A 288,358-nucleotide genomic window follows, 5' to 3' on the forward strand; every position below is an offset into this window, starting at 1 on the left:
TCTCTTCAGGCTGCTATAACAAAACACAGACTGGATAGCTTATAAATAACAGAAATTTAGTCCTCAGAGTTTGGGAGGCTGGGAAGTCCAAGATCAAAGTGCCAGGATGGTCACATTCTGGTAAAGTCCCTTTTCTTGGTGTATGGCTTGCACCTCCTCCCTGGATCCTCACATGGTGGAAGGGGGCTATGAATCTTCCGGGAGCCTCTTTTATAAGGCACTAATTCCATTCATGAAGGCTCTGCCCGCATAACTGAAGTATCTCACCAAGAGCCCATCCACTAATACCATTACCTTTGAGGTTTAGGATTTGAACGTATGAATTCAACATATGAATTTTGGAGAGACAAACTTTCAGATCATAGCAATGTTTTAAAATTTTCTGAAATAGTTCTGTGTGAAATAGTTCTATATAGATAGATACTCTATCTAGTCATTGTTCTAAGTGTTTAAAATAGATCTATAAACAAAACGGCCCTACATATTTTTCACTTGTCAAATTTATACCTTGAAAGAGAAGAAAGAGGTTGAGGAGTAGTGATCTAAAATAAACATAATAATAAGTAGAGTATATAGTTTGTTACAGATTATTGAGGTTAGTCTGAGATTTTTTTAGGAGGGGAACCAGATTACAATTTAAATACAGTGATCGGGATGGGCTTCATTGAATAGGTTTCATTTGAACCTATTTGAACAGGTGAGAGAATAAGTCTCAGGATGATGGGAAAGAGAGTTCTTGATAATAAGAAAAACCTATGAGAAGACATAAGGTCAGCACATTCTGGAGTATAAGAACAGTAGGGAACATTGCTGTTAAACTGAGCAAAGTGGGAGAAATAGCAAGAGATGTGGCCAGAAAATACTAGGAAAGCCAGGACATATAGAGGATTTCAGGTCATTTTAAGAATTTGTTCTTTAAATGAACTAAATCCAAACTTTATTCCTTTTTTGTTAGTTTTTACCTAGTGTTCTTTTTCTGTTCTGGGATCCCTTCCTGGTTACCAAAATACATCTAATCAACACTTACACTTAGATTTCTCTGGGCTGTGATAGTTTCTTCAAATTTCCTTGTTTTGGGTAACTTAAATAGTTTCTAGGAGTCCAGGTCAGAGGTTTTATACTATGCTCCTCAGTTGGAATTTTTCTGATGTCTGTCTCATGATTAGATTTAGGCTGTGTTTTTGGGAGGATGACCACAGAAACAAAGTTACGTTTTTATCATATCACATTAATGATACATCCTATCCATGTGACTTACCACTATTGCTTTCAGTCTTGTTCAGCTGGCTGAAGGACTGCTTATCAGGTTTATCTACTGTAAAGTTATTCTTTTTCCCTCCCATTTCCATGCTGTACTCTGCTAGGTAGTCACTGTGCATAGCCCACATTTAAAGAGTTTGAGTTGTGTTCCACCTAATTTTATTGTTATGTCCCACCTGTTCCACCTTTCCTGAGGACAAGTGTCTGCACAAATTATGTGGGATTCCTCTGAAATTTATTTCTTCTACTTTATTTGTTTGGTTAAATATTTATATCAGTATAGACTCCTAGTTGTTTTTTTTTTTTTAAATTTTACTTCAGGTTATAATTCAATACTACATTACATTTTGTGGTTATGTTTTTTTAACTTAGGCCATTGAGAACTCTTTCAATTGGCTCTTCTGTCCCTTTGACAAACCCCCATGGTTGTGTTTAATTTGAACATTTCCTTAATTTCTGGAACTTCAAAATGCTTCAAGTTCATTTTGTGTGTTTCCTCCCCAAGTTCTAGAATCAGCCATTTCTCCAAGGGACCCTGGTTACTTTTACTGGGGAATGGTTTAGGAACAAACATCTGGATATTATGTGTAAAAATTCTTTTAATCAGAGTGACAGTTTTAGGGCTTTCAGAGAAGAGTGATGTGTTATGATTTAAAATTTGATAAGTCTCCTGTAACTGCTATGTTAGACTAGATTATAGAAGGGAAAGAGTGGGAGCTGTTAGGAGGCCATTTGGCTATTAGGAGGCTACTACAGTTATCCAACCAGGGGTGATAGCTTGGATTAACATAGTAGCAGTGGAGGTAGTGAGTAACCCTTCACTTTGAAGACAGTTTTTCTTCATTATTTTTCCCAATATTTCCTCCTTTTTTCAAGGAATTATCCTCCTTCTAGGACTTCATTATGCAGATATAAGCATATCTATATCTGTCCTACATGCAACTATCACATTTTCATTTTTTTGTCCTTTTCTACCATTTGATGAGAAAATTTCTTAATCCTCTATTTTAACTCATTAGCTCATTCTTTAAACATCCATTCTTTTACTTAGTCTGTTCAATTTTTTGTTTTTTATTTTGCCAATTATGTTTTACATCCTAAACATTCCTACTGTTAAATATCTACTGTCACCTTATTGCCGATCTCCATCCTTTGTTGTTATTTTTTTGTTTTTAATTTTTTATTTTTTACTTATAAACATATAATATATTTTTATCCCCAGGGGTACAGGTCTGTGAATCGCCAGGTTTACACACTTCACAGCACTCACCAAAGCACATACCCTCCCCAATGTTCATAACCCCTCCCCCCTTCCCCAACCCCCCTCCCCCCCAGCAACCCTCAGTTTGTTTTGTGAGATTAAGAGTCACTTATGGTTTGTCTCCCTCCCAATCCCATCTTGTTTCATTGATTCTTCTCCTACCCACTTAAGCCCCCATGTTGCATCACCACTTCCTCATATCAGGGAGATCATATGATAGTTGTCTTTCTCCAACTGACTTATTTGGCTAAGCATGATACCCTCTAGTTCCATCCACATCGTCACAAAGGGCAAGATTTCATTTCTTTTGATGACTGCATAGTATTCCATTGTGTATATATACCACCTCTTCTTTATCCATTTATCTGTTGATGGACATCTAGGTTCTTTCCATACTTTGGCTATTGTAAACATTGCTGTTATAAATATTCGGGTGCACGTGCCCCTTTGGATCACTACGTTTGTATCTTTAGGGTAAATACCCAGTAGTGCAATTGCTGGGCCATAGGGTAGTTCTATTTTCAACACTTTGAGGAACCTCCATGCTGTTTTCCAGAGTGGTTGCACCAGCTTGCATTCCCACCAACAGTGTAGGAGGGTTCCCCTTTCTCCACATCCTCGACAGCATCTGTCATTTCCTGACTTGTTAATTTTAGCCATTCTGACTGGTGTGAGGTGATATCTCATTGTGGTTCTTTTTTTTTTTTTTTAATATATAAACTAGTCTTTTTATTTTTTTTAATTTTTTTTATTTTTTATAAACATATATTTTTATCCCCAGGGGTACAGGTCTGTGAATCGCCAGGTTTACACACTTCACAGCACTCACCAAAGCACACACCCTCCCCAATGTCCATAATCCCACCCCCTTCTCCCAAACCCCCTCCCCCCAGCAACCCTCAGTTTGTTTTGTGAGATTAAGAGTCACTTATGGTTTGTCTCCCTCCCAATTCCATCTTGTTTCATTGATTCTTCTTCTACCCACTTAAGCCCCCATGTTGCATCACCACTTCCTCATATCAGGGAGATCATATGATAGCTGTCTTTCTCTGCTTGTGGTTTTGATTTGTATTTCCCTGATGCCGGGTGATATGGAGCACTTTTTTATGTGTCTATTGGCCATCTGGATGTCTTCTTTGCAGAAATGTCTGTTCATGTCTTCTGCCCATTTCTTGATTGGATTATTTGTTCTTTGGGTGTTGAGTTTGCTAAGTTCTTTATAGATTTTGGACACTAGTCCTTTATCTGATATGTCATTTGCAAATACCTTCTCCCATTCTGTCAGTTGTCTTTTGGTTTTGTTAACTGTTTCTTTTGCTGTGCAAAAGCTTTTGATCTTGATAAAATCCCAATAGTTCATTTTGCCCTTGCTTCCCTTGCCTTTAGGGATGTTCCTAGGAAGATGTTGCTGCGGCTGAGGTCGAAGAGGTTGCTGCCTGTGTTCTCCTCAAGGATTTTGATGGATTCCTTTCTCACATTGAGGTTCTTCATCCATTTTGAGTCTATTTTCGTGTGTGGTGTAAGGAAATGGTCCAATTTTATTTTTCTGCATGTGGCTGTCCAATTTTCCTAACACCATTTATTGAAGAGGCTCTCTTTTTTTCCATTGGACATTCTTTCCTGCTTTGTTGAAGATTAGTTGACCATAGAGTTGAGGGTCTATTTCTGGGCTCTCTATTCTGTTCTATTGATCTATGTGTCTGTTTTTGTGCCAGTACCATGGTGTCTTGATGATTACAGCTTTGTAATAGAGCTTGAAGTCCAGAATTGTAATGCCACCAATTTTGGCTTTCTTTTTCAATATTCCTTTGGCTATTCGAGGTCTTTTCTTGTTCCATATAAATTTTAGGATTATTTGTTCCATTTCTTTGAAAAAGATGGATGGTACTTTGATAGGAATTGCATTAAATGTGTAGATTGATTTACATAGCATAGACATTTTCATAATATTTATTCTTCCAATCCATGAGCATGGAACATTTTTCCATTTCATTGTGTCTTCCTCAATTTCTTTTATGAGAACTTTATAGTTTTCTGCGTATAGATTCTTTGCCTCTTCAGCTAGGTTTATTCCTAGGTATCTTATGATTTTGGGTGCAATTGAAAATGGGATTGACTCCTTAATTTCTCTTTCTTCTGTCTTGTTTTTGGTGTAGAGAAATGCAACAGATTTCTGTGCATTTGATTTTATATCCTGACACATTACTGAATTCCTGTATAAGTTCTAGCAGCTTTGGAGTGGAGTCTTTGGGGTTTTCCACATATAGTATCATATCATCTACAAAGAGTAATTGTTTGACTTCTTCTTTGCCGATTTGGATGCCTTTAATTTCCTTTTGTCTTCTGATTGCTGATGCTAGGACTTCTAGTACTATGTTGAATAGCAGTGATGATAATGGACATCACTGCCGTGTTTCTGACCTTAGTGGAAAAGCTTTCAGTTTTTCTCCATTGAGAATGATATTTGCCGTGGGTTTTTCATAGATGGCTTTGATAATATTGAGGTATGTGCCCTCTATTCCTACACTTTGAAGAGTTTTGATCAGGAAGGGATGCTGTACTTTGTCAAATGCTTTTTCAGCATCTATTGAGAGTATCATATGGTTCTTGTTCTTTCTTTTATTAATGTGTTGTATCACATTGATTGATTTGCAGATGTTGAACCAACCTTGCAGCCCTGGAATAAATTCCACTTGGTCGTGGTGAATGATCCTTTTAATGTACTGTTGAATCCTATTGGCTAGTATTTTGGTGAGTATTTTCGCATCTGTGTTCATCAAGGATATTGGTCTGTAGTTCTCTTTTTTGAGGAGATCCTTGTCTGGTTTTGGGATCAAGGTGATGCTGGCCTCATAAAATGAGTTTGGAAGTTTTCCTTCCATTTCTGTTTTTTGGAACAGTTTCAGGAGAATAGGAATTAGTTCTTCTTTAAATGTTTGGTAGAATTCTCCCGGGAAGCCGTCTGGCCCTGGGCTTTTGTTTGTTTGGAGATTTTTGATGACTGTTTCAATCTCCTTACTGGTTATGGGTCTGTTCAGGCTTTCTATTTCTTCCTGGTTTAGTTGTGGTAGTTTATATGTCTCTAGAAATGCATCCATTTCTTCCAGATTGTCACATTTGTTGGCGTAGGGTTGCTTATAGTATGATTTTTATAATTGTTTGTATTTCTTTGGTGTTAGTTGTGATCTCTCCTCTTTCATTCATGATTTTATTTATTTGGGTCCTTTCTCTTTTCTTTTTGATAAGTCAGGCCAGGGGTTTATCAATTTTATTAATTCTTTCAAAGAACCAGCTCCTAGTTTCGTTGATTTGTTCTATTGTTTTTTTGGTTTCTATTTCATTGATTTCTGCTCTGATCTTTATGACTTCTCTTCTCCTGCTGGGCTTAGGGTTTCTTTCTTGTTCTTTCTCCAGCTCCTTTAGGTGTAGGGTTAGGTTGTGTACCTGAGACCTTTCTTGTTTCTTGAGAAAGGCTTGTACCGCTATATATTTTCCTCTCAGGACTGCCTTTGTTGTGTCCCACAGATTTTGAACCGTTGTATTTTCATTATCATTTGTTTCCATTATTTTTTTCAACTCTTCTTTAATTTCCTGGTTGACCCATTCATTCTTTAGAAGGATGCTGTTTAGTCTCCATGTATTTGGGTTCTTTCCAAACTTCCTTTTGTGGTTGAGTTCTAGCTTTAGAGCATTGTGGTCTGAAAATATGCAGGGAATGATCCCAATCTTTTGATACCGATTGAGTCCTGATTTAGGACCGAGGATGTGATCTATTCTGGAGAATGTTCCATGTGCACTAGAGAAGAATGTGTATTCTGTTGCTTTGGGATGAAATGTTCTGAATATATCTGTGATGTCCATCAGGTCCAGTATGCCATTTAAGGCCTTTATTTCCTTGTTGATCTTTTGCTTGGATGATCTGTCCATTTCAGTGAGGGGGGTGTTAAAGCCCCCTACTATTATTGTATTATTGTTGATGTGTTTCTTTTATTTTGTTATTAATTGGTTTATATATTTGGCTGCTCCACGTTGGGGGCATAGATATTTAAAATTGTTAGATCTTCTTGTTGGACAGAGCCTTTGAATATGATATAGTGCCTTCGTCATCTCTTATTGTAGTCTTTGGCTTAAAATCTAATTGATCTGATATAAGGATTGCCACTCCTGCTTTCTTCTGATGTGCATTAGCATGGTAAATTCTTTTCCACCCCCTCACTTTTAATCTGGAGGTGTCTTCGGGTTTAAAATGAGTTTCCTGTAGGCAACATATAGATGGGTTTTGTTTTTTTATCCATTCTGATACCCTGTGTCTTTTGATTGGGGCACTTAGCCCATTTACATTCAGGGTAACTATTGAGACATATGAATTTAGTGCCATTGTATTGCCTGTAAGGTGACTGTTACTATATATTATCTCTGTTCCTTTCTGATCTACTACTTTTAGGCTCTCTCTTTACTTAGAGGACCCCTTTCAATATTTCCTGTAGAGCTGGTTTGGTGTTTGCAAATTCTTTCAGTTTTTATTTGTCCTGGAATCTTTTAATCTCTCCTTCTATTTTCAATTATAGCCTAGCTGGATATAGTATTCTTGACTGCATGTTTTTCTCGTTTAGTGCTCTGAATATATCATGCCAGCTCTTTCTGGCCTGCCAGGTCTCTGTGGATAAGTCCACTGCCAATCTAGTATTTTTACCATTGTATGTTACAGACTTCTTCCCCGGGCTGCTTTCAGGATTTTCTCTTTGTCACTAAGATGTAAATTTTACTATTAGGTGACGGGGTGTGGACCTATTCTTATTGATTTTGAGGGGGGTTCTCTGCACCTCCTGGATTTTGATGCTTGTTCCCTTTGCCATATTCGGGAAATTTCTCCAATAATTCTCTCCAGTATACCTTCTGCTCCCTTCTCTCTTTCTTCTTATTCTAGAATCCCAATTATTCTAATGTTGTTTCATCTTATGGTGTCACTTATCTCCCGAATTCTCCCCTCGTGGTCCAGTAGCTGTTTGTCCCTCTTTTGCTCAGCTTCTTTATTCTCTGTCATTTGGTCTTCTATATCACTAATTCTTTCTTCTGCCTCATTTATCCTAGCAGTGAGAGCCTCCATTTTTGATTGCACCTCATTAATAGCTTTTTTGATTTTAACTTGGTTAGATTTTAGTTCTTTTATTTCTCCAGAAAGGGCTTTTATATCTCCCTAGAGGGTTTCTCTAATATCTTCCATGCCTTTTTTGAGCCCGGCTAGAACCTTGAGAATCTTCATTCTGAACTCTAGATCTGACATATTACCAATGTCTGTATTGATTAGGTCCCTAGCCTTCGATACTGCCTCTTGTTCTTTTTTTTGTGGTGAATTTTTCTGCCTTGTCATTTTGTCCAGATAAGAGTATATGAAGGAGCAAGTAAAACACTAAAAGGGTGGCAGCAACCCCGGGAAAATATCCTTTAACCAAATCAGAAGAGATCCCAAATCGTGAGAGGGGAGAAAGCATACAAAAAGAGGTTCAGAAAGAAAAAAAAAAAAAAGGAAGAAAAGAAGCAATTAAATAAATAAAAAAGTTTAAAAAGAAAATATATATTAGATAAACTAGTTAAAAAACTTTAAAAAAGAAAAGGGTAAAAGTTAATAAAAATTTAGCAGAAGAAGAGAAAAAAAAATTTAAAAAGAAAAAAAAATTAAGTTAACTACGGGACTAAAGAATCATGGGGAGAACGCCATGAGTTCCGTGCTTTGCTTTCTTTTTCTGGAATTCTGCTGCTCTCTTTGGTTTTGAAACTGCATTCCTTGGTAGGTGAACTTGGTCTTGGCTGGATTTCTTGTTGATCTTCTGGGGGGGGCGCTGTTGTAGTGATTCTCAAATGTCTTTGCCCCAGGCGGAATTGCACCACCCTTACCAGGGGCCGGGCTGAGTAATCCGCTTCGGTTTGCTTTCAGGAGCTTTGTTCGCTGAGCGCTTTCCGTAGAGTTCCAGAGGACAGGAATACAAATGGCGGCCTCCTGGTCTCCGGCCCGGAGGAGCCGAGAGCCCGGGGCCCCACTCCTCAGTGCGCCCTCAGAGAACAGCACCCAATTACTCCCGTCTCCATGGCCTCCTGCCGTGCTCTGAGCTCACCAGTCCTGCGACTAGTTCAAGGTACCCCTGAGCTGTGAGCTCACTGTCGGCTCTGTCTCTGTAGCCGGCTTCCCCGTTCTAATACCAGTAAGCTCTGTGACACTCAGACACTCCCGATCCTTCTGTGACCCTGCGGGACCTGATGCCACGCCGACCTCGCGTGGGCTTCGCCCCGGTTTAGCCTCTGGAGCGATGTCCCTCAGTGGAACAGACTTTTAAAAGTCCTGATTTTGTGCTCCATTGCTCCGCCACTTGCCGGGAGCCCACCCCTCCCCTCAGGGTCTATCTTCCCGTCACCTTGGATTCACTTCTCCGCCAGTCCTACCTTTCAGAAAGTGGTTGATTTTCTGTTTCTAGAATTGCTGTTCTTCTTCTCTTTGATCTGCCGTTGGGTTTGTAGGTGTTTGCAATCTTTAGATAAGCTATCTAGCTGATCTCCTGCTATCTGAAGTAGTCTCAGCCTGCTACTTCTCTGCCATCTTGACTCCTCCTTCCCTCTCCATCCTTTGTTTTAAATTTTTCTTTAGCAATCATCATCATTTAATGTACTGGATGCTTTTTCTTATTTTCCTCACTTATTGTCTGTCTAACACTAGAATAGAGTATAAATTCCATAAGGGCTGGGATTTTTGGTTTTGTTTTTTCGTTGCTCTATCCTCTGAACTTATCATAGTACCTGAAAGATAGTAAGAGTTTGATAGATAGTTTTTGAATGAGTGTATTGATAGAGTAGATGGTATAGATAATCTTGCACTTGAAAGAGGGAGGAATGACGATTTCATTAAGGGAATTTATGCTACTTCTAGTTTTAGATATGTACATAATTTATTTATTGGACTGCCCCAGTGACTGTTATTATACTATATGCTTAGCCTTGGGCAATGCCACCTTTAGAATCTGACCTTTATTTGTTGTTCAAATATACCCAGGTCTGAGAAAGGAAATATAAAGGTGATAAGTGGGAGATGTCAAGTGGAAAGCATAGTCAAAGATGTGGTATTCTCCAGTAGTCTGTGTTTGACAAGCCTTTAGGTTATATAATTATATCTGACTTGATTGTTTTCTGACATAGAAACTGAGAGTTATTTAGTCTCTAAAGTAGGTGCCATTTAGGCAAACTGGATGGAAAAGCACCTCTTTTTTTGACTCTTCCTTCTGTTGCTGATTGGTTTTTTTTGCATTTAATAGCTTCCATGTTATTTTTTAAAACAACAGTTTCACTTTTCTCTCTTTGGCTTTAACAAGACTTCATTAGTTAGGGGGGAAAGAACTACTAACAAGGATGACTTCTTTTCTTTTGGAAGAGTTCTTACACTGTAAAGTCTTTTTGTCCTGATTCCCCATCCCAACTTCTGGTGTAGAGGAGACATTCCTTTAGAATATCTTTACAAAATTTGAAGGCTGCAGAACAACACTTTGCGACAGCTTATGTTGTGCTAGCATATCTGTTTCATTTGCATACACACAGAGGAGCACACAAATGTGTATGAATCTACATCTGTGTACATTTAACTTAAAAAATAGACTTTTATAATGCTGTTTACCCAGAAGTTAAAGCAAGGTGTGCCTCTCCTTATATGTGTGTTTGTTGTTGCTTTTTGCATTATCTCTGTTTTTTATTGATTGTCAGTTTTTTTTCCTCTGCCTTTGCAGTTTTAAAGATTGATGCCATTCTGGGGTCTAATTACCCAAGCCGTTCTCAATTACATTTTCAGTGTATTTTTTTCTGAGGTGCCTGTAGCTTATGGCACTGCCCCAAATTGCTTGTTCTGCTGAGGTGCTTGCTCAGCACATCTTCTTTCTACAGTCATGTCACCTTCGATGAAGTCTCACTTTCCCTACAGTCTTTTTTATTTGCATTTACATATGTCAGCCAAATCCTGTCCTTTTGCACTTGGCATTTTAATTAAAGTTTCTTTACTGTGAAGTTGCCATAATTTATAGAGAATTGGTCTGAAAATGCAAAAAAGAAATCAATAGGAAGACATTTTAATGTATCATCTAATTATTTTTCCTTTTTCAACTCTTTCTTATTAAAGTGCATAATAATGTTTTTCAATCTGAAGGTGTTATTTTATTTCATAGTAATTGGGTCTTCCCAGGGTATATTTCATAATTAAATGATATATTTAAAATTTCTTTTATTAGGAAATGGTGGTAGTAATGCAAAAGCTGAATTCCCATCTCCCCAAAGGGACAGTTAAATAAATCCTTAGGTAAGTGAAATAAGTCAAACCAAGAAAGTCAGTTATCATACAGTTTCACTTATTTGTAGAACATAAGGAATAGCATGGAGGACATATTACAAGAAGGGAAGAATGAAGGGGGAGAATTCAGAATGGGAGATCAACCATGAAAGACTATGGAGTCCAGGAAACAAAGGGAAGGTTTTAGAAGGGAAGGAGGGAAGAGGGTATTAATTAAGAAGGGCATGGATTGCATGGAGCACTGGGTGTTATATGCAAACAGTGAATCATGGAACACTACATCAAAAACTTATTATGTACTGTATGGTGACTAACATAACACAATAAAAAAATAAAAAATAAAAATAAATCCTTAGGTATATATCATACACAATATTTTAGAGTATTGGCAAAAAAAAAAATTACATGAACTAGAAGAAACATAGCCTTGAGTATAAGTTTAGCTTCTAGTTTTTGGAAGGTATTGTTTGATTCCATTTGGAATGGGGAGAATGGTTCATGCAGGATATGTTATGAATAAGAGCTGGGAAGTGTTTAGAGGACTCATTCAGAAAATGATACATCAAGCAAATAAATATATGTAAAGTTACAAAAAATTCAATAGCAAAATCAATAAGCTTATGTATATATCTGTGTGCATACTGGGTACATATAAATTTATCTTTTTATTCAACAAATATCAAAGTCATGTTCATTCCAAACATGTATAGAATATTTACAAACATTTACAATATGCTTGTTCCCTAGAAAAGCTCCAATAATTTTTAAAGTATCCATATTTACATACTAATTCCCTACCAAAATGTAGAATGATTAGAAATCAGTAATAAATATCTAGCTACTAAAATCCTGTGACTATAAACATACTAAAAAAAAGAGAAAGACACTGAATAACTGGTTAAAGAGGAACGCAATGGGTAAATCATTAATTTTTAATACTTAATGACCAGGTAAACAATGCATGTTAAAATCTGTGAAAATTAGTTAATGCAGTACCTGGGGGGGGGAAAATGATGCATTTTATACATCTTTCAACTACCAACAGAAATTGAAAAAAATGAGATAAATTGTTATTTCAAGAAGATAGAGAAAGAATAATAGCATAAAAACCCAAATAAGCAAGAATAAGGTGAATATAAAACAACTACCAATATCAACCTCCATCAACCAGATTGACAAAAATATTATGAAGTTGAATAATATTAAGTACTGCCAAGGGTGTTGGCTGGTGCAGTAAAAACTGATAAAGAGATTTTGCAGAGTGATTTGGCAATTACTTAGTGAAGCATGTACATATACATCTTGCAATTGCTTCTTTAGCATAAACTGAAAAAATCAAAACTCTTGGAAAGGTACACACTAAGACTATGCAAAAATGTTCACTGAACTGTTGTTTGGGTAAACAGATGAAAATAGAATGATGCCTATGGTACAATTCATATATTTCAAAAACTATAAGACAACATTATATATTTTTTGAGAATAAATATTTGTTTTATTCTTTTCAATTTTTTATTTAAATTCAAGTTAGTTAACATACTGTGCAGTATTGGTTTCAGGAGTAGAATTCAGTGATTCATCACTTACATACAACACTCAGTGCTCATCATAACAAGTGCCCTCCTTAATACCCATCACCCATTTAGCCCATCCTACACCCACTTTCCTCCATCAACCCTCAGGTTTTTTCCCTCTGTCATTAGGAGTCTCTTAGGGTTTGTTTCCCTCTTTCTCTCTCTCTTTTTTTTCCCCTTGCCATATATTCATCAGTTTTGTTTCCTAAATTCTACATATGAGTAATTTGTCTTCTGTTATACAGTATTTGTCTTTCTCCGACTGAATTATTTTTCTTAGCATGATACACTCTAGCTCATCCACGTATTGTGGATGGCAGGGTTTCATTATTTTTGATGACTCAGTAATATTCCTCTGTGTGTGTGTGTGTGTGTGTGTGTGTGTGTGTGTGTGTGTGTGTGTGTGTACACATATCACCTCTTCTTCATCTCTCCATCAGCTGATGGACATTTGGGTTCTTTCCATAATTTAGCTGTTGTTGATAATGCTGCTGTAAACATTGGGTTGCATGTATCTCTTTGAATCTGTATCCCTTTGAATCTGTATTTTTGTATCTTTTGGGTAAATACCAAGTAATACAGTTGCTGGATGGTAGCGTAGTTCTATTTTTAGCTTTTTGAGAAACCTCCATACTGTTTTCCAGTGTGGCTGCACCATAATAAACATATTTAAATAAATAAGTAGCAGATTAGAAATTGTATTAGTTAAGAGAGTGGCTAAGCTGCTATGATAAAGGGACTCAAATATATAGATATTCAAATTAGGTAAAAGTTTATTTGTTTCTTAAGTAAAAACCCAGAGGTGAGTACTCACATGTTGATGGGATGGCTTTACCATTAATACTTGGTTTCCAGAGTTCCTAGTGGGTCTTTGCAGATGTTAGACAATTGGAAGGACTTGTCCCTCTTCCAACAGAGCCCTTAAGCATGTTTATTCTTACAAAGCTGCTTATTAATCTGACTGCTTATAATGTAATGACTGAATGACTGTCAGTAATGACTAACCAAGTATAACTCCATTCTATTTTTTCTTTCTTATGAAAATCAACATTACAAAGACACATTTTAACTGCAAAGCTTTAGAGTTTATGAAGCAATTTTGTGTATATTAACTCATTTCATTAAATTTGAGAATATGAATGTGAAGCATTCATAACACATAATTCATAATATAAACTAAAAATATCGGCTTAGAGTTTCTAAAATCCAGTATAAGAAGAGAATCTTAGAATACTACTTACACTTTGCCAATCAATACACTTCATCTTAGCTAAAACAGGTCTTCTTGTTGACATTGATATTTGTCTTCATAGAACAGAAGGCAAGTTGGACAGAATTAAAAATCCAACATTGCGGTCAAAGACATTTCAAACAGAAGCGAAACTCTCCTTAGGCAAAATTCTGTCTTGCTGATAACACAATTCCTATTATGTCATGGTGCCTGGCATCAAGTCCACACGGACTCTATCAACTCATTAATTAGTTGATTGAGTGATAATTCTATGTCTCATCAGTGAAGGAGATAGCAGTTTGGTGTTTCATGTTCTGCCTCTGTCTGGTGTTTAAGCATCCTCATTACTATGTCATAAGGACATAGTAAATTAATACTCATGAGGAATAGCTCAAGGGGAAGTGTTTACAAATTTGTAAAACTTATTTATAAGACATGGAGAATATTTGCCTGCATCACTGCATTTAATATGATCAGTTTAGGTTATTTAATTCACTCGGTTTTTCCCTTTGAGAGCAATTCAAGAATAACGGCATTGGCCCTGGCTTTATTTATACTTGATGCCGTGATTAATAGCACAATGTAGTTCACTTTCTTTTCTCTGTCAGAATGGTTTTGATAAATGGGTTGCCTTGATCATATGATATGGACCTTACTCCTCAATTTTCTTAGTCATAATGCTACCTCTGAACAAAATTGAGATTTATTGGTGACCCTCCAATCAGGTGAATAGAGCAATAAAATAAAGATGACCAATATAAACAAACAAAGGAAAAATAAGAGGACAAATTTTTCTTTGATGAATTTCTTTCCAAATGTGGGGGAAACTTCTTGATACTCTGTTAGTGGCTTTGTAATGAATTTTCCTCTCAATAAAAGATTTGATCATAAAACATGCTTGAATTATTTTTCTTCACTGAGGAATGTGTTGTTTTGAACATTAGAATGGAGAGCAATGCAAAAGGGATATATAGGATCACTGGCTTTTGTCTGTTGCTGACTTCTTGACAAGGCATGTTGCTCTAACAATACAAAGGTGCTCAGAACTTGAAGTAAGCCACTGTGCAGGATATAGACCAGTTTGGGCAGCCTCAAGGGTGCAGTTACCATGAAGATTTTGTCCAATCCCTTAAACCCGAGCACAGCCTAATGGTGTAGCTATTAGTGGCAGGATGACCTGATTGCTGGGCTTCTCCTGTGAGGACTTTGTGAAAACACAGAAAAGAGAAAATGCTTAATATGGAGAAGTATCTAGACCGGCTGATATATGGTATAAACCTCTTTCACATAAATGTTGGGTTAGGTCCAAGAGATAATGTGAACAGTGAAACTTTTTGCTTCAGGTAATATTCTTACCATTTCTGTAAGCAGAAACAACTCCTCCCTGGGTCCCTGGTCGGGCGAGAGCCCTTGAGGCGTAAGAGGCCTTTAATGTCCCTGTACCTAGCATGGTACTGATATGAAAGTGATACTTTAAGTACTTATTTTCAATATATTTGTGCAAAATGTAATAATGATCAAGTGAATCTATTTACTTGTACTTACATTGTTAAAAAATGAATTTTTCTACATGAATGTTTTTTCCAGACATCTGGAAATGTGCTCACTGAAGATCCTTACCTTTTCTTTAATAGTTGTTAATGATAGCTTATGACAAAGCTTTCTACTATCCTTGCCTTCTAGAAATTGGAAATTAGCAGATCTTGAGCTCTTCTCTGTGTTTCAGTGATGGCAGGTCTGGGTGTTGGCCGGATGGGATGGCAAGAGATCTAAAGTCAGACACGCCCCCGACAGTAGAATGGGTATTGTTGCCAGTAGCGGGAGAAGGCTGAGCAAGGGGACGGGGGAATCAGTGAGGAGCCACAGTAAACAGCCTGCTAATGATACAGAAGCCACATTGAGCTAACCTGGCAGGAAGCAGTCGTTTGAAGTCCAGGTAGATGAGACTGTGGCAACAAGGGAGTTCTGGCCAGAAAGAATAGAGATTAGCCACAAAAAGGGATCAAACACCCAGGAAAACTGGAGAACGAGGCAGGTCTCTGAGGATCTAGATCCCGAACACGGGTACAAGTGGAACATAAGACTAAATCCTCATGGAAAGCTAAGAACAGAACTAAATTAGTTTGGTTTCTCAAATCTCTATTATGCAAGTTTAGAATTAACAAAATGAGATCTTCCAGTTTAAAATTCGGAAGATATTGGAGCTACAGGCAATAGTTTAGGATTTGAAGCAGCAAAGGTAGTTAGAGTTGATAAGCCAGTCACTCCATGGGGAGCTACTTGAACTTCCTCATTCCATGGGGATACACAAACCTATTTCCAGAGGCCACTTCCTCTGTCCCTTGTTCTTTCCTGCCCTCCCTCCCTCTCTCTCTCTCTCCCTGTCTTGCATCCTTCCTCCCCCACTTCCTTCTTTTCTTCCTCCCTCCCTTCTCCTTTCCTTTCCTCCCTCCCTCCCTCTCTTTCTCTTTCCTGTTCCCCTTAACCCCTTTCCCCTTCCCTCTCCCCTCTTCTCCCCTCCCTTGCCTTTTCTTTCTTTCTTTCTTTCTTTCTCTCTCTCTTTCTTTCTTTATCTATTCATTCATCTGTCTATCATCTGGCTATCCATAAATGATTAACTGTCTTTCACTGTGCCCAGAGTTCCATACTTTTTTATTTTAATTTGACCCCATGTTTAGTTTCTGAGAGAGTCTTCTCTCATGTCTCTCATTGTCACCTGTCACTTATCCCTGAGCAGTTGTGTCTGTTTGAGGTGCTATTTCCTGCTTTCTCATTTGTGTCCTCCAATGTGTTGTAGGTAGGAAAACCAGATGACCAAACTCTGTTGACCTGTTACCAGGATACACTTTGGGGAAATAGTTCAATAGCTTTTCACATATCCAGAGACCTTTTATTTGAAAGATACAGCAAGAATATTGTTATTCTTAGAACTTTGCAGGAGCATTATCTTAGATGCAAAAAGGAATCTCAGATCGTACCACAGACATCCTTTATTTTGCTTACAGGTGAGTCTCTCAGGCATCTATCCAGATTTTATTAGTATTTACACTTTACTGTCCAAAGAGATTCCTTTGATTCAAGAACAAATCCATGCCTTGACATAACTCAGAATTGGTTCAGAGAGAAAGAGACAATTACTCCAACCTAAATATTTTATAAAGAAAATTCCTTCCTATGTGCTTAATATGTAGCCTAATACTAAACATATTACATCATTTATTTATCTACAGAAGTTTTTGCTTTCAGTCAGCATTGGATGTTATTTTGAAGTTTGGAATGATAACACAAAGTTATCCAGAAGGCATTCTTTGTTGCTTATATCCTTCCAGTCTTTATGTTCTAGCCAAAAAGACACAGACAGGAATAACAGTGACAATGATGATTCACAGGATTAGAAATATGAGCACAGGGGAGTGTACAATTAAACAGTTGAAACTATACTATTGACAGGCTTATACCTTTCCAATTATTTTGTTCTGCTTTGCTTTTAATCATTTTCTCCCTCCTTATGTTTTTATATTTTTCATTTCCAATTTTCTCCTCAAATAATGCATTTCCTTTAAGTGCACTTTGTCATTATTTTATCTTACCCCGTTCACTTTTATATTACATTTTAGTTGCTTCTTGATTGTATCTTTTCAAACATTGCATCAAGGATCAAATAAAACAAAACTCAGCAGTAATTCAAAACTGGAAATAATATATTAAAACTGCTAGCCTCAAGGAGATATTTTACATAAATATGTGTTGCAACTTGACCTCAAAGTCAGGCATGTGGGCATTTTGCCTAGCTGAGGGAGGCAGAGATTTGGAGGATGGAAAGATTCTATGGCTTTTTTCATCTGTAGGCATGTGCTTGTGTTCTTTTAGCTCAGAGGTAGAAATGGGAAAATATATATCGGACCATTAAGAGAGGGCTGATGAAATTGTTGGAAGTTTGGTGAGTTTTTAAAATGTATATTTATCTGTAGCCAGCAAATTAACTCCTATAAATGATATTACTTACTACCCTTAACAATTAACATTCAATTATAGGCATATTTAAATCCCCAGCATATCAGTTGTGCTTGCATTTATAAGTACCCTCATGCTACAAGTCAAACCTAGGATTTCTTTTGTGGATCAGAAAAGATCTTTAGGGGGTGCCTGGGTGGCTCAGTGGGTTAAGCCTCTGCCTTTGGCTCAGATCATGGTCTCAGGGTCCTGGGATCGAGCCCTGCATCGGGCTTTCTGCTCAGCAGGGAGCCTGCTTCCTCCTCTCTCTCTGCCTGCTTCTCTGCCTACTTGTGATCTCTCTGTCAAATAAATAAATAAAGTCTTACAAACACTTAAAAAAAAAAGATATTTAGTACAAAACATGTTGAAATCACTAAGTAGACATGATTGTGGAAAGAGTGACACATGACTGAAATCTGTTAAAAAAAAAAAAAAGGGACTAAAATTAGTGCCTAAAATAATTTCCTTCATGTCCTTAGTAGAAAGGGATTACTACCTTGTCTGTCCAAAATGACCATCCAAAAAATATCAGATATGCTGCTGACATTTTTGTCAGCAGCAGTCGCCCCAGCCACCTCCTCCCTATTCTCCTGCTCATCCTGGACACTCCCTTGCGTTTCTGTCTTCACAGCACATAACACTCTGTGCAAAGAAACAAATGGTGCTGCACATGGTGAAGGTATAATACACATGTAAAGAAGGCAATGATAATGCTGTTCTTTCCTGCCTGGGCTTAGAAAGTGGATTATATAAAGACTTCCTTTTCAAGGTGACATTAAAAATGTGTAAATCAAGTGGCAACAGATCCTGTATTCCTTCTGGCATTGTGTACCTATGTGAACCTTAGCAAAGTCTTTTATCTATTAAAATGAGGTAACTGTAACAGATAATTGCAGAAGTTCCTTCTAAATGTAACATTCTGTGATTCAGATCCAACAGCTAGAATAGCCAAATTAAAGGTAAAGGATTGTTATTGCGACAACATGGATGGAACTAGAGCGTATCATGCTTAGCGAAATAAGTCAAGCAGAGAAAGACAACTATCATATGATCTCCCTGATATGAGGAAGTGGTGATGTTTATTTGTTAATTAGAAAGAGAGAGAGGGTGGGAAGGAACGGAGGGAGAGGGAGAGAGAGAATCTTAAGCAGGCTCCACGACCATCACAGAGCCCACTGTGGGCTGATCTCAGGACCCTGAGATCATGACCTGAGCCAAAATCAAGAGCCAGACGCCAACCAATGGAGCCACCCAGGCACTCTGGTTGTTATCTTCTTTAAAACATTTTTTTTTAAATCCTCTTTAAAAGTAAACTAGTAGAGTTCCACTTCATAAATGGTGGCATCAGGAACCCTGTGATCTGTCCCCAAGGAAACAATTATAATTGGTAAAAACTATAAAAAACAACCAATTAAAATCTCTCAAAATTGTCCTAAGTAAATACAGCAAATGAAGAAACACTTAATTGAAAAAAAAATGTGCCAAATCCTAGGAAAAAGAGTGTTTGTGGCACTTGAGCCATGACCTACTGCTTTCGTACTCACGCCCCTCCAGGTGGGTGTGACCAAATAGGTAAGTCTCTGGGTGTTTTCAGCTCCAATCAAGGGACACAGCAGCTCACCCAGAGGAGCAAGCCACCAGCATTTCTCATTCCCTCTGACACCAAGATGAAGAGGCAAAATTCTGAAAGAATGTACCCAAGAGACTATGGGCTCTTTTCTTTCATTCCCTCTTTATGCATGGAATGGAGGCTCTACCCCAAGTGTGGCGGGCCCAGAGTGCTGGGACTCTGATTGCCCTCAGGCCAGGTTGCTCATAGGGTGGTTTCGTGCTGGGGAAAGGAAGTCTGGATCGAATTCAAGGGACACTATCCAGAATGGGAAATGACAACCGACTGAATTTGAGAAACTACTTGAAAATCATAGTTCTGTTAAGGGACTAGTGTAAAAAATACGTAAAGAACTCTTATAGAACTCTACAGGAAGGCAATACAATTTAACAATGTGTAAAAAATTCTGAATAGATATGTATCTAAAGAAGATATACAAATGGCCAAAAAGCACATGAACAGATTCTTAGCATCATTAGCCATTAGAGAAGTGAAAATTAAAACCACATAACATTTATAATAGCAATTGTTTTCAAGCATATGGAGAAATTGGAATCCTCCTACACTCTGGTAAGCATGTAAAATGGGCACAGCATGTATCAATACTTCATTTCCTTTTACTGATGAATTTCTTTTTATTGATGATAATGTTTCATTGTATGAATATATGTGTAACAGTTTACTTACCTATTCATCAGCTGATGGACATTTGAGTTGTTTCCCCTTTTTAGGAATTATGAGTAATGCTACTAGGCACATTTTTGTAGAAGATTTTTGTATGAACATATGTTTTCATTTATCTTGGGTCTATCTCTAGAAACAAAATTGCTGGGTCATTTCATATTCTATTTTTAGTAATAGAATCTCATATGACCCAGCAATTTTGTTTGAAACATGCTTGCTACCTTACAACATGAATGAACCTCAAAAACAAGCTAAGTGAAAGAAGTCAATCACAAAAGACCATATAATAACAAACCATTTTAATGGAATGCCCAGAATAGGTATATCTATAGAGACAGAAAGAAAATTGCCTATGGTGGAGAGAACCATTGGGATGAAATGGAGGAGTGACTGTTAATGGATACACATTTCTTGGGGTGATGAAAATATTCTGAAATTTGTTGTTGTGAAGTTGTACAGTTCTCTGAATATACAAAAAACTTTAAATGGTTAACAGTATGGTATATGAATTATATCTTTAAAAAGTTTTGAAAAAGTTCTTGTAAAAATATAAATTTGTACTTTGGCTAATGTGTTGTAATTACATGTTTTTCCATTTTGCTACTTGACTTTATACTTAGTTTATACTTTATACTTAGTTTATAATATTGCTAACATACAAAATTTTTATATACTTGAAATTATCAGTAATTTTCTTCATGACTTTTGTGTATTGTGTCTTACTTAGGAAGGAATTACTTAATGCAAGATTGTATTAAAGTTCTCTCATATTTTTGTTTTAGTAATTTTGTGGGGTTTTTTTGTTTGTTTGTTTATTTAAATTGTTATTCTATCTGACAAAAAAAAAGTCTTTTTCCCAGGGCTTCTGGCTGGCTCAGTTAGAAGAGTATCTGACTCTTGATTACTTATAATAAAACTTCAGGAATAAATAAAAATTTTTCTCCCTAATTGGCAGGGCCACCTTTATCATATACCAACTGTTGACAGTTTTTTAGGGCTATATCTAGAAACTCACCATCTAATCATAAAAGTACTTCACATCCTTTTAATGACTGTCACCACAAAATGTGTTTTCATAGGTGCTAAGTATTGTCATAAATTATCTCGTCTGTACCATTTCAGAATTTTTATGGTTTTTCCTGAATGCTTTGTTCACAGTGAACTTTTCGATCAGTTAAACCAGTTCCAAAAAATGGATATTGAATATTCTGTTGTTTTTATTGGAGTCATACAAAATGTGTAGACTATGATTTAGGGGTCTTTAAAACACTGAGTATTCATATGTAATAAGAAACTGTCTATTTGCAGCATCTGGGTGGCTCAGTCGGTTGGGTGTCTGACTCTTGCTTTCCACTCAGGTCATGATCTTGGGCCCCTGAGATGGAGCTCTGCATAGGGCTCTGTGCTCAGCAAGGATTGCTTCAGGTTCTCTCCTTTTCTCTCTCTCTTCCTCTCTGCTCCTCCTCTTGCCCATGTTGTCTCTTTCTCTCTCCCATGTTATCTCTCTCTCTCTCATAAATAAATAAACAAATAAATAAATATATATGTGTATATATACATATATATATATATATATATATATATATATATATATATATATTTTTTTTTTTTTTTTTTAAGAAACTCTCTGTCCAAGTCTTTTATGTCTGGGTTTGAAAATTACCTGCATATAGAACTGACATACTGCTTGTTAGGTTTATTTCTAGGTTATGTTTATTTTCTTTTAATTTGGTGGCTTATAAATAGAATTTCTCCCCATTTTTTCTGTGTCATTATTTGTAAACAAAAAAAAAACTGTACTTCCTTATATTAATTTAATAACTAGATCATCTTTTTCTAGTAATTTTAGTTGATCCTCTTGGATTTTCTAGTTATGAAAATAAAAATTTTGTTTCTCCTGTTTAATTTTTATGCACTTTTCTCCTTTCACTTCTCCAATTGTATTGGGTAGTACTTCCAGAAAATATAACTTAAAAATTTTAGTGAAGAAAAAAAAATCATAGCAAAGATGGCCAACCTTATGTTATACTTTAATGAGAATACTTTTAGTGTTTTTCCAGTAAGCATAATACCAATTTGTTTTAAAGACATATATTTTGTTTCTTTAAGGAAGTATTCATCTATATTACAATTCCAAGAAATTTTAACAGGAATCAAGATAGTTGCATTTTCTCAAAATCTTTTTGTTTTCAGGAAACCTGGCCCTGTGTTCTTTTTGCTTTGACCTATTTATCAGTTGTAGGTAGCAGATATCATTCTAGCTAGTTTAAGCAGACAAGGATTTCACAGCAGATATTTCATGGCTTTCAAAATCTTTTAAAGAACTAGAGTTGCTGGCTCTGGGTTGAAATTCCAAGTAAGGCCCACCCCTTTGTATCATACTTACTGGCCTCCACTGGAAAGCAACTGCCAATGCCATTCAACTAAATTTGAATCAGGAAGCTAGTAGCCCTTGGGTCCGCAAAGTTCTACCTAAAATCAAATCACAAAGCAGATTCCCATTCCCTGCCTTTCTTCCTGCTTAACTCAGTTCCAAATTCAGGCCTCAAAATCTCATTTGCATGCCTGATTGGTGAAACCAGAATCACACCTTGGTTCATAGATTCAGGTGTGCCTGAGAAATGCAGATTTTAGACTCCCAGCCTCTGAAGAACAAGGAAAGCATACCCCAAAGAGGGCTTAAATGGCTATTGAGAGAGCCAGTCTACAAAACCTGCCACACTATTCATATAGTGAATATATTGAGAGCTTGTAGTATCATAGTAGTTTTTTTTCTTTTTTTTTTTTAATTTTTTATTTTTTATAAACATATATTTTTATCCCCAGGGGTACAGGTCTGTGAATCACCAGGTTTACACACTTCACAGCACTCACCAAAGCACATACCCTCCCCAGTGTCCATAATCCCACCCCCCTTCTCCCAACCCTCCTTCCCCAGCAATCCTCAGTTTGTTTTGTGAGATTAAGAGTCACTTATGATTTGTCTCCCTCCCAATCCCATCTTGTTTCATTTATTCTTCTCCTACCCACTTAAGCCCCCATGGTGCATCACCACTTCCTCATATCAGGGAGATCATATGATAGTTGTCTTTCTCTGCTTGACTTATTTCGCTAAGCATGATACGCTCTAGTTCCATCCATGTTGTCGCAAATGGCAAGATTTCATTTCTTTTGATGGCTGCATAGTATTCCATTGTGTATATATACCACTTCTTCTTTATCCATTCATCTGTTGATGGACATCTAGGTTCTTTCCATAGTTTGGCTATTGTGGACATTGCTGCTATAAACATTCGGGTGCACGTGCCCCTTTGGATCACTACGTTTGTATCTTTAGGGTAAATACCCAGTAGTGCAATTGCTGGGTCATAGGGAAGTTCTATTTTCAACATTTTAAGGAACCTCCATGCTGTTTTCCAGAGTGGTTGCACCAGCTTGCATTCCCACCAACAGTGTAGGAGGGTTCCCCTTTCTCCGCATCCTCGCCAGCATCTGTCATTTCCTGACTTGTTTATTTTAGCCATTCTGAATGGTGTGAGGTGATATCTCATTGTGGTTTGTGTTGGTGTATTTTTTAGTTTCCTTGCATATTGTCAAATGTTGTCTTTTGTCTTGTGTTAGAATGAAAAATTGCTAAGAAATTATTCTTGGATTATGGTGATTTTCTGTGAAAATCTGGGTTTGTTTTGTTTTTGTTTTAACTTACGTCAGAAATTTTTATTCTCTCTCTTCTGTGCCTAACCTATTCTGATTATAGCCTTATAAAGTTTTCTCTTTATCTGTTACTTAGAAAATTTTCTAGCTTTTTTACTTTTTGTAAATTAATCCTATTTTAAACTTGGTGAGACTTTCTATCTAAAAATTTTAAATCTTTCTATCATCTGGGGAAGCTTTCTTCCATTATCTGTTTGATTATTTCTTCTTGCCCAGCTATCCCTCTCTCTTTTTACAAAGCCCTGGATTAGTTCCATATCACTTCTATTTTCATTTGTGCCTTCTATTATTTTTAATCTGTATCTTCCTTTGATTTTCCGAGAACACAGTTTGGTTTACAGAAGTTTTGAGTTTCATTACTAAAACTTAAAATTTTTGAGGGAGGAGTCAAGATGGCAGAGAAGTAGCAGGCTGAGACTACTTCAGCTACCAGGAGATCAGCTAGATAGCTTATCTAAAGATTGCAAACACCTGCAAATCCATCGGCAGATCGAAGAGAAGAAGAACAGCAATTCTGGAAACAGGAAAACAACCACTTTCTGAAAGGTAGGACCGACAGAGAAGTGAATCCAAAGCGACCGGAAGATAGACCCCGGGGGGAGGGGCCGGCTCCCAGCAAGCGGCGGAGCAACGGAGCACAAAATCAGGACTTTTAAAAGTCTGTTCCACTGAGGGACATCGCTCCAGAGGATAAACCGGGGCGAAACCCACGCGGGGTCAGCGTGGCCTCAGGTCCCGCAGGGTCACAGAAGGATCGGGGGTGTCTGAGTGTCGCAGAGCTTGCGGGTATTGGAACGGGAAAGCCGGCTACAGAGACAGAGCCAACAGTAAGCTCACAGCTCGGTGTTACCTTGAACCGGTCGCAGGCTCGGTGAGCTCGGAGCGCGGCCGGAGGTCAGGCAGACGGGAGTAACTGGGCGCTGTTCTCTGAGGGCGCACTGAGGAGTGGGGCCCTGGGCCCTCGGCTCCTCCGGGCCGGAGACCAGGAGGCCGCCATTTGTATTCCCGTCCTCCGGAACTCTACGGAAAGCGCTCAGGGAACAAAAGCTCCTGAAAGCAAACCTGAGCGGATTACTCACCCCGGCCCCTGGTAAGGGCGGTGCAATTCCGCCTGGGGCAAAGACACTTGAGAATCACTACACCAGGCCCATCCCCCAGAAGATCAACAAGAAATCCAGCCGAGACCAAGTTCACGTACCAAGGAGTGCGGTTTCAATACCAAGGAGAGCAGCAAATTCCAGAGGAGGAGAAAGCAAAGCACGGAACTCATGGCTTTTTCCCTGTGATTTTTTTTAGTCTTGCAGTTAATTTTTTTCTTTTGCATTTTTTGTTTTTTTTCTCGCCTTCTGGTAAAATTTTTTTTTAACTTTTACCTTTTTCTTTTTTAACGTTTTTTAACTAGTTTATCTAATATATACATTTTTTCTTTTTTATATTTTTCTTTATTTGTTTTCTTTTTTTTAATTCTTTTCTTTTCTCTTTTTTTTTTTCTTCCTTTTTGAACCTCTTTTTATCCCCTTTCTCCCCCCTCACGATTTGGGATCTCTTCTAATTTGGTTAAAGCATATTTTCCTGGGGTTGTTGCCACCCTTTTAGTATTTTACATGCTCCTTCATATACTCTTATCTGGACAAAATGAAAAGACGGAAAAATTCACCACAAAAAAAAGAACAAGAGGCAGTACTGAAGGCTAGGGACCTAATCAATACAAAAATTGGTAATATGTCAGATCCAGAGTTCAGAATGACAATTCTCAAGGTTCTAGCCAGGCTCGAAAAAGGCATGGAAGATATTAGAGAAACCCTCTCAGGAGATATAAAAGCCCTTTCTGGAGAAATAAAAGAGCTAAAATCTAACCAAGTTGAAATCAAAAAAGCTATTAATGAGGTGCAATCAAAAATGGAGGCTCTCACTGCTAGGATAAATGAGGCAGAAGAAAGAATTAGTGATATAGAAGACCAAATGACAGAGAATAAAGAAGCTGAGCAAAAGAGGGACAAACAGCTACTGGACCACGAGGGGAGAATTCGAGAGATAAGTGACACCATAAGACGAAACAACATTAGAATAATTGGGATTCCAGAAGAAGAAGAAAGAGAGAGGGGAGCAGAAGGTATACTGGAGAGAATTATTGGGGAGAATTTCCCCAATATGGCAAAGGGAACGAACATCAAAATTCAGGAGGTTCAGAGAACGCCCCTCCAAATCAATAAGAATAGGCCCACACCCCGTCACCTAATAGTAAAATTGACAAGTCTCAGTGACAAAGAGAAAATCCTGAAAGCAGCCCGGGAAAAGAAGTCTGTAACGTACAATGGTAAAAATATTAGATTGGCAGCAGACTTATCCACAGAGACCTGGCAGGCCAGAAAGAGCTGGCATGATATTTTCAGACCACTAAACGAGAAAAACATGCAGCCAAGAATACTATATCCAGCTAGGCTATAATTGAAAATAGAAGGAGAGATTAAAAGCTTCCAGGACAAACAACAACTGAAAGAATTTGCAAACACCAAACCAGCTCTACAGGAAATATTGAAAGGGGTCCTCTAAGCAAAGAGAGAGCCTACAAGTGGTAGATCAGAAAGGAACAGAGACCATTTACAGTAACAGTCACCTTACAGGCAATACAATGGCACTAAATTCATATCTCTCAATAGTTACCCTGAATGTTAATGGGCTAAATGCCCCTGTCAAAAGACACAGGGTATCAGAATGGATAAAAAAACAAAACCCTGGTGAGTGCTGTGAAGTGTGTAAACCTGGTGATTCACAGACCTGTAACCCTGGGGATAAAAATATATGTTTATAAAAAATAAAAAATTAAAAAACCAAAAAACAAAAAACAAAACCCATCTATATGTTGCCTCCAGGAAACTCATTGTAAGCCCGAAGACACCTCCAGATTTAAAGTGAGGGGGTGGAAAAGAATTTACCATGCTAATGGACATCAGAAGAAAGCAGGAGTGGCAATCCTTATATCAGATCAATTAGATTTTAAGCCAAGGACTATAATAAGAGATGAGGAAGGACACTATATCATACTCAAAGGATCTGTCCAACAAGAAGATTTAACAATTTTAAATATCTATGCCCCCAACGTGGGAGCAGCCAATTATATAAACCAATTAATAACAAAATCAAAGAAACACATCAACAATAATACAATAATAGTAGGGGACTTTAACACTCCCCTCACTGAAATGGACAGATCATCCAAGCAAAAGATCAACAAGAAAATAAAGGCCTTAAACGACACACTGGACCAGATGGACATCACAGATATATTCAGAACATTTCATCCCAAAGCAACAGAATATACATTCTTCTCTAATGCACATGGAACATTCTCCAGAATAGATCACATCCTCGGTCCTAAATCAGGACTCAACCGGTATCAAAAGATTGGGATCATTCCCTGCATATTTTCAGACCACAATGCTCTAAAGCTAGAACTCAACCACAAAAGGAAGTTTGGAAAGAACCCAAATACATGGAGACTAAACAGCATCCTTGTAAAGAATGAATGGGTCAACCGGGAAATTAAAGAAGAATTGAAAAAAATCATGGAAACAAATGATAATGAAAATACAACAGTTCAAAATCTGTGGGACACAACAAAGGCAGTCCTGAGAGGAAAATATATAGCGGTACAAGCCTTTCTCAAGAAACAAGAAAGGTCTCAGGTACACAACCTAACCCTACATCTAAAGGAGCAGGAGAAAGAACAAGAAAGAAACCCTAAGCCCAGCAGGAGAAGAGAAAGCATAAAGATCAGAGCAGAAATCAATGAAATAGAAACCAAAAAAACAATAGAACAAATCAACGAAACTAGGAGCTGGTTCTTTGAAAGAATTAATAAAATTGATAAACCCCTGGCCCGACTTATCAAAAGGAAAAGAGAAAGGACCCAAATAAATAAAATCATGAATGAAAGAGGAGAGATCACAACTAACACCAAAGAAATACAAACTATTATAAGAACATACTATGAGCCACTCTACGCCAACAAATTTGACAATCTGGAAGAAATGGATGCATTCCTAGAAACATATAAACTACCACAACTGAACCAAGAAGAAATAGAAAGCCTGAACAGACCCATAACCAGTAAGGAGATTGAAACAGTCATTAAAAATCTCCAAACAAACAAAAGCCCAGGGCCAGACGGCTTCCCGGGGGAATTCTACCAAACATTTAAAGAAGAACTAATTCTTATTCTCCTGAAACTGTTCCAAAAAATAGAAATGGAAGGAAAACTTCCAAACTCATTTTATGAGGCCAGCATCACCTTGATCCCAAAACCAGACAAAGATCCCATCAAAAAAGAGAGCTATAGACCAATATCCTTGATGAACACAGATGCGAAAATACTCAACAAAATACTCGCCAATAGGATTCAACAGTACATTAAAAGGATTATTCACCACGACCAAGTGGGATTTATTCCAGGGCTGCAAGTTTGGTTCAACATCCGCAAATCAGTCAATGTGATACAACACATCAATAAAAGAAAGAACAAGAACCATATGATGCTCTCAATAGATGCTGAAAAAGCATTTGACAAAGTACAGCATCCCTTCCTGATCAAAACTCTTCAAAGTGTAGGGATAGAGGGCACATACCTCAATATCATCAAAGCCATCTATGAAAAACCCACCGCAAATATCATTCTCAATGGAGAAAAACTGAAAGCTTTTCCGCTAAGGTCAGGAACACGCCAGGGATGTCCATTATCACCACTGCTTTTCAACATAGTACTAGAGATCCTAGCCTCAGCAATCAGACAACAAAAGGAAATTAAAGGCATCCAAATCGGCAAAGAAGAAGTCAAATTATCACTCTTCGCAGATGATATGATACTATATGTGGAAAATCCAAAAGACTCCACTCCAAAACTGCTAGAACTTGTACAGGAATTCAGTAAAGTGTCAGGATATAAAATCAATGCACAGAAATCAGTTGCATTTCTCTACACCAACAGCAAGACAGAAGAAAGAGAAATTAAGGAGTCCATCCCATTTACAATTGCACCCGAAACCATAAGATACCTAGGAATAAACCTAACCAAGGAGGCACAGAATCTATACTCAGAAAACTATAAAGTACTCATGAATGAAATTGAGGAAGACACAAAGAAAGGGAAAAGTGACTTATTTCGCTAAGCATAAGTCAAGCAGAGAAAGACAACTATCATATGATCTCCCTGATATGAGGAAGTGGTGATGCAACATGGGGGCTTAAGTGGGTAGGAGAAGAATCAATGAAACAAGATGAAATTGGGAGGGAGACAAACCATAAGTGACTCTTAATCTCACAAAACAAACTGAGGGTTGCTGGGGGGAGGGGGTTTGGGAGAAGGGGGTGGTATTATGGACATTGGGGAGGGTATGTGCTTTGGTGAGTGCTGTGAAGTGTGTAAACCTGGTGATTCACAGACCTGTACCCCTGGGGATAAAAATATATGTTTATAAAAAATAAAAAATTAAAAAAAAAAAAGAAAGAAATGGAAAAGTGTTCCATGCTCCTGGATTGGAAGAATAAATATTGTGAAAATGTCTATGCTACCTAAAGCAATCTACACATTTAATGCAATTCCTATCAAAGTACCATCCATCTTTTTCTTTTTTTTCTTTTTTTTTTTTTTTAAAGATTTTATTTATTTGACAGAGAGAAATCACAAGTAGATGGAGAGGCAGGCAGAGAGAGAGGGAAGCAGGCTCCCTGCTGAGCAGAGAGCCCGATGCGGGACTCGATCCCAGGACCCTGAGATCATGACCTGAGCCGAAGGCAGCGGCTTAACCCACTGAGCCACCCAGGCGCCCCCTATCCATCTTTTTCAAAGAAATGGAACAAATAATTCTAAAATTTATATGGAACCAGAAAAGACCTCGAATAGCCAAAGGGATATTGAAAAAGAAAGCCAACGTTGGTGGCATCACAATTCCGGACTTCAAGCTCTATTACAAAGCTGTCATCATCAAGACAGCATGGTACTGGCACAAAAACAGACACATAGATCAATGGAACAGAATAGAGATCCCAGAAATAGACCCTCAATTCTACAGTCAACTAATCTTCGACAAAGCAGGAAAGAATGTCCAATGGAAAAAAGACAGCCTCTTCAATAAATGGTGCTGGGAAAACTGGACAGCCACATGCAGAAAAATGAAATTGGACCATTTCCTTACACCACACACAAAAATAGACTCAAAATGGATGAAGGACCTCAATGTGAGAAAGGAATCCATCAAAATCCTTGAGAACACAGGGAGCAACCTTTTCGACCTCAGCCGCAGCAACATCTTCCTAGGAACAGCGCCAAAGGCAAGGGAAGCAAGAGCAAAAATGAACTATTGGGATTTCATCAAGATCAAAAGCTTTTGCACAGCAAAGGAAACAGTTAACAAAATCAAAAGACAACTGACAGAATGGGAGAAGATATTTGCAAATGACATATCAGATAAAGGAGTAGTGTCCAGAATCTATAAAGAACTTAGCAAACTCAACACCCAAAGAACAAATAATCCAATCAAGAAATGGGCAGAGGACATGAACAGACATTTCTGCAAAGAAGACATCCAGATGGCCAACAGACACATGAAAAAGTGCTCCATATCACTTGGCATCAGGGAAATACAAATCAAAACCACAATGAGATATCACCTCACACCATTCAGAATGGCTAAAATAAACAAGTCAGGAAATGACAGATGCTGGCGAGGATGCGGAGAAAGGGGAACCCTCCTACACTGTTGGTGGGAATGCAAGCTGGTGCAACCACTCTGGAAAACAGCATGGAGGTTCCTCAAAATGTTGAAAATAGAACTGCCCTATGACCCAGCAATTGCACTACTGGGTATTTACCCTAAAGATACAAACGTAGTGATCCAAAGGGGCACGTGCACCCGAATGTTTATAGCAGCAATGTCCACAATAGCCAAACTATGGAAAGAACCTAGATGTCCATCAACAGATGAATGGATAAAGAAGAAGTGGTATATATACACAATGGAATACTATGCAGCCATCAAAAGAAATGAAATCTTGCCATTTGCGACAACATGGATGGAACTAGAGCATATCATGCTTAGCGAAATAAGTCAAGCAGAGAAAGACAACTATCAAATGATCTCCCTGATATGAGGAAGTGGTGATGCACCATGGGGGCTTAAGTGGGTAGGAGAAGAATAAATGAAACAAGATGGGATTGGGAGGGAGACAAACCATAAGTGACTCTTAATCTCAAAAACAAACTGAGGGTTGCTGGGGGGGAGGGGGTTTGGGAGAAGGGGGTGGGATTATGGACATTGGGGAGGGTATGTGCTTTGGTGAGTGCTGTGAAGTGTGTAAACCTGGTGATTCACAGACCTGTACCCCTGGGGATAAAAGTATATGTTTTTAAAAAATAAAAAATTAAAAAAAAAATTTAAAATTTTTGAAACTATATTTTCTTTTTCCTAAAACTCTATTTATTTTGCAGTTCTCTGTGTCATTGTGCTATGTTTTAAAATGTTAAGAATTTACATTAGAGCTAGTTCAATATTGTCTTCTATTTTTCCAACTAAATGTGTACTCAATGAAAACTACTTTTTTGAACACCTGGCCTAGTGTAACTCCTTAAAATTAGTGTGTTCTTATGATCTGTAATCTTTCTGTCTATTCACGTGCTTGAGTAAGTGTTCTCTCAAACGTATTACAGTCATTGTTCCAGGTTTTCTAAGGAACCGGACTTGAAATTATTAGAGATACACTTTGTATTTCTTTGCTGTTTAGCAAGCAACCACTATGCTGGCTCAGCTGAAATTAGATGTTCAGGATTTTTGCTTTGCATGCCTTTTAGCATAAGTGGGTGTGAGATAGCCTGCTCCTAGCTGCACTGAAAGAGAACAGCTGATTTCAATAGTCAATTTCTACTAAAATGTGGTTAACTATATCCTAATTATTGGAATTTTATCACAACTACACATATAGAGCAAAGTCCTTTAAAGGCCCTACTTATTGAAGAGAAAATGATGTACTCTTTGTCCTCCCATGCACTAATTGGAATCCACAATAAAAAATATGTGTGAGAAAATCCAACTGTGTTATGATCTTCACATTCTATATTAAAATATATCACCCAATATTATTATGTTTTAATTTTCCCACAACCCCTGCATTATTATTGTCATAAGCACTTGTTTGATTGAGGAATAATCCAATACTGTATACATTGTGAGCAGGCTGGGTGGTTCATCTATATGTGTTAAAGGAATGCATCTACTGTTCTGAGCTGGAATGCACTTGTGACTGTGAGATCAGTTGTGTCTGTTCAGATGCTATCAGGCAGGAAGATGTCCTTCCAAGCCTCTGGACCTGAGTCCTTCTGTGGACAGGGACATTCTGTGAGCAGGAATATTTTGATGCTGACATCTTGCTGGCATTGACTGACTATTTTCTATGGAATGGAAGCTTTATATGTGTTTGGGAGCCCCATCATTTTCCAGGAATAGACTTTACTCAAAATACAAGTTGAGCTGTTTCTGATTGAAATAAGGGAGAAAGGAAGTCATAGATGTGTGATTAGGCAGTCATTTCCCAAGGATTTCTGAAAACATACTTTGAGTATAATTTTTAGAAGATAACATCATTTGTTTTCCATAAAATAAGATGAACATGACTCCTTTCTAATTTGACAATTTGTTGTCCACAGAATGTATCAACACTACTTGAAATTTTTTTCTTTATTGAAAAAAATTTCATATGGAGGTGAAATGGCACATAAAATGAAGTATCTTTGAATGTTTTTTATTAGAATATATGTTTTTGCTGGGTGAGATTTAATTAACTACATTAGTTTAATAAGAAGTTCGATTTCCTATCTACCATCCTTGATGTTCAGAATTATACTGAAGTTATTTGTATGAAAACTGGTGATTAGTATAGGAAATTGACTTTATAATAGTTCAAACATTTTGAACTGCTACTTTGTGAATTTCCTTGTGATATGTGTTGATTGCATAGTTGGTATTTTGGAATGCTAATTATTTTTTTGTGAAAATGATCAGAATGGTCATATACATGATCATCTGTTCATTCCATCTATGTCTATTTCTCTTTGACTTGCTCAGATTCCTACTGGAGGAGAAGGTATAGCCAACAACATTAGCTCCTTCCTGGCTTAGTTTAAGGATATAATTGATCTACATCTGACTCTTTACGTGGTCAGAGCTCTGAGTCAGTGCTCTGCCTCCCTTTCCCTTACTTTTTAGTTGAACTCAAGAAGTGGAAAGTAACTTCTCATGAAAGTATGGGGTAACTATTGACGTTACAACAGAACTCTCACATAGATTTTTGCCAAGATTTCATCCTCCACATAGAAAATTATTCACATATTTTTTCAGTGCAAACAGTTAACCCAAATGATTCAACAGTAATCATGGAGAAGACAGTAGAAGTAATTCTGTTATTGCAGAATTTACTCATGCTGACTAGAATAGAGGTTTCAGTTCCTTTACACAATCTGAAGATATGCAAAATAATATAAAAATTTAAGGAGGATGCTTATTCTTTCCTACACTCAGAAAGAGGTAAAGGATATGAATTAAATTCTTCAGTTTAAGGGTAACTTCTGATTTCTATCTCTCCTCCCATTTTTGTCCTTTCTGTAGTAAGAGAGATGTCTTTTTTGTACTTGGTGAGATTGAAGAAAATGACATTCTTCCAGCATAACCTCAAATCCTGATTCTGCTTTTCTTATTGTACAGATTACGGATAAACATGCCCTTTCTCTGCTACTATTCCAATGGGGTGTATTCTATAATAAAATAAGATTGAATGGCTGAGTGGGAAGGATGGGGATTGCCATACTGTTCTGTGCCTCACTGTTCTGTGGAGTAGGCTGTGGTTCTCCAGTTACACGTAAAGCAATCCAGTTCAGGAAGGTAGAAGTCAAAAACCAGATATGCTGTCAATTTAAGGCCTTTGCATTCACTGTTTCCTCTACCTGGAAAGCTACTTCCTCAAATATGCCATTCAGGTCTTTGCTCAGGTGTCCCCTTCTTTATGAGGACTTTCCAGACCACCCTATTTAAAATAGCAATCCCCTTCCTAGCACCCTCTTATACACATTCCTGGATATGCCATATAGTTTATTATTTCTTCGTTGTGTGTATTTTCTCAACTAGAGTGAAAGCTCCATAAAAATGTAAGACAACTGTTGTATCCCCAGTGCTTAGAATAGTTCTTGGCATACCTCTATCAGTATTTTTTGAATAAGTGAAAGTTTTATTTTGGTTTTTGAATCAAGCTGTGTTTTCAAATCCAATTTTGCCAAAAAAAAAAAAAAAAAGAAAGAAAGAAAGAAAAGAAAAAAAAAACCCCAAAACTGTACTTTGAAAAGCAAAGCTACTACTATGTACTAGTTCTTATAGAGCTCCTATGTACACTTCTCAAATTTTTTAGCTTCCTTGGTGAGTATTGTGATTGATGAGACCCCTGGACTCAGAAAAGAGTATGTGAAAAATCACAGACCATTAGCCAAAGGTGGCAGGTTTTGCTGGGGAGGAGGTGGGTGAGAAGACGGCATTCACCTTCCTCCACGGCTCTAACAATATTGTATACACAGTAGCTATCTCAGAGTTACGTGATTATGAGTTTCCATCTTCATTATATTTTTGAGGAATTTACTTCAGCTTTTCTAAAATGAACATATATGGTTTATACACTGCACAGGAAATAATATTCTCTATTGAAGAGTAATTCTAAAGCAAAGGAAAAGAGTTTCCTTTGGTAGTAATATGCCCACTTAACATATTGAAGAGAACTTTTTGTTCTCAATTTGCTTAATAGTAACCCTGTCTGAATGCTGATACTCACAGAATGCCTGCCCTTTTAGACTTGGAACAAACCCCAATAATTCCCATGTTCACACAGTGTATTTTCTCAGAATAATGCCTTTATCATAACATTAACTTACTGATTTCAAGAATAGGATAGCCTTCTAATGGGAGTAGTTTGTCTTCTAATTAAGGTGACTGGCAAGCTACAGACATGGTCTATTAAAAAAATATATATATTTGATTTGAATTAGACACTAACCAAACTCCACAAAAGGTTTTATTGGTTCAATATTATATAGTGCCTTTTGCACTTATTCCCAAGAAAATGAAGTTTTTAATTCATTCAAAAAACACCATGTTGAACTTAAGTACATATCAGCAACATGGTATTAAGTTCAGACGTGGTTCCTGACAGATGGTACTATCTCAGGTGTTCTGCTTAAGTCTTGGGTAGTCTCTCTCTTCCACTCATGCTGTATCTTCAGTAACCTTTCTTTAGTCTCAGAAGCCCTTAAGAAATCTCTAACTTTTCATATTTCTCATGTAATTTTCATGTTTTGCAAATCTTGTCTCAGAGCAGATGAAGTAATTTCAGTTAATATCTAAGGACTTCTTTATAAAGGGATTTCTTTATAATATAGAGAATTTTCATGAGCCTTGAATGTATAAGGAATAATCAGTTCTTTCCCTCTTTTGGTATATCCTGGACCTATGTGTCAGTATACTTGAAATACAGGCATATATACGTACATTGCTTTCAAAGGGGGGTCTTAAATTAACACCTACCCGTGCATATGTTATGCATTACTCCCTATCTGAAATTCCCTCCATTCCATTCACTTTTTCTTAATCTTCTCTCAGGTCTCCCTTGTTCAGTCCATCTCAAGTAGATTTGTCTCTCCTTTAAAAACTTGTGTTGTATACTATATAGTAATTTGGCACTTAGAGTGAAAATAAACTATTCTTTGTCACTGTTATTTACAGTTGCCATTTGTTTGGTGTACAGCTACACATGCTATTTTAAAATGGTCAACAGGAAAACATATCTGGTACTTTAAAGGTAGATATAAACTTGGATGAATCTATATAATTTGGTAAAGAAGTTAAATATATTTAGTTTTAAATTCTTAGAATGAAAGCAAAGTCTTTTACTGATTAGGAAAAGATAGTCAGGTATAAATATGCCAAGCATAGCCATCATTTCTGCTATGTGTTTTTCCATAATTATATGAGGGAATTTCTCCCTCTTGCAGAACTGTAACTAAATCATTTGCAAGAACAGAGTCTGGTATAAAGGGGCAAGACAGTGCTGTCAGAAACCTGTTTCAGTGAAATTTTAGTCTTATGTGGCCCTAATAGTTGAAGCTGTTCCACAGAGGCTTCTGACACCCAGAAGATGAGTTTCATGGTTTCTGTAAATAGGGCTAAAATAATCAATTGAGAGTGGTTGAGCACTGGTAGTGGATAATTTCAGTGTAATGATGCCTCACCATGCAGTATAATGAAGACTCAGCCCATTTCTTTTGATTTTTTTGTTTCCTGACAGCTTTTAAGCCCACCTATCTTTTTCTCTTTGTCCCAGTACTGGAAAAGCTGCTAAGAAAGCCCAGGTATTCCCTCCTTTGGCCCTGGTGATTCAGATAACAATGGAATGTCCTGACCATGCAAGGGAATGCTCACCCCAGCTCTATCCCCTAACTGCAATAAAAACCTCAGCCCTTTTCCTTTCTTTGCTCTTTCAAGCCATTTCACACCTGCTTTGGAGGTCTGCCCTCCTCTCTTCAGAAATGCCTCAGTTATGTAATAAACTGTTTTATACCTTCTGGGTGAGTATGTGATGTCATTGGTCTCTCTGAATCAAATTTTTAGTGTCAGGCACGTGCCTTTAAAACAGGAGCCAGTGTTTGAATTATTAAATTTTGCGGTAGTTTTGTTTGTTTAAAATGATTGACCTTCCTGTTTTTCTATTTTTTAAATAGTAAAAACATAGGTTATTTATTACACAGTGGCTTTTACTTATCTAAATATGTGAGGAAACTGGGACACATTGGTCATAAAGCTATAGCGGAAAGCCGTAACAGTGCTCACCTCATGACCAAGTCTTCAATTGTAATTATAAACCTTAAATGGAAATAAATGGGCTTATTCATATAAGATACTCAAACCAATATAGCAGCTTTAAGTTCCATACTTAGAACCCTGCAAATATTAGGACTGAAAGGAAGAGTACCTGTTAAAGTACTTGTTAATGACTTGTGTTGTTAAAAGTTTGCACATAACCTAATCAATCCATTGACCCCCTGAAGGCAGGGAATCCTGACAATTTAACTTCTACATAACCTAGTCATCATAATACTTCTGCTACTACTACCGCCTAACTTATTACTTATTTACTACTAAATTCCAAGAACATTGGTAACCCCTTAGGTAGGTTTCAGAGATACCCCTCATGAGCAGATGACACTTGTATCAAATAGTCTCCAGTCTGGGGTCACCAGCTGGTATGTCAGGTCTCCAGAAGCCTCTGTTAGCCTCCTTGTGCACCTATCCCAGTGTGTATCTTACTTTCAGTACAACCAAAATTTGTTGGACAATTATAATTACTTTTGTATAGAACATGTTCACAAAGAATCAACGTGGTGTTGTAGAAAGACTAGGTTATCTGAACACAGATCTTCGAATTTCCATCATGTTACATATAAGTTGGTTGTCTAAAAAAAGTACCTTCTCGTAACTTCCTTTATTTATAAATTGGAGGATTGGATTAGATCAAGGGTTCTTATCCTGGGATTCACAGAACTCTGAAATTTTATGCCCATATTATTTTTATGTATGCATATGCATTTTTCTAGGAATAGTATTCATAACACATCTATTTCTCAAAGGGTTTTGTAAAAAATTATAAGAATGTTCAACTGGGTGGTTAAATTCTCTTGAGTTCTAAAAATATTATGACTCCATTCAGCTGGAAGATGACATGGAGCAGAAAGGATTAGGAAATGACAAGGAAAATATTAGATTCCATATTTTTTATTTAAACAGTATGAAGGAAAAAATATTTCTAAACCTACTGTTTAAAATAAATAAAAACCTATAGAGCCTTTTTTTTTTTAAATGAAGCCCAAATCTACATCTTTGTATGTGAGTGGGAAAAATAATAAATCTGGTCTGACCAAGATCCAAACAGGAGAAAAAATGGTAGAGGAGTAGGGGACCCTATTTCAACTGGTCCCCTGAATTGAGCTGGATATCTGCCAGACCATTCTGAACACCCATCTTGCATCAGCCTGAGATGTAAGAGGATATATCTGGATCTCACAAACAGAGTATCTCTGGCAGTTGGTCTTGAGGTATGAAGTGGGGAGCCATGATTCTGTGGGCAGATACCAGTAGATAAACAGAAGTTGGAGGGAGTATCACTGATCTTACACCAGGAAGGCAAAAGACTCCCACTCTGGGGACCGGGCACAGACTTGCAAACCAGCAGCACAAGGGAAGGGACATTAGAGCAGCCTCCCAAACTGAAACCTGGAGCTTCTGGGGATGGCTTGTGGTTTTAGAAACACAAGGGGCAGAGACATGCCTGGACCTCAAAGTGAGGGCTGGGAATGCTGCTGTGGGGCACACAACCCAGGATGCTGTGGTTTTTAGTGGCACAGACAGAAACAGAGGTAGTGTGGCATATAGAGCTTAGTAAAGAGCAGACTGCGATATCCATGTTCTGAGACAGAGGTTGGGATATGGTCACTTTTGCTCTCTCGAAAGAGATGTGGAAAGCCACCAGGGAAAGCTGCCAGAGAACAAAAGCCCCCCCAAAACAGGTTTTCACTGAGCCCATCCCCCACCCCCCCTTACAGGGGGCAGGGCAACTCTGCCCAAACTGGGTTGCCTGAGTAACAGTGCAGCAGGCGCCTCCCCCAGAAGACAGGCTGGAAGAACAAGAGGCTGACAACCCTAAGGTCAATATAAAATAGGTGCATCTTGCTTGGGTTGTGGTCCATAATTTAGACCTTATACATTCCCTCAACTATTCCTCAGCAGAACGACTAAGAGGAGGAACCCCCAACAAAGGAAGGATTCAGAACTAATGGATATGGATATAACCGAGATGTCAGAAATTGACTTCAGAGTAACGATTATCAGGGCAATATCTAGGCTTGAGAAAAATATTAATGACAATATGGAATTTATAAGGGCAGAAATGAGACCTAATCAGGCCAAACTTAAAAGTTCTATGAATGAGATGCAGTCTAAACTGGATAATCTAACTGCCAGGGCAAATGAGGCAGAAGAATGATTTAGTGAGATGAGGATAAGATGATAGAAAACAAGGAAATTGAGGCAGCATGGGAGAAACAAATTAAAACTCAAGGAATCAAACTGAGAGATATTAGTGACTCAATGAAATGTCCCAAAATCAGAATTATTGGGATTGCTAAGAGGGTGGAGAGATGTCTAGAAGATATATTTGACAAATCGTAGCTGAGAACTTTCCTAATCTGGGGAAGGAAACAAGCATTCCTATTCAAGAGGCAGAGAGGACCCCTCCCAAGATTTATGAAAACAGAGCAATGCCACGAAGTATAGTAGTACAATTTGCAAATCTTAGATCAAAGGAAACAATCTCAAAAGTGGTGAGAGTGAAGAGATTTCTTATGTACAGAGGGAGGAACATCAGAATAAATCAGGCTGTTCACAGAGACCTGGTAAGCCAGAAAGGGCTGTCACGACATATTCAGGACACTAGATGAGAAGAACATGCAGCCAAGGATACTTTATCCAGCAAGGTTGTCATTCAGAATGGATGGAGAGACAAGGAGCTTCCAAGTCTGGCAGAAACTGAAAGAATATGTGACCACCAAGCCATCCCTGCAAGAAATATTAAGCGGGGAGGGGAGAGGGTGACTGTAAAAGAGGAAAGACCCCAAGAGTGATATAGAACAGAAATTTACAGAGACAATCTTTAGAAACAAGGACTTCACAGGCAACATGACAATAAAAACATATTGTTCAGTAATCACTCTCAATGTGAATGAAACAACACAGGGTTGCAGATTGGATAAAAAGACATGACCCACCCACATGCTGTCTACAAGAGACTCATTTTGACCTAAAGATACACCTAGACTGAAAGTGAAGGGAGGGGGAACCATTTTTCATGTCAACAGACCTCAAAAGAAAGCTGGGGTAGCAATCATCATATCAGACAAATAAGATTTTAAGCTAAAGGCTGTAATAGAGATACAGAAGGACACTGTGTTATGCTTAAGAGGTCCATGCTATCCAACAAGAGGATCTAATAATTGTAAATATCTGTGCCCCCAATATAGGAGCAGCCAACTACATAAGCCAACTGTTAACCAAAATAAGAGACATATTGATAATAATATGCTAATAGTAGGAGACCTCAATATTCCACTCTCAGTAATAGATTAACTAAGCAGAAGATCAACAAAGAAACAAGAGCTTTGAATGACACACTAGACCAGATGGACCCCATAGATATATACAGAAAATGCCACACTAAAACAACAGAATACTTATTCTTCTCAAACACACATGGAACTTTCTCCAGAATAGACCACATATTGGGTCACAAATCAGGTCTCAACTGAGACCAAAAGACTGATATTTTTCTCTGCATATTCTCAGACCATAATGCTTTGAAACTGGAACTCAATCATAAGAAAAAAATTGGAAGAAATTCAAACACGTGGACACTAAAGACCATCCTACTCAAGAATGTTTGGGTCAACCAGGAAAGCAAAGAACTTAAAACTATTCATGGAAAGCAATGAGAACAAAAACACATCGGTCCAACACCTATGGGATACAGCAAAGGCAGTCCTAAGGGGAAAATTCATAGCCGTCTAAGCCTCATTCAAAAAAAATAGAAAAATTCTGAATACACAAAATTAACTTTACACGCTAAAAACCTGGAGAATCAACAACAAATTTAGCCTAACCGACACATGAGAGGAAAATAATTAAGATTAGAGCAGAGATCAATGAATTAGAAACCAGAAATACAGAAGAACGCATCAATGAAAGTAGAAAGTGGTTTTTTGAAAGAATTAATAAGATCAATAAACCAGTGGCCAGACTTATCCAAAAGAAAATAGAAAGGATCCAAATAAATGAAATTATGAATGAAAGGGGAGAGATCATGACTAACACCAAGGATAGAAACAGTTATTAGGGAGCACCTGTGTGGCTCAGTGGGTTAAAGTCTATGACTTTGGCTAAGGTCATGATCCCAGGGTCCTGGATCAAGCCTCACATTAGGCTCTCTGCTCTGCAGGGAGCCTGCTTCCTCCTCTCTCTCTGCCTGCCTCTCTGCCTACTTGTGATCTCTGTCAAATAAGTAAATAAAATCTTTAAAAAGAAAAACAGTTATTAGAAATTATTATCCCGTATGCCAATAAATTAAGCAACCTCAAAGAAATGGATGCCTTTGTGGAAACCTATAAACTACAAAGACCAAAACAGGAAGAAATTGACAACCTGAGTAGACCAATAACCTGTAATGAGATTGAATCAGTGATCAAAAACCTCCCCAAAAAACAAGAGTCTAGGGCCTGATATTCTAACCAAACATTCAAAGAAAAAAAAATACCTATTGTCCTGAAGCTTTTTCAAAAAATAGAAACAGAAGGAAAACTTCCAAACTCATTCTATGAGACCTGCATTACCTTGACCCCAAAACCAGGCAAAGACCCTATCAAAAAGGAGAATTACAAACCAGTATATCCCTGATGAAGACAAAATGATACCAAAATTCTCAACAAGATTCCAACTAATAGGATCAAAGGATTATTCATCATGACCAGGTGGGATTTATCCCTGGGATGCAAGCATGGTTCAACATTTGCAAATCAACAATGTGATAGAACATATAAATAAGAGAAGACACAGGAACCACATGGTCCTCTCAATTGATGCAGAAAAAGCATTTGACAAAATACAACATTCTTTCTGATTAAAGCTCTTCGGAGTATAGAGATAGATAGAGCATTCTTCAGTTTCATAAAAACCATCTATGAAAAGCCCACAGCGAATATGATTTTCAGTGGGGGAAATGCAGAGAGCTTTCCCTTGAGATCAGGAATTGTCACCACTGTTGTTCAACATAGTACTAGAAGTCCTAGCAACAGCAATCAGACAACAAAAAGAAATGAAAGGTTTTCAAATTGGCAAAGAAGAAGTCAAGCTCTCTCTCTTTGCAGATGACATGATACTTTATGTGGAAAACCCAAAATACTCCACCCTCAAATTACTAGAACTCTTACATAAGTTCAGTAATGTAGCAGGATACAAAATCAATGCACAGAAATCAGTTGCTTTCTGATACACTGACAATGAAACTGTAGAAAGAGAAATTAGAGAACTGATTCCATTTACAATAGCACCAAAAACCATAAGATAACTTGGAATAAACCTAACCAAAGAGGTAAAGGATCTGTACTCTAGAAACTATAGAACACTCATGAAAGAAACTGAAGACACAAAAAGACAAAAAAACATTCCATGCTCATGGACTAGAAAAATAAACATGTTAAAATGTTTGGTGCAGCCACTTTGGAAAACAGTGAGGAGATTCCTCAAAAAATTAAAAATTGCCGTATAACCTGGCAATTGCACTACAGGGTATTTTACCCCAAAGATAGAGATGTAGTGAAAAGAAGGGTGTGCACCCCAATGTTCATAGCAGCAATGTCCACAATAGCCAAACTGTAGAAAGAGCTGAGATGCCCTACAACAGAACGAATGGATAAAGAAGATGTGGTCCATATGTATAATGGATTATTACTCAGCCATCAGAAAGGTTGAATATACAACATTTGCATCAATATAGATGGAGCTGGAGGAGATCATGCTGAGTGAAGTAAGTCAAACAGACAATTATCATATGGTTTCACTTATTTGTGGAACATAAGAAAGATCATGGAGGACATTAGGAGAAGGAAGGGGAAAATATCAGAGGGGGAGATAAACCATGAGAGTCTATGGATTCCTGAATCAAACTGAGTGTTTTAGGGGGGAGGGGAGTAGGGCGATATCTGTGTTCTGTGGTCGGTATTAAGGAGGGTACATATTGCATGGAGCACTGGGTGTTATGCACTAACAATGAATCATGAAACTACATCATAAACTAATGATGTACTTACTGTATGGTGACTAACATAACATAAAAAAATATTTAAAAAATAAAATTAAAAAAAAAGATCCAAAGAGAGAGACTTTAATGGTGTTTTTTTAGAATTGTAATCCATTTTAAGAAAAAAAAATGAATCCAATAATCATTGCTGGCATGGCTGAATCAGTAAGTTGTCTTTAGTTTGGGAAAGAAAAGGTAGAAAATTATTCGTTGCATTGGTTGACCTTGAATCTTGCATCCAGTTAATTTTAGAGTTCAGATATCCCGGTATTAAAAAGTCATTTTCTTTTCTCTCAAATAAATAACTGAAAAATCTGAAGCTTCCAATCATGTGGAGCTATGGGATTGCAGGGGAAATAAAGAGCTTACTATCTTTCAATTCCTCATATTTAAAAATAACGATATCTTTGAGGGTAGTAACAGAGTGCCTGTATCCTGATCATATGATGAGATGACCACCACAGTGAGTACAGCAGGGAGGATACTATTTAAACTGATCTCCTTAATTACTTTTCAAAGGTACAGAAAGTTTCAATGAGAGATCATCCGCTTTTTTTTTTTTTAAGATTTTATCTATTTATTTTCCAGAAAGAAAGAGAGAGAAAGCACACAAGCAGGCAGAGAGGCAGGCAGGCAGAGGCAGAGAGAGAGGCAAGCTCCCCACCGAGCAAGGAGCCCGACGTGGGACTCAATCCCAGGACCCTGGGATCATGACCTGAGTCAAAGTCAGCGGCTTAACCCACTGAGCCACCCAGGCATCCCAGAACATCTGCTTCTTATTAGGATTTTCTCCACAGCCAAAATTTTATGGAAGACAATCTATGGGATCATAGGAAACACTCAATAACATTGTCTGGATTTGTTAATTGTGTATGGGATCTGTCCGTGAACTATATACTGTTAGCATTAGACTGGATGCATGTTTGAAAGAAACAGATTTTTTCAGGAGGATTATGATCAGTATTACAATTAATTTAAATTAAGCCAATTAAATAAACAAAATTTTCCAAAAAGTAATGAGTGTTTCTTTCTATAATCAATATCCATTCACTATAAAACCTGTTGCATTTTGGCTTCTCCACTTCGAGCACCCCATCTTTGTTCCCTCTTTCTCTCTACAAACCTGTTTTCCATCATTGGTTATCTGGTAATCTTGTCACCAATGTTAATGATTATTTCTGAGTGATTGACTTTTGTATCTATTCAGAAGACACTGCTGATATACAGCTCTTTTTTTGTGACTGTATCTTCTATTACTTTCTATGCTTATTTATTTACTCTTCTGATTCTGGTCCATCCGCCTTACCTCTCTTCTACCCTTTAAACATAGGTTTTGCACTAAGATATTTTTAATTCTCCTTCTATTCTTTCTAAAATTCCTTCATGAGTGATCTCATTATGAAGGGTTAATTCCAGGTGGAACACAATCAAATAGCTCTCATATATTTACTAAAGTCATAAAATATAATTAAAAGGAAATGTGGTTATTTAACAAACAGGTCTAAGATAGTGAAGCAACCTAAGATGCACTAGTGAGAAGGGGAAATGAGACTGAGGCCCTGGTATTATGATTCTAAATGCAGTCCTTGTTCCATTTTATAAGGAACTGAGCAGCACAGCTCAGAGAAATAAAGATGGAGAAGGAAGGCAAACAGCCATAAGTGAGATGGCACAGTACACTTTAGTTGAAAGCAGTTAGTTAGACAAGAGATGGCTTTAGGTGACAGTTTGTTTAAATGATTATTTTCCTTTCATAACTAATATTTCATGTCACCGTTTAGTTTGTTCTCACTTCCAGATAGGCTTTTGTCAAGGCCTCATTTCTCTTGGTTTCTTGAAATACCCTAATGGCCTTCCAAAATTTTTTTCCTTTGTTTCTTTTTTAAATGTAGGTATGTTTAAGAATTTAAACTACGTGCACCAAGGAAACTTTCCTAAGATATTTGTATTTGTAGCTTAGTAGAATACATAACTTAACTGTCTTCTGAGTAGTATAACTTTATTTCCTTCCGTTGGTACTAGTAATAATCTATGACCCATTTCCTAGGCCGCTTCACAAGTTTCCATTTGCACTGGCTGCACCGTGCCTGAAATACTCTTCCTAATACTCACATTGCACTTTCTTTATTAAAAAGTCACTTTCTCAGTGAAGCCTTCCCTGATTACTTGTCTAAGATTTGGCCCCCACCCCGTCAGATCCCCTTCCCTCTTTTATTCTTTGCATAACACTTATTTTATCTCTAACATACTATATACTTTATTTATGTATTTTGCTTTTCATCTGTCTCCCTGAGGGCAGTGTTACTGTGTTTTATTTACTCTTACTTTTCCAGTATTAGGAGAAGTCCTGGATCCGGGCAGGTACTTGTAGTAGGTATCATTGTGTTCTACACAGAAACCTGTTTACTTTGGTGAGATCAAATGAAGAAAATACACTTCTAGAACAAGATGAAAGAAACTGAATTTCTTCATCAAAACCATAAATTAAGATATCAGAGGAAAGAATGTCTACATAAACTTGAATTCTGTCTTCCACATTAAAATCACTCTCTTTACTGACAGTCTTTGCTCTTGGAATCCTAATTAACAATTCTGCCTTTACCTTCAGTTGTCATTTCAAAACACTGAACACCTGAGATTTTAAGTGTCTGTTTTTGTTAGGAAACAAATGCTTCTCTCAGTGCTGCCAAATTCCAGAAAAAAATACCAAGGAAACAATGTTTTTCTATTCCTTTTTATGTTTCCTTTTGAAACAAAATACAAGTAACAAAGAAAGTGTGGGTTGTTTTCAGAATTCATTACCCAGGCATAAAGAAATTCAGATGTCAGGAAGCTGGCATGAATCCTTTCCATTCTTGCTCTCAGAACACAGTTGGAGGACGAGGTCAGCTGGCAACTGATCTTTATTTTTCTTATGCATTTTCTGATGGCTCTTCAGAGAAATTTCAAATATGACTTTCTTCATTGCAATGTAAAAAGTAAAAATTTTCAAAAGGTAAGAAAGATCATCAGGATTGACCCATTCACCTAAACCTAAACCAGAATTTATAAAGGTAGATTTTGATCTTAGGAAAGGCAGAAAGTTTCATGGTGTTAATATATTTTTGAATCACATACTTCCTTTTTCTTGCTGGATGTGGTGTAAAAGAGCATAAGCTTTGAAGGTAGACAGATTTCAGTCTCAACTTCAGAGTTAAGAAGCTGTGTCTCCTAGTATAAATACTTTTACCTGTTTAGTGTCCTATCCTGTAATTATGCTTGATGTGTATATTAGGGTCCTCTAGTATTAAATAAGATCATTTTTTATGATGTATATGATAAAGTAGGTAAATAGATACTTAAAATTCTCCTTCCTTTAACACACACACATACACACACACTCATTTTATAACTTGTTAATTTATTTTGCTTAATTACTAATTTAAAGAAAAAAGTGGTCAAGGAATTTAAATTCTGTGTTCTAGTCCTATCCTATTTATTTAGTATAGGCATTTTGGCAATTTTCTGATTTTTAAATTTATTTTTATTTTTAATAAACTTTATAATGTATTATTAGCCCCAGGGGTACAGGTCTGTGAATCGCCAGGTTTACACACTTCACTCGCCATAGCACATACCTTCCCCAATGTCCATAAACCCACCAACCTCTCCCTCCCCCCTCCCCCCCACCCCTCTCATTTTGTTTTGTGACAGTAAGAATCTCTTATGGTTTGTCTCCCTTCTGATCCCATCCTGTTCCATGTATTCTTTTTCTACCCCTCAAACCTCACACATTGAATTTCCACTTCCTCATATCAGGGAGATCATATGATAGTTGTCTTTCTCCAACTGACTTATTTTGCTCAGCATAATACCCTCTAGTTGCATCCACATCATCACAAATGGCAAGATTTCATTTCTTTTGATGGCTGCATAGTATTCCATTGTACCCATTCATCTGTTGATGGACATCTAGGTTCTTTTCATAGTTTGGCTATTGTGGACATTGCCGCTATAGACATTTGGGTACATGTGCCCCTTTGGATCACTATGTTTGTATCTTTAGGGTAAATACCCAGTAGTGCAATTGCTGGGTCATAATGTAGCTCTATTTTCAACATTTTGAGGAACCTCCATGCTGTTTTCCAGAGTGGCTGCACCAGCTTGCATTCCTACCAACAGTGTAGGAGGGTTCCCCTTTCTCCGCATCCTTGCCAGCATGTCATTTCCTGACTTGTTAATTTTAGGCATTCTGACTGGTATAAGGTGGTCTCCTATTGTGGTTTTGATTTGTATTTCCCTGATGCCGAGTGATGTGGAACATGTTTTCACATGTCTGTTGGCCGTCTGGATGTTTTCTTTGCAGAAATGTGTGTTCATGTCCTCTGCCCATTTCTTGACTGGATTATTTGTTCTTTGGGTGTTGAGTTTGCTAAGCTCTTTATAGATTTTGGATATTGGCCCTTTATCTAATACACTGTTTGCAAATACCTTCTCCCATTCTCAGTTGTCTTTTGGTTTTGTTACCTGTTTCCTTTGCTGTGCAAAAGCTTTTGATCTTAATGAAGTCCCAATAGTTCAGTTTTGCCCTTGCTTCCCTTGCCTTTGGCAATGTTCCTAGGAAGAATTTGCTGCAGCTGAGGTCGAAGATGTTGCTGCCTGTGTTCTCCTCAAGAATTTCAATGGATTCCTTTCTCACATTGAGGCCCTTCATCCATTTTAAGTCCATTTTCCTGTGTGGTGTAAGGAAAGGGTCCAACTTCACTTTTCTTCATGTGGCTGTCCAATTTTCCCGATACTATTTGTTGAAGAGACTGTCTTTTTTCCATTGGACATTCTTTCCTGCTTTGTCGAAGATTAGTTGACCATAGAGTTGAGGATCTATTTCTGGGCTCTCTATTCTGTTCCAATGATCTATGTGTCTGTTTTTGTGCCACTACCATGGTGATTGATGATTACAGCTTTGTAATAGAGCTTGAAGTCTGGAATTGTGATGCCACCAACTTTGGCTTTCTTTTTCAATATTCCTTTGGCTATTCGAGGTCTTTTCTGGTTCCATATAAATTTTAGGATTATTTGTTTTATTTCTTTGAAAAGAATAGATGGGATTTGATGGGCATTGCATCAAATGTGTAGATTGCTTTAGGTGGCATAGACATTTTCACAATATTTGTTCTTCCAATCCAGGAGCATGGAACATTTTTCCATTTCTTTGTGTCTTTCTCAATTTCTTTCATGAGTACTTTATAGTTTTCTGAGTATAGATTCTTCGCCTCTTTGGTTAGGTTTATTCCTAGGTATCTTATGGTTTGGGGTGCCTTTGTAAATGGGATTGACTCCTTAATTTCTCTTTCTTCTGTCTTGCTGTTGCTGTATAGAAATGCAACTGATTTATGTGCATTGATTTTATATTCTGACACTTTACTGAATTCCTGTACAAGTTCTAGCAGTTTTGGAATGGAACCTTTTGGGTTTTCCATATATAGTATCATATCATCTGCAAAGAGTGATAGTTTGACTTCTTCTTTGCCAATTTGGATGCCTTTAATTTCTTTTTGTTGTCTGATTGCTGAGGCTAGGACTTCTAGTACCTAGTACTATGTTGAATAGCAGTGGTGATAACGGACATCCCTGCTGTGTTCCTGACCTTAGCGGAAAAGCTTTCAGTTTTTCTCCATTGAGAATGATATTTGCAGTGGGTTTTTCATAGTTGGCTTTGATAATATTGAGGTATGTGCCCTCTATCCCTACACTTTGAAGAGTTTTGATCAGGAAGGGATGCTGTACTTTGTCAAATGCTTTTTCAGCATCTATTGAGAGCATCATATGGTTCTTATTCTTTCTTTTATTAATGTATTGTATCACATTGATTGATTTGCGGATGTTGAACCAAACTTGCAGCCCTGGAATAAATCCCACTTGGTCGTGGTGAATAATCCTTTTAATTTACTGTTGGATCCTATTGGATAGTATTTTGGTGAGAATTTTTGCATCTGTGTTCATCTAAGATATTGGTCTGTAGTTCTCATTTTTGATGGGATCCTTGTCTGGTTTTGGGATCAAGGTGATGCTGGCCTCATAAAATGAGTTTGGAAGTTTTCCTTCCATTTCTACTTTTTGGAAAAGTTTGAGGAGAATAGGAATTAATTCTTCTTTAAATGTTTGGTAGAATTCCTGGGAAGCCATCGGGCCCTGGGCTTTTGTTTGTTTGGAGATTTTTAATGACTGTTTCAATCTCCTTACTGGTTATGGGTTTGTTCGGGTTTTCTATTTCTTCCTGGTTCAATTGTGGTAGTTTATATGTCTCTAGAAATGTATCCGTTTCTTCCAGATTGTCAAATTTGTTGGCATAGAGTTGCTCATAGTCTGGTCTTATAATTGTTTGTATTTCTTTGGTGTTGGTTGTGATCTCTCCTCTATCATTTGTGATTTTATTTATTTGGGTTCTTTCTCTTTTCTTTTTGATAATTCTGGCCAGGGGTTTATCAATCTTATTAATTCTTTCAAAGAACCAGCTCCTAGTTCCGTTGATTTGTTCTATTTTTTTTGGTTCCTATCTTATTGATTTCTTCTCCTGCTGTGTTTAGGCTTTCTTTCTTGTTCTTTCTCCAGCTCCTTTAGGTGTAGGGTTAGGTTGTGTACTTGAGACCTTTCTTGTTTCTTGAGAAAGGCTTGTACCGCTATATATTTTTCTCTCAGGACTGCCTTTGCTGTGTCCCACAGATTTTGAAGCATTGTGTTTTCATTATCGTTTGTTTCCACGAATTTTTTCAATTCTTCTTTAATTTCCTGGTTGACCTATTCATTCTTTAGAAGGATGCTGTTTAGTCTTCATGTATTTGGGCTCTTTCCAAATTTCCTCTTGTGATTGAGTTCTAGCTTCAGAGCACTGTGGTCTAAAATATGCAGGGAATGATCCCAATCTTTTGATACCGGTTGATACCTGATTTATGACCCAGATATAATATATTTGGTGAAGAATGTTCCATGTGCACTAGAGAAGAATGTGTATTCTGTTGCTTTGGGATGGAATGTTCTGAATATATCTGTGATGTGCATCAGGTCCAGTGTGTCATTTAAGGCCTTTATTTCCTTGTTGATCTTTTGCTTGGATGATCTGTCCATTTCATTTCATATGTCCCCATAAGGGGAGTGTTAAAGTCTCCTACTATTATTGTATTACTGTCAATGTGTTTCTTTGATTTTGTTATTAATTGGTTTATATAGTTGGCTGCTTTCATGTTAGGGGCATAGATATTTAAAATTGTTAGATCTTATTGTTGGACAGACCCTTTGAGTATGATATAGTGTCCTTCCTCATCTCTTATTATAGTCTTTGGCTTAAAATCTAATTGATCTGATATAAGGATTGCCACCCCACTTTCTTCCGATGTCCACTAGCATGATAAAGTGTTTTCCACCCCCTCACTTTAAATCTGGAGGTGTCTTTGGGTCTAAAATGAGTTTCTTGTAGGCAGCATATTGATGGGTTTTGTTTTTTATCCATTCTGATACCCTGTGTCTTTTGATTGGGGCATTTAGCCCATTTACATTCAGGATCACTATTGAGAGATATGAATTTTGTGCCATTCTATTGCCTGTAAGGTGACTGTTACTGTATATTGTCTCTGTTCCTTTTCGATCTACTACTTTTAGGGTCTTTCTTTGCTTAGAGGACCCCTTTCAGTATTTCCTGTAGAGTTGGTTTGGTGTTTGCAAATTCTTTCAGTTTTTGTTTGTCCTGGAAGCTTTTTATCTCTCCTTCTATTTTCACTGATAGCCTAGCTGGATAGAGTATTCTTGGCTGAATGTTTTTCTCATTTAGTACTCTGAATATATCATGCCAGTTTTTTCTGGCCTGCCAGGTCTCTGTGGATAAGTCCGCTGCCAATCTAATATTTTTACCATTGTATGTTACAGACTTCTTGTCCCAGGCTGCTTTCAGGATTTTCTGTTTGTTGCTAAGATTTGTAAATTTTACTATTAGATGACGGCGTGTGGACCTATTCTTACTTATATTGAGGGGGGTTCTCTGCACCTTCTGGATTTTGATGCTTGTTCCCTTCACCATATTAGGGAATTCTCTACAGTAATTCTCTCCAATATACCTTCTGCTCCCCTCTCTCTTTCTTCTTCTGGAATCCCAATTATTCTAATGTTGTTTTTTCTTATAGTATCACTTATCTCTTGAATTCTGCCCTCATCGTCCAGTGGTTGTTTGTCTCTCTTTTGCTCAGCTTCTTTATTCATTGTCATTTGGTCTTCTATATCACTAATTCTTTCTTCTGCCTCATTGATCCTAGCAGTAAGAGCCTCCATTTTTTTATTGCACCTCATTAATAGCTTTTTTGATTTTACTTGGTTAGATTTTAGTTCTTTTATTTCTCTAGAAATGGCTTTTATTTCTTCAGGCAGGGTTTCTCTAATATCTCCCATACCTTTTTCGAGCCTGGCTAGAAATTTGAGAGTCGTCATTCTGAACTCTAGATCTGACATGTTACCAATGTGTGTATTGATTATGTCCCTAGCCTTCAGTACTGCCTGTTGTTCTTTTTGGGGGGGGCGCCGGTGAGTTTTTCTGCCTTGTCATTTTGTACAGATAAGAATATATGAAGGAGCAAATAAAATACTAAAAGGGTGGCAAAGACCCCAGTAAAGTGTGCTTTAACCAAATCAGAAGAGACCCCAAATCATCAGGGGCGGGGGGGAGAAAGGGGGTAAAAAGAAGTTCAGAAAAAAAAATTTTAAAAAGAAAACAAATTAAGAAAAAATATAAAAAAGAAAACACACACACACACACACACACACACACACACACATATATATATATATATATATATATATATATATATATATATATATAATACTGGTGACTAGAATAGGGTCACCTTCTTAATTCTGGGAGTATTTTGGTCTGTTAGGAGAAACTACCTTCCAAAATTTTAAAGCATGAAAAACATATATAAGGGTAAACACAATGAAGGGATAGAATATGACTATAAAGATGAAAAAAGTTTATTATTTTTTTTTAAATTTCTAAAAAGGAGTTGATAAGGTAAGTTGGTTGGGAGAATAAAAAAAAAGAAAGTGGAGAGAATTTTCTTGGGCTGGAGACTAGAATAAGCCCATTACTAGATTTAGGGTGTATTTTTATCTAGTAGAAGAAGTTGTACCCGAATTTTTTAGAAGAAAAAAACCCTATGTGTATACAAAAAGTAAAGTTAAATACAATGAATGATATGACTATAATAATGAAGGTTCTAAAAAGATTTTTTTGTTTTATGAAAGGTATTGTTAAGATAAATTAGTTAAAAGAGGAAAGGGTAAAAGTTAAAAAAAAATTCAGCAGAAGAAAAAGAATAAAATTTAAAAAATTAATTAACTTTGCAAGACTAAAGATTCATGGGGAGAAAGCCCTGAATTCCATGCTTTGCTTTCTCCTCCTCTGGGATTCCACTGTTCTTCTTGGTAAGTGAACTTGGTCTTGGCTGGATTTCTAGTCGATCTTCTGGGGGAGGGGCCTGTTGTAGTGATTCTCAAGTGTCTTTGCCCCAGGCGGACTTACATTGCCCTTACCAGTGTCCAGGCTAAGTAATCTGCTTGGGTTCATTTTCGGGAGATTTTGTTCCTGAATGCTTTCCGTAGAGTTCTGGAGGACGGGCATGAAAATGGTGGCCTCCCAGTCTCCTGACCAGAGGAGTCGAGAGCTTGGGTCCCCACTCCTCAGTGGCCCTCAGAGAAAAGCGCTCAATCACTCCCATCTCCCTGGCCTCCGGCTGCGATCTGAGCTAACCCAGCCTGTGACCAAACGTCTCTATCTCTGGCACACAGCCCCGCCTAGAGTCTCTGGACCCCGCCAATCCCTGAGCTCTTCCAGGGTGTCTCCCCGGATCTTGTGGGGACCCCAGTCACAGAGCAGTGGACTGTGTCACAGATTACAGTTCAAGGTAACCCCAAGTTGAGAACTCACTTCTCGGCTCAGTCTCTGTAGCCAGCTTCCCCACTCTAATACCTGTGAGCTCTTCGAAACTCAAATATGCTTGATCCTTCTATGACCCCGCGGGACCTGGGGCCATGTTGTCCCCGTGTGGGCCTCACCCCAGTTTATCCTCTGGAGTGATGTCCCTCAGTGGAGCAAACTTTTAAAAGTCCTGATTTTTCGCTCCAGTGCTCCGCCGCTTGCTGCTTGCCAGGAGCCAGCCCATCCCCCAACAGTCTATCTTCCCGTGTTCAGTTCTCTGCTGGTTCTACCTTTCAGAGAGTGGTCAATTTTCTGTTTCTAGTAGTGTTGCTCTTCTTCTTTTCGATCTCCTGTTGGACTTGTACGTGTTCAGAATGGTTTGATAAGCTATCTAGCTGATCTCCTGCTACCTGATGTTGTCTCAGCCTGCTACTTCTCCGCCATCTTGACTCCTCATCAAAAAGTGACATATTTTTAAAAGGATTGAGTAAAGCTGCAGGGAGTGGTCCAAAAACTTGGTCAGGATTCCTGAATTGATTTTCTGTGGCTGAATATTGGGGTTGCACCATGAATTTCTACAACAGTGGTACTTCTCCAAGACTCTAAGCAAGTCAAATTTAATATGCTTGAAAATATTATCTTTAGGATTATTGTTATACTTTTTAGGGTAAATTACTTAGTTACCATTTTTCATTTTGGGTGAAAATGTTGTGTTCCATTTGTTATAGTATTCCCTGTCAAAAGGATTTCAACTGCCTGAAAAAAGTTTCCCTGCAAATAGGGGAATGTAATTCCTATAAGCCTAAACCATCTAAACATAAGTCTTACATAGCCCTTCATGGGATTTCTTATTAAAGCAGATAACAGAAACTAAATTGTAAATAGATGCCTCTTGCTTAATGCATTCATTATTTTTATGTACTCATATTTAAATAAATATTTGGTAAATAGAAAAGTGTATCTTTTACATACATCCCCACTTATGTAAATCTTTGGTTATGTTACATGGCTCCAAATTTGATTACAAGTAACATAGCATTCTGACTGGTAAGAGTGAAAAAGTGCTATTGTGAAACATGTTCTCCTTCATTATTTAAAGCTCTAAGGTGTTTCCTTCACCCCTCTTGAAAGAATTAAATTTTAGGTGTTAATTAGTATCCCTGTCAAACTGTCAAGCAGTTACCAAAATAGGAATCAAAAGATTATTGAAGCAGAAAGAAAGTAGAATCTTTAAATCTTTATTAGTTAGAATATAAAGATCCAAAGGGCTTGTTTCAGATAGTGTCTTGTAACTATTTTTTTAACCAGGCAAACGTCTTAGATATCTTCTAATTCAACACCACTGTATTCTCCACCACCATTTTACACTTTCTTTTCTTTAGGAGTGCAGCTATGGGCTGTAAGGAATGCTTTTGCATGGTGTCCAACAGAGGTACTCACTGGGATCCCTTATTCTCTCTCTATTCACCCATCCCCCAGGTTCTGGGTACTTTCCTGCCAATGCCTCTTACCTGGGACTTTTGGAGGATTGTTCCTGGAGAAGTTCTCCTATGAACCCTGCCCCTCTGACAAAGCTCTGAGCTTAGTAAATAATTCTACCTCTGTATGCCCCAAGCATTCTTCTTTTTCTTTTTTTTTTTTAAGATTTTATTTATTTATTTGACAGAGAGACACAGTGAGAGAGGGAACACAAGCAGGTGGAGTGGGAGGGAGAAGCAGGCTCCCTGTTGAGCAGGGAGCCCCATGCAGGGCTTGATCCCAGAACCCTGGGATCATAAATAAATAAAATCTTTAAAATAAATAAATCTATCTTTAAAAAATTACATAATGTAAGGAAATCCTTGAAAAGTTAAAAAAACTGAAAAATTAGAAAAATTATTTGTCACTCACTTGACAAGAAAGATGCACTGATGTAAAATTTTCAAAAAAGTTAAAAAGTTGACCTATACAAATATAAAATGAGCATGTTCTCCAAGATGCAATTAACTCAATAATTAAATAACCAAATGTTTTAAATTATATTTTGAAATTAGGTAATTTTCTTAGTATAAAATTAACTCTCAAAAACCAAAAAGAAAATAAGACCCAATGGAAAAATTATGCAGTGTACATAAAAGACAATTGACAAAATAATATCAAAAAATTATTAAAAATATTCAACCTTATTCATAATGAAAAAATAAATAGGGAAAAAGAATACATATAACAAACTAACTAAAATTTGAATTTCACCTGAAACTTAACAGAGACATTTTGTTATCTGCACTTAACAAAAAACTGGTCAACTCTTTGGAAAGCTCTAAGGAAATTTTAAAAATTGGTTATTCTAGGTAAATTACCTTAAAAATCTTTACTTCTAGATATTTTCATTCTATTTTTTTAATTGTAAGTGTCTGCAGAAACAATTTGCTAATGTAACTGATCTTATTTCAGATTTTTAAGCTTTAAAAGGATTCTTGGCATTCTTGTTGTGATACCCTAAAGAATAATAAAGCATCAAATTTCTTTACCCATGTTTCATGTATGAAATAAAGTAATTCCCAGTAATATACATATTTTATTTTATAAAGATAAAGATTAATGTATATCAACCCTAGTTTGTGAAAATACTTGTTTTACTACTCTATTTTAATTTTGAGGAATTATAAAACAATGATGAAATTACTACACACACCTACATTCTGTTCTTAGGATCTGGGAAGTTTCCACAGACCCTTAAATTAATCATAAACTGAAAAGGTTTATTGTACTATTTTTATAGTGAAACTAATACATGCTCATAAACAAAGACAGAGTATAAATTTACTTAAAGTTTTGGCTGTCATTATAAGCATCACAGACAATGGCTTTCAGCCATATTTTCATAGTATTTAGACGTGTTTAATAGCAATGTCAAAACTTGGTTATAGATTTCCTAATTATATAAACAAACTGAGGACTTTCTAAAAGAAGGAGCTACATTGACCCAAAAAACAATCTCTAATGCAAAAATTTAGTCTGTCACATTCTGAAAATTGGACATTTAAGGAATATGTTTTATAGTTGTATATAGATCTTTTGTGTCTACCTCATTCCTTCTTTTCAACCTTTGGAGAAATTCCAAAAATGGAATTGGAGGAGTAAAAGATACATACCTTTGCATATTTTTTATATGTACTCTTACATTTTTATATATTACTGTTTCTTAGCCTAGGGTTTTTTTTTTTTTTTTTTTTGAGTGAGACAAAGGATTGGGTACAGTAGGTTAATTTGGAAATATAATCTGAGGAAGTAGGAAAGCAGTACAAGGTAATAAAACAAGGAGGAAGGCAAAGCCAAAACAAGAGTTCATTGCAGAATGGCCACTGCTTCAAGCACTAGGGCTAGATTCTCTGGGACCTTATGAGGAATCATAGGAAATGATTTTCCGTGCTTTCTGCCCAGGGAATAAGGGTGTCCCCTTAGGCATGAACTCTGTCTTATTTGTAGACTGCTTTGAGAAGGTTTCAACTGAAAACCCTCACCAGAGCATCAGAGAGGTCCTGTATCCTGAAACAAGAGAGAGGCAGGGAGGCCTAAGATGAGGAGGTATGATTGCACATTAACAAAGCAGGTAGCAGTGTTAGGAGTGAGAGGTGGGACTGAGAGGCATTTCTTTTTTTTTTTAATTTAAGTTCAATTTAGTTAACATATGCAGTATTATTAGTTTCAGGGTAGAATTTAGTGATTCATCAGTTGCTACCTCCACTGCTCATTACACCAAGTAATGATGTACCTATCTCCCAATTACTCCATCCCTCCACCCACCTCCCCTCAAGAAACCCTCAGTTTGTTTCCTGTAGTTAAGTCTCATGGTTTTCCTCCCTGTCAGTTTTCATCTTATTTTATTTTTCCTCTTCTTCGCCTATGTTCATCTGTTTTGTTTCTTAAATTCTGCTTATTAATGAAATCATATGATATTTGTCTTTCTCTGACAAATCTATCAGGAGAAGAGAAATAGTAAAGATTAGAGTAGAAATCAATGAAGCATAAATCAAAGAACAGTAGAACAGAGCATTGAAACTAGGAGCTGATTCTCTGAAACAATTAATAAGATCAATAGATCCCCAGCTACACTTATCAAAAAGAAAAGAGAAAGAACCCAAATAAATAAAATAAAAAATTAAAAAGGAGAGATCACAACCAACACCAAAGAAATATAAACAATTATAAGAGCATGTTATGAGCAACTATATGCCAACAAATTAGGCAGTCTGGAAGAAATGGATGCATTCCTAGAAACATGAACCACCAAAACTGAAACAGGAAGAAATAGAAAACATGAACAGACCCAGGTGCAACAAACAGTATTCCAGGACCAGATGGCCTCCCAGCAGAATTCTACCAAACATTTAAAGGAGAATTAATATCTATTCTTCTGAAACAATTTTAAAAAATAGAAATGGAAGAAAAACTTCCAAACTCATTCTATGAGGTCAGCATTACCTTGAGCCCCAAACCAGATGAAGACCTCAACAAAAAGAATTACAGACCAAAATCTCTGATGAACGTGGATGCACAGATTCTCACCAAGATACTAGCCAATAGGATCCAACAGTACATTAAAAGGATTATTCACCATGACCACGTAGAATTTATTCCTGGGCTGCAAGGTGGTTCAGCATCTGCAAATCAATCAGTGTGATACATAACATTAATTAAAGAAAGGACAAGAACTATATGATCTTCTCAATAGAGCTGAAAAGACATTTGATAAAGTGCATCCTTTCTTGATTAAACCTCTCTGCAGTGTAGGAATAGAGAGAACATATCTCAATATCATAAAAGCCATATACGAAAAACCCATAGTGAATCTCATCCTCAACAGGGAAAAACTGAGAACTTTTCCACTAAGGTCAGGAATATTACCACTGTCACCACTGTTACCACTGTTGTTCAGCATAGTACTAGACGTCTTAACCTCAGCAATCAGACAACCAAAAGAAATAAAAAGCATTCAGATCATCAAAGAAGGATTCAAATGTATACTTTTTGCAGATGACATGATACTTTATGTTGATAACCCAAGAGACTCCACCCAAAAATCGCTAGAACTCATACAGGAATTCAGTGAAATGACAATATAAAATCGATGCACAGAAGTGGGTTGCATTTCTATACAGTAGCAATGAGACAGAAGAAAGAGAAATCAAAGAATCAACCCCATTTACAGTTGCACCCAAAACCATAACATACCTAGGAATAAACCTAACTAAAGAGGTAAATGGTCTGTACTTAGAAAAGTATAGAACACTTATGAAAGAAACTGAGGAAGTCTCAAAGAAATGGAAGAACATTCCAATGCTCATGAATGGGAAAAACAAATATGTTAAAATGTCTATGCTACACAAAGTAATCTACACCTTCAATGCAACTCCTATCACAATACCATCAACATTTTTCACAGACCTGGAACAAATAATCCTATAATCTGTATGGAACAAAAGGAAAAATAAAATGAGAGAGATAAACCAAGAAACAGACTCTGAACTATGAAGAACAAACTAATGGTTACCAGAGGAGAGGTGGCTGGGGGGGACTTTTTTTTTTTTAAAGTGGACTCTTTAATCCCCATTTGCTGAAGACATTAATATTAAGACTGTTAAGCTGAAGCTCTCACTTCACTCATTATTTATCTATTTACTAAGTAGTCTTCACTTGTGTTTCAAAAAAAGGAGTGATCTATTTTTCCAATGAATTCCTATGGCTTTTTTTCCCCCACTTAAAAAAAAAGTTTTCAGTAAACAAAAAGACAGGATACCTGAAGATCTAGAGTGTTTGAGAAAGTTAAGCAAGAAGATTTGAGAGGATGAGAGATTTGGAATTCGAGTTATAGGGAATGGTCTAATTTATCATCTAGAAATGAATAATATGATTGTCAAGTAGCTTTGAGAACCCAATTGAAAACAGTCAGCATGAATTTATGGTAGGTCAGTCAACATAGTTCTATGATTAGCAAAGTCAAATGAGAGAAATGCTCTTCTTAACTATCTGTGGCAGACACTGTAGAAAAATTTAACTCTTTATTTGAGCAAAAAGTCTATTTTGAACTATAATAAGCCATTGATCTTCATTGTTAATTGCTCTGTTCATTGAACTTATATAGAGAGCCTGACATCAGTATCAAAGAACTGAGCATTTCAGTTTGTGTTTCTGCCTTTAGAGTGTTGCAATATAAAATAATAAGGGACTTTATTTCATGCTCCAGGTACTGTTGATTTTTCTATAAATTCTAGAATCAAAGAGGGTAATGTCCTGTATAGTTGTATTTCTCTAAGAATACAGTGTTATGTTCCAAGTGGTTGATTGTGATTTATAATTGTTGTTAAATGGTTCTGTCAGGCAAACTGTTATGGCTTATTTTCACTTATCACATTCAATAAGTCATTATAAAAACAGGCCACAGCATATATGAAGCACTGCAAACACACACACACACACACACACACACACACACTCACTTAAAAATTAATTTGCCTTAGCATTGTTTTATGAGGATTTCAGTTTATTGGGAAAAGAAAATGGAATTTTTTTCTCTAAAGATCAAATATATATCCCCAACATTTCTGCCCTTTTTATTAACCAGAGATAATAAGAGCTAGGATTATAGTACATTATATTATACTTTTATATTCTCTATCTTTTTAGGCATTTCTAACTCAGTCACCATATAAGCTCTGAATCTAACTCCAGGGTATTCTTCAGTACAATAAGGTTGTAAAGTTCAATTACTATGGCCAAGACAAAATGGTGCCATGACTAATTAATTCAGTAGGAACACTAACACCTGGTAATTAATCATAAACTTTTGTTACTTTTTTTCATTGTTAGTGTATAAGAAAGCAACTGATTTCTGTACATTGATTTTATATCCTGTCACATTACAGAATTGCTGTATGAGTTCCAGAAGTTTGGGGGCAGAGTCTATTCCATATAAAGTATCATGGAAAAGAATATGGTATTTTCCATATAAAGTATCATGTCATCTGTGAAGAGAGAGAGTTTTACTTCTTTGCCAATTTATATCCCTTTTATTTTTGTTGTCTGATTGCTGTTGCTAGGACTTCTAGTACTATGTTGAACAAAGTGGCAAGAGTGGACATCCTTGTCGTGTTCCTGATCTCAAAGTGAAGGCTGTGGTCTTTTCCCCATTGAGGATGATATTTACTGTGGGTTTTTCTTAGATAGATTTTATGAAGTTGAGGAATGTTCCCTCTATCTCTATACTTTGAGGCGTTTTAATCAGGAACGGATGCTGGATTTTGTCAAATGCTTTTTCTGCATCAACTGAGAGGATCATAAAGTTCTCTTCTCTTATTGATTTGTTCTATCACATTGATTGATTGATTGATTGATTGTTCTATCACATTGATTGAGTGTTGAACCACCCTTGTATCCCGTGGATAAATCCCACCTGGTCATGCTGGATAATCTTTTTAATGTACTGTTGGATCCTATTAGCTAGGTTCTTGTTGAGAATCTTGGCATCCATATTCATCAGTGATATTGGTCTGAAATTCTCCTTTTTGGTGGGGTCTTTGGAGAACATATTTGCCAATAACACTACAGACAAAGGGCTGATATCCAAGATCTCTAAAAAACTCCTCAAACTCAACACACACAAAAAAGATAATCACATCAAAAAATGGGCAGAAGACATGAACAGACACTTCTCCAAAGAAGACATACAGATGGCTAACAGACACATGAAAACATGTTCATCATCATTAGCCATCAGGGAGATTCAAATCAAAACCACACTGAGATACCACTTTACGCCAGTTAGAATGGCCAAAATCAACAAGACAGGAAACAACAAATGTTGCAGAGGATGTGGAGAAAGGGGAACCCTCTTACACTGTTGGTGGGAATGCAAGTTGGTGCAGCCACTTTGGAGAACAGTGTGGAGATTCCTCAAGAAATTAAAAATAGAGCTTCCCTATGACCCTGCCATTGCACTACTGGGTATTTACCCCAAAGATACAGATGTAGTGAAAAGAAGGGCTGTGTACCTCAATGCTCATAGCAGCAATGGCCACAGTTGCCAAACTGTGGAAAGAACCAAGATGCCCTTCTATGGATGAACAGATAAAGAAGATATGGTCCATATATATAATGGAGTATTATGCCTCCATCAGAAAGGATGAGTATCCAACTTACCTATCAACATGGATGGGACTGGAAGAGATTATGCGGAGTGAAATAAGTCAAGCAGAGAGAGTCATTTATCATATGGTTTCACTTAGTTGTGGAGCATAAGGAATAACACATAGGACATTGGGAGATGGAGAGGAAAAGGGAGTTGGGGAAAGTTGGAGGGGGAGACAAACCATGAGAGACTATGGACTCCAGGAGACAAACAGGGTTTTGGGTTGGGGGGAGGAGGGGAGCCTTGTGGTGGGTATCATGGAGGGCACATAGTGCATGGAGCACTGGGTGTGATGCATAAACAATCAATGAATTTTGGAACATTAAAAAAAAGTAAATTAAAAAAATAAACTATTACTATTTTAAAGTAGGTTCTGAAAAGAGAAATTCAGAAGCTCAATTATTTCAGAAACATTAAATTTTATATACACAGTTCCTGTAAGTCTTATCTCCATAGCTTTGATTCTATTGGCACTTGTTAAAAATTTGTGGCATCATTCATAATTTCAACTTAAAAAAAAAAGACTTTATTTATTTGACAGAGAGAAATTGACAGCAAGAGAGGAAATAAAGCAGGGTGAGTAGGAGAGAGAGAAGCAGGCTTCTCGCTGAGTAGGGAGCCTGATGTGGAGCTAGATTCCAGTACCTGGGATCATGAGCTGAGCTGAAGGCAGACGCTTAAAGACTGAGCCACCCAGGTGCCCAGTTTTAACTTTTTAATATAATCAATCTAACCAGATAAACTGCATTAAATTCTGTTTTCAGTCATTGCCTGAACAGATTTATATAAGGCAGACATTCAAATTTTATAATTTTATAAATTTTATAATCTTATATAATTTTATAGTTGCCAAATTTTATAATTTGTCAAATTTTATAATTACTTCTTATATAATTTTGCTCAATGCTAGGAAATTTTATTGGTAGTATGCCCAAAGAGAAGCAGTCACTTAGTAAAATGAAGATGCTATTTAAACAAATGAATGTTTGACAGCATATTCTTTCAAGAGGGACAAAAACAGTCATCATCTTTTTATGTAAGGAAAACAATGTTTATTTCTAGAAGCCCATTCTAATTACGGTATATTTTGAAGATAATGTAATTGTTACTTTCATACTGAAAGAAAGCTGGTATGGCTATCTAGTATACCATATTACATACAAGCAGGAAGGAATATAAATCATCTTAGTAATTCATTTCTTTATCATGTCTATTTTTCTTTTAAAAAAATTAGTGAATTTATTCCATGTCTATCTTTGTTAAAGATCATCAGGAAAATTTCATGATTTACTTTGGGCATCAAAAGATTATTGTTTATGATGTCTATGAGTAATTCTATTCAATAGGAAATTTCCTCAAAATCATTTATAAGTTGACTGATTTGAAAAATGTAAAGTGAAGTTTAATGTTTGTATAAGATTTATTCATTGAAATTATTCACAAATAAATTACCTTATTTGAAAGATTATATTTCATATTTGTATTTCTGAAAATTGGGCAGATGCATATAGATAGATATAATGTGGCTGTCAAATAGATTTTAACTCTGATTAGGTTCCTAATTGACCTGTAAAAAACATTCGGTGTAAGTGAAAAATAAACACTTTTGTTTCAAACCACTGATATTTTGGCAACTGTTAGTTATCATGGTGTGGATTTGGTCTATCCAAGTATGTTAGTAAGCACATAAATAAATAAATAAATAAATAAAATATATTTATTTAATAAATAAATAATTTGTCTAGTTACAAATAAATAAATTAATTAATTAAAATAAATAAAATAAAATAAAAAGTAGCCCTTAGTCTGGTAGTCCATAAGAAACTAAAACCCAGTAACTGAAAGCTTGAAAGTAGATCTTTTCCCAGATGACCCTAGATGAAACCCAGTCATGTCTAACACTTAGATTGAAGGCTTGCAGGGGACTGAGCTCAACCTTGCCTATATTCCTGACCCACAGATATTGTGTAATAATAAATCTGTATTATTTCAAAGTTCATGTTAATATTGTTATGCAGAAGTATGTAAGTAATACAATTGTGAATATAGTTCTACGATCTTTTTTTAATTTAACTAAAAGGAGAGATTTCACTTATTTTGTTACAGCAACTTGAAAGAATAAATTTTTTTTTTCTTTTAAAAGTTTTTATTTATCTGACAGAGATCACAAGTAGGCAGAGAGGCAGGCATAGAGAGAGGGGAGGAAGTAGGCTCCTTGCCAAGCAAAGAGCAATAGTCTTTTTTTTTAATATTTTATTTTTTATAAACATATACTTTTATCCCCAGGGGTACAGGTCTGTGAATCGCCAGGTTTACACACTTCACAGCACTCACCAAAGCACATACCCTCCCCAATGTCCATAATCCCACCCCCTTCTCCCAAACCCCCTCCCCCCAGCAACCTTCAGTTTGTTTTGTGAGATTAAGAGTCACTTATGGTTTGTCTCCCTCCCAATCCCATCTTGTTTCATTGATTCTTCTCCTACCCACTTAAGCCCCCATGGTGCATCACCACTTCCTCATATCAGGGAGATCATATGATAGTTGTCTTTCTCTGCTTGACTTATTTCGCTAAGCATGATACGCTCTAGTTCCATCCATGTTGTCACAAATGGCAAGATTTCATTTCTTTTGATGGCTGCATAGTATTCCATTGTGTATATATACCACTTCTTCTTGATCCATTCATCTGTTGATGGACATCTAGGTTCTTTCCATAGTTTGGCTATTGTGGACATTGCTGCTATAAACATTCGGGTGCACGTGCCCCTTTGGATCACTACGTTTGTATCTTTAGGGTAAATACCCAATAGTGCAATTGCTGGGTCATAGGGCAGTTCTATTTTCAACATTTTGAGGAACCTCCATGCTGTTTTCCAGAGTGGCTGCACCAGCTTGCATTCCCACCAACAGTGTAGGAGGGTTCCCCTTTCTCCGCATCCTCGCCAGCATCTGTCAACAATTCAGGAAATGAAAGAATAAATTTAATGAAGGAAGTTACGAGACAAAATATTCTGAAAGATCAATGCATTTTCAGTAGTTTTAGGAGTCATAAAGATTTTATTATCATAGATAATATAGAAGATTGGATGTTTTGATTTTTTGAATAATTAAGACATACTCATTAATGAATGGTTTGGACCATTTTATATTTCTGACCAGGGTCATTATATGGTTTGTGAAATATGTACTTTCTATATATATATTATTCTTCAGTAAAATGTGGAAAAGCATAGCTATACTGGTTTGAAGTATAATAAAATAATCTTCATTTTTTAAATTAAATTTTTACATATTTACATATGTACATATGTATTTGCACATATACGTATGTAAATACATATTTTACATATTTACTAAAACCAAGAATGAATATATAAAATAAATAGAACCAATAAAGCAATTTTTCACATCACAACAAAAACTTTTACTCTAGGAATTATGTAGGCTGGCATCTTTTAGAAGTAAAGCAATATCAGAAAGTAGTAAGTTAAAATTGTAGATGATGGATAGATAAATAACAGATAGACAAATGCCAGATAGATGGATAGATAGATATATAATTTGTTCTAAAAGAGTGTATGTCTGTTCCTCATTTTCTCTCCTGACAGTAGTGTTAGGGATTTGGCTTATAGACCTTCTAATGAACTGTATCTTTAAGTTCATACCTATTGATCCAGTCTAGTTTTTTTATTTTTTTGGATTATTGTTTTAATCTATCTACAGTACTTAAATATGTTCCATTATTCTCCACAAACTTATGCTTATGAGTAATCCTTCACTGTTTGTTTTTATTATATATAAGCTCCTTTCCTTCAGGTAGCTTTCCAAATACAGAATGCAGCAGAGAATCTCTCTGAATCACTTTTTATTGTAGAAATTGGATCATGATTTCATGTTTAGCAAACGGCTGGGTGCTCTGCTCAGTCTGATGTATTGTCCAATTTATCTTCCCACATTTCACAGCAAAAGACTAACTGCATAGTGAATGCAATATTGTGGGATATTGGAAAAAATGCACATGAATCTACATCTATAAATCGTTGGTCCAAAGTCTTTATCTCCAGATCTGTGAGGCATATTATCAGTCTCGGGTGAACCATAGAATAGTTACTGTGTCGTTGCCCTGGGTGAGAGTAATTGATGACACTGTTAGCAGGTTTGTGGCAGAGGAAAAGCTATGTAATTTCCAAGCCTTTGAATCTATAGCCATGGAAACCGTGGAATGGAGTAAATCTACCAAAGATTGGTGACTTCTCTATTAAAGATTGAGAACATGAGGCATATAACTTGGGATCCTCGAACATGTTCTCTGTATATTTTTGTTCCTGGGCCTTTTCATAAACATGTTCTAACCTCCTTATCCCATCCCCACTGTTTATCTGTATAATATAGAGAGTGATTGAAAGTCACTGCTTACTTATCCTTTAAGATACAACTTGTGTTTCCACTTCCTTATATATTTTCTTGGACTTTTTTGTCTTCCTTTTATTAATTTTTAGACTACTTATCTCAAACATGTTACTTAGGATTTAATAATTTCTGTCCATATACTGATCTCATCCTTTTTCAGGAGTTTAATGTCAAATTAATTTACATTTTTTACATGGTATTAACTTGGTGTATACTTATTATTCACTCATATTTAAAACATTTGTTGAGTGCTTTAGTATGCACCAGGTGAGATTGGTTGATTGATTGGTCCCTTTGTTTTCTATTCTATTAATGTTTACTGAATGTGTACTCTATGTATGAGACAAAATGGGTAGTATATAAGCATATATACACCAATACACACACACACACACACACACACACACACACACACACACACACAGAATAGCAGATACACTGGGCATATCTACCCAAAGAATTCTAGTATAAGAAAGGAAACCATAGCAAATTTCCATTTTCATGAGCATCCCTAGGCTGCCTGAGAGAAATAGTGAAGGGGATTGTGAGACTAAAAACAAGCTTTCAATCCCACATCAGAAGTCCTATAGTGGGGAAGGAGCATAAAGGTGTTCTGCTTTGTGTTTTCTAGGGAGAAGTGGGGCTCTGGTAATTTAGAGAGCTATTAAATTGGGGGGGGGCACAAATACACATGTCCAGTGCTGGCATGCATAGATAGAGCAGTATGGAATCACTTATAAGAATTTCATGTAATTTTACTCCAGTGTCCAGTTCCTGTCTACATCTTCACCTTCATCTTCTACTCTTGCTTAATGTTGTGAGCTTCCTCAAAATCACTCTAAAAAGATATTTCTATCTCCCTTCCTTTACTTACATAGTTTCCCATTACAAGGATACCCATCCTGCTCCCTTGTCTTTCTTCACCTTGCTAAAACTTGTTGGAGTTTGTCAGGTCTGGCCAGTAAACCTCAAGCTGGTGAATAAAAATATTACTCCAGACACCGAAGTAGGAGAAAGCAGAGAACCTGGGGACCAGACACTCTAGCGGTGAAGCTCTACCTCTGTTTTTATTGTGCATGTTATCAAAGACTGAAGATCAGAAAGGAATGTAATGTTTCAGTAACTAGGATGGTGACATTTACATGCATTGTAGGGTTAGAACTTTCTGAGTCTGTGGCTTGCAGGCAGGGAGTAGGTAACTATTAAGGATTTATATCTAACCTGTCCCCTGGGAGATAGCGTTGGGCCACAAATAAGATCTGACTGTTCTCAGCCCAAAAACCTAAAAGGAGGCCCAGTTTTCTGGTCACTCTTTCTTTGCTTTTCAACTAGCTTCTCCCAAGAAAGATTGTGTTTATCATATTTTAGCTAGCCAGGCATTCTTCTGGTCTCTCCTTCTTTGCTTTATAATTAACCTCTGTCAAGGAGGATTGTATTTATCATATCTTACCTAGTGAGGCATTGTGAATTCATGCAGGATTTAACCTCCTCCATACATCTTTACTAATCAGATGGGTTTAGCTGCCTCTGAGTTTAAGTGACATCTACGAATATTTCCAACACAGACCTCTACCCAATGAATTAGAGTACTGCAGTAATCCTAGAGCAGAACACTTTTATTCTTTTGTGTAAGTGCTTGGTAAGAACTGGAATGATTCAAATCAATAGTTCTGTAATTCCAGTTCAGAGGATAAGACGTGGGACACCTGGGTGGCTCAGTCAGTTAAGCATCTGCCTTCAGCAACGGTCATGATCCCAAGGTGCTGGGATGGAGTCCTCCCTGCTCAGTGGGGAGCCTGCTTCTCCCTCTGCCGGCTGCTCCCCATGTTTGGGCTCTCTCTCTGTCTCTCGGGAAAATAAATAAATAAAGTCTTTTAAAAAATGGAAGATAAGACATGTTCATAATGATTATGATACAGTGTATTCAGTTGAAAGCTTCAACAAAGAAGTTCAGACAAAATGCTATGGAATTTCATTAGTTTGGATTCTTCATATATTGTGGTTCTCTAGACAGAAGGAATTTGATCTGTCTTCCTACTTCCTTTATTTTTTCCATAGTTAAGTTTTTCTTCTCCCAAATTGGATAATTTCCTTGTCATTTACAATCCCTGACAAAGAATTCATAAGCGCTAACAATACCTGTTTTTCAGTTAAAGCACATCTCTTTTTTTTTTTTTTAAAGATTTTATTTATTTATTTATTTGAGAGAGAGTCCAAGAGCAGGGAGAGGTAGAAGCAGACTTCTCGTTGAGCAGGGAGCCCAACGATGGTCTGGATCCCAGGATGCTGGGATCCTAACCTGAGCTGAAGGCAGGAGCTTAATCAGTTGAGCCATTGCGAAACACATTTCTTAAGTTAGTGGCAGAGTCAATAGAATTTACATTTTCTTACACTAGATTTGTTCTTTGTGATTAGAGGCACAAAAATAGTTTTGTGTTTCTTAATTGCATTTTTATATTGACATTTTGATGACTCAGTTCTACTTTTACAAATATTCTATTCGTTAATAATTTGTCATGATATTGACAAACAATTATATTTTGGTATTACATAATTTTAATAACAGTGACTTCCTATAGATGTTAATTTGATATTATTGAAACTCCAGTTTTTTTTTTTTTAATTTAAATTCCAAATAGCTAACATACAGTGTAATACTAGTTTCAGGTGTATGGTATAGTGATTCAACACTTCCATTCAATACCTGGTACTTACCACAACAAATGCACTCCTTAATTCCTATCATCTGTTTAACTCATCTCCTGGTCCACCTCCTCTCTGGTAACCATCACTTTGTTCTCTACAGGTAAGAGTCTGTTTCTTGGTTTGCCTCTTTCTCTTTTTTTTTTCCCCTTTGTTCATTTGTTTTGTGTCTTAAGTTCCACATATGAGTGAAACCATGTGGTATTAATCTTTCTCTGACTGACTTATTTTGCTTAGCATATTCTCTGACTCTATCCATGTCATTGCAAATAGCAAGATTTCATTCTTTTTTATGGCTGAGTAATATTCCATTATATATTTGTGGAATATATATATATATATATATTCACACCATTTCTTCTTCATCTATTCATCAATTGATGGACTTATGGGCTTTTTCCATAATTTGGCTATTGTAGGTAATGCTGCTATAAACATAGGGGTGCATGTATCCTTTGGAATTAGTATTTTGTATTCTTTATGTAAATACCTAATAGTGCAATTGCTGGATCATAGGGTAGTTCTGTTTAACTTTTTTAGGAGCCTCCATGCTGTTTTCTAGAGAGGCTGCACCAGTTTGCACTCCCACAAATACTGTAAGAGGGTTCCCCTTTCTCTACATCCTCACCAGCACCTGTTGTTTCTTGTGTTGTTGATTTTAGCCATTGTGACAGGTGTGAGGTGATATGCCATTTTAGTTTGATTTGTATTTCCCTAATGATGAATGATATTGAGTATCAGTTCATGTGTCTGCTGGCCATCTGTATGTCTTCTTTGGAAAAAATGTCTATTACTGTCTTCTGCCTACTTCTTTTTTTTTTAATTTAAATTTATTTTTTATTTATTTTCAGCATAACAGTATTCATTATTTTTGCACCACACCCAGTGCTCCATGCAATCCATGCCCTCTATAATACCCACCACCTGGTACCCCAATTTCCCACCCCCCGCCCCTTCAAAACCCTCAGATCGTTTTTCAGAGTCCATAGTCTCTCATGGTTCACCTCCCTCTCCAATTTCCCCCAACTCCCTTCTCTCTAACTCCCCATGTCCTCCATGCTATTTGTTATGCTCCACAAATAAGTGAAACCATATGATAATTGACTCTCTCTGCTTGACTTATTTCACTCAGCATAATATCTTCCAGTCCCATCCATGTTGCTACAAAAGTTGGGTATTCGTCCTTTCTGATGGAGGCATAATACTCCATAGTGTATATGGACCACATCTTCCTTATCCATTCGTCCGTTGAAGGGCATCTTGGTTCTTTCCACAGTTTGGCGACCATGGCCATTGCTGCTATAAACATTGGGGTACAGATGGCCCTTCTTTTCACTACATCTGTATCTTTGGGGTAAATACCCAGGAGTGCAATTGCAGGGTCATAGGGAAGTTCTATTTTTAATTTCTTGAGGAATCTCCACACTGTTCTCCAAAAAGACTACACCAACTCTGCCTACTTCTTAGTTGGATTATTTATTTTTGGGGTATTGAGTTTTATAACTTACTTATTTTTTAAAAAGATTTTATTTATTCATTTTAGAGAGAGAGTGCATGAGCAGGGGGAGGAGCAGAGAGAGAAGAATAAACAGACTCCATGCTGAACATAAAGCCCAGCATGGTACCTGATCTCAGGATTCCAAGATCATGACCAGAGATGAAATCAAGGGTTGGATGCTTAACTGACCAAGCTACCCAGGTGCTCCTTTAAGTTCTTTATATATTTTGGATACCTATCCTTTAACAGATATGTCATTTGCAAGTATCTTTTCCCATTCTGTAGCTGTGTTTTAGTTTTGTTGATTGTTTCCTTTGCTGTGCAAAAGCTTTTTATTTTGATGAAGTTCCACTACTTTATTCTTCTTTTTGTTCCCCTTGCCTAAAAGTTGCTACAGCTGATGTCAGAGAGGTTGCTGCCTGTGTTCTCCTTTAGGATTTTGATGGCTTTCTGTCTCATGTTTGGATCTTTCATCCATTTTGAATTTATTTTTGTGTATGGTATAAGGAAATGGTCTAGTTTCATTATTTTGCATGTTGCTGTCCAGTTTTCACAACACCATTTGTTGAAGAGACTGTCTTTTTCCCATTGGATATTCTTTCCTGCTTTGTTGAAGATTAATTGACCATATAGTTGTGGGTTCATTTCTGGGTTTCCTATTCTGTTCTGTTAATATGTGTCTATATTTGTGTCAGTACCATACTGTTTTGATCATTACAGTTTTGAAATATAACTTGAAGTCTGAAATGGTGATACCTCCAGCTTTGCTTTTCTTTTTCAAGGTTGCTTTGGCTATTTGGAGGTCTTTGGTTTCTTACAAATTTTAGAATTGTTTGTTCCAGTTCTATGAAAAATGCTGTTGGTATTTTGATAGGGATTTCATTAAATGTATAGATTGCTTTGGGTATTATAGACATTTTGACAATATTTGACAAATTTGTGTATCAGTTCTAGCTAAATTTTGGTGGAGTCTTTCAACAAATTGGATAACCTGGAAAAAGTGGATGAATTCCTAGAAACATACAAACTATCAAAACTGAAATAGGAAGAAATAGAAAACTTGAACAGAATAATAACCAGGAAAGAAATTGAATCCATAATCAAAAAACTCCCAAAAAACAAAAGTCCAGGGCCAGATGCCTTCACAAGCAAGTTCTATCAAACGTTTAAAGAAGAGTTAATAGCTATTTTTCAAACTATTCCAAACTATTCCAAAAAATAGAAAAAAACTCATTCTATGAGGCCTGCATTACCCTGACACCAAAACGAGATAAAGACCCAACTAAAAAAAAAAAAGAGAACTACAGGCCAATTTCCCTGATGAACATGGATGTAAAAATTCTCACTAAAATAGTAGCAAACCAAATCCAATAATACCCTAAAAAATCATTCACCATGATCAGGTGGGATTTATTCCTGGGTTGTCAGGGTGGTTCACTATTCACAAATTAATCAACATGATATACCACATTAATCAAAGGAAGGTTTTCTTTTTCTTTTTCTTTTAAAGATTTTTATTTATTCAGTTGACAGAGAGAGACACTGCAAGAGAGGGAGCACATCAGAAGGAGTGCAAAAGGGAGAAGCAGGCTTCCTGTAGAGCAGGGAGGCCGGTGTAGGGCTCAGGGCTGGATCCCAGGATGCTGGGATCATGGTCTGAGCCAAAGGCAGATGCTTAATGACTGAGCCACCCAGGCGCCCCTCAAAGAAAGATTAAGAACCAAATGATCTTCTCAATAGATGCAGAAAAACCATTTGATAAAGTACAACACTCATTCATGATAAAAACCCTCAAAAAATACGTTTAGAGGGAACATAGCTCAATATAAGAAACTTCTGGGTTTTTAAAAGACTTTTGAGGGAGAAGAGATGAGAAGAACTTACAAAACTTCAGTAGCACTTCAAGGTACAAATCCATTACTTTCCAAAGGAGGAAGTTAGAAAGCTTTAAATTATATCATGGAGTTTTTGTGTGAAATACCAAGAAAGATTTCCTGACAGTAATATATGATATTCATGAGCAAGAAATGATAAACTGAAGCTTTAGAGACTCATTGTTATTTTTAATTTATTTTATTTAAATTCAGTTAACATTAGTTTATTGTTAGTTTTAGAGGTAGAGTTTAGTGATTCATCAGTTGCATATAACACCCACTGCTCAGTATATCAAGTCCCCTCCTTAATGCCCATCACCCAGTTACCCTATCCCCCACCCACTTCCCCTCCAGAAACCCTCAGTTTGTTTCCTATAGTTAAGAGTCTTTATAGCCTCATTGCTATTAAAGAAACATGGAGATTCCTATCTTCTTAGAATAGCTAAAATTAGGTAATGTCTGCCAAGTATATGAGGTAGGGCAGAAAGGGTGATATTAGCTGGATGCCTTCTGGAAGAATCAAGATTTTAGAAAGGTTTTTGAATTCTTTAAATGAATGAAGTAAAGTAATAACCTAAAAGTATCAACAATTCTTTTTGTTTTTGTTTATCCCTTGAGAAATTTTAGGGATTTAAATAAGGGTAACAGAAACTTAGTTCCTTCTTAGTGTTAAACAACAAAAACTCAGCTGAATAAATTTAAAGATTAAATTAGCTTTATTCAGTGATTCATGAATCAGGTAACATACCATCTAGCAACAGAAGGGAGTTTTGTTAAATTGTAGAAAAGGAAAGTTTTTAAGGGCAGAAAGAGGGTGAAAATAAATTTTTAGTAAAGATTGGATCTTCTTAAGGGGAATGGAAAAAGGGGGTCTATTGAGCAGATCATCTATAGGAATAATCAGGTAATGCCATATTGACTAGTTAAAGGTTATACTCCTAGGGGGGTAAAACTGAAATTACGTTATTAAGTTTGGGTTGCTGACACAGGCTTTAGCATAGGTGCCTCCATTTATGGGCTTGCTATCTTTTCTTTAACAGTAGATACTTCCAACAAAGAAAATAATAACCAATATTTTATAGAAAAACAATGTGTCTAGTACTGATTGAGGTTATTGTATGTGCCAGTTCATAAAAATCAGTCTTTATGCGAGTAAATATTTTTAAAGAGAATTTTATAAGTATGTGTGGTAGGTCCCCGATTGATGTCTATATCCCAATCCTTTGAACCTAAATGTAGGAAAAGGGATTTGCAGATGTGATTAAGATTGCTAATTAGTGGACTTAAAGAAGGGATTTTATCCTGAATTACCTGAGTGGGTCTAGTGTAATTACATCGACTCTTCAGTGGTAGAGGAAGACAGAAAACTCAGTAAAAGGTGTGACCAGGGAAGATATAGGAGAGATTTGAAGCATGAGAGGAATTTGGCCCACAGATGCTGGCTTTGAAGGTGGAAGAAGGGGGCCATGAATCAAAGAATCAAGTGGCCTTTGAATAGCCACCAATGAAATGGAAATGCTAATTCTATAATGATAAGGAATTGAATCCTGCCAACAACTTGAATGAGCAAGAAAATGGATTCTCTCTAGAGATTCCAGATAAGAGTGTAACCTGCTAACACTTTGATAAGACCCCTTGGACTTCTGACTTATAGAACTCTAAGGTCATGAATGTGGGTTTTTTATACTGTGAAGTTTGTGGCAGTTTGTTTTAGCAGCAATAGAAAACTAATACATCATGCAATCGTCTATAATACATTTAATATTTATAATCTATGGCACAAAATGCACTCATGAAATTTCATGCTTTTATTTTAGTTTTCTGATTTAAGAAAGATGGCTCAAAATATTAAGTGAAGGTATAAATTTTCTCCCTATGCCCAAGGAAATGCAGTGTCTGAAGGATCACAGAACCATGGGAATTGCATGAGGCCTTACAATCATTCCAGAACAAAGAGACTGTCCTCTGCATTCAGGGCCCCATATGCCACAGAGCGTCTTCTGCATTGATGGAGTATAGGATTTGGGATATTAGCAGAAGAGAAGGCAAGAGGAGGGGAATAATGGTGCCTTCCTGGAAAGGGTCAGCAAAATTTGAAATAAAGACTTGATAAATGCACTGCTTCTCAAGTCAGAGAGGTTACACATATACCTACCTTTCAGCCATGTTACTGATCTCTAAGAACTGTTGACAGTATTTGGGGAGAAATGGCACCTGAACTTCTTTGTCACACTTTCCACTTAGACCAGGCCTCCTTTCATCCTGGTTTGGCTGCCTTGTTACCTTCCTCATTTTGAGATATCAGTTGTTTGCCCATCATGCCACCTTTGTTCTGATCCACTCACTGGGAAGACCTAAGACAGCTCTAGATTGTGTGCATGTTGAAGTATGCCTGGTGCATACCTAAGCAGGTAATAGCTGGAAAATGTGTGTTGTGGTCTACTTTATGTCTACGTTCTGGGAAGTTATCAGGATGGGGAGTTCTGCACATGTTTTCTGTGCTTCAGTGTCAATATAAATGAAGCATATGCCATCTGGGACTATGCTTTCTCTACTTCATCCCTGAGTTCCCCAAAGAGAAGCAGCGATAGAAAATAAATACTAATTCTTGAACAATAAGCCTCTGTTTTATGTAAACAGCTAAGTTACAGAAATAATAACCTAAGTTACAACTGTAGAAATTTCCTATGACCATATATAAGCAAAAATGATTTCTTTTTTATGGTTGTTGATATTATGACTTTCCATCCTAATTACCTCAGAAATCTGTGTTCCCAGGAAAATGCAACACATAGAAACGTTGTATTTTAAACAAACATCATACAAATTTTTCCAAGCACAAAAACAAAGGTACATATTGATCTCAGGTAGGAAAGTGAGTGAATTATTCTCTGCTATCACATAACTTGAATGTGATGAAATAGGTTTTATTTACTGTATTGCTTTGATAAAAAAGAATCATTCTGTTCTAACATGGAAAACAATGTGTAGTTAGGATATTTCTAAGAGTTTAGATTCTATTACAAATTTATTGTAACACTGTTTCACCACAATATTGAGTGCTTTAAAGGAATTCTTTATTACAATATGATAAGCACATGAAATTTGCATTAAAGTTGTAAAGATTAACAGTGATTGAAATGTAGGTATGAAGCTTATATGCCTTTTTTAAAATAGAGGGTGGAAATGAGGATTTATGAAAGCCATTTTTGGCTTCATGTTGAGAAAATCAATAATAAAAACAAGAACACAGATGAAAACTGGATAGAAAAGTAAAAGCTTCTAGGCAATAATCATAGAATCCTTGGAACCAGTCATCCTGAAACCAGGTCCTTTCTTAACTTTCCTCTTACATGAGTCAAAGGATTATAATAACTTTTGTACAAGCTAATATACATTCGGTTTTGCCGGTTGCCCAGTACAAACTCAGATCAAGTAGTCAATGCCCCTTCTACATAAATCACATAATTTGGTGTTTAGGAAGATGCAAAGAGATTTGTATTATACCAAGATTTTAGGAACGAGAACATGTATGTGTAAAACAACTCATTCTTGTGTCAGGATGTCTTACCAAAGGGTTATATAAACAAAATGTATTTAAAAACTTTCAGAAGAAGGAGCTGTATTTATAGTTGGAGCTGTGAATGAAAGCTGAATGAATAAGATCAAGTATTCTCTACAATGGTTGGTATAATTTAAATGAGTAGAGGGAAAACATTTTTAAAATTCATGTTTTTGATGGATCTTAACTAGGACAGAGTCACATCTTATATGAAGGTTTGTTTCTAAAATCATTACAAAACACAAAAAACCAAAAACCAAAATAAATAAAACCCAAAACTGCATCTAATGAAAATCACTCTTTTTAAAACTTTACTATTTTTGAAAAGTTAGAATGGTATATCATTAAGGGTTTATAATAAGATTAAGACTCCCGATGGGTTTCCTGTGCTCTTAAACCCTGTGAGGGTTTAAGATCGTAGGTGGTGCTATAGGTCAGCATTTATCAGGACTTCCATTATGATCTTAGGTGGTGCTATAGGTCAGCATTTATCAGGACTTCCATGTGCGGCCACTCAGACTGATAATGCATAAACATAAGGGCATCTTATTTAGACTTTGATGTGTGAGGCATTGCTAGAATGATGCAATGTATAAATTGTGATAAACTGAATATATGATATTACATGTGTTTGATAGTTTCAGAAAACTATCTAACCTATAATTTGAAATAAATTAGGGTTGATGTTAACATGCTGTGTTTAAGTAGAATTTAGAATGCTCTCACTTACTTATTCATGCAAAAATATTTCCTAAGAGACTACCTTGTTCCAGGAACTTCATTAAAGATACCATGGTAAACAATAGAGATATGATTGCTATGTTCATTGAATTCACATTCTGATGGAAGACACTGTCAAATGGACGTTCTCATTGTGGATATGGATAAGTGCTACAAGTGACGGGGTACTGTGGGAACACAAAGAGGGCATTTAGACTGAAATCCAACTAATGAATCAGGACAAAAAGATATAAGATGTAAGTTTCTTGTGTAGTACTTAGGATTTACTTTTTGTTCTGTGATTTAGAAAAAGACAACAAAAGCCAACCAAAGAAATGAAAGATTCTGAGATTTTTCTGAAGTCCCATCATCACAGCTTCTCATAGTCAGTTACCATAACAAATGCAGTGATTCTGCTAATTGGCTGTTGCTACATTTACTGTGATTTGTTGTCTCTGTTCACAACTAGTGTTCAACACATCATTTTCCTTGTGACAGATGTTGTGTAAGGGATGAATCCAAAGAACTGAAGTTCTAAAAAACCATCCACTTCCTATTGTAGTGTACCCCCTTCATGAGCAAACTAATCAGAGCCATTTAGATCATACTTAAAAATTTATGAAAATATTTGAAAATACCCAAATGAGTAAGAACTCCACAGTTTGTCAATATAACACATTAAATTGAAAAATAAAACAATATAGAATTGAGGCTTTACAGGATGCTTTAAGTAAATTGAGTAAGACATTTGAAATATTCAAAAGTACACAAAATACAAATACATATGCAAAAATTCTCAAAGGTGAAATTAACTCATTACATGGAAGATGTTTTATATTTTAGCAAAATGAATTCTTCATATACTTTGTTAGGTGAATTAAACATTAGATGGATTTGTATTTAATTACAGGACTTTAATTGTATTTACCTAGAGCCCCAATTGAGCAAGATCTTAAAGGATTGATTGGGTTTTAAATAGGAGATTAGTGGTGAGAGAATTCAATTAAAAAAAAAATGCATGGCATGTGTCAAGAGAGTTGGGGCTTTGCCAACTGGGTGAAGTTTCTAGTGTGTGCAGAATAGTTAATGAGAGGAAATGTAAGTGGGGCCCAAAGAGTAAGAAGTTGGAATGACTACTGTATAAATCTCCAAAATGAATTTTGTACCATGAAGAGGAAAGTATGCAGTATTGATGTATTTATGCTATGTGGACCTTCCAATACAGTGGGGGAAGACACACATTCATTATTGAACATGTACGAGATAATAGCCACTTTTGTACACTGTGAATAGTGAGTAAAACAGAAAAAGGTACCTGCCTCTTAGACCCTATACCTTATTTTAAAGGTAATATAATTTCAATTATGATGAAAGTTTTGGGGAAGAGCAGTGAAGAGAGAGTAGGACTCAGTTTATAAGAGAACAGAAAGTAGAGAGAAAATCAATTATTGTTTTATGATCAGCTGAGGGACTAAAATAGTGAATGATAAATAGGATACACAGATAGTCTTATTGATGTGATTTTGAATGTCACCAGCATCACTGAGTAGTTAAATAAGATTCTTTGGACAGTATGTATGTCTCCAAATAACACAAGTCCTGGAAATGAAGTTGAAAGATGGTCGTAATAAATTGTAGAGTGTATTCTTATTGTGGAATGAAGGATGGACTTCCTATTGTTTCCTGAATCACATCTTTTAGGTCTTGCTGTAAAGTTGACAATTAGAGGCAATTATTTTATGATTAAAAAACTAGGTAACCCTAGTCATTTCCAGATTAAATTAGGTTTCAACTCATTAAAAAAATTGACATCTTGCCCCTCTCTCTCTTCTTCCTTGGGTTGATGTTTCCCTTTTCCACAGCTCACCAGGAAAGGGAGTATCTGCTTTTTTTTTTTTCCTTAAGAATTTATTTAAGAGAGATTGAGAGCACAGAAGGAGAGTGAGAGAGAAAGAAGCAGACTCCCTGCTGCGCAGAGAGCTCAATGTGGTACTCAATCTCAGGACCCTGGGATTCTGACCTGTGTCAAAGGCAGATGCTTAACCACCTGAGGTACCCAGGTGCCCTGTGAGTGTCTGCTTCTCAGTGCATTTAATGCTGTGGCTGGCCCCACCTAAGGGTTTCATTATTTTTTTTATGGTGACATGGATGCATTTTGTGGTTTCAGGTGGAAAGAAGATTCAAAAGTAAAAATTAAATTTAGTTTTAAAAAATATATATTATGTTTTTGCATATGAAATGTTATGCATTTAAATTCACACTCACTGTACTAAGTATTTACTCAAACCATTAGAGAAAGGGAAGATTTTGCTGAAAATTAGCAGATACCAATAATGATGGGGATAAAATAGTATAAATGTATTTCCATGTTCTTCAAAAGAACATGGTAGAACAGGTAGGTTACGTAGGAAAGATGGGAAGCAGAGGAAAGTTCAGTTATTTGGGAATATCCATTTTGTAAGGACAAGACACACTGAGTTTGCAGTAAGAAATGGAGGACAAATGAGGAAGGAAGACAAGAACCTAAACTTGTACATTGCCAGCCCTATAGCTTATTTTAACCAGACCCACAGTGCTCACCTCCAACCAGGCTTTGAACTGATTTCACTTGCTCACCATCTAGTTGCTGTCACATAGTAGTAGTGTGAGGTCCTTTGTGTGTGACATTCCTGTATAACATATGGACAATGTATGAAGAAGCCGTGGGTTGTAGTATAAGAAACTGAACCCAAAACTAAGAAGCTGGGTCATGAAGCTTTCTAAAGGTAGTATTTGCTACTTATGTGTAAATACACTATACGTTTCAAGCTGATATTGTTAGGGTATAAAATACTCATCTGGGACAGGTTGAATACTGTCACTTCCAATCTAAACATAGTTCCCTTGAAGAACTGAGGAGACTACAGAAGCCCAGTTCACACACTATCATCCAGCTTCGTATCTCCTGTTGAGATTTTCTCAGAATTTATCTTTTGTGTTTATAGCAGTAAACTGTAACCTATATAGGTTGTACGTGTCAAAAATGCTCATTTCCATCAAGCCTCATCTCAGTACTCTGTGGGACATTGACAAAACATCACAGAAACTGGCTCACATGGACAATTTAATGCAACCCTTAGTGACTTCCTCAGCATGTATCACTTGTCTCTTTGTCTGGTGGGCCACCCTTATCTGTATTTTCACTTCTGTTACCTGTTTACAAAATGTATTTCACTGTCTTATGGATTACATTGTGACAGTTTATGTGTTGAAAAAACTTTTTTTTACATGGGTCTCTTATTTCTCAGATTCTACCTTTCAATAATATTTACACTTAAATTCCATTTGAACAAATAATTTATTTTCCTTTGGAAATGTGAACACCACAGAGAGAGGTAGTGGTCTGTAGAGAGGGACAGAAGTTAGTCAGCAGAAACCATAGAGTCTAGTCATAGCGTTCATCCCATTTGTTTTGCTGTGGTATCTGTGACCCAATCATAGTCTTTAAATGTTCACTCCATTTTCCACTGTGCTATCTCCTTAGCTAACTTCTTAAGTCTCTGATAGAGACAGTTCAGCTGGGGAAGGTTCAGCTGCTTTCCAGGGACACTTAGGCTTCAGGACTCAGAGGATTCAGGATGTGGATATCATATTTCTCTCTGACCAAGATACTAGACTTTGTCATTCCTAATCTATCGTTAATACATGACTCTGACATGAGAAATTTTTCCAAAGACTTCTGACCCTCAGAATTCTTCAGAGAATTAAGGTGGTTTTAGGTCATTCTCAGCCCCCACCTCCATCTAGAGACTCACCCAAGAGCGGTGGGAGAATTCAGAGGCATTGTCACCAACATCGAAACATCAATTCTTTTCCCTTCCTCCATCTTGGAGAATCTTGCATGCATATGTGGTTCCTTTAAGAGAGAATTATTACTATCTCTGCTTCATGGTGTCTTCTCCTAAATCTTTCCTTCTTACATTTGGGCCAATAGTGACCTTATATCTTTCAACCCAAATAAAAGATGATAAAAATCTTCTTGGTTCTCTAACCAAGTCTCTGCCCTCTTCTCTCTCTCTCTCATCGCCAATCGAAAAAATAAATAAATAAATAAATAAATAAAGCATACTCAGTGTCTTGTCCTCACTTCCGTTCTTATACTCTGTTGTCAAAGTTGTCCTCCTGAGGCTGACTGCAGTTAGGTTACTCCTTTATCATAAAATCATTATTGACTTCCCATTGCCTACAGAAGAGTACTTAGTCTCATTGCTTACAAATTCATACTCCTAAATGATCTGACCTATTTGTTTTCTCAACTCTACTTTCCACCATTCCATTTAATTTCAACCCTCTTGGCAAATTTCAGTTCCTTAATGTGTTTCATATATGTATTTTTTTTCAACCATTCCTCCATGCTCTATTAAGTGTCAGAAAATGCCTTTATTTTTTTTTAAGGATTTTATTTATTTATTTGACAGAGAGAAAATGATCACAAGTAGGCAGAGATGCCGGCAGAGAGAGAGAGGAGGAAGCAGGCTCCCTGCTGAGCAGAGAGCATGATGCGGGGCTTGATCCCAGGACCCTGGAATCATGACCTGAGCCGAAGGCAGCGGCTTAACCCCCTGAGCCACCCAGGCGCCCCCAGAAAATGTCTTTATGTTACCATTTTCATGTGTTCTAATTTTAGTGAACTTTCAAGAGTCAGCTAAAATTTTTCCCTCAGATTGTCAACACACACACACACACACACACACACACACAGGGAAACTCTTCCATCCAAGCTGCCACAACCCTTTCCTCATACTTCTCTTAGTCGCTTATTCTCCATCCTATAATATATTAAATGAAGCCCATGTCAGCTCCTGTGTTCAACTACATTTTATGTTTCTTAAGTTGAAAAAATTTTCCTTAATCCTTATATTCCCAGAAAAATAATAATGTATAAAGTGTAAAATAGTCAATAGATGTTTATGATAAAAGTAATTAATTTATATTTGGCTTCTTTCTTTAATAGATTATTTTGGGGAACACCAGGGGGTTCTGTTGGTTAACCATTTGACTCTTGATCTCAGTTCAGGTGTTGATCTCAGGATCATGAGTTCAAGATCTGCATTGGGCTCTGAGCTGGGCATTGAACCTACTTTAAAAAAAATAATAAAATAAATAAAATAAATAGATTGGTATTGCATCACAGGAAGAAGATTTTGGTGAGTTTTTATTTTACCTAAACTAGTTGTATAATATTATGTGTGTGCATTTACATGTATGCACACACATCATTGCAGAACATATGAATGATTGATTTTGGCTTTAAATAATTTACAAGCAAGTCAAACATGTTCTAGTTTTTGGAAACTTTACTTTAGGGAGTAATAGGAGGAAGGAAAATGCTATGTTGTATTTTCAGTTGCTACTTTACTTCAGCTTTTGGAAGAAAATAGAAAACAACTTAATACCTCACCATCAATCTTTTTGGTCAGCCTGACCATGTGCAGCATTCTTTTAGTTTTATTACCTAGCAAGCTGGCAATTTCAGGAGTATTCAGCATTGTCAGTCAGCCCCTATGATATGGAAAAAGCAGTGCATGTCATTTTTAGGGCATCTCCTTTCCAATATGGTATAAGTTTATTAAGGCCATTTTTTCACTCATGAAATTATAATGAACCAGATTTTCACACATTTTACAAGAATTGGCCTATGCAGCTTAAAAATTAAGTTGAGCAATTGTGCTCACTTTGGCAGCACATATACTAAAAAAAAATTAATTTGAACAAAATTAAAATAAAATTTAGTATAATTGTGTGTTCTTTTAAATCCTTAAACTGAATGTGTAATATGAACTCCATACGATTATAAGTTGATTTGCTGAATTAAAGAAGGGGAAGAAGGTCCTGGTATGAAAAAAGAATGAAGTCTACAAAGGAAATTGTGTCTAGTTTAAGCCATGAAAAAAAATTAAAAGGAGAAAATAATATAACTGGTTTGGTATTAGTAGAATAATCTAAAAGGTGATAGAATAATCAGGAATTCTAGGAGACAGGAAAAAAAAGCAAGCAAATCAGTGAATAATGTTAATAGAAAGACCACTTATGGGGAAAAACGAACCAGTATTTTATTGATTTCATAAAGAGCCAGAAAAAATATTGAAGACTTAGGACTCTGAGGTTTGGTTCTTAAATTTTTTTTTGTTTAGAAAGTATTAAAATTACTGTTCATCTAAGTCACCTAGAAATATAGTTTTATTATCAAAGAAGTGAACATAATAGACCTAAGTTTTCTTAAAAGATCTTTACATCAGATGTAAGCCTATAGAGTCTGTATCATAAGAAAATGTAAAGAAAAGCAGAAGCTGAAATAGCCCTACAAAGTTGGTTTCTCTTTTAAAGCATTTAAAAAAAAGTTTGTTTTTGTTTTACAATTGTTTGCCTAATAGTACTCTATCATATTTAGATTCAAGTTATATAAACATTTTGTTAACAACTGTTGATAAGGCTTAATAATAATCTACCTCCTATATTATTTATCTTTATGAAAATTGCTGAGTTTTTCTCTTTGTTTCTTTTCATGGAGAAAAGGATGATTAGAAAGGCCACTTTCCTGAATATTGAACAGATGGATGAAAATAACTGAGTGATATTGAATGCTTTACATACTGGCTAACCTAGCAAAATAGATTTAATATTTCTATAGGTCCTACAAGGTATCCTGTCATTTCATTACTTTTATTTCTGGAAACAAAACTTTTCAAAATATTTAATGGAAGATGTCAAAGTAGGCATTAGAGAAAATATTAAGAGAAGGCATGCTGCCTGTTTTCCTGTGAGGCCCTCAATAAAGATCTCTTTTATTTCTTGGGTTCTAATATATTCAATTTTATTTTATGTTGTAGAATCATATTTGAGTTATTTTAGTATGATTATGACATATACAGAATTTAGAAATATAAACTAGATGGATTAACAAGGAATTATGCCATTGACTTAATATATTACTATAAGGAATTCATGTAACTCCTTTGGGTTATAATTTCCTAGGATGTTTATTTTTCTAACAGGAAAAAAAGCACAGGATATTTTTTGAACACTCTTCTCTTTAGCTAAAAGGCTATTCTGAAAGTCAGGCTTGTTTTGCAAAGTTATTCCTGGAGAAGATTGACTCAGAGGGCAGCATAACTTATGATTACCATTACTCTGAATAAATGGTTCTCTTATGAGTAATACTGAGATCATGATTTTTAAGCACTTACGGCTTTCCTTGAACCCAACACACTTGACAAAACATACATTAGGAAAAATTCAAGTTAACATGTTATGTTAAAAGGATTTATAAAATATGTTATAGACATCTTACATATTTATTAATATTAATGAGTTGTACACTTTGAATTTTGAAGAAACTGAAATTTCCCAGTGGGAACAGGCATAATGGCAAAGTTGAGTAGTAGAGACAAGGGTTCTAGACTTGTGTGGACTTGACTTAATCATGACCTCTGGTGTCAGTTTTCTATGTTGTAAAAAGAGGAAGTTGGAATTGTTGATGTATAGGGTCTCTTATAGATGTGTACATCTAAAATTTAAGTTGTTTTATCTATAAATTTAAAAATTTATTGATCATTTTATTTAGAATATATTTGGATTAAAAAAAGTTGTGAAAGAATATCAATCACTATTACCCTTGTTAGTAACATCTTACATTAGTATAAAATACTGGTCACATTTAAGGGACTAATGGATACATAAGTATTAACTAAAGTTTATATTTTTAGTTAGATTTCCTTAATTCTTACCTAATGGTCTTTTTATATTCTAGTATCTCATATAGGATACCATATTATATTTAGTTAGTCATCACATCTCCTTGGGCTCCTCTTGACTGTGATACTTTCCCAGATTTTCCTTGTTTTTGATGACATTGACAGGTTGTTTTTATTTACTTGTTTTTTTGACATTGACAGTTTTGAAGAGTAGGGAAGTCTTTTATGGAATTTTTTTCTGTGTTTCTTCTTATGACTAGGCTGAGGGTCTAGGTTTTTAAGAAGGCCACGGAAGTAAAGTGTCAGTGTCACCACATCACATCAAAGGTACATACTATCAACATGATTTATCACTGTCAATGTTGACCTTGGTGACCTGAAGTACTGTTTCTCAACAATAAAGGTACTCCTTTTTCTGCCTTTCTATATTCTCTCTTTGAAAGGAAGTCATTATGAGTAACCCATATTTAAGGAGTAAAGAGTTACACTCCACTTTCTTGATGGTGGAGTATCTACAATAATTTGCAACTCTACTGGATGGGAGATTTGTCTTATTTATTTGTTTGTTTATTGAATTATTTATATATCAGTGAGGACTCAGAGATATTTATTTTATAGTTTAGGTTATTATATAATGTTACTTATTTTTTTTAATTTTTTATTTTTTATAAACATATATTTTTATCCCCAGGGGTACAGGTCTGTGAATCACCAGGTTTACACACTTCACAGCACTCCCCAATGTGGCTAAAATCAACAAGTCAGGAAATGACAGATGCTGGCGAGGATGTGGAGAAAGGGGAACCCTCCTTCACTGTTGGTGGGAATGCAAGCTGGTGCAGCCACTCTGGAAAACAGCATGGAGGTTCCTCAAAATGTTGAAAAAATATAATATTACTTATTTATTCCTAAACTTGTTCCAGCTTTGGTTATTGGAAGGTCTTTCAGTTGGCTGCTATGTCTCTTTGATATACCCACATCATTGTATGTGTATGTGTGTGAATGTGTATGTGTTTAAATACTTTTTGACTCTACAAAATGCTCCAAGTTCATATGTATTTATGCCTCAGTTCTATATAAACCATTTATCCAAGAAGCCCGATTTTTTTTATTAGAAAATAGTACTAGAAACCAAAATCTGAGCACTAATATGTTTGTTGCTACTAGGATGTCTTGCTTCTAGGCACTTTCAGCTAATAGTAAAGAAATGTATGCATACATACTAACATGTATTTATATAGCTATAAATATTTATAGCTTATATTTAAATTTTTGTCTATGTAGAAAGTATTAAAATTACTGTTCATCTAAGTCACCTAGAAATACAATTTTACTATCAAAGAAGTAAGCATAATAGACCTAAGTTTTCATAAAAGATCTTTACATCAGGGGGTGCCTGGGTGGCTCCGTGGGTTAAAGCCTCTGCCTTCCGCTTGGGTCATGATCCCAGGGTCCTTGGATTGAGCCCTCTGGCTCTCTGCTCAGCAGGGAACCTGCTTCCTCTCTCTCTGCCTGCCTCTGCCTGCCTCTCTGCCTGCTTGTGATCTCTGTCTGTCAAATAAATAAATAAAATCTTAAAAAAAAAAAAAACTTTACATCAGATGTAAGCCTATAGTCTGTATCATAAGAAAATGGTAAGAAAAAGAAGCTGAAATAGCCCTACAAAGTAGGTTTCTCTTTTAAAGCATTAAAAAAAATTTTTTTTTGTTTTACAATTGTTTGCCTCATAGTACTCTATCATATTTAGATTCAAATTATAGAAACATTTTGTTAACAACTATTCATGAGGCTTAATAATAATCTACCTCCTTTATTATTTATCTTTATGAAAATTGCTGAGCATGAGTTCATACTAATGTCTCTGACCAATCAATTACCACAGGGGTCATTGAAGCCTTCTCTTTTTGCTTGTCTAAAACCTTCCATTCCAACAGTGATAAACCTGACGCCCAACACCCGCCATTCATTTACTTAACTGTTCAAGTGCAGTACACATGTGTAGTGGTGTCAGGTCTGTTAAGCCATAACCCTGTAGGAAACAACTTTATGAACTAGAGTTCATTACTTACGTGAAGTTCCTTTTGCTTTTAGTCTTACAGACTCCATTTGTTTTCCAGGTTACTGAAATGAACAACTTTTTCATATACTCCTTCCATGAGGTTAGTTCATATATTTGTAATATAGTTAGATTTTTTTATTGTCACAGAATTTTATGCAGGGATCATTTAACCTGTATGTGATTTTTTTAAAAATCTACATATATTAAGATTTGCTCATTCTGCTGTAAAGTGCTATGGGTTTTGTAAATATAAAGTATCAGAGAGCCACCATAACATCATTATATAGAAGAGTTTCACCATCCTAAAAAAATTCTCTGTCCTTTACCTATTTAACACCCTCACCCAAAACCAAGTTTCCTACATGACTGATTTGTTTGCTGTCTCTATAGTTTTTTCTTTCCCAGAATGTCATATAAATTGAATTGTAAAGTCTGCAGCATTTTTCAGACTAAATCTTTCATTTATCAATATGCATTTGAAGTTCATTCATGTCTTTTTATGACTCAATAGCTCACTCCTTATTGCAGAATAGGATTCCATTGTATGAATAATCATAGTTTGCTATCCATTAACCTATTGAAGAGCATATTGTTTGCTTCCAGTTTTTGGTATTAGGAATTAAGTTGTTAGAAACATTCATATTCAGATTGTTGGTAGCCTAAGTTTCCAAATCAGGTGGGTAAGTACTTGGAAGTGTGATTTCTGGATCGAATGTTAAGAGTGTATTTAGTTTTATAAGAAACTGCCAAACTGTCTTCCAAAGTGACCATCCATTTTTTTCCCCACAAGCAGTGAATGAGAGTTTCTCGTGCTCTGCATCCTAGCCAGAAGTTGGCAGTTCTTTTCTTTTGAAGCCGTTCTAATAAGTGTGTAATGGTATCTGACATTTCTCATTACTATTTCAATGTACATATGATATTTAGCATTTTCCCACATGCTTATTTGTCATCTGTATATTTTTATAAGGTGTCTGTTCAGATATTTTGCCCAATTTTTAATTGAGTTTTTTGTTTCTTATTGTTGAATTTTAAGAGGCTTTGTATATTTTGAGTAGAAATCCAACATGAGAGATTTTTTTATCATGAATGTTGGAATTTGTCAAATGGCTTTTTTTCTGCATAAATTAATATATGTATTTTCTTCTAAAGCTAGTCAATATGTAGATTGTATTGACTGAATATAATCTATAAACCTATATATAAATATAAATATATATAAATATATAATATATTTTTATATATAATATATGTAAATATAAATCTATATATAAATATAATCTATAAAATATTGAATCATTCCTGGAATAAATCCCACCAGGTCATTATGTTATATTTCTTATACTATTGGATTAAATTTGTTAGGAGTTTTTTTTTATTTGTACTTATGAGAGATGTTGGTCTGTAGTTGTCTTTCTGTTTGTTTGGTTTTTTTTTTTTTGCAATATCTTGATCTGGATTTTGTTACAGAGTAATACTGACCTCCTAGAATGAGTTAGGAAATGTTTCTTCTGTTTCTATGTTTTGGAAGAAACCAGAGACAGTTTCTGTTACTTCTTTTTTAAATGTTTAGTAGAATTCACCACTGGCACGATCTGGGCCTGATGCTCTATTTTATCTTATTTTTAAATTGAGGTATAATTAACCAAAATTCTATATATTTAAGGTATACAACCTGATATTTTGATATATGTATGCATTGTGAAATTACAGTAATCAACCTCATTAACATATTTATCATTTCACATAGTATTTTTCTTCTGTGGTAAGAACACTTAAGATCTACCGTCTTAGCAAAATTTTTAAGTATACAGTACAATTTTATTACCTATACTGAACCATAATGAACATTAGATCTCCAGAATTTATCTATGCGGAATAACTGAAACTTTGTACCCTTTCACCAACATTTCTCCATTTGCCTCAACCTCTTGGCCTTTGGCAATCACCATTCTATTCTCTGCTTCTGTGAGATCAACTGTTTAATTCCGTGTATCAGTGAAATCATCTGGTGCTTTATTTTTATTTTTTTAATTTTATTTTTATATTAACATTTAATGTATTATTTGCCCTCTAGTGTTTTATTTTTGGAAGGTTATTAATTATTGATGTAGTTTCTTTGATAGATACTCTTGTGTGAGTTTTGGCAGTTTTGTGTCTTCTAAGGAATTGGTCCATTTCAATTATGTTTTCAAATTTGAGGACATAGAGTTTCTCATAACATTCCTTTATTATTCTTTTAATGTCCATGAGATAAGTAGTGATGACTTTATTTCCAATAGTGGTAAATTGTGTATTTTCTCTTTTTCTTAATAAACTGACTAGAGTTTCATGAATTTATGGCTCTTTAAAGAGCCATCTTCATTGTTATTGTTGTTGCTGATTTTCTCTATCATTTTCCTCTTTCCAATTTCATTGATTTCTGCTTTTCTATTTCCAGTTTCTTAATATAGAAACTTCAGTTATTGATTTGAGATTTTTCTTCTTTTCTGAAATAGGCATTTAATGCTATAAATTTCCCTCCAATCATTGCTACTGCTGCATAGCACAGATTTTGATAAGGTGTATTTTCATTTTCTTTTATTTCAGAATATTTTAAAATTTCTCTTAAACTTTCTACTTTGATTTATGGATTATTTAAAAAGATGCTATTTAATTTCCAAATATTGGGGATTTTTCTGCTATATTTCTATTATTGATATCCAGCCCACTTTCATCTTGTTCTGATAGATCATGTACTATTTATGATTTCTGTTCTTTTAAATTTGTTTTGGTATGTGTTATAATCTAGAATGCAATCTATTTTGGTGAATATACCATTTGAGTCTGAGAAGAATGTATTCTTCTGTTGGATGGAGTGTTGTAGAAATGCAAATTAAATCAGTTTGATTCATGGTGCTGTCATTATATTCTTACTGATTATTTTGCCTACTTTATCTATTAATAACGGAAAGAAATGTGTTGAAATTCTAACTTTAATAGTGGTTTTGTCTGCTTTCCTTTAAGTTCCATCAGCTTCTGTGTCATTTATTTTCATGCTTTTTTGTTAGATGAATGCATTTAGGCTTAATATGTTTTCTTGGAAAATTGACCCCTTTAGCATAATGCAGTGTCCTTTTTTTTCTTTTATTTATTTTCAGCATAACAGTATTCATTATTTTTGTACCACACCCAGTCTCCATGCAATCCGTGCCCTCTCTAATACCTACCACCTGGTTCCCCCAACCTCCCACCCCCGCCACTTCAAACCTTTTTATGACTGATAATATTCTGAAATCTGCTTTGTCTGAGGTTATTAAATTTTCTTTTGATTAATGATGTTAGCATGGCATATCTGTACCTGTATCTTTCATTTTATCCTGTATGAATCTTTATATTTAAAGTGAGATTAGTGTAGACAACATATACTTGGGTGTTTTTTTTTTTTATATACACTCTGATAATCTCTTCTAATTGGTATATATAGACCATTTTACATTTAAAGTAGGTATTGGTACAGCTGAACAACATCTACCATGCTTGTAACTGTTTTCTATTCTTGGAATTTTTTTATTGTTTTTCCATTTTCTGGCTTCTCTGGTTTTAATTGAACATTTTTACATGAGTTCATTTTACCTTCTATTTTAATGTGTCAGTTATACTTCTTAAAAATATCTGGTTTCCCTACAGTCTAAAATATATATTTTTATATAATCTAAATTCATTTTCAAATAATATGGTACCACTTCATATGTAGTGAAGACAACTTATTAACAGGGTATTTCCAATTCCTTCCTCTCATCCCTTGTGACAGTGATGTCATTCATTTTACCTATACATATGCTATAAGCACCGAATACATTGCTACTATTATTGCTATAGTTATTTTTTTAGATCAATAGTGTAATAGAAATAAATACTTTAATTTTTATGTAGTCCTTATCTATTCCACTTCTTTTCTTTATTAGATTAAAATTCCATATGTTTACATAGCTTTATAGCTCATTTTTTTTTAAAGATTTATTTATTTATTTATTTGACAGACAGAGATCACAAGTAGGCAGAGAGGCAGGCAGAGAGAGAGGAGGAAGCAGGCTCCCCGCCAAGCAGAGAGCCTGATTCGGGACTCGATCCCAGGACCTCAGGATCATGACCTGAGCCGAAGGCAGAGGCTTTAACCCACTGAGCCACCCAGGTGCCCCTATAGCTCATTTCTTTTAAGCACAAAATAATATCTCATTTCCTGAATGTACTGCAGTTTAATTATCTATTCACTTACTGAAGGACATCTTAGTTTCTTCCAAGTTTTGGCAATTATGAATAAAGCTACTTATGAAGATTCATATGCAGATTCTTGTGTGGACATAAGTTTCCATCTCATTTGGATAAATACCAAGCGTGTAATTGCTAGACCATAAAGCAGTAAGAGTATGTTTAGTTTTATAAGAAACTGCCAAACTACTAACACTAAAGAAATAGAAACAGTCATCAACAGTTATACACCAATAAGTGAAGCAACCTAGAAGAAATGGATGCATTCCTGGAATTCTATAACCTATAACCAAGACTGAAACAGGAATAAATTGAAATGACTAGACCAATATCTAATAAGGAGATTGAAACAGTGATCAAAAACCTCCCAAAAAACAAGAGTCCAGGACTTGATGAATTCCCTGGGGAATTTTACCAAACATTTCAAAGAAAGAAAAATACCTATTCTCCTGAAGCTGTTTCAAAAATAGAAACAGATGCCGAGTGATATGGAGCACTTTTTCATGTGTCTGTTGGCCATCTGGATGTCTTCTTTGCAGACATCTCAGTTGCTGGGGGGAGGGGGTTTGGGAGAAGGGGGTGGGATTATGGACATTGGGGAGGGTATGTGCTTTGGTGAGTGCTGTGAAGTGTTTAAACCTGGTGATTCACAGACCTGTACCCCTGGGGATAAAAATATATGTTTATAACAAATAAAAAATTTTTTAAAAAAAGAAAAAATATATATGTTTATAAAAATTAAAAATTAAAAAAAAATAGAAACAGAAAGAAAACTTCCAGACTCTTTCTATGAAGCCAGCATTACCTTGGTCCCCAAAACAGAAAAAGAACCATCAAAAAGGATAATTACAGACCAATATCCCTGATGAATATGGATGCCAAGATTCCCAACAAGATCCTAGCTAATAAGATCCAACAATACATTAAAAAAATTATCCACCAAGAGACCAGGTGGGATTTATCTCTGGGATGCAAGGGTGGTTCAACCCTCGCAAATCAATCAGTGTGATAGAACAAATCAATAAGAGAAGAGAGAAGAACCACATAGTCCTCTCATTTGATGCCAAAAAAGCATTTGACAAAATACAGCATTCTTTTCTGAATAAAACTCTTCAATGTATAGGGATGGAGGAAACATTCCTCAACTTCATAAAATCTATCTATGAAAAACCCAGAATAAAATCATTCTCAATGGGGAAAAGCTGAGAGATTTCCCATTTTGATCAGGAACATGACAGGGATGTCCACCTTTGCCACTATTATTTAACACAGTACTAGAAGTCCTAGCAACAACAATCAGACAACAAAAAGAAATGAAAAGTATTCAGATTGATAAGGAATATGTCAAACTCACTCTTCCCAGGTTACATGATATCTTACATGGAAAACCCAAAAGACTCCCTCAAACTACTAGAATTCATACATCAATTCAGTAATGTGGCAGGATACAAAATCAATGTACAGAAATTAGTTGCTTTCTCTTTTTTTTAAGATTTTTTTTAATTTATTCATCTGACCAACAGAAATCACAAATAGGCAGAGAGGCAGGCAGTGATAGAGGAAGGGAAGCAGGTTCCCCACTGAGCAGAGAGCCCGATGTGGGGCTTGATCCCAGGACCCTGAGATCATGACCTGAGCTGAAGACAGAGGCTTTAAACCACTGAGCCACCCAGGCTCCTCAGTTAGTTGCTTTCTTATACACTAACAATGAAACTATAGGAAGGGAAATTAGAGAATTGATTCCATTTACAATAGCACCAAAAACTGTAAGATACCTTGGAATAAACCTAACTAAAGAAGTAAAGGATCTGTACTTGAGGAACTTCAGAACACTCATGAAAGAAATTGAAGACACAAAAAGATGGAAAAACATTCCATGCTCATGGATTGGAAGAATAAACATTAAAATGTCTATACTGCCCAGAGCAATCTATACTTTCAGTGCCAACTCTATACTTTTAGTGTCATCCCAATCAAAATTCCATTGACATTTTTCAAAGTGCTGGAACAAACAATCCTAAAATTTGTATGGAACTAGAAAAGACCCTGAATCGCCAAGGAAATGTTGAAAAAGAAAAACAAAGCTGGGGCATCATGTTGCCTGATTTCAAGCTATATTACAAAGCTCTGGTCACCAAGACAGCGTGGTACTGGCACAAAAACAGACACATAGACCGAAGGAACAGAGCAGAGAGCCCAGATATAGACCCTCAACTCTATGGTCAAATAATCTTCAACAAAGCAGGAAAAAATATCCAGTGGGAAAAAGACAGTCTCTTCAATAAATGGTGCTGAGAAAATTGGACAGCTACATACAGAAGAATGAAACTCAACCATTGTATTACACCATACACAAAGATAAACTCAAAATGGATGAAAGACTTCACTGTGAGACAGGAATCCATTAAAATCCTAGAGGAGAACATGGGCAGTAACCTCTTCGACATTGGCCACAGCAACTTCTTTCAAAATATGTCTCCAAAGGCGAAGGAAACAAAAGTGAAAATCAACTATTGGGACTTCATCAAGATTAAAAGCTTCTGCACAGCAATGGAAACAGTCACCAAAACAAAGAGACAACCTATGGAATGGGAGAAGATATTCTCAAATGACACTACAGACAAAGGGCTAGTATCCAAAATCTATAAAGAACTCACACTCTTTTTGTGTCTTCTTCAATTTCTTTCATGAGTGTTCTATAGTTCCTCGAGTACAGCAATCAGAAAAAGAGAAATAAAATGTATCCAAATTGGCAATGAAGAAGTCAAACTCTCTCTTTTTGCAGATGACATGATATTTTATATGGAAAACCCAAAAGACTCCACCCCCAAACTACTAGAACTCATACAGCAATTCAGTAATGTGACAGGATACAAAAATCAATGTACAGAAATCAGTTGCTTTCTTATACACTAACAGTGAAAACACAGAATGCGAAATTAGAGAATCGATTCCATTTACTATAGCATCAAGAACCATAAGATACCTGGGAAAAACCTAACCAAAGAGGTAAAGGATCTGTGCTCGAGGAACTACAAAACACTTATGGAAGAAATGAAGAAGACACAAAAAGATGGAAGACCATTCTATGCTCTTGGATTGTATATGTTCGTTTTTTATTCAAATTTGAAGTTTAACATATTGCCAAGCCCAGAAGAACTTTGATAAAAAGTAGTAAAGAAATTTTAGGTCTAGATTTAGCAACAATGCAATTTAAATATCATTAATGGCAGAGTATAACTAAGCAATAAAATTCTGGGTTATTCTCATTTCTGGTATTTTGTTTAATTTTCCTTAAAAGCAAGTTCTATATCATAGATCCTAGACTTATTCAACTGGCTCAGTGCCCAGACTGCACAAAGATTTCAGGTAAAATAGATAATCTGGGTGAAGACTGGGATAAACATATGAAATATGTAATTTTGCATAGGCTTGGGAGACATAGAGGGAATTGTTCTTACAGAATGATTTCTGGCAACCTATTTGCTTTCTACAGAAAATGTCCAGTTTTGGCTAGTTCAACAAGTCAACCATGACCTCATAGATAAAAGCATAAATGAGAACAGCAGCTGTACCTGAATATGGTTCCATTTCCTTAGTTAATTGTTTTTATACGGTCATGACTTCAATACAGTCATACATTCTCCCAGCATGACTGCTAATGAAATGTTTTTCATTTTTTAATTCTGTTACATAAGATAATTCTAAATGTCTGTTTCTCTAGCCGCCATATGTTGGTATTGTGTCTAGCTCTAGCTACTACAACAAAACTTACATGTTTGTAAGAAACTCCAGATTCCTTCTATATATGGTGGTAACAGAAAAGACATTCCATTCTTATTGCTTTACACATGGAAAATGCCATTTTTAGAATTTTTTCAAAGTGTGCCAAGAAACTGTATTTGGCCTGAGAAAACTGAATGGCATGCATCTGCCAACTCCTGCTACTGTTGTGAGGTCATTGCTAAGCATCTTATGAAGTGTTTATACCAACAGCTTTTCCATGATGGTGATTAACAGGCTTTTCCTAAGAACTAAATTATAATACAGTTACTTTTCCATTTGATTCAGAATAAATTACATCTATAAACATAAATTAATATATTCCTTTAACCAAGTATATATATATTCTGTTTGTTCTAGGTACTACATAAACATAGGATTCAAACAGACCTTGAAAAATCATCTAGTCTAACACCCTACCTTTATTCAATAAAGCAACCAGTATGGCTACTGCACATTAGTTCCATAGTTGCTGAATTAGGGATGATTCAGGGTCCCATGGTAAAATCAAAGTAGCCAAGGTAATAGTGAGATATTTGTGGAGTTAGAGAGTCACTTTTTATCAGCCTGAATAGTTTATATAGTTTACTATAATTCCATATTTTATCAACGGGTATGAGCTAAATATCAGCTGTGGTAATACAAAAACTAAGTGTGGGAAGTCTTAACTCTTCTCTGGAACCTTAATACACCATGGCACCATTTCCTTCTGAGGCCAAATAAGGTCTCAAATTCTATCCCAGATCTCCAGGGCCTCACCATCAATCAAAGCAAGCTGTCTATTTTGAAAAAAGAAAAAACAAACAAACAAAACCCAACAACAAGCCAAAAAAATTTAAAAAAGAAAAACAAAAAACTTCATCTATGATCTGAATTACAAAAAGATGAGAATTCCAAATTTTCTTTAATTCCAGTTATTCTTTTTTTTTTATTGTGTTATGTAATTCCAGCTATTCTTCATGGTCAATATTATCAAGGAATTCTTAATCACATCTTGCATATAATCCTGCAGTTCTCTCCTTAAGGAGAAGTCTTATCTAATTCCATGCACTCATACTGATATTCAAACACATCTTTCTCTGAAGTCTTGTATTTTCTCTGAATCGCCAAGTTAGCACTTGCTTACACAGTAATTTCTATTACCTTCCAATTGTTTCAAGTTTGGGTGACTTGCTCGCTTTAGCAAGGTGAGCTATTATTGAATATAAGTATAATATATATACACATATATAATATATATACATCTATAATATTTAATTTGTATTTCTTACATTTACCATAGATTTATCTGTATATTATATATTTTGCTTATATTTGCTGTTACTTAGATGTCTATTGCTAGAATAATAAATTATGATGGACTTAGTAGCTTAAAGCAACACAGATATATTATTCATAGTTATATATATTGTATATTACATATTATATAACTATATATAATTATATATTATATAATTATATATTATATGTAAGTTATATAAATTATATATTATACATGGCTATATATTATATATTTTATATATTTACATAAAGCATATAAGATAAATATATACATAATAAATATATAAATGAAATATATATAATATATTTATACATAAAAATATGTAATATATATTATTTATAGTTATACAGGTTTGAAATCCAACATGGATCTCACTGGGCTAAAATCAAAGTGTTGGCAGGGCAGATTCTGTTTTGAAAACTGTAGCATAGAGGGTCTGTTTCCTTGATTTTTCTAGCTTCTTGTCTTATGAAAATTTAGGCAACATATAAATCATTCTGCCTTTAAGAATAAGGTTTAATTTTTATTTTTTAAGCACTATTTTTGTGTGAAAATGAGAGGGCTTAATTTAAACATGTTGACTTTATATATTTATATATTTAGCCAATGAATATGGAGAGCAGAAAAAGAGGTGAGAAATACCAAGCCTGTGAGGAACTGGTACTGACACATTTATATAAAATTTAATATTTTAAAATCATTATTTAAATATACTTTGAACTAAATATAATAGCCATTTTCAAAAAAAAATACAATAATGTATATGTATAAGAAAGAAGTAACGTACAACCAGAAGATCCAATTTTGGAGTCTCTTTGCCTCTACTGGTTTATCAGGTTGGACTTTTGGGTAACACATCACAGTTCTTGCATTTTCATTTTTACGTAGTATATTGTGAGAAGAGTATTAGATTAAGTAGTATTTCACCATCACTTTGCACCTAGAAATAGTGAAATAAAAAATCCATTTATGACAACATAATTCTTTAGGAAAACTTAATAATAATTGTCATTTTTAAAATATTTGTTAATGATAATATATATATATATGTATACATATGTATAATATATATATTGGACCATCTTAATTCAACTATAACCAGGAGCTTTCACTGGGAATTTTAGAAATTCTAAACTGTTCATCTATCAAAACTACTACTATCAAAACAACTACTATCAAAACATCCACTAAAACTAGGAATCATTGCAGACCTGGCTGATTGGACTCATTCATCCTGACTGAGAAATGTAATATCTTGAGCTATGAATCTATGAATTAAGCACTACGGACATGACTGGCTGGGTTTCTACTGTGTATTAGAAAGACCAGCATGATACCCTATTACTATAATGCTCATTGAGACCCTACTAATTAATGTTCTTTTTCTTTGTCCTCATTTCCTGGGTTCCTTTGATTCTAAAGTTGAAAAAAGAAAAAAATAGAATTTTATAATTAAACCAATGTCCATAAAAAGGCATCATAAATACAGCATTACACATACTACTGATGATATTTTGATTTTCCTATGACATCAGAGACCAGTCCACTACAGTTCAGGCCTTTATATTTACCATTCTGGTATTTTATTTTATTTCATTTTATTTATTTATTTAGGTAGGGATACAACATTTAAATAAAAGATTTTTTTTCTTTACTAACATATAAATTTAAGTTATTTGGAATGTAATGCAGATATAAAATGTGACAAAATGATTCCAGGTTTATCTGGAATAAAATAAATGTGAAAATAACCATAATACTCTGAAAATGAAGAGTTATGAGGGGCTAATTTAATTTTACTATATATTAAAATACAATAGTACAATAATTAGAATAGTTTGGCATTGGCACAATAAAAAAATGAACAAAAAAAATTACAGAATATTCCAAAAGAGACCCTATTTTTTAAGGGAAATTGATTAATGGTTAAGGTAACATTTCAAATCAGTGGATAAAACAATAATAAAGTATTAGGCAAACCACTTGGAATATGATAAGCTAGATTTTCTCTTCCATTCTTTAATTAGCAATAATCGCACCTCAGATAAACCTCATTGGCTACGATACTGCCACTGCTCAAAGCTGCTCTTCCATTCTTTAATTTTTTTCAGTCTTCCAAAATTCATTTTTTACACCACAAAATTTATGTTTATACACCACACCCAGTGCTACATGCCATACGTGCCCTCCATAATACCCACCACCAGGATCACCCCCCCCCCCCAAAAAAAAACCTCAGTTCATTTCTCAGAGGCCACAGTCTCTCATGGTTTGTCTCCCCCACCGATTTCCCTCAACTCACTTCTCTCCATCTCCCAATGTCCTCTGTATTATTCCTTATGCTCCACAAAAGTGAACCCATATGATAATTGAATCTCTCTGCCTGACTTATTTCACTCAGCATAATCTCTTCCAGTCCCGTTCATATTCATACAAAAGTTGAGTATTCACACTGTCTGATGAAGGCATAATACTCCATTGTATATATGGACCATATCTTCTTTATCCATTCATCCGTTGAAGGGCATCTTGGTTCTTTCCACAGTTTGGCGGCTGTGGCCATTGCTGCTATGAACATTGGGGTACATGGGCCCTTCTTTTCACTACATCTGTATCTTTGTGGTAAATACCCAGTAATGCAATTGCAGGGTCATAGGGTAGCTCTATTTTTAATTTAAGGAATCGCCACACTGTTTTCTAAAGTGGCTGCACCTACTTGCATTCCCACCAACAGTGTAAGAGGGTTCCACTTTCTCCACATCCTCTCCAAAAACTTGTTGTTTGCTATCTTGTTGATTTTGGCCATTCTAATCGGTATAAGGTGGTATCTCAGTGTGGTTTTGATTTGAATCTCCCTGATGGCTAATGATGATGAACATGTTTTCATGTGTCTGTTAGACATTTGTATGTCTTCTTTGGAGAAGTGTCTGTTCATATCTTGTGCCCATTTTTTGACATTGTTATCTGTTTTGTGTGTGTTGAGTTGAGGAGTTCTTTATAGATCTTATATATCAGCCTTTGTCTGTACTGTCATTGGTAAACATATTCACCAAAGACCCTCCCAAAAAGGAGAATTTCAGACCAATATCCCTGATGAATATGGATGTCATGATTCTCAACAAGATCCTAGCAAATAGGATCAAACAGTACATTAAAAAGATTATCCACCATGACCAGGTGGGATTTATCCTGGGATGCAAGGATGGTTCAACATTCACAAATCAATCAATGTGATAGAACAAATCAATAAGAGAAGAGAAAAGAAACACACAGTCCTCTCAATTGATGCAGAAAAAGCATTTGACAAGATACAGCATCCTTTCCTGATTAAAACTCTTCAGTGTATTGGGATGGAGGGAACATTCCTGAACTTCATAAAATCTATCTATGAAAAACCCACAGTGAATATCATCCTCATTGGGGAAAAGCTGACAGCCTTCCCTTTGAGATTAGGAACACGACAAGGATGCCCACTCTTGCCACTGTTGTTCAACATAGTACTAGAAATCCTAGCAACAGCAATCAGAAAACAAAAAGAAACAAAAGGTATTCAGATTGGCAAAGAAGAAGTCAAACTCTCTCTTCACAGATGACATAATACTTTATAAGGAAAACCCAGAAGACTCCACCCTCAAATTACTAGAACTCATATAGCAATTCAGCAATGTGGCAGGATACAAAATCAATGTACAGAACTCAGTTGTTTTCTTACTACACTAACAACGAAAAAATAGAGAAATTAGAGAATCAATTCCATTTATTATAGCACCAAGAACCATAAGATACCTGGGAATAAACCTAACCAAAGAGGTAAAGGATTTGTACTCGAAGAACTACAGAGCACTCGTGAAAGAAATTGAAGATGACACGAAAAGATCGAAGAGCATTCCATGTTCATGAATTGGAAGAATAAACATTGTTAAAATGTCTATACTGCCTAGAGCCATCTATACTTTGAATGCCATCCCAATCAAAATTCCATTGGCATTTTTCAAAGAGCTGGAACAAACAATCCTAAAATTTGTATGGAACCAGAAGAGACCCCAAATTGCTAAGGAAATGTTGAAAAAGAAACACAAAGGTGGGAGCATCACATTGCCTGATTTCAAGCTTTACTACAAAACTGTGATCACCAAGAGAGCATACTACTGGCACAAAAACAAACACACAGACCAATGGAACAAAGTAGAGACCCCAGATATGGACCCTCAACCCTATGGTCAAATAATCTTCAACAAAGAAGGAAAAAATACCCAGTGGAAAAAAATACAGTCTCTTCAATAAATGGTGCTGGGAAAATTGGACAGCTATGTATATAGAAGTATGAAACTCCACCATTCTCTTACACCATACACAAAGATAAACTCAAAATGGATAAAAGACCTCAACATGAGGCAAGAGTCTATCAAAATCCCAGAGGAGAACATAAGCAGTAATCTCTTTGACATTGTCCACAGAAATTTCTTTCAAGATATGTCTCCAAAGGCAAAGGAAACAAAAAGCGAAAATGATCTTTTGGGATTTCATCAAGATCAAAAGCTTCTGCATGAGAAGGGAAACAGTCAACAACAAAAAAAGAGGCAACCTACAGAATGGGAGAAGATATTCAGAAGTGACACTTTATTTATTTGGCAGAGAGCACACAAGTAGGTATAGTGCAGGCAGAGGAAAGGGAGAATCAGGCTCCCCGATGCAGGGCTTGATCCTAGGACCCTGGGATCATGACCTGAAAGCAGAGGCTTTAACCCACTGAGACACCCAGATGCACCCCTCTTGATATTTTAAACTAAGAGTTAAACTTATGAGTACCTAATTTATTCCAGCATTTTGTTGATGACAATAATACATTTATTAATTTAACTCATTCCAGAAATTGTGCCCTTTGTCCTTAGTCTGTTATGTCTCTTTGTTGCATTATACTGTATATTTCTATTTTTACAAATACAGAGTAGTGGATATTTACTATATTTTGCATTGCAAAGTAGCCAATGGATATATTTCACCCTTCCCTTGTTCTCTCACATGTATCATCAAACTGTTTCACACTGGCTAAGAATCGTATATTTTCTTTCTGTGAAGCCAGGCAACATGGGTATTTTATGGCATGCTGGACTTGTGGTCATCCACTATTCAGATAAAACTCACAGACGTCATACCTCTGGTGCCATTCTGCAGATGTAAGGAATAAGTGTGTGTGAGAAAGTATGGTTGGGAAACATTTTGATTGTGTGATTTCCACAGTAAGACAGCTGAGGTGCTTCCTGGTTAAAACCCATATATCACGAGACTTTTCATGTTTTTCAAATGCTTCTGGGCTTGAGGCACATGGAACACAGGCTGAGTGTGGTGAATTTACACAGGAATGGTGTCATCTACATATATTCCTTTCCATTATCATGCCAGCACCTATGAATCTTGGCTTTTCCTAAAGTCATTTGTTTATGATTCGAGCATGTTATGCTCCTCACAAATGCTATTGTTCCTGAGTATAAAAAATTGCTACATTTCCTCATCACAAACCTACTTGCCTTTCTTGCTCCCCATCCTTTTTTTGGGTTCTCTCCTATTTTAGCGATGATAACAACTACATTTATTGAGTAATCCCCATGTGACAGGCTTCAAGTTAAGCAGTTCATAGGCATGATGATAATAAGGCAGTATCATTACTTTATTATACAGGTTATATTGTCAACCCTTTGTTTTAGAGGATGAAACTGAGGCTCAAAGAGGTTTAAGTCACTTATTCCAGCACAGCTTCAAGGACTCCATGTTATAAGGGATAATTATGTTACTTAAAGTGGACCATTTTTGATGCTCAGTCAAAATAACATAGAATAATAGCATAGAGAGACATATGAAAATGAAAGAGATTTGTTATATTCAGGGTCCTAGAAGAGGAAGTTACTTGTATACCATTCAGGAAGCCACCCAGGAGGAGCTCTCTGTGAGTGGACTTAGCGTAGTGGGTGAGAAACTAAGAGAGAGTATCTGTGGGCAGGTACCTTTATTTGGAATCAGAGTGGAGTGTACAAGCAAAGGGGTGAGGTGATTTCATTGATGTATTTGAATGTCACTAGATCACAGTCAGGGGAGGGTAAGAAGGGGAACTTGTGGCAGAGACCAACCTTACTTATCATACTGCCATACCCGGTCACCTGGGTGGGGTTCTCATAGCAGGGTCTGTGAGGCTGTTGAGACCTTGGGAAAATAGGAAGTTTTGAACATTTACAAAATAAGCTGTAATTCAAATCTTTCCAGTTCCCAAGTGTCTTCTCAAAAATCACTAAACTTTCCTGCTCTTTATTAAATTTCTCTGGTCAGAGATCTTTACAAGTTATTTAAAAAATACATTAATATCTTTATTTCCATGCTTTCTTTTCAGCTACTTGAGGTTAAACGATTCTAAAATCTTCCAGATATATCTTTAAATACTGGTTGTTGTCTTGCAATATAACATTTGAACAAATTAGTCATTGTTACTAAATCTTCCCCAAAAGACAAAAAACATCAGATTGAACATGCATATCTTAGTTAGCTTAAAATGGTTTTTAATCAAGAGAAAAAGGATAGAAAGGTTGGTCTTTATTCATGGGAAAAATTAAACATGTTTTCAAATGTAAGTGATAAGCGTTATTAAAATAACTCCCAGTTTTTATATCCAGTTTAGAATATATCAATACAGATTTAAAGAGGCATTTTAACCGTTCAGTATAACTACTTTTTAAAATGTACTTCCTTGTGTGTTATTGAACTCAAACCAGAGAGCCCATTTTCACTCAGGTTTAACTTTATTACTATTATCTCTTCTCATTCCCAATGTCCCCCAAATTAGGTTCACATTTGCTTCTGATTTAATTACAATACAGAATATTAAGTTTTGGGAAGACCTCTAGGTCATGAAGCAAACCCCCTTATTTTAGAAATGAGAAAGGTGACTCCTAATCCCATAAAGATAAAAGATAAATTATCTTTATTTATGAAATAATAATTTCATAAATTATTTATAATTTATTTATTATATTTATACTATTTATAATGTTATAATATTTATATATTTAATTATATTACTATTTATAGTATCATAATATATTTCATATTATCTGTGAAATAATAATTTGCTATTAATAATGAATTAATTCATTATTATTAATGAATAATAATCCATTATTCTGCATGTATGGCCACCCATAATAATTTCTGGGGCTCCTTATAGCTAAGTTATGTGTCCATGTGGCTACAATCTGTGGAAGGGATGAAAACAGAAGTATGTTATGGTAGTAGCTTCCAGAAACCTTCCCAAAGAGACAGCTGGAATGTCCCCTTTACCCTCTTCTTTGTTTTCCTATTTTGCTGTAGGAGCTCAGAGGTCACCTGCTTAAGCCAGAAGGATAAAGGTTGTAGATCAGAAAGAAAAGAGAGAAGGAAATAAACTTTACCTTTTTTTTTTTTTTTTTTTTTTTTTTTTTTGACAAAAATCACAAGTCGGCGGAGAGGCAGGCAGAGAGAGCAGGAAGCAGGCTCCCTGCTGAACAGAGAGCCTGATGCGGGGCTTGATCCCAGAACTCTGGGATCATGACCTGAGCCGAAGGCAGAGGCTTTAACCCACTGAGCCACCCAGGCGCCCCAACTTTACCTTTTTTAAACTACTGCTATTATTCTATAACTCACAGATAAACCTAATTCCAACTAGTACACAACTACATTGTCAGAAAGTAATCGTAGGTCCCTTCTTTTTCATACTCTACCATAATCTACATCAGTACAGAGAAGAACATGGAAATAGAGGAGATAACATTCTCCTTAAATACAAGCCAATAAAATTTATGCCCTGTGAATCGATTAGTGAATGGGAGTGAAAGTAAATAAAAGTTTCTACAGCTTCACAAATGAAGAGTTTTTCATTTTTATTTTTAACAGCTTCATTGAGATATACTTTATGTTTAATCAACTACAGATATCTGAAGTATACTGTTCAATAGGGCTTGCCATACATAGACACAAGAGCCAGCTGTACACTTACATATAGAGTGAGATGAATGAAGTACTCATCTCAAATGTATTTTAAGGGAGCACCAAAACACACATTTTTCAAGATAAATAATATTAAAAACAAAAACAAAAAACAAGCTGACAAGCTATGACCTATGGGCTATCCATCTACTTTTGTAAATAAAGTTGTATTGAAACCAGAACTTAGAGTAGGATGAGTTGAGTGAGATGGGGTCTTGCAAGTATAGATGGATCTTGTCTTCATATAAAATTTTGATGTTTGTTTATCACATTAAAAAAATAATTTGGGGCTCCTGGGTGGCTCAGTGGGTTAAGCCTCTGCCTTCGACTCAGGTCATGATCTCGGGGTTCTGTGATCGAGCCCCACATCGGGCTCTCTGTTCAGTGGGGAGCCTGCTTCCCCCTCTCTCTCTGCCTGCTGCTCTGCCTACTTGTGATCGCTGTCTGTCAAATAAATAAATACAAATCTAAAAAAAATAATAATTTGAAGTCTGTTATTTAGTTTTTAGTTCATTGAAATTCAGTTATTGAATTTATTAGAATATTATTTATCTTGATTCCTGGGTGTTTGCCTTCTCTCACACCCACTTTTGATATCTTGCCAAGTATTGGGTACAATCTAAGGAGAATTTACATTGCCTTAATAGAATGCTTACACTGGGAATTAGGATGACCAGCTGTTTCTGACTGATCTTGGAAGAAGGTCACACTGCACAATGTTGTGCTAAATATTTTCCAGAGCTAGCATGCTATTTATCACTAGAAGAAATGATGTGTTGGAATATGGTTTCATTCTTAAGTTGATGTTTATTAGGAGGACTCAGGCAGAAAATTTACTGGAATTTGTACAAAACCACACATAGCCAAATAATGACTTAGAATTGCATTTTGGAATTTTATAAGGTGTTAATTTTAAAATATGTGTGTGTAACAAGCATAAAACTAAGCTAAATAAAGCAAATATAATGTAATCAGGAAATATCTAATTTAAGCTGCATATATAATAGACATAAATATACATCAAAACCACACACAGTTTTGCAGGGACTTTCTGACTTAGATTCATGCAGAATCATGTTTCTGAAATTTTGGGGCTGTTACTCATTTTTAAAAGAGTGTGTTTTGGAAAATAAGGAACATCTAAGTTTGGATTGCAGTTTTACAATAAGTGGTGTATTTGCTTTAAACATAATCATCTGAGAGTTAAACATTGATTTAAAGAGCTTAACATCATGGGCTCTTCTGTTTCTGGGATAAATAAGAGTGTATTATGCTAAGTGAAGTAAGTCAGACTCAGAAAAACAAATACCATATGATTTCACTCATGCAGAATCTGAAAAACAAAAATGAATAAACAAACACACAAAAAGCAGAATCAGACCTATGAATACAGAGAACAAACTGATGGTTGCCAGAGGAGAGAGGAATTGGGGGATGGGCAAAATGGGTGAAGGGGAATATGAAATAGTCTTCCAGTTCTGAAATAAATAAGTCATGGTAGTAATAGGCACAGCATAAGGAATATAGTCAATGATTTTGTAATAAGGTTGTATGGTGACAGATAGTAGTTATATTTATGGTGAGCATAGCATAATGTATGGAGAAGTTGAACCACTATACTGTACACCTAAAACTAATGTAACATTGTGTGTCAGCTACACTCAAATAAAAAAAATTTTAAATAAATAGTAATTGCCAGGTTTAAATGTTATTATACTAAAGTTCATTTTCTTAAAAAAAAAGACTGTTGAGAATATAAAGATGATACGAATAGTGAGTGAAAATGGTAAATAAGACATTACCATTAATGTTTTATTTACATCAGCTTTGCATTATATCCATAACATGTATATTGAGCTCCTTTTTCACTCATTCACTTAATTTATTCATTAATGTTTTTTAAGAAATGAAGCTGGGTGATAGAGATTATGAATTGTTAGTCATGTCAGGTCCAGGCTTTAGTCATTGATTTGGTCTTTTTTCTACACTTTCCTTTTTTTCCCCTACCTTCCAATTTCTACCAGTTGGTAGCAAGAAGCATCTAAAACCAAGAATGAATAATAGATCAAAAGGCATTCAGTAGCCTTGATTCTGGTGTCATCCCACTTAGTTTTCCTTTGCAATTTTTTTGGAGGGGGGGGGTCTTACAGCAAGAATTAATCTGCCAAAATCACCACTGAATCTATATTTGTAAAATATATGTTACATGTAATTCAGTATTATTCTACCTACATAAAAATGGGAAAATAGAACAGTGGAAATAAATACCATTGTACCAGCATAAATGAATCACCACTTTCTGACAGGTAAGCTGGACTTCCTATCTAATCTTATGTATGCCCTGAGGATAGCCATCCAAAGTTAGTGATCCAGCAGTCAGAGGGTAGAGAGATGCCCAGAACAACACACTGCATTGCACTTAAATGTCTCTCTCATATTGTTTTTCTCCTCTACTCCAAATTGGACCTTAAACTGGAGGGTAATTGTGGTGAAGCACCATCTTGGAAGCATTACTACCTTTTTGTCTGACTGTTGGCTCATTGTTCATCAAATTATATTTATGTGTATTACCTGCATCTTCCTCAACATTATTTGTATTTCTAGAAAAGATTCTGTCCAGGCTTTCCTCATCCCTTGACAACTGAGATGAATACAAATGAATACTCATAATAATTTAATAGTTTCTTGAGGACTCATGGGTCTCTAAAAAGGCAATGGCCTTGGCAAGGCAAAACAGTATGAATACTTCTAGAAAAGTCTCTTCTTATAAGAAGAGAATACCTGGAAGGCATAGTAACTGCCTTCCATTTGTAATTCAGCCTACCATGCTTTCACAAGTGCTGTCCATCTTAGCTAGTGTTTTATGATGCTAGACCTGCCATCTGGTACTGGAATCAAAGGAAGTGATACAAATTCTAAGTCTACTAACACTTTGCTTTCTGTGCTTCTTAGCTCCCAGGACACTCATTCAAGTTATACCTCCCAATACCTACCAATGAAACTATGAATTCAAACAATAAATGAAGTAAGTACAGTAGCAGAAGAAGAAGTTAACATACAAAATCAATACACATGAAAACACAACAATAATGAGAATATATAATTGAAAATAAAATCATATTTACAAAAGCTACAAAATAGAAGACATTACTTATGAATAAACCTAAGAAATATGTAAAATCTGTATGAAGAAAACTTTAAAACACTCGTGAAAAACACAAAAGTAGGCTGCATCAAATGAAAAAAAAATCTGTTGTTCAATATTATAAAGATGTCATGTATAATTATCTGCTTTAGATAATTTATAAATATGACCTGAATAAAAATCAGCCAAGTTATTTTTTTCATAGAGCTAGACAAGTTGACTCTAAAGTTCATACACAATAATAAAAATAAAATTTTTGTTTGTAAATCCTAAAGCAGAAGACCAATTGCAAGTGATTAGTTTAATAGTTATTGAAATACTACAAGTTTTCCATACTTAAAACCGTAATACTGATCCATTAATAAACAGAAGACCAAAGGAAAAGAATAGCAAAGTTAGAAACAGATACACATCCACATGGAAATTTAGCATATGATAAATATGGGACTCTAGGCAATGGCAAAAAATAGTTGGGAAAAATGGTAGTCAGTGGGAAAAAAAAATAAGGTTAAAACCATGGTTCACAAAGTTTAAAACATGAACTCCAAATAAACCAGAAAACCAAATGTTAAAAAAATAATATAGAAGTACTAAAAGAAAACATGTTAATTCCTTTATATTCTGGATATAAGGAGTGTCTTTGTATAATTAAAAATCAGAAGCAAAGAAAGAAAACAGATTAATTCAGCCACCTTAAAAAATTCTTTATGCTCAGCTGGTGCAGCCACTCTGGAAAACAGCATGGAGGTTCCTCAAAAAGTTGAAAATATGACCCAACAATTTCAGTACTGGGCATTTACCCTAAAGATACAAATGTAGTGATCTGAAGGGGCACGTGCACCCAGATGTTTATAGCAGCAATGTCCACAATAGCCAAACTATGGAAAGAACCTAGATGTCCATCAACAGATGAATGGATAAAGAAGAGATGGTATATATAGGCAATGGACTACTATACAGCCATCAAAAGAAATGAAATCTTGCCATTTGCAATGATGTGGATGGAACTAGAGGGTATTATGCTGGGCGAAATAAGTCAGTCTGAGAAAGACAATTATCATATGATCTCCCTGATATGAGGAATTTGAGAGGCAATGTGGGGTATTTGGGGGTAGGGAAGGAAAAAATGAAACAAGATGGGATCGGGAAGGAGACAAAGCATAAGAGACTATTGATGTCACAAAACAAACTGAGGGTTGCTGGGGCAGTGGGGTAGAAAGAGGGTGGTTGGGTTGTGGACATTGGGGAGAGTATGTGCTATGGTGAGTGCTGTGAAGTGTGTAAACCTGGCGATTCACAGACCTGTACCCCTGGGGCTAATAATATATGTTTATAAAAAATAAAAAATTAAAAAAAAATTCTTTATGCTCCCCCAACCCCAACTCTACATAACAACAAATTCAAAAGACAAATGATAAACTGGGGAAAAAAATGCATGCAATGTATTTCATAGAAAATGACCAATATTATTGACAAATAAACTTTAGAAAATGTGTGCTAAAAGGCTAAATATAAACACTAGAAAAAGGGACAAAATACTCAAATAGACAATTCAGAGATACAAAAGCTGAGAATATGTGTAATTGGAATTCCAGAAGTAAAGGGAAGACCTAAAATGTATTTGAGGGGAAAAATGTCCAAAAATACTCTGAATTTAATAAAGAATTATAAAACCACACATCAAGAAGCACAGTAAAGCCGCCCCCCCCAAAAAAAAGATAAAACACAAAGAAAACCACACCAAAGTCCATCATACAAATTTCTGAAAACTAGTGATGAAGAGAAAACATAAAAGTAGGAAGGGGGTGGGCTGGGAAAGGGAGTACATTACATGTTGTTATAGGATGAATGTGTACCCTTCCCCTGAAATTCGTATGTTAAAGTCCTGACCCCCAGTACCTAAGAATATGACTTTATTTGAAATTAGGGTCTTTAAATAGGTAATTATAATTAGGGGTGCCTGGGTGGCTCAGTGGGTTAAGCTGTTGCCTTCGGCTCAGGTCATGATCTCAGGGTCCTGGGATCAAGTCCCACATCGGGCTCTCTGCTCAGCAGGGAACCTGCTTCCTCTCTCTCTCTCTCTCTGCCTGCCTCTCTGCCTACTTGTGATCTCTCTCTGTCAAATAAATAAATAAAATCTTAAAAAAAATAGGTAATTATAATTAAATGAGGTCATATTGGTAGGCCCTAATGGAATCTGATGGGTGTCTTTGTAAGAGGAAATTTGGACACAGAGAGACACCAGGGGCATGCATATACAGAAAAGACCATACAAGAACAAAGCCAGAAGTTGGCCATCTGCAAGCCAAAGACAGAAACTTCAAAGGTAATCAACCTGCCTACACCTTGATCTTGGACTTTTAAGTTCTAGAACTATGAGAAATAAATTACTTTTGTTTAAGCCACCTAGTCTGTGGTATTTTATTATAGCAGCTTTAGCAAACATAATGCACACATTGTGAACTGAGAAACAAAGAAAGATTCCAGAGTCAGCTCTTCATATTTATAAAAGTATTTAAAGGCACATCTGGAGCCCGTGTTGCTATTAATAGTGTAGAACATTATGAGAGCATGAATAAAGATAGCAATAAATCATTGCTGTCTGTACATTTTGGTATAAGAGAGATTTTTTTTTAATCTTATAACTATAACTTGCCCAGCATTTTCCAAAGTCTGACCCTAAGAGCAATTAATTCTATAGATCCCCATTCAGCTCATGATCTTTGTGAATAACTATTTGGAAACCAGATGCGATTGATCATGAGTGATTGGCAGGACAGGATTTGAACTTCCTGTGTTGCTTAGAGTTAATACCATCAAGTGGTATGAAAGTATCACTTGATTTCTGTGTTATTCACTTGGTTAATGTTAATCAAGATTTTATTAAAGAATTGCAACATAATGTTAATAGTTGTATTTGTTTATCTACTATTGACCCCAGTTGAATATAAAAAGTATCCTAGAGTAGCTCCTGCACTTGAGTATATGCATACTTTAAAATGATTCAGTGAGGGATTCTTTAGTTATTTTCCATTATCTTGCAGCTATGCTTTACTTGTTAATTGATGTGAATCCAAAATATACCTCTTAATTTTTTTTCCTTTTTTTTTTAATTTTTTATTTGTTTTTAAAAAAATTTTTTTTTATAAACATGTATTTTTATCCCCAGGGGTACAGGTCTGTGAATCGCCAGGTTTACACACTTCACAGCACTCACCAAAGCACATACCCTCCCCAATGTCCATAACCCCACCCACCCTTCTCCCAACCCCCCTCCCCCAAGCAACCCTCAGTTTGTTTTGTAAGATTAAGAGTCACTTATGGTTTGTCTCCCTCCAAATCGCATCTTGTTTCATTGATTCTTCTCCTACCCACTTAAGCCCCCATGTTGCATCACCACTTCCTCATATCAGGGAGATCATATGATAGTTGTCTTTCTCTGCTTGACTTATTTCGCTAAGCATGATACGCTCTAGTTTCATCCATGTTGTCGCAAATGGCAAGATTTCATTTCTTTTGATGGCTACATAGTATTCCATTGTGTATATATACCACATCTTCTTGATCCATTCATCTGTTGATGGACATCTAGGTTCTTTCCATAGTTTGGCTATTGTGGACATTGCTGCTATAAACATTCGGGTGCACGTGCCCCTTTGGACCACTACGTTTGTATCTTTAGGGTAAATACCCAGTAGTGCAATTGCTGGGTCATAGGGCAGTTCTATTTTCAACATTTTGAGGAAACTCCATGCTGTTTTCCAGAGCCTCTTCAATAAATGGTGTTGGGAAAATTGGACAGCCACATGCAGAAAAATGAAATTGGACCATTTCCTTACACCACACACAAAAATAGACTCAAAATGGATGAAGGACCTCAGTGTGTGAAAGGAATCCATCAAAATCCTTGAGGAGAACACAGGCAGCAACCTCTTCGACCTCAGCCGCAGCAACATCTTCCTAGGAACATCGCCAAAGGCAAGGGAAGCAAGGGCAAAAATGAACTATTGGGATTTCATCAAGATCAAAAGCTTTTGCACAGCAAAGGAAACAGTTAACAAAATCAAAAGACAGCTGACAGAATGGGAGAAGATATTTGCAAACGACATATCAGATAAAGGACTAGTGTCCAGAATCTATAAAGAACTTAGCAAACTCAACACCCAAAGAACAAATAATCCAATCAAGAAATGGGCAGAGGACATGAACAGACATACCTCTTAATTTTTTAAAAAATTTTACTGTCTAATGTTCAGAGAAAAGGCTTCTAATTAGTGGTTCAAAGAATAGTTTATATATAATGGGCTAGAGATACAGTAGTGCTAGATGGAAAAGTAACCACATAATTACAGCTTTTGTGATATGGACTTCTTGAATCTACATGTAGAACCTGGAATTTAAGCCTTTTGGATTGTATGTAATTAATCAGACTATATTTTCCTAAAAAATTAAATATGCTACATTATTGAGACTAATTGTATAAAGTTGGTGTCCATTAGTCAAAGATCACCAGGAACACAACGATAGTCAAACTTTGGCTTATTAATGTTTGCTACAGCACAGGAAACATAACCATGGGAACCATGGGGTGCCTTGGTAACAAAATAATAGGAAGAACTTTTTATAGTATTTGGGCTTGTGGTAGGTGATTTCGGGGAGGGTTCAAAGATGCTGTCAGGAAGAATGAGTACTTGTGTGATTGGATATCTTCTTTTTTAATTTAATTGACTAATTCAATTAGTCAACATATAGTACACCATTAGTTTCAGATGTAGTGTTCAATAATTCATCAGTTGTATATAACGCCAAGTGCTCATCACATCACATGCCATTCTTAATGCCCATCACCAATTAGCAGCCCCCAACCTCCCATCCAGCAACCCTCAGTTTGTTTCCTATAGTTAATAGTCTCTCATGGTTTTTCTTCCTCTCTGATGACCTTCCATTCAGTTTTCCGTCTCTTCCCCTAAGATCCTCTGCTCTGTTTCTTATATTCCAAATATGAGTGAAACTATATGATAATTGTCTTTCTCTGATCAACTTTCTCTGATCTCTGATTAACTTATTTTGCCCAGCATTTTATATATATATATATATATATATTCATTATATATTCATATATATATTCATTAAAATATCCAATCATATATACCTCATCTTCTTTATCCATATATATGGATATTAATGAATATTATCTCAGAAGCTAGAAGAGTAAGGCTAAAGTTGTAAGCGGTTTAGTTTTACATTCAAAAAGTCAGTTATGTGTATTAGCTGGGAGAGAGAGGTATTTGGTCGTTTTTAGGTTTTCACAGTGACCTAGTATGTATCTGTGCTCAAAAATGATTATGAACTGGTTTTTAAATAATTATGATTAAAAATGATTATGAACTTATTTTTCCCAGCATTATATATATATATATATACATATAAAATATATATATATTATAAAATTCATCAAGATATCCAATCATATATACCTCATCTTCTTTTTTTTTTCCATTTTTTTAAATTAATTTTTTATTTTTTATAAACATATATTTTATATCCCCAGGGGTACAGGTCTGTGAATCACCAGGTTTACACACTTCACAGCACTCACCAAAGCACATAACCCTCTCCAATGTCCATAATCCCACCCCCTTCTCCCAAACCCCCTCCCCCCAGCAACCCTCAGTTTGTTTTGTTAGATTAAGAGTCACTTATGGTTTGTCTCCCTCCCAATCCCATCTTGTTTCATTTATTCTTCTCCTACCCACTTAAGCCCCCATGTTGCATCACCACTTCCTCATATCAGGGAAATCATATGATAGTTGTCTTTCTCTGCTTGACTTATTTCGCTAAGCATGATACGCTCTAGTTCCATCCATGTTGTCGCAAATGGCAAGATTTCATTTCTTTTGATGGCTGCATAGTATTCCATTGTGTATATATACCACATCTTCTTGATCCATTCATATGTTGATGGACATCTAGGTTCTTTCCATAGTTTGGCTATTGTGGACATTGCTGCTATAAACATTCGGGTGCACGTGCCCCTTTGGATCACTACGTTTGTATCCTTAGGGTAAATACCCAATAGTGCAATTGCTGGGTCATAGGGCAGTTCTATTTTCAACATTTTGAGGAACCTTCATGCTGTTTTCCAGAGTGGCTGCACCAGCTTGCATTCCCACCAACAGTGTAGGAGGGTTCCCCTTTCTCCGCATCCTCGCCAGCATCTGTCATTTCCTGACTTGATGATTTTAGCCATTCTGACTGGTGTGAGGTGATATCTCATTGTGGTTTTGATTTGTATTTCCCTGATGCCGAGTGATGTGGAGCACTTTTTCATGTGTCTGTTGGCCATCTGGATTTCTTCTTTGCAGAAATGTCTGTTCATGTCCTCTGCCCATTTCTCGATTGGATTATTTGTTCTTTGGGTGTTGAGTTTGCTAAGTTCTTTATAGATTCTGGACACTAGTCCTTTATCTGATATGTCGTTTGCAAATATCTTCTCCCATTCTGTCAGCTGTCTTTTGATTTTGTTAACTGTTTCCTTTGCTGTGCAAAAGCTTTTGATCTTGATGAAATCCCAATAGTTCATTTTTGCCCTTGCTTCCCTTGCCTTTTGCGTTGTTCCTAGGAAGATGTTGCTGCGGCAGAGGTCAAAGAGGTTGCTGCCTGTGTTCTTCTCAAGGATTTTGATGGATTCCTTTCGCACATTGAGGTCCTTCATCCATTTTGAGTCTATTTTTGTGTGTGGTGTAAGGAAATGGTCCAATTTCATTTTTCTGCATGTGGCTGTCCAATTTTCCCAGCACCATTTATTGAAGAGGCTGTCTTTTTTCCATTGGACATTCTTTCCTGCTTTGTCGAAGATTAGTTGACCATAGAGTTGAGGGTCTATTTCTGGGCTCTCTATTCTGTTCCATTGATCTATGTGTCTGTTTTTGTGCCAGTACCATGCTGTCTTGATGACGACAGCTTTGTAATAGAGCTGGAAGTCCGGAATTGTGATGCCACCAACGTTGGCTTTCTTTTTCAATATCCCTTTGGCTATTCGAGGTCTTTTTTGGTTCCATATAAATTTTAGCATTATTTGTTCCATTTCTTTGAAAAAGATGGATGGTACTTTGATAGGAATTGCATTGAATGTGTAGATTGCTTTAGGTAGCATAGACATTTTCACAATATTTATTCTTCCAATCCAGGAGCATGGAACATTTTTCCATTTCTTTGTGTCTTCCTCAATTTCTTTCATGAGTACTTTATAGTTTTCTGAGTATAGATTCTGTGTCTCTTTGGTTAGGTTTATTCCTAGGTATCTTATGGTTTTGGGTGCAATTGTAAATGGGATTGACTCCTTAATTTCTCTTTCTTCTGTCTTGCTGTTGGTGTAGAGAAATGCAACTGATTTCTGTGCATTGATTTTATATCCTGACACTTTACTGAATTCCTGTATAAGTTCTAGCAGTTTTGGAGTGGAGTCTTTTGGGTTTTCCACATAGAGTATCATATCATCTGCGAAGAGTGATAATTTGACTTCTTCTTTGCCGATTTGGATGCCTTTAATTTCCTTTTGTTGTCTGATTGCTGAGGCTAGGACCTCTAGTACTATGTTGAATAGCAGTGGTGATAATGGATATCCCTGCCGTGTTCCTGACCTTAGCGGAAAAGCTTTCAGTTTTTCTCCATTGAGAATGATATTTGCGGTGGGTTTTTCATAGATGGCTTTGATGATATTGAGGTATGTGCCCTCTATCCCTACACTTTGAAGAGTTTTGATCAGGAAGGGATGCTGTACTTTGTCAAATGCTTTTTCAGCATCTATTGAGAGTATCATATGGTTCTTGTTCTTTCTTTTATTGATGTGTTGTATCACATTGACTGATTTGCGGATGTTGAACCAACCTTGCAGCCCTGGAATAAATCCCACTTGGTCGTGGTGAATAATCTTTTTAATGTACTGTTGAATCCTATTGGCTAGTATTTTGTTGAGTATTTTCGCATCTGTGTTCATCAAGGATATCGGTCTATAGCTCTCTTTTTTGATGGGATCCTTGTCTGGTTTTGGGATCAAGGTGATGCTGGCCTCATAAAATGAGTTTGGAAGTTTTCCTTCCATTTCTATTTTTTGGAACAGTTTCAGGAGAATAGGAATTAGTTCTTCTTTAAATGTTTGGTAGAATTCCCCCGGGAAGCCGTCTGGCCCTGGGCTTTTGTTTGTTTGGAGATTTTTAATGACTATACCTCATCTTCTTTATCCATATATATGGATATTAATGAATATTATCTCAGAAGCCAGAACAGTAAGGCTAAAGTTGTAAGCGGTTTAGTTTTACATTCAAAAAGTCAGTTATTTGTATTAGCTGGGAGAGAGAGATATTTGGCCATTTTTAGGTTTTCACAGTGACCTAGTATGTCTCTGTGCTCAAAAATGATTATGAACTGGTTTTGCTTTGTCTGGCTGCACTATGATCACAGAGTGGCCTTGTCAGATATTGGTCATCTGTGAGATTATGTTTAACAGAAGAACACCATGGCCACAATATGAGTACCAGGCTAGCTCTGGGTGCCCTTTTACCTTAGTCAGCTCAGGCTGTTATAGCAAAAACCCATAAACTGGTGGCTTATACATTAGAGAAATGTATTTCTCATAGTTCTGAAAGCTTGAAGTCTGAGATCAAATGGTCAGTACTCAGGTTCCTCTTCTGAGTTACACACTGACACTTTTGTATCCTCACATGGCAGAGAGACCGCTAGCTCTCTGACCTTTTCTTATATGGACTCTAATCCTATTCATGAGGACTCTACTTTTATAGTCAAGATAGCTGCCAAAGACTTTATTTCCAAATACTGTTATATTAGGGTAAGGATTTTAACATAAGAAATTTGGAGAGACACATTCAGTCCACTGTACCTTCCTTCAAAGGATAGAGTAGAACAAGAGTAGAAATAAGGATAACATAACTGGAACAAATAATCCTAAAATTTGTATGGAATCAGAAAAGACCCTGAATAGCCAGAGGAATGTTGAAAAAAAAACAAAAACAAAAACAAAGCAGGGTGCATCACAATTCCAGACTTCAAGCTATATTGCAAATCTGTGATCATCAAGGCAGCATGGTACTGGCATAAAAACTGACACATAGGTCAATGGAACAGAACAGAGAACCCAGAAATGGACCCTCAACTCTATAGTCAATTAATCTTCAACAAAGCAGGAAAGAATATCCAATGGAAAAAAAAGACAGTCTCTTCAATAAATGGTGCTAGGAAAATTGGACAACCACATGTGGAATGAAATTCGACCATTTCCTTACACCATACACAAAAATATAGGCTCAAAATGGATGAAAGACCTCAATGTGAAACAGGAATCCATCAAAATCCTAGAGGAGAACATGGGCAGCAAGCTCTTCCACCTCAGCCACAGCGACTTCTTGCTAGACATGTCTCCAAAGGCAAAGGAAACAAAGGCAAAAATGAACTATTGGGACTTCATCAGGATAAAAAGCTTTTATACAGCAAAGGAAACAGTCAACGAAACCAAAAGACAACTGACAGAATGGGAGAAGACAAATGACATAGAAGATAAAGAGCTAGTATCCAAAATCTATAAAGAACTTATTTTTTTTTTCAGTGTTCCAAGTTTCACTGTTTTATGTATCACACCCAGTGTTCCATGCAATATGTGCCCTCCTTAATACTCACCACCAGGCTCACTCATCCCCTACCTCCTTCTGGTCTAAAACCCTGTTTGTTTCTCAGAGTCCACAGTCTCTCATAGTTCATCTCCTCCTCTGATTTATCAAACTTAACACCCAAAGAACAAATAATCCAATCAAGAAATGGGCAGAAGACATAAACAGACCGTTCTCCAAATAAGACATCCAAATGGCCAACAGACACATGAAAAAGTGCTCAACATTACTCAGCATTAGGGAAATACAAATCAAAACCACAATGAGATATCACCTCACACCAGTCAGAATGGCTAAAATTAACAAGTCAGGAAATGACAGATGTTGGCGAGGATGCAAAGAAAAGGGAACCCTCCTACACTATTGGTGAGAATGCAAACCAGTGCAGCCAATCTGGAAAACAGTATGGAGGTTCCTCAAAAAGTTGACAGTAGAGCTACCCTATGACTCAGCAATTGCACTACTAGGTATTTACCCCAAAAATAGAAATGTAGTGATCCAAAAGGCACCTGCACCCCGATGTTTATAGCAGCAGTGTTCACAATAGCCCAACTATAGAAATAGCTGAGAAGTCCATTGACAGATGAATGGATAAAGGCGTGGTGTGTGTGTGTGTGTGTGTGTGTGTGTGTGTGTGTGTGTGTATACACACACATGCAGTGGAATATTACACAGTCACAAAAAATGAAATCTTGCCACTTGTAAGGATGTGGCTGGAACTAGAGGGTATTATGCTAAGCAGAATAAGTCAATCAGAGAAAGACACTTATCAAGTGATCTCCCTGATATGTGGAATTTAAGAAACAAGGCAGAGGATCATAGGGGAAGAGAGGAAGGAAGGAAACAAGAGGAAACCAGAGAAGGAGACAAACCATAAGAGACTTTTAAGCCTGAGCATGAAGGGAGGGGTGAGGGGAGGGGGTTGTTGGGTGATGGACATTGGGGAGGATATGTGTTGTGGTGAGTGCTGTGTATTGTCTAAGACTGATGAATCACAGACCTTGTACTCCTGAAACAAATTATATGTTGATAGGTAAATAAATAATTGATTGAAAAATAAAACACATTTCACATTTGGAAATAACTTAAAAGAAATAAGGATAGTTACAGGCTCAGATCCACGGATTCTTAGCTTGATAGTTCTGGGTCAGATCGGCTGTTCTGCTTTATTGCTAGAACCTTGCTTATTTTGCATAATAGTTCTGTTGATGTATCTCTTTGCCTTGTTCTTTGTGGCTTGGCTTAGTCTTGTGTCTTTTGTTCATTGGTTGGTTTTGGTCTTATTCATGAAATTTTCTTTCAGTTAAAAGTAAAAGAAAATCCAACTCACACTATTTAAACAGCAATGGGGATTTATTCATTCCTGTTATTGAAAGATTCAGGATAATTTGAGTTTCAGGGATTATTTGATTCAGCAGCTCAGTGGTATCACCTAGTTGTTCTTCCATCTTTACTGTCTTCTTTGTATCAACTTAATTCCAAGGCAAGAAATTTGATTAACTGCTATAATAAATAATTTTGAATTCTGTGAGTGTTTCTGGTCAAGCTGCCTTCTATATTGCCAGTTCAGGACCCAGATTCCTCTCAATTTTGTTGTTCTACTCTCTTCTAAATCTTGGGTTCTCTAGAGTCAGACAAAAGAGTACACAAGGGAGACATATTTAATTCTTATGACTTTGCTCAGAAGCAACACAAACACTTCAGTATATATTGCAGTCACCAGAATTTAGTCATAAGGATATGTGATATCCCTAAATTAGAGGGTATAAAAAATGCATTATAGCTCTAGGAAGAAATAGGAAACAGGTTTTGGTGATCACATAACATTCTCTGCTAGACTTGACTTCCCAGTGGAAAGAAAAAGTGGCTGTAACACTTCTAGGACTCATATTCTATACCACATGGTCCCAAACTGGAATAGTAGACTGATTTCTGGCAACCAAAGGAATGAGAATGAGAAAACTGTTTCTGAAAATCCCCAGCATGCCTCCACTTGCCTCTTACTAACACAGATAGGGTCTTCAGTTACTGAGGGAGACACCTACACTGTGCCAGGAAAATGCCACGTGTTGCTTCATAGTCATCAGGCGATAGAGAAAGAGATAGGACCACTTTTAGCCCACTCAACCCTTTTTAATGAATGTGATTTTGAATTTGTTGGTATTTTCTGTTTATACTTTATTTCATTTATTCCTGCCTTTATTCCCCACCTTCTTCTTTCCTTGAGTTCTCTCTTTTGTTCTGTTTGCAACTTCTTTGGTTGACTATTTGGTTCATTAGTCTTTATTAATTCCTGATAAAAGTATTGAACGGTATCAATATTCCTAGAAACATGGCTTTAGCTGTATTAAGTTCTAAATATCTTTACATCTCCTTTGCAATTTATAGGTTTTGCCAAAAACTATTAAGCAATGTTATTTAGTGTAAAAATAACAGGTTTTTCTTAGCTGTTCTTTTGTATTTCTTTTGTTCTTTTTTTTTTTAAAGATTTATTTATTTTAGAGAGAGAGTGGGGAGTGGGGTGGAGTGAGAGACAATCTCTCAACCAGACTCCCTGCTGAGCACAGAGCACCACCTGATGCTCTATCTCATGACCCTGGTGTCATAACCTGAGCCGAAACCGAGAGCTAGACACTTAACCAACTAAGTCATCCAGGTGCTCTTATTCTTTATTTCTAACTTCACTTCATTTTGGTAACAAAGAAGTCTGTAAAATGTTGATCCTCTGGAATTTATTTAAGCTTCCTTTATGGCTTAGTACATGATGTATTTTATTAATATTCTGTATGTTCTAGGGAGCAATCATCAATGTATTTAATATCTGTTGAGTAAAGCTGAGATATATATAGATAGATGGTAGATTGACACAAATACATACCAGCTCAAAATTTTTCATTATATTCTTTAAGTCTTCAAGGTCTATGTTTATTTTAGGTCTACTTATTCTGTCAGTTTCTGAGAAAGGTCTTCAAAAAGCCAACAGCTATAGTTGTTGATTTATACCTGTTTTCCTGAAATACTTTGAGTCTATATTACTAGATGGACATATGCTTATGATAGATAGATCTCCTTGCCCTATTATATCTTTTATAGGAACTACCCTTATCATATCTTTTTCTGTTAAAATTTGTTTTATCAAGTATGATACTATTTCCCTAGCCTTCTTTTTTGTTATATTTACCTGGTATATATCTCTCCATCCTTTTATTTTCACCCAGATTGGGTGTTTTTAAGTAGATCTTTTGTACGGAACATATTAATGGTTTCTGTTTCTGAATCCAATCAGAAGTCTGAATTATCATATATTATTTTTGCTCGGTATCAGGCAGATTTTCTGATCACAGTTTCATCTGTAAGCTATATAGAGAAGTAAATCCCAGCTGTGTAAGCTGTAGAGAGAAATAAATCCCAACTCTGAGGTCTAGAATGGGAAGTAGTAAAAGAGCAAAAGCCTAGGCAATCTGTAAGTATTTCCATCACCTCAACAGGGATTTTCTCCTCTGTGGTTATTATTCTATCAGAATCAATGTCAACAGTGTAGGATGTTGCTACCAATTTCCATTAATAAAAAGCAGACAGTAATTAGGCAAAGATAAGAGAGGGAGAATCAAAAGCAACATTTTATAAATATCTTTCTTAATTTTTATTTTCTTACCACCATCTTTAGTGACCTCAGGCCATTTTCAGCCATTCACCATCTGATACATACTAATTTAGGAATTATGCTTTTACTGTTAAATCTTAAAAAAATACCTGCCCAAGTTCACAAGTATTTTTCCTATGCTTGTTTATAGAAAAAAATGTTTTACATTTATGGCAATGATTCATCTTGAATTAATTTTTGTTTTAGTCAAAAGATAAGGATCAAAGTTCGTGTTTTTGCATATAGCTAATCAATTGTTCTAGCACCATTCACTGAAAATGTGAGTTCACATTGAGTTGCTTTGTTAATTTTGTCAAAAATCAATTGACAAAAACAAATAAAATAAACTCAAATAAATTGACTATATATGTGTGAGTCTACTTCTGGTCTTTCTTTTCTGTTTCACTGATATATTTCTCTAGCTACATAACATAACACACTGTTTTAATTACCTTTTAATAGATTTTGAAATTAGGTTTTAAGTCTTCAAGTTTGTTTTCTTCAAAATAATTTTGGATTCTGTAGATCTGAATTTTACAAACACCATGTGAATTCCTACAAAAAAAAGGTGTTTGGATTTTTTTTTTTTTTTTTTTTGGAGAGTGAGTGAGGATTGGAATTAATCTATAGATTCAGTGGGGGGAGAACTGACGTCTTAACAATACTGAGCTTTCCATCCCTGAACATGATACCTACCTTTATTTCGGTTTTGTTTTTTTTTTTAACTCTGTCTCAGTAATATTTTGTCGTTTTCAGTTTATAGGTCTTGAATATTTTTGACATATTTATCACCAAGAATTTCTTAATTTGTTGCTATTTGAAATGGTATTTAAAATTTGTTTTAGATTTCATATTGTTAGTATATATTGACCTTGTATTGTGCAACCTTGCTAAAATGACTAATTTTTTTAGGTTTATCCCAATTTATTTAAATTAAAATTAGCTTGAAAGCTGTGTATTAGCATAAACAAATACATACATTAAAGACTACTGTTGTAAAAAAGCTAATTAAATAATAAAATACATGAAATGCTTGTTAGCATTTCATGATAGAAAACTTTAATGATGGTGCTTGAAGACTAGCAGAAATTATTAGATGGAAATAGGGAAATAAATGGAGGTTAGATTATGAGGTGAATTTCTGGGTTCCTTCAAAGATTATCAAATGACTTATTTTTATAGATTCCTTTCTATTTCTACATAGACAATCAAATTGTCTGTAAATATAGTTTTACTTGTCCATTTCCAATCTGGATACTTTATATATTTTTTATTGCCTTATTGTAACAAAATAGAATAGAATAGAATCTCCAGAATGATGTTGAATAGAAATCAGAGGCAGATATATTTTTCTTGTTCCTCATATTGAAGAAGGTATTCAGTCTTTCCTAATTACGTTCAAGGAAATGCCTTCTATTTCTTATTTGCTGATAGAAATAGTTTTTCTGTATCTAATGAAGTAAAATATATATATATATATATATATATATATATATATATATATATATATTACTCTGTGAACAGGATAAATTATAGTGGTTAATTTTTGAATATTAAACAAACCATATTATTGTGATAATCCCCACTTGATCATTATGTTTCATTCCCCTTGTAAATCATTAACATAGGTTTGCTAAGATGCAAAAAAATTTTGCATATTTTTGTGAGGTATGTGGGTCCATGATATTCTTTCTTTGCATTCTTGGATATTAGAGAAATACTGAGTTCATGGGAAAAATTGTATTTTCTCTTCCTAAATTTTATGGATGAATTTATGTAAATTTGGAATTATTTCTTCTTTAAACATTTGATAGAATTCATCAATGAAACCATCTGGGCCCCAAGTTTCCTTTGAAGAAAAGTTTTTAACTACAAATGCAACATATAAATAAATCTAGGACCATTCTGTTTAACTGTTTTTTCCTGATGAGCTTTGGTAGTTGGTGTCTTACAATGTGCTTCATCTAGGTTGTCAAATTTATCATTGTTAAATTTGTTCAAAATATTTCTTTATTATAATTTAAACATCTACAAGACCTGTAGTTACGTTACCTGTAACATTCTTGATATTGGTTAATTTGTGCCTTCTTTCTTTTTTTCCTGAGCAGTCTAACTAGCCATTTATTAATTTTGTTGATCTTGTTAACAAGTTTTTGCTTCATTTATTTTTCTATTATTTTTCTATGTTCTATTTTATTGACTTTTGTTCTTAAAGTTTGATTTACTGTACTTAATTTGAATTTAATTTGCTCATTTTCTAGTATTTTAAGATAGAATTTGAAGTCATTGATTTCAAATATTACTTCTTTTCTAATACAGGCATTTAGTTCTATAAATTTCTCTCTAAGCAGTGCTTTATCTGCTCCTCACAAATTTTAATATGTTGTGCTCCAATTTTTATTTAGTTGAAAATACTTTCTAGTTCCTATTTCAATTTCTACGATGACCAGTGGGTTATTTAAAAGTGTGCTGTTTAGTTTACAAATGTTTTGGGATTGTCTAGATATCTTTCTTTAACTGATTCCTAGTTTAATTCCATTGCTGTTCAGTTAAGTCATAAAGTTTTTGAGTGGTGTGTTATGCAGCAATTAGGTATTTGGTTTTTGTTTTGTTTTGTTTTTGTTTTTGTTTTTGTTTTTTTAAGATTTTATTTATTTGACAGACAGAGATCACAAGTAGGCAGAGAGGCAGGCAGAGAGAGTGAGGAGGAAGCAGGCTCCCTGCTGAGCAGAGAGCCCGATGTGGGGCTCGATCCCAGGACTCTGGGATCATGACCCGAGCCGAAGGCAGAGGTTTTAACCCACTGAGCCACCCAGGTGCCCCAGCAATTAGGTATTTGATAAAGAAATTCTCACAAATAGCAAAGTGAGATATCATATCAGGCTTTTGTAAAGAAAAAAGAAGAACTTTAATATAATAAATTATGTGCATACAAAGGCATTAGAAAAGCTAGAAAAACAAAGGTCAAAAAAGGCATCACTAACATTTAGGAAATCTAGAAGTTGCAGCAAAGACAAAGGAAGTAATCAGTTTCAGGACACCACTAACCATCAGTTGCCTGCACCACTGATGTAGGTGATTCACAGAAGACGTGAAGCTTCTTGAAAAACATGTTTATCTTACTGCCAGAGCAAAATGGCTATGATTCTTTCACCTTCCAAATATTGTGTGGTGCCTCCCAAAGGTGGAACCTAAACTAGTATCCTGCTGCAAAGGGATCTTGGGAAAAGTAGGTTCTAGGCTTTCCAGACCCTGGAAGGACAAAAGGATAAGATAAGTTTTTGGAGCCCAGTATGGAGCCCAGCATGGGGCTTGAACTCACAGCCCTGAGATCAAGACCTGAGCTGAGATCAAGAGTCGAATGCTTAACTGAAAGCCACCCAGGCATCCTGGATAAGATCATTTTTATTTTATTTTTTTTTAAAGATTTTATTTATTTATTTGATAGACAGAGATGACAAGTAGGCAGAGAGACAGGCAGAGAGACAGGAGGAAGCAGGCTCTCCACGGAGCAAAGAGCCGGATGTGGGGCTCGATCCCAGGACCCTGGGATCATGACCTGAGCCGAAGGCAGAGGCTTTAACCCACTGAGCCACCCAGGCGCCCCAACATTTTTAATACTTCTTTGGCTAACTCCTAAAGTAGGATAAGGATTCTCCATCTCTTTCTTGTCTTGTTCGAGTATTCCCTCCTGAGCCATTTTACATTGGTAAATATAACTGGTACAGTGGGACTTATGGTTGATAGTCAAAGTACAAACTCCATTGCTGTCCTTCCAAGTCCCCTAGGGTGCACAAAATAGAGTCTCTCAGTGGTGTGTAAATATGCAAACTGTGCAAGGAAATGTAACATTCCATGATTCACAAAGCAATAATTTCATCACTTATAAAGTACTTCCATACATATTATCTCATTTGATCCTTAAAGCACTTTTCAAGAAAACAGTCGGGGAACAGAAGAAAGATGGCAGAGAAGTAGCAGGCTGAGACTACTTCAGGTAGCAGGAGATCAGCTAGATAGCTTATCTAAAGATTGCAAACACCCACAAATCCAACGGGAGATCGAAGAGAAGAAGAACAGCAATTCTAGAAACAGAAAATCAACCACTTTCTGAAAGGTAGGACTGGCGGAGAAGTGAATCCAAAGCGACTGGAAGATAGACTGCGGGGGGAGGGGCTGGCTCTTGGCAAGTGGCGGAGCAACGGAGCACTAAATCAGGACTTTTAAAAGTCTGTTCCGCTGAGGGACATCGCTCCAGAGGATAAACCGGGGTGAAGCCCACATGGCGGCAGTGTGGCCTCAGGTCCCGCAGGGTCACAGAAGGATCGGGGGTGTCTGAGTGTTGCAGAGCTTGAGGGTATTGGAACGGGAAAGCCGGCTACAGAGACAGAACCAATAGTAAGATCACAGCTCGGGGTTACCTTGAACCAGTCGCAGGCTCAGTGAGCTCGGAGTGTTGCCGGAGGCCAGGGAGACAGGAGTAATTGGGTGCTATTCTCTGAGGGTGCGCTGAGGAGTGGGGCCCCAAGCTCTCGGCTCCTCCAGGCCGGAGACCAGGAGGCCGCCATTTTCATTCCTGTCCTCCGGAACTCTACGGAAAGCGCTCAGGGAACAAAAGCTTCCAAAAGCAAACCCAAGCAGATTATTCAGCCCGGCCCCTGGTAAGGGCGGTGCAATTCTGCCTGGGTCAAAGACACTTGAGAATCACTACAACAGGCCCCTCCCCCAGAAGACCAACAAGAAATCCAGCCAAGACCAAGTTCACCTACCAAGGAGTGCAGGTTCAATACCAAGGAGAGCAGCGGAATTCCAGAGGAGGAGAAAGCAAAGCATGGAACTCATGGCTTTCTCCCCATGATTCTTTAGTCTTGCAGTTAATTTAATGTTTTTTTCTTTTTCAATTTTTTTTTCTTCTTCTGCTAAAATTTTTTTAACTTTTACCCTTTTCTTTTTTAACGTTTTTTAACTAGTTTATCTAATATATATATATTTTTTTCTTTTTTATATTTTTTCTTTATTCGTTTTCATTTTTAAATTGTTTCTTTTTTTTTTTTCCTGACCCTCTTTTTATCCCCTTTCTCCCCCCCTCCCCGCGATTTAGGATCTCTTCTGATTTGGTTGAAGCATATTTTCCTGGGGTCTTTGCCACCCTTTTAGTATTTTACTTGCTCCTTCATATATTTATATCTGGACAAAATGACAAAGCAGAAAAATTCACCACAAAAAAAAGAACAAGAGGCAGTACCGAAGGCTAGGGACCTAATCAATAAAAACATTGGTAATGTGTCAGATCTAGAGTTCAGAATGACGATTCTCAAGGTTCTAGCCGGACTCAGAAAAGGCATGGAAGGTATTAGAGAAACCCTCTCAGGAGATATAAAAGCCTTTCTGGAGAAATGAAAGAATTAAAATCTAACCAAGTTGAAATCAAAAAAGCTATTAATGAGGTACAATAAAAAATGGAGGCTCTCACTGCTAAGATAAATGAGGCAGAAGAAAGAATTAGCGATATAGAAGACCAAATGACAGAGCAAAAGAGGGACAAACAGCTACTGGCCCACGAGGGGAGAATTGGAGAGATAAATGACACCATAAGATGAAACAACATTAGAATAATTGGGATTCCAGAAGAAGAAGAAAGAGAGAGAGAGGCAGAAGGTATATCAGAGAGAATTATTGGAGAGAATTTCCCTAATATGACAAAGGGAACAAGCATCAAAATCCAGGAGGGGCAGAGAACCCCCCTCAAAATCAATAAGAATAGGTCCACACCCCGTCACCTAATAGTAAAATTTACAAGTCTTAGTGACAAAGAGAAAATCCTGAAAGCAGCCCGAGAAAAGAAGTCTGTAACATACAATGGTAAAAATATTAGATTGGCAGCAGACGTATCCACAGAGACCTGGCAGGCCAGAAAGAGCTGGCATGATATTTTCAGAGCACTAAACGAGAAAAACATGCAGCCAAGAATACTATATCCAGCTAGGCCATCATTGAAAATAGAAGGAGAGATTAAAAGCCTCCAGGACAAACAAAACTGAAAGAATTTGCAAACACCAAACAAGCTCTACAGGAAATATTGAAAATGGTCCTCTAAGCAAAGAGAGAGCCTAAAAGTAGTAGATCAGAAAGGAACAGAGACAATATACAGCAACAGTCACCTTACAGGCAATAAAATGGCACTAAATTCATATCTCTCAATAGTTACCCTGAATGTTAATGGGCTAAATGCCCCAGTCAGAAGACACAGGGTATCGGAATAGATAAAAAAACAAAACCCATCTATATGTTGCCTACAAGAAACTCGTTTTAGACCACAAGACAGCTCCAGATTTAAAGTGAGGGGGTGGAAAACAATTTACCTTGCTAATGGACATCAGAGGAAAGCAGGGGTGGCGATCCTTATATCAGATCAATTAGATTTTAAGCCAAAGACTATAATAAGAGATGAGGAAGGACACTATATCATACTCAAAGGATCTGTCCAACAAGAAGATGTAACAATTTTAAATATCTATGCCCCTAACATGGGAGCATTCAACTATATAAAATAATTAATAACAAAATCAAAGAAACATATGAACAATAATATAATAATAGTAGGGGACTTTAACACTCCCCTCACTGAGATGGACAGATCATCCAAGCAAAAGATCAAAAACGAAATAAAGGCCTTAAATGACACACTGGACCAGATGGACATTACAGATATATTCAGAACATTTCATCCCAAAGCAACAGAATACATTCTTCTCTAGTGCACATGGAACATTCTCCAGAATAGATCACATTCTGGGTCCTAAATCAGGTTTCAACTGGTATCAAAAGATTGGAATCATTTCCTGCATATTTTCAGACCACAATGCTCTGAAGCTAGAACTCAATCACAAGAGGAAATTTGAAAAGAACCCAAATACATGGAGACTAAACAGCATCCTTCTAAAGAATGAATGGGTCAACCAGGAAATTAAAGAAGAATTGAAAAAGTTCATGGAAACAAATGATAATGAAAACACAATGCTTCAAAATCTTTGGGACACAGCAAAGGCAGTCCTGACAGGAAAATATATAACCGTATAAGTCTTTCTCAAGAAACAAGAAAAGTCTCAAGTACACAACCTAACCCTACACCTAAAGGAGCTGGAGAAAGAACAAGAAAGAAACCCTAAGCCCAGCAGAAGAAGAGAAATCATAAAGATCAGAGCAGAAATCAATGAAATAGAAACCAAAAAAACAATAGAACAAATCAACGAAACTAGGAGCTGGTTCTTTGAAAGAATTAATAAGATTGATAAACCCCTGGCCAGACTTATCAAAAAGAGAAAGGACCCAAATAAACAAAATCATGAATGAAAGAGGAGAGATCAAACTAACACCAAAGAACTACAGACAATTATAAGAACATACCATGAGCAACTATACGCCAACAAATTTGACAATCTGGAAGAAATGGTTGCATTCCTAGAGACATATAAACTACCACAACTGATCCAGAAAGAAAGAGAAAACCTGAACAGAACCATAACCAGTAAGGAGATTGAAACAGTCATTAAAAATCTCCAAACAAACAAAAGCCCAGGGCCAGATGGCTTCCCGGGGGAAATCTAACAAACATTTAAAGAAGAACTAATTCCTATTCTGCTGAAACTGTTCCAAAAAATAGAAATGGAAGGAAAAAAAACTTCCAAACTCATTTTATGAGGCCAGCATCACCTTGATCCCAAAACCAGACAAGGATCCCATCAAAAAAGAGAACTACAGACCAATATCCTTGATGAACACAGATGTGAAAATTCTCACCAAAATACTGGCCAATAGGATTCAACAGTACATTAAAAGGATTATTCATCATGACCAAGTGGGATTTATTCCAGGGCTGCAAGGTTGGTTCAATATCCGCAAATCAATCAATGTGATACAACACATTAATAAAAGAAAGAACAAGAACCATATGATACTCTCAATAGATGCTGAAAAAGCATTTGACAAAGTACAGCATCCCTTCCTGATCAAAACTCATCAAAGTGTAGGGATAGAGGGCACATACCTCAATATCATCAAAACCATCTTTGAAAAACCCACTGCAAATATCATTCTCAATGGAGAAAAACTGAAACTTTTCCGCTAAGGTCAGGAACACGGCAGGGATGTCCATTATCACCACTGCTATTCAACATAGTACTAGAAGTCCTAGCGTCAGCAATCAGACATCAAAAGGAAATTAAAGGCATCCAAATCGGCAAAGAAGAAGTCAAACTATCACTCTTCACAGATGATATGATACTATATGTGGAAATCCCAAAAGACTCCACTCCAAAACTGCTAGAACTTCTACAGGAATCCAGTAAAGTGTCAGGATATAAAATCAATGCACAGAAATCAGTTGCATTTCTCTACACCAACAACAAGACAGAAGAAAGAGAAATTAAGGGGTCAATCCCATTTACAATTGCACCCCAAACCATAAGATACCTAGGAATAAACCTAACCAAGAAACTAAGAATCTATACTCAGAAAAATATAAAGTACTCATGAAAGAAATTGAGGAAGACACAAAGAAATGGAAAAATGTTCCATGCTCCTGGATTGGAAGAATAAATATAGTGAAAATGTCTTTGCTACCTAAAGCAATCTACACATTTAATGCAATTCCTATCAAAATACCATCCATTTTTTTCAAAGAAATGGAACAAATAATCCTAAAATTTATATGGAACAAGAAAAGACCTCGAATAGCCAAAGGAATATTGAAAAAGAAAGCCAAAGTTGGTGGCATCACAATTCCGGACTTCAAGCTCTATTACAAAGCTATCATCATCAAGACACCATGGTACTGTCACAAAAACAGACACATAGATCATTGGAACAGAATAGAGAGCCCAGAAATAGACCCTCAACTCTATGGTCAGCTAATCTTCGACAATGCAGGAAGGAATGTCCAATGGAAAAAAGACAGCCTCTTCAAAAAATGGTGTTGGGAATATTGGACAGCCACATGCAGAAAATGAAATTGGACCATTTCCTTACACCACACACGAAAATAGACTCAAAATGGATGAAGGACCTCAATGTGAGAAAGGAATCCATCAAAATCCTTGAGGAGAACACAGGCAGCAACCTCTTCGACCTCAGCCGCAGCAACATCTTCCTAGGAACATCGCCAAAGGCAAGGGAAGCAAGGGCAAAAATGAACTATTGGGATTACATCAAGATCAAAAGCTTTTGCACAGCAAAGGAAACAGTTAACAAAACCAAAAGACAACTGACAGAATGGGAGAAGATATTTGCAAATGACATATCAGATAAAGGGCTAGTGTCCAAAATCTATAAAGAACTTAGCAAACTTGACACCCAAAGAACAAATAATCCAATCAAGAAATGGTTAGAAGACATGAACAGACATTTCTGCAAAGAAGATATCCAGATGGCCAACACACACATGAAAAAGTACTCCATATCACTCGGCATCAGGGAAATACAAATCAAAACCACAATGAGATATCACCTCACACCAGTCAGAATGGCTAAAATCAACAAGTCAGGAAATGACAGATGCTGGCGAGGATGTGGAGAAAGGGGAACCCTCCTACACTGTTGGTGGGAATGCAAGCTGGTGCAACCACTCTGGAAAATAGCATGGAAGTTCCTCAAAGTGTTGAAAATAGAACTATCCTATGACCCAGCAATTGCTCTACTGGGTATTTACCCTAAAGATACAAACGTAGTGATCCGAAGGGGCACGTGCACCCGAATGTTTATAGCAGCAATGTCCACAATAGCCAAACTATGGAAAGAACCTAGATGTCCATCAACAGATGAATGGATAAAGCAGAAGTGGTATATATACACAATGGAATACTATGCAGCCATCAAAAGAAATGAAATCTTGTCATTTGCAACAATGTGGATGAAACTAGAGAGTAACATGCTTAGCGAAATAAGTCAATCAGAGAAAGATAACTATCATATTATCTCCCTGATATGAGGAAGTGGAGATGCAACTTAACAGGTTAAGGGGTTAAGGGGGTAGGAGAAGAATAAATGAAACAACATGGGGTTGGGAGGGAGACAAACCATAAGTGACTCTTATTCTCACAAAACAAACTGAGGGTGGCTGGGGAGAGGGGGTTTGGGAGAGGGGGGTGGGGTTATGGACATTGGGAGGGTATGTGCTATGGTGAGTGCTGTGAAGTGTGTAAACCTGGTGAATCATAGACCTGTACCCCTGGGGATAAAAATATATTATATGTTTATAATAAATAAATAAATAAATAAATATTAAAAAAAAAAAAAAGAAAGAAAACAGAGTCAAGGAAATGAAGTAACATTCTACTAGTCATGTGGTAAGTGCTTATCCGGAAGACAGAGATATCAGATCTTATGCTAATCCAATACTCATGTTATTTTCAACTTTCTCATCTCCAATGGATATGAGGATATAATTAAATAATAAAAGGTCAACTTCTAATATTATATAATTGCATGATTTATAGCAATAATGTGTCTAAGAGATATTCTTGAATGTATGGTAATTATTAATTGGAGTAGTGAATCATATAATTAGGGTACTTTGAAGCAGCTTGGTAACTAATATTATCTAATTTAACATTAAATGTTGTTTCATTTTTTTACATTGGCATATCAGAAATATTCTACCACCGCTATAGTAGATAATAATTTGGTCAATATATTGATTTCAATAAAATTTTAATTCTCTTCATCTTTTTAATATTAGCATTGAGTTATAGGTCTCCCATTGATGAAATGTATGCTTCCTTTTTCCTCAAGATTTTAATGGCTTTCAATATATTTTTCCACAGAGATGATTAGAATAGCTGATTCCTCCTTAAAACTAAAATGAATTTAAATATTTTACATTTGATAAAGTAAAAAGAAAAAATATTCACGAGAAGCATCCTGACTTTAAGACATTTTAAGATAGTTCTGGTATTTCTGAGAGCTGAATTTATTGCTGAAGCTATTAGTTTTAAAAAGTATTTAAAAAGTATTTAATTATCCTAAGTTATTTAGAAAGAAATAGCATTATAAGATTAAGAGATAGGCTGAAAATGCCTTGCTGAAGTTTTTTTTTAATCTAATATTTACATCTATATTGTAGATGAAAAATGGAATTTGCAATAAATTAATTGGTATCTGTAAATGAGTTTGGGCTAAACAATGGAAGATATAAGCACAGTGATAATCTATAATAATTACATATTTTTATATAAACAGAAATTTTAAAGCTTTTGCTATTCAAAACTTTTAAATATTTTAGGTATATAAAAGAGCATTTATAAGACAAAAACCTGAATATTTTCTATAGATGCTTATTAGAAATCTAACATGGGAATAATGAGAAATAGTTGTTAAAGTCTTTTTATCCTTTTCTGTGTAATTAGGTTTGAGACATAAGCCACTTTTGGCAGTTTTTGGCCCCAAACCTTGGATCTGTGTCCTCAAATTTGTAATTACAGATAATGATCAATTAGTGTGCATAAATCCAGATTTTAGAGGTGATGTCTGTGCCTGACATAAGAATATATTCAAATCCTGGAAGGTATTTCTAGTTACATTTAGCTTAAAGCTGAGGTGAGGTGACCTTCCAGGGGACACAGATCCTTTGTAAAGGATGCTAGCATGAGTCTCCATGATTGTTTAACCACAAAAGGTCTGCATTTAATTTTCTGATGAAAACAGTTTGAATACTTAAGGATATTACATGTACGTATTCATATTTAAATATCTCACATAATTTCAGGGAGTCAAGGACTCCTTAAAACCTAAGGTTGATCAAAGGATTCTTCAGATATACTGCTAATTTATCATAGCTGCACATGAATATTTTTGGCTCCCCATAATCTCCATTTGGAATAAGTCATTAGCCTATATTGAGGTATTTTGTTTATTGCTGTAAGGATGCACTTAGGGACATTGAAATCCTTTGCTCAGCATCCTCTTCATAAATAGTCTTAAGGGAAATACATTTTGATCTAAGGAACAGTCCAGTGTTGTGTTTCCATTAAACAATAGGTATTCATTTTTAGATCTGAGTTGTGTAATTGATTATGATTTTCTCTGAGAGGTTTATCAGCATCCCACTATTATCAAATACATAGGACTTCATAGCACTTATTTTGTGAACTTGCCCCATTGCTAATTTCATTTTACATTGATTCCTATTTTTCCTTTGCTATACTTTTCTCACTGCTTCTAATTAGGGTTATAGCACTGTATATTTAAAAAATATCGTGGGGGGGTGCCTGGGTGGCTCAGTGGGTTGAGCCGCTGCCTTCAGCTCAGGTCATGATCTCAGAGTCCTGGGATCGAGCCCCGCATCAGGCTCTCTGCTCAGCAGGGAGCCTGCTTCCTCCTCTCTCTCTGCCTGCCTCTCTGCCTACTTGTGATCTCTCTCTGTCAAATGGATAAATAAAATCTTTAAAAAAAAAAAAAAAAGGCAAGGTACCAAATAGCTTAGTCTTTGAAAGCCATTTGATTTCTGTAAAAAAAAACAAACAAAAAAAATATCCTGGGGCACCTGCATTCCTCGGTTGGTTGAGTGCCAGACTCTTGGATTCAGCTCAAGTCATGATCTCAGGGTCCTGTGATGAGCTCCGAGTTGGGTTCCATGCTCAGCTTGAGATTCTCTCTCTCTCCCTCTGCCCCACCCTCCACCCCCATGTGCGTGCTCCATCTCTCTAAAATAAATAAATAAATCTTTAAACAATAACCTAAATCCTTCTTAAAAATAAAAAATTCACATTTTTAATTAGAAGTTGCTTTTGTATAAAAGGAAAATAGGTCAACTGTTTAATTTCTCTCAGTAAATTTCAAATGCAGTGGTGACATGTGGTAGTGGAAAATATACAGGCTTTAGCTTTAGACAGATCTGAGTTCAAATACTGTCTCTGCTACCTTCAGTGATCTTGACAGCTTTTTATAATCTCCATGGAACATTGGTTTCCTAGCTTTAAATGGAGAAAAAAACTTCCCTAAGTATTTATTTACCATACATATTCCTAAGTTATTTATATAAAATATACATTGTCAAATTATTGATATGAGATATACATTGTTGGGCATGTGTAGGCTTAGTAGGTTAAGAGGCTAAGTCTTTTATTTTTTTAATTTTATTTATTTTATTTTATTATAAACATATATTTTTATCCCCAGGGGTACAGGTCTGTGAATCGCCAGGTTTACACACTTCACAGCACTTACCGTAGCACATACCCTCCCAATGTCCATAACCCCGTCCCCCTTCTCCCAACCCCTCTTCCCCCTGCAACCCTCAGTTTGTTTTCTGAGATTAAGAGTCACTTATGGTTTGTCTCCCTCCCAACCCCATGTTGTTTCATTTATTCTTCTCCTACCCCCTTAACCCCCCAAGTTGCATCTCCACTTCTTCATATCAGGGAGATCATGAGATGGTTGTCTTTCTCTGATTGACTTATTTCGCTAAGCATGTTACCCTCTAGTTCCATCCACATCATCGCAAATGACAAGATTTCATTTCTTTTGATGGCTGCATAGTATTCCATTGTGTATATATACCACTTCTTCTTTATCCATTCATCTGTTGATGGACATCTAGTTTCTTTCCATAGTTTGGCTATTGTAGACATTGCTGCTATAAACATTCGGGTGCACGTGCCCCTTCGGATCACTACGTTTGTATCTTTAGGGTAAATACCCAGTAGTGCAATTGCTGGGTCATAGGGTATTTCTATTTTCAACATTTTGAGGAATCTCCATGCTATTTTCCAGAGTGGTTGCACCAGCTTGCATTCCCACCAACAGTGTAGGAGGGTTCCCCTTTCTCCACATCCTCGCCAGCATCTGTCATTTCCTGACTTGTTGATTTTAGCCATTCTGACTGGTGTGAGGTGATATCTCATTGTGGTTTTGATTTGTATTTCCCTGTTAAGAGGCTAACTCTTGGTTTTGGCTGGAGTCATGATCTCAGAATCATGCAGTAGAGCCCTTTGTCAGCTGTGTGCTGTGTGTGTGGACTCTACTTAAAATTCTCTCTCTCTCCCTTTGCCCCTTCCCACCCTGCTCACTCTCTTCCATATACATATGTATATATGTGTGTGTGTATAGATAAATAGAAAGATATAGTTATAGATATATCTATATATAGGTATCTATGTATAGATACCTATATATAGATATATATATAATACATATATATGTATTATATGTATTATACATTGTCAAGTTATTTTGAAAATTTAGGTGCAAATTATTATTTACATCTTGCAACAGGACAAATTGAAGCTCAGGATGGTTAATAAACTTAACATTAATTTTTTAATATTTTATTTATTTGACAGAAAGAGAGACATCACAAGTAGGCAGAACAGCAGGCAGAGAGAAAGAGAAGCAGACTCCCTGCTGAACAGAGAGCCCAATGTGGGGCTCGATCCCAGGACCCTGAGATCATGACCTGAGCCAAAGGAAGAGGCCTAACCTACTGAGCTATCCCTGTGCCCCAGCTTAGCATAAATTAATACAGCTAATAGATAGTAGAGATTGAAATCCAGGTCCAATTTAACTACAAAATCATATATACTCTTTCTTTTAAAGCATACTGAATTGTGAATGCCAAACGTGTAAAAATCCATCTAGGATAATAGAATATGCATCAAAATTAATGAGTAAGACTCACAAATTAGAAATTTATGTCTTAAGTTCAGAGAATCTCTGACTGTTCAGGCTACCTCCTTTCTGATTTATTACCATTACCTTTTCTGATACGATTATCATTACTGTTTCTTATTGATTCAAAAGGAAGATTACGAGAAAAAATCATAGAACATTTTATAAAAAGTAGCCATTCCATCTGTTCATCTCCCTTTTGAATAGGTGGCATGTTTTTTCTCTGTAAAACCAATGTGGGAGGCTCAAAGAAAATCTCTTATAAACACTTTGGGGTACCTGTGAAAAGAGAGACCCACATTTTTGTTCTCTGGTTAGATATCTACTTAGCCATCAGACTTCCTGCTTCCTTGTGCTACAAAGCATGGGCAAAAACATTACAGATGAGGTTTTGCAGGGATTTCCAGGCTAAGAGAAGGAGAGAAAAGCAGTGTCACCTCAGAGTCTGATCCCATAGGTGTCTCTAGTCTAAGAACTCACAAAGAGACTAGATAATACATACGGCCATAGTATTATAGGGGATCAGAGGGGTGTGGGTCAGAGGTGTGTACTTTTCAGAGGAATGAGGAATGAGGCTGCCAGAAGGATGAAAGAGTGTGGCTTAATTTCGTGAGCTGCATAGGAAGGAACCTTTACCTATAGGGTGAATAGGTCAACATCAAGCCCATAGACAATGAGCAATTTGAGGAGTTTGCACCAATTAAAGAGGAGATCATTTGCCTTGGGCAGTGAAACAAGGAGACTGCCTCCCTATTCCTTTAACCCAACTCTAACTTTCCTAGAAAGGCACACATTAGGGATAGTGTGGAGCAGAGATTTGGAAACCAGAGTGTCCCTTCCCACACACACACACTTTTAAACCTCCTAGCTGCTGAAGTTTAACCTCCCAGGATGCGATGAGTAGGAAAACAATAGTGATTGTTTAGTAATACAAAATTATTGAAAATAAACTGTGCATGTGGATTGAAATAAAGTAATGGAAGAGAATTTTAAGGTGAATGTGTCCCCTAGAGATGTTCCCTGTAGATGTTGTTAATTGTGGGTGGAATGACTGTTCAACATGGCACACTTAGGACAGTTGTTGAAAAAAAAAAAACTATTTGTATATTCATAATTGACCTTGATACCCCTCTAGTTGTGTTTAGTTGATTACCTGGGACATAAAAGTTAATTATAAACAATATTTTCTTCTCTCCCAAATCACTTCCAATTCCCCGGCAGATTTGGTGCAATTTTGTAAATTCAATATTCTCATTAAAAAAAGATATGAGGGCGCCAGGGTGGCTCAGTGGGTTAAGCCACTGCCTTTGGCTCAGGTCATGATCTCAGGGTCCTGGGATCGAGTCCCGCGTCGGGTTCTCTGCTCCGCGGGGAGCCTGCTTCCTCCTCTCTCTCTCTCTCTCTGCCTGCCTCTCTGCCTACTTGTGATCTCTCTGTGTCAAATGAATAAATAAAATCTTTAAAAAAAAAAAAAAGATATGAAAAGGGGCACCTGAGTGGCTTAGCTGGTTATGTGTCTGACTCTTGATCTCAGCTTGGGTCTTGATTTCAGGGTCATGAGTTCAAGCCCCACACTGAGTTCCATGCTGGGTGTGGAGACTACATTAAAAAAAAAAAAATAGATATCTAAAGTCTTTAGCATTTTTACTTATATGTATGGATTCAATACATTCTATTCAACAAATATATACTGAGAGTCAAGCATGTAAACATGGCCCATTTGATAGTCTTTAGGAAACTGGATTATGATCAAAAGTAGCCTTAAACTCTATGTGAGCTCCTTGAATTTCAAAAAGCTTTAAGAATATGGGAAAATAATTCTTGCTTTCTGCCACTATACAATTAAATTCTGGCTAAATTCAGTAAGTTGAGATTTAAGTGGGTGTCCTAATACCCACTATTAACGGAAGAGTACTCAGTTTTTAAAGTTCTGCTAAATGACAGGGCACCTGGGAGGCTTAGTCATTAAGCGTCTGCCTTTGGCTCAGGTCATGATCCTGTGGTAATGGAATAGAGCCCCACATCCAGTTTCTGCTCAGTAGGAAGCCTGCTTCTCCCTCTCCCACTCCCCCTACTTGTGTTCCCTCTCTCGCCGTCTCTATGTCAAATAAATAAATAAAATCTTTAAAAAAATAAAGTTCTTCTAAATGCCAACCAGCATCTTTATAGAAATTAACTCTAATTCTTAAAACACCACGAAAGGTTGAGTTAAATAAAATAAAATAAGATAAATACTAAAATAAATTAGATACTTAGAGAAGTTAATCTCTCTTTGGATTGAGCAAGTTATTTAAGGTATAGTTAGTAGTAATAATAGCAGTGATAATAGAAATATAGTTGTGGTAATATGTGGTCTGCCCAAGATAACAAAGGTGCCAAGCTGCTAAATGTTCAAGGTTAGATACACAGTTCCTTGTCTCTCTCCAAGGTTTCTGTTCTTTTTTTCACATCACACACCTTCTCACAGAAACCAAAATGTTCAGTTGGTTCACCTTTCTTCACATCTTCCTTAAGCTTCTACAAATAAGTCTAATTTCATAACTAGCCACAATCACTGCCTTCTTTTATTCCAAGTTCTAATTAGTTCTCAAAACACCATTTGTTATTGAAAACAGCTCATTTCTTCATCTACAAAATGTGATCTTTGAGTCAAGGTCCTGACTTTAAAATTCATCCCAAGTGGCTTGCTGATGTAAGTTTTAATGCCTTGCCTCCTGGAAACATGTTCTCTAGTGGTCCCCAACCATTTACAAAGGCAGAGAAGGTTTAGTAAAATATTTTTCCCCATCCTAGACTGATCTCAAAAGACCATTTTTTAAAAGAGTCATTAATCCTTTGGTGAACTGATGCACAGCTGAGCCCGAGGAATAAAACTTGTTAGCATTTGATATCTAAGGGGAGCTTAAAGGCAGAAAAATGTTTCTAGTTTGAAAGATTAGAAAGCACCCAGTAATGTAAAAAAATATTTTTATCACTGCTCCAAGCAACTTTAGACTCTCCAATGCATCATAAATATATTTGTTTTTAACTTTGAAACAGATCCTACAATACCAATAAGAACAAAGTACAGTGTTAAATATTGCCAGATACTCACAAATCATTTTGTAGATGGACCCCTTCCAAAAAAAAAATCTCATTTGTAAATGAATAATTACAGACCCAGTTAGGGTCTAAAATAATTACACTTAAAGAAGGATGCCTATTCTTTAACATGTCAAATTCCAGTGTTATTTTATAATCATATAGGCAATAGGTGTAGTAAGTGAACTAGTCTTCTGTGTTTAGGAATTAAAGCTTGCTAGTGTGTTTGAAATCCTTGTAGTACAAAAGGTAGGCCTTATGTATTTGCTTATCCAAGTAAGAAAAGTCTTATACCAGGTAATGGGATATTTTGCTTGTGATGGCATATTTTCTCGTCTGTATACTATTTTAATAAATTTTATAAAACCTAAGGTTTATAGAAGCCTAAAAATCATTATGGTTAATGTAAATAATTCATTCTCAGGTATTATTTTTAAATACAAGTGTTGAAGAAGGAGTTTTGAGAAAACTACAAAAAGAAAATTAAATATGGATATTAGTTATAAGATTGTTATCTTAAGATTAAATTTGAGTGGCCAGGATGCTAAGGAATTAAAGGATTAAGTGTGAGGTGACTAGGAACTAGAACATACTCCCAGTGGAAGGCAAGAAAAAAATGAAAACAAGTAGTAAAGCAGTGCTTTCACTGTCAAAAATAAAGCAGAGGGTTCCTTCATGATTCCTTGTATTGTAAGGCCCTACACTCTCATCAATCATCAGTCAAATGTGCATCCGTTTTTTAACCACAATCCTACCACCTGGAATTAGTAAGAAATGAATGAAATAATTATGAAAATAGAGGACTATTAAAACATCCTGGTAGGTGAAAGAGCTGTCTGGAAATATTTCAGAGTCTCCTCTGAACCAATAAAATTACAGTTATTTGACAATAATTCTGATCATTGCTCGTATTAGAGTATATGTATTCTCTTTTTTTTTAATCTAACAAACTTTACTTTTTTCTCTAGAGACAAAGTGTGAGCCGCTAGAGTAGTAATAGTGACAAAGATTGAAACACAGCAAATGAACAATAAATATTAGTTGATGGTGATGCTGATAGGGAACATAAAGAAAGCATTCAGCAGAATAATGATGAACCCAGGTTTTTGTGTATTTTGTTTTAGAAGTTAAAGTAAAAACTATTTAACCAAGAGTTTGAGGACTCCACAGGTACCCACGCTTCATTAAAATAGTCTGTGTAAAAGGGGTTATTTTAAAGAAAAATTAGGGTGTGGATAATACTTTTTACATGACTATTTCAACCTCAGACATGTGTTATAATCCCAGGAGCATATAATACAGAACGTTGTGCAGTTCATTCACACATCCTTTTGATTAATACTTGTTGAGACTCTTTTATATGCCAATCACTAGGATACAGATTGAACAAGACAAAGTCTCTTTCTTTGAGTTTATAGTCAGTTTTGAAGTCGACAAAGTCAAAACAAATTTCAAGAAATATATAACATGTCAGATAGTAATAAGTGCAATCCATGGAATGAATGCTTAGAGATTGGTGGTGGTGACAGGATGGTATTTTATATAGGGTGTTCAGGGAAGATCTCTTTGATAAGATGACATTTGAGAAGAGATCAATGGAAATGACAAAGTGAGCCAGTGGATATTGGAGGTAAGGCATTATAAATAGAGGGGGAAAAGAAAAAAAGATCCAGAGGCAGCATACTTGGTCTACTGGGGAAACAATGAGAAGTTCAGTGTGTCTGGAGTCAGTGAGGTGACAGTATAGAAGGTGAATTAGAGCACTGAGGGTATGGGAGGTGAGGAGGTGGGCAGATCTAGGAGGGATGTGTGGGCCTTTGCAGGGATCTTCCCCTTTACTCTGCGTGAGACATGAGATGGTCAGCATTGGATGGTTTTGCACAGGAGAGTGAAGTGATCTACCACTTCTTAGGAGAATTGCTGTAGTTGCTATGTTGAAAATAAACTGTAATTGCACAAAAAATACAGTAAGGTAAGGAGACTTCAGTAGTCCAGGGGAGGGAGGATGATGATTTGTTCATAGAAGGTAGAGGTAGCAGTGGAGGTAGGTGGTAAGTAATAAGATATTGAATAGATTATGAAGGGTATGCTGAGAGGATATGATGATAGAGTAAATGTGGGATGTGAGAGACAGAGTCAAAGATGAGTTGAACATCACTAGTCATCAGGGAGATTCAAATTAAAACCACATTGAGATACCACCTTAAATCAGTTAGAATGGCCAAAATTAGCAAGACAGGAAATAACGTGTGTTGGAGAGGATGTGGAGAAAGCGGAACCCTCTTACACTGTTGGTGGGAATGCAAGTTGGTGCAGCCACTTTGGAGAACAGTGTGGAGATTCCTCAAGAAATTAAAAAGAGAGCTTCCCTATGACCCTGCCATTGCACTACTGGGTATTTACCCCAAAGATACAGATGTAGTGAAAAGAAGGGCCATCTGTACCCCAATGTTCATAGCAGCAATGGCCACAATCACCAAACTGTGGAAAGAACCAAGATGCCCTTCAGCAGATGAATGGATAAGGAAAATATGGTCCATATACACTATGGAGTATTATGCCTCCATCAGAAAGGATGAATACCCAACTTTTGTAGCAACATGGATGGGATTGGAAGAGATTATGCTGAGTGAAATAAGTCAAGCAGAGAGAATCAATGATCATATGGTTTCACTTATTTGTGGAGCATAAGAAATAGCAGGGAGTTGAGGGAAATTGGAGGGGGAGATGAACCATGAAAGACTATGGACTCTGAAAAACAATCTGAGGGTTTTGAAGGGGTTAGGGATGGGAGGTTGGGGGAGACTGGTAGTGGGTATTATGGAGGGCACGTATGGCATGGAGCAATGGGTGTGGTGCATAAACAATGAATTCTGTTACACTGAAAAGAAATTAAATTAAATAAAAAAGTTGAATTTTTTTTTTTTTTGCCTAAAACCTGGAAGAAAGAAGTAGTCTTTCATTAAGATAGAAAAGGAGGATCAGGCTTTTGGGTTAAGATGCTTATTAAATATCCAAGAGGAAATGTCGAGTAGACCGTAAGGTATAGATTAGGAATTGAATAGCAATAATGGAGAGACGTTGTCAAATGACTGGTGTCTATTTGGGAAGGTGAAAGAAAAAAAAAAACTTACAAGTTTCTCTATGAAAAGATCTCCATGGTTTTAAGAGAAACTTTCATCAAAAAAGTAAAAGGTGATCTCCAAAGTTTATGAAGGTTAAGAATTTCTAATGAAGAAGATAAAAAATAAAAAAAAGGAAAAATCCTATGACTTGCCTACATGTAAAGTTTACATGAATGAATGTGCTGCTTTGGAAGTCAATGCACAAACCAAATTAAATCACCATGTCAGAAATCATTCCTTTTTTTAGGAACATGTATAGGATTTTACTTGAATATTTTCTCAAAGTCAAGAGAGTTTACAAAGTAACCTGAGGTCAATTAAAGAAAAATCATTTTCTTTTTAACTTGAAAGAACCTAGTGTTAGAACCACGATGATAGTCTGTCCAAAATTCTATTGAGTAACATTTGTAAAAGAGGGATACCAATATTTCCTTAAAAGAAACATGGTAAAATAATTATGGAGATATATTGGGATTTCTTTGCTACTGAAAAGGAAGCAAATTTTAAGAAAGAAGTAAGTTCCTGGCTCTATGCACAAATAATCAAGTATGTCAGAAGGCTCCAAGAATATAGAAACATGATCTTCTTTAAATGAAGCATTCTTTTTGGAGATAGGGTTAGAAAATAGTTTTAAACTGATTAAGAATGAGGGTTTAAAAATTTTTAACATGTAGAACAAATGACATGAATTGCCTGTTAATATTATGAGTAAGTCCTTCTCCTATAGTAAAAACTAAAATCAAACAGGAAGGTATCTGTTTCCTGATATGAGTATTTTCTCTTAAATAGTCCAACGCAATTGCCAGTGCTTATTTACCTACACAAATACTAATGTAAGTAATTGTTGGTGTGTCTCTCATTCATGTTGGCATGTATATATTCATCTTACACTGCCCATAATTTACCTGCAGAAAAAGATTTAGAATGTATGTTAACACTAATTGAGAACAAGTCTGGACAAAATATGTATCTCATCCTCTGTTCAAAGAAGCAAGAATCCTAACATCTTATGTATAATGACTCATTTTATAGCTCACTTTACATAAATACCAGTGTATGCTACTGGAATGTAAACACAGACATCTATTGAATCAGATGGACATAAATCATTTGAATAACCCAGTGAAATTTCATTGTTTCATAAAGGCTATGAGTGCCCCATTATTTACAAGTCAGGAATGAACATATACACCTAAGAGGTAAATATATTTCATAGGTTCTTTTGAGACCTACAAGAAAATGCTGTTAAAAAGTGTAAGTTACAATAACAGTAGACATGTCTAAATGCTTTCCATCTTACCTTTATAAGGAGCTAATCTAACCAGAGCTGTAGAAGATTTCATTTGGAAACGAGAATGCTGAATGATTTCCTATAATTATTTCACTGCTCTGTCTTGATATTTGAGACATTTTTGCTAACTGTACCACACTCTGAATTCACTTTTCCGATCTCCTCTTTAAAGGAGTAGCAGCACTAAACTCATTCTGGATGGAAATGGTATTTTGTAATTGCACCATGTAAGATAATCATTTTCACGTAAAAACACCTGGGCTCATTCCCACAGTCCTGAAGTCTATAGATTGGCATGTGATAGAAGTATGAAGTATGGAACATAACTAGTTGGTAAATAATAATACAGTTGACAATTTCCAGGCTGATTGGATGTGAAAAGTTGGCTTCAAGTTGAGGAAAATACTCTTCTTTGCCAAATAATTTGATTGTAAAAATTAAAAATGAGGGGGCGCTTGTGTGGCTCAGTAGGTTAAGCCTCTGCCTTAGGTTCAGGTCATGATCTCAGGGTCCTGGGATCGAGCCACCTATCGAGCTCTCTGTTCAGCAGGGAGCCTGCTTCCCTCTCTCTCTGCCTGCCTCTCTGCCTGCTTGTGATCTCTCTCTCTCTCTCTGTGTCAAATAAATAAATAAAATCTTAAAAAAATTGAAAGTGAGGATGGGTTGGGAACAGAAGAAAAAACAGGTATTTTCTACTCCATTTGCTGCCACAATGATATTATTATTATTAATATAATATTATTAATATTAATTCTTATAAGTATAATGATAAACTCAGCAAACTTTCCAGCACTCAGTCACCAATTCTGCCATTTTAAGTGGTTCTTAACTATTTAAAAAAAAAAAAGATGATGGCATGTAAATCTGATTATAAGAAATTATTCTTCTCGGGTTGATGTCATTGAAAAGCAAACTTGAAACAAATGACATCATTCAAGATAAAGGAAGAAACTTCCTTTAACACATTTGAAAAGTCTTCTCGTTGCAACCACAGATGGCTTGTGTAAGGATAAAGAAATCATTCTCTGCATATTATATCCTGTCATCACAGGTCAACAAATCCTCTGCTTTCATTCTTTTCTATTGGTTACTTTACTTCAGTAGCCCTTTAATTCTTCTAATTTTGAAAATCAAAACAAAATAACCCATGGAATTGGTTTGTTTTCCAGTGAGTATCAGGAGATCCAGGACTTTTCTGCCGATTGAAGTGAAAGTGAAGAGCATGGAGAGGTGTGGTGTTGGGTGGATTCAATGGCCAGAAGATGCTTGGAAGAAGGAGAGGAAATAAATTAACATCTGGCTGGGAGAGCTGAGTGGCCCAGACGGACAATAGATACACAGGGATACTCAGATGTGAAATAAACCCCCCAATCCTGAGAAAACAGTCAGTGTTTTTGAAGTTAAAACCATCATTGTTGGCACTGTTTGAAAACCTGGACTTAATTCTCTACAGATTGTCATCTGGATTTTTAATGTTACAGAACAGAACAGGGTTGTACCTATATCTGATCTCTGCCCTTTTTTTTTTTTTTAAAGATTTTATTTATTCATTTGACAGAGTGAGGCACAATGAGAGAGGGAACACAACCAGGCGGAATGGGAAAGGGAGAAGCAGGCTTCTCTCTGAGCAGGGAGCCTGATGCAGGGCTAGATCCCAGGACCCTGGGATCATGACCTGAGCAGAAGGCAGGCGCCTAATAACGACTGAGCCGCCCAGCCAGCCCTGATCTCTGACCTTTTCATCTCTGTTTTTCCTCAGTTCTCATTCACAAGCTGAACTCAAGCACAAGTGCTTTCCTTTTCCCTTCCATTTTTTATTCGAAATCTGTTAATAGTGCAGATTTTAAGGTGTAGATTTTACATCTTTCACAGAAAGCAACAAAAGCAAAGAAGCAACATCAATGCTTCCATATAAGCTAACATCTCATAGCTAGGTGTAATAAATTTTTGGAAAAATATGGTAAAGGCAGTTTTTCCAGTACTGTTCTGGAGTACTCCAGTACATTTTTATCAGTTATGTCATCTGCATGGACATAATTGAGGGTTACCTCGGTTTTATAGCAATTTCTGTTTATTGAATAAAACATCTACTTCCACCTTTTTGGATGAAATCATGATTTTCATTGTGCTTGAACGAAGGGTTCTTATTTCCTTACAGCTGAATATGATAATTTAAATATCAATGAAGAGACAGCATGATCCAGGGTTAACCTTTCATGTTTCCTTACCACAAATGAAAGCAACTTGACAACATTAAACCCGCACTAAATACAAAGATTTACAGAGAACACTATTTGTTAAACACTTAGGATATTCCAGGTATGATGCCAAATGCTTTAAATGAGTTATCTCATTTAATCCTCACAATGTTGCAAGAGGGATGTCCTTACCTCCATTTCACAGGTGGGGAGACTGACACCCAGCAAAGTCAAAGAATTTGTCAAAAGCCAAGCACTGGAAAGTAGATTGAGATTTTAATAAAAGTATGATTTCAAAATGTTTGCTCTCAACAGCTGCATTTAATTATTTTCAGTCAAGTGCTTGAAGAAATTTTAAATCTCAAGAAATCCTACTGAGTTATATAAAATAAAACAATCAGAAGGAACAATGTTATCTGCTTAGCTTGATCGCTGCTTCTATTTTTAAAAGGATGTTTTTCATTCATTGTGATATTTCACTGAATCTAAAACTACTTTCCAACTATAATAATGGAGATTTACTAATACATAATCCTGTGTTGACCTTATATTATTCTTGGGTTGGGAAAAATTCTCAATTTTCATTTACTATTCTATTCCTGGCTTTGTTAGTCATCTCCATCCCAGATTGAAGATAATTAATTTGCCTTAATCTCAGAAAATGATCCCTACCTATGCCATTCCTACGATATTTTTAACATATATTACATTTGAAAAACATGTTTTCTAAAACACATTTTAAATCTATTTAAATATAAAAAATATGTTTCTGTTTTTTACATTTTCCACAATTCAGTTACATAAGAAATCCCTAGTTTACAGATAGATTTGTTCTAGAAAGGTTAATTTATAGGTCAGTTCGAAACTTGGAAAAATTAGTCCTTATAAACAAAGTTGAAAATGGACATTTGGTTCCAAGACAGTCATAAAGACTTAAAAATCCATAAAGAAAGCTGAACTATATAGTACTTGCAATATTACCCAAGTCCCCAGTCTTCAAAACAGGTCATTACTAATTCAGAAGAGTTAAGGTAGAGGAGAAAGGTTCAATTTCCCACAAATATTTAATAAAAATTCTCTATTTAAAACAAGAAATAATAGATCAGAAAACAAGCTATAAGAATATTTCAGTTCTTTTTATTATGAAACTCTGCTCAGGAAATACGATAAAATGGTTGAGTAAATAAATGTAGATCTCTGCTTCTGATACAATTCCTCTGAGATGGATGGATCACAGAGGAGCACTTGGGAGAACAAGAATTGAGGGATGAATTTCATTAGAAGACTGCCCACGACTGCTCCCCTACATGTGATTAGTATGGTACACATTCTTAATTCCACAGATCCCTACTATACTATATACTTCTATACTATATACTACACTATATACTAATATATATTAGTATATATTATTTCTTATATAGAGAGAGAATATATTATATATATATATATAAAATATATATATTTCTATATTATATACCAATGGTCTCTACAGTGGAGTGTGCACATCCCAGGAAGTATGCAAAGCAATCCACTGAGGTAAAAGAAGAAATTCATACTGTGTTTTATGTGCATATATGCATATGTTTTATGTGCATAAGATAGAAAGGAATTAAGCTGTCTTAATATTTCATACCCCATTGAAGCTAGAGTCCTCATCTGGTTTATATACTTTGATGCCATGTTTAGTATTTGGGGGTATTGAGAGAATGATAGTATACTAGTGGTGGTATTTTTCTTCTTGTTTATTAAAGTAACTCTTTGTTGAAATATATGAAAAGTACACAAATCATTATATACCTTGGTGAATACAAAATGTATATACATAAAGTATATATATACTTTATATATTATAATGTTTATATACTTTGTATATTATATATAAATATAAATATTAAATATATATTTAAATATAAATGTACACAAAGTATATATATATATATATATATATATATATACACACACACATATGTATATTAAAAAATATGCACAAAGTGAACATACCCAGATTGCTAATGGAAATATCACCAACAGCTCAGAAACCTCTTCAGGTGCCTTCTCATTCATCTTTCCCCTCCTCTGAAAGTAAACACTTTTCTGACTTCAATTAGCATAGCTTAGTTTTGCCTGCTTTTTGAACTTTAAATACATGGAATCGTGTAGTCTGTATTTATTTATATATAATTTCTTTTGTTCAACCTCATGTTTATAAGATTTCTTCCAAGTTGTTCTAAAGACTTTAATTTTAGTGACTGTGTATTACTCCATTATGTAAATATATCATGTTTTCATTTACTGTAATTTGTTCATTTATTGTAAGCTAATGGACATTTATGTCCTTTCAATTTTGGGGATTTTAGAAACAATTCTGTCCTTTTTTTTATTTTAAGATTTTATTTATTTATTTGATGGAGAGATAGAGAGCACTAGTAGGCAGAGTGGCAGGCAGAGAGAGAGAAGTAGAAGCAGGCTCCCCGCTGAGCAGGGCTGATCCCAAGACCTAGGGATCATGACCTGTCATGCCAAGGCAGCTGCTTAACTGACTCAATCACCCAGGCATCTTAAGAAATAATTCTGTTTAACAACTTTTGTAAGTGTCTTTTGGTGAATATATGCACATTTCTGGAAAGGATATATCTAGAAGTGGGTTATAGGACATGTACTTTTATTTTGCAAAGTGCTTGTTGTAGCTTACACTCCTACCATGAGATCATGAGTATTCCAGTTGCTTCATATTCTTACCAAAGTCATTATTATTTTCTTTCATTTAGCTACTTTGATGGATATATGGCAATATATAACTGATTTTAACTTTTATTTCTTTGATTACCAATGAGATTGGTAATTTCTTCATATATGTATTGGCTGTTTGGGAACCCTTTTTTTTTTTTTTTTCAAAACATCTTTTAGGTCTTTTGCCTATTTAGATGATTTTTTTTAAATTTTTAAATCATTTCTTATGTATTCTTGATACAAGGACTTTGTCAGTCCTTTTTCAGGTAAATATATTACAAATACATTTTCCCATTCTGTGGCTTGCCTTTTTCACTTTCTTACTAGCATCTTTTGATAAACAAAAGTTCTTAATATTAGTCAAGTTCAATTTATCAATTTTTTTATGGTTAGTTCTTTTTTGTGTGACTGTTTAATAAATTTTTACCTACTCTCGTGATGGTGAAGACACTCTCCATGTTATCATCCAAAATATTTATGGGTTTTTTTTTTTAGGTTTATACCTACTTGGAATTAATTTTTATATTTGTTCACAATTTGTCTTTTTTCATGGGGCTTCAAAAAAGGCTTGGCCTTTTTTCATAGGCCAAGCATCATTTATTTAAAAAAAAATTCATATACCCAAGGGATTTTCTTTTTTTTGTGCATTTGCTTTCACCATTTTGAGACACATTACAGTTTACATGTTCCCATTAAAAGGATTTATGGATTCATTTTCTTAAGGAGTAGGATAGTGTAATATTTCATAGTAAGATGTAGATGATCAGGAAAATCTTTGATATTTACAGAAGTTTACTGGCTAGTTCATGGCAGAGGACTTAAAAATTAAGCCAAACAGAGTTATTTTACAAAAATGAAGAGTTCCAAATTTCTTTTTCTTTCCTTCCTTCGTCCTTCCCCCCCTCCCCTAGCCTGCGTGCCTGCCCTCCTTCCTTCCTTCTGTTTTTGTGTGTGTGTGATAACCACTGGCTGGCAGTGGTATACTCCAAGAAGTTACGTTCAGTTAAAGACAAAACAAAAAACAATCTTTCCCTTCGAAATGAAGGTGAATTTAAACAAAGAGCTGAGTAAGCAAATGCTTTTCAAGCAAAAATACAGAGATAGCAAATGGATCTACATATTAGGAAATACTTTGCATTATATGATTTTGCTGCTGAACATGTCACAGATTTTGAAAATGTAACAAACTTGGCAAGAGAAATTTCCAAGCTGTTTAAAAATCTTATAAATGAAGAATTTTGGTTAATTCAAACAGATTTATTACAAATACAAAAATATGCTATCTTCTGATTAGTTTTGAGGATGACTGATTAACATTAGGAAATACAAAATATGCTACCTGAATTTCAACAATAGCCTTTGGGATGGATAGAAGTAAAAAATAAGTAAATTATTTAATAAGTTCAGCCAAGATTTACATATCTTTGTGAGATATCTTTATTAGCTATCAGTGATTAAAGCCAGGTATCACAATAAACTAAGCTAGATCTTCTAATCTCTTTATGACAAAATGTTAAACCAAGATTTAAAAAAAAAAAGTGGCATTCAATCACATTGTTCTGAAAATGTCCTCAATGTAGTGTCTTTTTTTTTTTTTTTTTTTTTTTAAAGATTTTATTTATTTATTTGACAGAGAGAGATCACAGGTAGGAAGAGAGGCAGGCAGAGAGAGAGAGGAGGAAGCAGGCTCCCTGCTGAGCAGAGAGCCCGATGCGGGACTCGATCCCAGGACCCTGAGATCATGACCTGAGCCGAAGGCAGCGGCTTAACCCACTGAGCCACCCAGGCGCCCCACCTCAATGTAGTGTCTTAATGAAGGTGTATTAGTTATCCATTGATATGCAACAAATTACCACAAATCAGTCACTTCAAACAACACTCAATGTGTTAACACTTAGTTGTGTAGTTCAGAAGTCCAGCACAGTGAGGCTGAGTTTTCAGAGTACTTCAAGGCCGATATCAAGATGTTGGCCAGACTGAGTTCTGATCTGGAGATGGGAAAAAGTGCTTCCAAGTTCATTCTTTTGGAGGTGGGGGTTATTGGACTGAGGTCCCCATCTCCATGTTGGCTGTCAGCCAGGGGCTGCTCCCAGCTCCAGAGGCAACCTGCAGTCCGTGTCATGTGGCCTCATCCATGTAGAAGTTGGCATTGATGCAATAAATACTTTTCATGCTTTGAGTCTTCCTGACTTCCTCTTTGACCAGCCCTCTGCTTTTAAAGGGATTATGTGATTAGTTCAGGCCTATCACAAATAATCTCCCTGTTTTAAGGTCAATTGATTTTGGATCTTAATTGCATTTGCAAAATCCCTTCCCAGCAATATACCATTTATAAAGGCCATCCATGTTCCATATATTTAAGCATGTAAAAGTTATACATTAAAATAACAAACTATTAATTCAAATGCCTTTAGTAATGGTATATGGTATATAGGGATGAGCCTTCTCTTTTCCCAATAAATAAGTCTCTCTCTCTCTTTTTTTTTTTTTTATTGTTAGGCTTAAGTGATTCAAGTGTTTACTAATACTAGCATGTGTGAGGCTGTCATAGAGGATCAAGACTTTTGTTCATCAGTATTCTTTGATTTCCCTACCTATCTTACAGGGTCTTTGGGTCTGCCAAATCACAGATATGATACACATGGAGCAATCCCACAGCAACTCTTGGACACTGTCTTTTGTTATGCCACTGAGCTTCCATATTCTAGACTACAGAATAAATACGATGCTCCTGCTGCAAACTAGTTTTCCAACTAATTTCCCACCTTTAATGTTAAACAATCCCAGTGCTGCCATGGTTTAGATGATATGGGCAAGGTCTTTGTACAAGAACAATTTAGTTAAAATAATTTCTACAAGCTTATTGTACTGATCATTTTAATCTTCTGAGAAGATTTCCTGTAACAGAAAATTTTCTTTTGCCAAGGAAAGGTCTTCTTGGTAACATCTCAAACATTGTCCTGAAGTGATGTGAGTATGTTAGGCAGTCTTCTAAGAGAGAGGTAATTTGCAGAGTTTCTGCCACAGATTTTCCTGAGGTAGCTTCTCTAAACTATCTTTTTTCTCCCCAAAAATCTATTAGCAAGAACAGCAATAGTGATTTGTATGGATGGTTTCCTTATATGTTCTTGACCAATACGAGGAACTCATTCATACAAACCATATTAACCGTACATCAGATCTCAACTGCATGGTATTCAAGGTGAGTGCAATATGGCATTTTTATTCAATGATGATCCTATGCTTTTTATGTGAGACATTGAAGTTATGGTATATGGGTCAACCAGACCTCTGAAAACAATTAAGGTAATATAAGATGACTAATAAGGAAACACATATGGGGGCTGAGGACTGTATCAGGGACACATGGTCACAAGAAAGTTCTATAGGTTGGCCACTGCCTCCAAGACATACTGATAATCCAAATTAGCAACTATCAGGTGACATGGCTTTCCAGTCTTGTCAGAAATTCTAATTGCTGGGCGCCTGGGTGGCTCAGTGGGTTAAGCCTGTTAAGCCTTAACAGGTTAAGCCTCTGCCTTTGACTCAGGTCATTGATTTCAAGAGCCCTGGGATCGAGCCCCACATCCGGCTCTCTGCTCGCTGGAGAGCCTGCTTCCTCCCCTCTCTCTCTGCCTGCCTCTCTGACTACTTGTGATCTCTCTGTCAAATAAATAAATAAAATCTTTAAAAAAAAAAAAAAGTGACTCTTAATCTCACAAAACAAACTGAGGGTTGCTGGGGGGAGGGGGTATGGGAGAAGGGGGTGGGATTATGGACATTGGGGAGGGTATGTGCTTTGGTGAGTGCTGTGAAGTGTGTAAACCTGGTGATTCACAGACCTGTACCCCTGGGGATAAAAATATATGTTTATAAAAAATAAAAAATTAATAAAAAAAAAAAAAGAAATCCTAACTGCTGAGTACTGTAGGCACAATTAACCCACAGCTTAACCTCTGGTGTAGTTCTCTTTTTCAACACCTCCATAGAATCCTGCAAATTTTTGGTCACTTTTTAATTTACTTTAGGACTCCAAGAAACCTCAATAGCCCTCTGGCTGTACTAGTCTGGAGCTCAAACTAGAACTTGTACATCCACTGTTAACATTAACGATAATACCTCAAACCAGTTAATAGATTTCTCATCCCTAAATAGGGTATTTTTTACTTGGTTATACTAAGTATTACTATTTAACCAAATCACATATCTGATTGAAGGTAATTTCTAATCTTGATTACATTTTCAAAATGCAATTACCTGGGGAAGAGAAGGAAATAATACCAACAAAGACCTTATATTTGTCCTAATGGCAACATAACGAGAAGCTGGGAGCCATTTAAATATGATATCCACTGGGAATTCACAGAAGAGGCCTGAAGTTAATACAAGGATCTCTGATTGATGGAATTATTTGATGATTCCATGAGCAAGTATAGATATCTATGCTCTCCTGTTCCCTAGAAGGGGATTGGAGTGTACTTTTGTTGTAACTGTGTGTTATTTCCCAAATTGTATATTATCATTCCCTAGGATTCTAGGATTCTGTAAATCCAAGAAAAATATACCAGCATATGCAAAGAATAAACAACCGGATTTCCTTTTCTCAGGGGCATAGTCATAATCTAGCTATATATAAAGACTGAATGAACTCTGAATGCTTTTAACTTTATTCATCTTAAGTCCAAGAAAGAAAATGGGGAAAAATGTGCTTGTATTACTAAACTGCTTTCCATTTTAGCTAGCCAGAATATTGGGATATGCCATTCACAAATGCTGTAATAATGGCTTATATTTTAATGTGTACCTGGATAATGTAGAAGAAAAGGAAGAAAGAAAAAAAGAAAATCATACTATACACCAGCACTATTCAATTGAATATCCTGGGATGTTGGAAAGTTTCTAAATCTGGACTTTCCAATATTGTAGCCACTACCCAAAGGCAGCTATTGAACATATGAAATATATGGCTATATAGTATGACTAAGGAACACTTTAATTTTTTTAAATTATAAGAATTTATATTTGAATATCCATATATGACTAGTGGCTACCATCTTAGTAGAGCTACGGACACAAAAACAGCAAAGCTCCATTTTGAAGTTGGGTTCAAAAGGGATACATATTTAAAAATACCAAGAATTTCCAAGTTTGACTATTTTCTAATACCTAGTGGAGAAATAATCCTTATGTTGCAATTTTAGTACCATCATTCAATTTATTCAAGTTAATGATTAATGTACCTAGACTGTACTTCCTTAACAGATTGTAAAAGCTACCAAAGAGAACTAATATTCTTAAAATGTATCTCTAATGTACTGTAACCCACTTTAGACATTTAGATATTTATTACAATAATTTGCTTGGGAAGAGTATAGTGTATGCCTTAAACAGATAAAGATAAGTTAGATCAGCAAAATATCTAAATGTGCATATTATAAAAATAAGGAAATGATCTATAGCAAACTGCATATTCTTTATGAAGTCCTTGTGTGTGTGTGTCTGTGTGTGTCTTTGTGGTGTGTGTGTGTGTGTGTGTGTGTGGTTATTAACTGTGTAAATCTAAAGCAGCAGATAATTTCTTTCCAGAATACCTGGGATTTTTGTTTTTTTGTTTAGCTTTGGCAAAGCTGTATGACTGTATTTATGCTTAAAGTGATCACTTAAAAAAAAAGAAGAAGAAGCAGCTTTATAGTGGCCTTAGACTTCAGAAGTAATCTTGAACAAATCAGTAGTTAATAAAATAATAGTAGTCATAAAGTCTATTTATTATAGTTCAAATTACAGCTTGTGACCTCTTCTATTAAGGTTCATCTTTCTATGATATAGCTGACAGTAAAAAAATGTATGTTTCATATACTTCTTGAGTTAAACCAAGTAACAATTGCTTCTCCACACGGCCTTCTGTTCCTTGCCTCTCTCAGCACTGCCTAGGGCCACCACTCACTTTACCATAATTATCCCCCAAAACACCAGTGCCACTATCCTTCTATTATCATGTTGCAATTGTCATATAAGGAAAGTCCCATTTCTCTTTAGTGCCCTCTCCCATAATTTCTTGTAACTCCACCAAGAACAACAGGTTACAGACTCAGTGAAGACTTCATGACAACCAATCAAGGGAAACTGTAGTCCAGAATAATGGTATGAAGGTGGACAGGAAACCTAAGACTGGATGTGATGTTCAAGAAAGAGCTTTATAACCTCTAGAATATCCTGCATGGGCTGGCTGTCTTGTTAGTCTTATTTCCATCTGGAGTACAATCTCATGTCATCCTCTCAGAGACTGGTTCCTTTAAAGCTTCACCCTAACCTCAAGGTTAGAACCTGCCTCAGATTCTAAAATCTGTTTTCTTCCCAAAATAGACAACCCTTGGGCCCCAATCATCCACAAGGTCATATTTGTTTCCTCACTATCCAGGATACTCAGAATAGCCCAGAATGGCTTTTTCAGGTGTAAGTAAAGTCCTTCTGTGATTCTATCTCCAGTGTGACTGATCATCTTTGGGGTGGATCCAGTTCTTCCCACTGGGTTTTGTCCTCCCACTACTTTCTCAAGTGAAAATGAAAAAAGCAAATCTCTGTATTTGACAATATTTTTCTGATAGTTCTATGGCTTAGTTTTCTGAAATCTCCTGATAATTCTTAAATCCATTCAGATTTACAACTGGAGAATAGAAAAAAAGCCATAGGATAAGAAGAAACTGAAAATCTGACAGCAATAACAAATGACTGGTCATAAAAGAAAATGACATAGCTGAAATGGAGCAACATAAATGTCTGGCAGAATTTTTGGTAAAAAGAGAAAGATATGCCTTACACATAGGATTATGTCAAGCATGGGGGAGGGAGAAAAGAAATGGCTCCATACTGTAGTCCACAACTGATATAAATTAATTGCCCTGGGTCATCAAGTAAAAGCTTAATTACAGTTAACATATTATCTTTATTTAGGCAAGGAAGGATATAATGAACTTTATGAGGAAACACACACAAAATATTCTTGTACCTAAGTTCTGCATAATTTGGTTGTTTTAACATTAATTTATGTGATTATAACATAATATTAGCTGAATAGCTTCTGAACTAGTTAAAGTGTTTTTTTTTCCCTCACTGTGACTCATGTTGACATTTAATTGTGGTAACAAATTACCCTTTTAAGCTGTAAGATTCACTTATTTTTCTTGAAATATGTTTGTTAAATTACTATTCAGTAATTACTAAACATTTACTTAATTACTAAATTGCTATTAGTAACTTGTAAATTTTTGGTAGTTTAATATATTTCTATCAAGTTGGTTTTACTTACTGTAGTTGAAATTACAGTAAGTCCAGAAATATTCTATTACTTGTCATTCTCTCAGCATGCTCTAAGTTAGATACTTAATTGAAACGGAAAGCAGCTATTGGCCGTAAAGTATTCTGGTGTGTCAAGAAGCGAACTCCTAGCTACATCTTAATCTTGTCACTAATTACCTGACATGGAAATTATTTAGTTTCCCTGTGTCTGTGTTCATTCAACTGGAAAAAATAGGAACATTTTCTCTCTTAATTTCAATGTTGATGTGAAAATGCATATGAAAGAACTGTATTTGAAACTGACAAAAAACAGATGATCTTTTAAAAAAATTATTTTAAGGGGTTAGAGGACTATAGCTCTTACCTAATGAAAACAGAAGTTTCCCTATCCATTTCCTATCCAATTTACTATCCTTTTCCATCCTTCTCCTATCCAATTTTTTCTTACAATAGAAGTGGTGCAAAATATAGTCAGAATCCCAATTGGTAACTTTCATAGCAATACTGTAGTAACAGATAATGGCTGTATATTATCAGGATTTCTAATCCACTTGAACTTCTAATGGAAAAGAATTGCCTGCCTACATTGGAGAGTGAATTTTCCATGATTCTGCCTTTTTTATGTATGCTTAAAGTGGGGCATAGTAACACTCTTGAAGGACAGGGAATTACTATTTGATAATTCTGCCACTTATATAATAACAAATTCAACAATTTCTATTGAGAGCCAGATCCTGCTAAATGCTGTAAAGGATACTATTATGAGTAAAGAAAGACATATGGATGTAAAACTAACAATAAAAATATGTAAAATGGGATGTTATTAATTCTATCTGAGGGCATTGAAGAAAACTTTGTATCTGAGGCAGTAAGAGATCTGAGTCCTGAAGACTGATTTGGATTTTAAAGGAAGAGTGAACAGAGGGTTTCTACTTATATATTACAGAAGTATATAGAACTACACAGAATACAGATTATATATTCTAGTTGCATATATATGCAATATAGTGTATATTATATGGAATATGTTCTATATTGTATGTTGTAGTTATATATGTGTGTATGTATGCATATGGTTGGAAATTAATAGCATGTTTGTGGAATCATTAGAGATTTAGTGGGTCTGAAAATTCAGCAGGCTTATGAAGAAAAGCTGTGGGAGGGGCGCCTGGGTGGCTCAGTGGATTAAAGCCTCTGCCTTCGGCTCAGGTCATGATCTCAAGGTCCTGGGATCGAGCCCCGCATCAGGCTCTCTGCTCAGCAGGGAGCCTGCTTCCTCCTCTCTCCCTCTGCCTACTTGTGATCTCAGTCAAATTAACAAATAAAAAATCTTAAAAAAAAAAAAAAGAAAAGAAAAGCTGTGGGAGACAGACTGGAAAGGTAGATTAAAGAAGATGAGATTGTAGGAGTATCCTTCTGAATGTCATATTTATTTTGGACTTTATTTTGAGTAATGGATAACTATTGGCACTTCTTGATTATGAAAGCAAGATTTTTGTGTTCAAAGCAATTTATATTTTAGGAATTCAGTCAATGCCTGACTGGAAGAGGCTGGGGGGAGCTATAATCATCGGCAAAGAGTTAGAGACTAACCTGATTGCTCCTGGTTTATAGGGTAAGGAGGAGATATGACTAAAGGAAATGATCAGGAAAATGATCAGTAGAACTTCTTGGAATATTGGACATAAGGTAAAAGAGAAAAAATAATAAAAAATGACGGATGCCTGATAGATTAGATAGCTGAGGTAAATGATGATATCATTTAGTGAGATTAAAAATCCAGAAAGAGGAAATTGGCAGGTGTGGTTGTGTTGTATTCACGTGTATCCACCTAGCATGAAATTTGACCCTTTAAAAGTGAAAAAAATCTATGTCTTGGTTCTGTGATTGGGATTTTGAAGAATTGTAGTAATAGAGGTTTTAGAAGAAAGAAGTTCGGGGTGTCAGATGCATCATAAATACTGAGTTCATCAATTTATTGATAAGGTGATAGCAGGAGATAGGCTGAAAACTTTATCCTAGGTGATGATTTTTGGAATTTCTACCTTTCAGTCACATCCTCTAAGTTCATATTTCTCATAGCATGGCCACTAGGACAGCAAGCACTAGGTGATTTGGAAGTTGTTCAAGATACAACATCTTAGACCCTACCTATTACTACTAAATGCTGAACATTTAGAGGCTAGAATCTGTTTTAAGAATCACACCATGTACAACTGACGAATTATTGAACTCTACATCTGAAACTAATGATGTGTACTGCATGTTGGCTAATTGAGTTTAAATTTAAAAAAAAAAAAAAAAAAGAATCCCACTACATGATTCTTATTCACACTGAAGGATTTCAACCTTGATTGCACATTGGGATCACCTGGGGAATCTTTAAAATATACTAATGCCTGGACCACCTTTACTGATTCTGATATAGTCAGGTATAAGGCCTGGTGTTATGGACTTATGGACTAGGGATTTCGAAAGTCTCCCAGGTGATTCTAATGTGCAGTTCTTGGGCTGAGAACTATTGTTCTGAAGAATAACAATAAGGAAATACCAATGTTTCTTAAAATTCAAATGTGCAAACCAGTCATCTTAAAAATGCAGATTTTAGTAGAATAGGTTTGACTGCAGCCTTTGAGTGCATTTCTAGTCCACTCTTCTGTGAACTTGACCACAGACCACACTTCAAAGAGCAAAGCTCTAGAGCATAGTCATCATGCATGTATGATACGTCACTCACAGATATGAAAAGACAAGGGATTATTAGCTGGGGATGATTTGGCTGGCGTGGGAATCAGTAGCACAGGAAAAGAGATGAGAGTAGGAACCAATCAAATTTATAAAAATACTAATTTTTACAATAGTTTTAGATCAAGTTGTCTAAACCCACAAGTGCTTCTTAAAAAGAATAATTCTTAAAATTAAAATACTGGAACAAGCTAACCTGAAGGGCTCAAAATTAAGTTTTTTGTAGGTAGGCTCCAAGAGAATCATTGGATTATCTTATGTCTTCCATGTTTTTCTGGAAAGGACATGAGTACCTATTTCTGATATAACTTTTACAGTCTTATTCATTATTATTCTGGCAGGATTAACCTACATGGGCTCATTTCAGTACACTCACAAACCAATGGAAAGTAGTTTCTATTTGTGTGTCCTTTCCTGTTAGTACAACCTCTAATTTTGGAATATTAGAACCATGGGAAAAGAGATCCCCAAAAGGAATATGTAGTCTTCCCTTTGTTGTTGTTGCCATTTTTTTAAGAAATCTGCCTTTATGGATCACATGAAAATTCATTTTAAATGTGTTTGCCGGAAATCAATTGAGCCTGTCCCCTTTTACCAATGATAGTAGTCAAATCATTACTTGTCTAATTGGGCTCAACAGTGTCCTAATTAGCAAAGGGCTGATCTGAGCCTGACATGACAGCATACTCTTTGGCTCTTGAATTCTGGCTGCTTCTTCATTAATCAAAAGAAAAAAAATAATCACATATGTTAGAATGATTAAATAAGACCTCTGTCTTTCTACTGAACCTTTAGTGTTTAGTGAACCTTCTGGTGTTAGGAGAGATGGACATTATTTTTTTTCTTGCAAATTGCATTCTGGTCTTCTTCACTGATTAATGAATGAGTGAACTGATCTTGGGTGGGAAAGGTATGAGAGATTAATAGTAGTTAGTCAATATTAAAGGGAAATGGGTCAAATTGAGTCAGGTACCATATATCCCTACTATGAGTTAACCCCTATATTCCATTCACAAGAAGATTCAAAAAGAGTTTTTTTTAAACTCACTCTACTATATAAACATTTAATTATACATATAAAATGGTTAAATATCAGATTTTAATATTTAAATTGTTAAATAAGTTATGAAATGTATTCAAAATCAAGTTATATAATTACCGGTGTGCCTGGGTTGCTCAGTGGGGTAAAGCCTCTGCCTTCAACTCAGGTCATGATCCCCGCATGGGGCTCTCTGCTCAGCGGAGAGCCTGCTTCCTCCTCTCTCTCTCTGCCTGCCTCTCTGCCTACTTGTGATCTGTCAAATAAATAAATTTTTAAAAAATCTAAAAAAAAAAAAACCAAACCAGAAAAGGTATATAATTATCTTATTAATATAGAAATATGTTTTTTCACATTTCTCAAAAATATTTTAGACAAGCTCTCCATACGCATCTTCTTTTTTTTAAATTAACATATAATGTATTATTAGCCCCAGGGGTACAGGTCTGTGACTCACCAGGTTTACACACTTCACAGCACTCACCATAGCACATACCTTCCCCAATGTCCATAACCCAACCACCCTCCCACTACCCACCACCCCCTGGCAACCCTCAGTTTGTTTTGTGAGATTACGAGTCTCTTATGCTTTGTCTCCCTCCTGATCCCATTTTATTTCCTTTATTCCTTTCCTACCCCCACAAGCCTCCATGTTGCCTCTCAACTTCCTCGTATCAAGGAGATCATATAACTGTCTTTCCCTGATTGACTTATTTTGCTAAGCATAATACCCTCTAGTTCCATCCACATTGTTGCAAATGGCAAGATTTCATTTCTTTTGATGGCTGCATTGTATTCCATTGTACCATATGCATCTTCTAAAATAGTCTCATCATCATTAGAGTCGCTTGTTGTATCCTCTAATGCTTTTGTCGAAAGCACATTTTATTGGTCTACATTTTTTTTAGATAAAACCATTTTGGATCTGTATATTGTATTCTCACTGGAAGATCTATCCTAACTCTACACACCTATACAACCAAGAAACATGAGTACATTTTTTTTACATTGTCCTATGTATATGCATTTGTGATCTCCCCAACATAAGCACTTTTTGCTTTGCTTTTTAGGCAAATTTTAAAAGGCCTATTTATAATCAAACACTTGTAATTGTGAAGTCATGCTCACTAGAGTAATGAAGAAATCTGTATCAAATTTTTTCTTGGGGTGTCTGGGAGCTAAGTCAGTTAAACGGTTGCCTTCAGCTCAGATCATGGGGATCGAACCCCACATTGGGCTCCCTGCTCAGCAGGGAATCTGCTTCTCCCTCTCCCCCTGCCTGCCAGTCCTCCTGTTTGTTCTCTCACTCTCTGTCAAATAAATAAGTCAAATCTTAAAAAAAAAAAATTTTCTTGCTTTGTCACCAACTAATGAATCACTTAATACTAGTAGTGACATACGTAGTTTCAGGAGTGTATTTTTTTCCCTAAACAGAACTTGATTAGTCAAATTTAGTAAACAGAGAGAGGACCTGCAATAAGTAGACTTTGTAAGACCTGGATATAAAGTAACTATATCCTGTTATCTGCAGGTTAGTATTTTAGGAGAAAAAAAATGTTTGCCTTATAATTGAACATGCCCAACAATAATAATTTTTAGTTCACAGAAATTGTTTTAAAACAAATTCATACTAATTATCAATGCTTCTGAATTCTGCATTCAATTTTATTTTTATTTGCATCTGAAACTGATTATGATTGAGAAAAAATTATAAATACAATTTAGGAAATTCTCAAAAGGTATTCCTATATTATATAAAAAGTGAAAGATATGCTATATACTCTCTTACAAGATTGAGGCCCCTGTGGACTCTTATTTCTTTTGCTAAAATATATTTCTGTAAGGAGAAGCAAATTACTAGGGATGGTGTCTGGAAGTAAGATTAATTCAGTCTTAATTTAATCTTAAGGATTTTTCAAATTTAATAACTTCTAAATTTAAGCCCACTTTAAAAAGTTGTTCTTATCTGTATATTAGCCAACTTTGTAAATGGCGGCAACAAAATTGCAGCCACTTCCACATTGCACAGTTTTTATTGTTGTGGGCTTAATTTGGAGGCTGTTCTCTGCTGGGCTCCACTGGGTTCAGCCCCGATCCATGAGTCCTCTCGCTCCTGAATCTCTTCTAAAGGAGGAGCCACCGTCTGTGATATGATGTTCTCATGGCACAGGACAGCTGCTCAGGTGGGACAGAGCCAACCCAGGCAACACATTTAAAACTTCTACTTGAACAAATGTATACCACATCCACTCTCACTCCAGCAACCAAAGCAAGTCATATGACTAAATCAGTGTTAGTGGGCAAGAGATTGTTCCCTGCAGATTGAGAATCATGGCAAGGATGGGGAGGAGACAAGTAATTGCAAGCAAATAATACAACCCACCACTGAGAATCACTTTACTGACCATCTTGTAATTTGTAACACTTGTTTAATCGTCATTAGAACTAGAATTAATGTCAGCAAGTGTGAAGGACACATACTGCTTTTAGGTACTTACAATGGCCATGAAATTGGATGCAGATCAAGCATGTAAAAGTTAAGAAAAGCTATTCAATATGTTTTCTAAAGTAATTTCAGTTTCTGATGATACTATTATTAATACTTCCTTCATGCTTTTTAAACTTCTCAGAATAATTTTTATTTATAAGTCCTTTTTGGGAGTTTCTCCTTTCTCTACCATTCCTGTCAGTGTAGCATCCAAGTCTGGTTCTCCTCCAGCTCTCCCAGAGAGTCAGGAGATTTTTAATTTCCCTTAGTATTTCTGCTAACTAGCTAGACTAAACTCTTTTCTATATATATCCTATGGAGTTGATATGTATCTTTAAGAAGCTAATATATAAGAAGGTACCTAGCATATGGTATGCATTTTAAAAAGTCACATCACTTTTTTTTTTTTAATTAATTTTTTATTTTTTATAAACATATATTTTTATCCCCAGGGGTACAGGTCTGTGAATCACCAGGTTTACACACTTCACAGCACTCACCAAAGCACATACCCTCCCCAATGTCCATAATCCCACCCCCTTCTCCCAAACCCCCTCTCCCCAGCAACCCTCAGTTTGTTTTGTGAGATTAAGAGTCACTTATGGTTTGTCTCCCTCCCAATCCCATCTTGTTTCATTTATTCTTCTCCTACCCACTTAAGCCCCCATGTTGCATCACCACTTCCTCAAAAGTCACATCACTTTTTTTTTTTAATCCTATGATTTCATTTTGAAAATGTTGATATATTTGTTTCTTTAAAAAAAATTGTTGATTTTTTTTATCATGATACTCTAAAAATTCTTAAGAATTGTTTACCTTAATTTTTCTCATTTTTTCTGAAAGCTTGGGGATGGTAATGGACCTAATTTGACAGCAGTTTTTCCAAAAATATAAATAAATAAAAAGCAGTTTTTCCACCACTTTTTGAAGATGTTTCTAAACCAGTCATATATCCCAGATTATCCAAAACAATTCCAAGTTAAAATAAGCTGCTTCACTGTACCCATAAGTGTACTTTTATATATGACATCCATGTTTCATGTTCTGGTTCACAAAAATACTCTATCCTGGGAACTTCTGGGTTGGTGAACATGTAGAGTTTCAGGAAGTAGCATACGAGGAAAAAGTATGGAAACTCTGGGCCCTTTTCCCCTCCTACGCCCCGTGCATCTCTTTAATCTGGCTTAGTAATTTCTAAGTTACATCCTTTTAAAATCTAATAATCTAGTTTTAAGTTCTGCTTCCAGGTGGTGTTTATTTTTAGGCAACTCAACAGAAGAATTATAAAAGAATCCAAAAAGCAGTATATGATGATTACATATTTGTCACTAAGACAGACCTTGAAAATTTAGGGCTCATCCATCTCATTTTCACCAGGCATGTATGCATGAATTTTCCTGGATGTTAGACTCTGTCACAGGTGAAACTGACAGTAAAGTGATTTGCATATGAAGAATATAAGAAAAATAAGATCTGATAGAAGACAGATGTTGTGCCCAGAGTCCAGTTAAAGGGTTGCCAGAATTTAACAAAAAGCTGAAACTTAAATTAATTGAGGACGAGAAAGAGAAGCAAAAATCTACTTGGAAAAAGAAAATTAAGAGCCTTTATAATATCCTTACCAATGATTGGTTTAGAGTTGTTTGAGAACACTGACTTCAAAGTAGAGAAAGAAAGTAAAGAATTTAAGCTTTTGAATCCAGTTGTTTAAAAAGTTAGTGAAGAAAGAAGACTCTTAGAGTAACAAATACTTTATGAAAAAAGAAAATAAAAGACTAAAAGGAAAACTGTGTGATGCAGAAAGTTCTAAGAATTCAGATGACGAAAAAGACTAAGTTGAAGAGGAAAGAACGACTGAGGGAGAACCAGCAGACAGTCCTCAAGCCCCCATTTTATGTTGTTAAAGCAGGAGAAATCAGAAGTTTCAAAGATTCTGCCACAAAGCAGAAGCTGATGAATAAAACCCTTGAAGATCACTTGCAACTTGAAGCAAAAAATGAGTGTTTTAGAAGTGTTTCAAAAGCCATGGTTGTCAGCAAACAATTGGCATTCATGTTAAAAAGTTCAGAACAGCAGAAGCAACAGGAGGCTGAGAAACTAAACCAGAGAAGGAAACATTTTGTCATTCAGCAGTCACTGGAAGTCAAGACCACAGAAGAAGTCTGCTGTTCCATTGAATTTAGAAACGATCCTACTCCTTATTTGGAAGGAGCACTTCTATTCCAAATTGGTCAATATCATGATCAAATGCGTTATTAAGATACATTAGAGTATATATTTTTTTAAGATTTTATTTATTTAGTTGTCAGAGAGCACAAGCAAGCAGAAAGGCAGGCAGAGGCAGAGAAAGAAGCAGGCTCCTGCTGGACAAGGGGCCTGATGCGGGACTCGATTCCAGCACCCTGGGATCATGACCTGAGCTGAAGACAGCAGCCCAACTGACTGAGCCACCCAGGCGTCCCTAAGATACATTAGCGTATCTTAAACACAGATAAGGAAATGCACATTTTAAAAGTTCCACTGGGTGTGGTGCATAAACAATGAATCTTGGAACACTGAAATATTTTTTTTAATTTAATTTAAATAAATAAATGAAAGTTCCATGTAAATTCTTGATATATCTACACAGGTAAATATTTGACAACTTGTCCCTGTGCCTTATGGGTAGGACTTTGAAACTGGTCCCCCACCAACTGGTCAATGCATGGCCCCTGGCTGCTTTCCATAACATTGTTCTTTTCCCCTGATTTTAATCAGGTATTATGAAATGAATTTTAATCAGGTATTATGAAATGAATATACATTGTGAAATTTATACTATGAAATGAAATGTTCTCCTGTGCTAAAAATGAAGATTGATCATATTCTAGGGAATATTTTTCTTATAACACCTGCTGCCATTCATGATTAAACCTTTCAGAAATACCATCTCTGTCTTACATGATGTGTATATATTGCCATGTTTGTGTTTATAGGTATATGTTACTTATGTGTGCTTGAGAGATTTTTAAATATGTTTCATTCCAAGAGAATATAATTTACTGATAATAACAACTTGAGACAAGAAGTGGAAGCTACCGGTTATTCTTCTAACTTTTCAAAAGATTACGGATTTTTTATTTGTTCCTCAAGTTTAATTAAAGATAAATTGGCTGGAGAAGACATTTATTAAAAGCCTTCATTTGAACAACAAATATACTATCCTTAAATATAACTCTTTCAGTTGAATATGAGGAAAATCTAACTTCAAAATCTGTCACCCTGTTAATATTCTGGATAGATTTGGCATTTGGTTTATCTGATTGAAACTATTTATGCCATTCCTGAAGCTGAATGTTGAAGAGGACCATGGACACAAATACTGAAGAATTGTTATGCAGCCGGGTTGTCTGTCCTCCCTGTGAGAGCCTCCAGACTAAGTGGGTTGTGTTAATTCAGTGGCCCAGGCTGGTTATGTGGGAGGGAAGGTAAGTACAGAAAAATGACAGGAGAATGGGATCTATAACGACTGTGGTCCTCAGGTATTCTCTTTAGAGTGCAAGTAATAGGCATTTATTTTTACAATTAAAAACTCATTCATTTTATATAAGATGTTCCATATTTAAGAGGTATTTTTTAATTTAAAAAGAAAGATCAGTACCTGGGTGGTATAGACAGTTGAGTCTGTAGCTCAGGTCATGATCTCAGGGTCATGATATCAAGCCCCCACAACCAGCTCTACAGTAAGCCCAGAGTCAGCTTAAGATTCTCTTTCCCTCTTCCTCTGCCCCTCCTGCTCGTGCTCTCCCGCTCGCCCCACCACCCCCACACTCTCTCCCTCTCTAAAATAAATAAATAAATCTTAAAAAAAGAAAAGAAAGGTCACTACAGAAAATCCTATTAGCATTTTGGGTTATGTATTTTGAGACCTTTCTCTGTTAATGCATGTTTATTTTCTTTAAAAATGATTTCATACTGTATATATTAGTTATTAACTTGCTTTTGTTGGGGCACCTGGGTGGCTCAGTGGGTTAATAAAGCCTCTGCCTTCAGCTCAGGTCATGATCCCAGGGTCCAGGGATGGAGCCCCGCATCAAGCCCCGCATCAGGCTCTCTGCTCAGCAGGGAGCCTGCTTCCCTTCCTCCCTCTGCCTGCTTCTCTGTCTACTTGTAATCTCTGTCTGTCAAAATAAATAAATAAAATTTTATAAAACAAAAACAAAAACAAAACTTGCTTTTGTTACCTAATGCTCTAACTTGGATATATTTCCCTACAATATATTCTATTACATCATTTTGATGATTGCATAAAGTATTTTACCACATGCAGATTACACAATTTTTTAAACCAGCTTATTTGCTTATTTTTCTTTCATATATCATTTTTCAGCATAAATGTTTTGAGACAAGATTTTTATAGCTAAATCTTGGGAAAATGCCTAATTATTTCTTAGGATAAATTTCTAAAAGTGTAAATCCTAGATAAAAGATCCTACATATTTTTCAATTTTAAGAACAGATTATGGAATCTTTCTCTCAAAAATCGACATTAATTTACATTCAATTCAGCAGTATTCATGAGGGGATCTGTTTTTCACTCCTTCACTGATTATCATTCTTTGTAACCTTGACCAACATGAAAGCCAGTTAATAATGAGCTGAATTTTCTTTTTTAAGATACTATTTTCCAGGGGCACTTGGGTGACGCAGTCGGTTAAGAGTCCCTTCTGCTCAGGTTATGATCTCAGGGTCCTAGGATCTAGCTCCATATTGGGCTCCCAGCTCAGTGGGGATTCTGCTTCTCCCTCTCCCCTCCCCCTGCTCTCGTTCTCTCTCTCTTGCTCACTCTCTTTCTCAAATAAATAAATAAATAAAATCTTTAAAAAAAAAAACTTTCCATTACCCCTATTTCCATTTTCTGTCCAAGAGTCTATGGAAGAAGAGGTTAAAGTCTCAGTGGCTATTCCTATTCATTCAGTGGCCTGAGCAGTAGGACTTGCAGACCAGTCTTCCATGACAGGCTGAGCACTTTAATCTTCAGTAAGAAACTACTGGATGGGCACAAAGGGAACCTCTGTACCTTTAGACCAGCCTGAGATTTCAGGTTGAGTTAGCAGGAAATTTAGGGAGCTGGAGCAGTCCACTCACCCTGAAATTCCTTCTTGGTCACAGGCTTTTCAGCAGCAGCCTGTTCTCTTTACTCTCTCCAGGATATCTGTAAGTAGAGATCATGCATTACCTCCCATGGATGTTCAAGGGAGATCCTGCCATGCATGTGCAGAGCTCCCTGGGCCATCATTTACCATATCAGATTTGCAGAATGAATTCCCTTGTTGCAAGGAATGGCAATGTCCACATAGTGCAAAGCAAAGTCTGTGTTATGGAGAGCAGCAGTAGGCAAATTAACACAACACACCTGTGTGATAGGCTACCAGTGAGCCCCAGGATCAGTAACTCCTACAAGTCACAGCTCCCAAAGGCTGGATCTGGTTGGCAAAGTTTCTAGAAGTGACCAGCAATAGGAGTGACTTCAGTGGTGCAGCAAGCTTCAGTGCATCTCACCAGTCAGTATTCCTAGAGGATATGGCACTGGTATCAGCTACATTTTCAATAGTACAAACTGCCAGCAGAATCTTCTCCCAGGTTCTCTTCAGGTTTATGATATAGATGCTCTCTTTTCCTTTGTAGATGTACTATTCCATTTGGAAGTCAAGTCTGGCACATGAAAGTGGAGTCCTGCTACAAGAGATTTGAGGACATTGTCCTTCATTTGTGGGATATCAAAGGTTCTAGATATTGTAAAAATTTACCTTTAATTATAATGGGAACCCAGAATATCATATGTACCCCTTTCTGGGTAGCACAGAAAGGTGTGAGTTGTATTTTAGTTTACATTTCCATTATTATCAACTTCGAATTTTTTTTTCATGTGCATTGTCTGTTTATATTTCTTCATTTGTGAATTACCACTTGTGATATTTTCCTATTTTTCTTTGGAGTCTTTTGCTTATAAGTTGCAAGCATCCCTTTTGTAGTAACAAGTTTAAAAAGTAATAATGAAAATATATTGCAAATAAACTTGCTATTTGGGTCCTTCTTTTTAAACCTGTTTAAGGGTATTTGATGAGCAGCTTTCTATTTATGTTTTTTGTAATTTGGGGTCAAAATTGAACTGTTAAAAATATATTTTAAGGAAAACTAACCTAGCAGTGGTAGGAAGCTTCTTTAGACAGGGAAAACTCAATTAGGACATTAATTTATAATCAAAAACTGAAATAGGTCTGCAGTCAGAAGCCAGCAATAGAAACAAAGCAGAATGAATCAGTTTTTAAGGGAAAAAATGGTAAGGATTGGTTGAATGTAGGCTCTGTACCAGTGCTAGAAATATAAACATTGGAATGCTCTATCTTTGAGTCTCAAGGTTTGTTTTGATTTCAAGTAAATTGAGTTTAAGATAACAAACTACAAAACGAACACTGAAAATTTCTTACAGTTTTTTTTCTACTACATCTTTGATGAGTGTTTTGAAATAACCACTTGTTTTTTTTTCTGTTTCATTATTTAACCAATAGCTATGTTGTCAGCTAGTAGCCACTTAGGTAAAGAGGATTTTCTCAGATTTCCAACTTCCTACTATGGTATATTAATGTTCCTGCCCCGTGATGGTCAGGGTTACAGGTGAATGGTTGCAATTAAATAATTGCATCTGTGTCATCAGACTCTGGTATCCAGTCTGCTTCTGCCCCTTTCCCTATGTTTCTGAGCCACCCAGTACTGTATCTAAACTAAAAGTACAAATGTGGGATCATGGGCAATGGCAAATGGTTTGACTGCTCAAGGGCCTGTAAAGAAAAGATTAAAAGGTCTTGAGGGAGTTTGAAGGATGTCTGGGGTAGAGACATGTTGTTAGACAAATGAGAATGGGCATGAACTGTGAAGAATAAAAAGCACTGATACATTGCTCTCTCTGGACATAGGAATGTGATATCCTGTTTATGAAAGGTTGTCATAGGAATCTCATAGAAGGATTTCTCTGCCTAACAACACCTTATCCATAATTCCAAAAATACAAAGATCTCTGAAATTCAACAGTTATTTTTCTTCTTGCATAGTTCTCATTGTATAATTTTAATTGAGACAAAATTGACATATAACATTATATTATTTTCAGATGAACTAGGTAATCATTTTAATATTTGTACATATTGCAAACTGATCACCACAGTAAGTGTAGTTAACCTCATCACCACACATAATTACAATATTAAGGAGCTTACTGCCTATGTTTTCTTCTAGGACTTTTATGGCTTCAGATTTTAAGTTCAAATCTTTAATCCATCTTGAGTTCATTTTTTAATATGGCATAAGATAGTGATCCAGTTTCATTTCTTTGCATGTGGCTGTAAGGTTTTTTCAATACCCTTATTGAAGGAACTTCCCTTCCCCATTGTATGTTCTTGATTCCTTTGTCATAAATCAATTGACTGTATGTGCATGGGTTAACTTTAGGATCTCTATTCTGTTCTGGTTTTAACTATTATTAATAAAGCCAATAAATTAAAGATCCCAAAGATACATCATTTTCCAACACAGTAAGGATGACATTAGTGAGAGTAGCACCAACATTACTAAGAATTTAGGTGATGGCTCTCTTCTGTGGGAAGGGGAGGACAGGGAGACTGAACTCACTACTAACAATAGAAAATGAATAAGATCCCCAAACAACGGAGGTCAGTGGCATTGGTTAACCATCAGAAACCTGGTGCATGCAATTGCTCATAATGACCCTCAGGTCATCTGTCACTGTTGTACCAGTGCTTTTTCTGCTCACATCTGTGGCTGCAACAGAGATGCCTTATAACCAGTGATGGAAAGGTTTGGGTTCTTAAATGGGTCCACTTGGTATGTGGACATAGATGAGAACTATATATGCATAACAACTGCATGAAATCCTCATTCAGGGTAAGATAGTAGTGATGGCATAAGATATTTAGGAATTAACCTAACTAGAGAGATTAAAGATCTGTACTCTGAAGAGTATAGAATACTTATGAAAGAAATTGAAGAATATACCAAAAAATGGAAAAAGTCTATGCTTATAGATTGGAAGAACAAATAATTGTTAAAATGTCTATATTATACACAAATCAATCTACACATTCAATGCAATACTTATCAAAACACCACCAGCATTTTTCACAGAGATGGAACAAACAATTCTAAAATTTCTGTGGAACCAGAAAAGATTCCTACTAGCCAAAAGAATATTGAAAAAGAAAACCAAAGCTGGAGGCATCACAATTCTGGACTTCAAGCTGTATTACAAAGCTGTAATCATCAAGACAGTATGGTACTAGCACAAAAACAGACACACAGATCAACATTATAGAACAGTATAGAATAGAAAAACCAGAAAAGCAGGAAAGAATACCCAATCGAAGAAGTCTCTTCAACAAATGGTGTTGGGAAAACTGGACTGCCATATGCAAAAGAATGAAACTGGACCATTTCCTTATACCATACACAAAAACAAACTCAAAGTCAAATTCAAAATGGATGAAAGACCTCAGTGTGAGACAGGAATCCATCAAAATCCTAGAGGAGAACACAGGCAGCAACCTCCTTAACTTTGTCCAGCAATTTCTTGCTAGACTCGTCTCCAAAGGCAAGGGAAACAAAACCAAAACACTTGAAACTTCATCAGGATAAAAAGCTTTTACAGCAAAGGAAACAATCAACAAAACTAAAAGGCAACCTATAGAATGGAAGAAGATATTCACAAATGACATCAGATTAAAGGACTAATATTCAAAATCTGTAAAAACAAACAAACAAACAACAACAACAACAAAAAAACACTTAGCAAACTCAACACTCAAAAAACATTTCTCCAAAGAAGACATACAAATGGCTAACAGACACATGAAAACATGTTCAACATCACTTGACATCAGAGAAGTACAAATCAAAACCACAATGAGATACCACCTCACACTGGTCAGAATGGCTAAAATTAACAACTCAGGAAACAACAGATGTTGGCAAGGATGCAGAGAAAGGGGAACCCTCTTATACTATTGGTGAGAATGCAAACTGGTGCAGTCACTCTGGAAATCCGTATGAAGGTTCCTCAAAAAGTTGAAAGTAGAGCTACCCTATGACCCAGCAATTGCACTACTAGGTATTTATTTAAAGGGTACAAAAATAGTGATTCAAAAGAGTACATAAACCCCAATGTTTATAGCAGCAATATCCACAACAGCCAAAATATAGAAAGAGCTCTGATGTCCTTTGACAGATGAATGGATAACGAAGAGGTAATATACATACATATATATGTATACATGTATGCATATGTATGTATGTATATGTATATATATAATATATTCCATTATATATGTATATATATTAATAATATACATATAATAGAATATTACTTAGCTAACAAAAAATGAACTCTTGCCATTTGCAATGATGTGCTTAGAAGTAGAGGGTATTATGCCAAGAAAAATAAGTCAGACAAAAACCATATGATTTCACTCATATGTGGAATTTAAGAAACAAAACAGAGGAACAGAGAGGAAGAGAAGGAAAAATAAGATAAAAACAGAGAGGGAGGCAAACATAAGAGACTCTTAACTATAAAAAAAAAAACAAAGTTGCTGGATGGGAGGTGGTGGGGTGGAGGGAGATGAGGTAATTTGGAACCGGGCATTAGGAGGGCACTTAATATAATGAGCAGTGGGTATTATATGCAACTGATAAATCACTAAATTCTACCCCTGAAACTAGTAATACATTGTATATTAACTAAACTGAATTTAAATAAAAAATTTTTACAAAGATAAGAAAACAACACATTAAAAAAAATAATAATGGCGATGGAAAATCGTCATTGAGCAGAGGTTCAAATAGTTCCCTGGTAATCTACTTTATGTAAACAGAAACGTGGCCCAAGCTTAGTGTATGTATGGAATAATGGACAATGATAAATGGCTTGACTGATCAGGGGCCTAGAAAGAGAAATGAAATGAAAGATCAGTTTCAAGGAGTTCTGGGTAGAGGCCTGTACATGAACATATGAAAATAGTCATGTACCGTGGGGATCTTCATATCACACCATACTGGGCACCAGCAGTCCAACAACATGGAAGAGCCAGTAAACACCCTGATCAACAAAACTGAATGGGCTAGTTGAAATGAGCCAGCCTCTGGCCAGCAACCATCCCCATGTTGACACAATGGAGACCTAAGAGAAGTATCCATGAGAACAGAGATGCAGGTTATGCATGGCCCAATAATATGGGGTGCTACTTTCCAAAGCCTTAGAATGTACAACCTGCCAGCAACAGAGACCAGAGCTGAGCCTTCTTTCTATATGGCATCAACTAGCTACCTGGTGGTCAGCTAAATAAACTGGATCTCTTCCACCTTGAAAATAATAATTCATTTTGAGAAGAATCAATATATATTATGGCTATGGAGTTGTGTTTCCTAGGGATGGAGCCCTAGTAAAGGAGACCTAGGAGACCACTGTCCCAGGGTCTATAAAACATCATCTCTCGGGGCACCTGGGTGGCTCAGTGGGTTGAGCCTCTGCCTTTGGCCCAGGTCGTGATCCCAGGGGATCAAGCCCCGCATCAGGCTCTCTGCTCAGCAGGGAGCCTGCTTCCCGCCCCCCTCTGCCTGCTGCTCTGCCTACTTGTGATCTCTTTCCCTCTGTCAAATAAATAAATAAAATCTTTAAAAAAATCATCTCTCACCATATAATATTGGGTTGAGTCAAAGGACCCATTTGATAGAACAGGGGGTTTGCAGCTGATCCGTAACACATGGTCCACCAGCCATCTTATATATCATGTCATTTGAAAGATGCTGGCCAGATAGAGCAATGAAATAGCCTGCTAGAGGCAAAGAGCTAGTTTATAGGAGATACTTTACAGTGATACCATTTTCTCCAGGACAGTATCCCTTTAATTCAAAGACCTTTTTATGATGTTGTGCCTCAATAAGAAAAATATGTTGGTTCAGGAACCAAAATGTAGAAGCAGGATTAATTCCACTTACTATCATCCTCAGTGACTCACTTGGCAAATTTGTGCTTCTCATCCCTGTCATTCCAGGTGCTTTTCTCTCAAAAGGGGAATCTTTCCAGCAAGACACACAGCAAGACCCCTGCTTAACTATAAGCTAATAAGTGCCTCCTAAATATTCCATGCTTCTCTTGCAAGTGACCAGAATGCAAGTGGTAGCATATCGTTAAGGGTAATTGACATTTTTCACTAGTAGAAGTAATCAAAGGGGACAGGAAACAATATTTTTAATATGCAGATAATCATTTTGATACCTCTTGGTGCCCCATCACCAAGTTTTGATGTTTGATGGAAGAATTCAGGAACCTTTTTCTGAAAAGCGCTTGGTGACCTAAGGCTCAGAAACCTTGGTGAGGGTGGTCTGAGCAATGCCACTGGAATGAAGGATTTCTTCTCTCAGCTGCTGGAAAGTTTGCCAGAAAAAGGCCTCCAAGTGTTAGCCCTTTTTTATCACAAAAAGATAACAGCACCTAAAATCCTTTTTTCCAGCAGCAGCCTCTATTCGATGACTGGTCAAAACGGAAGGTATGAAAACTCATCCTCCTCACTCAAATTTGAGACAACTCTAAAGGACTGCACCAAGTCAAGAACTTCCCATGTGGTTGCCTCAAGCTCTTGTTGGAACATTCCCCTCTGCTCAATCCTGCCTCCTTCAATTCTCTTCACCGGGTTTTGGTCCCAAGAGTATATCCAAATAACATCCTTCCCTGTACCTGTCACAGAGTCTGATTCTTATAGCAAGTAGCCCGCGACAACATATTTATTTAAGGGCACTACCTTAGACATTGCTGAAAATGTTATGTACTATATGATATAACTGCCATATTTGGGTCTTTTTTATCTGAAAAATTTTGAATTCTAAAACACAGTTGGCTCCAAAGTTTTAGAGAAGGGATAAGGGACCTGTGTTTACCAAAAATAATAGTTTGTTGTTGTTGTTGTTTTAAGATTTTATTTATTTATTTGACAGAGAGAGAGAGAGATCACAAATAGGCAGAGAGACAGGCAGAGAGAGAGAGGGGGAAGCAGGCTCCTCGCTGAGCAGAGAGCCCGATGCAGGGCTCGATCCCAGGACTCTGGGATCATGACCTGAGCCGAAGGCAGAGCCTCAACCCACTGAGCCACCCAGGTGCCCCCAAACACAATAGTTTTAATAAGGAATAGAGACTATGAATCTTTTATGTCTGCCTATGACCAACACTTCTACCCTTTGAATCTTCCTTCATCTTTGAAAAAAAAAAAATCCGTTTTCTTGTACTACTGCTGGGCTCAAGAATCTTTCATAACCTTTGCTCTCCAAGAAGGTTCACATTTCCTTCTCATAATATTAAACAATCGATATTTAGAAGATTTAACATTCATCTTTACATTTTATTATATTATATCTTTCCCAGCACAAGTAAGTATTTTCTAGGTAATAACATTAAATTTTCTAGATTATTAAAATAAAAATTAGCAAATTTTCCTCCTCTAACAGTTCGGGATTATTATATATAGTTTTCTCTTTGACATGTTATAGAAATTGCTTGATGACAGGAGAAGGTAATCGCTAGAATGATCCCAACCAAGACTTCGAATGATATGTTTTATTCACATCTGTCATAAAGATTGCTTCCTTTTAAACATGGTGGTTTTTGAAGTGTTCTCTGGCATTCTGGCTCCATCAAGTGGTAAAATTGACATGAAGCTTTCAGTTTCATTTCCATGCTAGAATTTCTATAAAGGCTCTATCTGTAATAATATGTCTTTATTTCAAAGCACAGACATTTTTAACTTGGAAATTCTAATGATTTTTTTTTTAATGAACAAAGAGATGGATTATTTTAAAACTGTTGGTATAGAAATTAAAGAATCCCATTTTTCCTACTACTTGTAATTTGATTCTTTGAATATCTTTAAACTACCATTTGCTACTCCAAAAGGGTGTTGTTAGACCTCGGGTCCTCACTGACTTTTGGCCAGAGACAGTTCCTTACCACAGGGGTCTCTCCATATGACGGCTCACAACATGGCATCTGGCTTTTCTCTTTGAGCAAAGGATCTAAGAGAGAAGGAGTAGGAAGGGAAAAAAGAGTAAAAAGGAAGTCACGGCCTTTTTGTGGCCTAATCTCAGAAGTGAAATCCTATCACTTTTACATTTATTTTTCCTCATTAGAAATGAATCACTAGGTCCAACCCACATTCAAGGGGCGAGGGTTACACTATAGCCTGAACACCAGGAAGCAGGATCATTGGTCACTATCTTAGAGGCTGCCTACTACAACTGCTTTCCTGAAATAAATGTACAACCTGTAAAATGCTCATACTGTACAAAAGTTTAAATGCATTATCATTCACTTGCGGAAATTACTAATTTTATTATTAATAATAGGGTTTACTATGTTCATATATCATATATTTACTCATTAATTGTTACAACCCATATTTACTCATTAATTGTTACAACCCTAGAGACTCCTGTGTGGTTCAGTGGATTGAGCATCTAGCTCTTGAATTTGGCTCAGGTCATGGACTTAGGGTGGTGGGACCTAGACCAGTATCAGGCTCCACACTGAGCATGGAACCTGCTTGGGATTTTCTCTCTCTCCCTCTCCCTCTGCCTCCCTCCCCATGCAGGCATGCACATACTCTCTCCCTCTCTCTTAAAAAAAAAAAAGTTACAACTCTGTAAGGTAAGTACTATTGTATTCCCATCTATCAGGTAAGAAAACTGAGATGCAGAATAATTAAGTAATTTGGCAGGATTTGAAACTCTGCCATCTGTCTCTAAAGGAGAATATAAAGTTTGACACAAATTTTAATTGTTACAAACAAATTGTAAATGGAAGATGAGAACGTCCACTGAGAATAGAAATACAGAATTTTTGGAGTAAGTCTCAAGTTTCCATTACTCCAGCTGATACATTTTTGTAATATAAATATCATGATCTACTGCTGCTTTGCTTTTGATAGCCCTCATTTATACTGGTATACTGATATGATTGTTACCAATAATTCTTCACCCTCTAAAGTGTCCAGGTTTGGGTGATAAATCATTAATCTTAAAAATAAGGCTATCAAAGTGCTTCAACATATTGGAAGAATATTTAACACTTCATTATTAGAAAAAATTTAATCTTCCCACCATACCTCCAAGTGATTCTGACATGGTCCTAATACTGGACTAATAATACTGTTCAAGATGGAAAATGTAAGGAACAGTAATGGGAAAATAGTATCATAGTACAGTTTATCTCAGTTAGTGAGCAGCACAAATCATTTAGCTAATTCCCACACACATGTAGAGTCAGAAACTCAAACATACTGAAAAAATAAATTATAACAATACCAAGCTGTTTTAGAACTTCTCTATGACTTTGTCCTTTATGAGTGCAATGTAAAATGTGAATCTGAAAAAAAAATGTGAATCTGGTAAATTGATTAATTTTTTATTTTATTTATTTTTTTAAAGAGGGAGTTTTCTTTTTTTTTCTTTTTTTTTTTTAATTTTATTTATTTATTTGACAGAGAGAGATGACAAGCAGGCAGAGAGGCCGGCAGAGAGAGAGGAGGAAGCAGGCTCCCCGCTGAGCAGAGAGCCCGATGTGGGGCTCGATCCCAGGACCCTGAGATCATGACCCGAGCCGAAGGCAGCGGCTTAACCCACTGAGCCACCCAGGCGCCCCAATTTTTTAAAGATTTTATTTAATTATTAGACAGAGATCACAAGTAGGCAGAGAGGTAGGCAGAGAGAGAGGAAGGGAAGCAGGCTCCCTGCTGAGCAGAGAGCCCCAATGTGGGGCTCTATCCCAGGACCCTGTGATCATGACCTGAACTGAAAGCAGATGCTTTAACCCAGTGAGCCACCCAGACACCCCAAAATTGATTAATTTTATCAGTAAAAATATCCCAACTAAATAGATTATGCTCCAAGATTAAAATTTAAAAAAAAGAAAAAAAGCTGCTTATGTTTGTTAAACTAAGTTAGGCAGGTGAATGCCTATATCATCAATAAAACATGTTCATTTTTAGAATTAATAAGGAATAAATAGATTTAAAATTGTTGAAAGATGCACTACAACGTAAATATATAGAAAAGAACTAAGAACATGTAAATTTCCAGATAATGCTGTAGTAGGGAGAAAGGGTGTGCTTTGATCTTTAGCCAGGAGAGGGCGTTACATGACTGCCATATGATGGTGTGTTAGTATACATTCATAAAAATTTGGAAGACTAAATCTGTGAAAAAGTGATGAATCATAGCATCCAAACACTATACACTGAAATCATTTAATGAAGATATTTTCCAAATTATATTGTTTAAAGTATTCAGCTTTCTTTCTGAGAATTTAATAAGCTTTATTTCAACATACATATGGTTTATTAGAGTCAAGGGTTTAAGATGGAGGAGGACAATTCAATTGTTAAAACTTAAAGGACAGTAAAAGCCCCTACTCTAAGCTCTTCATTCTACCAATGATACGACTAAATTTCCAGAGATGTCATGTGGTATGCCTGCGATCCAAGGCTGGCACTGTCATCTGAAACTGAGTCTCCTCTAACTACCCGTTTCAGACTGGCCTCCCATAGTCTTCAGCTCACGTCACATCAGGGCATCACTCTGGACCCTGACATAGGGGCTTATCTCAGAACCTGAGGGAGCACTGTCAGCACCAGAAGTGCCAATTCACTCCCAAATACTGAAGTTAGTGCAGTTGGAATATAAAAATTTTTATCATGCTTATACTTAAGAAATAAGTAGAATAAAACACAAAGTCCCCTTTCCTGAAATGAAATCCAAACTCTCCCCAGTGAAAGAGGGACTGCACAAGGAAAGAGAGCAAAACCCTGTATCAGTCTTCTACCGGCCCAGATAATGTTGGTCTCTGGTCATAGAATGGTAGCATTACAGAACTAAAAAATTAGCAATCAGTTGTGTCTCTTATTTATAAATATTTTATACATAAAGAATCTAAGGCCCTTGGAGGTTAAATGGTTGTCTCGAGAGCACAAACCTGGCAAGTGCCAGAGTAATAGATCACTTAAGATCTGTGGAAGGCAGAATTCTATGATGACCTTCTCTGCTTGTGTTGCTTAAATGATTAAATTACCTTATAGGGCAAAAGGAGTTTTGCAGTGCAATTAATGTTACTAATTATTGACCTTCAAATGGAGAGTATCCCTGGGCACCTAGGTAGCCCAGTTGTTTGAACATTTGAGTCTTGATTTAGGCTCAGGTCATAATCTCTGGGTCATGGGATGGGGACCTGTGTGGGCTCCGTGCTCAATGGGGAGTCTTCTCTCCCTTTCCTTATGCCCCTCCCCCACTCATTCTCTCCCCTCCCCCAAAATAAATGAATCTTTTTCTAAAATTAAAAAAATAAAATAGAGATTATCCAGGTGTGCTTAACTTAATCACATAAACCCTTTCAAGGAGGATATCAGAGATGTTTAAAGCATGAGCGAGATTGGACATGAGGAACAAATGATGTCCATTGCTGAGATGGAGGATCTGGGTGATGTGAAAAGCAGAGACTGAGAGCAGTCCCCAGCTGACAGCTGGCAAAAAAAATGAAGACCTGTAACTGTAACTGAATTCTGCCAACAATGTGAATTTGGAAGAGATTCTCCCCTAGTGCATCCAGTTAAGAATACAGCCTCAGCGGGCACCTTGCTTTCAGCGTTGTGAGACCCTATATGGGAAATCAGGTTGAAGCCACATGGAATTTACCTGTAATTATGAGATAATAAATGAATGTTCTTTTTATCTGTTAAATTTGAATAATTTGGTCTATAACAACAGAAAACTAATCTCAAATGCTTTCTGCTTTCAGGTGTAACCTGAAAGCACCTAAGCATTTGAGATTTTAAGAAAAAGGAACTTTCAGCAAAAGCATTTTGTTACACAAAGGATAAATGAGGAAGGAAGCTAAATGGAAGACAGGAGATAACTCTGAGTGTCAACTGCAGAAATCACCTCCCAATCAGAGGGGTGATGGGAAGTGTGCTACCAGAGTTCCAGGAGTGAAGTCACACAGCTGAAGCTGGAGCCACAACAGCCTGTCCAGTGAGCACTGAGCCATTGCATGAGCTATGGTAGCTTCTAGACACCCAGCCTGAAGCACAGAAATGTGTGCATCTTCTTTCTTGTCACCTTCCAGTCTTCCACTAAGGTCTCCCATTGGCCAGACTCTGCTAAATGCTGGTGGATACAGGAGCCTGAGAAAGATAGCCTGCAGAGTCTGCCTTCTGCCACACACAGCAGAACAAGGAAATGACAAGAAATGAATCTTAAGGCAAATAGGCTTAAGACAGGCACAGATGGCATCAAAACCTTCAAGAAGCCAAGGCAGTTGGAGTTCAGGCACTGTGCCCGATTATTTATTTATGTTCTCTCTTAGTTCATAGGTGGTATTAATTTTCTTCTTTTTTTCTTCTTCTTCTCCTTCTTCTTCTTCTTCTTCTTCATCTTCTTCTTCTTCCTCTTCATCATCATCATCATCATCATCATCATCATCATCATCTTTTTTATATTCCTGTTTTACTGACTAGGAAATTGAGGTCCAGAGAGGTTAAAAAATGTCCCTAAATTGTGTTGCCTTAAATAATAGGCCTGGTTTTAAACACAGGTTTACGTAACTCTCACTAGCCAACTTACAGGCGTAACTAGGAGCACTACAGATGCTTACCATTTGAAATAGTAGGAAAATACGAACAAGGCAGAAAAATGACATGCAGTTTTAGAGTTTACTTTCTTAAATAAAGGACTTTCATTTGACTGAAAAAGAAAATATATTTTAGATTGTTACTTTCAATAGTTCAACACTTCAATAGATAACATTTTGTGTTCACCTATTGGGGTTAAGTTTATGATTTCCTCAGTCATGATATGTTTCCTCTTATGATGACAGAATTAAATCTGCATGAATCCTCACAAGATTAATTTGTACACACATTCTCAAAGTTCCTTTCTCAGATTTACATTCTGAAGATTTATGTTGCAGTAATCTAGTGTGAAGGAACTACGTGCTTCTTTTTAGCATTAATTATAAAATATATTAACAATAAAATATGCCACAATAGAAATGCAAGGATAGAAGAAATATTTATTGTATAGCAGGCACGCCACATATCTCTGAAATTCAGTTGTATCATTGGTAGAAGATCGTACAGTAGGAGACTCTTAGTGTCCTTTAAGTTTTAATAATTGAATTATCCTCTTCCATCTTAAACAGTTGACTACAATAAAACATAGCAACCATATGTATCATGAAATAAGGTTTATTAAATTGTCAGAAAGGTCAAGGTATAAACAACTTTGACTGTAGTGGGGGAAAATATTCATACTTCTACTTATGTTTTTTTTCTAAAATGAGAAAGAAATTAGTCTTTTATACTCTTTAATATATGGATTGATGCTGGCTCCTTCATCTCTGCTCTGCAGGTCAGATCCTTGCATAGCTACCACAACCCTTAAAACATCCAGGGCATCCTGACATTTTGAAAGCAACATTCTTACTTTTTGGTCTTTTAATACAAGTTCGTCAAGTATTAAAACCTTTCTGTCCCCATTAAATGTTTATAGAAACATTATATCATATAAACTGCACTGATCCTAAAAAAATTAGACAAGTAGCTTAAAAAGTTCCTTCAGTAAAATTGTTTATATATAGCTCTGATAATGCAAGTATAAAGAGAAAAGCAGTAAGAAAATGACTGACCTGATACTTCTAATATTAGCCATTACAAATAAACACAAATCATTTGATGTATCATATTTTATATATTTTTTCTTTATCACCTGTTTTTGTATTTCTATTTTCCATGTGTTTTACACTATGACAATACATGAGTACCGTTGCAACTGGATACAAAAGAAACTAAACTGGGGTATAAATACTAGGGTGCATACTCAAAATATGTTGGGAGAACCTTGTTTAGAGAATCTTAAGAATACAGAAATACCAAAGAATAATCTGTAGTTTTTACTTTTATTAGGTAATGGTTAATTCGTTAGTGTGACTTTGAAGTGTTATCTGATAGCATATATTTTATTTTTCAGATAAGCCTTTTATGTAGAGAACCTGTGAGTTAGAAATGACTTCCTTTGTTCATACATATGAAATGTTTTACAGTATATAATATATATAATGTACTAATTTATTCATTTATTTTCACACATTCATGAAGTACTTACTGAATAATGTCTAAGTCCCAAGCAGTGTTCTAAGTGAGACAAGATAACAGTAATCAAAATAAAGCGTCTAGTCTTATGTAACTTTCTAATACTTTCTAATATCAGACACTATTTTAGTACAGTCAAGCTGCTAATAGACTGAGTAGCTTAAACAACAAATATTTTTTTCTCACAGTTCAGGAGGCTTGGGAAGTCCAAGGTCAAAGTACCAGCAGATGTACTGTCTGGTGGGAGTTCACTTCCTGGTCCATGGGTGGCCATCTTCTCATTGTGTCATCACAAGGCTGGGGGGGTAGTGGGGGGCAATAAGGAGAGGGCTCTCTGGAGGTCTGTTTTATAAAGACACTAATCCCATTTACAAGGGTTGTGCCCTTAGAATCTAAACACCTCTCAAAGGCCTCATCTTTTTTTTTCCCCCAAAGACTTCATCTTCTAATACTGTTGCATTGGGGTTTGGGACTTCAGCATAAAAATTTTGGAGGGGTGCAAATATCCAGTCTATAACAGATACCAGCACTTTCTAACCTCATTTTGTCTTATAGTTACAATTTTCACAAAATCTTTAAATTTAATTAATTAATTAATTTAGTGCTGAAATTTTTTTTATTCAAAACCTTATAATCAATCATAATAGATTAAGAAGAAAATTCTGGGGGCACCTGGGTGGCTCAGTGGGTTAAGCCTCTGCCTTCGGCTCAGGTCATGATCTCAGGGTCCTGGGATCGAGCCTCACATCGGGCTCTCTGCTCAGCAGGGAGCCTGCTTTCCTCTTCTCTCTCTGCCTGCCTCTCTGCCTACTTGTGATCTCTGTCTGTCAAATAAATAAATAAATAAGAAAATTCTGATTAAAGAAGGGTCTTTAAGTCTCATTTAGTTTGATAGTCATTTGCCAGAGAAAGTGGCTGCTGAGGTAGAGTTGCAAGGAATTCAATTTGAATACCACTACTCTAAATGATAGTTTTCTTTTATAATTATGCTGTTGCCTACAGAATATTTGCTTTTTTATAGATTCGAATATCTTACACCAGATTTGTTTTTGTTTTGTTTTGTTTTTTTTAATAAGGTGTGAAGGGTGTGAGATTAGGGGAGGACTAGTTGTTAGAAATTTCCTTTGAGGGATTTCTGAGTACCTTAACTTCTAACCTGAGCATAAAAATAACCAGAGAAAAATGACCAGTCTTTTTCTGTGTGAACTTTAAATTGCTGTCCACAGCAGCTTTCCTTCTAAATTAAGTGTTCTCTTTTAACTCTGACCTTAAAAGCTCAATCTAAATGTCATAAAAAAAATAGTGGCTTCAAGTGCTGGAATCTGTGCACTCTGTTGGATCTTCACTGTCTTTTAGGTCTAAGACTAAGAGTATTTTATAGCTTTATGCTCAGCTGGCCACAGCTCTGACTAACACAAAATTGGATTATTGTGCCACATAATGAAGATAGCAAGGAAGGGATATCTGTGAATTGCTCTTATAGATTTGTTGACAGCCAGCATTTGAGAAAAACTTCTAGCCTCAGAATCACAGAATTTTCAAGGCAAGAAGTTTTAAAATCATTTACTCCCTAGAGGTAGTAAGTGATGTACTGACATAGCCAGTAAGTATACAAATTATGATTGCCTTACGTCTTATTTTACTACTCTTTCTTCCATCCAAATGATCCTTAACCTTTGTTATTGTTGTTTTTGGTTTTGGACTCCCTTGTGAATATAAGGAAAATCACAAACCCGACCCCTGGATAAAATATATATGTACAAACATATACCAGAGTTTACACAAATCACCTTGCTGAGAACCTCCATTAATTTGTCCATAGATCTAGTTTGAAGATGAGAGAAGACTTCCTTTCTTCAAAGTGCCAGTGAAAGAGCAGAATACTGTAAGTTCAGTCTATTTTTAGTGAGATATATGGTGCTAAGATATCAAGGACACCTAATTTTTCTTCATTTGAGAAAACTAATGTATATTCTTGTTGACGAAAAGCTCATGTGGCTACAGGAATTAGGGAAGCAGTGTTGCAAACAAGGTAAGCAGTTCAGGAATATGGTAATAGAGTTAGTTAATTGTATTGTAACCAAATTTAACATTTACCTAGATATGTTATCTTAAAATTCTAACAACCAAAATACTCTAAGGAAAAAGGAAAGAAGAAAGAAAGATGAAAAGTACAGCCTAACTTCAGCAGATGAGTTTTAAAAAGTAATTACAAAGCAATTGAACCCTAGATTATAATATTACAAACTAAATTTGATTGTCCTTTAATAAATTGATTGTGACTATGAAGGAAATCATCACATCAAAAGTACAGCAAGTCTCGTTAAAGATGTCCAGGCAACAGTGAGTGATGATCACAGTATATTAGGAAGAAAAAAGGCAAAATAATGGAAAATGTAAAGAAAAATTAAAGTTGAACAGTATTTAAAACCATAATTCAAGAAACCATAATTTAAAACCATAATTCAAGAAAAGACAACTGTATCTATAAATTGAAAAGGCACATCTTGTATCCAGGAATATTTACCCAAAATTCTTAACACTGAAATATACTCTAGTAAAGTCATTGGACTTCAGTTAAGGGAAGAATTTTTTGAACATTTGGGTGAAAATAAGTCACTTGTAAAGGAAAATAAATCAGATTGGGATTATACTTCTCCCTAGCAACAGACAGATGCAGACAGTGAAAGAGGTAACATCTACAGGATATTTAAGAGAAGAGAGAAGAATCAGTGATTTTTATATCCAGACAAGTTTTTGCTACATATAAGCACGACACACCATTTTAAATAGGAGAGAATTCAGAATTATTTCTCATAAGAGACTTTTCCAAGAAAACTGGAGGACAAGTTCTTTCAACACTTTAAGTATTTCACTCAACTCTCTCCGTACTTATCGTTTCTAAAGATATATTTGATGTAATTCTTAACCTTGCTCCTATTTCTTTCCTTCTGGTTTTTTAAAAGATTTTTGTTGTTTTCTGTTTCCTGCAGTGTGAATATATTTCTAGGTAAAGATTTTTGTTATTTATATTGCTTAGTTTTTGCTAAATTTCCTGAATCTGTGGCTTGGTGTCTATCATTAACTTTAGAAATTTTTCACTTATTATTGCTTTCAACATTTACTCTATTCCTTTAAATATGTTGAGTCATATTTGCATCCCAGGCATAAATCCAAAATGATCAATTTTTGCTTCTGAATTTGGTTTCCTATTATTTTATCAAAAATGTTTCCATCTTTATTTATCAGGGATATTGGCCTGTAGTTTTCTTTTTTAGTAGTGTTCTTTTCTGTTTGGGGTACCAGGATAATGCTAGCCTTATAAAATGAGTTTGACAGTATTCCTTCTTCTTTGATTTGTTGGGAAGAGTTTGAGAAGGATAGGTACTAATTTTTCCTTAAATGCTTGGTAAAAGTCACCTATAAAGCTATCAGGTGCTGGGGCTCCTGGTTGGCTCAGTGGTTTAAGCCTCTGCCTTCAGCTCAGGTCATCATCTCAGGGTCCTGAGACTGAGCCCCACATCAGGCTCTCTGCTCAGCAGGGAACCTGCTTCCCCCCATTTCTCTTCCTGCTGTTCTGCCTACTTGTGATCTCTCTCTCTGTCAAATAAATAAATAAATATATTTAAAAGCTATCAGGTGCTGTGCTTTTCTTGGTTGGGAGATTTTTTTTTAAAAATTTTATTTATTTATTTTTCTTTTCAGTGTTCCAGAATTCATTATTCATGCACTCAGTGCTCCATGCAATATGTGTCCTCCATAATACCCACCACCAGGCTCCCCCAACCTCCCACTCCCATCCCCTCCAAAACCCTTAGTTTGTTTCTCAGAGCCCACAGTCTCTCATGGTTGGTCTCCCCCTCCAGTTTCCCCCAACTCACTTTTCCTCTCCATCTCCCTATGTCCTCTGTGTTATTCCTTATGCTCCACAAATAAGTGAAACCATATGATAATTGACTTTCTCTGTTTGACTTATTCCACTCAGCATAATCTCTTCCAGTCCCATCCATGTTGGATACAAAAGTTGGGTATTCATCCTTTCTGATGGAGGCATAATACTCCCTAGTATATATGGACCATATCTTCTTTATCCATTCGTCCACTGAGGGCATCTTGGTTCTTTCCACAGTTTGGCCACTGTGGGCATTGCTGCTATGAACATTGGGGTACAGATGGCCCTTCTTTTCACTATGTCTGTATCTTTGGGGTAAATACCCAGTCGTGCGATCGCAGGGTTGTGCAATTAATTACAGGGTCATAGAGTGGCTCTATTTTTAATTTCTTGATGAATCTCCACACTGTTTTCCAAATTGGCTGCACCAACTTGCATTCCCACCAACAGTGTAAGAGGGTTCCCCTTTCTCCACATCCTCTCCAACACATGTTGTAAATATTTATGCCCCCCGATATGGGAGCAACCAACTACATAAGATAACTGTTAATAAAGATAAAGAGTCATATTGATATGAATATATTAATAGTATGGGATCTTAACACACCACTCTCAGTAATATACAGATCATCCAAGCAGAATATCAATAAAGAAACAAGAGCTTTGACTGACACATTGGACCAGATAGACTTCATAGATATATACAGAACATTCCACCCTAAAACAACAGAATACTCATTCTCGAGTGCACATGGAACTTTCTCCAGAAAAGACCACATACTGGGTCACAAATCAGGACTCAACCAATACCAACAGAGTGAGATTATTTCCTGCATATTCTCAGACCACAATGCTTTGAAACTGGAACTCAGCCACAAGAAAAAGTTTGGAAGGGATTTAAACACCTGGAAGCTAAAGACCACGGTGCTTAAGAATGCTTGGATCAACCAGGAAAGCAAAGAAGAACTTAAACAATTCATGAAAACCAATGAGAATGAAGACACTTCGGCCCAAAACCTATGGGATACAGCAAATGCAGTCCTTAGGGGGGAAATACATAGCCATCCAATTCTCCCTCAAAAAATTGAAAAATCCAGAGTACACCAGCTCTCTTTACACCTTAAAGAACTCGAGAATCAACAACAAATTAAACCAACCCCACACACAAGAAGGGAAATAATCAAGATTAGAGCAGGGATCAATGAGATAGAAACTAGAGATACAGTAGAACGCATCAATGAAACTAGAAGCTGGTTTTTGAAAGGATCAATAAATTCAATAAACCATTGTCCAAACTAATCCAAAAGAAAAGATAGAGGACCCAAATTAATAAAATTATGAATGAAAAGGGAGAGATCACGACTAACACCAAGGAGATAGAAACAATAATCAGAAATTATTATCAATAGTTATATGCCAAAATGTTAAGCAACCTAGACGAAATGGATGCATTCCTGGAAACCTATAAACTTCCAAAACTGAATCAGGAAGAAATTGACAACTGGAATAGACCAATATCTAATAATGAGATTGAAGCAGTGATCAAAAACCTCCCAAAAAACAAGAGCCCAGGACCTGACGAATTCCCTGGGGAATTCTATCAAACATTCAAAGAAGAAATAATACTTATTCTCCTGAAGCTGTTCCAAAAAAATTGAAGGTTGGGAGACTTTTTAATACCGATTTAGTCTCCTTACTAGTAGTTGGTCTATTCAGATTTTCTCTTTCTTCCTGATTCAGTCTTGGTAAGCAGTATGTTTCTGAGAATTTTCCCATTTCTACTCATTGTTCAACCTGTTAGTATATAGTTGTTCATAGTAGTTTCTTTGAATTTCTGTAGGAATCATTGTAATGTGTCCCTTTTCATTTACAGTTTTGTTAATTTGAGTGCTCTCTTTTTCCTTGGTTATTCTAGCTAACAGTTTGTTAATTTAGTTTAGCTTTTCGGAGAACCAATTCTTAGTTTGGTTAATTTTTTCTATTGTTTTTCTCTCCTCTATTTCATTCATTTCTGCTCTAATTTTTATCATTTCCTGTTATCTGTTTACTTTGGGTTTAGTTTGTTTTTCTTTTTTAAATTCATTAAAGCACAGATAGGTTGTTTATATGGAATCTTTCTTGTTTCTTAATATATGTATTTATTGCTGTGAATTTCTGTCTTGGAATAACTTTTGATGCATTTCACAAGTTCTGGAGTTCTGGTGTGTGTGTTTCCATTTTCATTTGTCTCAAGAAACCTTTTTTATTTCGTTTTTAATTTATTTTTTGATCTACTGGTTGTCTGGGAAGAGTTGTTTAATTTCTGTGTTCATGAATTTTCTGGTTTTCCTCATTATTGATTTCTAGTTTCATGCCATTGTGGTTAAAGAAGATACTTGATATGATTGCAGTCTTCTTGAACTTGCTAAGGACTTGTTTTATGGCCTAACATATGATCTTTCCTAGAAAACATTAAATGTACACTTAAGAAGAATGTGCATTCTATTGTTATTGAATATACTGTTCTGTACCTGTGTGTTAGGTCCATTTGGTCTGGAGTGTTGTTCAAGTGCACCATTTCCTTATTGAGTCTCTGCATGATTTATTCACTTTGAGAGACAGTCTTCAATTATTATTGTATTACTGTTTATATGTTTTTTTTAGCTTTGTTAGTTTTTGCTGTGTATAGTTAGGTGCCTCAATATTGGGTACATATTTACAATTGTTCTATCTTCTTGATATATTGACCCCTTTACCATTATATAATGACTTTCTTTTCCTCTTTTTAAACCATTTTAAACATCTGTTTTGTCTGATGCATATATAACTACTTTTGCCTTTTTTGGTTACCATTTGATTGAAATGTCTTTTTCCATTGCTTTACTCTCAGTCTATGTATGTCTTTAAAGCTAAAATTACTCTCTTGTACACAGCATATTGTTGGATCTTATTTGTTAATCCATTCAACATTTCTATGTTTTTAATTAGAGAATTTAATCCATTTACATTTAAAGTAAATACTCATTGGTAAGAAGATAGGTAGCAGATCGGGCTATGAGTTGTTTCCTTTCCTGGCAGAGCAGCAAGACTCAGTGTGTGTATAGCCCATTGCTTGGAGATCTTAATCAGGCCAGAGTGTATACTGAATGCTGTGGTCAGGTGAGGCTACCACTTTTGCTCTGAAGACCAAATAACCATGGGCTGTGTTCCCTGTTTGAGTGCCACTGTACACAGGGCTATTGAATCAGCTATGCAACTTTCTATGTCCTCTGGTTAGGTATTTTCATCAGACAGGCTGAAGGTTGCAAAAACAATGAGTGGCGTTATGAATTAGATTTCCTGCTTTGGTACAGTGAGAGAAATAGCTCTAAAGCTGGTAAAACTTTTTGTTGTCTTAACTCAAACTGGCCATCTTCCAAACAGGGCCATGAACAAACAGGGCCAAACAAAACAGTTCTGTGTTTTAAAGAAATTTGGAGGAAAACAGGGTTTATATTTTGCCAAACCACTTCTGATTCTCTTTATTTCTTTCCAAAGATATGTATTGTTTATATATAATTTTTCAGCTTGAAAAACATCCTTCAGTAGTTCAGGTTGTATGAGTAGGATGGTGATCAGTTCTCAGTTTTCTGTATCAAAATGTGTTTTTATTTTGTTTTCATTCTTGAAGAAAATTTTAGCTAGATAAAAATTCTGGATTAATTTTATTTTTTCCTCATTTCAGCATTTTTGTCACTGATTTATTGCCTCTCCAATTTCTGACCAGGAAATTGTGGTCATTTGAATTTTTGTTTCTCTTTATGTAATGAGTTACTTTTTGTTGTTGTTGTCATTCTAGTTATTTGCTAGTTTTTCTTTTATGTTTGCTTTTCAGTAATTTGACTCTTATGTGTCTGAATGGGTTTTTTTTCTTCTTTGCAATATTTGTTCTTAGAATTTACTCCTTTTTTGAATCTATAAATTTATGTCTTTCACAAATCTGAGGATATTTTTGTCATTGTATCTTCTAATATTTTTCTACTTTACTGGGACTCCAATAAATATATGTCATCAAATTATGTAGGTTTTTAATCATTATTTTCTCACATATCGTTATCTGCCTTTTTCTTTTTGGTCCTCTCTTTTGGGACTCCAGTTACACATGTTATACCTTTTGATATTGTTCCACTTGTTTCTGAGGCTCGGTTTTTTGTTTTTCTGTTCAAATCTTTTTCTCTTTTCTTTGAACCAAATGACTTGAATTGATCTATTTTCAAATTCACTATTTCTTGTGTCAATTCCATTTTCCTCTTAAGGCTTTTTGGTGAATTTTTAATTTCAGATATGGTACTTTTGTTTCTAGAATGTCTATTGGTTATTTTTTATAGTTTATATTTCTCTCTTTAGAGTTCTTATGACTTCATTTGTTTTAAACATATATTCCTTTATACCATATACCTTTATACCATTGACCAAGCATAAATATAATATCCTTCAAAATTCATTTCTGTTAATTACATCTCCCTCATCTATGCCATTATAGGGTTATTAAACCTTGAAAATCATTTCTTTTGAGAATAAGTCATATTTCTTTGATTCTTCATGTTGAGTGATTTTAGATTTTATTCTGGACATTGTAAATGTTATGTGTGGGGTATCTATGTTGTGTTATATTATTTGAAGACTTTCATTACTGTTGTCATTGTTGGTTGGTTGGTTTTACTTCTTTAAAACTGAATTGTTAGCTGATTACTTTAATAGACTATTAAATTGGTTAGACCATATTTCTTCGGTGGCAGGTAAAACCTCCGCACAGTTTAGCTGGACTCCCTAGACTCTACTTTCATGTGGTAGCTCCACTTTCACCCCAATACTGGGGAAGTTAATAAACAGAATTGGGGGTACCTCTTCCCTACTCCTTTCTTGTGGTCTCCCCACACTTTTCAGCAGTTTTGGTTTTCCCAGTTCTGTTGTCTTGTTCTTCAAACTAGAAAGAGTAAGGGAAGTCTATAGAAAATTTACCCATGCCACATGATTAAGACTCTGTGTGCCTTCATGCTAGGTGCCATGACAACAGGAAATGTATCCAGAACTGTTTCATACTTCCAAATGTGTCAATTCTGTGTCAAGAAAGACAAAAGGAAGAGGACCTGCTTTTGTCACTCTCTAGTGCCTAAAAGCAGGGTGTTTTTTGTACATCATCTCAAGTTTTTATCTGCTAGAGGGCAATGTGATAATTTACTTAGCTATTACTGAGGACAAAAATTCTGCATGCATGTTCAAAAGATACCTTTTTTAATTATAGAATTATAGTTTGGCAGTTATTTACTGACAACATACTAAAGATATCATTATCTTCATTCTGGTTTTTATTGAGAAGACTGCTGTCAAGTTATCTTTTTTCTCTGTTCTTAGTACTTTTTCTTGTTTTTGATATTCTGGAAATATACTTCAATGTATAAAGGTGTCAGTTTCTTTGTATTTATCCTGCTTTCTAAATATTTGACTTTATGGGCTTGTGTTGGGGTTAATGTACAGCATGAAATCATCCATAATACCTGGCTTGGTAAAATGTGACATGTGAAGGGGTTTAGTTTTCAGAGAAGGGCTTAGGTCTTTGGAATACCAAGGCCCTTGTAACCACTTGGCCATAGGAATGCCATAGGGAGTTGCCTTCCCCAAAGCTTTCCTAGCCCAAACACCTGCCCTGCGATCTAAAAGATATATGCATTGTCCCCTAGGCTATGTTTGGCTGAGTTTAGAACACAGAGATTAGCATATTATATCATTCCTGTAAATACATCCTCCTAGTTCCAGTAAGACCCTTTGTCACACATCACATGCTTGAGAAACGGTGATAAAGTTTTGTGTTTATCCTGAAGGACCAATTAAAAGCAGAAACAAAGAAGGGCAAAGGGTCTTGTCTCTGAGCCTTGACTCCCACCACCCCCCACACTTTCTTTCTTTCACAGCAAAGTTTAGAGTAATCTTTCATCCATTGGTACAGGGATTGCTGTCCATTCTTGGCGGGTTTGAGGATTTCTGATTTTTACCAATTTTGAAAATTTCTCTTCTTTATCTTTTCAAATAATACTGTTCCTTTATTCTCTTATCTTTTTTCTTTTCGGGACTCTGGTGAAACCTTGATTACAACTCGTATTTTCTCTTCCTTGACAATTTACTTTTCTGTTTTCTTTCTCTCTCAACTGCTTGCAAGATAATTTTACTAGAAATATTTTCTCTTTTACTAACTTACTATCAAGTTTTGTCTATTTGACTATTTAATGAAAAGATGTAGGGTTTTCTAAGTAATATTTTTAGAATATGAGTATCCAAAACTCACTACTTGAAACAAAAGACAGGAAACTGAGAGCAATCCTCATCCAAAAATGTGGGCACCCCATCCTGTTGCCATACATTCTGCTTCTTGAGGTAAACCATTACAGTCACTTAATTTCCATTTTGTATGGTGTTGTTGAATTTGTCTGTATTTCTAGTAACTATATATTATAATTTTAACATAATTTTATAAAAAAGATAATCACTATATCTATCTATCTATATATCTATTTGGAGAGACTACTTCTAAAATAAATATATTGCCATCCATTTATTTTTTAATTACATGTTGAATATTTAACATACTGATTTTTAAATTTCTATACAGTAAAATTCACACTTTTTTTACAATTTTGTGAGATATGACAAATAGAAAGAGTCATGTAACTATCACCACAATCAGAATATAGAACAGATTCCTCATCTTCAAAAATTCCTTTACATTACTTAATTTTCTGAAAAGATTTTACTTATTTATTTCAGAGAGAGAGAGAGAAAGCTAGTGTGAGTGGAGGGAGGGACAAAGGGAGGAGAGAGAGAATCTCAGAGTCCACACTACGCACAGAGCCAGATGCAGGACTCCATCTCACCACCCATGAGATCATGAACATTGGCCAAAATCTGGAGTCTGATACTTAACTGACTGAACCACCCAAGCACCCCTATGCTACTTAATTTTTTATCAAATGCACCCCCCAACCCTAGTCTCTGGCAACCACCTATATCTTCTCCATCTTTATTGTTTTAGTTTTTACAGAATTTCATATTAGTGGAATCATTTAGTAAGGGACTTTTTGACTCTGGTTACTTTCACTTGGCATAATACATTTAAGAGACATCTAAGTTATATTTTCATCACTGAGTTGTATTCTATTACATGAATGTATCACTTGTTTATCCACTAATTCACTGAAGAACATTTTGTTATTTTGAGTTTGAGGCCATTATGAATATAATTGCTATAAACACGGACATTTTGTGTGATTATAAATTTTCATTCTTTGCAGTGAACACGTAATGTGAGATTGGTGAATCTAATGGTGAGTGTATACTTAAATTTTTAAGAAACTATCAAACTGTGTCCCAGAAAGGCTCTATAATTTTGCATTCCCATTAGAAATATATGAGTGATGTAGTCTTGAGCTTTTTTATTCTTAATATAATATTACAAACTAAACTGTAATGATTAGTCTTCTTGCCTACTTAATCTACATCAGTCATTTTGCATGCAGAAAGAATAGAGAACTGTACCATTCTAATAAAGAATAAATCAATTGTGGTGATACAACCACATTCTGCTTTTGATTTTAACTTTGTCATTACAAGGGTGTTATGTTGCCCAGCTTTATATGGTACCACTCACATCCTAGTCTATAAAGTTTTCCCCTAATCATTGCTTTTAGGTTTTTAATAAATTCATACAATAACTAGAACCATCATGTAGACGCATTTTTAATTTAGATAGTATACTCTATTGAAACAGATAAAACCATCAAAAACAGCTTCTAAAACAAATTTTAGAAGCTTTAAAACATATACATAATACAAATGTGCACAACAACATAGTTTTTTCCTAAAAAGTGTTTACTAAAAATCAGTGTTACAAGATGTTAATATGTTTAATTTGAAGTGTGTAGCATAAGAGGGAATCTTTGGTTACATAAGTTTGGAAAAACATTATTAAACAAATATTTTTTTAATTCTTTTAGTATTCAGAGAATTTAATATTTTACTTTAAAAAGAGAACTAGCCAATAGATGATTTTCCAAACTTACTCTATCAAGGGACCCATCTTAGGAATCTCATAAAAAATTTGAACTTGCAATGTAAGGAAATTAGAGAGAACCATCAGAGGAAAATCCTAATAGCGTTCCAGGTAATCAATTATTATCTGGCTCAATTTAGTGTAGACCATCTGAGAATGATATTACAAATTGAATGTAAAATATGAAGTACCTGCAGGAATAAAGTGGACTGGTTATAAAGCGGGGGCATTAGTAGATAGCACCAATGCATAAAAAGCATAGCCAAGTGTCAAAAACAATTTACAGAATAGCTTGCAGCTTATAAGCTCTGGTTTTAGATGACATTTCTATTGACACTTTCTATTTTCGATAACATTTCTGTGGGCTGACAGAAGATAACTCTTACTTAGAAAGGCAAGGATTTCTGCCCCTGAAGTGTCTAAGGTGTTAAGCCCATTATATCCAATTCAAGAGTTAGATTTTAAAAAGTACTACAGAGGGTAAATTTGGGAGGCATTCACTCCACTCTTAAGGTAAAGCCTAAAGGTTCTGTTGTCAAAGAGAGAAATGAAAGAAATTTTAGATGTCTCCATAGATAATGTAGTACTTTTAATTGTGTATTTCTTTTTAGGTGCTCTGGGCATGAAGAAAGGCAAAAATGTTTTTATAGGCTTTTGTTTATTTTTTTCTAAATGAAGATTTGAGGGCACCTGGGTGGTTCAGTGGGTTAAAGCCTCTGCCTTCAGCTCAGGTCATGATCTCAGGATCCTGGGATTGAGGCCAGCATCAGGCTCTCTGTTCAGTGGGGAGCCTGCTTCCCCTCTCTCTCTCTGCCTGCCTCTTTGCCTACTTGTGACCTCTCTCTCTGTCAAATAAATAAATAAAATCTTTTAAAAATAAATAAATAAATGAAGATTTGGTAATACTTGCACCTACAGGTATTTATGACTTTGGGTCATTTATTAGACTTACGATTGCATGCGATTTAATAGTTTCTGCTTTTCAGAACCTTGGATTTTATGTATGTATGTATGTATGTATGTATGTATCTTTTATTTCTGGTCTTTTATTATCAACACAATCTCTGATATTAGAAAAGAAAAACCATGTATTGTTAAACCTTTTACATAAATTTATGTCTATATATCTCTGTCTCTTTCACACACATACACACACACACACACAGACTTTTTATTTAATTAATGCTGCTCTTGGACTGTCAGATTTATTTTGTAAGGCTTACATGATGAAATACTCAATTGTGAAACTGATCAATTTTGACATAATTTGTGTTAAAACTCTATCCACTGAAAGTAAGTGATATAACATGTAGTTGAAAATGGAGTTTGAAGAAATGGATAAAAGATCTCAATGCAAGGCAGGAATCTATCAAAATCCTAGAGGAGAACACAGGCAGTGACCTCTTCCACATAGGCCACAGCAACTTCTTTCAAGACATATCTCCAAAGACAAAGGAAACAAAAGCGAAAATGAATTTTTGGGACTTCATCAAGATCAAAAGCTTCAGCATAGCAAAGGAAACAGTCAACAAAATAAAGAGGTAACCCATGGAATGGGAGAAGATATTCGCAAATGACACTACAGACAAAGGGCTGATATCCAAGATATATAAAGAACTCCTCAAACTCAACACACACACAAAACACATAATCACGTCAAAAAATGGGCAGAAGACATGAACAGATACTTCTCCAAAGAAGACATACAAATGGCTAACAGACACATGAAAAAATGTTCATCATCACTAGCCCTCAGGGAGCTTCAAATCAAAAGTACATTGAGATACCACCTTACACCAGTTAGAATGGCCAAAATTAACAAGACAACAAGTAAACAACTAGTGTTGGAGAGGATGTGGAGAAAGGGGAACCCTCTTACACTGTTGGTGGGAATGCAAGTTGTTGCAGCCACTTTGGAAAACAGTGCAGAGATTCCTTAAGAAATTAAAAATAGAGCTAACCTATGACCATGCAATTGAACTACTGGGTATTTACCCCAAAGATAGACGTAGTGAAAAGAGGGGCCATCTGTACCCCAGTGTTCATAGCAGCAATGGCCATAGTCCTCAAACTGTGGAAAGAGCCAAGATGCCCTTTGACAGATGAACAGATAAAGAATATATGATCTATATATACAATGGAATATTATGCCTCCATCAGAAAGGATGAATACTTGACTTTTTATCAACATGGATGGGACTGGAGGATATTATGCTGAGTGAAATAAGTCAAGCAGAGAGAGTCAATTATCATACGGTTTCGGTTACTTATGGAGCATAAGGAATAATATGGAGGACATTGGGAGATGGAGAGGAGAAGTGAGTTGGGGGAAATTAGACGGGGAGACAAATGATGAGAATTGTGGACTCTGTGAAACAAACTCTGAGGTTTGGGAGGGGAGGAGGGTAGAGGTTTGGGAGGCCATGCTGGAGGAGGGCACAGATTGCATGGAGTACTAGGTGTGGTGCTTAAAAAATGAATCTTGGAACACTGAAAAAATAAAATTAAATTTAAAAAAGGAAAAGCGGTTTGGGGTTAAACTCATAAATTTTCTCTTTAAAGGTGAGTGAAAGTTGAGATACAACCTGTAGTTTTAGTAATAGCCTCACAAGTCAAAACCAGTTTATATTATCAATTTGCTCTCTGCAGTGTTCCTACAGTAACATGAAACCCAATAGCTTGATTATGATCCTTTTATTTTCTCCTTTATTTAACACTTAAGCTTCTATAAAAATTGATACAAATGCTGAGAAGAAAGAGAAAAATTAGAAGAAGGAGTGGGATGAGAAACAGCATTTATAGAAAGCTAAATATTTACACCTTTCACAATAGCTATCAGTTTTACTTTTTCTTTTCTCTCTCTGAAAAACATTCATAATTTAACAGTATTTAATATTCAAAATTTACTTAAAATTTAACATAAGTATTAACCATTAATGTATTAACAATTGCTAACAATAGATTTATAATTAAAATTATAATTAATAAGTTAAGTTAGAGATGGAGGCAGCAAATTTACCATTAGCCTCTAATATTTTTCTTATGTTGAATTCTGAAGCATGAAGAATATATTTCTTTCCAATACCAGTTCTTTTTTTTTTTTAATGTTTTGTTAACATTTAATGTATTATTAGTCCCAGCGGTACAGGTCTGTGAATCGCCAGGTTTACACACTTCACAGCACTCACCATAGCACATACCCTCCCTAATGTCCATAACCCCACCATCCTCTCCCTAACCCCCACCCTGCCCTCAGCAACCGTCAGTTTGTTTTGTGAGATTAAGAGTATCTTACAGTTTGTTTCCCTCCCGATCCCATCTTGTTTCATTTACTCTTCTCCTACCCCCCCCCAAACCTCCCATGTTGCTTCTCGACTTCCTTATATCAGGGAGATCATATGATAGTTGTCTTTCTTAACACCAGTTCTTTAAAAAGACTACTAAAATAGGTAAACTGATGGGAAAAATAGTTAAGGAATAAGAGAAAAGAAGGCACAAATAACCAAAATTAGAAATGAAGGAAGGGAAATGACTAACAGAACAAACATTTGAACCACTTTATGGTGCTAAGCTTGCAAACAGACAAAATGACAATTTTCTGAAAAGAAAAAAAAAAAAATCTGTAGGAAGTGGCCAAAGAAGAAATATGAAACCAAGTAACCTTGAGAATAACATAAAGAAGTCAACAAAATACTATCCTAAAATCTTTATTTCAAAGCAACAGCTTTTAGATAATAATGGCCGTGTGATTCTTTCCTTCTTAATAAAATATAATAAGTTTGCTGATTTATATGTTCTATTGGTTTGGACAAATGTATAACATGTTTCAGCCATTATAGTGTCAGACAGAACAGATTCCTCTATACTTCAACTGTTCAAGTCTTCCTCCTTCCTAACCCTTAACAGCTGATCTTTTTACTATCTCCAAAGTTTTGCCTTTTTCAGAATGTCATATAGTTGGAATCATAGCCTTCTTAGATAGGCTTTTTATTTTCAATTTAATTTTTTCAGTGTTCCAAGATTCATTGTTTATGCACCACACCTAGTGCTCCATGCAATCCATGCCCTCCTTAATACCCACCACCAGGCTCACCTAACCTCCCACTGCCCTCCGCTCCAAAACCCTCAGTTTGTTTCTCAGAGTCCACGGTCTCTCATCATTCATCACCCCCTCTGATCTTCCCCAAATCACTTTTCCTTTCCTTCTCCTAATGTCCTCCATGTTACTCCTTATGCTCTACAATTAAGTGAAACCATATGATAATTGACTCTCTCTGCTTGACTTATTTCACTCAGCATAATCTCTTCCAGTCCCATCCATGTTCATAAAAAGTTGGGTATTCATCCTTTCTGATGGAGGCATAATATTCCATTGTATATATGGGCCATATATATTTTCTTTATCTGTTGAAGGGCATCTTGGCTCTTTCTACAGTTTGGCAATTGTGGCCATTGCTGCTATGAACATTGGGGTACATATGGCTCTTGTTTTCACTACATCTGTATCTTTGGGGTAAATACCCAGTATGTAATTGCAAATAGGCTTCTTTCATTTAGTAATATACTTGTTTCCTCCATGTCGTTTTAAGACTTGACAACTAATTTCTTTGTAGTATTGAATAATATTTCATTGTTTGGATGTACCACAGTTTGTTTATACATTTACCAGCAGAAGAACATCTTGATTGCTTCCAAGTTTTCACAGTTATGAATAAGCTGCTACAAATATCCATGTGCATGTTTTTATATGAACATAGTTTTCAACTCCTTTGGATAAATATCAAGAAGTGCAACCAAAACAAAGATAATAATAAAAAATAAATAAAAGCCCATAAATAAGCTTAACCAAGGAGGCAAAAGGGCTATACTCTGAAAACCATAAAAGAGTGGTGAAAGAAATTGAAGATGACACAAACAGATGGAAAGATATTCCAAACTCATGGATTGGAAGAACCATTATTATTAAAATATTCATACTACCCATGGCAATCTACAGATTTAGTGTAATCCTTATCAGAATACCAACAATATTTTTCACAGAACTAGAACAAATAATTTTAAAATTTGTATGGAACCACAAAAGACCCTGAATTGCCAAAGCAATCTTGAAAAAAGAGGAACAAAGCTGGAGCTATCATAATCTCAGATTTCAAAATATACTGCAAACCTATAATAATCAAAATAATATAATATTGAAACAAAAACAGACACATAAATCAATGTAACAGAAAGAATAGAGAGCCTAGAAATAAACCCACATTTCTCTGGTCAATTAAAATATGAAAAGGGAGGCAAGATTATACAATAGGAAAAAGTTTCTTCAAGAAATGGTGTTGGGGTAGTGATCCAAAGGGGCACGTGCACCCGAATGTTTATAGCAGCAATGTCCACAATAGCCAAACTATGGAAAGAACCTAGATGTCCATCAACAGATGAATGGATCAAGAAGATGTGGTATATATACACAATGGAATACTATGCAGCCATCAAAAGAAATGAAATCTTGCCATTTGCGACAACATGGATGGTACTAGAGCGTATCATGCTTAGTGAAATAAGTCAAGCAGAGAAAGACAACTATCATATGATCTCCCTGATATGAGGAAGTGGTGATGCAACATGGGGGCTTAAGTGGGTAGGAGAATAAATGAAACAAGATGGGATTAGGAGGGAGACAAACCATAAGTGACTCTTAATCTCACAAAACAAACTGAGGGTTGCTGGGGGGAGGGGGGTTGGGAGAAGGGGGGTGGGGTTATGGACATTGGGGAGGGTATGTGCTTTGGTGAGTGCTGTGAAGTGTGTAAACCTGGCGATTCACAGACCTCTACCCCTGGGGATAAAAATATATGTTTATAAAAAATAAAAAATTAAAAGAAAAAAAAAGAAATGGTGTTGGGAAAACTGGGCTGCTACATATAAAACAATAAAACTAGGCCACTTTATTACACCATATACACACACACACATACACACACCCTCAAAATGGATTAAAGTCTTAAATGTGAGACCTGAACTCCTAAAATTCCTGGTAGAAAACATGGGCAATAATCACTTTGACATTAGCCATAAAAACACTTTTCTACAGTCACATTGGCAAGAGAAACAAAAGCAAAATTAAACTATTAAGACTACACCAAAATAAAAAGCTTTAGCATAGCAAAGGAAACCGTCAACAAAATAAGACAACCTACCAAAGGGGAGAAGATATTTGCAATTGATATAGCTAATAAAAGGTTAATATCCAAAATATATAAAGAACTTATACAAGTCCATACCAAAAAAACCAAATAATCCAATTAAAGATGGGCAAAGGACATGAATACACTTTTTTTTTCCAAAGACATACAGATGGCCAACAAACCCATGAAAAGAAGCTTAAAATCATTAATCCTCAGGGAAATGTAAATCAAAACCACAATGATATATCACCTTGAATCTTTCAGAATGGTAAAAACAAAAGCAAAAAACAAAAAACAAAACTAGAAACAATAAATATAGAGAGGGGTGTGGAGAAAAAAAGCTCTTGTGCATTGTTGGGAATGCAAACTGATGCAGCCATTCTGGAAAACGGTGTGGAGTTTCCACAAAAAGTTAAAAAACAGAATTATCATATGATCTAGTAATTCCACTATTGGGTATTTACCCAAAGAATGTGAAAATACCAATTTGATAAGATATAAAAATTTTTTAAAGATTTTATTTCTTTATTGGAGAGAGAGGGAGAGCACTGAGGGAGAGTGAAATGAAGAAGCAGACTCCCTGTTGAGCAGGGAGCCTGATGTGGGACTGGATCCCAAGACCCCAAGATCATGACCTGAGCCAAAGGCAGACACTTAACCAACTAAGCCACCCATGCACCCTCTGGGCTTTTTTTTTTTTTTTTTAAGATTTATTTATTTATTTATTTGAGAAAAAGACAAGTGTTGGGGGAGAGGGAGAGAATCTTCAAGGAGACTCCCCACTGAACATGGAGCCAGGGCTTGATGTAGGGCTCGATCCCACAAGCCATGAGATCACAACCTGAATCAAAACCAAGTCAGATGCTTAACCAAATACACCACCCAGGCACCCCAGATATCCTCAATTTTTATTTATTTGTCTGAAAATGCCTTTATTTCCTTTACTTTTGATGAATAATTTTGAAGGGTACAGAATTCTAGGTTGGTGAGTTTTTCCTCTCAACACTTTAAATATTTCAATCCATTCTTCTCTTGCTCTCATGGTTTCTGAGATGTTGGATATACTTTGTGCAGTTTTAGAATTTATAATTTTTTATAGTTTCCATTTCTCTGCATTGATTCCCTATTCATTCACTATTAATTTCCCTTATTCATTCCCTTAATTCCCTTTAATTCATTGAACATGCATCCATTTCATTCATTGATTATATTTGTATTAGTTACTTTAAAGCTTCTTCAGCTAAATCCAACATTTAGGGCACCTCAGAGTTGTTTTCTGGTGACTGGTTTTCACCTTGACTATGAGTAACACTTTCCCCTTTCCTTGAATGTTCTGTAATATTTTATCACATGCTGAGGATTTGGGATATGTTGTCTTTAGACTGTATTATCTTCTTCTGAAGAATGTTTATTTTTTTTTTTTTTTTTTTTTTTTTTTTTTTTTTTTTTAAAGATTTTGTTTATTTATTTGACAGAGAGAAATCACAAGTAGATGGAGAGGCAGGCAGAGAGAGAGAGGGAAGCAGGCTCCCTGCTGAGCAGAGAGCCTGATGCGGGGCTCGATCCCAGGACCCTGAGATCATGACCTGAGCCGAAGGCAGCGGCTTAACCCACTGAGCCACCCAGGCACCCTGAAGAATGTTTAGTTTTATATTAGCATGAGATTCAGTAATTGGCTGATCACCTGAACTTGTTTACATTTGAATTTTCACCTTTTTAGGGCTAATCTGCAGAAAGGTAGTTGTGCTGCCCAAACTCTATTTGGCATAGAATCATAGCAAGTGGTAGCAGTCTTACCTTTTTTCTGTAGAGACAAATGTAGTTGGAAGCATCTAAAGAAACTGAGAATTGAGGCACAGAATACCAAAGAGGAGGAAACTACTTGGGAAATGAGGTACTGAATTTGTAACCTCCTCCTAAGTACAACTCTAAAGTTGCAAGCCCAGGGTGTAATTATAGTAATCCCAGCAGAAGACACCATCCAGGAAGCCAAAGAGCTGAGCCAACATTGTAACAGGCCGTCAGGAAGGAGAGAAAGAGGCTGAAGCTCAAATCCTTTGGACATAAGCATATCAACCTTGCCTTGGAGGCCCAGAAAGACCTAAAATAGAGTAGCCTGAAAAACAAAAACAAAAAGAAAAAAACTAAAAGGACATCAGCAAGCTTAAGGTGATTTGCTTGCTTGCTACCTGTCAGAAGAACAGGAGGAAGATAACATTTTCCTATATCTTTTAATCTACAACGTCTAACATCTATGGAGAGTCCAAGATGCTGGCATAGGAAGAGGCTGAAGTCATGTTTTCCTGTGTACACAACAAATATGCAGCTATATATGCAACAATTCCCTTTCAAAAGAAACTGAGACCTAGATGAACACTTGCTCTGCAACAAAAGATAGAAGGACTTCACTTCAATGAGTAGGAGGGGCAGAGACATACTCTAACCAAAAATCATACCCATGTTGCTGTAACCCACAATTGGGAGTGATCTCAAACAAACGAACGAACCCCAGAGCTTTTCTCTAAGGAGCAAGGGATTTGTACGTGCCAGCAGGCATCCCAACTCTTGGATCCTACACCAGAAGGATGAGCCCTCACTATGTCTGGCTTTGAAAACCAGCAGGGATTACGGTTAGGGGAAACCTAGAGCTGTAGGGAATGAAGATTTCACAGCCTCTTAAAGTTAGTAAGATTTAGGTTCCATAAAAGCTGGATCTGTCCCTTTCCTGTGTCATTGGATTCCTATATATTTGTGTGTGTGTGTGTGTGTGTGTGTGTGTGTGTGTGTGTGAGTGTGTGTGTGTGTATGGTAAAGACAACACATATGAGACTCTGCTTCAGATTCTGGGATCCAAGATAAACACAGTCTTTTCAAAAGAAAATTTTAAATGGCTAATACAAAAATAAGGAGAGGGATATAAGAGACAGTTCCTAAATTTAGGCTTCATAAGCTTCATGGGAAAACTGCCTCTATTATAAATATTCTTTTTCTCTTTTAGTACAATTTCTATCTTTTTCCATTTTGCTTTGTCATTTAATTCTCATGCATCATAATTTATTTTAGTTTTTAAAATGCGCTGTTATTTTTTCCTGCTATCTAAAGAACAAAAACTAAACGGTTTTTCTAATACTAAAAGTCATACAAATTTTGGATAAAATGGATTAATTACATTTTCAGAGGTGATATCTCTAATCAAAGAACTAAATTCCTACTTCCAAATTTAATGTCATCTTTTCATAGATAATGTAAACTTTTCTACATGAGATATCTGTATTTAAAAATATTTCCTTTCTTAAGACCACATGATGGCAATATAACTCCAGTGACTTAGTTTCATTTTTAGGTCCTTCTATCCACAGTGATGCTGGAAGGAGTTATGATTTCCATTTTTTCAGATATCAAGAGTTACCTATCAAATAGTTTGCCAGCATTTTGCCCTAGGGTTTGGTGTTATTTATTTATTTATTTATCTATTATTATTATTTTTACTTTACCACAGTTTGTAACATATCAGGGTATTTTTAAAAGTTAAAGTTTTTGTTTATCTTTTTTTTTTAATTTTTTTGTAAATATTGCGTTGTCTTTGGGCAAACTTGCTCAGGGTAAACCAGTCTGGTGTCAAGGGCCTTTATTAAGATAAAGGATTTTCACTGGAACATGTGACTATGGAAACACAAAGATGGCAAGAATCATTCTTATTTAGTCTCCCTCTTAACTCCATATAGAGTTTCTTCAGTCATTTTCTGGAGTCTATCTTGAACAATTAAGAAGAAAGAACCACCTGATATGGTGAGCCAGAGAAACATTTGCCACAAAAAGAAATGTAAATTTGAAAGTGACAAGTGCGGTGAAGGAAAGTACAAGATTTTGACATCATATGAAGGATCTAGGAAGGTTAGTCAGACATCAGTTGCTTAAAGCCATGCTGATTGTGCTAAAATTGGAACGATCAGGTAGAGCTAACCAGCTGAAGTTCAATGTGGAGAAAGGAGAAAAAGTAGAACAATAGAACATAAAAAGTTCTGAAATTAGGCTATGCCCACATTGACACAGGGTTTAGGAAACCACAATCTGTGGCATATTTAGACACCCCTTCAAAATAAGGGATAAGTTACCATAATTTGTAACTTCTAGTACTAAGAAAAAAGTACAATGTTTTGTAGGCCTCCTGGGATTTTGGAAGGAACATATTGTAAAACTGGGAACTCTGATAAAGCTAACTTTGAATGCATCTCAGAGCAAGAAAATTTTCTCAGCATTTCCAAGCTGTGGTTCAGGCAACATGCCTCTTTGACCATTTCATCTGGCAGATTCCATGATGCAAAATGTATCTATGGTAAAGCTATCATTTTGAGCCCTAATATTGAAAGTTTTAGCGCAGATTATTTGAGTTTGGGGCAACATCATGCCATCTGCAACAAAGTAACATTTTTAGCATTATATTAGACCCTAGTAGAGACAGAGTGTCTGACCCTTATACATGAAATGACTATGTGTTCAGAATATCCAATTATGAGCATGTGCTATTAGATCCCCCAAGTCAGGTAGGCTCGGCATCATCTCAGAGTAATATGGAAGTAGCACATATGTTCATGTTCAAAAATGTCCAAGGGCAAAGGTTAGCTGAATGAGTACATGCCATGTCCCTCATGACACATAGTTCTATTGCATCAATGCATCAATACCTCTCCTTTGGCACAATTCATCTATGGCCTCATGGGGGTTTCTTATTGACTATTTGATTGAGGAGAAAAAAGTTCAAGCTTGGTATACAAATTGATTGACCTGTCATGTAGCATCAAGGAGAAAATTGCACTGTGATGCCACTGCTACCACGGGGACTTTTTAGAATATACATGATATACACTCCAAGTAAGATCTTCCCTGGGGATAGAGTTTTGGGGAGTGTTTCCAATCTTCTCATTTGTGTACAGAGAGGGGTGACACAATGTAAGAATTCACATAGACTCATGAGTACTGGAAATGTCTTAACAGGTCAGAAACCCGGGATGAGCAAGATTGGAAGATGAAGTGTAAGAATATTTGAGGAAGAGGCATGCGTATGGACCCGTGGGAACTGGGACAAGAATGTGAATTGCCAATCAAAGGACATCTGGAGAGGTACTGAACAACCATATAGATAGGATAACTTTACCTGTAATGCCAGCTCTCTTCTAACCTCAGCCATCCCAACCCAAACTGGGCTCATGAATGAAAGAAACACAGTAGCAGAAATGGAGCCTATGCCAGCAAGATAGAATCCCTCCCACCTCCCACCCTTACTTCTTCCTCCTGCTCAATCTGATCTAGCTATCTCTGCTGCTGAATATCTGACCTGCCAGCTAAATATACCAATGTTGAGCCTCCAGAATACCACAATTCCTCAAGAAGGTCTGCCAGACACAAAGCAGGAGGTTGATTACGTCATATCCTTCAATTCTAGAAAGAGCATCAATTCACACTGGCTGGAATTATCTTATATCCCATATATGAATTATTTTTTTTTCTTGCATCCAATTCTTCAGTCAGTGATACTACCTAAAGACTGACAGAATATCAACCTACCATAGAGGGATCTAGCATAACATTCCCTCTGACCAAAGGATTCATGTTTAAGCAAGAGTTATGGCAGTGCACCATGAAAATAGGATCCTGGTCCTGATCATGCCAGATGCTAATTCTGCCACTTATACCTACCATAACCTGCCAGACTTACAGTGTAATGGAACTGTTTTCTGAAAATGTTGCTGAGATGCCAACTTGGAGATGACATCTTGTGTGGATGGATAGTGTACTGTATTTGGCACGTGCCTTCAGCCAATGACAATTACATGGTATTATTTCAAGTAGTACAACATACTAGTTCTGAAAAACAGATGAAGTCAGTAATGGCCCTATCATATTATTCACAATTTTTGCTTGGTATTCCAGAATTTTAGGGTTTGTAATTCTATGGGTCTGGGGGACTGGCTCCACCAAGAAACATACCTAAGTTATTTCAGAGTAATTATTTTAGACCAGTGGGCAGAAAATGAAAGCACTGTTCTGACAGGGCTAATTGAGTTTGATCATTATGCAGCAGTAAGGTAGAGACAGGGAGGACTATCTTTGGAATTCACATTATCCACTTGAGTGTCTCTTCATATTCCCGTGTTCAATTGTAACTGTAAATGGACAAGTACCGCAATTATATTCTGCTAAGGGCATGGAAATGAGAAACTCAGAACCTTTAGGGGTGAGACTCAGTTCAGTCCACCAGCCAAGTCACTGTAAGGAAGGAAAAATAATTTTCCCTCACCTTTCCAGATTCTTGGCTGAGCCATACCTCTCCACCCCTAATAAAAGACAGATTAACAGGAGAGGCGAAAATTACATATGTATTTACCTGCAAGAGCTTCACAAAAATAGAAGATTCAGAAGGCTGCCAGATAATTGATGCTTAAATACCCTCCTGAGCTAAGGAAAGAGATGGGACTCTAGGGTTTCAAAGAGCAGGAGACAACTCATGGTAAAGTGAGAAGAGGAAATATTTGGTAAACAAAAGTTGTCCTGCAATGTTGATAAGTGTTTGTTAAAAAATTATCTCTGGTAATTGGTCTTCATTGGGTATAGGCCCCCTTTTAATGTAAAGTTCCTTTATAAATGTAGATTACTCTTTCAAATAGGCAACTTCTATTCTATCTTCAGAGCTTCTCCTGTATTTCTAGTTTCTTAAAAAGCAGCTCAAAATAATCTTTATACCAAGAAGAATATTTTGGGGTAGCATAGGCTGCTACTCTTCATGACCCAAACCAGCAGAACTGCCAGCCAAAGGGTAGGGAAATTCTACAGGTGTGACCATAAAATATGGAATCACGGCAAATCTAAATGATTTTATTGTTAATATGTTATAATACATGGTATGTTGAATATTATATGGTATGCTTTGTGAGTTTTCACTTGTTAACAATGTAAAATTTTCGTCAGTCCCTGTACTTGTAACTATGATATGTTACTTCACTGATTTCACTAAAAGAAAAAATTTTCCCCTTTAGCATACCACAGATATTAAAAAGGTGATTCGATTTGTTAAAGGAGAGACATAGAGATTCCTTATGTTACTAGGTTTTATGGCCACCATGTGGCATGGATGGTAGAGATAGGAGATAATTATTATCAGTGATAGCCTCAGAACTAGAGGCAGCTGTTGGTGCTATAGTTTGGCTGACTAACCTCTTCTTGTAGATTTCCCCAGAAATTATGATTAAGCAGGTTGCTGCAGAAACTGTGCCTAAATGGAATGTACTTAATATAAGAAGCAAAAAGTCTAGGTGATACAAAGGATAGCCTGTGGCAGACACTATTGAATTCCCACTTAGATACCCTTTATTAGTAGGTGCACCCATTCTCCAATTGCCTTGGGTGTGGACTAATAATACTTCACAGCTGCCTCTTTCTCTAGAGAATTCTACTCAGTTAAAGCCAACTCATTCATCAAACGCCCCATCTCCACTTATACATGAGGAGGCAGACCTCAGCCAATGACTAACTGACACAGGATATGAAAGGCTGGCTTCTTTCCCTCAAACGGGAATTAATTAGGTGTAATTTTTGCTTGAGAAATTTTCCTGTGGAATTTCCCTGTGGAATCAAGCTGAAAATATTCTCTGTTCCAACCACATACTTGTTTAGTTTTTAATCCTTACTACTCTCCTGCCTCCTTCATTCCTCTTATCTTAGACACTCCCTTCTATTAAATTACTTATATTTCTCTGTCTCTACCTAAGGAAACCTAAGACAACTGGTTAGTTTAGTGCATTTTATGTACTAATATAAAGGGTTATGTTTGTTCCTAGTTCTGTCATATTTTATTTATGCTTTCTTGTTTTATGGTTGTTGTTTTTATGTATTTCATTACATAGACTACTTTACTTTGATATGTGTGTTCGTTTCTGTTATGGCAGATAACCAGTGTAAGTTTATGCACTCAATCCTCCACTTTGTTAAGTAGAATCTATAAGCAGTGTCAAAATCTGAGTATTTCCTTTTCCCTGTCTTCTTTCAATTTTCTTCTCCCATAGTCTTTTTGTGAAAGCAAATAAACAAGGTTTGTGAAAGCATATAAGATGTTCTCATGTGTACATACATACATATAAATGCATATGTATAAATGTGTGTATAGGTATTCCTTCTATCTGAACTCTCATTTGAAGTTAGTTAAAAATGGGCTTAGATAAATGTTTGAAAAAAATGTTTGCTATCTTAATTCAGGAACAGAATGCCATCAAATATCAATAATTGTATAAATACACTTTCTCATATAAAACTACTTTTGTTTCATTATTTTGGGGGGATACTGAATTATAAATATTATTTGTCTTCCATATCTACTATTTTTTCTCTATAACTTTCAACTTTGTGTAATTTTTCTCACATTTTTTAGTTCTAATCAATTAACTCTTACTGTGTTTAGTGGAGTCTCCTCCCCTTTGTGTTGCTTCTGATATGTACCTTCATTTACATAATTTTATTATTTTCCTCTCCTACTTCTTTCCTAAGCCCTAAAGTATGCATTTCATCTCCTTCTGTTATCAAAAAAATCTCTTCCCTGAATTCTGTTTTCTTGCTTTGAGTTCTTGTTTTATAATAAATATTTCATTATTTCTCCTACTTATTTCAGATTTATTTTTCTGTATTTTTTTAAGATTTTATTTATTTATTTGACAGACAAAGATCACAAGGCAGGCAGAGAGAGAGAGGAGGAAACAGTCTTCCTGCTGAGCAGAGAGCCCGGTGTGGGTCTTTTTAAAGTGGAACTTTAAGTCACTAATTTTAGACCTTTTTTATTTTAACAAAAGCACTTAAAGTGTTTATTTTTCTCTAAGCACTGCACATTTCAATATATTGTATAGCTATCATCCTATTTGAAATATATTCTGATTTCAATTGTAATTTTTGTATGCTTCATGGATTACTTAGAGTATGTCACATAATTCCCAATTGGGGTGGCTTATTCCTAGATATCTGCTATTCTAATTTATAAGTCCATTGTTTCCAGTAAACATACTCTGAGTGGTTTTGATTCTTATTATTGAAATAAGAATCGGCCATTTTTATGGCCCAGCATATAGACTATCTTGATGAATTTAGTATGTGCATTTAAAAATCATGCTCTGGGGGCGCCTGGGTGGCTCAGTGGGTTAAAGCCTCTGCCTTCGGCTCACTTCATGATCCCAGGATCCTGGGACCAGGCCCAACGTGGAGCTCTCTGCTCAGCAGGGAGCCTGCTTCCTCCTCTCTCTCTCTCTCTGCCTGCCTCTCTGCCTACTTGTGATCTCTCTCTCTGTGTCAAATAAATAAATAAAATCTTTAAAAAAATTAAAATAAAAATCATGCTCTGTAGTTGTTGGGTATAGCATCCTATAATTATCTACTAGATTGTGATACATAGAATAATGGTTTCCAAAGATGTAAACATCCACATCTTTGGAAACTGTAACTCTGTTATCATTTGTGACAAAGGGGAACTGAAGATCTGATTAAGTTAAGGATTTTTTGATGAGGATATTTTCCTGGATTATTTGCCAGGACCCAAAGAAATCACAGGGGTCCTAATGAGAGGGAAGGAGCTAGTTAAGGAAAAAAGGCAGCCTAATAACAAAAGCAGAGAAGTGTGTAAACGTATTAAGCTGCTGGCTTTGAAGGGGCCAAGCTCTAAGGAAATGCAAGAGGCCTCTAGAAGCTGAAAAAGGTAATAGAACTCTTAGAGCCTCAAGAGGAGGTTCAGCCTAGATAACAACCGAATTTTTTGTTGTTGTTTACATAGTAAAATCTATTTTGGACTTTTTATCCCCAGAACTGTAAGATAAAAATTTTATTGTTTTAAACCATTGTGGTTTTTTTGTTTGTTTGTTTGTTGGGGGGGGGGGTTGTTTCTTTGTTCATTTGTTTTTAACAAGAGAAGGAGTGTGTGTGCACTCTAGTAGGCAGGGGAAGGATGGGGGGAGGAGCAGTGGGAAAGGGAAAAAGAATCCCAAGCAGGCTCCATGCACAGCATGGAACTGATGTGGGGCTCAATCTCAGGATCCTGAGATCAGGTCCTGAGCTAAAATCAAGAATCAGAGGCTCACCTGACTGAGCCACTCAGGTGCGCTGATTTTTTTTTTTTAATAATTTGCTACAGAAGTAATAATTTATATATAAGTCAAGGGGCTTATTATTAGTGTTCAGATCAACTATATTTCACCAAGTTTGTCTAGTTGTTCATTCTCAGAGAAGAATGTTAAAATCCTTATGGCTGTCGAATTGTCTTTTGGTTCCTTTAATTCTGACACTTTTTATTTTATGTAAATTGAAGCTCTATTATTAGATACATAGATATTTATGGTTGGATTTCCACTACAAATTCTGTCTTGAGCAGCAAGTCATATCTCAACTTAGCTATCTTATATTTAACTGAGGTCATTTCCATTTCTGCATGTTTCTGAGGTTAGCCAGAAATTACCAACAGAATTTAGAGCTTGTCTGTTTGACTGTCTCCTATGCAGGATTCCCAGCTCTGTTTCCAAAGTGTGGCTGCCCTGAGTGCTGTCTTGTTTTTCCCCACACAGACTAAGAACCCTTGTATAAAAGTTTTAATTGCCCCATTCACCTGTGCTGCCTTCTGCCTGACCTCAACTAATGCCATTAAAATGGGTACTTAGCCCATATAATTCCTTTTTGCAAATATTGATTCCCCTCCAGAATCTGTTAATGTAACCTAATCATAGGAATAACTTTTCATGTTTACAGTTATCATCCACACCCAAGGGGAGGATTATATCAGGCATGTACACTGGAGTGGGGAGAATATTGGGGGACTACTTAGAATTCTATCTGCCAATAATTGCTATGCAAAATGTAAAGTCAACCCTTCGAATTTTTACACAAATCCCACGCCATGATTAAGAACCCCTCACAAGTTTCATTTCCTTTCTCCATCATGTTATCAACTTGTAAGATAATATGATATTTAGATACATTTATACTCTAAAGAATAAAAAATAATGCTGCTATTATATTTATTTCCTCATATTTAGGGGGTTAGGGCATTTTTTCTTTTGAGTTCTATTCTCTATTTTTACTTCTTTATCTTCACTGCTTCATCCCTGACCACACATCAACTACCCTTTTTAAATTGTACTTTCCTTTTGTTTTCTTTCCTTGTGAATAATGCTTATATATTGTAATACTTACACCTGTAAGTACACTAGAGTATACTTAAGGCAAATTAACTCTTTAGTGTTGTGTGTGTGTGTGTGTGTTTTCTTTTTTAATGTATTTACTTGAGAGAGAGGGAGAGAGAGAGAACATAAACAGAGGCCTGGGGGGAATGGAGCCAGTAGGGCAGGTAAGGTGAGTGCAGAGGGAGAGGGAAAGAGTTTCTTTCTGATAAGTTCTTCTCTCTCAAGCAAACTGCCTGCTGAGTGCAAAACCTAATACAGGGCTCAATCGCAGGACCCTGAAGTCATGACTTGAGCCAAAATCAAGAGGCAGACACTCAACTGACTGAGCCACCTTGTTTAGTATTTTTAAAACCAAATTGAGTTCATTTTCTAAAATTGCAAGCGTAAATTGATTCCATGGATTTATAAGTTATTTGAAAAATAATTACTGTGATATGTAAACTAGAAGCATTCTAAAAGTATTAAAAACAGTTTCCAAAATTATTCTTAAGATCTGAGAAAGCTGTACACAATTTACACTATTCTTGTTAGGAATGTTATTGAAAAGACAGTACACTGTAGCTTTCATGTAGCTTTGGGGTTGTTTACAATGCTGTATTATTGCTCAGGGATCAGCTTTGTTCTACCCAAGAACACAAGATAGACATCCTTTTAAGACAGTTTCCTTATCTATTTGAACCCTTAAAGCTACTGTTTTAAACTAATTCCCTAACACTTTTTAAAGATTTTATTTATTTATTTGAGAGAGAGAGAAGGTACAAGCTGGAGGTGGGGCAGAGGGACAAGCAGACTCCCAGCTGAGTGCAGAGCATTTGGGAGGCTTGATCCCAGGACCCTGAGATCCTGACCTGAGGTGAAGTCAGATGCTTAACCAACTGAAGCCACCCAGGTGCCCCTAATTCCATAATATTAAAAAACCTGATAAGTTCTTAAACTTGAGCCAGTTGATAGGGCTCGATGTCCAGGAATAAGATCGATTTTAAATACTTCATTTATTTTAACATAATAATTCTTGTCCTACACCTACTAAGATACTTGGTAATGAAAAACAATCCAAATTAATAAAGTAGTAAAACTTCTGACTTTCACACCTATGAACATTGCTTTTTTTGTTTGTTTGTTTTAAGATTTTATTTATTTACTTGGCGGAGACGGAGAATGCGCACGCGTGGGAGAGAGTACAAGCAGTGGGGAGGGGCAGAGAGAGGGGGAGAAGCAGACTCCCCACTGAGCAGAGAGCCTGATGTGGAGGCAATCCTGGGAACCTGGGATCAGGACCTGACCCAAAGGCAGATGTTTAACCAACTGAGCCACCCAGGTGCCCCTGAACATTGCTTTTGTTAAATTACAAAACTAAAACAATTAAAAAAGAGTTGATGTCCTTTATTCAAGGGAAAACAATCCATGTAGTAGGGAAGTACAGTGCTTCACAAACAGTAGTGCACTCTTCTAGAGGGAATTTGGATAAGAGTTTTATAGAGGAATGCAGAAACATGGCATGATTGGCTAGGAGTTTAGGTTTGTTTTTGTTGTTGTTGTTTGTTTGTATTAAATAAGGCTACAGGTCCTATTTTCTAGGGAAGGGTAAGCTAGCTAAAGCTGAGCTGGAGGTTTGTTGATTGGTATGTGTTAGGTTTTCCTGATGTTTTCCAGAAGTGCATGCTGATTTAGGTTTAGATTTGCAATGTAGGCCAGGCCACTGATGCCGCCATTGGATTGGGGTTACTGATATTTGCATTAACTTAATTACTTTTTTAGTAGCTGCATAAACTTGTATCATTTCAGTGGTACAAGTGACTTAATTTTTCAGATGAGAAAAGTGAAGCTGTGCAACAATCAGACTAGAGGATTACAGAACCAGATTAAGCAGTTTTAATAGATCTTTACTCCCAGTTCATCCTCTTTCCACCATTGTTCAAAACGTATCTGTAAGGCTATACATAACTTTTATAAATTGACCCGCTAAGAATAAGACTGCCCATTTAAAACCATTCTTGGTAAAATGAATAAGACTCCCTAATTCAAAGTTAGCTTTGATAAAAGTCTAACAAACCTACCTACTACCAGGATTCCTCAGATGTTTCAATTTCGAAAATAGTAGTTGAAATGGAAAAGTGAACAAACGCGCTTAACTTCTTTTGCCTTTTGCTTTAGCTATAACCCTTTCTTCTCTCAAAGGTCTTTCCCACTACCAGGCCCTTTGACCTACTGACACAGTTAGCCTTTCTCAGAAATTGGATGATCTATACTTTTCCTGGCAAGGTGCAGAGACAGTTGATATTTAATTGAATTCTGAATTGGGATTATGTAAATTACTTAAACCTGAACTTTTTAATGAGGAAGGTGAGGTGGGGAGGCAGGGGGGTTGATATACTAAACTCCCAAATAGGTCTCTTTTTTTTCTTCTTTCTATCTTTGCCTATTTATCTGGGAAATACACCCTGGAGTAGCCTTTTTTTTTTTTTTTTTAGATTTTATTTATTTATTTGACAGAGAGACTGCAAGAGAAGGAACACAAGCAGGGGGAGTGGGAGAGAGAGAAGCAGGCTTCCTGCAGAGTAGGGAGGACATGAGGTTTGATCTCAGGACCCTGGGATCATGGCCTGAGCAGAAGGCAGCTGCTCCACCCAGGTGCCCTAGTCTTAGAAGTCTGTAAAATGGTGGCAGAATATCTAAGAAATGAACAAATGTTTTAATATTTTAAAAAATGTATTTAATCTGTACAGAGTAAATTTGTTTTCTTTCTAACATTTAGTAAACACTCCAGACATGTATTAAAAATTATTTATATGAATGTAGTTGAATGATTTTGCCTATAAAATTTAATTTAGAGGATGAGATATCTTAGATAAAGGAAAATGCATGGACTCAGAATAATTGATTATGTTCCTTGGCTCCTTACAATCTCAGTGTGTCCTTGGACAAATTAATTACTCTCACTTTGCAGTTTTCTCTGAAGTACAAAAGGATACTCAAATATAATTACCTAATTTGGTTGTATTAAACAAGGAAAGTATATGTAGAATATTTAGAAGTTTTTTTTAACTTTAGATATTTTTATTAACAGAGTTCCCTTTTGGGCCTCATGTCCTAATGTTTTTTAACTCCTAGATTAATGGCTCTATGAATTTAAGTCACATAATTTATTCTCTTGTAGACTGATAGATGACAAACCAATTTCTAATCAAGAACAGTAGTCATCCACTTGCCTTTAAATGGGGGTACATATATTTGAAAATAGTTTTATGTGTCTGTAGTACAATATGTGTTTGTCCAACTTTTAAGTTAAGATTTTATTATTGTTATCATAATTTAATTCTTACTGTCTAGTCTTCCCAATATCTAAGCAATACCTTATATCTGAAAGAGTGAAATATTTAAAGAATGTATGTCCTAAAGACAATCAGATACTTGACAAAGATACAATGATCAAAGAATCATTAACCTCTTTCAATTTCATACAAACATCTATATTCCATAAAAGGAGAGTTTCTTTGCTTAGAGTTAGTTTAGATACAATTAAAAATTTTAATAATTATTTTATAATATGTTAAAATCCCCTACAACCTCTTTCTTAAAACTTTTTTTTTAAAGTCTACTTGTATGACTAGAAACCAACATCTGAAAAAGACACATTTGAAATTGGTCATCTTAGAGAAAATAATTAGTTGGATACTGTTACTTACTTAGTTCTATGTTAAATGCTAGGAGAGACACTGAATAAAATTATATAATTTAAGTGAATAAATGAATAGGATTTATGTGAAAAATGCACAAAAATGTGGAATTGTTTATAAATAAAATACTCTGCTAGAAATTCAGTATTTTAGGCATACAGAAAAAAGGAACTAAGCAATTAAGTGAAGAAGTTGGGGGAGGGAGAGTCCATGGAGGCCTTCAGGTTCTCAGGTCTGAATGTGAGAAGTGTTGGAGAGGGAATTTGTTTTTTCTTTTAGCTCAAGATATATGGTATTGTGACAGAAATGTGGAATCCACTGGAGTAAATGCAGGAGACCAGGATGAAGGGTTGAAGTTTAGTGAGAATTTTAACTGAGGAGTGAGACCCTCCCAGTCATTAACATTGAGTTTGAAAGATTAATGTAAATGTAGTTTCAATAAAAATAAGTTGAATAAACATAAATTTTTTAAAATGGTTATGATCCTAAACTATTTTTCTTAAATTTTTATTTTTATTTTTGAATGAAAACTAGATCAAACCACAGTGATACATTGTTTTAGTCTTCTCTGGCTGCTATAACAAATTACCATACTAGATAGGGTGACCCAACAGATTACTGTTTTTCATAGTTCTGGAGGCTGGGAAGACCAAGGTACTGGCAGAGTTGGTTCATAGCGAGAACCTTATTTTGGGCTTGTAGACTGCCACTATCTCTACGTGTCCTCAAATGGCAGAGAGGGAGAACAAGAACATGCAAGCAAGCTCTGGTCTCTTCCTCTTCTAATGATACTAATCCCATCATAGAACCCTATCCTCATGACCTCATCTAAAATTAGTTACCTCCCATAGGCCCCTCTTCTAACTGCCATCATCACTTTGAAAGTTAGGGCTTCAACATATGAAGTTGAGCGTAGTGCAAATATTCAGTCCATAATGTGCGTTAAAGGATAATGTACTCACTCAATATCTGTGTAACCTGACAGGTTCCACAATTATGTAAACAATGTAATATTTGTGCATGGTTATACAAGGATGAAGAAGAATCAAAATCTTTTAGGATAAGAGATAATTTGTGCCTGAGTTCCGTTCCTTGCTGCTGTGGACTCTGGGCAGCCGGGGTCGGTGAAGGATCTCAAGATGGCTGGGCGAAAACTTGCTCTAAAAACCATTGACTGGGTAGCTTTTGGGGAGATCATACCCCGAAACCAGAAGGCCATTGCTAACTCCCTGAAATCTTGGAATGAGACACTTACCTCCAAGTTGGCTACTCTCCCTGAGAAACCCCCTGCTATCGACTGGGCTTACTACAAGGCCAATGTGGCGAAGGCTGGCTTGGTAGATGACTTTGAGAAGAAGTTCAATGCCCTGAAGATTCCTGTGCCAGAGGATAAATACACTGTTCAGGTGGATGCTGAAGAAAAAGAAGATGTGAAAAGTTGTGCTGAGTTTTTGTCTCTCTCAAAGGCCAGGATTGTGGAATACGAAAAACAGCTGGAGAAGCTAAGGAACATAATTCCGTTTGATCAGATGACCATTGAGGACCTGAATGAAGCCTTCCCAGAAACCAAATTAGACAAGAAGAAGTATCCCTATTGGCCTCACAAGCCAATCGAAAACTTATAAACTTGAGGTGGGGAAAGAGCTCTGGCCCTCGTATTATAAACGTTGGACATTAAAAATAATGGATATGGTAAAAAAAAAAAAAAGAGATAATTTGTGCCTAAAATCATAGCTAAAAATATCTGAAGTATAAGTTGCAGATTCCATAACTCTTATTGTAAGGGAACTTCAATATTATCCCCCACCCAGTAGATTTTTTTATATAAAGCAGAATATCTCAGGAAGTAAAGGAGACAATAACTTAATACAAGTGTGAGGTTATTCTGACAAATGCTGAGGAACAAATGGTCAGCAGGAGCCTATTCCCCGGTGCAGGTAAAGGCAACTCCCCAACCACTCTTTATCAAGTAGACAGAATAAGGACTTAAATGGTCCTTCCCTTGTCAGTGGCCTGGTTCAGGGAGGAAGTGGGAAGGGGTTTACTGGAAAACTATACAAACTTCCAAGTCAGGATATACAGACTGCAAATATGTAATAGATATAACCCTGATTTTATTCATTTCTTTCATGGGATTAAATAAATTTTCAGTTTTAATAATCCCATTTAAATTCTATAATCATGAAAAGGAGAAGATTAAAAATATAAATATGAAAGTTGTAGCTTTGAAATGGTTCCTCTTTTTGAATAATTTTAATCACAAAGAATTTCTTCTAATGTGATGCACATAGTTCCATAAAAATAATGGAATATCTGTCAGACTGCAAAATTTTTTTCTTGGTTGGAATTTAGTGTAGGGTGCAGTGCCCTTTACATTTCCACCAAGAAAAATATATTAAAATATTTTTTTAAACTTTGAGGTTGACAGAATTTTTTTTGTAATTAAATAATCTTCCTAGAATATGGTAAAACTCAGTGTATGCTAGAAAGTAGATTTTGTGAAGTATGCAATTTATTTTGTGGTAATATACACTATTTTATAAATCTCAGCCATTTACTTAGGCAATGTTATGAATGCTCTCTAATGTGGGTGTCTGAAGAATGTACTGTGTTAGATGCCAGATAACCTCGTTTTGATTCCATTTAAGTTATTCTTGGGATTACCCTAAAATCAGTAGGTGAACAAAGAATTGTAAGGAGAGTCTTAGGAATATTTAATAATACTGACTGTGAGAAATATGTATCCTCAACTATATGAAGAAATTTTGCACTATTTTAGCAATGTGAGACAAAACAGTATAGGATAAAGCCTGTGTAGTACTTGTATTATGTGCTGTGCACTGCTCCTATGTCTACATTTTCTAGAAGTACTCCTTAGACTAGGCTATCTTACATTAAGTGAGCTAAATTACATTAAGAAGTTTGCCCAGTAATTGATATATAGTTGGCAAATCAAATGTCATTTCCCTTTTCCCACACTTAAGTAACTTGGTAACTCAGCCTTTGTTTAAATATGTAGTATAATCATATTTGTATCACATTGAAGACATTTAAAAATAAATTTTATTTAAAGTAACAAATTTGGAGGGGGTGCCTGAATGGCTCAGTCATTGAGGGTCTGCCCTTGGCTCAGATTGTGAGGTCCTGGGATCGAGCCCTGCGTGGGGCTCCCTGCTCGGCAGGGAGCCGCCTTCTTCCTCTCCCACTCCCCCTGCTTGTGTTCCCTTTCGCTGTCAAATAAATAAATAAAATCTTTTTTTTTTTTTTAAGAGAGATCACAAGTAGACAGAGAGACAGGCAGAGAGAGGTGGGGTGAAGCAGGCCCCCTGCCCAGCAGAGAGCCTGATGCGGGGCTCAACCCCAGGACCCTGAGATCATGACCTGGGCCGAAGGCAGAGGTTTAACCCACTGAGCCACCCAGGCTCCCCAATAAATAAAATCTTAAAAAGAAAATAAAATAACAAATGTTTTTCTTCTAAATTTTTATTTTAATTCTAGTTAGTTAACAAATAATGTTAACAATTGGTCTCAGGAGTAGAATTTAGTGATTCATCACTTTGATATAACAGCCAGTGCTCATCATAACGAATGCCCTCCTTAATCCCCATCACTTATTTATCCCTTTCCCCATCCACCTCCCTACATCAACTCTCAGTTTGTTCTCTATTGTTAAGAATCTCTCTTTTTTCTCCTTCCTACATATTCAACTGTTTTGTTTCCAAATGTCCACAAGTGAGTGAAATCATATAATATTTGTCTTCCTCTGATGGCTTATTTCACTTGACATAATACTCTCTAGATCCATCCATGTCTCTGCAAATCTTTTTAATGACTGAGTAATATTCCATTATATTTATACACCACCTCTTCTTTATCCATTCATCAGTCGATGGACACTTGGGCTTTTTCCATAGCTGGAAATGTTGATAATGCTGCTATAAACATCACAGGGAGGTGCCTGGGTGGCTCAGGTGGTTAAGCGACTGCTCTTCCCTCAAATCATGATGGCAGGATCCTGGGATCAAGTTCTACATCAGGCTTCCCCTGGTCTGCAGGAAGCCTGCTTCTCCCTCTCCCTCTGCCTGCTACTCCCCTTGCTTGTGCTCTCTCTCTGTCAAATAAATAAATAAAATATTAAAAAATAAAAATAAACATAAGGGTGCATGTACTCTTTCGAATCTGTATTTTTGTAAACTTTGGGTAAATGCCTAGTAGTCAGTTGCTGGATTGTATGATAGTTCTATTTTTGACTTTTTGAAGAGCTTCCATACTTTGCCAGAGTGGCTGCACCAGTCTGCGTTCCCCCCAACAGTGTAAGATTGTTCCCCTTTCTCTGCATCTCCACCAACATCTGCTGTCCTATGTTGTGATTTTAGTCATTCTGACGGTGGTGAGGTGGTATCTCTTCGTGCTTTTGATTTGTATTTCCCTGATGATGGGTTATGTAAAATAATGATTTTTAACAACCAACAGTAAGCAACTGAGTGAGAGCAACCATTAAAATCTAAGGCCTCGAAAATGAAGCTGTCAACGTTAATATAAAAAACCAACAGCAGGTGGGGAGCCTGGGTGGCTCAGTGGGTTAAACCTCTGCCTTTAACTCAGGTCATGATCTCAGGGTCCTGAGATCGAGCCCCGCATCTGGCTTTCTGCTCAGTGGGGAGCCTGCTTACCCCTCTCTCTCTTCCTGCCTCTCTACCTGCTTATGACCTCTCTCTCTATCGAATAAAATCTTTTTTAAAAAATCAACAGCAGTTAGGTTTATGACAATATTCTTTAAAATAGTCAAACAACAAGGCCCTATAGCTCAGAGGTTAGAGCACTGGTCTTGTAAAATAGTCAAACAATGAAAATCCCAACAAAAAATTAATGTGGTTTTAAAAAACTGTTCATCTTGGGCCCAGAATTCTCTCATATAAAGGGAAAGCTATTCAGATGACACATGTGATTAGGTTCAAATTTTTTGCTGGAATCTGATTCCTAATACAATAAGGTTCTTAGAAGGTCTTACGAAAATAGAGACAAAACCATTTTTCAAACAAGCCCGAAACCACAAGGACAGCTAACCGAGAACAAGATACAGACATCTTCTTGCTTACATTTGTCCTGTGCACATTTTAAGTTACTCATGCAAGACAGCAATGTAGGCTATTTTCGTTTCTTCCTATTGCCTATGCCTCTCGCAACAATATCTGAGACGTAAGCTCAGTTTATCTACCTGTACACATTGTCTTCTCACTACTTAAAGACAAATGTCACAACTCACACTTGAAATTTATGAAATAGTATCAACCATTTTGCCTGTTAATGCAATAAAAAGTCATTTTTGGTATGTAGTGCTTCCATAAACAACTTAGAACAACCTTTAAAAATGGGATTCAAACTTATCATTTTATGAAATTGTGTATCCTGCGTAGCTCCACGTCTTCATCCATTTCCTAAAAGACCCCAAAGTGATACAGAAGGAAATAGACACTTCAGGGTAAAACAAAATGTATCCATCACAGTTCTCTTCTGTGGACAGCAGGAGAGGCTGGGAGCCTCCGGGTTTCCCTTGCCATGGCTATTGCTCTTCCCTTAGAAGGGGATTTTTGCAGCAGCTCAGGTGTCCCACACGTTTTGCCAAATAAAGGTTCTTGTTCTTCACAACAAAAGACATTAAGATACTTAGGGTGGATTCTGCGTAGCCATAAATTGTCTGGGATTCCTTTAATAGTTTTTTTCCCTGACAAGAAGACATTATCTACAGATTCCATCTCTAGATGGATATGGGGTCTTTTTGGTAATTAAGCTCAGTAATTCAGCTCCTAAGTATTACTTTTGTCTCTAGGATGTTAACCTTAAGTTATCTGCCTCTGAGTAACTTGGGGTATTGAAGTTCTGTCCTAAGACAGAAAGCATGGGTATGGAAAGCAGGGTCCTTGGTGTAATTTTCTCTAACAAGTTACAGCACAAATGAGATCAATTTTCTTTTTTTCTTTTTTCAAAGATTTTATTTATTTATTTGAGAGAGTGAGCACAGGCAGGGTAAGGGGCAGAGGGAGATACAGACTCTCCACGGAATAGGAAACCAAATGTTGGGCTCAGTCCTGGGACTGCAGGATCATGACCTGAGCTAAAGGCAGACACTTAACTGACTAAGCCACCCAGGCGCCCCAAGATCAGTTTTCAATAAATTGTATATCATATGTTTATATTCAACAGATTTTATAAAATAGATAGTTTTTCATGAATAAGCTTTTGGTTTGATAAAAGCTAGTAATGGCACATTAAAAGACAGCTTTCTTGTTAAGGAATATGAACTATGTAAGTTGTGATTAGATAGCATAAAAGTATGATGGGGGAAAGTTTGTACGTTGTAATGAATGGATCACAAATATTTCATAGTAACTGTACCAAAAAAAATGGTGATATTTGTCAAGGGAACTTATTGTTTCCCCTTTGACATGTAAACTGCTTGCAAATATTCCAAATATTCCTCACAATTAAAAATAAAAGGCCGAACGCTCTATAAATTAACAACTTAGATCTGTCAGAATTGAAGTCACAGGACAAATCACTGCCCTAAAGATTGTAAAGGCTGGCAAATTCAGAAAATATAGATCAGCTTCTCTGAAGTAGAAGCTGCTGGAGCCAGTAATGGGTAGAAACATTAAATGATAGATAGCTCAGTGCATTGCCTAGGGCTAAGTGTGGGGTCACTCAAGAGTTAAAAACTTATGGCAACACAGTGTCACAGTCTAAGGGGCTATTTTCACACTTTGATGAGTTTAACATCCAGGAGCCCTACTAGGTTCTCCTGGTAAAGACAGGAAAACAAAAATAATGGAATAGGAAGCCAAATGTGGGGCTTTATGTGTCTGGCCACATAAAGGGAAATGTAACCATTTTGGAAGTGCAGAGGCTTTCCCACAAGGGCCTACCTAACACAGGGGAAGATTTTATCAGAATCTTACTGGATTTGGGAGAAGTGCTGGAAACCCAACTTCATTCCCCTCTAGCCTTTCTGTCACCCCCTAAGAAGGGAGATAAAAAGCTGAAAAGGACATGTGAAGGTCACAGCCCAGGGAGATAGACTTGGAAAAGTGGATAATGAATTAGAACTTGTACATGTCTCTTTTTAAGCACCCATAAGATATCAAAGGGTAACTATGCAGTGACTCTATATGCACAGACAGCTTAGGAGAGCAATCTGGGTAAATACATTCAGTTTGGGAATAATCAGGATAAAAGTAGTATTTGAACCCATGGAAAAAGTATGGCCACACAAGGCAAGGTAAGGGGGAGAAGCTAAGGCATCCAGGAGTTAAGCCTTAGGTAATACCAGCTCTTAAGGAATTGTGAAGGAGAGCCAAATGGAGAAAAATAGAACATTAAGATATATCAGATAAGAAACTAAAGAAAAAGGCCTCTTGAGAACTGAGGTAAGTATTGGAATATTCATTGCAGATGTGGTGATGGACTAGTGGCACATGAACTGAGGGCATAGTTAAGAGATTAATGCGATGGGCCAAAGAGTTTTAGATAATGTAGGGAAGGACATAAATGCAAGACTGGAGAAGCATGAAGTCAAGCAACAAAGAAACGTGGTGGCTAGACAATGTGGTGTGTGAGTTTGAAGTTTCAGTTCTTATCATAGAGAATGGCTGCTGCCAATGGAGATCTTTACTAGAACAGAGAAAAAGGTGATTGGAATTGAGAGAAGTAAGGAACTACAAGCCAACCGTGGACCAGTCCTCTGACACTGACAGTGACGTCACTGAGGGAAAAGGAAGGAAGAATGTGATACAAGGACAACTGACGCGTAGTGACAGAGATGCTTTGATTTGGCAATAATAAAAGATATCAGTGAAAGTTTCTTCCTCGTTTCTCTACCTTTCCAGCTTGAAATCGTGCCTTTTAAGTAAGATCATTTGATCTCTTTAGATTAACAAGAATATCAGATCTAAATTCAATGTATAGGTTTGTTTTTTGTTTTAGCTAATATATTTTTATTATCTGTTTTTAAGTACTTTTATGAATTTAAAGATGAAAAGCATACAAATGATCTTACTTAAAAGGCATATTTTATACTCTAAAATATCTTCTCTGTAATTCAATTGATAAATATTTTGAACTTCAAGGAAAAGAACATGAACTCTGGCATTAAAGTAGAACTTGTTAATTTAAAATTAATCTATGTCTTCAAGAGTGAAACTCTGATTTAGGCAATTTGAAAATATAAAATATAAAAACAGTTATAATTTTCATGATTCTTATTTAATTAGTGATCTACATTGTTTTCATTCCATAGTTTGTTCAGTATACTGTGAAATTGAGTATATACACAGTTAATTCTCATTATTCACAGTAGTTATGTTTTAAATATTGCCACAAACACTGACTTAGCAAACCATTCCTCCTAGGGGAAATACAGGCCTAGGTTCCTACAAACCTCTGGTCACAACATTTATCAACTAATCAATACATAAACTTTTTAATGTGTGATTCTGTTTAAAGACATTTCCTTTAATATATATTTTTTGATTAATTAACTTTGAACTCATGGCCAACAGCACTTTCAACTCATATTTCAGTGAAGATTAGCTAGCATATATTTTCTCCATAGGCATATTATAGCCTTCTTGCATACACAAATGCTGCATAGCATTTTACCATTTTACTTGGGATATTTTCAACTTCAAAATTACCCAAAAAAGGCACAAAAATGCAAAAAACATGGCACTATACAAACTGTGAGAAGGACACTTAAGCTGAAATAGGAAGACCATCCTTGTTTGACTCAGTTGGGAACACACTTTTTCGACATCTCAAATTTTTGGCTGATCTGTACATGTCCCTGAATATGTGAGAAAATGCCATGAGTATTGATTTTGATGTTAGAAACAAATTTTAGTGAGCAAGCTAAACTACAAATATGAAATCCATGAATAATGAGGATTTACTTTTTGTGGGTATGTGTACATAAGTATAATGTTTCATAGGATCTGTTTATAACATTCCATGGTTTAGCAAGTCCTTTTGTCCCCCCCCCAACCAACTATATATATAGAGAGAGGAAGGGCCTTTAAGTCTACTCAAGCCAGTAAGAAGGAATAATCCTTCACTTTATCCATAGCATGGAATGTAATTTATTGTCAAGTGTTTGTTGGGATACTTTTGGTTGTATATGGCAAAATCAACATGAATTATTTTAAATATGGAGAGTAAATTTTATAAGCATCTCCAATGCAACTCAAGACAAGAATCAATTGGGTTTCCATGTTGAGCTGTAATGAAGGTCTTGAGTATCTTCAGGTTCTTTCTACCCTTTTCATGTTTCTACTTCTGTCTACACCTTTTTTTTTTTTTAATGATTTTATTTATTTATTTGAGAGAGAGAGAGAGAGAACACGAGCAAGAGAGAGAATCTCAAACAGACTCCACACTGAGCATGAAGCCTGATGCGAGGCTCAGTCTCACAACCCTGACATCATGACCTAACCAGAAACCAAGAGTTTAATACTTAAACTACTGTGCCACCCAGAAAAGGTCAAACTTATAAGTAAGCTTTCTGGAACTTAGTCAAACAGGATAAATTTTTATTCTATGAATATTGCAAGAATAGTTTTTCATTGCTAACTGTAGACTTCTCATTTGACCCAACTGTTGTCCTGAAAGAACATGGGGCAGTCATACCAGGCAGTTTTTAAAAGTGCTTTAACTTTCGGGGTGCCTGGGTGGCTCAGTGGGTTAAGCCTCTGCCTTCAGCTCAAGTCATGATCTCAGGATCCTGGGATCAAGCCCCACATTGGGGATCTTTGCTCAGCAGGGAACCTGCTTCCCCATCTCTCTCTGCCTGCCTCTCTGCCTATTTGTGATCTCTGTCTGTCAAATAAATAAATCTTAAAAAAAAAAGTGCTTCAACATATTGGCATACTTCTGCTTTACATAATTATCACACTGTTACTTACGTATCTACCCATCACATCCTAGTTTTTCAAATTACAAGATATGTTACTTGAAATCTGAAATTAAAACAAAAACAACCATGAAATCTTATTAGCTCATGAGATTTTTAACTGAGATTTTACTGATTTAGAATATATTTTTGTTTCTCTAATATAAACTGGATAGTCAAAAATATAATTTTTTAAGCTTTTTACTTCAAGAAGGATCATCATCATTAAAATCACCTTAGATTCAATGTATTTGCATTTGGGAACAAAAGCCTGCAATAGTATATGGTAAAATTCTGAGATTAAAATAGTACACTTTAGGTATAATCCTTGTAGCATTATTATTAATATTATATTAAAAATTAGAGCAAAAAATTAGAATTAATTCTTTATTATAAAGCACATTGCATATGAATAGATGAAATTATGTACTTTTTCTCAAATTTAGTTGCCTCTTGATAAACCATGTATGTATATAATTCAGTTTGTGCATTACTTGTGTCTTTTTTTTTTTTTTTTTTTTGATGTATACCTATCCCAAGGTGGCTTCTGTTTCTCAGGATTTCCGCTTATAGATTATGCTCCCAAGCCACAGTAAGTGTCTATTAAGGGAAATAAACTAATGAAAACATTAACATATGAGTATATTTTCATAAACATATAAACAAAAAGTGCCACTTAATTTAGGAATAACCATATAACTACCACTTATTCTGTCCATTAACATGGATAAACTAGTTGCTTATAAAAAGATGTTCAAATCAAAAGTTTTCCATTTGTAAAACTTACGATAACCCCATTCTCCCATTCCTAGCTATTTGTCTTAATTCCCAAGATTTAGTAATTATAATTGAGGTCATAACAACTAACCTTTTGCTACAATCCATAAAAACAAACAAAACTTAGAATTTATACAGTTTTTTTTTTTCTAATAATTAAGAAATTCTGAGGTCTTCACACCAACATTGATGCTGTAGGGTTACAGTTTGTTTTGAAATTAATCATTGAGTTCACTCCAGTTGAACTTTGATAGTGTTTTAGGAAGGGATTTCTACCAAATGAGAACCTAAGCACCATTTACACCACCAGAGATTTTTGTGCTTTCCCAGTAATATCTCTGTTGTGACTTGAAAGTCTGCAGCCAAAGACTAGATTGCAAATGCAGGGAAAACTAGATAACAGAGAGGAAGGGCAAATAAGTCTCCCTGACAAGCACTTAATTAGCATCTTAATGGGTTATCTACACTCCCGAGAAGAAGTTGTGCTGATGCATGCTCCATCTTCTAAGGGCAGGGAATCTAGAGTTTCTTTTTTCCTTTTGTAAGAAGCTCTAGGTTCTTTTTCTATAGTAACAACTGAATGTACAAATAGTATTTAGATAACTTCCTTAAAGATGAATCCCTTTGCTGCTCAAAATCACTGGAATCATTAGCAATAACTGTCAGGGTAGGTAGAGAATTAAGGGAAGTAAACTTATGGGGAAGGTTTTTAATGTTACTGAGTGTTAGGTCTATATTTCCTTGTCCTTTCACTTGTGCATTATCCTATATGAATAACAACTTCACTGAGCGGTCGAAAGAAATTGACAGTCTCCCACCATGGTAATTACCTATATACCTGTGTCAGTGTCCCTAAACTTGAACTGCTTTCCTGTTTTTAAGAAAGAACGCTTCCTGCATTAGGTTTTTTTTTTTTTTTAACACATCATATCATGAGCATACAAACATATTGTATCTCTCCCATCCTAAGACAAAAACAAAATGACTGCCCCAAACTGTCTTTAATCTCCATCTCCCAGCTCCTGTACCACTTTAGAGCAAAACTCCTTGAAAAGATTCTCCATGCTGACTCATATTGTCCCATATTGTCTCTTGAATGCGCTCAATTGATTTTTTTTTTATGTACCCACTGATACATCAAGACTCAGTCTTAGTGAGGTAATGATAACCTTTCCTACACTCATCGTAGTTCTCAGTTGAGGCTCCGTAATAAAAGACAGATTAACAAGAGAAATGTTTACTAACATATGTATATGACACATGTAACACATGGGAGTATGCAGATATGAGTAACTCAAAGACATGGCTTAGAATTCTGGCTTATACTGCAGCTTCAACAAAGACAGTAAATTTAGAGGAATTACAGGACAAAGTAGTTTTAAGCTTCCAAGAGCAGCAAACTGGTGAGGTAAATATATGGGAAACTAGTAGATCAAGGCTGGTCAGTGACGTTTGTTATGTAGATTCCTCCAGGGCAGTAAGTCTGATAATGATCTAATATGGTCTAGGGTGACTAACTTTCCTTCTTCCTGGTTGGGAGGGGAGAGGAAAGGACATCTCTGAAAATGTATGCCCTGTTTTTAGACAAATAAGGGCAGGGCATGGTGCTTTTCTTCTCAATTGCCTTCAGCTCAAAATAATCCTTATGCCAAAGTGGCACATTGTGGGGTGATATATTCTGGTTTTCTTCAGCCTCCACATTGCTAAATCCTATACTCATTCTCAATGCTCAACTTTCTTGACTTGTCAATAGCAATTGACATAATTCGATTTCTCTCTCCTTTTGACACTTGCTTCATTTGGCTGCCAAGATACCACATTCACCTGCCTTGACCTTTCTAGTCCTTTTGCTGTCTTTTCTTTTTCTCTCAGACTTGTTAATGTTGAGAGTCTCTTTATTCTGTTATCCCTCATCCCCCTTGCGATCTCATCCAGTCTCTGGGTTTAAAAAACTATGTATATGCTGATGACTCCCAGATTAATATCTCCACCTTAAACCTCTCCCCCTGAATTTCAGGTCATCCGCCTGTTTGATATTTCCATTTGAATGTTCAATAAGCATCTCAACGTTCAATAAGCATCTCACATCCCATGTGTTCATACTTAGTTCCTAATATTTCCCCCAAAACCTGTTCTTCTATAGGTTTCCTCATCACAATTTATAGTAACCATATACCTGTAGTTGTAAAGGTCAATAACCTTGGTATTCTCTTAGAGTCTTCTCTATCCTTTCACCCCAAATTCGAGGTTCTGTTGACTATACTGTCAAAATATATCCATAAGTCACCTACTTCTCCCTACTGCTATCCTCTCTTACCACTACCATGATTTTATAACCGAACCAAAAGAGAATTCATCTGCCCAATGTGCAGCAAGCTAATTGACCTCGCATTTTGGTAGTGAAGAAAGATAGCCTATTTATTAGTGTGATGCCACCCAGGAGAAAGGGGAGTTATTGTTCAATGTCCTAAACTCCCTGATGGCTTATCAGTGAGGATTTTTAAGGGCAAAAATCAAGAGTAAGGAGGTCAGTGTTTGTGGTTCTAATTGGTTAGGGATTGAGTAAACTTCAAGATTGATTGTCTTTCTGGCACTGGTCTTTCTGGTGTCATCAAGATTGTGGTTGGGTGGGCGTTCCCTTCTCTGGTCTGTGTCAAAAGTTCTCAGCAATGTGTGTCAGTGATGCTATCTTTGTTAGCAAAAGCAGAGGCCATATGCCTTGTGACTATAATGACTATGTAGGCTATTTCATTTCTTGTTCCCTTGGGCTACATTTTCGTATCTTAAGCCAAGTAGCCTGGTATTCTTTCCAATAACTACAAGCTACATGCATTTCTGCAGACTTAATTCTGTTGGCAATCTCAGTTTAACCACACATTTCTCACCTGAATTATTCCAATAACCTCCTAACTGATAGGTTTCTACTTTTGACTCCAACCCACCATAAGCTGAGCAGAGTGAAATAATAGAAGAGGTAATATGGAAAAGGGAGAGGCAAAGAGGGTCTTGCAGGTTGTATTAAAGACTTTGGCATTTACCACAAGTAAAATGACAAACCATTATTGACTTCTTGGTATTGGATGACATGATTGAACTTCTTTCTCTCTGTCTCTCTCTTCCTTCCTTCCTTCCTCCCTCTCTCTCTCTCAATACTTTTTTTGCCTACAGTGCCCTTCACTGAAATATCCACGTATTTCAGTTCTCTTATTTCATTCACATTTCTGCTTTAGAGTTGCCTGCTGAAGAAAACCTTGACTGGTCACTCTGTCTAAGCTAGTAATAATATTCCTCAAGTCCATCTTCCATATTCTTTATTCTCTCTGCTCTACTTTTCAGTATTTGCCATTGCATTTTTGTTTATCTTTTTTTTTTGTCTGACCTCTCCACTAGGATGTAATAGAGGAGAGAAATTTTTCTAATATTTCCTATAATATCTGGCATATTGTATTAAATATTTTTTGAATAGGACAGTAATGAATAACTAATTATTGCTGCTATTTATTAGATTTGTGCACATAATCGAGAATGACAGCTGGGTCCATAAGCAATGCAATGTTTATAATTGGGTAGGTTTGCTTGCTCACAAAATCTAATTAAAACCTCTGGATTCACATAAATAAAAATATTGTTGCATTCTAGTAGCATTTTTTTTTTAAGATTTTATTTATTATATCAGAGAGAGAGAGCACACTCCGGGGAAACAGTAGGCAGAGGGAGAAGCAGGCTTCCCATGGAGCAAGGACTCAATCCCAGGTCCTGGAATCAGGACCTGAGCCAAAGGCAGATGCTTAACTGACTGAGCCACCCAGGCATCCCATATTCTGGTAACAATGTTAAGAAATGAAGCAAATGGCTGCAATTGATAATAGCCTTGCTACATACAGGTAGAATAACTTGCCACCAAAATCAAACTGGTACATTATCAGAAATTTTTACATGTAAACACATGAATGTACTAATGATAAATGTCATGATAATGGTTCAGTTAGCCTGTGTGGGGGAGAAAAAATAATTTTCCCCTTACCCTTCTAGGTTCTGTGCTGAGATAGCCCTCCTCCACCCCAAAATAAAAGACAGATTAACAAGAGAAAGACAAAATTAACATATGTATCTCGCATATACATGGGCAAAAACCAAGAAAAATTAGTAAGTTCCTTGAAATGGCTTAAGCCATCAGTTTAAATGCAGTCTTCAGCTAAAGAGTAAAAAAAGATGATGGGGGAAGGGGCAAGGCCAGGTCAGTTAAGGGAGGTTGCCATCAAAGGCACAGTAAAGAAAAAGCACAGTAGAGGGTATAATGATTATGTAGATTTAAGTCAGATGCCTTATTCCTTGATAAGAATTTCCTATGATTTAGTCGTCTTTCTCCTTTTTATAGAGAGGGAGACGCCTTACAAATGGAAATTTTTCTTAAATGTAAATTTCCCTTACAAAAGGATAACTTCTATAATACCCACCACCAGGCTCACCCAACCTCCCACTCCCCTCTCCTCCAAAACCCTCAGTTTGTTTTTCAGTCCACAGTCTCTCATGGTTCTTCTCCCAGTCCAGTTTCCAACTCAGGGCATGTATTGCATGGAGCACTGGGTGTGGTGCATAAACAGTGAATTCTGGAACACTGAAAAGAAATTAAAAAAAAAATTAAGGGCGCCTGGGTGGCTCAGTGGGTTAAGCGGCTGCTTTCGGCCCGGGTCGTGATCTCAGGGTGCCGGGATCGAGTCCCGCATCGGGCTCTCTGCTCAGTGGGGAGCCTGCTTCCCTCTGTCTCTCTCTGCCTGCCTCTCCATCTACTTGTGATTTCTCTCTGTCAAATAAATAAATAAATAAAATCTTTAAAAAAAAATTAAAATTAAAAAAAAAACCCAAAAGGATAACTTTTGCCATTTTCAGAGATTTCTCCTGTATCTGCTTTTTCTCAAGTAACCAGATCTAAGTATTCTTTATGCCAAAGAAGCATATTCTGGGGAGGCATATTCTGCAATCTTTCACTGACCAAAAAATAAACAAATAAAATAAACAAATGTAATTCAAATAACAAATATAATTCAATTCAAATAACTTTATAAAGAATGATTTCACAGAAAGAAAGAGAGGGAAACAAGCCGTAAGACTTTTTTTTTTTTTTTAAGATTTTATTTACTTATTTGAGAGAGAGAAAGAAAGAGCACAAGCAGGATGAAGGGCAGAAGGAGAAGCAGCCTCCCTGCTGAACCGGGAGCCCGATACAGAACTAGATCCCAGGACTCCAGGATCATGACCTGAGCCAAGGCAGATGCTTAAGGAGCTGAGCCACCCAGGAACCCCCGCTGTAAGAGACTCTTAATGATAAAGAACAAACTGAGGGTTGATGAAGGAAGGTAGGGAGGGCTAGATGGTTGATGGGTATTCAGGAGGGCACTTGTGATGAGCACTGGCTGTTGTATGTAAGTTATATGTAAGTAATGAATTACTGAATTCTAAGCCTGAAACCAATATTGCAGTGTAGACTGCATGTTAACTACTAGAATTTAAATTAAAAAAAAGAAAAGTAAAGAAAAAATCATAAAGAAATGTAAAAAAAAATAAAGAGTGGTTTCAATAAAAAATAGAAACTTCTTAATTCTCTCAAAGCATTGTAATGCCATTATTTCATAGGATAAATTTGATGAATACTGCTTATGATTTGCTGTGTTTAACCTTTTGAATCTGGATCCAATGTGGCCCTGCTACCCGCCTATCACCATATTTTCTGTCTCCTCTCTTCTACTCACATTAAAGCCTACAGAGAGGGAGATGTAGTAAAGAGCCCTTTCCTAGCTCATCCAGGCTTCAGTTTATCTGCCAGAGTAGACCGTGGCCTATTTGGTTTTCACATTGTATACGCTTTTTGTGCTAGTAACCATACCTCCTCATAATCCTAATATTATATGGTATGAACACCTATTGTGTTCAACATTTTCTTTGTAGATTAAAATTTAAGTATTGTCTTCCAAATAAAAAGAATCTGAGTGTTTGCTGAGCTTGCTGAGTGTTTGGCAATGCTTGCCCTTGCCAAACAATAACCAATGAGAATAATTACAGTAATTATAACTTTAATTACAATATTTATTTATTTGTTTCTTTAAGATTTTATTTATTTATTCGACAGAGAAAGAGGTCACAGAGAGAGGCAAACTGAGAGAGGTGGGTAAGCAGGCTCCCTGCCTAACAGAGAGCTCAATACGTGGCTCGATCCCAGGACCCTGAGATCATGACTTGAGCCGAAGGCAGAGGCTTAATCCACTGAGACACCCAAAACCCTAATTACAACATTTAATGTTAAATCTTTTAGGCTATAAGTCAAAGTAGGCAGCTGAAACTGATATTAGCTAATACAAGCGAATATATAAAGTACATGAAGTAAAACTTCAAATACAGATATTTTAAACAATTTCAGCAAATATTAAAATATAGTAATCTAAATTTTAATTTATAAACCCAGCTTATAAAGAAAAACTATGTAGTTCTCACCTCACCGTGCTGGCTTTCTTAGTTTTAAAAGACAATATAAAAATCCAGCATTGTATTAGTTTTTTATCACTGTTGTAACAAATTACCAAAAACACAAGAACTTGAAACAAAACAAATTTATTATCTTACAGTGCTGTAGGTCAAACATCTGACACAGATCTCACTGGGCTAAAATCAAGGTGTCAGCACAACAGTGTTCCCTTCTGGTGGCTCTAGGGGAGAATCTGTTTCCTTGCATTTTCTAGCTTCCAGAGGTTACCAGTATTTTTTCTCCTTATGGACCCCTTCTTCCTCCTTCAAACTTAGCCATGCAAGTCAAGTCTTCTTCACGTCACATCACTCTAACCTTGCTTCCATTATCAAATTTGTTTCTTTTTTTTTTAAAATAATTTATTTTTTTTTTAAGATTTTATTCATTTATTTGAGAGAGAGACAGTGAGAGAGAGCATGAGCGAGGAGAAGGTCAGAGAGTGAAGCAGACTCCCCATGGAGCTGGGAGCCCGATGCAGGACTCAATCCCGGGACTCCGGGATCATGACCCGAGCCAAAGGCAGTCGTCCAACCAACTGAGCCACCCAGGCGTCCCATCAAATTTGTTTCTTTGACTCTCTTTTTTTGCCTCCTTCCACTTTTAATAACCCTTATGATTATATTGGCTCTACTTGGATAACCCAAAATAATCTCCCTATCTAAAGGTTACTGATTACCAACCTTCATTCCTCTTCTCCATGTAACTTAACATATTCACAGATTCTAGAGATTAGGGTTTCTCTAATAAGATATCATTTTGCCTACTGCAAATATTATCTTTACTAAATTCATTTTGAATCAGTAGATACTCAAAATAAATACAGGATCTAGAAAGGAAACTTGCATAAAATTATTAAACAGGTAACATTATATGCATTTTCCAAGTAAGGCACTGCAGTTTCCAAAAGAAAATGTTTCCATTTGTCCAATCATTTGAACTCATTTAAACTCACATCTGTCCTAATCTGTAGTATGTATTCCTTCCACTAATTACATTACATTGTATAGCGTTTGTTTCTATAGAATGTGTTCTGGAAATGTATTAGTTAACTTCTTGGTTACTTAAAACTGTCCTTAAGCATTCATGACTTCATATATCAGTGGCAATAAATGTCTTCTCCATAGTCTCAATGAGGTCAGTGGATTTGTTTAAGAAGCTTTTTGTTGAAAAACAGAGATTCAATCTTTCAGTGTTTTATCATGGTATAGTTAAAACATTAATTCTGTCGCATTTATAATGGGAACTTTGTATGAAAGAATACAAAACACTCCTTGACTTCTCTCTTGCAGGGAGAGTTAGTGTGCTCTCTTGTTTGGCCGGGTTTAACTTTTATCAGCAACTTAACAGAGTCATTTGGGAGATCTCACTTGCTGATACATAAGAAGCAGGCACTTATTTGCATAATGCATCCTGCCAAGTTCAAGTGAATACAATAGCATAATTGAACACACTTTAGTGAAATAAGAGAATAGAGAAATCCAAAAGAACAAATTTGTCAAGAACAAACTTTTTCAGTACTCAAAAGAAATGATATATATATATTTTTTATAAACATATATTTTTATCCCCAGGGGTACAGGTCTGTGAATCGCCAGGTTTACACACTTCACAGCACTCACCAAAGCACATACCCTCCCCAATGTCCATAATCCCACCCCCTTCTCCCAAATCCCCTCCCCCCAGCAACCCTCAGTTTGTTTTGTGAGATTAAGAGTCACTTATGGTTTGTCTCACTCCCAATCCCATCTTGTTTAGAAATGATATTTTTTATATGTAGTTCTCAGAATTGTTTGTGGTAATTAAAAATACATATATCATTGAAGTATTCTGTAATGGGCCTCTACAATTTTATAAATAACTGGCATGTCACATCTATAAACTGAAATTTTGTATCTGAAATCAATTTAATCCTAATGTCTTAGTAGAAATCTAGCACACTGCTTTGTGTATTAGAGGTACTCTATAATAGTTGAAAATTAAGCTCAAAAATATAAACCTAAAGCTCAAAATATAAACTTAAGCTCAAAATATAAACCTAAGAAAGAAGACATTTATATTAACAGGGCTAGTATTTACAAAAGAAATTCAACTAATGGGTCAAATGAGAAATGAAAGAGAAAATAAAAAATACCTTGAGATGAATGAAAAGGGAAAGGTAACATACCAAAATTTTTGGAATGCAGTAAAAGTAGTTCTAAGGGAGATGTTTATAGAAACAAATACCTACCTCAAGAAACAAGAACTGCGCTGGGTGTTATATGCAACTAATGAATTTTTTAACACTACATCAAAAACTAATGATGTACTACATGTAAGCTAGTTGAACATAATTTAAAAAAAGAATGAGGATTGAAAATGATAAAAAAAGAAAAAAAGAAACAAGAAAAGTCTTAACTTTACACCTTAAGGAACTAGAAGAAGAAAAACAAAAAAAGCTCAAGGTTAAAAGGAAGGAAACAACAAAGATTAGAGTAGGAATAAGTGAAATAGAGACTTAAAAGACATTAGAAAAGATCAGTGAAACTAAGATCTGGTTCTTTGAAAAGATAAACAAACTTGGCAAACTTTTAGCTAGAATCACCAAGAAAAAAAAAAGAGAGGGCTCAAATAAATAAAACCAGAAATGAAAGAGATATTACAACTAATACTACAGAAATACAAAAGATCATGAAATAACTGAACAATTATATGCCACCAAACTGGACACTTGGAAGAAATAAATAAATTCTTAGAAACATATAACCTACCAAGATGGAATCAAGATGAAATAGAAAACCTGAACAGCTTGATTGCTGATTTGATCTCTTCACTAGTAATCAGAAACTTCCCGACAAACCGAAGTCCAGGACCAGAGAACTTTACTGGTGAATTCTAATGCTTAAAGAGGATTTAATACCAAATCATCTCAAACACTTGCAAAACATGGAAGATGAGGGAAGTTCTCTAAACTTCTTTTAGGAGGCCAGGATTACCCTGGTACCAAAGTCAGATGAAGATACTATAAGAAAAGAAAATTATAGGCCAACATCCTGATAAACATTGTTGCCAAAATCTTCAACAAGACATTAGCAAACTGAATTTAAAAATACATTAGAAGATTTATACAGTATGATCAAGTGGGATTTATTCCAAGAATGCAAAAATGGCTCAATATCCATAAATCACACAGTGTGAAATACCAAATTAACAAGATGAAGGATAAAAATCATATCATCTTAATAGATGCAAAAAAGGTACTTGACAAGATTCAACATACATTTATGATAAAAACTCTTGGCAAAGCAAGTATAAAGGGAACATACCTCAACATCATAAAGACCGTATATATCAAGCTCACAGCTAACATCATATTGAATGGTAAAAAGCTGAAAGCTTTTCCTCTAAGATCAGGAATAAGACAAGGATACTCACTTTTACCTCTTTCAATCAACATAGTATTGGAAATCCTAGCAAGAGCCATTACACAAGGAAAAGAAGTAAACAACACCCAATTGGAAAGGAAAAAGTGAAACTGTCACTATTTGCAGATGATATATCATATATAGAAACCCTGAAGACTTTATCAAAAAACTGTTAAAACTAATAAATGGATTCAGTAGAGTTGCAGGATATAAAATCAATACACAAAAATCTGTTGTAATTCTGTACACTAATAAACTGTGAGAAAAAAAATCAAGAAGAAAATCCCATTTATAATTGCACCATAAAAGGGGAAAAAAAAAAACCTAGAAATAAATTTAGCCAAGGAGATAAAAGACCTATATACTGAAAATCCCAAGACTTTAATGAAAGAAATTGAAGAAGACACAAATAAAGGGAAAGATATAATGTGCTTATGGATTGGAGGTATTAATATTGTTAAAATGTCCATTCTGCCCAAAGCAATATAAAGATTCAATGCAATCCCTATCAAAGTCCCAAGGGCATTTTTCACAGAAACAGAATAAAAATCCTGAAATTTGAATGGAACCATGAGAGATTCCAAATAGCTAAAGCAGTGTTGAGAAAGAACAAAGCAGGAGGCACACACCCTTTGATTCCAAACTATATTACAATACTGTAGTATGAAAACAGTATATTTTCATAAAAACAGACATAAATCAATGGAACAGGATGAAGAGCCCAGAATTTAACCTAGACATATATGATCAATTAATTTTTGAGAAGGGAGTCATGAATATACAATGGAAAACATCGCCTCTTCAATAAATGGTTATAAGAATATTGGGCAACCACAAGCAAAAGAATCAAACTAGAGTACTATACACAAAAATTGAGTTAAAACAGATTAAAGACTTGAACATGAGACCTAAAACCATAAAACTCTTAGAAGAAAATATAGAGATTGTAAGCTCCTTTGGCATAGGTCTTGGGAATGATTTTTTTTTTTTTAATCTGACACCAAAAGCAAAAGCAACAAAAGCAAAAATTAATAAGTGAGATTACATCCAACTGAAAAGCTTCTGCATACTAAAGGAAACCAAGAAAGGAAAAGACAACTTACTGAGTGGGAGAAAATACTTGCAGTCATATATCTGATAAGGAGTTAATATTCAAAACATATAAAGAACTCAAACAACTGAATAACAAAAAAAAAAATCCACTTAAAAATGGGCAGAGGAAAAGCAGACATCCAGATGGCCAACAGACACATGAAAAAGTGCTCCATATCACTCGGCATCAGGGAAATACAAATCAAAACCACAATGAGATCACCTCATACCAGTCAGAATGGCTAAAATCAACAAGTCAGGAAATGACAGATGCTGGCGAGGATGCGGAGAAAGGGGAACCCTCCTACACTGTTGGTGGGAATGCAAGCTGGTGCAGCCACTCTGGAAAACAGCATGGAGGTTCCTCAAAATGTTGAAAATAGAACTGCCCTATGACCCAGCAATTGCACTACTGGGTATTTACCCTAAAGATACAAACGTAGTGATCCAAAGGGGCACGTGCACCCGAATGTTTATAGCAGCAATGTCCACAATAGCCAAACTATGGAAAGAACCTAGATGTCCATCAACAGATGAATGGATCAAGAAGATGTGGTATATATACACAATGGAATACTATGCAGCCATCAAAAGAAATGAAATCTTGCCATTTGCGACAACATGGATGGAACTAGAGCGTATCATGCTTAGTGAAATAAGTCAAGCAGAGAAAGACAACTATCATATGATCTCCCTGATATGAGGAAGTGGTGATGCAACATGGGGGCTTAAGTGGGTAGGAGAAGAATCAATGAAACAAGATGGGATTGGGAGGGAGACAAACCATAAGTGACTCTTAATCTCACAAAACAAACAGGGTTGCTGGGGGGAGGGGGGTTGGGAGAAGGGGGGTGGGGTTATGGACATTGGGGAGGGTATGTGCTTTGGTGAGTGCTGTGAAGTGTGTAAACCTGGTAATTCACAGACCTGTACCCCTGGGGATAAAAATATATGTTTATAAAAAATAAAAAATTAAATAAAAAAAAATTTTTTAAAAATGGGCAGAGGATAGATATTTTTCTTTCCTTTTTTTTTTTAAAGATTTTATTTATTTATTTATTTATTTATTTGAAAGAGATCACAAGTAGGCAGAGAGGCAGGCAGAGAGAGAGAGAGAGGAGGAAGCAGGCTCCCTGCTGAGCAGAAAGCCTGATATGTGGCTCAATCCAGGACCCTGGGATCATGACCTGAGCCGAAGGCAGAGGCTTTAACCCACTGAGCCACCCGAAGATAGACATTTTTCTAAAGAAGATAGACATTTTTCTAAAGAAGACATACAGATGGCCAACAGGTACATGGAAAGTTGCACTGCATCATTAGTCATCAGGGAAATGTAAACAATACTACAATGAGATGTCATCTCATACTTACTAGAATGACAGATGTCTGTATCTCCGAGAAATAACAATGTTGGCAAGGATGTGGAGGAAAGGGAACCCTTGTGCACTGTGGTGGGAATGTAAACTGGTACAACCACCATGGAAAGCAGGATGAAGGAACCTAAAAAAAATTAAAAATAGAAATACCACATGATCCAGTAATTCCATAGCTCAGTATTTATCTGAAGAAAACCAAAAACTAACTCAAAGATATATGCACCACCACCATGTTCACTGTAGCATTCTACAATATCCAAGATAAGGAAACAAACCAGTATCTATTGATGGATAAATGGAAAAGAAGATGATGTGGTGTATATGTACAGTGGGGTATTATTCACCATAAGGAGAAGAAAATCTTGCCATTTGTGATATGGATGGACCTCAGGGGTATTACACTAAGTAAAATAAATCTGACACAGACAAATACCATATGATCTCTCTTATATGTAGAATTTTTAAAACAAACAAGCTCAAAACTAAGCTCGTTGATACAGAGAACAGGTTGATGGTTGCCAGAAGCAGGGGTTGGGGGGTATAATAAATAGGTGAACTGTTCTCTTGTTGTTGTTTAAATAAATTTAATAAATAAGCTTAAATAAATTGAACAAAAAATAAAAATGAATGATACTGATACTCTTTATGAAGTTAAATGTTTATATGTGTTAGAGAAAATTGGAGAATATTTTTATAGCTTAGTTGTGAGGAAAATATCTAGTAGCTGAATTTCTCTGCATTATTCTGAGTACATGAAATCATCAACTGCCAAAGGCCTCACATTACAACTGAGGCCTTTCACTGGTAAAGACATTGACTTTTAGATTTTTGAAGCTCTTTAGGGAAGTTTTCAAAAGTTTATTGTTGCAGCACAGTTAGACTTCACTTTGAATCATGTCAGCTGTGAACACTAACACAGAAAATAGCTGTAAGTATAAGAGATAAGAGAGAAATACAGGTGTCCACTGTGAGACTGAATGACAGGTATCTACTTACGTAAGATCCAAAAAAAAGGACCGTTCTCTGACTGAATGTTTTTTTTTTTTCCCACTGAAGTAAGAATTCATGAATTATCCCATAATATAAAAAGAAATGGAAATTTCTTATAAGATGGCTGTCCACTTCAAATACGGAGGAAATGCCTTGTTTCATAGTAATTTAATTATTTAAAGAGAAAATATCAAGTTTTATGGATAGGTGAGCTGGGAAACTTCACTTTGGTCTTTTTTATTTTTCAAAGGAAACAAAAAGAAAACTTGACAAGACATCATACTGTGTCTTGGATATTATGGTCATTCCACAAGGATGCATGCATTACCCACAATATGACAGGCCAGAGTCTTCATTAAGAGCCTGCTGTTTGCTAAGCTGTGCACTTGATGCTGAAGATACAATGAACACCACCAGTCTCTTACCCCAAGGAGTTTATAATATACAGATGCCTACTTGGGCAGAAGATACAGAGATAAGCATGTACACTTGCACTTCCTTTTCTTAAGAAATCACCTTGAAAGGATACCAGAAAGCTTTCAAAATGGCTTTCTTTGGAACTTGAAGCACATATTGTAATATTCCAAATGGAAGCATATGACAAATTTTCTCTTTATTTCTCCTCTGTGCCTCAACTGAAACCTGGCTGACCTCCAAATACCTGACTTCACTGTATTCCTTTTAAGAACAAGCTTGTATATTCTCCCACATCCCAAATTCCTAAAGAAATTTTAGCATTCTCCTAGTTTCTCTTCACCAGTTCTAGATCATTATTCTATATTCATGCAAGAAAAATCCCTTCACCCTTTATAGTTTATGGCATCCAAATTTGCTATCCTCTAAACTGATTCCTTTCAGTCACTTTTCTGGCAAATGAGTCCTTCTCTGTATTCATTGAGGGATTTAGCCATCTCCTTTTTCTCTATTTTTCTGAAAGATTTCCATATGTAAGCAGATATCCTGCTCCCCAGTCACACTATTTATTTGATCTTCAGATCTGATCACTTTGATCTCTATTGATTATCAGTAGACATTCCCAGGGCAACACACCGAAAGTTACCATCTGAAAGTTTCCCAATCCAGGAACTTTAATATCCCAAGACCCTTCATACATCTAAGGTCATTCCCTTCTACCTTCCCAAGTCTCTTTTTAAGTATTCTTGGTCTTTGACTGAGTTGATGCTTTGGTCACTCTACCTTTCCCCTGTTCTGCTTCTTTCTCTACACTTTGGAGATTCTGAGGTTCCTAACTTCCCATACTTTCTCTGAGGCTCTTATAAATCCTTCCCCCTATGTATCTCTTCTCTGTTGACCTGCTGATGTCTAAACCATCAGTGTTCCTCTCACCTCATCAGCTCTCCTCACTTTGCTGCTGAGCAATGCTAGAGAAAATGTCACAACTACATGGTTGTTGGTCCCCAAAGAACATGCTCTGTAATCTCAGCTGACCTTTCAATTCAAATAAAAAATAAGCACCCTAGGTCAGCCGCTTCTTCCACTTCTTCCCTCTCTCTTCCAGTTCCCACAGGTACCAAGGCACTCTTCTAATAACTCTCCTCTTACTCCTGCCTGACCAGGCTTTCTGTTAGTTGGCTACTCTGCTTTATATTGGGGGTCAAGTCTCTACTCCTTATTATCTTATTTTCCCTTTTAGGGAAAAAACAAAAAAAGTGGCCAATAATCTGGATCCGATGCATCTCCTCTCCAAAGTTGTATATGTGCTGCCAAAGCGAGCTCTCCTCTCCAAAGTTGTTTTGCTGTATTATTTATCTCTTTATCTGTTAGATTCTTTCTTAGTGTGTGTAAATATGTTTATCTCTTCCTTAGACAGAGGAGGGGTGTGTCTGTCCTTAACAGCCATCATTATAGCACAAACGTTTTTGTTCTTTGGTTTTTGTTTTCATTTGCTTAATGAGATTTCTTCAGGCACGATTACATACGGTCACTGTATTCCCTCATAAATCATTCACTTTTCATTTTCTAAGAATGTGTCTCTATATCCAAAATACTCCCAATTTTTCTCTGGGGCCTTTGCTGTGATTGGAATGCTTCTTGGGCATCTCTTTTCCATATGACTCTATATTAAGAAGCACTTACTGTACTACATTGTAATTTCCTGTTTGCCTGTATCACTTAACAAACAGGCAGGAACCATGTTTTAGTCAAAATTATAGTCTGTCTGATGGCACAGTGCCGTATATCACAGCAGGTGCTGGAATAATACTAAAATGAGTGAGTAGACAACCACAGAAAATGAGCCTAATGTGCATTATTCCTATGAATGCATAAAAAATCTCTCCTTAAAAGTGTGTTATAATCATTTAAGCTAAGTTTCCAATTTTCTAAGAAACCCTACAAGCCTTATCTCTGCTAATTACATAGTAGTAACCTTATAAAGTCATTTCATTTCATTGCCTTACAGGTAAAATCAAAAGACTGGAAGAGACTATAGTCCCAAACTGTTTTGAAATGGCCTTGTTTCACATATAATTTTCAAACACAACCATGTGCCACTTGTGTAAGTGAACATTAGTCTACTTGCCTGAGGCAAGGTCAAGCTCTGGTCATTTAATTAGACTCCTTGATTCCTATCTTTGGAGTTCTTTAGAGCAGTTGCCAATGAATCAATGGTAGTTGCTAGAATTGCTGCCAATTCAGAAGTTCTAATTTTTTCTACCTCATTTCATATTGTGCGTTGCAAATAGAGAGATAAGAAAAAAATTTTTTTCTTTTTTTTTTTTTTTGAGAGAGAGAGAGAGAGGAGGAAGCAGTTTCCCTGCTGAGCAGAGAGTCTGATGTGGGGCTCGATCCCAGGACCCTGGGACCATTACCTGAGCCGAAGGCAGAGGCTTTAACCCACTGAGCCACTCAGGCACCCCGATAAGAGAAATTTTTAAACCTTTTGTAATTTTGTGAGAATGAGAATCAGATATCATAATCAAAATATTGCAATAAAATGATTTTGTTCCAAAGGAGGTTTAATTTTATACAAATAAACTAGGAAATAAAAGTAAAATAGATAAAGAATTTTAAAAATGCGTTGCACTATCTTAGTTTAAATCTAATTTTCTTTGTCTCTGCAGATTGGACCCTGTTCTATTTTTACTGCTCAGGCTATCACTTTCCTAAAGCAGTTGAATAAGCCCCAGAGGACAAAGGTATCACTCTGAAGGGCGTGAGCTATGCAGCAGGGAAGCTATTGGAATTCTATTCTGTTGACTCAGTGTCTCCTCAGATCAGATGAGTGAGAGAAGCTGAGACTGTCAGCAGATTTATGCCCACTGCACACACCCATACCAGTCAAACAGGGCAATAGTATCCCCAGAAGTCCCAGTTTATGGACAATATCTCCAACTTGAATGGTAGCACCATTCAGTGATCTGCAACAATTCTCCCTTTTAATATGGATTTTTATGGAAGAATGTATGTGGCTTAAAGCAACGATGGAATTACTATTACTATTACTATAAGATCGATGTTCCATAAGATGGAACACAAAATATCTAACCACATTATTTAAATAGAATCATACCCAAATGCACATTGTCTAAAAATACAGGACTTTAAATTTAGGATTAATAAACTCGATGTACTGCAAGTTCCCGAAGCTTCAGTGAAAATGAGATTATATTCAAGTGCTGTATTCTGTGAAATATAAATTGCTCCAGTAAGTTTTGGAAAAAGTTTCAACAATGATAAAGGGTGACCTAACCTTCCATAATGTAGATTTTTCTACTTAACCCTTAGCTAACCAAACAACTAAGTTGACACCATATTTTCCGAGCTTTCAAATTATATACAATTTTATTGTACTTTTCAAGTTCAATAGTAGTGGATCTGAGACTCAGTGTGGAAAGGATCAATAGAACAAAGAACATAAAGTTGATTGTGCCTGTACCAATTAAGTTCACACCTTACAAGGTAGGGTCATTCTTCACCCTTCAGACAGAATTCATTTAAATGGGCAGAAAAATAGAATTATATACTTACTAAATATTTCTATGGGAGAAGAAACCAAGAATCCCCATTGTTATCATTGATAAACGATAACTCTGCCTGAAAGCCTCAATTGTCAGGAAAATTCTGTATTTTTCAGTGGAATAGAATGACTCATGAACAGTAAATACCCTTGATACCTTAAAAAATAATTTCCTGTTATCCTCATTCTTTATACCCTTCAAAGGTCCCAACCCCCACAATTTTTTGTTGATATGTAATTGATATATATTAGTTTCAAGTGTGCAATATTCAATATTTATATATAGTGTGAAATGATCACCACAATAAATCTAGTTAACATCCATCACTACACAGTTATAGATCTTTTTCTTGTGATGAGAACATTTAAGTTCTACTTTCTTAGCTTTCAAATATACAATACAGTATTATTAATTATTGTCCCCATGCTGTGTATCACCAGGACTTCTCTGTTTTAGAACTGCAACTTCAAACCTTTGACCAGTTTCACACAATGTGTGTTTCTCAGTCATTTTCTTCACTTATAAGATTAAAAAGTCACAACCAGAGATGTCAGCCCAGCTATTTTCCATTCATCTCCTCTGTCCCATAATTATTTATTATATATACTGTACTTCTTGTTATTGTTTTTCCCCTAAGTGGAATACTTGTATTTTATAGATAGGGTTTCTTTTCCAATTTGTTCTTTAGTTTACTAAGGTGATTCGGAGTTTTAAAATGCTAACCACATCATAGAACAGAATGAGACTCACATCATAAAAATAGTGCCAAAAGCATCATGAGGACTCAAAGAATGGAAATGTCATTTCTATCTGTGTAGATCAGAGCAGGCTTTACAGAATAAAATCTGAGCCAGAGGAGATAAGATTTGTCAGGCAACAAAGACCCAGGGCAGAAAACATTATAGTAAGAATGTAGGCAAGTACAAAGGTATGAGAATGCTGGGTGTTTAGAAGAAAGATTAAGTTATTCAGTTTGTCTTAAATCTAAAATGAATAGGTTAAGGAGGTTCAGTGGAAGATTATTGATTTTTTATCAAAAATATAAAAATATAATGATGTATTTCCCTCATTGCTCATCTGAAAGAAGAAAATATATAAAATGCAATTTCTGGTTAAGTTTCTGAGATGAGCCCTCAAGAAAATTATATTCATTTTGAGATAATAAGTTCTGATTACTTGGAATAAGGCAAATATTTTGACACTTTCTTTTAGAGTATAAGGAAAAGTATATAGAATTCTTCAGTGACACGTAGGAAAGCAATAAAATATTTAGCAATCCACTTGTGTTTGGGTACCTACAGTATTCATATAATTTGCATCTCTTGCTGATAGTGGTTTATTCAGTTTAGGTATCTAGTTTAAGGATCAGAAGACAATTAACAATTAATAACAAGCTCAAATAGCTTACCCGATATCCTCCTATGGTATTAGCTGCTTGTTTCAGCCACTTTACATCAATACTGCCAAATCAAAACAAAGGTTACTAAACAAGTAAAGTGCAAGGATACTTTTAAAAATCTGCCTATCTGGGGTTTTTCCTTGTTGTGTAATTCTTTTTAAGGTTACAGAATGAGTAATTCTTAAATACTCCAGTTCCATAAATGATGTGAATATCACTTGGATTAAGTTATTTTTAATAATTGGAAAGGGAAATGTTTATCAAGACATACTGAAATTAGTGCTTTACTATTACTATTTTAAAATTACTATCTTAATATTGTCATTTTTTTGCTTGTTTTGACATATTTAGAAACACTGTGATAAATGACAGAGATGGTATCATTATGTTTAATATATCCTAGGACTTCCTTATCTACTTCCCCAAATGATTAATCATTTGGACTTAAATATATGTTCATTAATGTTTTTTCTTCCATTTTCCTATGCAAAATTTATTGCAAACAAACAAACAGAACTTGCTTTCACTGGGTTTTAAATTCCAAAGGAAGCAAAACACATGCTAATTCACAAATGAAAATGTGCTCATATTAAGATAATCTGTGCCAAACAATCAAGTGAAAACCTCTAAAACAAAAGATGTCTTCAAGTTCTGTTTCTGTTATTCTTTTTTTAGAGATGACGCAAGAAGAGCATGTGCCAGCTATACTGTATATAAGAGCTTTCTTAAAGAATACCATTGCAGGGGCCCCTGGGTGGCTCAGTCAGTTGAGCGTCTGCCTTCGGCTCAGCTCATGACCCCAGGGTTCTGAGATCAAGCCCCATGTCAGGCTGCTTGCTCGGTGTGGGGCCTGCTTCTCATTCTCCCTCTGCAGCTTCCCCCTGCTTGTGCTTGCCCCCTCTCTTTCTGTTGAATTGGTAGATAGATGAGAGATAGAGAAGAATACCATTACAGTTGGGTTGATACCATCTTGACAATTCATCAGTATCTGAGTTTTGAGTATAACATGAATTAGAGATAATTTTGGCTTAAAGAGACCTGGCCATAAGAATATTTTAGTTTGGATATTGCTATTGTTTTCACTTACGTAATATAAAAAAAATGAGCCAACAATAATTAAGCAGCTGCCTTTCTGAATGAATCTTAGTAATAAATGTTCTACTGAAAAGGAAGTGCCCGGTTTTGATGCAACAAACTTTAGGTATTTTTGTGGAAATGAGAAAATAATGAAAACAAAAAATCTGAACCATTCATTTATTTATTTACTTCAAAATATTAAGCATCTACTATGTGCCTTGCATTGTGCTAGGTGACAAGCTGTAAATTTAAGACTATGCTGACTTTGGGGGCTCTTGGGTGGCTCAGTTCATTAAGCATCTGCCTCTTGGTTTCAGCTCTGGTCATGCTCTCACGGGTTGTGGGATGGAGCTCCCTGGTCATGCTCCTTGCTCAGAGGGGAATGTGCTTCAAAGATTCTCTCCCCCTGCCTCTCTGCCCCTCCCCAGCTCATGCGTGCCTCTAAAAAAATAAATAAATTTTGAATAAAAAGAGGACATGCCAACTTTGTTTTATGAAATAGTAACTATTGTTATCTTTTTACTTATAGGATGGAATACTTAAGAAAAATAGCCTATAAGTAAAAATGGTTGATCTATAATCAAATTTCTCTTAGGCACTTAAATTCATTAACTTGTTAATTTAGTTACAATCAAAATCATCACTTCGGTCTACATGTTTGATCATTTCAAAGTGCAAAAAACGGTTGTTTCATGTCAGAGATATACTTGTTAAAAAAAAAGTTATCATTAATAAAATGCTGTCAATTGAATAATGCCTAAAATCTTAACATTTCAGCAAATAGATAAGTACCCTAAAAATAAAGTAGTTACAGATAAATATGTCTAAAAGAAATAGTTGATCAGAGTTCACCTTCCTCTGCATACTCAAGCATTATTTAAAGTAAAATAGGTGTTTGTCTATACAGATGAGATGTCACTTCTAATTTGTGACAAGTAAGACTGAGAGCCATATTAATTTTTAAAGCCAAATTAAAAGAACAAATATGGACCACCTAATCAAATCAAATCAAATCAAATGGGAAATTTCTTTATAAAAGAATTGATTACCTATGAAACAAGTTAAATAGCTTTTTGTATAAATAAATGCTAATAAATGTAGATTAATAACTCAATATGATTTTGAAGAATGAGTTAAGAGATTGGACTTTTAGACAGTTTTGGCACATATTCTTATGCTTCCACTTAATTCCTGTATGTCCTCAGGTACATTATTTACCCTCTTGTGCCTTAGTTTTATGAACACCCCAGCAGCCTAGATTCAAGCGTTCTGAGGGAGGAAATGGCACTTACATACATACTGGTTGCTGGTTTAGGACCTATATTGCCTCCTATAGGAGCATGTCTCAACTTTATAGAGAATATTCCTCCACATATATTTAACAGAGCCTTCCTTGTTACCAATATTATATTATTCTTTCCATTTTCCAGTCTCCCAGCTGGGTGAAATTGCTGAACATAAGTAGGCCATTCTGTCTAATCCAGTAAGTTAATACTAGGTATGGGAAATATAGCAAGTCTACCAAATTCTATGGATATGAGCCCATTGCTACATTTTGCTGTAAAAGGTTGGTTTAGCTCTATCTGATGTTGAGACACCATGGCAAATGGATGAGGCTTTCTGTAAGCAGATGGTGTTGCTGGCAGAAGGTCTATGGATAGAGATTGCCTATTAAAGCTAGAATCCATGCCTGTCTCAGTAAAAGCAATTTTATGTCCCTTCTGTATTAGAAAAGATCCCATAAAATCCATCTGCCACCAGAGGTCTAGCTGGTTCCCGTGGGAAACGGTGATATTCAAAGCTCTCAGGGGTAGTCTCTGCTGTTTGCAGGCTGTGCGCTTAGCCCCAACTGTAGTCACATCAACTTTGGAAAAGGAGAGTGCACGTTCTTGAGCCTATGAACAGCATCCATCTCTGTAACAATAAGCACTTCTTCCCTAATGTTAGAGCTCATTAGGCAAGTAAAAGGGTGGCTAGGGGAAAGAGACTGACAAACATTCAAGATAGATCATTGAGATCTTCAGACCCATGCATTTTTCAGAACTCAAGACTTAATGGGGTTCCTCAGCAGATATCTATAGCTCTCTCTCTGCCACTTCCTACTCTCCTGTCTCCTTCTAAGTGAATTCTAGACTTCTTGCCTCCTCTCCTGCCTGACTCCCAGCTTCTTCAACTCAGAGAGGTTTTCAGGAGTCTCCTCCTGGCTTCACATTGTCTCTTCTGTGGTCTGGAAATTCTCTCTAGGCAGTAATCTAGAGTGATTAACTACTTGCCACTGAAAGAAAGAAGGGAGGAAGGAAGGAAGGAAGGATTAATACTTGGATCAAAGAGAAAATTATAAAAGTCACAAACTATGAAAAAATAATAATTAAAATATTGTGCATCCAAACAATAATGCGATCTAAGCTCTAGTTAGAGGTAAATTATTAGCTCAAAATTGCTTTTCTATCAATGATGAAAAAATAAAATGAATAAATCTTGTGTTTAATATAAGAAATCAGAAAGGAAATAATAATAAAACCTAATAGAGAAAAAATATAAATAATGATTAAAATACAAATGAAATAAATAAATATAGTTCTTAAATTAAAAAAAATACAACTCAGGATTTAAAAACCATGCATTAACAAAATGAAAAATAATTACTAAAAAAATTTTTTTTTGGCTAGTGGCCTGACATTTTACTAATTTCCCATATTTTGTAGTTCTGTCTTTTCATAGTAAGTTCACAAATACAATCAACTACTTTTTAGTAGTGAACTTTTTCATCTGTCCCTGTTATTAATTTCTAAATATTTATTTTTTTAACCTTGAATATTTATTATAGTCCATTTCTATAACAGAGACCATGTCATTTTTTAATCCCACCAATATGTTATTTTTTGTTCTCCATTTGACTTTTTGCCCTACAAGTCAAGTCTCCATCTTGAAGTCAGACTTTGAAGTAGACTGGTTAGAGTATGTGCTTTAGCGTGACTGATCTTAGCTAGGACTTCAGTTCTGACAATCATTGCCAACTTTAGCAAGACCCTTCATATTTTTGAGATTTAGTTTTCTGACAGTTTAAGTAGAAGTGCTAATACTTATCAACCAACCTTGTAATTAGGTCTAAATAAAACAGGCTCTACCAAAGAGCCTGACTCACAGTAAATTGTGATTAAATATTAGTTTCTTTTTTCTTTACCTTTATTTACCTTGGTGATTTTTTTTTTTTTTGATGCCACTACTTTGAGTCCTTATTTATATTTTTTCTCCATATGAAACAGGTACTTGTACTATTAGTCCCTCTCTTTTGAACAAGCTTACCTCATATCCCAACTAACTAATGCATCCTTTTTACCTAGCTTTCCTCACGCCCCCCATTATAATTATCCCTCTTTAAAATAGCACTTAGATTTTCTCACTTTCTAAACCAGACCAGAGATCAGTATGCAGAATTAATGCAATATATAATCAAGCATGATTATGCATTTTTAAATAAAAATATATCCAGTGTTCACTTTACTTGTTCAAGATTAGAGTCATTGGATGACAAATTACATTCGGAGAGGCAATGATCAGAGAAATAAAAAAAAACGAGATTTGCAGTCTAGTAGATTTTGATTTTAATATAAGCATAACCAAACCATCTTTTGCTGCATTATACCGATTATTTTACCTCTGTGATCCTCAGGCTTTTCTTTTAGAAGAAAAGGAAATAACACTTATCTTTTGAAGTTATTGGGAGGACTAAATAAGATAATGCATGAGGAACATGACTATAATTCCTATAACAAAGACAAGATACTTTGATCCCCTTTATATTTACATGAACAGGAAAGCCAGGTTCAGGAGTTATTTATTCTTCCCTCACTCTTCCAACCAAGAATTTACTTGGAACTACCATGTGCCAGGCCTTGTAATCAAGCTCTTAGAATTCAGTTGTGAGTAATTTCTGTTTCAGAGCTTACAGTGCAGTGGTGGGAGGAAGGAGGCAAGAAACTAGTCATTTACAATTTAAACATACTCTAAGAATTTGTTGCCTGCCTAGTTAAGCAACTATCTTTTTTTTTTTTCCCAAAGATTTCATTCATGGAGTGCCTGGGTGGCTCAGTCCTTAAGCGTCTGCCTTCAGCTCGGGTCATATCCTAGGGTACTGGGATGGAGCCCTACGTTAGGCTCCCTGATCAGCAGGAAGCCTGCTTGTGTTCCCTCTCTCCCTGTCTCTCTCTCTCTGTCAAATAAATAAATAAATAAATAATCTTAAAAAAAGAGATTTGATTCATTCATTTGTCAGAGAGGGAGAGAGAGCACGAGCAGAGAGAGCAGCAGGCAGAGGGAGACCTAAGACAGACGCTTAACCGACTGAGCCAGCCAGGTGTCCCTATGCATCTATATTAATAGAAATATTAAGTAAGCCACATATAATTTCAGCTTTTCTATTAGCCGTTTTGAAAAAATAAAGAAAAAAATTGATTAAGTGTATTTGATTAAACCAAATAATCATTTGAGGTGTAATCAATATAAAAATCATTAATAAAATATTTTACATTTTTCTTTTACTACTAGGTCTATGTTTATTTTATATTTACATCACATATTAATTCTTGCAGCTACATTTCAACTGCCCAGTAATCACATATAGCCAGAGGCTACAGTATTAGCACAGTTCTAGAAAATACCAAGATATATGAGATATGCTTCTGGCCTTCAATAAGTTTACTATGTTGTAGGAAAAAATTAAGAGATCTACTTAAGTAGCTATAATACCATGTATGCAGGATGTTATATCAGTGGTACAAATCAAATCAATTTATTATTTGTATATGTCAATAATTTCTGGAGGTGATAATAATGATAATTATTTACCACTTACTATATGCCAGGAACTGTGTTACATATAATGCTCTTATCCTCATAAAACCCCTATGATATGTACTAATTTTACAGAAGAGAGAACTGAGGTCCACAGAGGGTAGGTGTCTTGACAAAGCCACAGAGCTTTCAGTGGAAGAGCCAAGAATTTAACTTCAACATTCTGATTCCAAAGTTAATGTGCTTATTTGAGACAGTCAGCCTTCAAGTTGTATACCTGAAGCTAATTTAACACCGTACATTAATTATACTAGAATTAAAACAAAAACAAAAAAACCAAAGCCCAATTAGAAAATACAACCCAAGTACCTTATACTACTCAAAGATTTTGAATTTAATTGTTGTACTTTTTAAAATGGCTTGTAAACCCTACCATATCACATAGAGTTGTATCTACAAGGACTGAGTTCAGTTCAGAGTAACTGAAACTCCACTCAAAGAATGGTTTAAACCAATAATAAGATTATTTTTAATGTAACAAAAAAATCCAGAGAAAAGCAGGGATAGAGCTGATAAAGTGGCCTAGAAATGTCCATAGAAATCCAGGCTCCTTGTATATTTCTTCCTGGTTAACCTGAATTTGTGGTGCTTATCCTGTGGTCTGAAGATGACTCTTGTATCTCAAAGCATGCTTCTGTGTTCTTCATGTGCAGAGAGAACAGCAGAGTGAAATGACTCAAGAATTAGGCCAAGAGAATTGGCTCATTGAACAGCTTTCCCTGAAGTTCCATAGTATGAATTCTGCTTATATTTCTACCTAGAAATCTGTCACAATGGACACGTGTAGTTTTAAGGAAAGTAGGAAAGTGTGTGTGTGTGTGTGTGTGTGTGTGTGTGTGTGTTTTCCACTAGGTACAATACTTCTTTGTCCAAGTTGAAGAAGGAAAGAAAACCCTAGTAATATCTCTACACAGTATTCAGCAAACTTACCCTTATTAAATTTTATCAACCATTTGTGAGAGTGTATTCAGCTAACTTACCCTTATTAAATTTTATCAACCATTTGTGAGAGTGTGTGGTTATCTGTACTATTGTTTTATTATCCCTTTTTTAATTGTGATCCATAGTAAATAGTGCATTTTATTTTGCAACAGTTTTTATTTCATTTTCAAAGACTGATGTCACTGATTTAATTAATTGAGATGGTGTGACTGAAGAGAAAATGTAGGTCTTAAACACTCTAAACCTTGACTGTGCTTAGATTATCCTATTGGCAGCTAAGCACTAGGATAGAAATAAGAAAAATCTGCATTTAGGAAGTTAACAATTTAACATTAGATCTGAAACCTTTGCACAAAAGAAGCAATAATAATCACTAAAGCCAAACTAACAAGGAGTTAGTTTATCTGTCACTCATTTCCCATCTGTCCACATTAAATCACTTTTCCTGAAATTATACTTCAGGTCCACCTGCTTTTAATACTTGACACCCAGTTTTTTGCCAGGTTTTATCTCTCTGTCCAACATAGGAATTAATGCAGTGATGAGATTCACTTTAACATCATGAAACTAGCCATGTTTTATGATTCCATTTTCATGAAGCTTGTATTGATAAAGTAGAAGTCCTTGCATGTGATAGACTAAGGAAACTAGTTCTTACAGCTAGAGATAGATAGCTGTTACAGGTAAACACAGACATATTGATAATTGGTCCCCCATTTTTACCTAACCTTTCAATCTCATCAGAGAAAGCAAGGTATTTAAAACATTTACTCCAGAAAAACAAGCAAACAAATCCAAATAAAAGGGCATTCTACAAAAAAAAAAAAAAAAAATTTACTCCAGCTATAAGACTATTATTAACTAATAATATGTATCAAATAATTATTGACTAGTACTGATCTAGTTTGGAGGGCCTTGTTTTCCATTACTTTGAAAAGAAGTTTATGCATTATTTTTTTTTAAGATTTTATTTTTATTTATTTGTCAGAGAGAGAGCACACAGGCAGGCAGAGTGGCAGGCAGAGGCAGAGGGAGAAGCAGGCTCCCTGCCATGCAGGGAGCCTGATGTGGGACTCAATCCCCAGACACTGGGATCATGACCGGAGCTGAAGGCAGCCGCTTAACTGACTGAGCCACCCAGGCATCCCAAGTTTATGTATTATTCTACAATGATAGAGTAGAAGCAGAAGGTAAAATTTTTGTTCATCGGGTCTTGTCAGGATTCTCAGTTAACATAAAGTAATTGCTTCTTCCTCAAGATCAACACTACCATAATAAAAAGACTGTCAGAAACCTATGGAATAAAGAAGAAAAGAGTAACTGCAGAGGAGAGAGTGCTTCTTAGAATGATGTGTGTAGGAAAAGCATGTGGAAAGCGTGATAGGGACTGTGGCCTTGAAAATAAGGAGGCTGTAGCTGGTAATAGAAAGATAATTTAGGAAAAAAGCAGTTGACTTCCAACTTTGACTGTTCACCAGGCCTTCCCACTATCCTTGTGGTACCTTGACAGTTAAAAATGCATAACCCTCACCTCAAGAATTAGAGCCAGAGGCTCAATCATTTGGTACTTCCTTTGGGGTAAAATCTGGCCAATGATCCAGACCCCATTGGGGAGGGGTGTGGCAGTGAAAAGTGATGAGGCCAGAGCATTCACAATCTGTCCCACCTCTCTTCGTCCAACTACCCAGTGGTGCTTTTTCACAATTAAGAGAATGCCTTCATTTGTGCTGCTTTTCCCAGAGAGAGGCTGGGGGTAAAGGTTCTGGCCCAAGAGTCAGTGGTAGGAAAGACTGATCAGCTGTGGTTTCCTGGTGCCTGGGCTCTCCACCCTAAATCTGTCCCCCATTTTTTCTTCAGCACATATGGATTATAATAGACTTAGGTCTTTCATCTTTTCCAAATATGCATTGCTGGACAGAGTAGCCAGTATACCCAGGGGAATATGAGTTGACCATTTAAAACAAAGAGGTGTGTAAGGAGTGTATATATATATAAAAAAATAAAATAGGGACACCTGGATGGTTCAGTTGGTTAAGCTTCTGACTCTTGGTTTCAGCTCAGGTCATGATCTCAGGATTGTGGGCCTGAGCCCCATGTCAGGCTCTGAGCTCAGTGGGGAGTCTGCTGAAGATTCTCTCCCTCTCTCCCTCTGCCTCTGCCCCTCCCCCACTTTTGCTCACTTGCTTTCTCTCTCTCTCTCAAATAAATCGATCTTAAAAAAATAAAATAACTTTTTACAGATAACAACAGACACAGGTGCTTTTAAATACACAGAATTTAAAAGAGGCATAATAAACACTTAAGAGATATAGGCAGTAATGATATGAAACAAGAATAAACTCTAAGAACATCAAGTAGAAATATTAGATATGAAAGTATTAGATGGGCAATATTAGATATTAAAAATATAGAAGAGAATATTTAAAAAATAGAATAGTTGTAGAGAAGAAGTAAGAAAGCTAAGAGATCAGGTTGAGTAATTTTCCTAGAAGAAAGCAGGCAAGGATAAAGAAATGTTAACAAATATAGATCCTATATAAAGAAATATCAATAACCATTTAATAAGGATCACAGAAAGGAGAAAGTAAATAAAAGCAGAGAAGATAAGATATTTTTAAAAATTTCTTTAAAAAGAAATATCTCAGCACTACAGAAAAATAAAAGATCTTGGATAAAAAAAGGACTGTTGTTTACCAAAAGGAAACATAAAGAAAAATCATATTTAGACATAATGAAAATTAAAAACATTGAAAAAGTTTAAAATTCTCTGTAGTGAAAGAACAGATAACATATAAAGGAAAAGATGTAGATGTCATATAGTAATAAAGAAAACAATAGAATAATACCTTTAGAGTACTGAAAGAAACTTTCAACCTCAAATTTATATCTACTGTCATTTGAAAGTGACAGCATTTGTCAAAACCTTAAGTATAGGGACACCTGAGTGTCTTAGTTGGTTAAGCAGCTGCCTTCAGCTCCGGTCATGATCCCAGTGTTCTGGGATCGAGTCCCACATTGTGCTCCCTGGGAGCCTGCTTTTCCCTCTCCCTCTGCCTGCTGCTCCCTCTGCTTGAGCTCTCTCTCTCTCGCTCTCTGTCAATTAAATAAATAAAAATAAATAAAAATCTAAGGGAAAAAAAAAACCTTAAGTATACAAGTATACAAGGACTAAGAAGCTTTGCTTCACAAAAATCCCCATTAAAACCCTTTTGGAAAAGTTCCCAATAGAAAGGAGAGGAAAGTCCCAGGAATACTCTGAGAAGTATGTGATTGAATTGACTAAATAACTAGATGAAATTCATAATTAAAAAAAAAATAGTTGGGCACCTGGGTGGCTCAGTGGGTTAAGCCGCTGCCTTCGGCTCAGGTCCTGATCTCAGGATCCTGGGATCGAGTCCCGCATCGGGTTCTCTGCTCCGCGGGGAGCCTGCTTCCTCCTCTCTCTCTCTCTCTCTGCCTGCCTCTCTGCCTACTTGTGATCTCTCTGTGTCAAATGAATAAATAAAATCTTTAAAAAAAAAAAATAGTTAAGACCAAAAGAAAAAATCAAAATTCTGGGCAGTGATGAGCATTGGGAAGTGAGAGAACAAAGGACATAGAGAATATTCTTATATTTTTAGAGAGGGAATTTAGATTTGTAATACAAACAAAGCAGTAAGAGTTTAAAAAGAAACATAAAAAGTGAAACAAATTAAATTATAAACACAGACTAGCAAAGCCAATCTGAATATTTCAAAAATCAAAATACATGTTATTTAAGTAAACTTGCAAGTTAAAAAAAAAAAAAAAAAAGTAGTGATCAACAACGGGGAAAATTAATGCAGCTCTATGCAGGGTGTTAGGCTGCCTTGTGGCCTGCCGTAACAAAGTCCAAATCTCAGTGGCTTAATATAATAAAAATGTACTGCTGGCTCGTGATAAAATCCAGAGTTGGTCTTAACAGAGTGGAGGGAGGGTATGAGGAGAAAGGAGGAAGTGGAGCAGGAGGGAAATCGGGCTTCATACAGTTTATTCTGGGCTCAGGCTCCATTGAGTTGTGTGGAATTCTCCATTAATTCTTCTGGGTGTGGCCAGCAAGCAAGAGAAGGCTAAAAGCATGGAGGATATCAAGGGAGATTTTAGAGGAGTTTGCAGAGGTTCCCATCCTATCTGCTTCCGTTGTTCAGAATTCATTTCTGTAGGCCTCTAACTTCAGAGGAAATTGAAGCATGGTGACTTTTTATGTTAAAGAGTAAAAGAAAATGTCTGAACACCTGTTTTCTCTTCCTGATCTCTTCTGGCCACAAATATGTGCTTCTCTTTTCCTTCTACACAGAGAACACCCTTCAGCCAAAACAGAGAATCCTATGTTGTTCCCAGTCACTGCATCTGGCCTAAAGCTGGGATATCAGGATGATGAACAGTTTTCTCCCTCAGATGCATCTGTAGCTTTTCTGGGTCCAGAAGTTATGAACTACAGTGACTGCCACCAAAACACAGGGGAGAAGAATGGGCAGAAAGTCACGGTAAAATTCTCATTTGACAAGTGGAAAATGTGTCAAACAAATATCCTGAAAAAGTAGGTATGGCTCTAGTAATATCAGCCCAACCGAACCATGAGGGATGTTACTATAATTACTACATTAATAGACATTGGTCACTTTGCCAATGTGGTGTAATATCACCATCAGATATACAGCTAATAAAATAGTCTCAGAACATATAAGGAAAGAGGAAGCCATTGCAAATCCATTTTCATATTGGAAGATTTCAGATACCTCTCAATTATTGATAGGTTAAGTAGATAAGACATTATCAAAGATACAGAATATCTCAACAAAACTACACAATAAGAAACTTGACCTAATGGATAGATATCAAAACCTATATCTAGCCTTGAAAGAATATACGTCCTTCTCAAGCACACATGAAATTTTTTTTCTAATCATATTCTCAGACCAAAAAAACCCATAAAATCAGCAAATTTCAATGAATATATAACATGCAATAAAGGTAGAATTTAATGACTGGATAAATTAAAATTCTGTACATTTAGAAGTTTAATAACACTTGGAAATAGACTAAATCTATCATTCTAGAAAATAACAGCAAGAACAGAATAATAAAATACTCAAAAGCAAAGTCGTGGAGTGCAGCAAAAGCAGTGTATTGAGGAAAATTTATTGGTTGGAATTAAAGGAAAAAGGCAAGAAGTCCAATTTAAGATATTATGAAAGAATAAAGGAAGAAAACCAAAGTAGGTGAGCCAGATATGCTTATCCTAATATATCTATGAATTCTTTAGCTAGACTATGGAAGTGTGAGAAAGCCGGGCAATGCCTTTCAAGAGGTATTACAGTGTAGCTAATTAACTTTAACACATTATAGTTGAGTTATTTACCTTGTGAATTACAAGGTCAAACAGTCCTCCTAGAATTGCAGGAGAAAAACCTAAAGGGAAAGATTTCTTTTGTTATGCTGTCATGTGGGAATAAACTGGTACAGAAACGTAAGAGAAAAGGGATTTTTTTTTTCCACCAGATTTTCCTTGCACAGCCACATAAAAGCAAAAATTTGAAAATAACCATTATAAAATTCAACTAATGTACTTAGCTATTTTTTTATGTGTTTAGCACATAGCAAGTGGTCAAACCTACTATAGTCCTATTACCTGGCTTCACTTTATGCAAACTCAATATAGAATGGTTGTAGAGCTTCTCAAAACACCTCTACACAAGCATGATTTGGTTATTACATTGCACTGTAAAAGTTTGTGCATCTCACGAATTGGCTGAAAGCTACTGAAAAGAAGTAATTGTCCTATTCATTCCATTAAAAAAAAAAGAAACGTGTTTACCCTAGTGCTTATATATTAAGAAAATAATAAGCACATAAATATGAATTATGAGCGTATGACCTCTAACTACATAAATTTGAATGAACAACTTTTGCTTGTTAAAATCACTCTCAAATTTCAACATTCTCATTTTACTGAAATTAAAATAATATACCATGATTGTATCAATTCGATTAAATTTAGTTTAAATACTTCTTTCTTCAGTAAATTCTGAAAGTTAAAGATCATTTTAAGCCCAGCTGAATTCATTTTATAGAAGGTAAGGAAAAGAAGAAGTAAATAATTTGCAAATAATTATGTATCTGGACTGCCATACCTAGTGGTTGGCTTTAATTTAGAGATAATAAAAAAATCTTACATGATTTATTCTCATTCTTTAAATATTAATAAATTTGGCCTATCTCATAGTAAGGTAGAATTTTAATTTCTAAGTTCTTGCTAGGAGTTAAGAAGGAGATAGATGTTTCTGGGTTTTAACAACTAGATGCTCCCTACTAGTTGTGGTATGAACCAGGAAATCTCTTAGACTGATCTAAAGAAGGGAGTAAAACTCATCTAGATAGTAATGTAAATTCTATCTTCACTGTGGTTAGGGAAAATCCCTAAAAGTAGTATTACTTGCGAAAGATATTTATCTTCCTTTTTGAGTATCACGGCTGTACCATCTCTAAAAATTAAATTAATGCTTATGGGAGAGAGGTATATATGTTTGTGTGCGTATGTTTGCTTATACCATTGTAAACACCACAAACCCACAAATCCGTGCTGTTGATACCACACCTGGGCTTTTCTGCTACTATGGACTACTGGAGGTTATCCTAGTGAGATCTGAAACCATGTATGTCATTATGACTTAGCCGTTTTGTTTGAGGGGGAGACTTTGCTCAGGAAACGGTAAGACTAAACCAATAAATAATTTTACTCTTGGCTTTAAGAAACTCCGACAAATGATTTTATCAGAGATAACAGCCTACTGACCTGAGTAAAGAGATAATTTATCAAACAATTATTTATCACTTCAAAACCCTCAACTCCCTGTATCCACCAACCCTAAATTGTGCCAGTAATAATGCCCAATCTTAATCAATTCCTTGCCTTGAACCATTCACACCTAGAGCCTATAAATGTCTTACTCCTGAGATACCACTAACTGTTTCCCTTACTACAGTGAATAAACTCCATTTGTCTTTATTACCAGGGTATTTGATGATACTTTGGAGAATTCAACATCGGGTATCTTGCCAAAGCCCTAGATAATGTCATTTTATTTTCACCTAATCCTATGTACTGCTCTAATAAAGACAAGAAATAAAAGGCCCAAGGTAGATATCATTTATGTGGGTAATGGTGGTTATTTTCCTAAAATAATAAGAAAATTTATTCTCTGAAAATGAATTATCTGAATTCTCAAATAAAAGAGGATCTTTTCTTCAGTGGCAGAACAGGGTGAACTTAAAATGGAGAAGGCTATGAATTGGCTTGCATCTACAGGTGGAAACATCATGATGCAGTTAGCCTTTTTTTTTTTTTAAGATTTTATTGATTTATTTGACAGAAATCACAGTTAGGCAGAGAGGCAGGCAGAGAGAGAGAGAGAGTGTGAAGCAGGCTCCCTGCTGAGCAGAGAGTCCAATGCGGGGCTCGATCTCAGGACCCCGACATCATGACCTGAGCGGAAGGCAGAGGGCTTAACCCACTGAGCCACCCAGGCGCCCCTGAGGAAGTCAGTTTCCTTTGTATGATGATTTTCAAGTCCCTGTCAGCTCATACTCCTGCCCAAATACCATTTTATGTTTAGCCACTCCCTCCAGCAAACATTCCCCAGTGCCCAGATGCTTGGTTCTTATTTTTATTTTATTTTATTTTTTTTTTAAAGATTTTATTTATTTATTTGACAGAAGGACATCACAAGTAGGCAAAAAGGCGGGGGTAGGGGGGACCAGGCTCCCCAATGAGCAGAGAGCCCGATGCGAGGCTCGATCCCAGGAGCTGGGACCCTGACCTGAGCCAGAGGCAGAGGCTTTAACCCACTGAGCCACCCAGGCGCGCCCCACTTTTTAAAAAATATTTTATTTATTTATTTGATGGCAGTGGTCGGGAGAGAGCATGAGCCAGGGGTAGAGGCAGAAGCAGAGTCCTCCATGAGTGGGAGACTGCTGTCTGTGGGACTTCAAATCCTGAGTCAAAGGTAGATGTTTAACTGACTGAGCCACCCAGGTACCCTTGCAGTTACCCTTTTGCTTGGAATCTGGCAATAGTCATATTTTGTATACAGTTTTAAGTGGGGTTTCCTACCATATCCTAATCTTTTCACTTATGACCGTACCCTCAGGTCACAGCCACACCTTGGCTTAGTGGTATTGTGAGGAATCCAGGGGACAGAGAGTAGGGGTAGTGTTGTCTCCCCTGTATACTGGCTGACGCCAAGGCAGCAGTAACATCATAGCTTCCAAGGAGCTGGTGCCCAGGAATGCAGTGATCAGAGGTCCCGGGGCAAGCAGGGTTTGGGGGTGGTGATGGGGAAGCAGCTGCCACAGTGTAGACAGGCTCTGAAAAGGACAACAGATGACTCCTTCCCTTTTCTTAAATCTAATTGGGACAGGGTTTTCACCAAAGAAGAAACAGATATTTGGATTAGAGTCAGAAAGAGATAATTACAGATATTTCTTTTTCCCGTATCCAAAAAAAGAAGAAACAAAATTAGTGCAATCCCTGCTCTCAACCTCTGAGTCCCCACAGGTCTGTAGATGCCTGTAGGAGACCCATCAGCCACTCCCCTGCAAAGACAGAAGGAGGAGGTTAATGATTTTGGAAAGGCTGCTGGATGGCTCTAGAGTTTTAGCTGCTAATGATAATTCATTAATTCCTCAGCCAGGGATAGATAGGCAGCTGCTATTTTGGTCAAACAATTATTTATTCTGATAACCGTGGAGCATGTGTGAAACATCTCAGCCCCAGAAGTTATTTATTTTCTTCATTTCATAGCAAGATGATACATTATTCCAGAGAATTGTTCTCATTTTCTTTTAAGTGTAGATGTGCATATAAAGACGTGTGAAATGCAGTACTGTATTTTATTTATTTAGTTTTTAGTTTTTCATTTTATTTATGTATTTGACAGGGAGAGATCACAAGTAGGTAGGCAGAGAGGGGCGGGGGAAGCAGACTCCCTGCTGAGCAGACTCTTGATGCAGGGCTTGATCCCAGGATCCTGAGATTATGACCTGAGCTGAAGGCAGAGGCTTTAACCCACTGAGCCCCCCAGGTGCCCTAGTACGGTAGTTTATTAATGCAACTCTGCCTGGCCAGAAATAACACTAATTAGACAAGATACACATAATTTTTGCTGCCAAATTGATTATTCATTATGATAATCCTCGTTTCAGTAGTAATCTAAATGTTGATATCCTACATAGTGTCTTTTGTGACTGACATATTAGAAATGCAAGAGCTCTCGGGAGAAGTTGTATCCCCTTATTTTCAATTACAAGATTATTTATATATTTTGAATGGGATAAATGCTTATGATACAATGAAGAAAGTGCCAGTCAGTGAGGGAAGGAATCAAAGTCCCTGCCTTTGCTTAGCTATAAAGTCTAATGACTTTGGGAAAATCATTTACTTTCTGTGAACAATTATTCCCATTTTGAAACACTCAAGCATCTGATCTAGATCAAGGACTGGCAGACGTTTTCCAAAGTAATATTTCTGGCTTTACAGGTCATTTGTTCTCCATTGCAACTTCTCAACTCTGCTACTATAGTGCAAAATGTATGAATGGGCACAAGATTCCAATAAAACTTTATTTATGGACACTGAAATCTGAATTTCATATAATTTTCATATGTCATGAATTATTTTCTTCAGATTTTTTCAACCTTTTTAAAAATGTAAAAACCATTCCTAGCTTGTGTGCAAACAAAAACAGGCTACAGACTGGATTTGACCCAGGTGTCGTGGTTTACTGCCCCGATCTAAATTCTTTTTAAGAACAAGATTCCCTTTGGCTTTCTTGAGATTGGTATGGAAAAGGGACAGGTCAATCCTGAGGTTAAGAATTAAGGTGAGAATAAAGAAGCTTTTGGAGAAGTTACAGAAGACAGCGTGATTAAGTATTATTTTTGCAAAGGTGTAGCAAGCAGTTGGCTGAAGGGAGAGGAGACAGAGAAGTATTTGCAAGGGGAGGGTTGACAGAGAAAAGGGGTAATCCAAAATAGTTAACTTGTCTGACTGGTGACCAGGATAACTATTATATCTCTGGCCTAAACTGAAACAGGAGTAAAACTAGAAAAAAAATTAGTGGTAAATAGAAATGACAGTAGATAGTACATTATATTTGTATGCATGCATATTTGCATGTGTTAGCAGCCATGAATACACAGAGCTATATAAAAAACATTATCAGTGAGCATTGGGAAAATGAAACATGCCTGATATGTACCCGTAAAGAGGAACACGGACATGAACGTAAGATGAGTAAAAGTAGAAACATTCTAAGTGAGCTTGTAAAGGAGTTGCCTTATTGTACTGTGATTTCACTGGCTTAAGGAATGTTACATGGCGGGACGCCTGGGTGGCTCAGTTGGTTGAGCAGCTGCCTTCGGCTCAGGTCATGGTCCCGGCGTCCTGGGATCGAGTCCCACATTGGGCTCCTTGCTCGGCGGGGAGCCTGCTTCTCCCTTTGCCTCTGCCTGCCAGTCTGTCTGCCTGTGCTCGCTCTCTCCACCTCTCTCTCTGATAAATAAATAAAATCTTAAAAAAAAAAAAAAAAAGAAAGAAAGAAATGTTACGTGGCAATAAAGAGTGTGGCAAGAGTAGACTGGCCTATTGTATAATGATTTATGCATATGTCAATAGGAGGTAAAAAATAATAATAATATAGGGCACCTGGGTGGCTCAGTTGGTTAAGTATCCAACTCTTAACTGCAGCATTTCAGCTCAGGTCATGATCTCATGGTCATGAGACTGGGCCCCACATCAGGCTCTGTACTGGGCGTTGAGCCTACTTAAGATTCTATCCCTCTCCCTCTGCCCCATCCCACTGATCTCTGTCCTCCATCCTTCAAAAAAAGAAAGAAAATGAAAAATAATATTATTTATATGTATAACACCAAAGCAGACATTGATTTCATCTACTGGTTATAAAGGAGTCAACTCCTATTACCACTATCTGGTCAAGGTATTACAGTATGCTTTTAACACAGTATGAATTTTTTTTAATAAACTTACTGGAATGGCGTGAGTCTGTGACTTGGTGTATTCATCCTGGACAATGACTTCAAGGGCATCAGCCTGATCAGTGTGGATACAGATACTTATTTCTCTATCCAGTAGCAATCTGATGACATTCCAAATAGATGTCTTGCTTTGGCCACATACAAAAATAAAAATTATTTCACAAAGAACTGAAATAGTTCTAGCTAATTTAACAAAACTATGTTCATTATGACATTATTTTAAGGATGAAGAAAACACAAACATGTTAGAAAGATTTTTATAAACGTGTTTCATAAATGGAGGTAATAAAGAGCCTTGGAATGTGTACCCTGAAGGGAGTTGTTTAAAGTAATAAATAAGTAGGGTTTAACCAAGTGCTGATTCAATGATGAAATATTAGCAATCTGCATGAGAGTCATAAAATTAATTCAACTCTCTCTTTACTCATCAAATATACTCAAATGTGTAATAAGAATTAATAAGATGCCATTAAGAAAAAATAAATTTTTACAACTTCACGAGGAGAATTGCTGACATTAGGTTTGTCTTAATGTAGAATTCTAAAAACGGTCTCTTTAAAGTATTCATCAAGGAGAAAAGTCACTGACTAGAAAATAACAGGTACTGTATTCAGTAAGGGCGTTTTCCCATTTTACAATTCGGCTAATAAGATTTAGTGGTACGATACACTGGGTGTCTGGCTTTTGTTCTTATCTCAGCCTCATCTGGATTTAAAATGTATGGAAGCTCAATTATGGGAATGCTTGCCAAGGCACACCTTGTTCTTTAGCTTGCGCTGAGTAAAGGAGCACTAATGCTACAGTGTATACTGAAATCATTAAGTTCCTGCCTGTGGTTTGTGTTACAACAATGGATGCCCCTAGAATTCTTGCTACCCTGTAACATAATGTTAATTATGTCTGGTCAACAGACAGAAACTCCGTTTGTTGTTGTTGTCATTGTTGTTGTTGTTGTTAAAGATTTTCTTTATCTATTTGATGGAAAGAGACGTAGCGCGAGAGGGAATGAGAGAGGGAAGCAGGGGGAGTGGGAGATGGAGAAGTAGGGTTCCCGCTGAGCAGGACCCTGAGGTCATGACCAGAGCAGAGCCAAAGGCAGAGGCTTAACAACTGAGCCACCCAGGCACCCCAGACAGAAACTTGTATTTAAGTTTGTTTTCCCTCTTCTCATCTCTTAGGAATACCTATGGCAGGTATTGATGATTCCTGTGATATTCGATGAAAAACTATGTCACGTTGGAGGAGAATGATTTAAAACATCTCAATCCTTAGAACATCTATCAAAAACAATCATACACTATATTTAATGTTAACTAACTTGAATTTAAATAAAACAAACAAGGGTCACCTGGGTGGCTCAGTGGGATAAGCCTCTGCCTTCCAGTCAGGTCAGGTCCTGGGATTGAGCCCCACATCGCATCCAGCTCTCTGCTCAGCGGGGAGCCTGCTTACCTCTCTCTGTCTGCCTCTCTGCCTACTTGTGATCTCTCTATCAAATAAATAAATAAAATCTTCAAATAGATAGATAGATAGATAGATAGATAGATAAAACAGAAAAGCAAACCAGTGTGATACTGCAGCTTCTTCATTTTACAGGTAACCAAGTTGGTCTATAATATCTCTGTCACATTTTAGTATCAGGGTTATGCCATATCTTCGTTAAAAAAAAAAAAAATTCAGGATGCCTGGGTGGCTCAGTCAGTTAAGCAGCTGCCTTCAGCTCAGGTCATGATCCCAGGGTCCTGGGATCAAGTCCTGTATCGGGCTCCTTATTCAGCACGGAGCCTACTTCTCTCTCTCCCTCTGCCTGCCACTCTGCCTGCTTGTGGTCTCTCTTCCTCTCTCTCTCTGTCTCTGTCAAATAAATCAATAAAACCTTAAAAAAAAATTCGCAATATGCTATCTCCACCTCTATTTTCTGAAAATGATTAATTAGCCACTATTTCTTCTTTAAATGATTTACAGATTTCAGCAACGAAGCCATATGAGCTAGTATTTTCTTTGTGGGAAGTTTCTGTAATGGATTCATTTCCTTTAAAAGATACAGAACTATTCATATTTTCTATTTCTTCTTTTGTTGGGTTTGGTAATTTGTATTTGTCAAGGAACTTCTTTATTCCAACTAAATTACCAAATTTGTTGGCTAGAGTTCTTTATAATATTCCCCTATCTTCTTAATATCTCTGAGCTCTGTAATGGTGTCAACCTCTTTCATTCCTATATAGGTAATTTGTTCTTATTTCCTTTATTTCTTGATCAGTCCCTATAGGAGTTTATTAATTTTATTAATTACTCAAAGAAATGTTGTGACTTTGTTCACTTACTCTGCTATTGGTTAGTTTTCTATTTCTATTTGTATAACTTCTTCATATAAAGATGTGTTCCATTGATATTTTAAACTTTTTTTTTTGTTGAGGTGAAATTCCTATAACAAAATTTAAAAATTCCTATAACAAAAAAATGATTCTGAAGTGTGTAGTTCAGTGGCATTTAGGGTATTATCAGTGTTGTGTGATCACCACTTTCTCAAATTGAAGAATTGTTTCTTCACTCCAAAAGAAGCCCCTGTATCTGTAAAGCAGTCGCTTTCCCGTTTCCTCTTCTCTCAAAGGCTCTGGCTTCCACCATTCTGCTGTCTCTGTGGTTTTGCCTATTCTGGATATTTCATATAAATAAAATCATACACCTTTTGTGTCAGGCTTTTCATTTAGCATATAATTTTCAAGCTTCATCTACTTTTTGATCACATATTAATATTTTATTCCTTTTAATGGCTGAATAATATTCTATTTTATATATATAATAGATATATATATCTATTTTATATATATATAAAATAATTTATTCATCCATTTGCCCACTGACAGACATTTGGGTTGTTTCCACCCTGTAGCTATTGTGAATAATGCTGTTGTGGATAATGTCTTTCAGTTCTTTGGGGTATATACCTAGGAGTAGAATTGCTGGGTCATATGGTAATTCATGTTTATCTTTTTGAGGATCTACTACATTGTTTTCTACATTGACTGCATCCTTTGTATTCCTGCCAATAATACATAAAGATTCCAATTTCTCTACACCCTTACAACATTTCCTGTTCTCTGTTTTGTTGAGTAATAGTCATTCTAATGAGTGTGAAGTAGTATCTCTTTGTGGTTTTGATTTGCACTTACCTAATGACTAATGATGTTGAGCATCTTTTCATGTCTTGCTTAGCCATTTGTGTTTCCTCTTGGGAGAAATGTTTATTGAGATCCTTTGCCCATTTTTAAATTGAACTGTCTTTTATTGTTGAGTTGTAAGAGTTCTTTATTTTGGATACTAAACCCTTATTAGATATATGATTTACAAGTTTTTTTTTCCACTCTGTAGGTCATCTTTTTACTATACTGTTAATATTCTTTGAGGTGCAAAAATTTATATTTTTGAAGTACAGTTTATCTATATTTTTTGTTTCTTTTGTTGTTATATCCAAAAATCTACTGGCAAATCTTGGGTCATGAAGATATACCCTTGTATCTAACTTTGAGAGTTTTATAACTTTAGTTCTTCTATTTAGGTGACTGATAAATTTTGGGTTGATTTTTGTGTGCTGTCAGGTAGCTGTCCAACTTAAATCTTTTTCAAGTGTATATCCAGTTGTCTCAGCAGCTGGAAAAACTACTTGTTGAAGAGACTATTAGTTCCCCATTTACACACATGTCAAAAATCAGTTTGCTATAGTTATATGACAATTTCTGGGCTCTCAGTTCTATTCGACTTGTCTATGCCTACTTTTATGTGAGTATCACACTGTTTTAATCCTGTAGCTTTGTAGTAAGTTTTAAAATCAGAAGTGTGACCCCCTCTAACTTTGTTCTTCTTTTCAAGAGGTTTTGGCTATATAAGACCCCTTGCAATTCTTTAGGAATTTGAGAATCAACTTTTCCATTACTGGGAAAAAAGAAAAAAGCCATTGGAATTTTAACAGGGATTATATTGAATCTGTAGGTTGCTTAGGAAATATTACCATATTAACAATATTGAGTCTTACAATCCATGAACACAGGAAGTCCATCTATTTGTTTATTTATTATCCATGTCTTTAATTTCTTTCAGCAATATTTTGTATTTTTCAGCATACAAGACTTGCTTGGTGAAATTTATCCCCTAGGTATTCTATTCTTTTTTATGCTATTGTAAATGGAATTGTCTTTATCATTTCTTTTGGATTATTCATTGTTAGTTTACAGAAATGCAAACGACTTTTGGGACAACTTTAGTAAGTTTATTTATAAGCTCTAACAATTTTTGAGTTTATGTATATATGTGGATTCTTTAGAATATCCTATGTATAAGATTATGTTATCTGTGAATAGGGATAGTTATACCAATTTGGATACCTTTTATCTCTTTTTCTCACATAATTAGTGTGGTTAGAACTTCCAGTACAATTCTGAAGAGAAGTGGTAAAAGCCGACATACTTGTCTTATTCCTGACCTTAGTGGGACGACTCTTAGTCTTTCACTATTAAGTATGATATTAGTGGGGCGCCTGGGTGGCTCAGTGGGTTAAAGCCTCTGCCTTTGGCTCAGATCAGGGTCCCAGGGTCCTGGAATCAAGCCCCGCATCAGGCTCTCTGCTCAGCGGTCCTCCTCTCTCTGCCTGCCTCTCTACCTACTTATGGTCTTTGTCTGTCAAATAAATAAAAATAAAATCTTAAAAAAAAAAAATAACAAAACAGAGCTCTCCCTTAAAAAAAAAGTATGATATTAGCTGTGAGTTCTTCACATGTTAACCTTTTTCACATGCTTAACATTTTACATGTTAAGGAAGTTCCCTTTTACTCATGTGTAAGTGTGTTTTAATTTGAAAGGATTGTTGGATTCTGTCAAATCCTTTTTCTGCATCAAGAAGATCATGGAGTTTTTTTCTTCATTATTTTAATGATGTTTACATTGGTTGATTTTTCATGTTGAACTACCCTTGCTTTCCTGAGATAAAATCCTACTTGGTCATATTACATAATCTTCTTAATAATGCTGTTGTATTCAATTTGCTTAGTTTGGTAGTATTTTGTTAAGAATAGCTTTTTGTTATGAATATTCATAAGAAGTATTTATAGTTTTTCTTTCCTTGTGGTATCTTTGTCTGGCTTTAGTATCAGGGTAGTGCTATCCTCATAAAATGAGTTAGGACATATTCTGTTTTTAGAAGACTTTGGGTAGGATTGTTATTATTTTTTTTTAAATGATTGGTAGCTTCACTAGTAAACTATCTCGTCCTGGACTTGTTTTGTTGGAAAGTGTTTTGTTCTCTGATTCACTCTTGTTATTTGTTATAGAATATTTAGAGTTCTATTTATTGTATTAGTTTTGGAGTTTGTGGGTTTGCAAAAATCTGTCCACTTCATCAGGGCTATCTCATTTGTTGTCATATAAATGTTCATAATATTCTCTCATAATTCTTTTTACTCCTATATGGTCAGGGGCAATATCCCCACTTTCATTTCAAATTATTTTGATAATTTGAGTCTTCTCTCTTTGTCAATCTAGCTTAGATTTTTATCAAATTTGTTAACTTAAAAAAAAACTTGATTTTGTTGGTTCCTTTTGCTTTTTTTTCTATTCTCTATTTCATTCATCTGTTAATCTTACAAAGAATTGTTATTTATGATGAGCTGTTTTACCTGCTGGTTTCAATTTTTTTTTCCTTCACCTTGATCTTTTGACACTTTGGTTACAGTTTATCTCAATGCAGAGCTCTGCATTTATCTGTCTTAGAGTTTGTTGAGTTTCTTGGATGTATAGATATATTTCTTTTATCAAATTTGAGAACTTTTCAGCCACTATTTCTTCAAATATTCTTTCTGATCTTTTCTCTATTTCCTCTCCTCTGGCTCTCCCATTATTTGTATGTTGGTAAGCCCGATGTTGTCACATAGTTCTCTTAGACTGTGGGCATTTTTTTTCATTCTTTTCTCTTTTCTTTCTATTTCACAGATTGAATAATTTTAGTCAGCTTATCTTTAAGTTCACTGATTTTCTTTTCCTCTTCATATTCAAAGCTGCTATTGATGAATTTTTATTTTAGTGGTTGCACTGTAAGCTCCACAATTTGTTCATTTTATGATTTCTATCTTTATTGAAATTCTTTTATTTTGTTCAGTCATTCTCCTGGTTTCATTGACCTTACAGCTTCTTTTGGCAATTTGAGCATCTTTAAGACTGTTGATTTAAGGGCACCTGGGTGGTGCTGTTGGTTAAGTGCCAGACTCTTGGTTTTGGCCTAGATCATCATCTCAGGTTGTGAAATCGCACCCCAGGGTGGACTCTGCACTCAGTATGGAGTCTGCTTGAGATTCTCTCTCCCTCTCCCTCTGCCCCTCTGGTTTGTTATCTCTCTCAAAATAAATAAATATATATTTTTTAAAGAATGTTGATTTAAAGTATTTTCAAGTAATTTTAATTCTGTGCTTCCTCAGGGACAATTTTTGTTAATTTCCCCTAGGGATGATTCATATTTCCTGTTTCTGTGAATGCTTCACAATTTTGTTGGTTGTTGAAAGATGAACATTTGAGTATTATAGTTAAATCTAAAAGTCATATTTTTCATCATCCTCAGGGTTTATTTTTATTGCTTGCTATGGGTTGTAGTTGTTTACTTAGTGAATTTTCTGAACTGTTTTTGTAAACTAGTTTTGTTTTGTATGGTAAACTATTTTTTGGTTCCATATGGTCTCCAAAGTTTCTGTTTCTTAAGCTTCTGGTCAGCTAGTGTTTTGACAGAAATGTCCTTGAATGCCTGGATCCCCACTGCCACAAAAGAAGAAGGAGGTGGAGGACGAGGAGAAAGGAAAAGGGAAAGGGGGGGAAGGGAAGAGAAAGAAAGGGAAGGGAAGGGGAAAAAAAAAAAAGGAAAAAGAAAGGAAAGAAAGAAAGAAAAAAAAAAAAACTCTACCAGTACCAGCAAATTGGCTCTATGCTGTGGCACTTCTTCAAATATTTTCCAGGCCATTTATAACTCTGCCTTAGCAGTTCTTGCTGTGCTAAGCATAAACATCTGTCAAAGATAAAAGCTTAGGGTCTTCTCAGATCTCTTCTGAGTATCTTACCCTGGACCTGTGTATGACTTTCTAAATTACTTGTATGTATTTTTGGGTGCTCTAATTTCCCAAAGAATTTCTCTTCCCACCTTTTCTTCCACGCATATCAGCAGTTAGTCCCAGCTATAATTTTTTTGCCCCATACAGCACTGGTAAGTTTTTCATTTACTTCACAATGTTTTTTAGGAAGGTCTTCTCTAAAGATACTTTACTGCGTTGAAAGAATTCCCAGTTAGGCAAAACAAAGCAAATGCCTTGCATCATCCTTCAGGGAGACCAAAGCTGGCAGGATTTGGCAATAAGGTCTGCTCTCATCACTCTGGAACCAGGGGTAAAGGTCCCAAACTGGAAACGTGTGCTGCCATCTTCAAGACTGCTATTGATCTGGGGAAGGAGTGGAGCAGGGTTAAGCAAAAATGCTACAAAGCTTTCCTGCCATTTTAAAGCTGCCTTTTCCTAATCAACATTTGCTTTGTTGCTATAAATCCTTTGACTATTTCTCAAAGTTCGTCCTGTTGATTCTGGCAGTTTTTGCTCTATTACTCAGTCCTTTTGTAGAGGGACAGGCCCTTGGAGCCACCTCCTCTGTCCTGTTTGCTGGCATCATTCTGTCTTCACTGATTTTTACATTTTCTGTCTCATAATAATTTAATACTACAGATTTCCCTTTTAGCATTTCTTTCACTATTCCCAACAAAAATTGTTGCATTGTATTTTCTTTGTCAATCAATTAGAAATATTTTCTAATTTTTCTTGTGACTTACTGGTTGATCCTTGGGTTATTTAAAAGTATGTTGTAAATTTTCTAAATATTAGATGTTTTCCTAGAAATATTCTTACTGCTGATTTTTCATTTAATTCCTTGGGGAGGCGTTGGTATGGGAATATATTCTCTAGGATTTCAATCTTTTGAGGGGTTTTTTTTTGAGACTTATTTTATTGGCTAAGCTACTGTCTATTTCAGTAAACATTCCACATATAAGCCAAAAACCAGTGTGCATTCTGCAGTTGTTGTGCTGTGATCTAATTGAATGTTAATTAAATCAAATGGTTGCTAATGTTGATCAAATTTATGTCCTTACTTGTAATTTGTTTGTTTGATCTGTTACTGAGAGAAGGTTGCTAAAAAGTTCCCCTAGGTTTATGGGTTTGTATAAGTCTCCTTTTACTTCTGTCACTTTTGTTTCATGTGTTTAAAGATCTGGTATAGTGGTTATGTCTTTCTAACTAGATGGCCGTTTTATCATTATGAAATATTCTGCTTTATCTCTGGTGTCACTCTGGGTTCTGCAGCCTACTATTTTTGATGTCAGTATGTCTCTACCATCCTCTTTATGAATAGTGTTTACATTGGTATATCTTTTCCAGCCTTTCAGCTGTGTTTTCATGGGTACGATGTGTCTCTTGCAGATAGCATGGAGTGGGGTCAAACTTTTCTTCTAGCTTCTCAATATTTGCCTTATAATTGGAGATTTAAATTATTTGCCCTACTGCATTTGTTGATAAGGTAAGGAGACCATCCTGCTGGGTTGATAAAGCTCAGTCCTGCTTGGAGAGCCCAGGCCTGCTTCCTCCCTTTATTTGCAGATGTGAACCCTTCGAATATTTTGTAGCTCCAACTCTATCTCAGGACATGCCAGATAAAACTTTCTAGTCTTGTTTCAATGCCTCCTTCATCACTGTATCTACGGTGACTAAAAGTGAGGTTACACGTTTTTCTTCTTTAAAATATGAATTAAAACAAAGCAAGCTATAGTGAAATGAAACTAGTATTTCTTGGGTATCTAGTAATATAGTTGGATTCATTCCTTATAACAGCTGTCTTTGAACTTTACTTGAACCGCTTTTTAGATCACATATTGGAAAACATATAAAACAAAAAGAAAGTTTGAGTAAACATTTGAGGTTATGCATTATAATATACAAGCTTATTTTAAATGCAGATATTGTTTAATGGAGTTCAAAACCTGCCACCTTCAGATATGACATCTTGGCATATTGAATATTTTAAGCAGAATGAATTTGAGAAAAAGGCTGAAGCAAGAAGGTCTCTCTGACCTTGAGGTTCTTTTACCCTGAAGTATGCAGGGTGAGAGAGTTGTACTCCTTATACCCAGAGGAAAGGAGCCACCTTATCTCCAAGACAGAGGGACACCAAGAAGAATCTAAACGAACAGGCCTTGCTAAGTTTCCCCCAGTTTACTACACTTAGCTCATATTCTTTGCCTTATCATACCTTTCCACAGCTTTGCACTTTTCATCAAACCTTGCATAGAAACATTTGGGTTTAGCTGTTACTTTGAGTCTTTATTTCCTTATCAGAATTTCCATGTCACATAAAACGTATATTAAATCAATTTCTGTGCTTTCTCCTGTTCATCTGTTTTTTCACTTTGATGTTCAGACTCAGTCAAGGACCCTAAGAGGTTCAAGGAAAAATTTTGTCTCCCCTACAGCTAATTAGTGGATACTTGATATAATAGAAAGAGCATGTGAGATCTGTTCTCACCTAGGCATTTATCTTTTTTGATCTTCAAGTTTTTCATCCATAAAGGAGACAAGATTAAAGAGTGATACTGTCTATCTAACTCTATAGAATTATTATTCCATTTTGATAAGATAACATTTGTGAGTGTTTTTGCAAAGTTCAAACACCATGGAAATGGGTATAATTTCTAATGATTCTTTATATAGAATGAGAAAGAAAACTAAGGGGAATTGTATTTCTTTTTTTTTTAAGGATTTATTTGTTTATTTTAAACAAAAAGAGAGAGCATGTGGAGGGGGAGGGACAGAGGGAGACAGAGAATCCCTGCAGACTCCCCGCTGAGCACAGAGCCCAACATGGGTCTTGATCTCATGACCCTGAGATCATGACCTGAGCCAAAATCGAGTCAGATGCTTAACTGGCGGAGCCACCCAGGTACCCTAAGAGAGATTGTATTTCTACTGATCCCCAGGTTATGAGTTCCTTGAGGAAAAATACTACATTTTTTTTTCTTTATTCTAACAATGTGGAGGATTACATTTATTAATTTTGAATGTTAACATTGCATTTTAGAAATAAACTCAAGCTGGTAATAAGGACATAGTATTCTCCTTTTGTATGACTTGATTCAGTTTTCTAATATTTTGTAAAATATTTTACACCAATATTTACAACTGACACTTGTCTGCAAATTTCCTTTTTTTTTTTAAATACTACATTTTAAAATCTTTATACTTCTAGTACCTAGTAGAGTGCCTTACATTTAGTAAACATGAATTATATATTCTGAGTATTCAGGGAAAAATTATCTCATCCATTTAGAATTATTTGTTTCATAAATGAGATAACATATGAAACAAACCTTAAACACTGGACAGAACTTTTTTGACAGGTAAAGTTGTTAGGCAGGTCTCTCCAGAGTTAAGGAATAGCATCACAGAAGTAGGAAAGGAAAGACTAGGTGGATATGAAAGCTTAATGAAGAATTTACCATGATGCTCTGAGGCATTTTCTAACCATTTATGTCTTCATTATTAGAGTCAGTATAAGTGGGTTTAGAGTTGTTTAGAAATCTTCATGACAAATCTCCACGGAGCATTTAACTTTTACCCCATTGAGGTCTCTTTATCGAAGACTCAGCTCTCTTGATTTATCTTTTCTTAGAATGTAGAGCATACAAAAAGTCAAGGGTGTTAAAAAAGATTCACCTTTCCAGCTAATGAAACAAATATGAAATAAAAAAAAGTTGTATTTTTTTGAGGGGAAAAGCTATCAGATTGGCAAAGATTTTAAGAAATTATAATACATGAAACCTAAAGTTGATGAAGCCATTGAGAAATGGATATTTGAAAGTATTGCTAGTGAGAGCAATGTTGCAGTCTTTTAAAAAGATTTTTTTCATCTTGGTAGTATTTATCCAGAGCTTTTTAATTTTGCATACATCTAGGAAATTATCCTAAAGGAATACCTATGCAAATCTAAAAATAGTGATCACAGAATTATGTGTAACAGTGGAAATTTGGAAGCAACCTAAATGCTCCAAAAAAGGAGACTGATCAAATAAATTGCGACATTCATAAAATATAATACTATGTAGATATTAGTGTAATTATGAAAAAAATTCTAATTAATACAGAAAGAAAAATATTCATTATAAATCATTAAAATGGTTTAAAAAATTAAAATAGTTTAGTTGTCACATTTCTTTATGCGGACTTGGGAAGTATAACCAAAATCTTAACAGTGGTATTCTCTGGGTAGTGGGGATATTTGTATCTCTGAAACTTCCTATAATAAACAGTTATTATTATATAGTAAAGTTATATAATAAGTTATTACATAATAAAATATAATTTTTAAAACTACATTGCATAATCATGTAGGTGACAAAGATCTTTTGCTTGGCCAAACTTTAGTCAGGTTCCTGAACCTTCTCCTAGGCCCATCTGTACACTTACTTATAAAATCTAATTTTAGCAAAAAACCTACTCAGTCATTTTAATCAGGACCCCTTGATATCACCCTCAATATGTGACCAAATTCTTCCTCCTCTACCACCATCCAGGTGATGTCTCATCATCCTGGCCTGTCTTTAGCAAGAATTCTGTTAATTAGGTTTCTATAGAATTCCCCTTATCCATGATGTTTCCTCTTAGTAATTTTCCATGACCCCCACCCTGCAAGGTGGTTATAAATTCCCATTTGCCCATGCTACCTTTGGAGTTGAACCCAGTCTTCTCTCTTCCCTATACCTATTGTAAGGGTCTTCAATAAAGTCTGCCTTAGCATCCTAATAAGTGTCATTGAATATTTTTTTCTTAGATGTCCCTATCTTCTTTTCCCAGTCTCTAATTTATGTCTTCTTTATTTATAAGCAAGGCTGAGAAGTTGAGAGATCACAGTTTTGCTAAAGAATGAGACTCTCGGGGAAGATCAATGGTGATAAAGGCGGAAAAGTAGGTGGAGTATAAAAAAATAAGCTGGCAGGTTAGAGTTGACTGGCTATATTGACTGGTAAGTGAGAAATTGTTGTTCTCAAATAAAATGGGCACATTTTATCCTAAGAGCCAGGGAACGAAGTTGAGAGCACTTTCTGCATTGTAATGCCTTCTCACATATTTCCTCTCTTTGGCTTTACAGAGAACAAGCAGTACAATTCAGCAAGGTCTCTCCAGATGGGATCCTGTTAGCACTCAGCTACCATGCACCAGAGTTGGATAAAATAGTAAGGTCAGTCACACAATTGCAAAGTATGCTAGTCTATGAGGAACATAAAAACAACAAGAAGGTGGTACCAAGAGTGTAGTTAGAGCTTTGCCGAGAACTCTAGCTGTAACATGGAAACATGTAATTCAATTCTTCATCTGCCAAACTTGAAATGGCAATAATATTTATTAGTATTATGGTTTGATTTATAAAATCTCTTTTTAGGTACCAACTGTCTCCTTATTAAATTAACATGAAAGAAGCACTTACATATTATTAATTTAAAATGATGCCAAATTATTTTTCTGCCTAAGGGCAATGATAGGTTATAGTCTATTCTTTTAACCAATTATAGATCATAAAAGGGGATTTGACATGCTTCTAACTGGAAGAGAGTAAGGAAGTTCAATGACAACTCATGATTCTGTTAGAAAATACCAGGTCTAAAAATGAGAAAACAACCAAAATGCTTTGACTTATTATCAGTTTTTACAGAGCAATGGGACACCTGGGTGGCTCAGTCAGCTAAGTGTCTTCCTTGGGCTCAGGTCAAGATCCTAGCATCCTGGGATGGGGCCTCTCATTGGCCTTGCTGATCAGCAGGGAGCCTGCTTCTCCCTCTGCCTGCTGCTCCCCCTGCTTGTGCTCACTCTCACACACAAATAAATAAATAAAATCTAAAAAAACAACAACAATAACTTTTATAGAGACAAAGGGAATAGCATATATCACTTAAGCAATGCAGACTTCTTAAATGACCTATTGGAGAAACCAAAATAAATTTTTAGAAACCATTTGGCAATTTTTTTTAAAAAGCGTGCTCTCTATAAAAGATGGGTAGGAAGTTAAAAAAAAAAAAAAAGAATATGAAATCCAAAGGGACTCTGTTTGGTAAAGAATAATTATAGAATTGTTAAATATGTAATTTTAATGAGAGTAATTAAAACTATATTGTATATAAAAAAGAGGAAAATTAATAATTCATAGAAAAGAAACAATAAACATGATCAACCATTCCGCAACTGTAGGAAAAAAGTTAAGTAGTACAAAACATGAAAGCTATCAAAGAGAAAATGGTTAGCTATGAGAAAAAGTAAAGAGAAATATGTCTCATGATTTATAGGTATTTCTGAAGAAGAATCAAGTCAGAAAACACAAATAGAAACAATAATCATATATGTAATTTAAGAAAACTTCTTTCTTGAAAAGAATGCATTGGTTGAAAGAGAATTCACACAATAATGAAAGGGAAACCTACTTTCTAATTAAATATTTAAATGACAAGGATTTAAAATAATCAAGGAGATTTTTATGTATTTATCTGTCAGAGAAAAAGGGAGAGACAGGCAGGGAGAGCAGCAGGCAGAGCAGGCAGAGGGAGAAGCAGGCTCCCTGCTGAGCAAGGGAGCCCAACGTGGGGCTCAATCCCAGGACCCTAGGATCATGAGCTGAACAGAAGGCAGACGCTCAACTGACTGAGCCACCCAGGTTCCCCTCAAGGAGTAGACACAAAGGAATACATTCAGACCTTTCTCAGTTTTATTTGGATATTAAAAACCAGGAGAATTTTTGTACACTTTAATAGAGTTACAACCCTGAGAGACCTGTTTGTTCTGTTTACTTCTGTAGCCTTGGAAACTGGGATAGAGTCTGGCACATAGTAGACACTCAATAACTATTTTAATGAGTGATGGATGAATGAATAAATAAAGGTTAGCTAGTTGTCCATCATGTTTATGAAGGCAAAGCATTGTTAAAAATTTAATTTACAGGGACGCCTGGGTGGCTCAGTTGGTAGGACGACTGCCTTCGGCTCGGGTCATGATCCCGGAGTCCCGGGATCGAGTCCCGCATCGGGCTCCCAGCTCCATGGGGAGTCTGCTTCGCTCTCTGACCTTCTCCGCTCTCTGACCTTCTCCTCGCTCATGCTCTCTCTCACAGTCTCTCTCTCAAATAAATAAATAAAATCTTAAAAAAAAAAAAATTAATTTACAACCATACATCCTCCTTGGACAGCAAAAAAGACTTTTAGCATTGTATTTTAGCAGATGAAAATATGTAGTGTGATTAATACTTCAAGAATTGAAAAGTCATAGTATCAAGTAAACCAGCAGTGCAGATGGTTACAAGAGGGTTGGACAAAATCACCACTGTTGATAGCTACTCTAGTGAGACCAGAAGCTGGTGCAGAGGTTGCTTCCTTCTAGTTGAAATATCAAAAGAAATAATCTAATTATGAGTTTCTTTCACTCATTATAAGCCTAAACTGTAATTGTCACATACACACAAATTCTGTAAAACTGACTCTGACTTCTTATAGGAGTCAATTCTGCTCTTCCTAGAGAAGCAACCCCTCCTTTATCCCCAACACACAGAATGAGAACACACTAAATTGTGGTTCTCTTGCATCTAAAATGTTTGGGGTGAATTATTTATATTTTTTGTCTGTGATTTTTACTTTTATTTTATCAGGTATTTATATTGAATTTTTATTTTCAAAAATGAATACAAAATTATCATAGTGGTAATTTCTAGTTGTTGGTCACTAGTGGTTAAACATTGATGGAATGTGTAAATGAAAATAAGAATTCAGTTTTTGTACTGTTGAAAGATAGTAGATACTTCACCTGAGAGTCCAGTAAATTACTGAGGAGACAAACCTCTTCTCTTTTGTATATGTTATGTTTGATTTTTTTTTTTAAAGATTTTATTTATTTATTTGAGAGAGAGAACACAAGTAGGCAGAGAGAAAGAAGAGGAAGCAGGCTTCCCACTGAGCAGAGAGCCTGAGGTGGGGCTCCATCCCAGGAGCCTGAGATCATGACCTGAGCCAAAGGCAGAGGCTTAACCCATACAGCCACCCAGGCATCCCTGTGTTATGTTTGATTTTGACAACTTTTGAATCATACAACAGCTCTGAACAAATTTTCTCTAAAGTTGGCTCTTAAAGTCCTCATTGTATCTTTCTGACTAAATGAACAATTCAAATTAGATCTTGATTCTTCATATAAGCTCCTGTTTCTTCTCCATGCCTCAAAAAGCCATCACTGACTTTCACAATGCAGGACACTTTTTAGAGTCTTAACTTGTTTCAGCAGATTTGCCTGAAGGTGAATGAAGCGTGGAGATTTAGATGGAACTGTCTAACATAAGAACATGTTATTCTACATTAGTAAGAAGAATTAAACCATTCGTTCTGCTGTTCCCCAGGTTTCAAAGCCAATTTTCTTCCCCCTCCCAAGGTAACTTGCAAAAGTGAGGAGTCAAATTATTAATTCAGAACAGGAGACACCATATTGTTACACAATCAACTCTCTGTCTTCTAAATGATGGACTCAATGAGGATGGACCAAGAGAGGTCACCTTCAGATATATTATTATAATGAAAATTACTGGCCTGGAATTAGTGGAACAAGATTATGCCAGAGACCCCTTCCTTTTTGAAATATGACTTTTTAAATACGACAAGAACTACAAAATAAGATAAATGTTTTTCAGTAGAGGAAAGTAGATTCTTCTGATCCACTATTTTGGGCTGTTTATCCTTGCTTCCTTAGAGTTTTAACTCCGTGTAACAATGGAAAGCCTGAGAGGGCTGTAGGATATTATTGTAACTAAGTAGTTACTATATGGGACATGAAATAATTCTTTCTCAGAAGCAATAATTAGCCACTCAGAGTTTGCATTCAGGCAACTAAGTTACCTGAAAATTTGGTCTGGTACAGAAAACAGCTAAGAGAATACAAACAACACCCATAAAGACGGCTAGCTATTATGGGAATAACATTGCAAGCTAAAAATAATTTGGATAGAAGATAAAATGGTTTCCAAAGTGGTTCATCAATCTCAATGCAAATTTTGCACATAGGAGAGTGCACTGTGAATCCATCAGACTCCAACAGTGCCTTTCGCTAGACTTCACTTCACCTTGTCAAGGAAATAGTTAAAAAACATGTGAGCCCTCAACTAGGATGCCAGGCTATTAAAGCCATTTAAAAAATTGTCAAGTTTGCATTGCGCAAGAATCAGAGTGAGTGGAAACGGGCCCTTGATGAACCATATTTCAGTCTTGAATAGTACAATTCAGTGCTGTATCCTAATAACACATTTTAAAACTTTAGTAACTTGATATGATCATTAAGCAAATGAATACATGCTTTTCTAGTTTAGAAATTAGAGAAATTTCAGAAATTTTAGTTTACAAAGTAGAGTCCTCCACTTTGTTGATAATATGGTTCATCTATTTTTTCAAAATATATTTGAGTACCTATTAAATGCACTGTAAAGTTACCTAGGCAGACTGTGACATTTACTTGGAGTCAGATATTTAAATCAAATGTTTATTTTGCTACTCAACAATTTTATTAAATGTTATTATCTCTAGTAATTTGTTCATAAGCTATTTTGGGTTTTCTATGCAAAAAAAAAAAATAAAATGTGTAAATGACAATTTCATTTATTTTCAATCATTTATTTTACTACTATTTGTTGTTTCATTTTACTATAATTTATTTGCAAAAATTGGCAGAAATGTCTTTGGCATCGATTTATTTCTTCATTTCCTTTTTGTCATTTTTGATATATTTTTTATTTTTTAAAGATTTTATTTATTTATTCAACAGAGAGAGATCACAAGTAGGCAGAGAGGCAGGCAAAGAGAGAGAGAGGAGGAAGCAGGCTCCCCACCAAGCAGAGAGCCCAATGTGGGACTCCATCCCAGGACCCCGAGACCATGACCGGAGCCAAAGGCAGAGGCCTAACCCACTGACCCACCTAGGTGCCCCTCATTTTTTATATTTTTAATGAAGTATAGAAACATATAAAAGTGCATGGAACTACATGTATAACTCAAATTACCACAAAGAAAATATCTGTGTAGCCATCATCGTGATCAAGAAGTAGAACATTACAAGAACACTGGAAGCTCCCAATAGGTCTCCTCTCAATTTTGACCTCTTCATTTCCTGAGATTTATTCTTCCATTTCATCCAATTTATTGTTTCATTTTGCTGTTCTCTATTCTATGGATATAACATAATTGTTTTTCTGTTGATGGGCATTTGGATTGTTTCCAATTTTTACTTATACAAGAAAGATAGCTACATACATGATCATATGTGTTTTTTGGTGCACATGTGCAAGTATATATATTTTAGCATATACCTGTAAGTGAAATGGCTGGCATTCACAGATACTGATACTCCATTTTCCAAAATGGCTGTACCAATTTACAGTTCCATCAGCAATGTAAAAGAATTCCTACTTCTTCATATTCATACCAGAATTTGGTATCATCAGTCTTTTTAGTTTTTGCCATTTTGGTGGTTAGATAGTTGTATCTAATTATTTTAAAAAGTCATTTTCCGGGCGCCTGGGTGGCTCAGTGGGTTAAGCCGCTGCCTTCGGCTCAGGTCATGATCTCAGGGTCCTGGGATCGAGCCCCGCATCAGGCTCTCTGCACAGCAGGGAGCCTGCTTCCTCCTCTCTCTCTGCCTGCCTCTCTGCCTACTTGTGATCTCTCTCTGTCAAAGAAATAAATAAAATCTTTCAAATAAATAAATAAATAAAAAGTCATTTTCCTGAATACTAATGAGGTTCGTCCTCTTTGCATATCTTTTTATGTCAGCTGAGTATCTTAAAGCTCTATTTTACCTTTCACATTTCAATCTGCAATCAACTTGTAATAGATTTTTATATATAATGTCAAGTATAGGCAAGATTCTAATTATTTCAGCACTACATTCTTCAGTTCTACCTTTACATAAATCAAGTATGTCAGTGACTGAGTTAATATCTAGATTCTATTATGGTTCATGGTCTTTTTTTCTGTTCTTGTACCAGTATCCATATTGTATTCCTTATATAGATTTACAAATAAGAATTGATACCATTAAATTCCTCCTACTATGTTCTGAAGTTTTTACATTTCTGTTTAAGTTTCAAAGTCATATGACAATTTAAAAAAATGTCTTACTGGGTGCCTGGGTGGCTCAGTGGGTTAAGCCGCTGCCTTCGGCTCAGGTCATGATCTCAGGGTCCTGGGATCGAGTCCCGCATCGGGCTCTCTGCTCAGCGGGGAGCCTGCTTCCCTCTCTTTCTCTCTGCCTGCCTCTCTGCCTACTTGTGATCTCTCTCTGTTGAATAAATAAATAATTTTTAAAAATGTCTTACTGAGTTCTTGAGATTGTGTTGAATCTCTAGGTCAATTTGCAGTGAATTGATAACTTTAAGTTTGATTCTTCCAATCCATGAATATAGTATATTTTTCTATTTACTTAATTTTTCTGTTGTTTCTCTGAACATTTTATTGTTTTCTACTGTATTTTTGTATTTTCTATATATTTTCTTACACATCATTTTTTCCCAGTCTGTTCTTAAGTACCTGATGGCTTTATGATATTATTAATTTTTAAAATGTTTTCTGCATATGGAATGTAAGAATTGATTTTTGAATATTCATTGACCTTTATCCAGCAATCTTGCCAGGCTATTAATTTAACAGTTTTCTCTATACATTTTCTAAACTTCTAATTATATCGTTTGCAAGTAATGGCAATTTTCTTTTTTCCAATGTTTTTATTTATATAAGTAGTTAGTTCCTTATTATATAATTAGGATCTCCAGTGCAATGTTGAAAAGCAAGGTGTTAGAAATTTTCATCTCTTCAAATGTTGCTTCCACCCATTCCCTCTTTCTACTCCTTTTGGAATTCCAATTTACCTGTAGAACTTCTCTATAATCTATTTATCTTACCTTCTCTTTTGTGTTTTTCTAAACTTTTGTCACTTTCTGATTCATTTTTAATGTTTTATTTTAACTTATATTAGAAGTCCATAACTTTCTCTCCAGTTGTGTCTGACTATTAACCCACCCATTGAGTTCTTAATTTTAATTATTACATTTTTTAGTTCCAAAATTTGTCCCTAATTCTTTCTTTTATAATTCTAGCTCTTTGCCAAAATTATCCACTTACATTTTTATCTGAGAACATATTAGGAATTATTTAAAAGTATGTATTTGAAAGCAACTGAAATTAGCACCCTGATCCTTGGAGTCTAACTCTTTTGGTATTTACTAAAACCTGTGAATTTAGTAGCACAATTCTCCCACTGGCAGGATCTGAACATCAATTTTTTGGCCTCAGTCCCTTGGGGATGTTGATTTCTTGAGTTTCTCATCCTCTCAGTTTTTTCTCCCAGGATTTGCAAATCCCCTCAGGGAAAAATTGGCCACATTTACTTTGCTGCATTTCCTTCTTTCTCCTATACCTTATTTCCACAATTTCTCATTGTTTCTTGATTGTCATTATTGTTGTTGTTTCAGTGTTTTCTTTTCTTTTTTTTTTTTTTTTGCAGCTTTTGTTGTTGTTGTTGTTTTTATTTGTTCTTTTAGCTGTCCCAATGGCTTCAAACCTGTTTCTTGTGTTAGTCTACTTTGTCCAGTTCTTTTCAGTTCAAGGGTGGAGCCAGTTATTTAATAGTCCTCTGCTGATATTTAAAATTTCTTTATTTTTCATTTCTATTCTAACTGTGAAAGAAAATTTTGAGAAACTTTCAACCAAAGAGAACATAGAGGAACATCTACTGAATATCTATTATGTACCCCACCATCAGTTTGTATTTTCATTAATCATCCCCAAATTCTACGAAATCATCACTTTTTATCTCTTTTCAAAGTTAAAAAAACAAACAAAACACAATAAGCCTAAGAAAAAGTGGCTAGAAGATTTCCCCCCATGAATTCTTATATATTAATGGGATTCAGGTTAAATGAAGAAGTTAATTCAGGTGGCATGGGCAGATATTGAACCAATTGAGCCACCTAGACACCACATGTATAACTTTTGACTCCCCCAAAATTTAACTACTAGTAACCTACTATTGACTGTAACCTTACTGATAACATAAACAGTCAATTAGCACATTTTTATGATATATATATTATATACCTCAATACCCATTCTTATAATAATCTCTAAGTTTTTCTTAATTTTTTTTTTTTTTTTTTGTATTTCTAGGCTAGGCACTTCATTTGCAAGTGTTTTTTCAAATTGTCAAAAATCTCAAAAAAATTTTTCCAACATATTTATTGAAAAATACCCACATAAATGTGGACCTGTGTAGTTCAAACTGTGTTGTTCCAGGGTCAACTGTATTTGCTTGCAGTCATATTCTAACTAGGTTCCCTTATTCCTCATTTTAAAATCATCATTTTGAATTTTCTCATTCCTTAATCTCATTTCTTGCTTCCTGATGTTCATCCAGACTCTTAATCTGCTTCCTTCCCTGCCACACTCCCATTTTTTTTTTCAAAATTTTCATCAGCTGGAATGATTGCAGCCTTAAGTATAACTTAGTCAATAGTATTTTAGCTTCATGCTTTCCAGCTTTCAGTTTTCAACTTCTGTATTTCTCTTCATTTTTTTAAAAGATTAATTTATGTATTTTAGAGAAAGAAAGTAAGTGTGAGTGAGGGGAGGAGAGGCAGAAGGAGAGAGAATCTCATGCTGATTCCATGCTGGATGTGAAGCCCGATGCGGGCTGAGGGGGTGCCAGTTTCAGGACTCTGAGATCAGGACCAGAGCTGAAATCAAGAGTCAGACGCCTGACCAGCTGAGCCACCGAGGCACCCCTTTCTCTTCGTTATTAATTGCTGTCCAATAAATGGTGATTGTGTATTAGCATGCAAAACACAAATAAGGAAGAGCAGTCAGTCTTTCTGAGAAAAGAAACCAAAAAAAGAAATTCTAAATAGTATTTCCCAAAGTGAAGTTTAGAAACTTCTGTGCCCCACCTAGATAGGCTCATGGAAAAAGGGGGAATATAGAAATAGCTGTACCTAAGATAGAGAAAGACTAAGGAGAATGACACAGAGAGTAGAAGAAAAGGGGTACTAGATACTTATGTTAGGGAAGAGTTACTGTATGGGGCTTGTGACAGGGGAAATTATATTACCATCACCTCTAGATTAAGCACAATTTCTTAGTCTTCTTTCTGTCCTACCCTTCCTAAATAAACACATTTTAAAAATATAGTAAATGTTTATTTGAGTTATACAATAATAAATGAACAGGAAGAAAATTATATCAGTAGGAAAAAACAACTTCATATGATCTCATAGCAAATGCTTTCCATGTGCATTATCTAATCTTCTCTTCATTTAGCATTAAAAGTAATGGGAAGGTCAGTCTCCTGGGGGAAGGTTAGATTGTGTTATTATTATTTAATATTAAGAATGTGCATCATTTTATTTTGCATAAATTTTAGTTTGAATGTTGACTGAATATTTAGGTGATTGTTAAATTCGATGCTAACTTACAGGGCTTTGATTATTCCAAGACTTCTAAGACTTCTCTGGTGGTTTCTGAAACAAAAGAACAGCTGGACTTACAGTTACCTCTGAGTTTACTTGAGAATCTTATCAAAGAACACAATTTTATTAATAAAATTTCCAGCCCACTCAGTTAAAAACACCAGATGGCACTGTTAAAGAGATGTGTGGGAAGACTGAGAGCATAAGTGTGTTAAGGATAAAAAGGATAAAAGGTTTAAACCTTGACTTCAATCCATGTCTTTGGGTAATCCTTTCTACTAGAAAAATCTAGAGCTCAGTAAAATATTACCTGACAAGTTATATATTAGCAACAGGCTCAATTTTTACTTTAAAAGCAGTTAATTTTAAAAAGGTTACTTTATTTTTATTGTATTTTCTGAATTCATATTACTTATATTTGTGCAACTATGAATAGTAGAGTGAGCTTAAATATTTTAATTGCCTTATTTTGATTAAGAAATAATGTGAATGGTGTTGGGGGGAATGCCTGAATGGCTCAGTTTGTTAAGCGACTGACTCTTGATTTCAGTCGTGCTCTCAGGGTGGGGGGATCAAGCCCCAGATCAGCTCCATGCTCCATGGGGAGTCCTCCCCCTGCTTTCTCTCTTTTCAATAAATGTATTGTGTCTTTTTTTTTTTTTAAGATTTTATTTATTTATTTGTCAGAGAGACAGAGAGAGAGAGAAAGAGAGAGTACAGGCAGAGGGAGAAGCACGCTCCCCACTGAGCAGGAAACCCAGTGCAGGACTTGATCCCGGGACCCTGGGATCATGACCTGGCAGACGCTTAACTGACTGAGCCACCCAGGCGTCCCTCAAATAAATTTATTTGAAATAAATAAGTCCTAAGAAAGAAAGGGAGGGAGGGAGGAAGGAAGGAAAAAACAAAGGAAAGGAAAGGAAAAAGAAAAGGAAAGGACAGGAAGATGTGGGAGAAGTATTAAAGAAAGCAACTTAGGAGACAATAAGCCAAATACAAATTTAAATATAAAGTCAATTAGTCATTTCTGACTCTAATCATTAAAGTTATTTTTCATTTTCTTCTGAATGACATTGCAACTTTTTTTTTTTAAAGATTTTATTTATTTATTTGACAGAGAGATCACAAGTAGGCAGAGAGGCAGGCAGAAAGAGAGGGAAGCAGGCTCCCCACTGAGCAGAGAGCCCGATGTGGGGCTTGATTCCAGGACACTGAGATCACAACCTGAGCTGAAGGCAGAGGCGTAACCCACTGAGCCACCCAGGTGCCCCAACATTCCAACTTTTCTAATAGGCTGGACTTCTCATTTTTTTAAACATTCTCAAATATGGATTCTGATGGCTACTTCTGATTTAGAAAAGCATTAATAGTAGTCATTCGTTTCCAGTGGTCATAAGTAGCCCATGATAACAAGAGGTTTATTCATTAATTAACTGGAAAATGTAGCTATACCTACATCTTAAAAAGGCAATATATATCAAATGTGTATATAATACAATATATATAAATAATAAGATAAGATATATATGATAATGAATAAATTATAGAGTAATAAAATGTAAAGTCTTTCCAGCTAAGCAAAATAAATAAACATAAATAGTGGTTTTATAGCCATCTTGATTAAAAAAGTATTGCTACTACTGGCCCACCCCACCTCTAAGTTTACCTATCTTCTAGCCAGCTGTGTTTCAATGCATTTAAAGAGATTCAAGTGAGAATGTGTTTGGTATAGCAAAACCATTTCAATGATAGGAAAAACTAGGCAAATAAGCATCCTAGTGATGGTGTGTTGTCAAAAACCTAGTAAGTTAGGAAATCCAGCTGCTCAGTGGCAGTGGTAGAAGCATCATAGACAATGCCCAGCATTCAGAAGCAGTATGTTTTATTAGTAGGGAAATACCAGGAAATTACATGTTGCTGACTCTAAAAAGAGGAAGTGAGTTGGTAAAGACAGAAATAAGTCTATCTTCCTCTTCTCTGTGTTTTTCTCTCCTTCCCTCTTCAGACCAGAGGATGAATAAAAATTAGACAGCAATTGGACTAATTGCAGAAAGAGATGGAGGTAAGCCCCCAAACTCGCTGACTTTCAGACCTCTCCAGAAAGCTCCCATTCATTTTCAGAGTGCAAGAGCTGCTAATTTGGCAAATCAGATGAATCGCCCAGTTTTTGACTGTCCCTCAGCCTTTCTGAGTCTCTCGCCAACTTTTCCTTTGTGCCTTTACCTCCTTCTCTTCTTTCTCTTCCAGATGGCGGAGGATCTAAAACCACAAAGACTGCATTTTACCTGTTAAATGCCCTTTTTTCCCAGCAAGCGAAAGCACAATAAATTGTGGACACGGGGGTTATGATAAACTGATGAAAATTCACTGTAGGGTGTGATGGTCCGTTTCTGCCATCCTACGGCTATATTATTTCTACTCATCTCATTCTATTTCTTCCTACATACCTAGTTAACAAGAGACAAAATCACCGTCCAAACCAAATAATTTCATTGCCTGTTTTTCTCACTCTTGATAGTTGCAGAAGACTCTAAAAGCAATAAATGTGGTGGTGGTGGTGATGGTATTTGTACAAAGACTAGGCACAATAAACTGGGAAATTTGAAATTTTGAAATTTATGACAGGGTGGTTAAATATGAATAGGGATTTTACTCTGCCAAGTTGAGCAATTGTGAATTCTGTTTTATAGCCATTTACTCTAAGCAACAGATAAAACCAAAAAATATGTCAGAGACATTGCATAAATGAAGGACCTCATTGTATTAAAGACATTTCACTATATTAAAGGGACCTCACTATAATAAAGCACAGATTGACTCTTATTCAAGATGCAAAAATAAAATTCTCCTATTCAAAGTAAGTAACAGACAGGTCTTGGGGTATCCATATTTTATATGGTATCGAGGTATCGATAATAAAAGCTATCCAAAAGGAATTTCACAAAGAATTAATTTACATTTCATTTTTCTTCAATATGTAAAACAATGAAGAAATTTTCAGGACATAAAAATAGAAGCCCATTTATTTCCTAATTTGCTTGTTTATTCATTGGAACATGATATTTATGAGTCCTATTATGTTATTGGTAGCACCTGGTAGTTTAGATAGCCTGAGGGCTCATCTGAAGCTACCTCCTCACCCTTTCACTGTGGAAACTAGATTTCTCTGTGCAAATCAACATAATATGGGAATATATAAACTAATGTCAAAGAGAAAAGTTCTTCCTCAGGCTTGTTACATTTTTTTGAAAGTTTAACAAATTTAAAGATTTGGAGTGCCTATCAAAGGACAGTTGGTTGTAAATCATGGCATAATAGAAGGACGTGATCATGAAGGGAAACATTAGTCATTTACATCCAAAAACTGTCCAAAAAAATGGGTTCATGGTCTGAGAACTTGAGTTATCCAGTCTAGTAGTAATAGATCTATCTTCTGTGGAAAAAGATGCACTGGCCCAATGCTTTTAAGCATTCATTTCAAATAACCAATTTCCCCAAATTTCAAATAACCAAAATTCCCAATCATAAAGAACAATTTGTGATTTTTCTTTCAACATGCAGAAATTCTGTTTGCAATGTCACTATTTCGGTAATTTGCTTACGGGGATGAAATCCACTGGTTGTTGAACTTGATTTTTGGCTTTTAGACTTATCATGGTACATTAATAAAATTGACATTCTGATTTCTCTGTATTTGTCTCATAGACTTACGTCAGTTATTCAGACTGTTTAAGTCTGATCAAGTCTGGAATACTTAAAGTGCCATTTTTAGAATGCTTTGGGGAACACAACTGTCCCAAGAATTGTAAAGAGGTATTTCTAAAATTTAGATTCCATCCTCAAATACATTTGGAACTGGATTCATATTCACAGTTTACTTACTCACTAGCTATATGACCTGCTTCAAATTCTTTTTTTTTTTTTTTTTTTTAAAGATTTTATTTATTTATTTGACAGACAGAGATCACAAGTAGGCAGAGAGGCAGGCAGAGAGAGAGAGGGAAGCAGGCTCCCTGCTGAGCAGAGAGCCCGATGCGGGACTCGATCCCAGGACCCTGAGATCATGACCTGAGCCGAAGGCAGCGGCTTAACCCACTGAGCCACCCAGGCGCCCATCTGCTTCAAATTCTTAAACCTTTTATAATACGAAAAGAAATCCTTATTTTATATATATTATATATATATATATGGATAGATATATATTATATATCTATATATATTTTGTATATGAATTGGAAAACTATATTTTAAAAAAGGAAAGTACTGAGCCAGTGCATAGCACTTAGTAAGTGTTTAGTAGGTGGTAAATAGTGAGCATAGCAGCAGTTACAGAAAATAGTCCTTAAATTTCTGTACTATTTATGTCATTATGTCATTATATCAGAAGTCATTGAAATTATCATCACATCAGCTTACGTAACATTTTATTCATTTGTACTTACAGTTCCTTATGTAAGCTGGAAACTAATATTAAACTAATTTCTAGAAAATTTTTCTAACAACAGGTTTAAATTCACCATCAAAAGACCTTCAGGCAATTCATCAGAGAAATGAATGATGGTGAATGTGATCTTACAAAGCATATTAATAAATATATGAAAAAAACATGACTCATCAAGAAGAGTAAACATAGCTCTATTGACTAAATTATAACAATCAACCCGATGATAATAAAACATTATGTGAAGTCATATAATAGCTTTTATTGGGGCAACTGTACATTTAACCAGTGATGATAAAAGCAAAATATTACAGAAAATATCGGCGATAGCAAGGATTATAGTTTCTTTTTTTCTTTCTTTCTTTTTTTGAGAATGAGGAGAGAGCACAAATGGGCAGGGCAGAGGGAGACTCTTAAGCAGACTCTTCACTGAGAACAGAACCCAGCATGGAGGTCAATCTCCCAACTCTAAGGTCAAGATTCCAAGATTATGACCTGAGCCAAAAACCAAGAGCTGGTTGCACTTAGCCAATTGGGCCACCCAGGTGCTCAGATTATAGATTCTATAAATTAGAGAAGTTCTAAAACATCCAATCAAAACATTTATTTTAAATTAAAATGCCCTAATAAAGAGCCCGTTTGGGTCCAAACGATGACTGATCACTCAAGATGTATCAATAGGCCCTATGACTTTTTACATGAATCATAAATACAGTTACACAGTTTAAACAAGAATGTTCAGCACAGAAGAAACTTCCTCACACCTTATGAGATTACCACTCATCTTATTTTTTTAATACCCTCCATTTTTTCACATCGATACATATAAAGGTAGAGTGTAATGTGTTGAATTGATCTGAATTTTTAACTTTTGTAACTAAAGTTTAAAAACAACAATAAAATGTAACTTTACTTTAAACAAACTCTATAAAAAATACTTTCTTTATCTTGATCTGTATATTCTACAAGTTAGTTAGAAACCGTCAAAACCACCATTTAGTTACAAATGACTGAAGTACCTGAACAAACAATTGTCACATGAAGAAATAAAAATTAGCAATCAGGAAAAATTGACAACTGTGTTCGATATCAAAAGAACTGAAAATAGGGGAGGCTGGGTGTCTCAGTTGTTAAGTGTCTGCCTTTAGTTTGGGTCATGATCCCCAGGTCCTGGGACTGAGCCCGGAATCAGGCTCCCTGCTCAGTGGGAAGCCTGTTTCTCCCTCTACAACTCCTCCCCGCTTGTGTTCCCTTTCTCATTGTTTCTCTCTCTGTCAAATAAATAAATAAAATCTTTAAAAAAAAAAAACACTGAAAATAAACATAATAAGATATTAACTTTGTTTATTAAATCAGCAAAAATAATAGAAACTCCTAGGGTAATAATATTCAATGCTGGTGAGGTAGACTAAAAAGAATATTGATTTTGGTGTCTGCCAGTTTGAATCCTAGATCGCTGGATCTTTCTATTGCTATGTGATCTTTAATACATTTTTTGCCTGTCTGAGCTTCTTTTTTCTTATCTTCAAATGTGGGGATAGAAATATTTTCTTCCTAGAGTTGTGGTAAGAAATTAAGAAGGATGATTTCTGTTCTTTTTCTCACGAGTGAATATCAATAGTATGTGCATATAATTGACACTCATTTGATATTTATTAAATGAGTAATTGGATAAACAAGCAAAGAAATAGGAATCGAAGCTATAAGAGCAATAGGCAAAGAGATACCCTATAATTGTTTATTCCTTTTTTTTTTGCAGATGTTTCAACAAAACTTTTTATAATGCTGATGTCAAAATAAACTGATTCAGTGCTTTTGGAAATTAACATGGAAACTTGTTATAAATGACATACAATTTTTCAAATGCAACCATTTTTTTCTAGCAACTTATACTTCACATTTTTCCTAAATAAGATAAATGCTTTATGAAAAACATCTTCAAATAGTGCTAAGTGTAATAGTGAAAAAATTTAAGCAACTTACAAGTTCATCAAATAAGAACTTGTTGACTAAAAGCTAAAACACACAATCACTCAAATATTTTATAGATCATTTAAAAGATATATGTGAAGATCCTATGCCAAAATAGAGAATATATTTTATTGAGTTCTGTTTTCTTTTACCCTGGTAGCACCTTCATCCTCTTTCTTCTAAGATTAATCCCTTTCAGGATTAGCATGGCTAACAGTTACAACTGAAGATACTTGGATATTCGTTCACAGCAAATGTAAAAGTGAGAGAGTACCTTCCAGAAGTTCTTCCAGAACAGTGAAGAGGAAGTTTCCCCCAAACTCCTTGCCAATCACTGTTAGCATCTCAATATCGTGAATGTTGCCATTGCCTATCTCTGGACCAAAAACTAAAAATGGGAGTGTGAGTAATATTAGAACTGCCAGGCCCACTCTTAGAGCTTTCTAGGAGGCACTTAAGCTTCAAGGCCGAGATGTAGTTAACTAAATAGTGGAAGTCACTTTGGAAGGAGATAGGAGATAATGGATTCTGACTCGTGAATAGCATGTCCACTATAACATCCCCAAAGGGAAAACATTTATATATTTTTAATGTCAGTGCACATATAAGAGAAAAAAGTATTAGCCAAAGAATACTTTCCAGTAACAATTTGTTTTCGGAAGTCATTGCTGCTGGATAGATAGGACTCAAGAAGTTCTAAGATATGCTTGTAAATGGGAATTTTCCTGCCTGGCACATCTCAGGGAGACCGTCAGGACCTCCTTAGCTGTCCTTCAAGCTGTGCTTTCTTTGCCCTCCTGTTCTGTAAGAGGCGGATCCATTTTCTCTGAGCAGAGTTCTCTCTCTGATAGCATGGCCTGGACACTCTCAAGCTTTTAAGGGATGGAGTCTTTGAGCAGAAAGCATGATGATGATGTTCTTACTAGATGATG

At 35.9% G+C, this 288,358-nt stretch overlaps 1 protein-coding gene, 1 long non-coding RNA gene and 1 other non-coding gene across 8 annotated transcripts; 1 reads left to right on the forward strand and 2 right to left on the reverse strand.

Annotated features, from left to right (window-relative positions):
• Nucleotides 1–34,557: 34,557 nt before the first annotated feature.
• LOC116584624 lies at nucleotides 34,558–179,258 on the reverse strand. Of its 6 annotated transcripts, XR_004283262.1 has the most exons (9): nucleotides 179,172–179,243; nucleotides 178,999–179,027; nucleotides 172,799–172,863; nucleotides 164,878–164,944; nucleotides 95,400–95,552; nucleotides 80,943–81,048; nucleotides 79,302–79,402; nucleotides 78,088–78,176; nucleotides 34,558–34,688 (listed from the first exon to the last, which is right to left on the reverse strand). It is a non-coding gene; the product is annotated as an uncharacterized LOC116584624 (long non-coding RNA). The 6 variants fall into 6 exon arrangements; XR_004283258.1 differs by lacking the exon at nucleotides 178,999–179,027 and having other exon boundaries at nucleotides 179,172–179,258; XR_004283259.1 differs by lacking the exons at nucleotides 34,558–34,688; nucleotides 178,999–179,027 and adding an exon at nucleotides 73,147–73,298 and having other exon boundaries at nucleotides 179,172–179,258.
• LOC116585359 lies at nucleotides 96,561–96,696 on the reverse strand. The gene has a single exon (XR_004283567.1). It is a non-coding gene; the product is annotated as a U4 spliceosomal RNA (small nuclear RNA).
• Nucleotides 179,259–213,089: 33,831 nt separating the features above from the next.
• On the forward strand, nucleotides 213,090–213,638 carry LOC116583360 (ATP synthase subunit d, mitochondrial). Its single transcript, XM_032331452.1, has one exon. The coding sequence runs from the start codon at nucleotides 213,142–213,144 to the stop codon at nucleotides 213,625–213,627; it is 486 nt and encodes a 161-aa protein (XP_032187343.1). The 5' UTR covers nucleotides 213,090–213,141; the 3' UTR covers nucleotides 213,628–213,638.
• Nucleotides 213,639–288,358: the final 74,720 nt, after the last annotated feature.

The sequence above is a fragment of the Mustela erminea genome, chromosome 2 (genome assembly GCF_009829155.1).
Source record: "Mustela erminea isolate mMusErm1 chromosome 2, mMusErm1.Pri, whole genome shotgun sequence".
Lineage (NCBI taxonomy): Eukaryota > Metazoa > Chordata > Mammalia > Carnivora > Mustelidae > Mustela > Mustela erminea.

Excerpts from the sequence above, each read along its gene's own strand:
- LOC116583360 (XM_032331452.1), top strand. The coding sequence starts at position 213,142 with ATGGCTGGGCGAAAACTTGCTCTAAAAACCATTGACTGGGTAGCTTTT.